The 286,891-nt window shown below is 43.7% G+C and overlaps 7 protein-coding genes across 9 annotated transcripts; 4 read left to right on the forward strand and 3 right to left on the reverse strand.

Annotated features, from left to right (window-relative positions):
* Positions 1–4,502: 4,502 nt before the first annotated feature.
* Positions 4,503–12,911, reverse strand: LOC308222591 (2-hydroxyacylsphingosine 1-beta-galactosyltransferase-like; the record flags this gene model as incomplete). Its single annotated transcript, XM_080620854.1, has 5 exons — positions 11,739–12,911; positions 6,680–6,819; positions 6,431–6,507; positions 5,832–6,051; positions 4,503–4,818 (listed from the first exon to the last, which is right to left on the reverse strand). Exons 1-5 carry the CDS (start codon positions 12,582–12,584, stop codon positions 4,503–4,505), a joined length of 1,599 nt encoding a protein of 532 aa, XP_080476980.1. The 5' UTR covers positions 12,585–12,911.
* A 9,403-nt stretch (positions 12,912–22,314) lies between these two features.
* On the reverse strand, positions 22,315–32,083 carry NOLC1 (nucleolar and coiled-body phosphoprotein 1; the record flags this gene model as incomplete). The annotated part of the gene is made up of 14 exons (XM_080621042.1): positions 22,315–22,589; positions 22,872–22,952; positions 23,330–23,442; positions 24,147–24,728; positions 24,960–25,106; positions 26,435–26,524; positions 26,938–27,078; positions 27,966–28,116; positions 28,799–28,902; positions 29,320–29,461; positions 30,292–30,401; positions 31,566–31,687; positions 31,820–31,875; positions 31,961–32,083. 14 exons carry the CDS (start codon positions 32,081–32,083, stop codon positions 22,431–22,433), a joined length of 2,121 nt encoding a protein of 706 aa, XP_080477168.1. The 3' UTR covers positions 22,315–22,430.
* A 4,394-nt stretch (positions 32,084–36,477) lies between these two features.
* On the forward strand, positions 36,478–81,940 carry PIK3AP1 (phosphoinositide-3-kinase adaptor protein 1; the record flags this gene model as incomplete). Its single annotated transcript, XM_080621969.1, has 19 exons — positions 36,478–36,490; positions 36,636–36,869; positions 37,122–37,208; positions 42,424–42,840; positions 58,979–59,127; positions 59,895–60,039; positions 61,575–61,717; positions 62,870–63,002; positions 63,609–63,805; positions 66,008–66,197; positions 72,052–72,147; positions 73,569–73,748; positions 74,555–74,617; positions 75,598–75,803; positions 77,547–77,619; positions 77,957–78,112; positions 79,817–79,887; positions 80,073–80,182; positions 81,443–81,940. The coding sequence occupies 19 exons, from the start codon at positions 36,478–36,480 to the stop codon at positions 81,495–81,497; spliced, it is 2,718 nt and encodes a 905-aa protein (XP_080478095.1). The 3' UTR covers positions 81,498–81,940.
* A 4,179-nt stretch (positions 81,941–86,119) lies between these two features.
* TM9SF3 (transmembrane 9 superfamily member 3) lies at positions 86,120–145,425 on the forward strand. Of its 3 annotated transcripts, XR_013957120.1 has the most exons (17): positions 86,120–86,613; positions 98,089–98,284; positions 107,836–107,958; positions 111,387–111,547; positions 116,325–116,402; positions 117,211–117,342; positions 117,818–117,984; positions 120,640–120,734; positions 122,683–122,813; positions 131,505–131,644; positions 133,223–133,291; positions 133,383–133,529; positions 133,962–134,045; positions 134,155–134,231; positions 138,797–140,687; positions 144,670–144,728; positions 145,253–145,425. XR_013957120.1 is itself a non-coding variant. In XM_080620367.1 (15 exons), exons 1-15 carry the CDS (start codon positions 86,401–86,403, stop codon positions 138,862–138,864), a joined length of 1,881 nt encoding a protein of 626 aa, XP_080476493.1. In that variant the 5' UTR covers positions 86,120–86,400; the 3' UTR covers positions 138,865–142,064. The 3 variants fall into 3 exon arrangements, 2 of the variants coding, with proteins under 2 accessions (XP_080476493.1, XP_080476494.1); XM_080620367.1 differs by lacking the exons at positions 144,670–144,728; positions 145,253–145,425 and having other exon boundaries at positions 138,797–142,064; XM_080620368.1 differs by lacking the exons at positions 144,670–144,728; positions 145,253–145,425 and having other exon boundaries at positions 86,472–87,634; positions 138,797–142,064.
* Positions 145,426–150,507: 5,082 nt separating this feature from the next.
* On the forward strand, positions 150,508–247,237 carry TLL2 (tolloid like 2; the record flags this gene model as incomplete). The annotated part of the gene is made up of 21 exons (XM_080621657.1): positions 150,508–150,658; positions 185,921–186,031; positions 203,807–203,884; positions 207,746–207,916; positions 209,851–209,968; positions 210,379–210,557; positions 210,856–210,961; positions 215,974–216,098; positions 221,659–221,774; positions 223,727–223,833; positions 226,743–226,855; positions 230,434–230,579; positions 232,077–232,272; positions 235,817–235,942; positions 240,445–240,605; positions 241,367–241,547; positions 242,822–242,947; positions 243,786–243,913; positions 244,656–244,869; positions 245,589–245,839; positions 247,089–247,237. 21 exons carry the CDS (start codon positions 150,508–150,510, stop codon positions 247,221–247,223), a joined length of 3,039 nt encoding a protein of 1,012 aa, XP_080477783.1. The 3' UTR covers positions 247,224–247,237.
* Positions 247,238–259,021: 11,784 nt separating this feature from the next.
* On the reverse strand, positions 259,022–264,647 carry LOC308222593 (cytochrome P450 2H2-like; the record flags this gene model as incomplete). The annotated part of the gene is made up of 9 exons (XM_080620856.1): positions 259,022–259,203; positions 259,866–260,007; positions 260,992–261,179; positions 261,595–261,736; positions 262,249–262,425; positions 262,859–263,019; positions 263,330–263,479; positions 263,959–264,121; positions 264,468–264,647. The coding sequence occupies 9 exons, from the start codon at positions 264,645–264,647 to the stop codon at positions 259,022–259,024; spliced, it is 1,485 nt and encodes a 494-aa protein (XP_080476982.1).
* Positions 264,648–270,599: 5,952 nt separating this feature from the next.
* On the forward strand, positions 270,600–275,536 carry ZP4 (zona pellucida glycoprotein 4; the record flags this gene model as incomplete). Its single annotated transcript, XM_080620855.1, has 11 exons — positions 270,600–270,758; positions 270,837–270,939; positions 271,483–271,638; positions 272,004–272,191; positions 272,365–272,462; positions 272,800–272,930; positions 273,141–273,330; positions 273,428–273,575; positions 274,783–274,861; positions 275,157–275,279; positions 275,409–275,536. The coding sequence occupies 11 exons, from the start codon at positions 270,600–270,602 to the stop codon at positions 275,534–275,536; spliced, it is 1,503 nt and encodes a 500-aa protein (XP_080476981.1).
* Positions 275,537–286,891: the final 11,355 nt, after the last annotated feature.

The raw sequence follows: 286,891 nt of genomic DNA on the forward strand, positions 1-286,891 counted from the left end.
GACACAGTCCCAAGGAGGTCCCAGGGGAACCTACCTGCTCCAACAGCTGTCTTGATGGCAAATGGCCACTGCTGGGGACTGGATGCTCACAGAGCTTGGGCTCGTTCCCTTCCTCTGTAGGAAATATTTGCAATGTGGAAGCATCAGCAAAAGGCATTGCCTGTGATCTCAAGAGCATCAAAAAGGTCACGGGGACCTCAAGGGAGACCTCCATGGGAAGAGCCTGCCTGTCAGGGGTGAGTAGCTGGGGCTAAGCCATGTATAGGCCCCTACATCACAGATGTTCCTGGCACAAAGGCACTCTTTTGTTATTGACATTTAATGGTGGGGTGAGTCAAAATCACCATCTTCTAGGAGCCAGTCTTCCTCCAGGCTTTCCTCCCGCAGCTGGAGTGGTTTCACACTTGCCTGCAGAGGGAGACGGTTCCTCTTTATTAGACAAATTTTGTTGACACAGTTTGGTGCCGCCACCTTACTGAGCTGGAAAAACCAGCCACGGAGCTGACGTGGCCCTGCTGTGGCTCACCACCAGGCTTTACAGTGGGGATGCTGCCAGTGGGTATGTGAGGACCCTCCGCCATGCGGAAGCACTGGGGATGAAGCAGCAGTAGCTTATTAGCTGTTTGCAAAGTCCTGCAGGAGAGCAGCATTTGAGGCAGTGCCAGGTCCTCCTGTGTGCTCCAGCAGCAGTACAGCCACTGATGCTGGGCTAAGGAGAGGAGCCACAACTGGAGCAGCGTGTCTGTATGGCTTCATCCCCTCCCAGTAGGCGGTTGGGTCCCCAGCAAGGAGCTGTTCCCAGAAGAGGTTTGGGCAGACCTGCATGGCCTTCACCTGGAAAATACACTCATTTGCAAATCCAGGGTGCCTCAAACGCGGGATGCTCACAGGGCTGCTGTGCCTCACGCACAGAGCAGGTTTGTGAGGAGCTGCCAGGGCTGGGTGAACCTGAAAAGCTGGCTCATATGTGTCCTGAACTCCTCCCTGCCCGCAGAGCCACTCAGGGCCTTCACAGGGAGCTCTGCACACAGTAGCATGCTGCTGGCATGTCAGCATCCTGCTCAGGCTTCCCCGTGCCTTGCCAAGAGTGAGACAGAAGGGCAGAAGGCAGCTTTGCACTGTGTAGGGCTTTGCTGGGGTTGCGGCTCCTGGGTGAGGTTTCTTCAGCCTTCAGAAAAGTATTGACTCATGTCCTACTTTTCCTTGAGGGGAAAAGGAAAAAAATGGGCTTGTTCCCTGCTCGCTGCCTCATAAACCATGGTTTTAATTTCCTAAGTTACGCCACAGCCCTGGTGCCCGCCTCGGTAGCTGTTGCAGGGGAGGGCACACTGTAACCAAGAGGCACCTTGCCCAGAGATCAGGTACCAAGCTGAAGGCAGAGCTGCCTGAAGGATGAAGCTCACCTACATCCCTTCCCCCACCAAGGCTTATAATGCGTGTGACAGGCTACTCATTATTCATAATTGAACTTAATAGCTAGCTTAATGTTTTGTTATACTTTCTTTCTGTATTCAATACTGAAAGAATAACAAGGAGAAAAGGAAAGAAAGGAACCTATGTGTCTAATAGGAAAAGATTTACAGAGGGGAATAAAGCTGGAAAAGCTAGAGGACCTCTCATCTTTGGTAAGTTTATCCAAATACTTCCAGAAAACCGCTCCATAACATAAAGAATGGCTCCTGCCAGTTTTTAAGCCCGTACACACCTTTTCCTGAGGAAGACTCTTCACTTCAGGGGTGCTCTTTGAATGTCTGCTTCCTACTCACAAGATCCTTGGGCAGGTTTGTGCTTTACTCCATTAGAAGTCATTCTCACCAAATTATTGAATAATTTTTTAATACACCATATATATTTTGACTCCCTGGATAGACATGCCTTCTAAGTCTGCTAATACATATGGAAATGAAGGTAGTCATGAAAAGCTCAAGGAATTAAGGACATATCTGATAGGAGACATCATGCTAATGCTGCACATGGTGCTGGCTTGAACTTCTTTCTGAAGTTGTGAACAGCAAGAAGGCAGCGTCCTAAGAAAGCTGGAAAATAGACCCACTTTTTTGTAAGCCCACAAGGGCTCCTTAGGTCTCAAACACTTCTCTCTGCTCTTATATTCACAAGCAGAACAACATGCAGATCTCTGCAGTGCCCAGCACTGGTGATCCACATCTGGCCTGAAGAATTTCGCTAGGCAAGGCTGACGCTGGTACCCTCTCCCACAGCATCTCCGAGGCCAGAGGTGACTGCAGTGGGGCAGTGCCAAACTGAAGCAGCCCCTCTCCTCCACTGTGTTTTGCTACACTGCTGGGCTGCAGAGGCTGCAGACAAGCCTCTCCACTGGAGCATCAGTTTGCAAACATGGTGCATTTGTCCTCTCGCTCTTTTTTCTTCTCTTCAAGTTCAAAGTAATCCAGTGTTGTCCCCAAGCCACAAGCTTCCCAACCCACATGCTATATTCAGCCTAATCTAAATAGCTAAACTCTCACATAGGCAGCAGTAATGATCTCCCTCTTTCACTCCAGAGACAGTAAAGAACAGAGCAAAATGTCCCACCTCCACCCCCTTGTCCACTCTCATCTGCTAGGAGATGACAAAGCCACTGTAGTGCAACTGGCAACAGGCAGGCAGTCATGCTGCAAAATTTGTGGCAATATCTTTTTTCCCCCAAAAAAAAACCCCAAACCCCATTAAACTTTAAATTTCAACTCAAAGACAGAAAGGCGCCAGATAGACAGTGTTTCTACCACTTATCTACAAGCCCTGGTTTTCCTCTGCTACCTTGCTCCGATTTCCTCACACCCCCACTGGGGACAATTAGGCTCCATGTCCTCAGCTCAAAAGTGACATAGGGTGGCTACAGAGCAAGACTGATTGGTTGCTGTGCCCACCACTGACCATGGTCAGGCTTGGGCATCCCAGAAGGCAGACAGAAACTCCTGGAAGAGCAACTTCTGCAACGGGATAGCTACAGGTCCCAGTCGAGGTCTATGGGCATTTCTCATCTGTCCTTGACGGCAAATGATATTCTCATCCAAACCTTTCTTCACCACAGCCCCCTGCAAGCTGAGGGTTGGGTGAAGCACTGCCCAACCTCAAAGGAGCCACCAAATCAGAACTGGGCACTTTCCCAAGCCAGAGCATTCCAGGAGTCCAGCCAAACATGGCAACATGCCTTTCATCTGGAGAGAGAAACACATGCAATAGCAAGGGAGAGCAGAGCTTGAAAACACCAGTGAGGGCAGCAGTGGCAACGAGGTTACTCTCCAGTTAGTGCCAGCACTGCCATGCCCCAGGTGAGAGCACAGAGCAGAGCCCTCGATCTTCAGCATGGGGCATTGCCAGTTGGACCATGAGCCAATATTGCAGGTGGGTTGCGCAGCTGCACCCAAGCTTGTGGGCTTGCCTTAAGAGTCCAGTGTGAGTAGAAACACAGATATCACTCCATAGAATGCCCCCAAGTGGGGCAAGATCATGCGTGTTCACACTGAGATGAGCAGGCACTTCCATTTTCTTCAGAAAGAGCAGAGCTTGTTGCTTCTATAAACGTGCTGTATGGCCCATTGCCTACAACCAGCTCTGAGCTATTGGCAGCTCTCCCTGTGGTCCTGGCACTTGCATCTGTTCCAAATTCTTCTTTTATCATACCTGAGGTTTGGAGACTCCATGAGCATGGGTGTGTGTGTCACGCTGGCAGAGGGGAGAAGGCACTGCCTGAAACCCCCTGGGAAGACCAAAATACTGATGATGGAAATTTGTAGGGATCCAGAGGTATGCAGAGGCCGTAGCAGCAGTAATGAGAAGGAAAAAGTACTTTAATACATCATGTTACACAGATCACAGGTTCACATCAAACGAAGACCAGAGAACTGTCACACAGGAGAAAGAATACAACTTTATTTTAAAAAATAATAATTTAGCTCAAACATGAACAGGATTGCAGAGGGCTGGTTGAAGCAGGAAGAACAATATTGACCCACAGAACTTAAACCAGACCAATTTCATTCTTGTGTAGATGACACTTTCAGTGCCCTTCCCTGTCCACAGCTCTACTTCAGGTCCTCACCTGCACATAAAGGAATCCTGACTCCCAGAGCTCTTAGTAACAAGGCAGAGGAGAAATGGTGTCTGCTACTCATGAAATGCTATTCCTATCTCCAGAGCCTCCATGGAAGATCCAAAAAAGCCAGAAGAGCAACACCAGCACATAAACCAACGTGCAATACAAAGGGAACAACCTGCGCTCCTCCCTGGAAGTCTACCTACCCATGCCCCGCTCCCAGCGTCCTGGCCAAGTGCTTCCACCCATGCCTGAATCCGCGCCCCCACCCATAGGTGCTGTACACAGAGGTGTGCACACAGGCCTCTGCAACACTCCTCCCTCCCCACTCGCCTCTCACCCAGACTTGCTGATCTTTCACCTCTCGCCGTGCCTGCGTGCCGTACATTTCTTGGCACAGCAGCAGTTCGTTTCACAGTGATGGAACACAGGGTGTTCCACTGAGCCACTACTGCAATTTCTTCTCTTCTGTGAAGTGGCCTTTCATGCAATTGCCATTCTGATATACAGGGCTGGCTCCCTTCCTTCTGCACCACACCACAGATTTGTAAAGGATAAATCCAACACCAGCCAAGCACAAGAAGAGAAGAGCCAAGATGTCCAAGCAGAAGTACTCGTACAAGGAGAGGTCATAGACAGCAGGGCGAAGATAGGGTGCCCCATCGTGACGAAGAATGTACTCCAGCCAATACACTGTCCTATTGAGAGCATGCATTGGTCTGTCCAGGTGCAGAGCTGAGATGAGCTTGGCTGCTTTTCTGTAGCTGCAAGGGAAGAAGACAAGAACTTATCCTTCTCATAGGAGCTTCATAGCTGCGGTCTGAGGTGTCCAGCGGTCTCTTTCATGTCCCAACTAGTACCTTAAGAGACTGGCAAATTTCTTCCATGATTCTCTTCATACATGCCTCTGAAAGCCACTCTGATGGCAATTGTTAGCCACAGCAGCACAAGCCAGAGTGTATTTTATTCTGTGTTTTGTTAATAAGGCCAGAGTTCAGCTCACAAGTACCTTCTCAGTGGGCTCATGTGGACTGCTGCTTTCTGAGGAGAGTTTGCACCCGAAGACCTCACACAGCATCAAGCAACAGTTGCACACTTGATGTGCAACTGGCCAGCTCCTTCAAGGTACTGAGTTATAACACCTTAATAACTTACACTGAGGTCAGTAGTTGAGAGATCCTAATTGGTAACAAAAAACAACCCCAAACCAAAAAAAACATCAACAAAATGAAACAAACCCCAACAAAACAAACAAACGAGTCAAGTTCTCAGATGGCATTTCAAACACTAGCAGTTGCATGTGTCCTGTTAGAAACTGGGAGCCCTGTGTCACTGTGCAGCAGCAAGTCTAGGAAAGGGCAGAGCATCAGTTGTCAGAAGGAACAGATGAAGCATTACTTTCAGTCCATTTCCCTGCGCTGTTTCTACAGTTTGGACCAGACCAGGGAGATCCCAAGGTGAGGTTGTGAGCTCACTTTCCCTGATGACAGGCTGATGTTAAAAGAGGTTTGCGCCTTAGCATCTCAGAAAGCTTTCTAAGAAAATTACAGTTAGAGTCAAACAGGACTAGATCACGCTCTCTAACAGCTAATGCTGGAGTATCTTCTCCTGGACTGCATTTCAGGATTTCAAGGCACTAACACATCTGGCCAGCTAAGCAATGCTTGCAACTCTGCTTGGTCCAGAAGTCATCAGAGGCTGTGTAGGGATTAACACAACACCGGTCCCTGCACAGAGTCTGTACCAAGGAAGGGCTCAATGCTTCTGGATGCCTCACCTGGGGTCAGAGATAACTGTGACGACAGCCTGGTAAAGATCATCTTCTTTTACACTGCTCCAGTCCATGAGGATACCCATGCCCTTTGCCTGCACTCTGGTCATGATGTCAAACTGGTCCCCATAGAAAGGAAATCCCACCACTGGCACACCATGATAAATGGCCTCAAATACACCGTTCATCCCACAGTGGCTGACGAAGGCTTTCACGTTGGGATGACCTGCAGGCAACAAAGCGGCAGCAAGTCAGTGCCTTCCACACTGAAACAGGGCTACCGGTGGCTTCAACCCACAGCACTCATGTACGTTTAGGAAAAAACAGGCATGCTGAGTAGACAAGATGTTACCCTTTGGAAACACACCAGCCCAAAACTTGCTTAGTACCACCCAGAGGAGGAGGGAGACAGGGGCCAACATGCAGCTTCAAGCAGATGTTAGAAGAGGACTATGTTTTGTACAGACCAGATTCACAACATGCAATAGACTTAGAGCCACAAAGGTGCTGTTGTCCTTGAACACCTTTGCTATGGTTTGGGCTAAACTCCAGGGATGTTGCTAGCGGCACACACACACACACACACACACAGAGCACAGCCTTACCTAGCAGGTCATTCTGGGGCAGCCACCCCATCATCAGTGTATTGTCACCCAGGTTTTTTGGCTTCTCCCCAAAGTATCTGTGGGAGGAGATAAAGGAGGCGGGAAAAAAGGGAGAAGAAACACACAGAGAACAATTATAAATTCAATCAGATTAAGAGATGGAAAGCCAATCTGTGTTTTGAGATGAATCACCCCTCAACATTGATTTTCATCCAACCAGAGTTAAAAGGAATCCTATTCCCTCCTTACCTCCACACCACCCTCTGCGGGAGACGAGCGAATGCGCCGGCCATCTTCTCCAACAAATTGCTTGGAAGAGCTCGGATTCCGATGCCAAAGGAGACAACAACGACACCCGCATCTGCTGCTTCCACCCAGAGACGCAGACCCTGTGGGCAAAACACACACAGCTGCCTTGAAGTCTTGATGGAGAAAGGCTCTTCCCACTGCTGCCTCTGCCAGTAGAAAGCTGTCTACAGAGAGGATGAAGCCAAATCCACCTGGAGCACAAAGCTACGTGGTTTTCACCAGGCAACAAACTAGAACCACTGTGATTTCTGCACCCAGCCAAGCAGAAATTACTTGAGCACCTGCTTGGGCTTGGGAGCTTGCAGGGAGGTGTCCAAAACCGGCATTTCACAGCATTTCCTCCTGCTTTGGAGGCAACACAATTACCATTTGGCAAATAGGGCTCTGAAAACATCGGGCCCACACAGGAGCAGCAAGAGCTGAGAAGAAAATGGGGATAAAAAGAGGAAGGGGATTTTTCATCACTAGTAAGGCAGGAGGCTTGTCAAGATCTCCAGCTGTAGGCTGACACAACAGACAAAACATCACACAGGCAGAGTAAGGACCAGTACCTGGCTGGAGATTCCCCACAAACTTTCCAATGGCAAGGCCTCCTGGAGGTGGCAGAAGGTTTTCTCATCTTGCCAGGAGACTTCTACTTATCCTTGAGAGCTGCTTGGAAGTAGCAGATTTAGCTTTCTGGTCACTCAGCAGAGAGGTAGCTACAGCTCCAGCAAAACCCACGGTTGTTTGTCCTTTGTTTAGAGGCTACATAAAGAAGGTGTGTATCCAGGACAGAGAATGTACTTTTTCAACCAGGACCAGAAGGCTGCAGGGAGAAGAAGTCAGCCACCACAGCTGCTGTGGAGCAAACATAGATTATTCCCTTTTATGCCAGGCTGAGCTGAGCCTATTTTTCATTATGGATTCTGTCCTGGTTCAGGTTTCCAATGTATCACAGCCAGGAGCATTTTAGGAAAGTTTCATAAAATCTGTCTTTGAATATGAATACTTCCTTGAAATAAACACCATGGAAGAACATGAAGGGCAAAAGAAATAGTTCTCTCTGTTATTAAAGCAGAAAAATAGGATGATTAATTAAGAAATCTTATTAATAGTAGCCTACAGGTAGGGGATCATAGTACAGAAGAGTCACAAAGCACATCTTGGTGTTATTCTCTAGGGATATCTGTCCTTTGTTTATGCTTCAGGGACTCAAACTTATCACAGTATCCTAGAGATTGGAAGGGACCTCAAAAGATCATCTAGTCCAATCCCCCTGCCAGAGCAGGAACACCTAGATGAGGTTACACAGGAATGTGTCCAGGCGGGTTTTGAATGTCTCTAGAGAAGGAGACTCCACAACCCCCCTGGGCAGCCTGTTCCAGTGTTCCGTCACCCTCACTGAGAAGAAGTTTCTTCTCAAGTTTAAGTGGAACCTCTTGTGTTCCAGTTTGTACCCATTACCCCTTGTCCTATCGTTTGCCACTGAGAAGAGCCTGGCTCCATCCTCGTGACACTCACCCTTTATATATTTATATACACCAACAAGGTCACCCCTCAGTCTCCTCCAAACTATAGAGACCCAGCTCCCTCAGCCTTTCCTCATAAGGGAGATGCTCCACTCCCTTAATCATCTTAGTTGTCCTGTGCTGGACTCTCTCCAGCAGGTCCCTGTCCTTCTTGAACTGAGGGGCCCAGAACTGGACACAATATTCCAGATGCGGTCTCACCAGGGCAGAGTAGAGGGGAAGGAGGACCTCTCTTGACCTACTGAGCACCCCCCTTCTAATACACCCTAGGATGCCATTGGCCTTCTTGGCCACAAGGGCACAGTGTTGGCTCATGGTCATCCTGCCGTCCACTAGGACCCCCACGTCCCTCTCCCCTACACTGCTCTCTAACAGGTCGTTCCTCAACCTATACTGGAACCTGGGGTTGTTCCTGCCCAGATGCAGGACTCTACACTTTCCCTTGTTATATTTCATCAAGTTATTCCCTGCCCAACTCTCCAGCCTGTCCAGGTCTCGCTGGATGGCAGCACAGCCTTCTGGCGTGTCAGCCACTCCTCCCAGCTTAGTGTCATCAGCAAACTTGCTGACAGTACACTCAATTCCCTCATCTAAATCGTTGATGAATATATTAAATAATACTGGTCCCAGTACTGACCCTTGAGGCACTCCACTAGATACAGGCCTCCAACTAGACTCCGCCCCATAGACTACAACTCTCTGGCTTCTCTCCTTCAGCCAGTTTGCAGTCCACCTCACTACCTGATCATCCAGACCACACTTCCTCAGTTTAGCTATGAGGATGCTGTGGGAGACTGTGTCAAATGCTTTGCTGAAGTCAAGGTAGACCACATCCACCGCTCTGCCATCATCCATCCACCGTGTTATTTCCTCATAAAAGGCTATGAGGTTGGTCAAGCATGACTTCCCCTTGGTAAAGCCATGTTGACTGCCCCTCATAACCCTCTTATGCTTGATATGCCTTAAGATGGCATCAAGGATAAGGTGTTCCATCACTTTCCCAGGGATGGAGGTGAGGCTGACCGGTCTATAGTTACCCGGGTCCTCCTTCTTGCCCTTTTTGAAGACTGGAGTGACATTTGCTTTCCTCCAGTCCTCAGGCACCTCTCCCGTTTCCCAAGACTTGGTAAAGATGATGGAGAATGGTCTAGCAATGACTTCCACCAGTTCCCTCAGCACTTGTGGGTGCATCCCATCTGGACCCATGGATTTATGGATGTCCAGATTGCTCAACTGGTCTCTAACCCATTCCTCATCGACTAAGGCAAACTGCTCCGTTGACCTGACTTCATCTGAGGTCTCAGGGGTACAGGGCTCTTCAGGACTGCCTCCAGCAGAGTAGACAGAGACAAAGAAGGCATTCAGTAACTCTGCCATCTCTGTATCTTCTGTCACCAGGGCACCCATCCCGTTCATCAGTGGGCCTACATTGCCTCAGGTGTTAGTTTTATCAGCTATGTATTTGAAAAAGCTCTTTCTGCTGTCCTTGACCCCTCTCACCAGATTTAATTCTAAGGAGGCCTTAGCCATCCTAGCTGCCTTCCTACACCCTCTAGCAGCAGCCTTATATTCCTCCCGAGTGGCCAGCCCCTCCTTCCATGACCTGTAAACTCTCCTCTTCCACTTGAGCATACCCAGCAGTTCCCTACTTAGCCAAGCAGGTCTCCTGGCCCTCTTCCTTGACTTCCTACGTGTTGGGATGCTCTGATCTTGAGCTCGGAATAAGCAATCCTTGAATGCCAACCAACTATCTTGGGCCCCTTTACCTTCAAGCAGCCTTGCCCATGGGATTTCCCCTAGCAATTGCTTGCAGAAATCCCTAAAAAGCCCCAAAACAACCCAACAACCAAGAATCATAAGTTTTCAGTGAAGGGACTTTGGTTTCTCCATTCTCTTGAGTTTCACATCCTTTCATCAATAAAACACTAAAACTGCTGCAGAAGAGAAAGTGCTAGTTTTACTTTTCTAAATAAAATTATTCATAACTCAGATTATTACATTATTAATTACAGTTGAGCCTTAAATATTTTTCTTTCAGAAACAGCGTTAAAGTTGCTAGAGAAGCATGGCTGTCCACCAAAATTTCTCACCATCTCTCAAACACATAGCTATATTTCATTGAGTCCTAATTAGAGGAACTCACAATCATACTGTTTCAAATAGGAAGAAATAAACACCTTAATTACATAACTCTGCTCCAGTTTGGAATGGGACATTCCTTATGCTACCCTTAGACCTAGGGAGTCCCTCTCTTCTGCTGGCATCCTATAACCTTGACAGAGACATGCCTACCTGCTAGCATGGCAGCCACTGCCTACTGCAGGGCTCTGGATTTATCTACACCATTCTTCCCTTAGGTGCCGTGGCGTCTGTTCTGGAAGCTGTGAAGCACATGAGTAATGCCCCAGCAGACAACTCCCTTCTTTATAAGGCAGGCACGTACATGGGCAGATTGGACCAAGCCAGCGTTTTGCAAGAGCTGTGAGGCAGCCACTCTCTGACACAGCTTCTGGAGCACCCTACGTGCATTGCATTATCTGCATGCTGTGCCACATGGGAAAGGGTGATGTGCAGCCACACACATCTGGAGAACTTCTGTTCTCAAGGATCTGATCTAACTTTTTGCTTTTAGCTGGGAAAAAATTAGCACCCACCGTCTCAATTAAAGCTGCCATCAGAGATCTTGATAGGCCTCTAATAATTTGAAACTTTAATCTTAATATCAGAACACCAGGATCAACCTGACTGCCTGAGTGTCGTTATCTAGATTTATTTCCCTCAGTGTTTGTGCAAGTGGTAAGGCAATGGAAGGAATGGCAGACAGGTCCTCCTCTGGTCCAATATTGTCTTCAGTTAGATGCTTTAAGAGCTTATGCCTCTGAATTTATTACTAGGGATAGTAAGTTACAGGCCAGAGAAAGCCTCCAGGATGCCTTGGAAGTTCTCCCTTAGGGCTGGACCTCGAGAAAAAGAGGATAATATACTTAAATGTTGTACACTTTGGGATTCCACATTGAATTTGATGCGGGAACATGGTCAGATCTCCCCTATGGGTTCTTAAGACTACAAACTCAAGGGCAGAAACACCCTGTGAGAAATAGGATTAAGGAGGAAATTCTGGATTGACATAAATCAGTGATGAAGCAATGAAGAATAATTGGTCTTCCTATTTCTGCTTCAAATATAGGAACAAACAAACTACTCATGATCAAGTCACAGGAACAACATGGCCAATTTTGGACTTTCAGACACTATTTTACATGGACAGCAAAGCCACATCCTACTTCAGGTTGGACAACTTAATTCTACATTCTCCCTACAACCCCACGGTGCGCCCTGTCTCCCTGCTGCACCCAAGGACCAAAACACAGAAGCCTTCCAGACTCCTGGGGCTTCCAAGCTTTTCCAAGGTTCTTCAAAAGATGAATTATATTGTATAACTCCCCATGTTAATGTACAATCACAGCTCAGAGCTTTCCTGCACTTACCACTGGAAGGGGCTTTGCAGGCTCAGCGAGGATTCCCCCTGTGAAAATGACATGGGGGAGTGTTGGACGGGGGAAATCCAGCACCACATCATTACAGAGGAAGAAGAGACTAGTTCCATGGACAAGGTCCAACATGGATATCTTGGGCTCCACTCTATGCTTCTCCATGAGACGTTCAAACTTGGGCAGGATGACCAGTTTTGTAGCCACACGAGTGATCATGTAGACTAGGAGATTCCAAGTCCTACCAAAGAAGCCCATCCTGTCTGTCATCAGGGAGTTGAACTCAGGGACATAGGCAATGGGAGAAGTAGCACCAATCTCCGCTGGGAACCAGAAACCAGTGGAGATCACAGCATATTTCACCTGGAGGATGTGGGCCAGGATAAAGCCGCACATCTCATTAGGGTCCACCAACAGCAGGTCAAAGTTCTCAAACTGGAGTTTCTGCAGAAGTGTAGAGTTTCCCAGCACCAGGTCACAGTTCTCCAGGTACTTCTCCAAAAAGGAAAACACCTCCAGAGAGGTCATCTTCCCCTGGAAGACACGCTTTATCTTCTCCTGCACCCAGGCATCTGCACTCTCTGTGCTGAAGATACCCCAGTACCTCTGCACACGGAAGCCAGGCAAATAGGTTTCCCCATCCCGACCTTCATGAAGTAGCAGCACAGGGTCATGGCCCCGGTCAGTCAGTGCCTCTGCCACTCGCATGAAGACTCGTAAATGACTGTCAAAGACTATTGTGGGCATGATCAGCACCTTGGCAGAGTGAGATGGCTCCAGAGTGGACACAGCCACTAGGAAGAGAACAGCAGCAGGGCATGGCAGCACCTTCATCATCTTCATCACTGCAAGGAGAGAAATAGGCTATTAATATAGTATGAAATGCTCTGCCACGTATCTGGGCAACTAAAAGCCTGGATTGTTCCAAGCAGAAGCTCATGAGCTAGCAGAGGAGAGACTTCTGGAGTTCTCACTGGAAAAAACCCAAAACCAGCAAATAATAACCCCCCCCCCCAAAAAAAAAAAAAAAACAACAAAAAAAGCCACAATAATAATAAATAAATAAATAAATACAATCCCAACAACCGCCCCCCAAAACAAACAATAAAACCAAAGTCAAACACCAGTGTGATTTCCAGAAGCTCAAGATCTCCTCTCTGTGCTCCTAAGGCTCAAACACTAGCAGACTGACTTGCAGAACATTAAAGGAAGAGTGGCTGGAGGAGCTCTGCTGGCTCACAGCACCAGCAGACATCTGCTGCCCAACCCCCAGTTACCACTACAGAACCAGCACAGCTGGATTTCATTCCTATTTCTGAGCAGCCAGAATGGTTGGTTCCCTCTGGGCCCTTGATGTCTGTGCAAGCTCGCTGGGAGGCCTGCAGAGGCTGGTGGGAATGCCGAGATGCACACTCTGGCTTTGGCCCTTGCAAGGCCACCTTGCTCAGCACAAACAGGGTAGGAGTGAGCTCAGATCACAGCAGGACCCTCGAGATGAACCACAATCCCAGCAGGGGTCTGGATGAAGAGCTTCTCCAGTACAGATTAGCTGTGGGAAGACGGGGAGGCTCCAGGGAAGAGATGGGAAGGGAAAGCAGGTGCCAGGATACTGATGCACTGAAAGAAGGCAAACCCAGAAAGTAGCCCAGAGATAACGTGCTAGAGCTGTGGCACACCGACGCCCCTTAGTTACACTCCTGCTGCTGTCATTTGACTCCCGGTTTGGTGAAACACCCAACATTTCTCTTGTGTAAGGGATGTTGCTACATCACTGGAAGCGAATGCGCCTCACCCACATCTTGCATTATTTTGGGAGAAGAATTATGTGATAATTATTTGGGAATGGTCAGAAGCAGAGCCGTGTCCTGAAGACTCAGTTCAGACATGCTGGGAAGGGAGGGGGGAGGAAAGGTTACAATGGGAACAACAGTAAGTGGATTTTGGATCGCCTCACATGCCAAGCCCTGGAGCGCAGAGGGGCTGAAGGGATGTGGCAGAACAGAATCTGGTACAAGATTTTCTGCCAGCCTCTCTGCTATTGCATGATCAATTAAGAGGCAGGAAAGAAAGCAATGGATAAGATGATGCTAAATAGAATCTTCAGACCTTCCTCAGCAGCTGGATATCTCTGGCCAGAGACAGTGCATGGGGGGCTGGTAAAAGTGACATACTCCTGCCCCATTGCTCTCTTGCTCCATGTGAGACTGGACATGGGAAAGAAACAGAGCAGCCACTGGTTGAGACCTTCCTCTATTTCAAAGACAACTCCTACTAGTGCTTGGTCTCCCACCCTTCCCACCCTGGGCTGTGCCTGCAGGAGCAATAAGAAACATGAGAAATGCTAGCAGATACCAAGGAGGTTGTTGGATGCACAGAGCAAGAGCTCCAGGAGGATGGAGACAAAGGTGATGGGCTGGAAAGAAGACAGCCCTGCAAAGCAACAAGAATCTGTCCAGCATCCTGTCTCCTGCCCATACCAGCAGAGCTGGCCACGTAGAGCTATGTCGCATGAAGCTGGGTCTAGTTCTCAGTTTACCTGAGAGGCCCAAAGGGGATTTATCCTGCTCAGCACAGCATTTGGCTATGACATCGCACAGCAGATCCAGAGTGAACATGCAGCTTTCAGGGAAGGGAAAGAAGGAGGGATGGCAGCCCTGTACTGCTCCAGGTCAGCAGGGAGCTCAGGATAGGCCCCATGACAAGAGCAGGTATAGACTTGTCCTGGGGCACTTGGTGGGTCACACACATGCATAACTATGCTGAGAGGAGCAGAAGAAGTGGTTTTGTGTGTGGGGTGGGGTGTTTTATCATTGGGCAACAAGTAAAAGGCAAAGAAATAGTGCAGGCGAAAGGAATAGTTTTTTAAAGAAAAAAATTGTCACCCATCTTCAGCAAAGGCCATGGCCTGCCGTGGACCTGTGTGCCAGACATTGCTGAGACCCTCAGCTCTGTCAGGACCCTCTAGGGGCTACCAAAATCCAAATGACAAGTAAGCTGTCTAACTTGGCCCTCAGGCCAGGGGCAGTGCTGACACAGGAGACTGGCAACCTGTTCTTGACTACTTCATCCCTACCAGCATTAGAAGCAATCCCTAAAGGTGCTGGCTCAGGAACCCCTTCTCCCTATCCTGGCAACAAGAGAGGCTGTAAATCTTCCTCAGTGGTGAGAGAATGCCAGGCTGCAGGAAGGGACCTTTTTTCCTACCCCAGCCCAATATCACCAGAGATCTCTGGTCTGTCTGTACCCAGAGGGGTACCCTGGCCACAGCTCCAGACCTAGATCTGTGCTAGATACATCAGGCAGGTTCTACCCAGGCACATCGTGCTTTTCAGGGCTCCTGGGATATAATGAAGGCATAACTACCAGCTCAAAGGGCAATACTCTGCTCTTCATCCCTTGTTCAGCAACTAGTCACTGTTAGGACCCCAGATTGACAGCAAAGAGGAAAGTGACCTTATGCATACAAGGGCTAAATGGCTTAGATGAGGGAGGGCTCAAAATCCACATGCTCACTTCTCTACTTTATCTCTCACCAACACTGAACAACAAGGCCACCCCATGAGCTTTGCAGCAGAATCCTCCAGCAATGGCAGGTGCTGTGGCCAGTGCAGCATGTTTCATAGCTGGGGTGCTGGCTGCAGCCCAGCCCTTGGGCTATGGGAGTTCAGGTGGTCTTCAACAGAAACTTCTAAACCGCTGAGCACGGGAAATCAATTCCGCGGGGAGGTGGATTCACAGCCTGTGCCTCAGGAGAGGTGCGGAATCCAAGTAACGGACAGATCCCACACTAGATCTGAGAGCAGAGCAGAGCAGACAGAGCCACCTCCTCGCTTGTGGTCTGGAAGTCCTAGACTAGGGGCTAAGTCACATAAACACTGCAAGAAATAACACTGCAAGGAGAAGGCTTGTAAAGAGAGAATAGACCCTTCCCACTGTTTTCAAGACAAGCACTCAGTAAAGCCATGCTGACTGGCTGATCTGCGCAGAGCAATCCCACTAACAGCACAGTTAGCACCAACACACAGAAGTCAAGGTTCAAGAAAACTGTTAATAAAGCCTGCGTCACAGAGCAACAGAAAAGGAGCAAAGAGAAAGCAGCCCTTTGACAGCACCCCCCCCCCCAAAAAAAAACCAAACATCTTACTGCGGCAAAATCTGTCCTTGATTTTGCCCTATTTAACATGTTTGACAGGGTATGACTTTGATATTGATGGCAAATAACATCAGTTTAACTGAAAATAACATCAGTTTCACTAAAGTGAAGTAACTGAACAGCTACAGCTCTAAAGATAGGGGTTTCTTTAATCCAGGTGCCTTTTATTAGGTTGAAGTACTGAGACCTCTGACAGCAGTCTAGGCAGAGAAGCCCACAAAGAAAGGGCAGTGAACAGACTCCAGGGCAAGGACCCTGCTGTTTACATTTCTGCCTCTCCTCCAGCATTTTGTATTATGTAGTTCCTGCCTAGGACTTGAAAGCCCATATTCATGGGGCTGAATTACTTCCCCTCCTGCATTCTAGTCTCTATCCAGCTCTTGCCTACAGTAAGAAGAAACATTTGCTCTGTGAACTTCTCAATAGTTAACAAAGCAGCACAATTCATTTGAAGCCAAAAAGAAAAGACATCTTCACTTGGATGCTCAAAACTATTCCTGGAATAAGAAACCAAAGTTTGCCTCATCTGTTGGGTATGTTCCAGAAAAAACAGGACCATCTGCTACCATCAGCCTGATGACAGCCAATCCAGCTGTGGCTTATTTATGGAAGCCAAACCTCCATGCAAGCAGGTATGCAGCTCCAAGAGCAATTCTGCCGCTGCAGGAAGATGTTGCACTACAAGCAGGAGCTGCCCAGGAGAATCTCTAGTAAAATCCTAGAAGATACAATGCTGTATAAAGTAAACGTAACAAAGCATGTGTTGAAGCAGTGGAGTCTAACCGTCAATCACATCCAACCCAGTACTTGGTGGGCTTCTGTGCTGTGGTTTTGGATTATCACAGACTCCTGCTTCACCAGAGTCACGTGGGTGAATAACAATAACACTAAAACACTAATATTAGTATTATGGCATACTAATGTTAGCATTACAGTATATTAGTACTAGTATTCTAGTATAGAAAACAATGAACAAGAAAGAAACCCCATGTCTTCAAATACAAGCCTCCCCAGGGAGCCTACAGCCCTGTGTTTTCTAAAATACTGTTCACACACACAGCGAATAGTGCACACACATCGGTTGCTCCAAATACCGCTCCTTTCTACCATTCTTCTTTCGTCATCTTCATGATGGCCCCCAAGAAACACAGAGAATGAAGAAAGCCCAGATCCCCAAAAGACCAAAGAGAACAACCACAGCAACGATCAGGCCTGCATCAGAGTAACTCATACTTTGCACCACACTTGGTGCTACTGCTTCCACACAACGGCATCAGAAGTGCTCTGCTCATCCTCATCTGTTTTGGACAAAGTCTCCAGTCAGTTACAAACTTTTGGGACCTTAGGCCATCTTCAACATCCTTCCTCGCCCATCAGAGTTTTTTGGAGGAACCTCTACAGGCAAGGTGGAATCTGTGGGCCAGCAGGCAGTTGGCATTCCATAGATCACAGCCAGGGAACCATGGTACTAAAGGGAATACTGATCCATAACAACTGAGAAAATAAATAAAGATCTGGATGCTTGTCAAGGCATTTGAAACTACGCACATCCTCATGAACTTGAGATGGGGATGGCGTCAAACACCATCATCTGCTTCCCCACATGGCCTCTCATCGCTCATTAAATCTGTCTAGGTGGTTTGAGAGATTCCCCCCACTCTACATCCACAGGCTTCCTGGGTATCTTCTGAAAGGGACACCACCACGCTCTGCAGGAGCAAGTTGTTCTTGATGTCCAAAAGGACATCCTCATTTGCAACATGGTTGCAATATAGAAGCAGCTGATGTGTGGCTGTGCTGCTTGTGAGAGTCTCATGTCTGCAGTGTGGAAACACTTAAGATTATTGTTTGTAATCCCTGGATGCAAAAGACAAAAAGGCTTGGGGCCAATCCCAAACATTCACGTGATTCACAGACCTTGAAGTGAGAGCACACGACAGTTCAGTGCACATTCTGGTCTTAAGAAGGTTATGTTTGTACAACAGTCAAGTTGAACAACTTCTTGAGACTGCAAAGAAGACTGAAGAGATACAAGTGCACCAAACTTTAGAGAAGTGATCAAGAGGAGTGCGGAGGAGAAGAGCCTTCCATTTACTGCCCTGTCATTTCAGCTTTGTTCTGCAGAGAAGCACCGCATTAAAAGAAAAGTCATTAAACACTCCAGAAGGTTGTGAAACCTTGTGTAGGAAGCGCTGCGGATTGATAAAGCCCTGACAGACAAGTTTGATCACATTTGACAGAATTACAGAAGTAGAGGAGCCAGAAATGAGTCTTATCTCCGATAAAGCCATTGCTACCCTCATGTAAAAAAAGAAAAACACAACCAAGACCAAACCAAACAGCTCCTTGGCTCTGAGCACGCTGGAGGAATGAGACCTGGCCCAGCTGCCATAAACAAAGGCTGAGGAGGGATGCATAGGATGAGGAGGCAGAGCAGGAGAGGGAAGACGCTCCTGAGATCTAATCTCCTGGAGGAAGATGAAGCAAGTTACACAAAAGCTCTTTGAACATTTGTTCAGGTGCCAAGACTTGACTCGTGGCCTTCAGTAGCCCTGTTGCAGTTACCCGGGCTGTTCACATGCATGCTGGCAGAACCAAGGCCAAGCTGAGGGCTGGGAGCTCAGCTCGTTCCCGTTTCTCCTCAACAGCAGCAGAGACGAGTTCAGCTGCCTCTGCCATTAGCTCAAGAACTTCAGTCCAACCCTTCAGGGTCCCCGCAGAGCACGGGATGAAGCTGCGCTGCACCCGCGGGGCCACAAGCCCCTGCACCCGCCGTTCGCACTGCGCCAGCCGCCTGCGCAGCCGCGACCCTGCTGTGCCGGCAGCGCCCAGGAGCAAAACAGCCCTCTTCCCTCTTCCTCCTCTTCCTCCTCTCCCTCTCACGGCCGCCGGGCAGGACGGCGGGACAGACATCGCAACCCTTGGCCATGCTCTCACCGGCAGCGGCTGCCCCTACAGGGAGTCAGCGCGGCACTAAGGGGACGAGAGCTGCCCCGGCAGGACAGGGCTGCCGAGCACCGACCGCAGCTGCTCTCGTGCTGGCTCCTCCCGGACCGCCCTCCCCCTCGGGGCCCCTCCGCCGCGCCCGCCCAGCCGGTGGCAGCAGTGCCGATACCCACTTGCAGCGAGTCCCGCTGGCAGCGAGGCCCCAGTCGCGGCACAGAGCTCAGCGCAGAGGTAGGAAAACAGCGGAGCGCAGCAGCCGTCCCCGCCTTCCTCTTTCAGGCCGACCGGCAGCGGGCGCGGGGGGGACGGGCCGCACCCACGGGCCGCCCCGCCGGGCCGGGCTAAGGGAAGGGCGGACCAGTCAGCACCGGGGGCGCGGAGAGCCGGCCCCGCCGCTCCGCAGCTGTGGCGGGCAGGAGGGCAGCACCCGGCAGCTGCCACTTGTGCCTCCTGCTAGGACGGTATGCCAAAAGAGCGTCAAAGCACCTCTCCAGTGACCGATGCCGGGCCCTGCTCGAACATCCACAGGGCCAGGACAGGGGACTGCACCCAGATCAGTCAGGACAGCAAAATGTAAAAGACGGCGCTGGGAGAATTAGGGCGCTAGGGACACACATACAAGTACAGCACATGCCAGAGGGGCATGTCCTGTTTGGCCAGCTCCAGCATTAAACCACAGCAGAAACTGCACCAGTAATGCACAGGGAAACTAGGCTTAAGTGCTTCACGAGATGCTTCCTTCACACCAGGACTGCACTAGAGGTGTTTAAGCCTTCTGAGCTGCTGCAAAAGCTTGTGAAAGCTTTCCCCTAGGAGTGTCAAAGCAAATGGAAGATGACGCAGCTCTGAGCATCTCAGAGAGCATTCCCCACCACTTGTCGCACTTGCTCAGTCATGTACTGATCTCCAGCGAGGCTAATGACATTCTATGCATCTGCTACTGTATCTTCAGGTAGCATTACACCTTCTCCTACACCACCACATTTGAAGTGGAAGGCTGTGGCAAAAAGCCTTGGTTAACACTCAGCTGACAGCCAAATCTGCCTGGTGATTCTTCCCACCCTTTCCACAGATGCATAGCAGAAGGGGTCAAAATAAGCATTACAGCACACAAGACCTCCACCATGCCCTACGTATTAGGGAGTTTCTTTTTCCTGCACACATAGCCACAGCAGAGAAGGAGATCCAAGGGGACACGGAAATTACTTCTTTGCACCAGGTATATACAGAATGTTTCAGCCATGGCTTTAATTCCTTATTCCCATAGGCTGGTGCTACTTACATTGCCAGCTGCCATACAGCTGTTTTGACAGCAGTATTTGAGAAGGGCTAACCAGATATTCTGGCGGGGAGTTGAACAGCCTCAGTTTGTCTTGATATAAGCAAACATTTTTCTAGTTTTATCCAGATTTCTTGCAGTCACTCTACAACCAGCTGCAAAGGCCACCTTGCACTTCTGAAGGCCCTTTACATGCACTTAAGCAAAAAACTAGACAGACAGTAAGTTGCAGACAGATGGAGAGACCGTGGTACATTACCTCAGCCCTTTTCCCACCTGCTGTTCCAAACCTTTAGCTACCAGATCCACTCAGATTACAAAAGCATCAATCTTTATTTTTCTGACACATTAAAATTCTTAGACTTAAAATACCCCCAACGCAGAGAAGTTTTTTAAAAGTTTAAGAGTTCCAAATATAAGTTCTGATAAAGAGGGCAAATGACAAATCACAAGCAAGATGATGTTCAGATTCCCAGATAGAAAATACATCTTTCACCTTCCCTTGGCCTCTAATCCTTAATTCCTTGTAATAACTGTGGCCTCCTGGATCCCTCTGCACTGTAGCCTAGAATTCAGGCACCAAACTGATTGTGCAAGCCAGCGAAGCCCTGAAAAATGTTCATTGGAACAAGTTGCAGCTCATGTATATGGGGGTGGCTCATCAAGACTCATCTAACCCTCAATTAGGTGACACTGCTTTGCACACAAATGTAGCTTCCTGTAACAACAGGGCTCTTCTCATTGTCACTCTCTGGGGAGGGAATGGAAACATGGAAATTGGGCCCTGCATAATGTTGCTTGGTGGGTGGCAGTTTCATGAGATGGGGTAGCAGTTCTCACAGCCCTCTACCCCGGCTTCCCAAACATGCACTACCACTGTTCAATTCATACTGGCTGTGGGCTCAGCAGACTGCTCCACCCCTGAAATTAACCCTAACAGGGTTAATTACCTAACAGGGGAAAATATGTAGTTGGAGGAACCATTTTCTATAGATGCAAACTGCACCAGAAATAAGGAGGCAGTCACACAACTAGAGGTAAAGCAAGCCCTCCTCTCAACACCAGTAAGCCATTATACTATCTCAAGTTGCTCATGATACCTGTTTAGGCTGCAAATTGTTGAGCTTGTTTGAGGCTCCTCATATCAAATATGCACATGTTCAAACCTTATAGCACCAGTCTTTATTTGCCCCAGTGCTATGGGGAAATGCAATTTACCTTGAGAGGGATTTAACAGATGGAAAACAGCTCAAAGAGCAAGTGATCCAAACCAGAAATTTAAGGCATTAATGATACATTCATCTTGACTCCTAACAAGCTGCACAGCACACTGCTGGGAGTAAGGATAAACTGGCATGTTTTATGTTCAGAAAAAACAAGGAGTAATGCCACAATGCAGTCAGAGCCTCTGAAACAAAAACATGGCAAAAAAGCAAAGCTGGGCAGAAAAGGCGGCTTTTATCTCCTCTGCCTCCTTACCCACTCCCACCAAGCCAAATGTCACAATTTCCTTGCAGTCGAGAGTTCCTGCACATCTCCACTCCCCAGCTACATTCCCAAAGTGTCATCAAGGAGTGCCACAGCAGTACTATAGACCTTAGTCTTCCTAACAACAGCCCACAACTTCCAACTGCAAGCAACAGTTACTCAACTACTAAGGTGTATTTAGACTCTTCTTCTCTAAGTACTCTTGTTAGCAGCCTTAACAGGAGCGTAAGGAAGAGGAAGGTAGGAATTTATTGCAAGGTGAAACCATTAAAGAAGGAAACGGAACAGAGAAACCCTGTCACGCTGCAACTGTGAACTTGAAATGTCAGGTGGGGAAGGGATTACAGCCAAAGGCTTCAAATCAGTTGTTGCTTTTACAGTAACTAACCAAAAGCAAGTTACAATATTTGCCATTTCACAGGTATCCCAGTTACACTGGCTGAAAAAGGGGGAGGTTAAGATGCAGAAGAATTACTTTCTTTTTTTTCTACTAGATGAGCACGAAATCGAAATAAAAAAAAAAAAAAAAATCACTGCCAGCCTTTTAAAATAAGACCACAGAAAATTTAAGTCTTGGAGAGTCACCCTACTGGTGTCAGTAACACCAGCTCAAGGATGGTTTCACATTAGAGGCTTAAACCAGAATTAGAAACAAAAGGGGGAAACAGCCAACCATTCTCCCAAATCCCTACACTGGAGCTGCCTGACCCACAACACGCATGGGGAGGTAGCATTCCAGGTAGGCTTGATGTCCATAACGTTCACATGCCCACCCAGGCCATTCTGGTGAGCAGATGGCTTATGAATTCCAAAGGAAACATTCTCAGTCACTTTCAAACTTGACAGAATTAATTTGGGTTGATATAGTGCCCCCACGGTAGCTGCCTCGTTTTTTCTTTGTCTTCTCATGGCGGAAAGACTTGCCTTTAGTGAATTTGAGGATATTGTTAGCCTTCTCACCCCAGTCACCAGCTGCTCCTTTCTGTGAGAGTTGAAGGGAGAGAGGAAAAAGAAATTCAGGTCACTACGCAGAAGAGTCAAGGCAATGCTTTGCACTTCACCATACCCGGCACACTCCACTACATTAACACTGGAGCTGATACCACTCTCCCACGCACCTCTTGCCAGTGCTCACGCGCTTCTTAACAGCACCTCCTGGTGGAAAAAACTTCCACCAAAAAAGCTCCCAACAAGCACACCAAGGCTGCTCTGCCAGTATTTGCTGGGGTCAGGCATCACCATGGTCGGCACTACCTAACTCTACCTTTGCTTCAAACGAGTTATCCGCAACACGGGCATCCACCTCAATTTCTTCTTCCCTTACGCGGCGGAACGGAGAAGCTGGCTGTTAGAGAAAGAAAACGAGATACAGTAGAGCATACACACACAACATTCACTTAGTGACAACCTCACCCTGCAAATATGGAGTCCTGCTCATGTCACCTTAATCTTTCTCAGGTTTATAATTCTTTTCCTTCTTCAGATCAGGTGGCTCAGGGATGCTCCTGTGCAAGCACATCCAACCAACCTTTGCCACAATAATACTATGCACACATGTGCACTCCCCTAGGGTTCTCCAGACAAGGTTCAAGCGCTTGAAGAGGGAGCAAAACTACAATTAAAACTGTGGGACCAACCTTCCCCCAAAGCCCCAAACATGCTTACTAGTTCAGGAGGCAGAGATGCCTCTGGCTGCAGTCACCACAGTCCATGCTCACTCACCCGCTTCACCTTGGGAACTGTGTGCGGTGTTTTGGCTTTGATCTTTGCCTTTTTACTGTGTGGTGTCTCTGGCTCCTGAGCATCTTCCCTCTTCTGTTTCTTCCCAATTGTGCCTGTCAGATGTACAGTAGCAAAATTTCAAAGGGAGTAACTGCAGTATTGGGAAAGGTATGGCATCTCTCCCCCAGAATGCAAACCCAGTTTCGACACAAGTGTGAATGAGAATCAGTCCCTGCATTATCTCACCCAGAAAACAGACTGCTATAACAGACATTAATAGCCATTCTGGGTCAACAAGGATGTTGCCGTCCTAGCCTAATGGAGACAGAAGATTTTGTGGAATAGGGTACCTCTATATTTAAGATTTAATGCACTTGAAGTTCTGTTGCTTAAAATTTACTAGTTCTTGAAGCCTTACAGTATGCACTTGCACAAATCATTAGTGCATTCAAAGCTGTTTTTGAGATTGTGCACTGGGACATCATCCATGGTGTCCTACTCAACACAATGTCCTCCAGCACTCTGCCTTGCTGTCACTAACAGTCACTAACATATGCATCCACATATGGCAACTGACAACTGTACAGAAGTGTACCTAACTTTACCATAAATTCTACTGCCAGCAGATATGCAATAAAGACAAAAAGGATCACACCAAATGAAAAACAAGCCATTCCTTCCTTCTCAGTACTGCAGCAGATGCCATAATCTAATAGCATATAGAGACTAGACTCAATATTGTTTAGGAAAGATTCTCATTCATGTTCAGCTCAGTAACGCTACCTGACAGACCCACTTCCCAGACTGTAGGTAATACCTCCATTGACTTTTCTAGTCTCTTCTTCAGAGCTGCTTTCACTGCTGCTACTGCTGCCACCAGCTGGCTTAGACTTCATGTTGTTTGCTGCTGGTGTGGATGCTTTTGCCTTCTCTGTGGAGGCAGCAGTCTTAGAATTGCTCTGGGCCCCTTTTGCTGCCTTTTTGGGCTTCTCATCCTCTTCACTGGAACTATCAGATGAGCTGCTACTACTAGAAGCAGCTGCCTTCTTCCCCACAGTTGCTTTTGCTGTCCCTGTAGATTTGGTGGCTGGTTTCACTGTAGATTTGGTGGCTGGTTTCACTGCTGGCTTCTTTTCTTCTTCACTGCTTGAGCTATCAGTGTCAGAACTGTCTGCTTTGGAAGCTGGGGTAGAAGGTTTGGGCACTGGCTTACCCACTTTGCCAGCTAATTTAGCTGGAGTGGCTTTTTTCTTCTTTGCATCCTCAGAGCTGCTGGAGCTGCTATCTGAATCAGAGCTACTTTGTGTTTTCTTTGTGGCAGCTTGTGACTTATTTGTTGCAGGGGTTGCTGCTTTAATTGTGGGCTTCACAGGGGCCTTCTTGTCAGAGCTATCAGAATCTAGAATGGAAAGAAAAAAAAATAATCAAGGCTAAGCTCCATTTCTTGAACATAAAGCTAGCATACAGATTCAATGTTGATTGAAACACAGTGCACTTCATCAGCTGCTTGAAACAATACTGCTACGGGTATTCCTGTCCAACTGCACTCTCATAACCCTGCCTAGAAACACGGAGGTCTGAGCAAGCACAAGATGCATGTGGAAATTCTCCTTTCCTCCTACCCCAATACCTGAGCTGTCTGAGGAGGAACTGGAGTCTTTCTTCGCTTGTCCAGGCTTGACAGCTACTTTTGCTAGTTTTGAAATATTCTTCAGCACGGGCTGTTTAGCTGGGAGTTTATTCCCTACCTTCTTCTTGTCATCCTCAGAGCTAGAATCTAAACAAACACAAAAAGAATGTTGTTTAAGTTAATGAACTTCTGGTGCAAGTATAGAGCTCACGGGAAGTGAAAATCAAAACGGGTTGTGGCTGAATGGCTGAGCCACTAGGTAACTGGCAGTAAGCAGCATTTGATGCACATCTGGATGGTCAGGGGACAGCGTTCATCTTTCCAGATATCTTCTTTGTTGGGAAGCAGTGGAAACATGCAGTTGTAAGTTTTTCACTAATGCATACACAAGGAAGCATATATTTGGAGAATAATGTCAAAGAGGTACAGAGAAGGGACTGGAGAAAGTACAGGTATCACGAGGAACAATCTCAGAGAGAAGAAACCAAGAAAAGAAGCGATTTGGTAAAGATCAAAGAACAGGCAATAAACAAGGAGATAAAACTGACAAAGCAGGGAAACTGACACAGCAACAGTGCAGTATCTCACTTAAGCTTTCTATTTCCTGTATTAAATATGTTTAGCAGCAGTCTGAGGATGGACTGGAGACTCCTGCATACAAATATACCTTTGTATTGTGTGTCACAGCAATCTGGAATGCTAAGCCTGATCTATTCCAACATTTACTAACACTAACAACAGTAATCAAAACCTTGTCCGGTTTTGAAAAACTAGGTGACAAAACCAGAAAACATGTAACTGCTGCCACTTGTTGAAGCACTAGAATATGGGAAGACACCCATCCTAACGCTAGCTTTCTGCAGACAGACAGGCTGCTGCCACCTATGGTCCCTCCTGTGGCACTAGCAATGTTGAGATACACAACTGAAGCACCCTGAACTTGGAGGGGAGATATAGCACATAGGGAACCTGTATCGGAAATACAGCAGTGCAAACTTAAATCTGATGAACAGAAGATACAAAGCACATTGTCCCCATTTCTGGAGTCACATTAGGAGAAAGCATCTTTTGAGTCTATTTTGAACTTGGTATGGCAACGATGTTTTTCATTTCAGAAACTTCTCCCAAACACAATGGGACAACAGAAACCAAAAATCTTAAAGACTCAGATCCTCAAAAAATAAAATCATTAACCTTACTGGAGAAACCTGATACACATGATGCCCCACCCTTTCAATCTATGCTAATATACAGACTTTCCTGCACTTGCCAATTGGTCTCACAATGGTGTCTCATGGTCAGGCTCCACTTTGCATAGCACACTGCTGTTTTCCAACTTCACATTCTTGTTAGATATGGAGACTGTGAAGCTTTTAAGCTTCTATACTAAGGATCTTAGTAGGTACACCACTATACAGCAACCTGACCAATAAAACCATTAACACAAAAACCCCCAAAACTATGTAATGAATTACCTGAGTCACTGTCAGAACTGGATTCAGCCTTCTTGGTAGTCACAGGTTTTTTTTGTGAGACAGGTGTTGTTTTAGCTACTACTGCTTTGCCTGCAAAAGCAAGTTCAAAATTAAAAGGCCATATCCACATTAAACCTTTGTCCCAAGATCCAAATTTTTCCAGATGCTCCATCCTCAGTGCACCAGTCATTCAGCCAGCACACTGGAAGCCAAGCAAGGACCTGGCCAGCTGCAGTGACAGGCCTGGCTTATTCCCACTAAACTAGATCCTGATGACTTTTCAAACCAACATGTGCAAAGTACTCCAACTTGCACACAGTTTGGATCCACAGATTGTATCCAGTGTTGTTTGGGATGCCTTCAAATTATTCAGAAGTTTCCAGAGAAGCAAATGGCAACATAGACTAAAGTCAAACGGCTTTTTCAAGGAAACCAAGACATTGTCAAAACATTGTCTGCACCATGTAGTACTTCCTCTGCAGAGTCCTCTCCTCATAACATACCTGCTCCTCCCTTTGGGGTCACCTGCTCTGCCTCATCACTACTGTCTGAAGAGTCACTGCTCTCAGCCTTTTTTGCAGGAGCCTTAGCAAGGCCTTTCTTGGTCTGTGTAGCCTGAGGAGGTGGTACAGCACTGTATGTACCTATGAAGACAGACACAGCATTCAGATGCCTGCATAATAATGTGAGTAGCACATGAGAGATTTGTTGTAGTTAGAATAAAGCACTTCTGCTATTTGGCTCCATTTATTCATTATTTATTTGAAAGGTTACACACACTCTACTGCTACCTCCTGTCTCTACTGTGAACTTAACTCTCCTCTTGGCATTCACTGACCCAACCATCTCTGCAGAAGTTTTCTCTGCACTTTCATAAGAATGGGAGTTTGTGTTGCCAAAACTTCTCAAAAACTCCAACAAATAAAGATATCAATTGTTGATTGTTTTCCTTTACTGCCTTCTCAAATCCTCTAGTTAGAGACCAGACTCAGTTTCAGTGCTTGATCCTCCACATAGATCAGCTCTCTACTGGAATCTTAAAAGCACTATATTGAAGAGGCCTATTTAGCCCATCAGTTGGATTGCAACTGAGTAGCCCTGGATACTTAAAAAAAAAAAAAAAAAAAAGGAAAACCCCCCAAACTCTCAAAACCTTAAAAATTCTTAAATTCCTTCAGTTGCAGAATAACCAAACCATTGGCAATTACTTCCCAAATCCTAGCAGTCAGGAAACCTGCAAGAATGTACTTAAAGGCTACCTGCATTGAAGACATGCAAACCAAGCAGCATCTGTCACAATCTCTCTCACACCCCATCCCTTGCTGAGAGAGGAACTGAACTGTAAGCTTAGCCCCAACAGCACACATGAAGAGAGCTACTGTATTTCTGGTTCATGGTACCACCACCACCACCACCTGGAACCTTGTGTGCAGCAACACTTGCTTGTGCCCTGCACATGCTTCTCTCAGGACAGTGGGACTAGCAGAAAGCATCCTCCTCCAACACAGCAGCAACAGTATTTAGTACTTACCAGACTTCGGCTTTTGTTTTGCAGGTGGCTTTTCACCATCTGAACTGTCAGATGATTCCTCGCTACTGGAACTTTCTTTGGCACATTTTTTTTTTCCTGGACATGCTTGAGTGGCTGCAGATTTTGGCAGAGGCGATTTCTTGGGAACAGTCTTATCACAGGAAGAAAAGAAATTCACATTAAAATACAGAAGTCTTGTGGGAAGAGCTGGATGTGGATCTTGTTTAACTCTACATCTCATGTAAGACAGCAAATTTTGAAGACAAACTGAGAAAGAGCAATGAAAGTTCTCAAATGTAAACTTTAAGAAACGTATGAGCATCATATTTCTAGCCACTCTGCTGCTGCTTTCTCTTGCATGCATCCCTAAGGAGGACCTCTTCTGATCAAGGAGCACAGAACTAGCTGAAATGATAGCAATTAAATGACAGCTGATTAAATGCAAATCTGATTATTTTTGAGTTGCAGAAAACATTTTTAAACTCCCTAATGGAAAACTCAAAATTACAAATAGCTAAGCACAAAAACCATGCAAAAGTGAACATATAATGAAGACTACAATATGCTTATGACACACTGATATATTCTCCTGTAAAAGGAAGGAGCAGAGGAAGTGGTAAGGAGGTATTAGGGAAGACAGCAAATGCACAAAGAGGTGCTAGAATACATAATCCCACTGTATAAGGGAGAATGTACAAGAGCCACAAATGCAGTGCTCAGCATCTGTGTCATCTGTGTCTTTGTCTACATATTTTGCAGGCCCTGCGGGACAGATAAACCCAGTCTTACTAGACTTCTACAGTGTTCACAAAGCTTTTGACGGCCTAATTTACCTTTTTTGGTGCAGTTTCTTCCTCATCAGAATCTTCACTACTACTGCTACTGCTTGCTGTTTTTCCATTGACCACCTTGGTGGCTGCCTGGGCAGCTTTACTTCCTTTTGAGATAAGCGAAAAGAGACATTACAAAATACGCTACAGTAGATAAGGGGTAATTATACTCAGTATAAAGTATCACAAAGAGAAACAAATAGCAGGAAGCCAATAGGGCAGATTAAGACAGCACTGCAAAGCCATTGTTTTAACCTAGTGCAAGCTTAGAGAAAGCATTAAGGTTATTGATTACAGCTACTTATGTAAACAATGCAACATCTGGGACCAGATGTTTTATTTGCAGTCAGTTCTACTCCTATTCCACGTCAGCAGCAGACTGGAATGGAGTGCAAATGGGAATGTCAGCAGATTTTCAGACTGCTGTTAAAACATGTGCCTTTGCATTTAGCTACAGCCCACATCATTGCTGCCATGACTTTTTTGGTTTTGCACTTTGACTCATGATACACAATAAGACGTACCCGATTTAGGTGCTGCTGGTTTTGGTGGCTGTTTCTTTGGTGCTTCTTCATCTGAGCTGCTTGAGTCAGAGCTGGAACTCTCTGCTTTCTTCTGAGGCTGGATTTTGGTACCAGCTGGCTTCACCACAGGTTTTGCACTTTTCTAAACATCAAGAGGGAAAGATTATTAGCCCTTGTAGCCATGAAATAATGAAAAAGAGGCTAATGAGTGGAACACATGTACAGATAATATAAACAGCTGTCTTTGAAAGAGATTATAATTTTGACTTGGAAATGCCACCCTGCCTAATGGTTAGGGCCTGAAAATCTCTGGATAACAATTCTGCTCTGGAAAACCTCCCAGCAGCCCATGGGAGACTTCCTTTGCACCTCAGACTCCGGTTCTGTTCTGCTTCCATAAATGGGGCAGCTCTGGGGCTGGCACGGTTCTCTTCCTTCTCCAGACCACACTCATTTGAAGACAGAAAACACTGACTGGGCAACTCTGGATGGCAACTCTCCTCTAGCATACACTGGCATCATTCTTCCCACCCCCATGCTTCTCAAGACCATGACTGCAGCAAGAAAAAGAGAAGATCTGCTTTTTATATATGCACCCATATGAAAAAAAAAGGTAAAAACTTTTTTTAGTTACTGTAAATAAATCTTTCTCCCAGGAAAAAAAAAAAAAAAAAAAAAAAAAAAAAAAAAAAAAAAAAAAAAAAAAAGTAAGCCCTGGCAGTCTGAGGATAAAAGCAGGGAGCAGGATATGAATCAAAGTGGATGCGGGACATTAAATCATCTTTCACAGCACCAGTTCAAACGGCACACCATCCAGTACAGAAATGTCTTCTCACGTTGCACCTGCAGCAGCCTAGGCACTTCATAGTTGAAGAAAAGTGAGCCCAGTTTCAGAGAGAACTCTGCTGGTCAAATTTGCTATTATCCATCACTGTCAAACGTGCGTGAAGGAGGCTGGAAAGAAAAGCTGACCTTTGCTGGCTTCTCCTCCTCTGAGTCTGAATCATCACTGGAGTCTTCACTGCTGCTCTCTGCCTTCTTGGCTGGAGGAACTGCTTTTGCCTTGGGCACAGCTGCTTTAGCTGCAAATAAGGGAAAGCACACATTGATAATAAGTTAATTCACAACTTTCATGTACCCATATCCTGCACTAGTGTGTATCAGGGCAAAAGGATATGCTAAGATAATTAAACCATGAATGAAGTTCATAACAGTGAGTTGGTTTCTTCAGTTTTAGCCAAATCTACTCCTTTCTGGTTACTGACTGCTTTTTATTAACATGGAACAAAAGAAATCATTTTGCCTCAAGTGAAGTGTACACCGTAATTCAGGCAAGGCATAAGAACAACTCCAGATAAAAAGAAAAATATGGCTCACCACATAACAAAGTGCAGTGGAAGGACATATTTTTTGATAGCACTAGGACACAGGCTTGAGGAGGGCAGTAACCTCACACAGGCAGCAGGTAGGATACTCGGCATTTCTCTGGAAGTAAAAGATATCACTACCCTGTAACAAACAGGTTACAGTGCCCACCAATACAGAAGAGCCTGAGAAATTTCAGCCATGCAAGAATTTTGTCAAATTATGCGTATTTAAATAGACGTGAAAGCACATTTAAAAAGATGTGAAAAGCCTGAATTGGTTTTCCTACAATAGCAAGATAAGAAATCATCCTTTAAAGCTCTCAGTGAAACTGAGAATCCCTGGAAAATAGCATGGGGTGGGGTGGGTGGAGAATCATGAGGAGAGTACCAGTCCAATCTACAGACACTCAAAAAAGTTTTGCTCAATATTTAAATCAACACATGATTTGAATGTGCTGAAGCAAGCTGGAGTAACCCTGCCAAGGCCTCCTATTAGTGAGTGTTTGGAAAGCAGAATCTCAATATAGACAAGGTAATGAAAACGCTACTTTTATAGCACCTACAAAACTCAATACAGCCCAATGCCTCCACCAGTCTCAGCCAAAAGAGACGAACTGAATGGCTAAAACTTCCTATCGCACACAAACCCTGATGTGCTTGTATTAAAATTCGATAAAGAGATCTCCCTCAGCTAAGATGAATGTACCTCACATGTCTCTTGCAAGTCTTTTGCCTGTGATAAATCAATCAATGAAAACCTAGTCCTTGATAGCCGTTGAAGCACCTCAGATGAGCTGCTCAAGCCGAGCTCTATATCCAGGTGAGAAGCCAATGCCAAAGATAACCCTGGCCTACCCTAGGGCCTCTCACAAACCCCACCTGGTTTCTTGGCTGGGGGCTTCTCATCCTCCTCGCTGGAGCTGTCATCGCTGCTGGATGACGGCTTCCTCTTCGTCTGGGAGCCGTTGGGAACCAGTTTTCTCTTCTTGGCCGCCGGAGACCTACAGTGAGGAAATCCGAGGGCCGGACAGCGGTTGGCGCCGGTGTGAGCCCAGCAGCGTGGCAGAGCATGCCCTCGCCCCCTAATCCCGCACCCCGCTAAGCTTGGTCCCCGCCGCGGGAGGGGCACTTACTTCAGCCAGTAACTATAGATGTCCAGGAGGGAGGCTGCGTTGGGGTCTTGCTCCTTCTAAACCAAGAGAAAGGCCGCGTCAGTCGGTCAGCCACTGGGCCGCGCTCCCTTGCGCTCCCTTCCCCTCCCTTCCCCTCCTCACCCCTCCGCTCACCGCCGCCGCCTCCTTAGCGAAGGCGCGCGCGGCGCCGTCGAAGCGGTTCTCGCGCAGGAAGGCGAGCACGAAAGGGAAAAGGTCGCTGGGCACCGCGCGCCACTCCGCCATGCTGCCCCGCCGACACGTGCCGTCCCCGCGCACGCGCGCGCAGCGCCACGTACGTACGTACAGGCGACCCCGGCCGCGCCCCTCCGGCTCCGCCTTCCCTGCCAAGGTGGCCGGGCTATGAGGGGACCTGAGGGGACTCAAGCGCTCGGCAGACTGGAGGGGCGGCCCTGCTGGCGGCGTGGGTGTGAAGGGCACGCAGAGCGGGGACCGGGGCGGCATAAATGTCTTCCTGGTGAGAAAAGACTTAGGTCTCATTCAGTGGCTGTGCCTGAAGGCGTCAGCCAGAGCGGGAAGGCTGCTTGTGGGGAGGAGGCAGGCTTAGGGACCGCCGCGGAGAGGAGTCGGTAGGAACCCGGCACATCTCTGCAATGAAACTTGCAATGTGCATATGGCATTGGAAGAGGGAAGGCTCCACTCCACTTAAACCCCTTCCCCCATCAGTCTATTCTTGGCTGTAATCCATCTTAAATATGGTCACTGAAAGGAGAACGGTAGGCAGCAGAAGGAACAAGGATGCTGCGTGGACGATAACAAACCAGCAGCTGCGGACCATCTCAGTCCTGGTAATGGCTTCACCAACAGAGTGCAGTACTATGTAGCTTGAACATGGCAAGTAGAGCTAGGTGTTGACAAGATTAATCAGCAGTCCCAGGAAAGGTGAGCTATGAACTATGTTCCACATGAGGTATTTATGCTGGATCAAAGTGCAAGTGCAGAGAAAGAGTTAGGGTAGAAGTAATGTTGGGGTCTAAAGGTCTGTAAGATGAAGCCAGAGAGAAAATTAGGAATAAGATTACTTACAACATAGGTTTGAAGAGTATCAAGAAGGTAAGGCTGGAGAGAAGACTTAAAACAGGCACACCTATTAAATAGGATAAGCATGTACTGAAAGTCCAACCCTGGGCTTAAGTGAAGCACCTGGGCCTATGGACAAAGGGTGGGTGTCAGAGCCCCTGGTGAGGCTGATCAGGATGAGCATGGCTTGTTAGAGTTATGAGGACCCTGATGAGGAGATTTCATTCAGCTGTTGTATATTGCTGTGGCTTTAAACTAGTCATTTCTCCACTGGAGTTTTTTCTTCTGTGAAATTGAACAGTTACTCTGATGGATGCGGTGCTCTGTTCTTGCCTTTATGATGGGGTTTAAGTTTTTTTATTGCTCCGTTCAATTGAGTGTACTAGAAATTGTGCTGAGTGTAAAGGAAGAAGAGAGTCACACTTAGAAAGTCCTAAGTTAGGGCTGCTAAGGTTAAGCAAGCAGCAGTAGTAGTAGTGCAAGTAGGTACGTAGTGTTATGCCTTTCACATTTCCCATACCTAGCTCTCTGCTTTTGATCACCTCTAGATGCTGCTGTGCCCTGTGTGGGGGTTCTGTCCCTCGTGTGCAGTTAGGTAGTGCCTGCTAAATGTGTGCGCAGCAGAGCACCCCTGTTGGTGATGTTTCTACAAGGTGCTGTGTGTGTACTGCTGGGGAAATAAAAAGCAACTCATATAGTGGAGGATTGTACTATAAGATACTGACACTTTGTGCAGGTGCTGCTGCCTGTAGCATAGAAAAGGGACATTAAGCTGAGGGATTGTTATGGATATGCACTTAGTCTTCAGATAGCCCTGATCTGGCCTGCCCCTGTTATATATTGCTTGTGTTGCAGAAAGGAAACTGTTTCCAGGAACCAGTTCTTCTGTCAGTTTTTGTAGCTTCCATCCACAGTAAGCTACAGCTGGAAGCTTCATCTGCAAAGCTCAGCACAAGATCTGCACTTTTGCCTGTATCAGAGAGGAAGAGTTGTGGCTATTGCTGGTAAACTGTCCTTATTTTAAGTTCTGCTGTCTGAATTAACTGCTATGAGGAACAAGGGAAATGAGTGTGTCTGTTTCGCTGGCTTGCTTTGCTTCTTGCCTGGCTAGTAAGCATTTCCCTCTCCTGCCAGGCCTTTGCCAGTGAGGTGTGCTCCCATGTGCACTGTGACTGCTTCTCTTTGGAGGTGTGTGGCTGTTTAAGTGCATTTGCTGTGTTGTGCCTGCAACTGTCCAGGTGACCTGGCCGGGCAGTAACCATGCAAAGAAAGCTGTTTTGTTCTTATATTCCCCAAGGGAGTAATGAGAGATGCTGCTGCTGCTTGTAGCATACTACTTGCTCCCCTCACATACTCCTTTTCAGCCCTTCCCGTTGGCTGGCATCTCTCTTCTGTTAGGACTGCAGGAAGAGCTATTCACCTCAGAAGAGAACATTCCCGTGAGAGGTCTCCGTTTGTCACACTCCTGTGGCAAAGAAGAATTGAAAAGATGGCATGGGTATTCAAACACTTACTGAGTCCCTTCCTTGTTACCTCTCAAAAATACCTAGCAAAAAACCCCAATGGCTCCAGGAAGAGCAATCCTGCCCTTTTCTTTGGACAAGGGTAAGACAGATCCTTGAGAATAATGCTGCAAATGCAATGGTGTTCCCATGCTGCAGTGAATTGAAGGGAGGAATGATCAGACTTGAGAGACAGTCAGCTTTGGGCAAGACTGGATGAAAAGCTCTCTCCATTTCTTCATTTTTTTCTTAACTCATTACAAATTCTGTAACTCTCCCTTCCCTTAGGCCAATGTGAAGGGGCTTTTGCCTCACTTTGTTATCTGAGTTCTTCGGTGGAGGTTGCTGTGAACAACTTCCACCTAAGCTGAAACAACAGCCTAGCAGTTATTTTACTTAGGCTCCTTTGGGAAGGCTCACTAATTTCACTTTAGTTTCCTGTGGGCGTTGCATTGATTAAATAAAATACATAGCACCATAACTGACACTAATCCATATGGAGAAGCCCCATGGGTTCCCACAAAGCAGGAAGCTGACTCTGCTAGCCCTCTAAGGCTTTAAAGAGAAAAAGAATTTAAAAGCTTGTTCCAAGGAGCACATTGAAATCCTCATCTAACATCAGAGAAATTATTTTGGTTTTAACATTTTATTCTGAAAGTTAGAAGATAAGCAGCTTTACACGGGAAATAATGTGGAACAATCATTATAAAGCCGTATACCCATGGTTATCCACCTGCGTTACTAGTTCTTAGTACATGTGTATTATTCCATAGTAGTAAAAGAATTTGGCTAGAGACTCTAGTTTGCAACTAGTAAATTTTTGTCCTTCACACAAATCCCAAGTAGATTCTGTATTTGCACCCTTCCCCAGTTCCCAGGTGTTCTTTATTCTATTGTGCGTTTTCAGGGTGATTCAGATGGGAAAGTACTGGTTTATTCTCTGCAGACCTGGAGTTCCTCAAAAGGCTGTATCATCAGGAAGTGCTTTTTATCCTAGTACTTTCTTATTGTGGGAGCAAACACTCTGCTTTTGGAAGACAGGCTGTGGCACACAGTTTGTAAGCTTCAAGTAGGTTTGGGATAAAAAAAGATTTGGAGGTCACAGGAGAGTTTGACCAACTTCTAAGTCAGAGTTGATTAGTAGGAAAGAGTTGGTTCCCTAGTGTTTGTAACCAGCTCTGTTTCAACATTAGCATTTGTGACATTAAATAAGCTGCAAGCACAATGTCCTCTGACTGCTTGGGGGATTGTTTGGGAAACCAGCTTGTAAGGTATCTGCTTTTGTTTTGCTGAAGTGCAGCACGAAAAGACTTCACTAGTTCTTACCAAAGATGTGGTTTTGAACACAAATCAGTGCAAGTTTGCAAAGAGATAAGCAATTATTTAGGCAGAATTTGTTGTTTGTTTCTAGCAATAAAATTAAATTGAATCTTACTCTTTGAACTCCAACAGTGTCCTTTCACTGCTTGTTTTCTCTGTACTCAAACATGAGCATAGTCATACAGAATCAGGTAAATCTAAGTTAAAAGACAGCATCTTCTAGAGGGAAATACAGAACACCAAGATGCTTCATTCTACGTGGAACTTCTTTTTCCTCTAGGGAAAAATAAAATTCCTTGCTCATAGGAGACAGAATTCAAAGCCAACTTTAGGGGTGTACATGGATCAGGTCTTGCTTGTTCTCTTCCACAACTATTGCTCTAAGTTTCTTGTGACTAACGATAAGGAGTTTCTGTATCACCATAAGACATAAACTTTCCTCGCTGTAGCGCTGTTTGCTCTGCCACCCATGGAATGTGTGATTGGAGTCAGCTGGAATTTCCCTCCAGTGGCAGGAGACCCCCGCCGCGTACTTACCTGGAGGGGGATGCATCGCCGGCCTCGGTAGGGCCGTCTTGAAGCTGCCCCGTGCCCGGCTCTGCAGGGGGCGTCGCGGGCCGCCGTCGCTGCCGGGTGCCCTCCCGGGCGGCTGGGCGGGAGGCGGAGCCCAGTGCAGCACCCGGCCGGGGTCGAGGAAGTGACCGCTGTGGGGGGAATCGCTGTTCCGCCGGTGATGTGAGGGAAGCGGAGCAGCGCCTTCCTCGCCAGTCCCGGACCATGGCGGCTTCAGGTAGGTGCTGCGACTGCTTGTTCCAGGAGTCGGGGGAGCGACGAGGCTTCTTCGCCCGGCTGGGCTGCGCGATAGGGCTGGGCGGGCGCTGCCCTCCGTTCTGTCCCCCGCTCTGTCCCCTGCTTTGCCCCGGCTCTCCGCGAAGCCCATCCCGTGAGCGAGCTGTCTCGCGCGTTGGTGCCTGTAAGCGGGGACGTAGCGGAGCGCCGCGTGCTGTTGCGACTCAGTACCAGCTCCCGCCTGCGGGGCGGTGCTGCTGCGCGGCTCTGCTCTCCACTGCTCTCGACTGCTGGGGAAAGGGGAAACGGGGTCCCTTCCCCGAGTTTAGAGGAGCCCCGGGGCTCTTCAGAGCAGCGGAAGCTCCCTTGTTCGCAGCCAGGTTGTTGAGCTTTATGCCTTATCTTTCTTCACTTGGCTTAAGCACAGGACAGGTGCTGGCAGAGCTGTGTCTTCAGTGTACTTCGAGTTGGCAGCTCAGCTAGCTCTAAGGGAGGGTATTCTGTGCAGCAGTGTGTCCCTGCTCAGTTTGGCTGTTTTTTGAGCTCAGGTGTTTTTCTGTGATGTTTTGCAGAGAAGTCAGTTCTTCCTAAATACTGCTTTATCCCCCTGCATTTGCATACTTGCTTTTTAGGATATGACTTGATGCCCTTTGTGACAATGGCACAGGATCACAAACAAACTGCCATCGCTGAAAATATTTTAGATAACACATGTTCAGGTAGAAGTGGTTGGAGTAGAGCTGGAAACTCCAGGGGAGAAGGGTTTAACCTATATTGTGCAAGCCTTGCTGGTGCCGAGTTTGCAAGCTCCCCTCCCTGCACGGAAGTGTACGTGTTTTATCTAAAAAAGGAAAAACGTGCTATTCTCAGGGTGTGAAGTAACGCTCGTGTTTCACTGGCGCATATCTCCTTGTGATGTAAAAATAAGTTAAACTGCGGCCTCAGGAGACTTGTGGGCAAAACTACTCTTCTCCTTATAAACAGAAAGTGATTTCACAGAGACTTAAAGTAGAAGAACTTTAGGTCCACATATCATAATGCAGATCTCTTGTTCTATCACTGAAGTTTGGCTTGCAAAGCTTATCTACTTTGATTCTGCTATTTCCTCTTGCTTTTTATTTAAAGCAAAGGTTTTCTGTTCCAGTCAAAGTGAGAGGTCTCTCTAGGATGTTAATAATTATTTTGTGATCACTGTTACTTTGTTATGCATTCCAGTTAGGCAAAGAATGCATTTATCTCCTCATACGTCACTTAAATACATACACTTTAGGCACAGAAATATGAAAAATGCTGAGGACTCCTGTTAATGGCCCACCACCTCTTGGAAATGCTCTCTCTTTAAGAATCTGATTATTAAGACACCTCAGGTTGGGTTTTGTTTATATCATAGCTAATTGTCTTTAATAGGAAGTGAATCCTCCTCTACCAAGGATTGATATTTTGGGCTGCCATATTCATGTATCCACCATACACATTAATCTGAAAGCAATCTGAGAAGTTTGCTTTAGAGGCTACGTAGTGATTTTTCACTTAGTCACAATTTGGGGGAGATTTGATCTAGTAGATGAAAATAGATTTGCTTGCCATTGCATATGGTCATCTGAGTTGGAGTAATGGATTTCTCTCAGTTTTTTACCTCATGTGTGAACAATGAGAAGTCATGGTCTACTTAGGAGAGGGATGTGAAAGATGACACAGAAAAGCTGTGTAATTATTATTAGAGACCCTGAATTGTCTTTATGGGACCAACAAGTACAATGGAAAACTATTTATGATCTGTAAATTGAAAACGGTCAAACCTTTTGGCTTGTACAGTGAAATAATAGGTAATAACAGTTGATGACATCTGATTCAAATCTGGGAAGTGTTAATTGGGCAAGAGGGGGGTTGGAGCTAGATGATTTTAAGGTCCTTTCCAACCCTAACTGTTCTATGGTTCTGTGTAGTCTTACCCAGAGCAGATATGCCAGCTTCCTGCAGTATTTTTTAGCTATTGCAGTGGTAATCAGAACCTTGCAATATGGTATTAATCCACTATCCCATGTTTGCTCTGGACTCAGGGATTGTCACCTCACTGCTCCCAAACATGGTCTGAAGATAACCCTGATTTGTTTGCTTCTCAAAGAGGGGCTATGAAGACATGATACAGTGTATCACTGTAGGATATTTTTATCCTCTTGCCATGGGTCTTCTGTGATTTTTGACCGAATTGCTCCATTCTCTTCCATTCTGTTTATAAACTGGGAAAAGCTTTGTATCATGTTCTGTCTCTGTGCTATTTATTCTGTGGGCCTTCCACCACAGTTAGCATTTCTACGGTACTAGTTTGTAATCTCATCAGTCTTTTAGTATTGCTGTATAATGGAATGAGCAACTCAGCAATGAAGATGCAGTTACAGCAGAAAGAAGATACGTTAAAATTTTGTTGTAAAACTAACAAGGTTACACTTGAGAGTGTAAAAAAACTTTTGAAACTGTTGGCTGGTGCAAATCTTTCTCTGTCATGCAGTTGCATATACTATGTTCATATCTTTTTTACTTGAATTTAGGGCTTCCTTATGTTTGCTTTTTCAAAACCAGCCTGTTGTCAAAGCATCCATCTAAGGTCAGGGTTTAAAGAAATACAATTCTTGGTGTTCACCTAGGGGTCTCCTATAGGTTTAAAATAATTGGAACATACATTGTGCTTCGAAGTGTGCTCTTAGGGTTTTTCTGTAACTGGTATGTGACAAGTTGCAGGAAAAACTCCCCAAAACATGCTGTATTTTCTGTTTTTTGCACTTTCCCCTGAGGACTGCAGTAGTTTGTACTGCAAAGGAAAGTATTTGGTTAGACAAATAATAACATGATCTAGGAAAGTAAGTCCTGTGTCATCCTTCTTTTAAATGGGGATGTTGTGTTTGAAACTATTTCTGGATTTTTGCTCTTTGAAATGGTCCTGTTGCTGACTTAAGCTTGTTTAGCTCTTCAAGATCCCCTTCCAGTATTTTTGCTTATGAACATAGAGAGTTTCCTTGGCTCTAAAAGTGGAGTCAGTAATTTTATTGCTCAGTTCTTGTTTTAAAAGCGTTGTTCCTCAGTTTATCCTAAATGTGTAAGAGGGCTGAGAAGAGCTGGCATAGCTCTGTTGAGGCGAATGGTGTGCCAGTAGAGCAGTGCTATCTAGGGAATCGATACATTTCCTAAACACTAGGTAAAGTTCCTTCCTGCAGGTTGCAGAGGCTACACTGCGCTGGATGGTGTAAATGGTGGCAGGGAACTTGCAGAGTCTGTCAAGTTTGCGTCTTTTGCCTACATATTGGAGAAAGGAAGCTTCTCGGATACTTAGTGCCCCTACAGTGCAATGCACGTTTAAAATCAGTGGCTCCCCCACCCTGCATCCCCTCCAAGCGCAGCTGCTTCCTTTCGTTGAAAGACTGGAGAAGGTCCTGTTTGCTAACAGGCTTAGTTGTGGAAGCTGTGCTTTTTTTAAAAAGGCATGGTAGGATTTGGTGTTCCATTTAATAGAACATTAAAATGCTCTGGAGGCAACTGCTGCTTTCCCTAGTGTCCAGAGGTGGGACTTCTCTCAGAGGCTGCCAGGGTGGAACTTTAGGAGCCCTGGGCATACCTTGGGGAGCTGCTGCATCATCTCCCTGTCTGATGAGGTTTGGCTCAGCTGGCTGTGCTGTAGAGTATGGTCTCCATTCTCAGCAAATAGTTGTGTTGTCCTTTCCCACGGTACTGTGTGTGCATCAACATGTGGCACTGGAATCATAGGATCTTGGAATACCAGGTTGGAAGGGACCTCAAAGATCATCTGGTCCAACCTTTCTAGGCAAAGCATGACCTAGACTAGATGTCCCAGCACCCTCTCCAGCTGAATCATAAGTGTCCAGCGTTGGGGGAATCCGCCACTTTCCTGGGGAGATAATTCCAATGACTGATTGTTCTCACTGTGAAAATTTTTCCACTTATGTCCAGTTGGAATTTCTCCAGGACTAATTAACTTGTGTCCATCACCCTTCATCTTTTTCATGTGACTCCACTTAAAAAGGAAGCAGAAGTCTCTTGTGCTCCTCCCTTTCTAGAATAAAACAACTGACTTCCTGAATTCTGCTTGATTTTCATGTTTCTGCTCATGCGATTCTGTTGACTTTGTCAAGTGGTGTTCAGCCAGAAGGGGCGTTTTGGCATATTGGTGTTCTCATTGGTGTTGAAGCCATTTTCTTTTCACAGCAGTTCTGCACTCTTACCTTAAAGGTCCCAAGGCTTTGTGTCTGTTTGTCTGCTTTATGAGTTGCTGGATCTTCGCCATTGAGAATGCTGATTCCTACAAGCCTCCACCTGGGGTTCAGGAACTGTATTCACCCAGAAACAGGCAGCTATTCTAGTAAATACTGCTGAACTGCAGTGTCCATTTTCTTCATAGCTAGGACATCATTCTGTCACTGCTAGAGACTTCTCATTTATGTATGTAGCCATAACCCTATTGGTTGAGAACAGAGCACATCTCCACACTTCCCAACTTTGCCACTTCTGTTCAACTACAATCTGAAGTTGGTAATTGTCTGGTTTATAGCTGGGGTACAGTAGCCTATACATCATTTCAGCCTTCATTTCTTAATGAAGGTTGTTGGGAAGGTGTAGTCTTTGGAGGCTGTTCAATTTTGGTTGAATTTTAATAAGGCGACTACAAAACTGTCATCTTCAATTCTGATAAATCCACTCTCTGCATTTAGGCATTGCCTTCTACTTTAATTAGGAAAATCTGTCTTTGCTTGCTTCTGGATGGAGATGGGTTGGAAATGTTGACACTTTTAAAGAGTCAAACTGGCATTAGATGACAATTTGCTAATAAGATTTGAAATGCTCAGCACTGAAATTTAATATGAGACCAGAGCCATGATCCTCAAATTTGGATATACTTCTTCACAGGTAAATGAGGAAAAATAAATTCAGACTTAAAAGTTCCCTTAAGATAGGTGGGAGAGCACTGTATCATGTTATACTTGTTCAGCCTGTAGGTAAGCATCCTAGCAAGCTGGAAATAGTTTTGAAAGTGCTTTCATTCCAGAGCACAGAAATGCAGGAGTGTGTAAGTAGGAGCCTAGGGAATTATGGAATAAGATCATTTTGGTGGGTCTGTTTTCGGCTGCACCACTATTCCATTAGATCTTCCCCTCTGAAGAGAGAGTTTGTCATGCCAAAGTGATTGGGTAACGTTTAATGACCATTCTCGGGGAGGGACTCCAACACAGGCTTGTAAAGTGTTTGAAGCCCGAATGACTGAACTGCTGTACTGTGAGCACAGGAGCTGGTGTACCCTTCAGTTGCATGCATACTTTGCAGGCAGTTTGCTCTTTGCTGCAATGAGAGCAAATGTCTAACACCATGAAAAGCCATAGTGACTTCCTGTAAGCGTTGTGGGACCTCATTTAAATAAAGGCCTTTCTTATTTTAGGTGTGCTATGTCTAGTGTATACTCTGCTTGAGCATGTAATGGTTTGCAGTTGTGTTGCAGGGACCATATAGTTACCTAAAATGATTTCACTTCACACACAAAGGTGAACACCCCTTCTCAAGCTAGTTTGTTTTGGAGGTTGAGTTTTTGTGGGTTTTTTTCCTATCAGCATGCTTTAAATCTGTAAATCTCCACATGTTGTTTGTTTCATACTACATAGGAAATACTTTTTTTATAGGAAAGTTTTTGAAAATTAAAAAAACTACTTACATTTTAGTGGGGTAAATGCAGATAGGAATTCAACCATGCTTAGGATTGCTCTGTGGCTGTGAACACCTCACTCTGGATATATCTGCTGTTCTTTTGAAGAGTTTTAGAGCTTCTGACATGAATTATAGGGGCAACCCTATGGGTTTTTTGCTGCAAAGCTGTGGGTCAGTTCTTGCTTTGAATTTAATCTTCCTCCCTGTGATCATCTTGTACCTGTACAGGAACCCCTGGAGGATATGATGTGCTAATTGTGTATGCAAGTGACGCCACTGAATGGTGTCAGTACCTCCAGAACCTCTTCCTCTTTACTCGGCACATTCGAAAGCATCGAATTCTAAGCTACCAGCTGCAAGGCAAGTCTGCCATCTCACAGCAGGAGCTGGACCTTTTCAGTAGAAGTCGGAGCATCATCCTTTTGCTATCTGCTGGGCTGGTGCAGAGTTTTTATCTCCCTCCCATTCTGCAGAGCCTTCAGGAAGCCTTATGCCCCCCACACAAAGTAGTCAAGCTGTTCTGCGGTATTACGGACTGCGATGACTATTTGAACTTTTTCAAGGACTGGTCTCAGTGGCAAGAACTCACAAATGATGATGAACCTGATGCTTACCTTGCAGCTGTCAAGAAGGCTATTTCAGAAGGTAAGGTAGCAGCTGTGGAGTTACGCTTCCTGGCCAGGGGTTGGAGGAGGGAGATATGTGGTATTGTTTATCCTTATTTTAACAGTGGTGACATGTTTTACTGAAACAGAAAACTAGAGAAAATTGCACAACCCTTGTAAACTAGGAAGTTTTGAAAGCTGATTTTTCTCTCTCTGGCCCATTGGTCCCTAATTCAGGACAGGTTACTGATGGCTTACAGAGAACTTCTGAATTTGGAGGTTCTTGTAGGTGCCTGGCTTTAAATGCAAATCAAAAATAAAAACTGAGTACCTTTGAGGTTATGCCTGTAAATATTGTGCCCTGCACTTTATTGACCTTAGTTGATGGAAAATTATCTTTTCCTTCAGACTTGCATTTCTCTCATGCCAAAACCAAAATAAGCTTGTTTAGTATGTATTCACTAGCACTGGGCCTTTAGGCCAGTCAGAGATATAACCATACTGGCAGCAGATCAGCTTGTTACTTATGATGGAATGGCAGAGATTACGTGGAGAATTGCACTGATCACCTTAAAAATACTTGAACTAGTCTGCAAGTGATCACCTCATTTTGCACTCACAGAGGACTTGCTAGTAGGAGACTACAGAAGCCCAAAGTACTGAGTTTCAATTGAGTCTGAACTTTCCTAAACTCTAGGGGTGTGTGTGGTACTCCATTCCTATAATTTCTGTGGAAATGAAGGTGGAGAGCTCTGGGGAGTCATGCTGCTCAGAATGTTTTTATGACACTGCCGTACATAGGGTTGTAGTGTTCTTTGTCGGCCTTATCAGGATTTAAGTCCTGTGATTGGATTAGGATTTTTCTGTATTTAGTGATATAAATGAGTCAGTACAGTCTTCTAGTGTGTCTGGTGGTATGTGCATAATGGTGCTTTATGCCGGGATAATAATGGCAATAAAGACAATGACAGATTTATCACAGTAAAAATAAATTTTGTAAGTTATGATCTTGTCCAAAACAGCCTCCTTGAAAAAAGATGATTTAGGGATTGTGCTGAAGATGGTATTCTCAGGTAACAAGGTCACAACAGGTATTTCCTAGTACCTTTTCAAAACCTGCATAAACTAAAATTTGCATCTTCCTTTCAAACACCCCTAAACCACCTTGGTTTTCTAATGGATAACCTAGGACTAAAATAGTCTAGCTCCTTTGCTTTAAGCCTGGAAGAAGACAGAGAACAGTGGCTGAGCTTTTGTACTCTGGAAAAGAAAACTGGCCAGAGATTAATTTAACTTTTCTGACTGTATCATATCCTTCCTCTGTGTGGGGAAAAAAATGACTAGGTGACCTCTTCCATCGTGTGATTCTACATACCAGGTTTTGTGAATAGCCTCAAATGCAAATGTTGTGATACTTCCCCTGGAGAGAAGACAACCCCAGGTGTATATAGTTCCCTTTCTGGCTGAAACTGGGAAAACTTTCTTCTTGGTTGGTGATATAAATTAGCATCTGCCTTATGGTTTGATTGCAGCCAACCACAGCATAAGCAACTTAAAGTAAGAGTGTTTGTGGCAGCAGACCTCTCCCATACAGAAGCACAGCCTGTGCTCTGCTCCCAGGGCTTCATTGCTAGTATTTTAGATGAAGATGCATTCTGAAGTCAGGAGCTCTTAGAAGGTCTTAGTTAAGTCCATGCTGTATGTCAAACTGAAGTTTTCTGGAGTAAGGCAGCCCTCCATTGCTACAGTACTTAGCAGAGAAAGTTTATGACCATGTTTGAAATGATTTATCTGGGTGTTTTCCTCTGGAAAGAACCTCTCTCCATGTGCATTCACCAGTACTTCTAACAGCAGTATCAGCATGCATTGGAAAACTAAGCCTGATGCAACAATGACCAAACTTCAGCTGCAGGTTCCTAATAGTTGAATCTTGAGCTAGTGGAGTGTATGACCCAGGGCATGGTGACGGCAAATACCTCTCCAAAGCCTGCACTCTGGCCCTGCTCAAGTTGTGGTGTTGCCTCTAGCAGAGTTGTTAGGCTGTGGTTTTTTTAATGCATCATGGGAACATGACACCCCCAGACATCACATGGTGACAGCCATTTTATTTTTATTAGTTTAGTATAAATTCAGAAAGGAGGAAGCACTCATATAGCCTTGTTGAGAACTAGCTGTGTGCTGGCACTGACTCTTGCTCTCTTGTAGATGGGATTTTTTTACTTTTACAGTTTCTTAATCCTAGCAAGCTGCAGAAGGCTGAAGGCGCTTCTGTCATCTGTGCGGAAGTTTTCCAGGCTAACCAAGTTTTTCAGGCTATGCAATAACTGTGGGACATAAGAATGCTCAGGATGGCACTGTGCCAGCCAGCTCAGGTCTGGCAGGGTATAATCAGCAGCCAGGGTGCAGTGACCAGCATGCTACTTAAGCCCTCTTGTTTGACTTGTGATACCACACCATGCTGTGCTGTGTGCATTGGACAGCTGGAAGTCTGTGCCGCACATTTGGAGTCAGTGACCTTTCTTTTCCTCCTGTGTTTTCAGAGCTTGGTTGAAATATGTTTTGTATTATGCATATTTCTTCTTCTCCAGTTTATTTCAGCCGCTACCTATGTTGGCTTGAAAAAATTCTAATTTTCTGCTTTAAAAGTTGATGTTTCAAGAGTATTTGCTATTTAATCAGTGGCTTTGAACTTAATGTACCTGAGCAAACTCTTACAGGGAAAAACCCAGAGAAGTCAACATCTGCCTGAGGTTGCTAAGGTGATAACTGAGTGTAACAGCAGCTGTGAACAGTGCCGTTGAAGGACAGGTGCAGCCTTGGCTGAACAGAGCTCTCATGCAATGAAATGGACGAGAAAGACAGATCAGTACTAGCAAACTTCTTGCAAAATGGGGGAGGTCAGGAGTGGGTATAAGGAAGTATGTGGTAAATATGGAGGACAGTGGGCAGTTAGAAGGAAGATGAGAATTTTGCTGGAACCCTGTAGATGAGGAAGAGCTGAGATGTTACTCCACCTAGTGAGGGGCTTATTGTGAGATACTACAGACCAAGGTAGTGAGCTTTTGTGGGAGGGAAATGGCATAACAGAAGCTGCATAAGGTGGTGTAGTTCTCCCTCCTGTACATGTCAGGGAATTTAATGAACTTCCTGGCTTTTGTTTGTTGCACTGGTGAAACAACAAATGAAACTTGAGAGCATATCACAAAATCATTCAGGTTAGAAAGGACCTCTTGAGATCACCTAGTCCAACCTCCTTACTCAGACATGGTCAGATAAGGCAGGTTGCTCAAGACCATGCCCAATCAGGCTTTGAATTTCTCTTTAGGTGAAGACTTCGGTCTCTCTGAGCAACACAATCCAGAGAATGTGTTGTTTGACCACCCTCAGAGTAACAAAGCATTGTCTTGTGTTCACATGAAACTTCATGTGTTTCAGTTTGTACCCGTTGCCTCTTGTCCTGTCAGTGGTCACTATGGAGGAGAGTCTGGCTCCCTCTTTTTAATTTCCTCCCATCAGGTAAACATTGTTAAGATTTCCCCAACTCTTCTCCATGCTGAAGAGCTCCAGCTTTTGCAGCCTCAACTTGTATGAAAGATGCTGTGGCTCCTTAATTATCTTTGTGGTCATGTGCTGGACTCTGGCTGTAAAGCTAAAGTAACCTTGGAATAGGCTATTCAGAGTTTGAGGTCAGGTTGGACAGATGCATGAGGTGTTCTCAAGTATGTCTCAACCCAGGGGGATAAAGTGATAGTATATGGGACATTCCGTTCAGCCTGACCCCTCTAGTTGTTTGGTTGCTAGCTTTTGCTTGTCACTGCCATTTAGGGCTAGAGACCTAAATTTGCAATAATTTTTAAGTTTGGTGAGCTTCTCTCCTGTTACTGTAGGGGCTAATGTTAAATGATCTGTTCAGAGATGATCTATAAATCCTTATTTGTTATGTATGTCAAGATTTCTGCCTAAAGTCAGGTTTTTCCTGGGCCTGGCTAGTAGTCTTTCATTGAAGGCTGTCAGTTTGTTCATTTGATTGCTCAGACAAACTCTGTGTTAGGCTTTTAATGCAGTTATGACTTTCTGCTTTACCACATACTTATTTCAGGACACAAGTACAGTGAAATCCAGTGTTATCTGTTATGTTACCCTTATGCTTGAGATGTCCTGAGGAATGACAAAGCAAACAGCATATCTTAGAAAAATAGTCTGTGGCTTTTGTGGATAGATTTGAGCTTTACTTTCTTTCCCTCCCTTAAAAATACATTCACTCACATTGTTACTATCTGGTGGTTTTTGTGGTTTCTAGTAAAAAGCTGCCTTTAGAAGTATTCAGAGCTGCACACCTTGGCATAGAACAGGGGTGATCTTATCTCATGACAACAATTCATTGAGGTGTGGGTGCTTTGTACTCTATGGTGACATTGGTAATTATTCCTCTGACAGTAGCAGTTACTGTGGCTGTTATGCTGTGTCTGTTTCTGGCAGGTAGCGCTTCAGTCAGGACTGCTCTTTCAGCCTGACACTGAGACTTGCAGGTGAGGCAGTAGTTGAGATACTATAAACTGGGAACTGCAGTCATTCTCTCTACAGCTCTATTCTGTCCCTTATGGGAACATGTTCCTACAAGATGGGGTACTGTAGTGTGATTTCCAGTGCCTGTGGAGTTTGCTGTTGCATGTGGAGGCAGAACAGGGTCTCAGTGTTGTAGCAGCTCTTCCCTGTGCTGCTTGTTAAATTTCATAAAGCATGGCTATTGAGAAACACTGGATACAGAAAGTGATCCTGCTAGGAAGAGGCATGACGTGGCCAAGTACTTTATGGGAAAGTTGTGCCACCCCCTTAAAGGGTACAACCTGGAAATAAAGCAGTCAAAAAGAGTTCTGCAAGTTAATTTGAAATCCCTGGTCGTCATTTTAGAGAAGGATCATGAAGCTATGACAGATCAATGCCTGTATGAAGCTACCTCCTTAATGTTTGGCCTTACAGAAAATAATGCTCTGGAATCTATTCTATTACTAGAGAGCTAATACTGCATCTCTGGGGCTACAGTTTGTCAGCACACCCAAGTTCATGCAGCTCTAACTTCCTGCAGTGTTCCTCTGGCCCTACTGGTGTCTCTTTACTTGTCTGTATGGCATCCTAGAGGAGATCTTAGCATTGTATTTTCCTCACAAGCTGTTGTCTTCAAGCCCTTATTTTGTGGTCCTACATCCTTACAATGCTCCTGAAGAGTTTCTAGTCCTGTGCATGCCATTTTCTGCAAGGTTCATTTTGGCCCTTAGTTGGTTCTAGAAATTGAAAATTGCATGTGGAAGCCTGTGACTTCCAAGTTCGTGATCTCTGCTTCATCTTCAGAGTCTGTTTGGATCAGAAGTGCAGTAAAAGAGGAAGCTGGAGGTTGGAGGAAACAAGAATTGGTGTGCAAATGTAAAAGGACAGAGAAATGTGAAACTGGGGACCATTTATTGTTTCCTTCTGGCTCTTGATGCTCTGTGGATGAATATGTTCTGAGTAGTCCTGTCTTGGAGAATTACATCCAGTGTTTATTTCTGCCAGCTTATTAGAATGGTGTTGAAGACATAATGCGGCATGATCGTTTGCTGTACTGCAGTCTTCTTTCCCTCCCTTGCTCCTTTTTTTCCCTCTTTGCAGGGGCAAAATTAAGTGAATTCTTAAAACTGTAATTTTCTCTGTTATATTGTGTTGAAATAAAAGATATGCTTCTTTGACCCTGCTTTTTTGAAGAGGAACAGGTGAGGTATTAGTCAGCCCTCTGAGTGCAATGAGAGTCCGCCTCATTACATGGGAGCTCTGCAGCCTGGCTGTGTCTCACTGCCTGTCAAGGAGAGGAAACTGCGATGCTCTTGCACAGGAGTCAAGGTTGAGAGAACATAGTGGTAGCGTGCCCTTCCTTGCAGATGCTAGGATGGTTATAAATGACTGGTGCTGGAAGCACAGAGACTTCAGAGAGCTGGTTAAAGCAATCAGAGAAACCTTAACTAAGTCCCCAAGTGATACTGAGAGAAATGCATGAATGACCTTATCCATCTGTAGCAAACAGGATTGAGCAGTTGAAATAGCATCATAGAATAGTTAGGGTTGGAAAGATCATCTAGTTCCAATCCCCCTGTCATGAGCAGGGACACCTCACACTCAACCATGTCACCCAAGGCTCTGTCCAACCTGGCCTTGAACACTGCCAGGGATGGAGCATTCACGACCTCCCTGGGCAACCCATTCCAGTGCCTCACCACCCTTACAGTAAAGACTTTCTCCTTATATCCAATCTAAACTTCCCCTGTTTAAGTTTGAACCCGTTACCCCTTGTCCTGTCACTACAGTCCCTGATGAATAGTCCATCCCCAGCATCCCTATAGCCCCCTTCAGATACTGGAAGACAGCTATGAGGTCTCCACGTAGCCTTCTCTTCTCCAGGCTGAACAGCCCCAACTTTCTCAGCCTATCTTCATACGGAAGGTGCTCCAGTCCCCTTATCATCCTCGTGGCCCTCCTCTGGACTTGTTCCAACAGTTCCATGTCCTTTTTATGTTGAGACACCAGAACTGCACACAATACTCCAAGTGGGGTCTCATGAGAGCAGAGGGGCAGGATCACCTCCTTCGACCTGCTGGTCACGCTCCTTTTGATACAGCCCAGGACACGGTTGGCTTTCTGGGCTGCGAGCGCACACTGAAGCCAGCTCATGTTCATTTTTTCATCGACCAACACCCCTAAGTCCTTCTCTACAGGGCTGCTCTGAATCTCTTCTCTGCCCAACCTGTAGCCGTGCCTGGACCCAGGTGTAGGACCTTTCCCAGTTGCAGGATGGATGAATTGTTTTCCAACAAAGTGTCCATCATAAAGTCCCAGTTTAAGCACATTAAAAGCAATACTTTATAGCTTGTTTTTCATGACAGTATGAGATTCAAGCAGTGCTAGCATAGGTGCATACTAGCTTTTTAGACAGACGCAATGAAAAGATTGCCTGGAACTAGTAAAGTATAAAAACTAGTGTGGTCAGAGCTATAATGGACTTCATGCATATTGCAAATCTTAATCTTATTTCTCTGTATCATATAGTTCTAATAATCTCCCTACTGGTTGCTTTAAGGTAGTGACTAAGCCTTCTTCTAAGTATATTCCGATGTGAACTGCAAGGCTTTAAAACACCCACTTAAAAGAAGAGCCCAGTGACCATCTCTGAGGGCTTCTTTCAGGTTTGGAACAGCTGAAGTAATTTCTTTGCAGAAGTATGTGGTCAAACCAAAGATGCTTTACAGACCAGGTCTGAAGAGATGTGTGAGGCAGACTTCAGGTTGTTTCAAAGACCTTTGAGGTGCACTTGGACAGTTGTTTTTCTTCAAGGATTGCATTTTGTAGGATTTTCATGGTGTTCATTGTTACCACAGAAAACTGTTGATGTGTTTCTCAAAAGTGACTTGAGAATAACAGTGGATCTTAATTTTTCTGGCAGAATTTTCATTAGGGGCACAGGCTGACCTTAAGCATGGACTGCTGCAAAAGTGTCCACTTTTCATGTGTCTGGAATATCTGCAAGGCAGACTATCTGAAGGTCAGGGAGGGCAGAACTGCCCTTTCAGTAGCAATGTAGCCATAGATGTTCTGAAGCCACTTGTAGAGCCCCACCTCCTATCAAACAGTTATCTGCTGATGGATCTTTCTGAAGCGGCTCACCAGCTCTCTGAGATGGAATTTCAGCTTTAGGGGATTTTGTGTGGACAGTCTTCTGTCATGCAAGTGTTACACATTGTGCCTAAATTGAATCGAAGATACGGCAAAGAATAATTAATTGACAAGTTGGTTGTTCACGTTACTTGCATGTGGTTGCTCAGGAAGATCTGAATTAGTGCCAGGTATAATGTGGGTCTTGGCAGTCTCAAACATCAATAGCCATGCGTACACTTTTTCACTATGTGTTGAATTATTCCTTACCCTTTCTTGAGATTTTGGTTATGTATGCAGTGTCTATTGTCTGGGTGACCAGAACCCTGCATCTTCCCCAGAAGTTCTTTCCCGTCTCTGTCCTGAATCCCATGCACCCAAGCTAGTTCTTCAGATTTATACACTTAACCCTGTCACAAATTGACCAGTAGGCCTGTGAGACCCTTAGGCTAATTTTGAGCTCAGAGCGTTAGGATGATGAATTGGCTTGCAGTTTCTGAACTGTAGTAGCCAGACATGCTTTTAGCTTGAGGCAGGCATAGTGTTGTACATGTTTGCGTGAACCTTAGTGACAGAACAAGCTAAATGGACTTTGCATTTGTAGCATGTTCGAGACATGGTCAGATAAACTATGTTATAGAATCATAGAATCATAGAATAGTTAGGGTTGGAAAGGACCTTAAGATCATCTAGTTCCAACCCCCTTGCCATGGGCAGGAACACCCCACACTAAACCATGTCACCCAAGGCCTCATCCAACCTGGCCTTGAACACCACCAAGGGTGGAGCATTCACGACCTCCCTGGGCAACCCATTCCAGTGCCTCACTACCCTCACAGTAAAGAATTTCTTCCTTAGATCCAATCTAAACTTCCCTTGTTTAAGTTTGAACCTGTTACCCCTTGTCCTGTTGCTACAGTCCCTAATGAATAGTGCATCCCCAGCATCCTTGTAGGCCCCCTTCAGATACTAGAAGGCTGCTCTGAGGTCTCCACGCAGTCTTCTCCAGGCTGAACAGCCCCAACTTTCTCAGCCTGTCTTCATATGGGAGGTGATCCAGTCCCGATCATCCTCGTGGCTCTCCTCTGGACTTGTTCCAACAGTTCCATGTCCTTTTTATGTTGAGGACACCAGAACTGCACACAATACTCCAAGTGAGGTCTCATAAGAGCAGAGTAGAGGAGCAGGATCACCTCCTTCGACCTGCTGGTCGCACTCCTTTTGATGCAGCCCAGGATACGGTTGGCTTTCTGGGCTGCGAGCGCACACTGAAGCCGGCTCATGTTCATTTTCTCATCGACCAACACCCCCAAGTCCTTCTCTGCAGGGCTGCTCTGAATCTCTTCTCTGCCCAACCTGTAGCTGTGCCTGGGATTGCTCCAACCCAGGTGTAGGACCTTGCACTTGACATGGTTAAATTTCATAAGGTTGGCATCAGCCCACCTCACAAGCGTGTCGAGGTCCCTCTGGATGGCATTCCTTCCCTCTGGCATATCAACCGAACCACACAGCTTGGTGTCATCAGCAAACTTGCTGAGGGCGCACTCTCTGTGTTATAAGAGATCTCTGTGTTATAAGAGATTTCATCCTTGAGCTGGAAGCTACTGTCTTTGCAGTAGGTATAAGTGAAATGTATGTTTCTCCTCATCCTGAAGTTCAGGGACTGGCAGCTTAGCTTACACCCCTGTTGCCAGCTGCTGAAGCAGAGATCCTGGTCCTGTGTCTTGCTGATGCAGCCAAATACGTGCTCTTTTCCCCTGGTTCTGCTGCGTGGGCCTCTCGTGAAATTAAAGACAAGGGGAAACAGGAAGAGGAAAAAGTGATGTGATGGGCATAGTTATATTTTAAACTGCCATAACTCTTTCTGTTGTGAACATCTGCTGTCAGATGAATGCACGGATTTTATTGGGTGTTATTTATTTTATTTTTAGCTCAGCAGCCTCACTAAGCCAGGATAACTCTCTGAAGTCAGGTGTGTATTTGAGCTAAAATGTCTTTTCTGGACAAGTAATTTTGAGCTGAAAAGTCTTTTCTGGACAGGTAACAGTACTGCAGGGACAGTGTTGGTACTCACATTATTAGGTAATGGAAGAAGACATTTCTTTTCCAGGACTGTGCAAGGTCATATGATAAGGTTTCTATGAGCAGAATTTGGTATAACTCAGAACAATATTTTGAGGGGTCTGTATTTGTAAAAAGACTGCTTGTTACTGGGGTTGGAGGAAAGCCTGTGCTGAATTCAGGCTGTGTGGTTTCCCCAAGGCCTTGTATGTTGCAGCTGTAAGACTTACTGTTATCTCAAGCACAGCCAGTTCTTTACATTACGGGTCCTGCTCTCAGTTCAGGGCTGCTAGTGAATGAACAAGAGCTGTAAGCTTAAAAGAGTTTTGCAGGAGGCCACAAATTGCAATTTCCTCTTTACTCTGTGATAGGATTACTGAGTGTTGTCATCCTGGGGAAATCTCTGAGCTTCTGTGGAGCTTCCTTGTGCTTAGATATTTGTGGATGGTGCCTCCATGCAGCCTGCAGCATTACAGACTGAATGTACCTTCCTGAGCTATTGGGGAAGAGCGGGCTGCAGTGATCCCAAACTGAACTGTAAGAGCCCATCCAGTAGTCATCTGCAGTCAAGTCAGAGGAGGGTGAAGAGTGTTGCTGGTGCAGATAATGTGTAGTAGGCAGTTTTCCAGCTGTTACCTATGTGGCACTATATCCATGGCAAGAATTCCAAAGGGGTGTTAATCAGTTCCAGTTTCCATACATTGCTAATACAGGAAGGACTTCCCTTGTGGGATTCCTACTGGTGCTTCTGCACATCAGGAAATGCCATATTAAGTGTGATGGTTGTATGCATCAGTCTGATCACAGTTGCTTTGCCACTGCTTTGCCTCCTCACTCCCATTTTTCATCTGAAATTAATAATGAGTGCCAGGAATAATTAAAAACTGAGCACAGTCCAAGTAACCAACTGGAAGTTACTGGTGAAATTTGTTCCTGAATTGGAATATTCCCACAGAAGGTACCTCTAATCTGTGGGTTAGCTTCCTGTTCTCTGCAAGTTCCCCACCTGCATGAGGGTTTTATTTTACCACTCTTTTTTAATGCCTGGTATTTTTTTCATAGTTTTTCTCTTACTTTCTTTTCTGTGTCCTTTCCACTCTTGTGGCTTTTCAGACTTTCCTTTCTTAACCTCACTGTTGCCAGAACTACATGCTCAGTTTCCTGTTCCTGCAACCCAAGTATGGTATTTATTGGCCACTTTCTCATCTCTACCTTCCAGTATTTAAAGGAGTGACATGGAGTTGCCCTGGGCATTGTAAACAACTTTTGGTGACTCAACTTTCTCCAAACCTTTTTCGTTTCAAAGATGAAATTAAAAAAATAACTTGGAAGCAGCACTTGGGAACACTGAACCAAGGAAAATGAATAGATTGGCTCACTTGGGTTGAATTTTCATGGAGATTGTTAAATCCTCTTGCACTCTGCTGTAAAGACATTTTCCTCCTTTCAGTTGTATGTCTGTAGTTCTAAAATACAACAAAGAAAACCTGTTCTTTGAAGTTTGGATGAGATGTGCTTTATAGAGTAAAACTGTGGAGTAATGTATGGGTTTTTTAGTATTAAGGATATATGTTAGTTTAGTAGGTTATTAAGTAAATACCTTCTGGCTTCTCACAATTTACTGAAACGCTGGTCCTGTCAACAGGTCTCTTAAGAGCCCAGTTGTGTCCTTCATAAGGATACAGCTTCCCTAAGCGATGCCCAAGCGTGTGTGCACACGCTGGCTCAAGGAAAACTTGGCATAGTAAAATACAGCTCATATCTTTGGTGAAATATGAGAACTTGTTTATTGTAACTTCCAACTTTACAGAAGAAATGAAACATGACCACTTTCTTTATAGAACTGAAAATCCATTTTTAGGTGCTATACTTGTAGATGAGCTGCTTGGGGTGAGAGGTTTGGAGAGAAGGGGGAGATATCCCATACTTTATTTGTTCTGTATAGACAGTTTCAGAGTCTTACATTTTCCTTTGTATTTTCTACTTTTCTGCATTCTGCTGTCCACTCTGTTGAAATCGAAAATGTTGCTACAATATATCCCAGTTTTGAGGGGTTATCACAAGATGTTTCACTAAGTGTGTATGTCTGTGGCAAAGCAGGGGTCCTGAGGTTAGCATGATGAAAGATAACTTTCCCTGCTTTCCTGACTGCTTTGTCAGAACATTGCCTGCTTCTTGCACATGCAGCTGGAGTTGCGCTGGGAAACTTAATGTCCTTGTTCGCCCTTGGAGAAGAAGGCTGGCCAGTTGCAAGCTTTGCTGATAGCAAGAGCTCTCTTTGAAGGCCTTCCCTCTTGCTCTGGGTGTACTGATGTGAAAGTCTGAGGCCTGGGGAAAGCTAGTTGTCTTGGCTGGTAAGCTGGTCTGTGGATGGGTGGAAAGTGTTCACAGATGTCTGCAAGGAATAGTCTGCACATGCAGAACCCATAGGGATAAACTGTTGCCTGGTTATGCCATTTGCACCAGTATCTGGATGACAGAATGGCCTGAACCGGCTGCTGACTCTTCTGAGCATTCATGTGTCCTGTGGTGTAAGGGCTGACTTCTGAGAAACCACAGCTGTTGGCTCCATGCTGATAGCTTGCCAGCTTAGCCAGAAGGAAATGGATGACAGAGCGAGCTGTGTGCGCTGTACAGCAACAGGCAAAATAACTGGCTGCTTCATTTAGTTCTTTAAGCTGCTAAATGGCTCGTGAAGCATTCGGCCATGCCTATGTCTTCCCTGGGATTTTCCCAGGCATGAGTTTCTGCGGTGCAGCTGTTTGGGGAGCCTAGCAGGGCTGGCAAAAAGGGGCCGGTGTGGGGCTGCTCTCTGTAGCTCAGCTACTGATGCTTCCTGGAGTGGGGCATGTTCTTCAAGGGGAAATGTGGTTGCGTTTCTTGGACCGCATCTCCTTCTCTTGCTGCTATGCTCACAAATATTTCTCAGGCTATGAAATGTGGCCAGAGGTAGCCTTCATTTAAAGGGGAACAGAAAGGCCCTCCAGGCAAGGCAGAGCTGTTTATAATCACAAGCTGTTGACCTACAGCAGCTGCTCATGGAGAAGCTCAATTGAGGTACACATTTAACTTACTAATGAGTCTGTTGATGTCCTCAGTGATGGCCTTTGTAGCCTGGGTATCATTGCAAAGATATAATTGCTGAATCTGTATGTGCAAATAGGTTGTCATTACTCAAGCATCTTTGTGAGTGGGAAGCCCGATCTAGCAACATGTCCCTTTAGAGCACGGATATTATTAAATGTAATGGAATGGCTTCCTCTTACAGTGCTTGCACATTCACAAGTCAGTAGCACGTGAGAGGAACTTGCAAGATGACCATAGCTTAACTTCACTGCTTATGTGGGAGGTTGCAACTTCAGAATTTTCTGAATGAGAAACCAGATGAATAATACCCGAAACTGTGACTGCTTGTTCCTTCAGCTGTTAATCCAATTACTGAGTAACATTGCTTGCTTCTTCCCATATTACCTAACAGATCTGTGCTTACATATCACCTCCGGGCAGTCAACTCTGTTGCAAGAATGTAGAAGTGTGAGACAGGATCAGGCAATACCAGAACTTCTTAAAAGATCAGATTATTCTTAATCTGCTATTTTTTTTCTAGTATCAAACAACATCAGCAAAGCAGAGAGACCAGGGAGCTTGTTCTTTCCTTGCAACCCTCTTAGTCTTGCTCACTGTAGATGTTGTAGCTGAGATCCATAGCTTTAGGTTTCATTTTACTCTGAAATGGACTGTATGTTAGGCAAATAAGCTACAAATTACCACACTAATGATGCCATATGGGGGTGGGTATGATGCCCTTAGTATCAGCATGCTGGCAAGCGTCAGCTTGTGCATACGTTGAAGGAACTTTAATGCTTTGTTGTAACTTGGTCATTGTCTGCTCTCTTATCTGTGGGGAGCTTAGTCTTTCTGATTTAGTCATACTGGAAATAACCAACAGAGATTACAGAGTCACTATTCTAGTATGAGTTGCCTCTTCTCTTCCTTCCCGAAAACATGGTGTCTTGCTCTGCACATGCCAAATGCCTGGTGTGATAGCCATCATGTAAGGGAAGAATATGGGACCAGTGCTTTTTTTTTTTTCTCCTGGGCAGCCTGACGCTTCCAGGTGGGAGTAGTCCACCTTTCCATAAGAGAAGGGTTCCCAAAACTGGGGTCTGACTCTTGCAGCTGATGACTTTGCACAGTATCAATTAAACATATTGTGTTAAGGAATTTAAAGCTTCAGTCCATTTTCTGTAGTACTACCACTGTCTGAAAATCCAAAAGACCACGTTCAGTATACAGCCTTGTGTCAAAGTAGTTTCTTAGTCAAATCTGCATATTTGTGTTGGTGGAGTATTAAAATCTATTTGCTAAATTACATGTACTGTTCTTGGTTTGTTTAAGAAATGTCAGTGTTGGTGGTAATACCTTGAACTTTAGAGCTGCAGATTTTTGGCTCTACTATTTCTACAGCAAATATTAAAGCAGCAATGTACTTGTACTCATGTGAGTAGGCTTACTTGCCATGTGGATGACTCACATACATAAAGTTAGGCAAATGTATACCACTGTTCTTGACAAAAATTTCAACTGAATGATTTGCTAAAATTTTGTGGTTTAAAACCTGTCTCCTGAAAGCAGAGTTGCAATAATATAATTCATAAAATCCCATTTAAATGTATATAAAATATATATTTAAAAAGTATAATTTTTTAATTTCAAATATCTTATGTTTCCAAAGATCTTAAATTATTATTATTATTATTATTTTTATCTTTGAAATGAAAAGGGTTTGGAGAAAGATGAGTCACCAAAAGTTGTTTACAGTGCCCAGGGCAAGTCCATGTCACTCCTGTAAACACTGGAAGGTAGAGATGAGAAAGTGGCCAATAAATACTATACTTGGGTTGCAGGAACAATTTCAAATATCTTCAGGTTTTGGTGGTGGTGATGATGGTAGTAATAATGATTTAAATTCCTGACTGACTTCTAGCTTCACTGTTTGCAAATAGCATGAACTCCTGTAAAAGCCTGTTTTAATAACTTTGACTTTCTTGTTTTGTGGAAACTTGATGTACACAGAAATTAGGGGATTCTGAGTAAAACCTGGGCTGTTGGCAGCTTCCCTGTATGGTTACCACAGGTTAGACAGTGCAGTTGGTCTCTCAGGTCTTTCTCATCAGGACTGAGCATTTTAAATAGAGCATTTCTTACTAATTTAAGAACTCTGCCAGTCCAAATTTGAGATTTTATCTAGTAAATAGTTTATGCTGCTCTTTACAGATGTGTTTTACAGTAAGTAATAATAATAAGAAGAAATAACTTTCAAAATGTTGTCTTAAATTCTTGACTACTCTACAGTTTTCCAAGGTTTGGAAAATTTTGGCCATGGCAGATTGAATTTTAAGAATTCATGCTAGTTTTTTGACAAGGGAGAGGCAGTGACTTTCACCCTATGTTTTGGGAGACAGGTGAAAAAAGGTGTGACTCATGTGAATCAAGGTAGAAAGGAAAGCACTCTGCTAAGTAGATACAGAATCATCTGGTGTTTCCTGTCTCTAGTTGGGAAAAATATTTCCTGGCAGGTGTAGATGCCCTGTAGTCTGTTTTAATTCTTGCTAGGTTTTTTTTTCTTGTAGCCAGTGATATCAATTCAGTTTTTTGCTCTTCCATCAATATCCATGCTGGTAGTGGGAAACAGGAATGAGAACATTGTTTTGTACACACGGATGGTAGAGTTACATGTGTTTACTTCTACTTTTGGATCTGTTTGGGTAGAGTATTGTTATTCTTCAATGCAAAGGCTGGCTCATTTCGATTTCACTCTTGTATAGATACAGGAGCTTATAGTTCCTGCTCGAGGAACAGGATCCCTTAAGGGTATTGCTTCATGTTGTATTTTCTCATCACAGTAATGAACTTGGAAGCTGGGGTGAGCAACATAAGCAGGATCCATAAAAAATAAAGTTACTACTGAAAAGCAAGAAAAGTTGGTTTTCTTCATTTACTTTAGAAGAGGAAGACTAAAGGCTGCTCCCCATCCTACAATGTGCTCAGAGTACAGCTAGATTCAGATGGGTCCAGTTGCTGATCATTCTTATATTGGACATCTACATCCTAATTCTGTTATCTAACACGAGAAGGGACTATCCATCTCAGCAAAGAGTGGCACTGCGGTTTGTTTTGCTAGCATGCTTAGTGCTACAACAGCACTTTTATGTCTTTGTGAATGTTCCCCAGCAATCTTTTTAAGGGGTAAAAAAAAAGCGGAAGCTCTGTAGTTTCTCTTTCTTCAACTAGATCCCCTTTCCTGAGCATTACATGGAGAAGGAAAGCAAGTTCCACCCCACCATCTCACTGGCTGTTTATCAGGATGCATGCGTACAATATGCATTTTTAGCAAAGGGGAGTGATGTAATAACAAGACCTTGTGTGCTTTATTTTAGACTCAGGCTGTGACTCTGTGACTGATACAGAAACAGAAGACGAGAAGAACCTAATTGACTCCCACAGACTTGCCATGAGTGACAAACATGGATCATCTAAGAGTACTGGGGACCATCTGGTGGTGCAACCTGATCGCATACAGTGTGGGGTACTGTATGTCTACTCCCTGGGCTACATTCTTACCATGAGCTGGTCCAACTCATGCTTCTTTGTAGTGGAAAGCTTTACAGGCCTGGGAATAAGCCTCTAATTTCTGTTCTGTCACCTTTCCTCTCAGCCCCCGTCTTCAGTGTTTGTGTTTCATGAGCTCGGTTCCCTAGGCCCAGAAGTAGCTGAATAACATGCTGTGCCCAGTGTTATGTAGGCTGCAATGTCACTTATTGACAGTCTTGTTAACGTAGCTGCTTAACTCCACAGCCTGGATGCAATCTAATATAACAATTCTGGTGCATGTCCTATAAGTGACGCCAAAGAGCTTGGATCATGGCTTCCTGTCTGAAAACCAGCATTTCTTAGTATAGCATCTCCTCAGATGGAAAAAGTCTAAGTTTCTTCCTTCATTTCTGTTTAGAGTGGGAGTGTGCTGCTTGAGAGAAGAGACTGATAGAGTTGAGACTAAATAACTCTATAAGTCTAGCTTTAATCAGTTTATGAATCTATCTAATAATCTATCTAATACTCTAATAAATATGGAGTTTTATCAGCTTAATGCATCTATCTATGCTGGTGCAAGCTGTAACAGAAGCCACCTGTCAATATCCATGGCTGGAAGATGCTCCTGAAAAGCATTCGGGACCATGAAAATGACAGCTGATAATTTATGTATTGGTTGTAATGACAACAGAATTCCTAGAAAAGAGGCATAACAAAGTTCTGATGTTGTGAACCTGCATGTTGTAATGCCTTTTCTCTTAGATGCAGACAACAGTTTATATTATCATGAAATGTAAACTAGATGGCGAAGTGAAAACTGAAGTTGAATTCTCTCCAGAGAATGCATCATCTGTGCGTGTGTTGGCTGAGATGGAGAATGAGTACACAATCTCTGTGGAGGCTCCAAGTAAGATGGACTGAGATTTCCCCCCACCCTCCACCCGTTGCTTCCTTTCTGTCTCAACCTGCCTGTTATGAAAAGTGCCAGAGGGATAAGGGTAAAGGTTGCAATGTAAGAGAACTTGAGGCCAGGAAATCTTGAATTTGCATTCTCTGTGATACTTCTGTGATGAGAAACTGAGATAGGTTTTTGCTGGGGGCTCTGTTTTTCCCTCAGCAGTGGCAGGGTTGCAGTGTGGAAACACCTTACTGGGAGTTCTGAGAACAGATTGCAGCTTGTAAAGCGCTTTGACCTTGATTGTGTGTTATAACCACCACCACATTAGCATTGGCAGGGCACCAAGAGAACGTAAGTTCCAGTAAATAATTGCATGAGTATAACAGCATGTGTTTAATGGGTGGTGATCTCTCTGTGATCAGAGCTGAAACTGTTTGTCCTGGTTTGCCTTTTAATATAGATATGTTCTGTTCTTCTAGATATTTACATTTACAAAACTGTAAGTTGTCTAAACTTTAGGTTCACTAAACTTTAGGGGCAAGATTTCAGAGTCCTACAGATTGATAGTAGTTTTGCAGCATGATTTTATATAATCTACTTTGGTCTGCCCTCTTGAAGATTTATTATGCCAGCTTTGAGAATAGAGACTAACAGCCATTACAGCAACTCCTGTAAAGTCAGTGAGGTGGATTGATTTAAAGAAGGTGACTTCATCCACATAAAAATGTTCAACTTAATCTGTTTTAAATCAAGACTTATAATTTAAGCATGGACCTGGAAATTAATCTTGCACTTTGAATTATAAACATGACCTTTGTATTATCAAAATGACATTGATGGAGCATACAACTACGTAAGCTCTGCGGTTTCTAGCATTAAGAGAAATATATCTCTAATTCCTTTTGTGTATGACTGTAACTATTTCATCATTTCCCGAGACATTAATAGCCACCAGGGAAAGGTTAATTTCAGTGGGATTCAAAATACTTGTGTTTCAAAGAGAAAATTTGGACCTGTGGATGCACATTAGACAAAACATCAAGAAGCTCCCAAGGTGCAGATAGGAGATACCTCCTGTGAATGAGAAAAGTTGCAAAGCTTGAATTCTTTTAAGGTGGTCTCCTTCAGAGACTAATGAGGCTGACAGGTTGCAAAACCCCTAGTGTCTTTTCTCGTTCCTCTCTTCTTCTTCACCAGCTCTCACGTTTTATGGCACTGCTCCAGAGAGAGCCAGGGATGGAGAGATGTGAGGCTGGTTTTTTTGAGGCGTGTACTGTTAACATTAGTGGTCTAAACTACTGTTAGCAGGTCACAGGTGAAATGCATTGATATAGCTATGAAGAAGGTAGTTCCAAAGTACTTTATTACCTAGTGTTCAGACCAGCATCATCTCCTTTTCTTCATGACTCTTCATGAATTCAACACAACGGAACTGTTTTGGTATCCAGCTGGCAGTATGTCCAAACTCCTGCTATCCTCAGGGTATTTGATGTGGACTCATTCACATTTGTTCTTAACAGTGATTTTTTTCTCTTTCTTTTCAGATTTAACACCTGGGACAGTGCCTCTGCAGATATATTCAGGGGACTTGATGGTGGGAGAAACAAGTGTCACGTATCATACCGACATGGAGGAAATCAGCCGTCTGTTGGCTAACGCGGCCAACCCAGTACAGTTCATGTGCCAGGTAATGGCTAGCAAACAGCTGCTTTGGAAACCAGCTTTCTCAGAGACTAGACAAGTGGAAATGAGAAAAAGTACTTCCATGAAGTAGCTCTTCTGAAGAGAAGAAATGCAAGGTTATTTAGGGATTTTCACATAACCTTAACATCCTCTTTTAGGAAAAGCATTGGTGCTTTTCCTGTTTCTGGAGCAAATAGCTGCTAAGGTGACTCAGGCTAGCCAACTAACAAAAAAACTGCAGTCAATCCTCGCATTGAGACCTTGATGACTTGAAAAGATCATCAGGATGACAGAACTTGATATAACAGGAAGTATCATAAAGGAATAGATAGATTGGAAACTTGTACCTAAGGGTTCTTGGAAAAGATGTGAATAGGTAGCAAAGATTCATACTAGCTGAACGAAGTAATGTAAAATTATTTTATTATTAGCACTTCTTTAAAGCCACTCCTCAGTTCTCATATCACATTTTGCACAATTGGGGTACCTGAACCCTATTAGAAGGGTAAATATTGCACAAGAAGTTCTCCAGATGTAGGTTTGTTTTGTTGGTTTGGGATTTTTTGATTGGTTTTTTGGTTGGTGTTTTTTTCCTGCCTGCTGGCATGTCAGCCATGTAGTGGAAGCCTACAGAGTAGGGTTGTTAATCATGAGTGTACCTGGGACAGGAGAGACTGCTTTTCCCTTCCTTTTTAGTTCAAGTTGTGGAGCAGTTGGCACTGGGCTGTGCCTCTACTTGGTGAATAGGCATGCAGTTTTTGGCTAAGAACCAGTTCAAAAGCCAAACCCTGAGCGTACAAAGAGTAATTCAGAATGAGCTAGTTCATGCTTAGAGCAAGAGTGACACTTCACTGGAACAGTTTCAGAAGTAAGAGTATACCTGTCAAAGAATTAGGAAGTAACGGTTTTCTGTGTTTCCAGTTGCATGAGTGACTTTTTTGTTGTATTGTCTTGTTCTGGAGAGTGTGGTTTTTGTCTGCTCAGATAACTGACAATTTGTTTCTGGACCAGGAAGCTATTCATGTTCTTTGTTTGGCCTTCAGTGTTTATGCGTACTGTTTTACGATATGTGCTAAATAAAGAAACACTCTATAAATCTCACCGTAACTGAATCTCCAGGCACCCTCAAACAAAATCACTTTCCATTTACCTCTAGGCCTTTAAAATCGTGCCATACAGTGTAGAAGCACTGGACAAACTATTGACTGAGTCACTCAAGAAGAACATTCCTGCTAGTGGCTTACACCTGTTTGGAATCAACCAGCTGGAGGAAGAAGATATGACAACAAGTAAGTTGAAAGATTTTTGTTTTCTTTTTAAACCTCACCTGTATTGGTTGTTTTACCTTGGAGCTGCAAGTGTGTGGTACCTGTACAGGCTGTCTCAAATATCTTGGATCTCAGCTAGGAAGCTAAATTTCTGATGATGCCTATAGAAGGGGGATTGCCATTTGAGTCGGGTGACCCTTTCTTTATTACATGCCATCAATCTCACTTCCTTGCACTGCAACAGAGGCCATGGACAGTTTCAAACACTACCAGAATCAAAAGATGATGCTCCCAAAAATGTCTCCCGTATTTTCTCCCTTGTTCTTCTCCCAGCCTTGTATGTCATTTCTCCCCAGCCCAGTCCTTTTCCTCCAGCCCCATGATTCTGCTTGAAGGTTCACAGTGGGCACTCAGCAGTTGGACTGTGTGTGAATCACCATGACATGATTACCTTACAGCAGCTGGATTCTACTGGTTTGATGATCTAAGAGGTCCTTGCAAACCTGGGATCCTACATATGTTAAGCTATTAGAGTGCCAGGTTCCCCACTAAAGGTCATAAGACTTCAGATTACTGGCTCTGCTGCTAAAGAAAAACTTAGATTCTAACAGGTTCTTGTTCTCACAGATCAGAGGGATGAGGAGCTGCCAACACTGCTTCACTTTTCTGCAAGATATGGGCTGAAGAACCTCACTGCCTTGCTGCTCACTTGCCCTGGAGCTCTGCAGGCCTACAGTGTAGCCAACAAATATGGCCACTATCCAAACACCATAGCAGAAAAGCATGGCTTTAAGGACCTTCGCCAATTCATTGATGAATACGTGGTAAGAGGAAGCAGCAGTCCTTCTGCATTGTCCCAGAGCAGGTGTGGGCAGTGGCACCAAGCTTGTCATTTGGTGTTGTGGGAGCAGGAGTGAAAGGGTAATAAAAAGAGCAGTGTGTTGTGATGGGATGTAGAATACAGACATTCAGGCACACTGAAAGCTGGAGGTGGGGATGTTCTTGGAGGTTTTGCACAGAAACAAATAAGGTGGAAGCAGAGACTTCCATGGCTGGGTTCCTTATCATCCATTCATCTAATGGAGTTTCAGCAGGGATGTGGTTGGTGCCTGATGTGCTCTTCTAACCTCTGATCTTGGGAAAACTACATCCCCTTCATCCCACTTACATTAGGGAGTAATATAGGTACAGCATATGTTTGGGATGATAGAATCTGAGATGCTCTCTGATTAATTGAAGTTCAGTCTGGATTGTTTATTAGCTCATTCACAGCTGTTTTGTGTAGTATGCCTGCCCCACTTGAGATCCATTTCTTCCTGTGTTAGGATAGCTGTCCATCCCCTACTTGTTATCTCTGGTAGCCCAATTCACAATTCAGTTCTCTTTGAGCTAACCTCATCCCTAGAAAACAGCACTCCGACTTTTCCAGATTATGACATGGACCTGACTCCAGCTGCACCAGGCAGTTGTTTCTGTGAGGTCCTTTGGCGTGCATGGGGGTTTATCCTTTCTTTTCCATTTGATTTGTTTCCAGCCTCTATACTTCAAAATAATAAGCAGCTCTTTGACTCAGATCACGTGAATTATTGAGCAGATTTTATTTACCTTTGCTTTCAGCTGAAAAGTTGTTTGTAATTGTCTCTAACAGTTGTCTGAATGGTGGGTGATAGATCTGCCAGCCAATTATGGTAGTGTTTAAGCTCTATTTAGGAGGCATGGGTGGCTCTTAGGACTTGGGGCTTGCTTCGTAAGCATGAATTTAAGGTTATACATAACAGCTAAATAAAGGAGAATTTCTGTTCTGATATCAGGAGAGCTGCAGAAACTATAAGTTGTGAGATTAAATCTTTGCATTGGGATGAGAGATGCTTAGGAAGTCTTTCCAACCTCTCATTGCAGTACTGTACTCTTCCTATGTCCTCCTTTCCACCAGCACACTGAAAGCTGTGTTAAGAGTAGGTCCTGCTTACTGACAATCAAATTATCTGTGCAGCTTAACACCAGAGCACACAAATTATCTGCACCACTATGTCCACTGCAAGGTAGTGACTAGAAGCATGGCTAGTATGAATATCTGAAAGTCCCAGTAAACCCAGTTACCTGATTTTCTCCCTGGAAAAAGTTCCTCTGCACCTCCCTAAAGTAGCTCATGAGCTACCTGCCTGACCTATTTTGACTGTGAGAGGAAGCATGTGTAGACAGTTTTGACACACATACCCTGTGGATTGAGGGGCCATGAGGTGATGGCTGTGAATGAAAGAATTTCTTACAGTAGTGCAACCGGTTAAGACGGCTGTGGTTGTGACATAGTTGGAACCTGGGGAGGAGGCTGGAATGAAGAGTTATGTTTTGCTCCTTTGCATCGTTTGGTGAAGATCTGTGCTGCTCTTCCTCCACCTCATGCTGCAAATATGTGAGAAAGGGTTCTGCTGTCCTGTGAATTGAAGGTTGCCTATATTACATGAACAACTGCCTGCTGTGAGGTTTCCTGTTACTCTCATAGAAAAGGGTCTGTGTACTCCCACTCTGGGTGTTACATGCTGCTGCTAATACCAGGAAACTGAAACCAAATCTACACCAAAGCTAAAACTTGGCTTTCTTGTAAGTGCTCTGCATATGGCAGCTTATGGTCAGCTACGCTTACCCCAAAATAGCCTTTGTCAAGCATTTGTATTTTTAGAATGAGCTTTGCCTATGTTTTAGGAGTTTGCAGGTATCACATAGGACACAAAATTGAGGGGGTGAGAGTCTGCAATAGCTATTCAGATGTGTGTCAGCACCAACTTATGTCACCTTCATTACCTGTTATTACAACATGGATCTTGAAGTCTGGGCCCAGCAGCTGCAGTGAGGATTTAATTCTTTTGAGAAGCCTTAGTCTTTGCAAATGGGCTGCTTTTAGAAGACATTTTTCCATCAGTGATGGGAGAGTGTGATAGCTTTTGCTTGCTTCAATTTCCCAGATTCTTTATCTAAATGAGACTTGATAATTTTATTTTTTTTTCATTGCCCTCCTTCCTCTCCAGGAAACTGCAGATATGCTGAAGAGTCACATTAAGGAAGAGCTGATGCAGGGCGAGGAGGATGAGTCTGTTTATGAGTCCATGGCTTATTTGTCCACTGATCTGTTAATGAAGTGTTCCTTGAATCCTGGCTCTGATGAAGAGCTTTATGAATCTATGGCTGGATTTGTCCCTGCTGCCCCGGAAGATCTTTGTATGTATATTCATAGTATCACAGAATCATAGGATGGTTTAGATTGGACAGGACCTCTGAAGTCATCTAGATCAACCTCCCTGCAATGAACAGAGACATCTTCAACTAGATCAGGTTGCTCAGAGTCCCTGTCCAAGAGGCCTAAGCTGATCTGTCTCTCCTATACATATCAGTCTCAGCTGAATTTCAGGGTAAGGGCTGATTATAGCTTTTCTGCTCTCACCACAAGGAAACCATGCTCCAGTTCTGAGCTGGCTGGCTAATAAAATTGCTCTAAACCTTTCTCTGATTGGCACTGTACAAGATCAAGAGCTGTTTCCTCAGTGCTTTGAGGACTCCCTGAACACTGAGCATGTGAATTAGCATTTGAAAGAGATCAGATTTTTACTGTCCTGCTTCTCTCTCTTGTGATTCGGGGAGTTAGGGACACTGATCTATAGCCACTGGTGGAAGATGTTTTTTCTGACAACTGGGAAACTGAAAAAACAAGAGCTGAGCTTCTAGCTCAACAACTTGAGAACAAAAGAAAATGAACATTTAGGAATGTGTACTGAAAAGATTGTAAGTGCAAAATCATTATTCTAATCCGCTTAGTTTATTGCTAAAAACATAGAGCTAATTCTGATAAATATGCAGATGTTTAACTTTTCCACCATTCCATTAATATTCAATGAGGCTGATTGAAAATATCAAGTTAAGCGATTATGTTAAGCAATTGTAAATTTGCTGTTCTTAACTTATCTGACTATTTGGTCTAGATTCATTCCACTGATATATTTTATGATTCCCTTGGTGAGCAGAGAATCTAGCTAATTAAGTACCTGCATAAAGACTTCTAGTGTGTCTGCAGTTTTAAGTGTGCTGCTTCAGGGGGAAAGCTTACTTACTGAAACACTTATAGCTATATCTGCCCTGGGCTGGTTTGCTCCTGTTTTAGATTATATAATGTTATAAAGCATATTTTCATTGATTATGGAGTCCAGAAGACTTTGTTGGTTCTCCACCTGAAATCATAAACTCTTTTCTGAAGCTTTGGCCTCTGCAGAGATAGTTTTGCTACCAAAACCAGGATTATTCTGCCTTCAGGTGGAGATTAAGCAATAAGCCTGATTGGACTCCTAAGGAACAAAGCTAATGCTGTTTGCAGTAGTGGGGGTGAGAATTTCTAGATGTTTGGAAGCTCTGCAAGCAACCAGTGCACCCTGATGGACTAAGTCTGTGGAGGGAAAAAACCATGCTTAAAACCACTAAGCCCAACTTGTCTTCTTCCATCTTGAAATGTCCAGATCTCTCAGAAACTATGAAGGGGATAATCCTTCTTTTGTGAATGCAAAACAAGCTCCTTGTAATTTACCAATTTTGATCCGGACTCTAAAAAGCCTCTCTGAAAAGCCACATTAAGTTAAGCAATTCAAGTACATAGGTTATCCTGCCCATGCTTACTCTGACTGACGGATCTCAGGGAGAATTTGGCTGGTGTTTTGGATGAATACACAAAACTGAGCCTGCTTGGCTGGCAGGCACAGATATGGAGAGCTAGGAAAGGTTGCTATGGGTGGGAAAGGTTGTGCATTTGAAGCCTAAATCAGGCTGCTTTCCCTAAGCCTCCTCAGTAGCAAAGGTCTATCAGGCATATTTCCTTTAGGGGAAGCTTCTGTGAGCACAACCACATCAGCAGGGTGGCAGAGGTTTATGGGATCAGCACCAGAAAGTTCTCCTGGTATGCAAATGTGCTGCAGGCTTTGCAGGCCTAGTAGGGCTAGAAAGGCAAAAATTCTTTAGCTGTCCCTAAAGTAGGTACTTTTGATTCCTTTACTCAAAAGCAGAGCTGAATGAGTCTGTGTTTTGAAATGTTTTCCCCATCGGTGAGATGCTATATATGACTTACACCTCAGCAAGGAATGTGTTTCCTGCTTCTTAAGGAGTTCTCTTGAGTGGAATGTAACAGAGATATGTGTTCAGGAGCAATACACTAGGAGTCTTTTACTGAAAAATCCCTGTTCTTATATAGTCTGTTGGTCTTTGCCTAAAGAATATTTACAGCTCGTCTGATCAGTGCTTAAAACCTACCGGCATTGTAACAGGTAAGTTTAAATTAGTGTAGTGTTCAGCACTTAGATTATAGTGTTCAGCACTTATATAACAGAGATATGTGTTCAGGAGCAATGCACTAGGAGTCTGTTACTGAAAAATCCCTGTTCTTATGTAGTCTGTTAGTCTTTGCCTAAAGAATATTTACAGCTCATCTGATCAGTGCTTAAAACCTGCCTGTATTGTAACAGGTAAGTTTAAATTGGTGTAGTGTTCAGCACTTAGATTGGTTCTCTCAAAGTGAAGGTCTTTCAATATTATTTAGAATACCAGCACACAGGCAAACCCTCACTAAAATGAATGGGTGCTGTCTGGTTTAGAACTGCCATCACAAATAAAGGCTTCAAGCTTTTGTACTGACTTAAAGGTTTATGAGGATGAAAAACTCCCTAGGACATCATAATCAACTTCCACTGAAGTACTTTCTCAGTGTGAGCTCTTATGTAAGTAGTTATGGCTGTGGTGTACAGGACAATACCTTGGCTATTTTAAGTGTATCTGTACTGTGGCTGAATGCCCATTTGATATGATCAAGATGTGCTTCCACCACAGTTTTTCAGATGCTGATCAAAGGAAGGTTATATACCACAGAGTCAATTTTTCTGGCAGGATCTGGTTTGAGAATAAGGTAACACAGGACTGGAGCCGTTGTAATGAGTAATGAGCAGTAGCAAATACTTGAATACTGCAGTGTTCTGTTAGTTCTTGTATTCTTCATTCAATTTTCAGTGTGTTTCATATGCTGGGAATTTACTAGCCCTTGCTGTTACCTTGTTTGCTATTTTTTAATGATGAGATTGAATTGCCTTATTTAATTCTTATCATTAATCTAATTGTTCCTGATTTGGAAGAGCACTTTCCTTCCATTACACTTTTCAAATACCTGTAAAGTCAAACATAATAATTTTCTAGAATATGCTGCAGGTTGATGCAGGTTGCAGGTAAATGTCATCTAGCTGAGTCACGCAGTAGCTCAATAGCAAAAAGGGAGAGTTATCTCCGTTGTATCAGTCTGGTAGTATGAATGACAGCATCAGATAAAGTGCTTTGCTTTTACTGCTTTCCTTTCACCGACACCTCCTGCTGATTTTTGCAAAATGGAGTATTTTGAGTAGGCTGAGGTTGTGTGCAGCATGGGCTCTGAGAGCAAGGACTCTTGAAAATGCTGATACCTGTTTGATCTGTGTGAAGATTAAACTGCCTGGTGTGGGCGTTATGCTGTTTTACTTGGGGAAAGAGTTAGGCTGTATTTCCTCTGTCCAAGGTCAGACAGTGGCAGTGGCTAAGGGCTGGTGGAAACAAACCTGGATTCTTAGCACTGTTTCCATATCTGTGAGTTTTGTGACACTCAGACCCTAGACAGTGAGAGTTTCATGCAGAGATTTAATCCTTTATCCTAGAGAGCTTCAGCTGACTGAAATCTATTGTCCTGTAATTTGCAGACCTCCAGCACCTAAAGAATAGATGTTAGTTCACATATAAGTTGTGATGCTCCCTGTCTTGTATACCCCTTCTCGATTCTACTCTTTTGTATATCCCTTCTACCCTCCACCATTTTTATTCTCTTGAGACCAAGCTTTCGACACTGCCCTTACTGATTTTTATTTTTTCTTTATGTAATGCAGGAAACAGCGATCTCCTTGTTATTCTTGAGCAAACTGAGAGAATTGTGCACAAAAATGTAACTGTTTATAAAGTTCTGAGTTGTAATTTATGCCAACACATTGAAGCCTTTGTCTTGCATAATAAATGACTGGTCTCTATAAAGAGGTAGCTTGCTTCATGTGCACAAATACCTGGTATCTAGTGTTTAGAGGGAAGGGTATTACTGCTTTGTAAAGGGTGCCCATGCATGGATATTTTAGCTGTTGTGAAGGGTGTGTAGGTCATAACTTGTCTTCTGTGTGTCTGTCTTCGCTCTCTTCTGAAGCCTTAAACCCTGCAAAGGGAAACTTAAAACTCTTTGAATAAATATCTTTTAGCTACTAAATTTTGACATCTAGGAACTACCTAACCCTCTTCCTGCTAAACCTTCAGACCAGCTTTCCCCAGTAGCCTCAGGAAAATCTGGGGACCTTTCCTGTTTTACCATAGTTTGTGTGTGACACCTTCTTGTCACTTCCGTCTTGCTATCCTGTTTTTGCAGCAAGTGAAACAGAAGGTGTCATTGATGAAGTCTAAAACTTGTTTTCAATTTTGGTACATGGGTGAGAGGTTAGGTCTCATCTGTATGTTAGACACATCCATGTGCAAGACAGTAGTGAGGTGGCAACCATGTCCTTGAAGGAGAACCATCTAGTTGATTAATTTAATTACATTGACTATGTGATAGAAAACAAACCCTGCGGTATCCTGTTGCACTGCTGTTAGGTTTAGTAATCCTGCAGAGAATAGCTAAAGCTGGCAAGCTACTGTTCCCTCCACAGAGGATGAAAGGAACTTTGCACACTTCTCACATCTTGTTCTGCCCCCAGATCTATAAAGTGATGGCTTTCCTCTAGGCCTCTGTTTGCTAGAGGCTGATTTCTAAAAGCTATGTTAAAAGTAATTGAGGTGGCTGCAAGGTGGAAAAATCACTCTACAGAAAAATACAGGTCTGTAGTGGTAATACTTCGGGATGCTCAAATGTCAAATCTGTGCTTCCATGTAGTAATGCAGCAAAACTTAAGTGACCTTTATATGAGGTAGGTGATGTACAATTAGCTCCAGCAGCATGCAGCTTGGCATGGACTGCAGAGCTCTTGAGAAACTGCTAGTATGGTTAGTCCACACAGCATGCAGCATTGCTGTGGCTATGCTGGAGGTATTCCTGTGAGGCTAAAGCTAGGTTGGATGCATTCACGTGACTGTCAGTGGGTCCTTTGACAATTATTATTTGAAAACCTCCACAACATTCTAACAAAGCAAAATCCTGCTAGCATATTCTTATCCCTCTCTCAAAATCTCCTCAGCTTAGCAAAAGAAAGGCAGCAGATACTAAAATTACATTTATAGAAAAATATTTCATATTCTCTTATGTAACCTAAACCATCTAGTTTACATAATAGATATTTCACAATATGCCTCAGCAATTCACTTATAATATTAAGCCTCAACAATTCATTTATATCACTCATTAGGAGCGTTTTAGTATTAGTCTTAGTGTTACAATGAGGTTGCCTCTTTTTTAGAATTAGAATTCCTTATGTCAAAACCACTGAATTAACAAAATACCTTATTGTTCACTGTCGCTGGTTTCTCGGTACTAAATTATCATCTGACCCTCTGTACACTTTCCAGTCCAACTAATTATCTCAGCCAGCTGTTTTGACTTTTATCCAATAAAAAAGCAAATACTATCTTCTGTGTCATGGGCAAATTGCCTTTAAGGTCTTGTTTTGCCAAGTCTCAGAGCTTCCACTCAGTTTGCCCTCTCAGGAGCATTGCGCAGAGACCAAAACCTTCACCTGGCCAACACACCTCAATAATAGCTAATCCTCAGTGCCTGCTTGGAGGCTTGTCAGAACTCAGTTATGAATGTTAGTCACCCTCAAGCATAAGCATCAGGCAGCTGGTGAAGACTTGTGCAGTGTTGGCTGAACATAGCAACTTGGGAGCCTTTTTTGAGGCAAATATCTGGTCAGTTGCCTGGCTTCCTCTTTGATTTTCACCATAAGCCTAAAGTCCAGTCAGAAATACCACATGATTTCATTATGTTATATTATATTACTCCACATATTTAAAGGCATAATCAAGAGGCTCATCTTTCTAATTTTTTTTTCAGATGTAGAGATGCTTCAGTCCAAACCAAACACTCCAGCTGGTGGAGATGAAGTTTCTCTAACTATGAAAGACTCAATGCTCCGCAAGTTTTTAGAAGGTGAGACCTGTTTGGAGAGAGGATCACCATAGCACAGTTAAAGCAATGAAATGGAACTTGAGATTTATCCTTGATCTGTAAAGATAGGAGCTAGTCCATACTTTTTGGCATTGCTTTGCCTTAGTGGGTACAAACAGGATGAACAGCTTGTGAGGTAATATCACAAATGCAGTTAGTTTCTTACCAAAGAAGAGGAGTGGTTTCTAGTTCCAGTCCTTGCCTACTAGTGAGTGCAAGCATACAGCTGGTATCTATTCATGAATCTCTGTCTTCTGTCCTTATTTTAGTGATGGGAATTAATTCTGGTGTCTGGATGTGGGTGCAGGCTTCCCTCATGGGCAGATGCTGAGTATATAGTGCAGCAGCACAAACTAGTGATGAATTTCAATGTAGATGCTTTATTCAAAATTCTATACATTGAAAACAGCAACCTGGAAAGAGGAAAGGAACTGCTGGCTCCCAAACCTATCCTTGCTCTGCCTCTTCAACGCTCCTTGAGACTTCTTTGACCACAACCAGACCTTAGCTCCATGCTATCCCCACTGAGCATGATTGGATTGTCCAAGCCTTTTCCTGACTTGCCAGGTTCCATGGGATACAGACTTATGTTTTACGGGTGACCCAGCTGGACTCAGACCTAGATGAAGTCTGGGGCTTATAACAGCTTGTTCAGTTTTCCTTGCCAACACCAGTGCTCTGGCAGTCCCCTTGTATTGACTCAACGAGGTGTTACAGTATCACTAAAGGGAAGTCAGTCCAGTGGTTACAGTATTTAGTTGTGACTTGGTAACAGAGTAGGGAGTTACTCCAGGGCTTCTTAATTCATTTTGCTACCATGCAAACAGAGGGAAACTAGCTTTTAAATCAGGTATTACAACATTTGCAGTAATTTTAGAAGTGAGAATAGAGTGGAGATGGTGAGGTGGTATAATGGTAGCTGGGTTTGTTAAGTACAGATGTGCATACCCAGCTTCCTCTGAGACACACTGTTCTGAGATCAAATATGGAGCTGATGGAGATTGCTCATTTCAGACAAAGGAATAATTCTCTACAGTACTTTGTAGACCACTGTAAGTAGCTCTTGGAAACCAGTGCTCTGATTTGTTAATTGTTATAATATGTTAATTAACTGGAATTAATTGAACTAACTGTTCCTCAAATTCTTAAAAACAGTTATGGGATTTTTTTTCCAAAACAGATGATACAGGCTTAGTGGCAAACACTTGCATGCTACTAGATGTTAGTGACTTATAAAGTCCTGTCTTGAAGGGCTTTGGCACTTTTAAGTCATTGCAAAACTGAATGTTTTTGCCTGTGAAATGGCCACGTTGGTAAGAATGTGGAACACAGTGCATCTGGAAGGATGCAGTGTTCAGTGAAGTGGCCAGGTTGTTTTTCTTACAAACTCTACTTTGTTGTAGGCAGTAGAATGGATGTGCCAGATTCAGAGGAAGGAGCTTACCAGCAGTATGGTGAAGATGTGTACTACTCAGTGGAGCAAGATACTTTTCCGCAGGAAATGGCTAGCAGACCTCCAGTTCCTGTTCCAAGACCAGAGACCAGCTCTCCACAGCCAGACAATGAGCTGTACATCTCCAAAAGTGAGTTGGGTACCAGGACCTAAACTGTAGACTAGTCAACTGTAGGATGGCCTTCACATTGGTTCCAGTTGCCAAATCAACACCAAGAAAATCTACAGGGTTTTGAGACCTCTGGATTATTTGGCTCTGGAGCTGGATTACCTTTGGGATCTAATTTCATATCTGTTTTCATCTGCCTCATCTGAAAATGTGGGGATATTGTATTCTGAGGTCTTGGCCTGAGCTTGCGCTTAATGAAAGCAGTAGGATGACACATAACCCCTAAGTGGTATAAACACATCCAACTAAATGGGAAAGATCCTGATATTATAAGGAGACAATCAAGCTAATAAATTAAGATGTTACTGCTCTATAATGGTACCACTGATTCAGTAGCATTTGTACAGGACCTGATTCTATACCTCAATACCTCCCTTTGAGGTAGGGTTTAATTAAAGAAAATTGTGCCTCCTAGTTTACTAGGCAGTTTTAGAAATCTTGGTCATATTTTACAAACATTTTAACAAGAATCACAGTAACATGTGGGAGAGGAATTTAAGTGACTCCCCCCTCCCCCCATGACAGGATTGTGGGGAAATATTATATTATACTACCCAGATTTCTCTTAAAAGTGGCTGAGCTAAATCCATTGAGGTCAATAGAAGGGGAGATCTATTGCAACTCCTTATCTTGTTTTCTTAAATGGACTTAGTAGGGTAACAGAAGCTATAATACAGTGTAGAATTATGCTTGCTTCCCATATTTATGCTTGTTACTTCTGTCTTCATGAGATGTGTTTCAGTATTTAAGGAGTGTTTGGTTTACAGTTTTTGCACAGAAAGCAAAAAGACCTGAGAATCTCTACGTCCCTAGAGGAAGAGTTAAGAAAGGTAAGTCAGAAGTTCACCCTGAAAATCTTTCCAGTAATCCTAAAGCAAATCTGCTGAGATAACTTCATTTGTATGAAATGTGACAGAACAGTCTTTTTTACAAGGCTCTGGGGATAATAGTCCTATATGAAGGACCCAAGCTTTCTGACCTTATGTGATACTGAAAACATTTTATAACTGCAGAATGAAAGGTACCCCTTTATCACATCCTGTACATTTCCCCTGTCTTGGAGTTTATCCTCTGGCTTAATGATCACTGAAGTCCTTTATGTTGTGATTCATATTACTTCATGGAGTCAATGTACCACTTTTGATCTTCTGCATATATCCACTGCCTGTTGATCATTATTTCCTGGGATTTAACTTTTAGTGAACTGCTTGCCATTGATCTCTGCACTTCCAAAACTGTGCCCTAATCTTTCACCTCTTATCCTGTGCACCATCAGAGTGCTAGGGACTGTATCCGAACTTTTATCTCATGTGCTACGAGCTACTCTTCATGTTGCAAATGAGTTACAAAGAGTAGGATGAGTTTTCACCTCTCTGTTTCTGCAGTTATGCTGCACAGATTACCTAAGAAGAATCTACCTTGGTCAATGTCAAGGTGAAAGCTCTGTTTTGTGAACTGCTGAGAGATATTTTTGCAGTGAGGAAGCAGAGTATTTTAAGGAGTACGTTTTGGGCTGTTCACTTAAATTATGTTTGTAAGAGCAGAGATTATCCCTGGGACATATTTGCTACATACTGGACGTACTGAGCTACCTCTCAGCTGGGCAAATAGCAAGCAAGATGGCATAAGGAGAAAACACTCTTCTGGTTAGGGAGTCATTCAATTTGTAGGGGTTTTTTTTTGTTTGTTTGTTTTTGTTTGTTTGTTTTTAAATCTCTGCTGTACCAGGGGTGCTTGATTTTCTTTGTATTCAGTGAGGAGGGCAGGTGCCATAAGTTCAGTAACATTTTTGGTGGTGTTCTCTCTTCAGAGACAATAGTCAGGCCTGTAAGGGACCCTTCTCAATCAAGCATGTATGATCCATTTGCTGGAATGAAAACCCCAGGTCAACGGCAGCTGATAACATTACAAGAGCAAGTGAAAATGGGCATACTCACTGTTGACGAAGCTGTACTTCATTTTAAGGAGTGGCAACTGAACCAGAAAAAAAGATCAGAATCATTCCGGTTCCAGCAGGTACAGGCTTACTCTACCGTTCAGGAAATGCATCTGTCTCTCTAGGTATATCTCACAAGCTGTTCAGCATGGTTACATTTCTTTCCTGGTTGGAGCAGGAAGGCTGCTAACATAGTCTCCCACCTAGGAGAGTTCTGTCCTAACGTAGAAACATAGAATCATGTAATAGTTAGGGTTGGAAAGCACCTTAAGATCATCTGGTTCCAACCCCCCTGCCATAGGCAGGGACTCACACTAAAGCATGTCACCCAAGGCTCTGTCCCGCCTGGCCTTGAACACCGCCAGGGATGGAGCATTCACAACTTCCCTGGGCAACCCATTCCAGTGCCTCACCACCCTCACAGTAAAGAATTTCTTCCTTAGATCCAATCTAAACTTCCCCTGTTTAAGTTTTAACCCGTTATCCCTTGTCCTATCACTACAGACCCTAATGAATAGTCCATCCCCAGCATCATGGAGGGGTTGTTCTCATGCAGCAGTAAACAGGCAGCTGTTTTACAGATTTGATTGTGTTGCAGTACTATTGTGAGGTTTTGAAGATCTGTGCATTATGAATTAGGCCAAATCCAGTTGGCTAAGTTACCTTTCTAGAAGTCACCTAGCACCTGCCTGCTGGTGGGGGACTTCTGTAGTGCACATTTAGCTTGTCAGTTCTCATCTCTTTCAGATCAGTGAAGATTCAGTGTCCCAGATGGTGTATTGGCTTTGAAGTCCTATATTGTAGATGGTTTGATCTTTCCCTGTGTGTTTGATGGCTCCATGACTATCTGTTCTTTGCGTCTGTGCAACATCTAGCAACAGTCAAAAGTGAAAGCACAGTGTTTGGGTGGTTTAGCTGAAAGAGGGAATCATGTTGGCAGCAGCAACAAAATGACTGATGGAACTAGCAGTCATAGTTTAAAATTTCCATTCTCAAGTTAGAGTGGGGCTCCCGCTTTAAAACCACTGCCTGCTTCGTTTGAAGCTTTTTGTTCATGCTGCAGCAGTCTGCTCTCACACTTGAGGTGCTGGTCTCCAGTGTGTGACACTGTTTTGGGAGCTGTCAGAACAAAGACTTCTCCTGATTCACTTTGAAGGTCCTCTCTACCCAGAAACAGTAGAGAAATCCCTTCTTCTGTCAATAAAGAATGCAGTGCTACTTCAGTGGATGTCTGTAGCAGAAATGAAGTGTCCTGCTCTGTGTCCCATCCCATTAGCAGCTTTCAAAATTTCCAGATCTTGCCAGTATGCTGCCATACAATGGTGAAGAGGCTTTGCTCCTGGTTACATTTCCAGGTGTTCCTTCTTGCTTTAGAGGGGACACTCTGAATTTTCCCTCGCTCTCTGGGATGCATGGCAGTTTCCTCTGAACCCTGCAGTCAGAATTATCTATTCATTAGTACAGAAAGGACTATGCTTGATCATGGGTCTTGTTTTTGTGCCGGTGTCACAGTGGAAACAGAAAATAGAGGAAGTTCTAAACTAAATGTGCTGCTTATCTGCAACTGCCAGTGAGTCTGTGCACTTGACCTAAACACACACAATGAACATTGGAAAAAAACTGGCTTCTGAAAGGCACATGTGGATTTCTGAAGGGAATAAATTAAAACCTGTTGATATAGTTTGGACTTCAGCCAAGTCTAGCAGGCTTTGTTACAGCTGGGTTGAAAAGTTAGCTGAAATACGATACTGGTTAACTTTTCAGAAAGCTGCTCATCTTCCTTTATCCAAAGCCCTGAAAAGAATATCTTGTGATGTTTCTAGGAAAACCTGAAACGGCTACGAGACAGCATAACCAGGAGGCAAATGGAGAAGCAAAAAAAAGACAAAGCTGCAGGTAACAGTCTCTGATTCTGACATTCTCTGGTAATGAAGCAGCTGACAATATTGATATGCTTTTCAGGCATAAGTGTCTCCATGTGTATTGTGGTTATGTCATATTTTAATATTCACATCCATCTGTCTTTTTGCTGAAACATAGCACGTTACTCCTTAATTTTCCAGACTGAGGAAAGGATGCCCACATCTGTGGAGTAAATCTTGATCCATTCAATTTACATCACATGTATGATCGCCCTTATGTGATCATGTTTAACTTTGTTCTCAGGTGGAAAGCTGTCTCTCAGGGACTATACTTGGCTAGAGCCTTCTGAGCTGTTCATTTTCCCTTTCAGATTTGGAAATTACAGTACCCATTCGACATTCTCATAATGCTTTGGGGAAACCAGAATGTGGAATATATGAATACACACCCAGGAAAAATGTTTTCCCACCAAAAAATGAGTTAAAGCGAGGAGACTGGAAAACAGAAAGCACATCTAGCACAACAAGTAAGCAAACCCTGAGTGCCACCCTCTGTACAGGAATGCTGGATGGAAAACACTTCCCCAGCCTGACTCTGGAGTAAGCTTAGGGGACAAGACTTCTGTTACTGAATCCCAGTGCTGACTCACCACTCCAAACCCTGCATGCATTTTGTTGCATGCTGGATGTTCTCAAAACGGTAAAAGCAACTCCAAGTACATCAAGGGGTTTGAGCATCTCTCACCTGCATCTCTGCAGGAGGAGAACCTGAAAGCTGAGTGAAAAATTCCCTTGAGCCTCTTTAGGGAAAGCATGTTCTTAAAAGTATATGGCAGCTGCTGCCTTAGAAAAAAAGGACGATACCTTGCCATAACTCTCAGCAGGCAGTGTGCTCTTCTGGTTTGAAAGGCATAGTTATATTGCAGGCTGGGAACCCATATCTACTGTAGTTTTCTCAACTGTTGCAAATAAAGGACAGCATTTTTCATGTGGGACCTCTTGAGTAGCTTACACAGTCTGCACATTTTTATTATCTTTGTTTTTTATTAGGTTTAATTTGCACAAATTAAATCCCTGCATTCTTGCTGTTATTGCAGACTGCATAATTCTTGCAGAAATCATTAAGATCATTTTGGTGCTCTGAAAGGAAAAATGAGTCCCAGTGAGGTTTTGTGGCTTTTGGCAAGATAGAGCTGGCATATGTCCAAACTAGGTGCCAGAGGCAGTTGACAGAGCCAGTAACTTGCATATAAGCAGTTGAGAGAAATTTTAATGCATCTAAGGAGTTCACTATGTGCAGCTTGGCTCTCTTTCCCATGGCATGATTGTGAGAATGGACCCCAATACAATATTTAGCACTCTTTAAGAGCTGCTGTTTGAACCAACTGATAGAGTTACTTCACCAAGGTTAGGGAGGAGGTGCATCTTACGAGAAAACCTCTCTAGCCTCCATTTCAATGTATAGGTTTCTGAACGTTAGTGTCCTAGTATTGAACAGCCCTACAGAACATTATACATTTGTGACTGAAACCAGTCATAGTAATTTAAGATATGTTTGTGTGTTGCTGTCCCCTTCAGAGATGGCATGTCTGACTGCAAAAACATTTCATAGTCTGGGTCCACGCAAGTTAAATGGGTTTGCATAGATGGTTGCTGCAGGCTGTTTGGACAAACTTGTCATTTTTATCTCTGAAGTAGACTAGGAAACATTCCTGTAATGAGTAAGGATTGTTGTGAGAGGAGGTGGTGAACAGCTATTAGGAACAATAATGTCATGAGCAGTCACTTATTGCAGGAATGAATGTGTGACAGTGCTCAGAGCCATTTAACTCCACGCAGTTGCTAAAGACATGGAGACCGATAATTTAAATAAATGCAAATGCTGGGTGTGTAACACTTGTGAAAATACTTACCTGACTTGGCAGCTGATATTGGCATTGTATCCTTTCCGTTAGGTTATAGTTGAGAGTATTTAACCAGAAGTCTGGACCTAGAGAGGGCAGAAATTGGCTAGAAAGAAAGCAAAACTGAATGGTTTGGCCCTGTGGTCAGCATTGTATGAAATGCCATTGTTTGGATCCTGAACATGTGAAAAATAACAGTGGAAATAAATTAATCTAAATAAGCCTTAAGTGATGTGTGCAAGAGATTAGAAGGAGTCTCGTGTTAGTGATTTGCAGTTAAATCACCAGGATTTAATAATCAGTTTGGTTTTATCTTGTTTGCTCTAGGTAGTGCAAGTAACCGCTCCAGCACTCGGAGCATATTGAGTGTCAGCAGTGGGATGGAAGGGGACAGTGAGGTAGGTTCTCGCCTCTGCTACATACTGGTCCACTGTTCTTAAGTACATGACTTTGTTTTCATGCAAAAGAAAAGGAGCTCAGGGGTAGCATTGCATTTGCAGAAATGGCAAATGTAGCCACTTCTGTTGTGAAGCTAACGAGGACCAAATTTTGCTGGCCTGTAACCTCTTTCCTCATTTTGTAGGACAATGAAGTTGCAGAAACAACTAGAAGCCGCAGCCCAGTTACCCACCAAACAGAGAGGCTGGCCTTCCAGGAAAGGCCTCCCAGAGTGCCTCCTCGAGGTGCAAGCAGGTAAAGCTAAAAAGCAGCTTAGACGTGAGTGTTCTGTGCATCAATATAGAAGCCTTGGGCAGAAAGCAAGGCAGGAAGCAAATGCATCTTTCAGCAAGATTTACCAGTCTATTATCTATAAATGCATGCTGTTGGAAATTGTAAAATCCTTGTTCCTCATCTGGAATCCTTAGTGGAATCGGTTTCCTGGTTAGTAACATGCCTATTGCAGTGTTGTTACTGCGGTTCACGTGCTGTTACAGTGGTTCACGTGCTGTTACAGTGGTTCACGTGCTGTTACAGTGGTTCACGTGCTGTTACTGTGGTTCACGTGCTGTTACTGTGGTTCACGTGCTGTTACTGTGGTTCACGTGCTGTTACTGTGGTTCACGTGCTGTTACTGTGGTTCACATGGTGCAAGGACAGCAGTATTGAAGCACACAGTGCTTGCCACAGTAAGACTGACTGAGGTGGAGTAGCGTCCTGACCCTGGCAGAGATTTGGTACCTAATCCTCCTGAGATGATCCTCTTGGAACATACAGAGTGGAGTGCACAGGGAATTCCTGTTTGGCATTCCCTTGGACTTCTTTCGTTTTGACAAAATCTCTCCAAAGCATATTTGTTTACATGTATGATTGGCCTCAAAGCAAAAACTGCACTGGTTTTGTAAAAGGTGTTGAGGGTTTTTGCCTTGATTTGACCACCACAAACTTAAGTGACTTACAAACATTTCTTCAGTCCAACCAGTGCAAGTCTATGAAGTCCAGGCCCCAGAGGTTTATCTAAGTACAGATCCTATTTGAAATTCTCCAACTGTTAAAATAGTAATTAGTAATGTGTGAGTGCAGTAAATTCTGAATGTTGGCTTGGGGCTTTGGCAAGAATATAGCTGGAATTTCTCGCTAGTTAGTTTGAAAAAGGAAAAAAAAAAAAGATTTTGGATCTTTTGATCTCTTCCTATTGCTCTTCGTGTAATTTTCAGGAGAAAGCTGTTATACTGTCGAAGTTTTACTCCACGCAAGTATTATAGCATCTCTTTCCAGTAACAGTAGAATTACTGCAGCTGAAAAGCAGAAGAAATAACTTGTGCAGGAACAGGGCTCTGGTATATTGGCATCTGCTTTGTTGCTGAATTGATGATAGCCTGTTTTTCTTCTTGTATGACTATTGCTTGTAGTGTAGTCTTAGTTATGATGTTATTGTGTGCAATGTGGTGTTCCAGAACCCTTATTCTCTACTTTTTTTTTTTTTTAATGCATTTCTATTCTGTCTTTTTATAGGCCTGTAAGCAGTGAAGGCTTTTATCCTCCACCTGTGCCCCCAAGAGGTCGCTGAGTCTCTCAACATCTGTGGAATATGAGATTTTGCTGGTTTTATGTGTGCTTGTACAGATATTTTTGGGTTGTCTTTAAATTATTTATAACTGGGAGCCAAATGTGTTCTTCCCCTTCTTCCCCTCTAAAGCTCTGATGACTTTTCGCATGATTTTCACTGAGACTTCTAGGTCTTCTATAACATTTTCTTTTCATTTAAATAACTTTGGTGCTTTGGGACTTCATAGTTGGGAAGGAGAACACTGATGTGTGTCTTGGCAGCCCTGTACCAACACAAACTTTCCTTTTGACCAAGGAAGAACATGTGTCCTCTTAGAAGCTAAATCCTGATAAGCATTGCTACAAAAGCCCTTGAAACATGCTTGAAAAAGTAAAGAAAATTAGTTGTTCAAAGACTTTGTTTGAAGAACACTCATTACAGGAGGAACAGCTGAATGTACTCCTGTTTGGTATAACATTTTGGGTATGAACAGACTGACCTTTCAGAAGATGTGGAATCTCCCTCCAGCAATCATTAAACCATGGGAGGTTGAGAAGTTGTCTTTATTCAAGGTTGTATGCAAAATACATTAAAAAACCTCATCTTTCACTTTCTCCTTCCCTCCCTGAAGACAACAGACATTGTCAAGGTGTTATTTGTGCTACATTTGCCATGAAATTTCCCAAGGGAGCTGGTAAGGGACCTGTTGTATCACAGAACAACTGTACTTAAAGCTTTTTTGGGGAGCAGGTGGGTATGTTGTTATTTGAAACTATGTGACTGACCTCTTAAATTAGAGGAAGGAGTTGGCAGCAGTCCTATGTTTGGCATCTCTTCTATGTGTTCATTTTAGAAGCAATATGAAGGTGTTTCACTTCATTCTCTGGAATAATATAGTGAGTCTCCACTATATAGTGGGCAGCCCTGGGGCTGGACTCTGCTCACTCTACTCTTCCTGTTTAGCAATGTGAATCTGCAACAGCTATGTCCAGCCTTTTTTCTGCCCAAGGGCTTACAAACATAACTTCCTGGTTTGGTGGTGTTCCAAATGCAGAAAGCATATAAAGCGGGAACGAAGTTTGATTTCTTATCTCAAGGGACGTGAGTGATGGAAGTGAGGTGTTTTGGGAATTTTTTGGGTTGTGGTTTGGTTTTTGTTTTTCTTTTTTCCTTCCAGGCCTTGCAATCTTCTGTGTGTATCCTGGGCACTGTGGAACCAGTTTGTCCACCAGTGATGCAGATGGGAATTCTGCAAGATAAGATTCAGGGTAGAGACTTAAGCATCGTACTTGGTTTTCAAACTGTATGCCTTCTTCCAGCCCTGACAGGGACATAGATAGATCTGTATTAGGTGATCCCTTGGGTGCAGGTAGGACATGTAAAGCTTCTGTCTGGTCATGTAAGCTCTCCTTAATCTATAAGAGAGCAAGAGTTGTAGCTCCTTTCTCTTGCAGGGTGGCAAAGTCAAGGTGTGGAGCTGCAGGAGTGACAGATGGCAACTGTGACTCAGTCAGCACTGAATGAAAGTGGAGAAGCCCCTGCCTGCTCTCAGGGGATAGGCATAAGCTAAGTATCATCTACACATCAAACTTGTAGAGTATGACTGCAAATGCAGTTCAGATAGCCTCTCCTTTTTGTGGTAGAGGGATGCAGGTGTTGTGCTGCAGGCCTATAGTGACAGGTACAGAGGTGATCTTTTTTTTCTCTTTTCTAAAGGACTTTCTCCACTAACTCCAACACTACAGGCTCACTGACAGTTTGCTTTTTGTTCACGATAGCCAGGAGAATGGTGAGGTGGGAGCTGCTTTCCTGTGTTGCTCTTGGAACAGAACAAAGTTCCCAGCAATATTCTGTCAAATTAGAAGCAGGAAAGGAGGTTTTGGTGCTGAAATTAGGAAAATAGTAGCATGGATAAGGGAAAGAAACAGGGATAAAATAAATAAATTAAAAGAGGAAATTCAACAGCTTGATTGTCTTCAGCTGTCACATATTGTGTGCAGTTCTGGTGTCCTCAACATAAAAAGGACATGAAACTGTTGGAACAAGTCCAGAGAGCCACGAGGATGATCAGGGGACTGGAGCACCTCCCGTATGAAGACAGGCTGAGAAAGTTGGGGCTGTTCATCCTGGAGAAGAGAAGGCTGCGTGGAGACCTCATAGCAGCCTTCCAGTATCTGAAGGGGGCCTACAAGGATGCTGGGGATGGACTATTCATCAGGGACTGTAGTGACAGGACAAGGGGTAACGGGTTCAAACTTAAACAGGGGAGGTTTAGATTGGATCTAAGGAAGAAATTCTTTACTGTGAGGGTGGTGAGGCACTGGAATGGGTTGCCCAGGGAGGCTGTGAATGCTCCATCCTTGGTGGTGTTCAAGGCCAGGTTGGATGAGGCCTTGGGTGGCATGGTTGAGTGTGAGGTGTCCCTGCCCATGGCAGGGGGGTTGGAACTAGATGATCTTAAGGTCCTTTCCAACCCTAACTATTCTATGATTCTATATGCTTTGGTTTGCACACAGCTCCCTGGTTTTGCTCAGATGTTCTCCATCTCCTTAGTGCTGGCTGCAGCTGTGCTGCAGAGCTTTGAGTGGTGATGTGATAAGATGAATTTATCTGCTTCCACATCTGCCAGGCACAACATAAGGTAGACCTGTAGGATGTGAGGAAAACTGTAACAAGACAGGAAGGGAAGGGCAAAATATGAGAGTGTATCACACAGATTTTCTTTCAAAGCCATTGGACCGAAGCACCCCAGGGATCCCTGCCTTGCCCACCTGATTTTTAATTCTGCACCTTTCCATGTGATAGCCAAATGTCTTCTGTGGGAGGAGTTTGTCTGAACTGTATCTGAGCGTTTGCCTTTGCACAATCCTAATAATGTGCCTTTAAACTTGATTTTTATTGCTAGTGCTGCAGTGAGATGGCTTATATCTGAATTACTGAAAAGTAGCTCCTAAGTAGCCTTTCAGTCCCTCTCCCATTTGCGACTTAGATACTTCTTTAGTCTGACCTGACCAAATGCTGACAAAGTCTGACAAAACCAAATGCTAGTGAGGGTCTGGTTTGGAGGAGAGGTGAAGTGGGACAGGTGGGGCTGAGAAATACTATAAATGCAGTCTGTTCAACCTGCTTCCACATTGCCTAAGGGTGGGAAATAGAAGATAGAGCTGTACTCTCTGGGATTTGCATCTTTCTTTCTAACTTCTGCTGGATCAGTTGGCAATTTCACTGACCAGCCATCACAGATTCTACTACTACCCTATGAAGGAGGAAAAGGAATAGCTCTGAAATGGCTTCACCTGATAAATGCAGGTAAACATTTGGGATGCAGGCATGACTCTTAAGGTTTATGAAGACCATCAGAGATGCACCTTTTCAACTGCCAAAACGCGTTCCATGTCGGTGTGGTTTCAGTTAGTTGCCTTAAGCCTTTTCTGGCTCAGTGTATGCAGTCCTTGTATCTGTAATTTCCATCTGTGCTGATGAGCATGTGGTGTGTATTGCTTCCACCTAAGGTGAGAAGTGCACTGACACTGAAGCTCAGAAGATACTGGAGAAGAAAACTGTGTGTAACCAGACTCTTGATTACTCAAGAATATGCTTGTGGGGGGAAAGCGGGAATGAACTGTGTTTCTGTCAGACATTAGAGGTCAAGGACTGAACAGGTAATAAAATTGCTGGTAAAAAGTAAATGACCTGGCCCCCTGCAGGGGCATCCACCAAGCTCAGGTGGCAGCTGGCTGGCCTGGGGAAAGCATTTGCTCTTTGTACAACTGCTTCAGAAAACCCACTGCAGCAGATGGCTCTGCCTGGCTCTGTTGTTGACTGAGAGACTTAAGTACTGAATAAACTGAAGATGCTGAAGCCTCCTCTCTCTGTCTCCCATGGGTAAGCTACTCTGTTTTGGACTGAGACACAACAACTAGAAAGAAACATATGGTGTTATTACAGCTGACTAGGTAATTTTTTGCTTTGGGTTTTTGTTTGTTTTGTGGTTGTTTTTTCATATAAACGTGTTTTGAATGGGTTTTGACAAGCATCTCTACAGCAACCAGGCTTCTACAGAAATAGTATATTCACATTCTCCTGCCTATCAGGAAAATGCTTCATATAAAAACACAGCTTGCTAAAATATATTCAGGGAAAATAGACTGAACATGTAAGATCACAAAGGGAAAAGCTGTTAGGATGGGTAGGGTAGTTAGTGGTTAACGGGTATCTGGTTTTGCATCATTTCTACAAAGCATGGATGGCATGTAATGGCACTGAGCGTGTCTCCTTTGCTATTTGTTAATGTGTGCAAAATTTGAGAAGACTGTTTAGCGCCTTTTTCAAAAAATACTGTGTCCGATAGTCTCTGAAAATTGTTTTTGCATTTGCTCAGTTTAAAAATGGTATCATTGACCACTTAATGCCATGAGCGTTTTGGCTCTGGGCTTTTTCTTGGGATTTTCACTCTGGCCTTGTAGCCTCAGCTAGTTCCAAGCTCACACACAGGGCTGCAGGCTCTATCCGAGCCGGAGCTGACTGAGACTTCCCCGTCTGTGCCACCCCGGTACCTGCCTGCCCTAGGGCAGCCGGACTTTCTGTACTGCGGCGTTCCTGGATTTCTCCCGCGTGTACAAGTGCTGTAGGAAACGGGACCACTTGTTTTTAAAGGCACTTGAACGGAGTCCGTGTCACGTTCCCCTCAAATAACTTTATTTGTTCATTGATCGGTATGTGATCAATTAAAAGATAATCGAGGCCTTAGTGTCTAACACGCCTGCGGTGCGGGGCCAGTCCGTCTTGCCCGCCGTCTCACTCCCTTTATATCCGCAGCCCCGGTCCGCCCGCAGCTACCGACCTGCCCCCTCCCCGCGGGCAGCACCCCGGCGCTCGGCTCCCGGCGGCCGCCGTAGATGTCGCGCTTCCGGCGTGCGGCCGGATGACGTGGCCGGGCGGAGCGGAAGTGGCGTCGCAGGTCGGCGTTGGTGGCGGGGCGCGGGCCGGCTCCGCGGCGGGGCCTGCTGCGTGCGCGCGGACGCCGAGGCCCGAGATGGTGGCGCCAGGGCTGCAGCTGTGCGCGGCCGCCGCGCTGCTCCCGCTGCTCCTCCTGTGCCTGCCGCTGCGCGCCCGCGCCGACGAGCACGAGCACACGGTGAGGCGGTGCCTGGCCTCCCCCGGGGGGCCCGCGGTGCTTGGGCCCCCGCCCCGAGCTCACTGGCCGCGGACCCTGCTGCCAGCGGGGGGCGGCGGCGTTCGCAGCAGCCCGGGAAGTGCGGCCTGGCCGGCGGGCGGAGCGGGGAGTGACGGGCCGCGGCCTGGGGTGGGGGTGAGCGGGCGGGCGGTGGCCCTGGCGGGTGGTCCCGCCCAGCGGAGCTTTCTTCTTGTGTTCCCCGCTGTGTGGGTTGTGTTGGCAGCGCGGGGCAGGTGTGGGCTATGTTCTCTCATTCGGTGTGAGCGGGACGCTCGGGGAAGTGCTACCGGAGGTTTGTGATCCGGTTCGGACATCCGTGTGCCAGCCGGGCGCGGTGCGGCTTAGATAGCAGCCGCGCGTCCCGCCTTTTCCCGGCGCAGATAAAAACGCCGCAGGTGCCTGTGCGTTGTTTGAAGAGGGCTGCCCAGCTGTTGGTGTTGCGCTTTGCGGGGACGACCGTTCCTTCCGGGAGGGTGTTTGCATTTGCTTCGGCACAGCGGTGCAGTCCGGAGCTGCCCGCCCCGGGGGAGCCGCGGCCGGGTGACAGCCGGTTCCGGGGGGTGGCGTGGGCCGGGGCTGAGGGCAGGGCGGAGCGCTTCGCTTGGGACACTGCATGGAGCCCGGAGGGAAAGGGTGCGAAAAACATAGCTTGAGCGCTCGCCTGTCAGTGTGAGGATAGATGTTCCGAAGTGCTTGCAATGTCACCCGAACAGAATCTCTAAGGAGGAAGCACCAGTGTACGTTTTTGCATCAGAGTGTTGTTTCCCGTGGCTTTTGGTGTGGGAGGGTGGAAGTCTGCGATGAGCTGAGATGTGATTTTGGCACCAGACTTTGCTGAAAACTATCCCTGTTTCCTCGCAAGTGGAGTGGATTGGAGTGTGCCCATAATTAAACACAGTGTCTGTCTCTGTCAGAACTTTTATGCTCCTGAGAAGCCTTGAGGGTTTATGGTTGCTCGGTTTCTTGACATGGCTTTCTCTAGGTGGGGTGTAGTAAGCTTAATAAATGTTTTTAATAAAACAGATAAATAGCATTAGTAGTGTGTGTGAGCAGTCATTAATCAGTTGCCTAATTCTATGTATTTGTGAGACTTGAAAGCTGTTTAGGATTGTTTTTATTTTTTTAAAAGCTATGGGAATTATCAGTGCTGCAGTTAATGATAGTAAAGTTAAGCTAACATTGAGGACTTTCAAGGAGCACAGACACTTTGAACTAGCTTAAGTCCCAGTTTTATTGCTGAGCTGGTGTTTTATTGCTGTTGGGTGTCTGCTGAGGTGAGGTAGTTTTCAGCTTAGCACTGTGTTTATTTTTAAAGGCTGTTTGACTTGAGGAATTACTAATTATTCATTTAATATTGGTAGTCTTCTGGGGAAAAAAGAATTTTGTAAAGCTGTCATTGATTTTATTTGGTTTTGAGATCTCCCTTCAAATGGGAATTCTGATGGTTTTTAGATCTTCGGAATGATTACCTAAACAATTACCAATGGAAATCACAAATTCCTTTTGAAGGCTGGTCATTTTTTTCATCTGAATTACTGAACTCTTCAAGGCTCTGTCTCTTGGTTTAGTGTTCTCATTCATGTGGTGTCTGGTTTAGTAACATCACATGGTAGGTTAGAAATAGTTGGTGCAGGAAGGCAGTCATCTTTTTTTGGAAAGCTGTCTCCTTGATTAGATATTTCAATACTTTAATATTGCTCAGGAGAGTGGAGTGGAAGTGTTAATAGCATGAATGAAACATGAGCAAGGTTTTGTAATAGTACACTGATTTTGAGATTAAAAACCTGAAGAAAGTGTTCCTTAAACACTGCATTTTAATGAATTTCATTTTTGAGTATGACTGCAGTTGGAAGATTAATCTTTCGATAAAGCGCTTTGTTAAATTTTGGAGGCTCTGCTCACTTTTGGGGAAGTGGAGAGGAAATACTAGTATACTGATTCACGGCTTGGTAACTTCAAAATGTGAATTTTCACTAATTTTAAGACTTGAGTCTTATTGGTAGGAATACACACCATTATGTGCTGCTGTTTCCTTGTTAGTGCCTTAGTGTGCAGCTTCTGGGTGAAGGTGTGCCACGGTTTACTTTTAATTGCTGATATAGAGGGGCCTAATCTGTACCGAGCATGCCAAACATCTAGAAGCACTGAACTGAATGTTTAATGCTCTGTGTTAGGAGGTTAATTTATTTACTGCTGCTATATAACACATAATAGCATACAATGTTTATAAGATAATACGTGTGTGCTATAATGCGTATTTTTGTGTTAATATAAATTGGCTGTTAATGCTTTATATGTGTCCTTTTTAACTGTAGGACTGCATAAGCAAATATTATAAAGGGTAACTGTGAGAGGACTCCACATGAAGCTCTATGACTGTACTAGTATTTCTGAATTACTAGGTGTGGATAGCTTCATTGGATCAACAGCTAAATCCTTTATCTTAAATTTGAAATAGCCTTTAAAAATGCATTTCCTTAGGGGAAGAGTAGTAAAAATACAATTATAAGATAGGCAAATGGGTGTTTAAAATCATTAGTAAGTGAAGAGAAATCAAGGTTTGACACAGCATTTAAAATCTTCATTGTCAAAAGACAGTGCAGCACCATAACTTCAGACCACAACAGAACAATGTGTCAGAAACTAACTGAAAACTTGTCTGCTGATTCTTTAACTGGTTCTCATGCTTCAGAATGTGTCATGTATCTGCTTTTGCCTGTATTCTGATATTTGCACCATTTTTTGACAGTTGCCCTTTTACCTGTGGAAGAGATAGTACAGCTGAGATATTGGTAGCCTTACCACAATATATACTGATGCTGCAGAAGCAGGGTGGGTGGACTCCTGCCTGGCTTCTGCTTTCACATCTTCTGTTACTAGACTTGTTGGAGTTGATAAAATATGCAAACCATAAAATTATTCTGATATATGCTGGGGGTTTTGTTGGGGCAGAATGGTCTAGGCAGTAGGTAGCATTTTAACATTGCTTCAGTTTAATTATCAGTGCTTCACAAGCATGAGAGTACATGACAAACACTGAAAAACAAACAAAACCCAGCCTATACTGTGTAGCAAAATTCCTAATTGATAGTGACTGAGAAAAGAATTTTTGTTTGACTTTTAGTCTGATGAAGTATATTAAAGCCACAAGCATGTAATAAAATAATGACTTTTGTATAGTATCTGTAACTTGTCAGTTAGAGAATCACTGTAGAAAACATCTCGGTGCATGTAAAATACCTCTTTGCTTACTAAGTTGTGTGTAGATGAGCAGCCTGATTCCTTTTGAAGTTCTAGTGGTTCCATTTTGAAGAGGTGAAATAAATGTCACAGAAGCAGGATAAGGCGTGCTGAGCAACCTTGTGCATCTAGGAAGCGTAGCAGTAAAAGGACTGCTTGTACAACAGTTCAGACTGTCCTGCTGGTGTAGTTCTAGCCATGGTTTGGTGAGGCCTACAATTCAAAGAGAAATGAAAAGATGTTACTGGAAATAATCTGTTTTATCCAAAGGAGAGCACAGGGCTGAAATCCACTATTTAATAGGTTATGGGTGTGAGCTGCAATCATTGAGTATTGTCACAGTGCTTGACAGAATATCTGTAAGGTACTGAGACTAGAAGCCTGGGATATTACCCACTGATTGAGTCTTACTTGCTGCCTCTCTTGTTTCCTGTCCTGTTTCTGCAGCTTTGCTGTGCTGGTAACAGATGATATTTCTTTTCCCCTTGAAAGATGTGTGCTGGTGTTCAAGGAACTGTATTGTGGAAAGCCTCCCTCCAAACTTCAACTTGAGAAAAGGAGTAAAATGGCATACTTTCTGAATGAAGCTATCCTGATTTGAATTTATTTTGCTGAGTCACCATTCAAGATTTGGTAGTTGTAGTCCTCTCTGGGCCTCCATCATTTTTTGCAAAGGGTTTTCGTGGTTTAAAAAGGATTATCACAACCTTCCAGTCTCATATCCTTTTCTGCAGCTTTTTATGTCCTGACTTAATCTAGCCTTAATTGTTCTGTAGAATAAATAGTTTATTTCTAGGGCTACCATGCTAATTTCTGCAGTTGTGCAAAAAGAATATTAAGTTGCTTTTGACATCATGAGTGCCCTGTTGGGTTGAAGAGAAGAAAGATGGATGTACTGTGCTGAAAATAGCCTCAGTATTGCTATAGAATCATAGAATAGTTAGGGTTGGAAAGGACCTTAAGGTCATCTAGTTCCAAACCCCCTGCCATGGGCAGGGATACCTCACACTAAGGTTCTGTCCAACCTGGCCTTGAACACTGCCAGGGATGGAGCATTCACAGCTTCCCTGGGCAACCCATTCCAGTGTGTCACCACCCTCACAGTAAAGAACTTTCTCCTTATATCCAGTCTAAACTTCACCTGTTTAAGTTTGAACCTGTTACCCCTTGTCCTGTCACTACAGACCCTAATGAATAGTCCCTCCCCAGCATCCTTGTAGGCCCCCTTCAGATACTAGAAGGCTGCTTTGAGGTCTCCATGCAGCCTTCTCTTCTCCAGGATGAACAGCCCCAACTTTCTCAGCCTGTCTCCATACGGGAGGTGCTCCAGTCCCCTGATCATCCTCGTGCCCTTCCTCTGCACTTGTTCCAACAGTTCCATGTCCTTTTTATGTTGAGGACACCAGAACTGCACACAATACTCCAAGTGAGGTCTCACGAAAGCAGAGTAGAGGGGCAGGATCACCTCCTTCGACCTGCTGGTCACGCTTCTTTTGATGCAGCCCAGGATACAGTTGGCTTTCTGGGCTGCGAGCGCACACTGAAGCCAGCTCATGTTCATTTTCTCATCAATCAACACCCCCAAGTCCTTCTCTGCAGGGCTGCTCTGAATCTCTTCTCTGCCCAGCCTGTAGCTGTGCCTGGGATTGCTCCAACCCAGGTGTAGGACCTTGCACTTGTCATGGTTAAACTTCATAAGGTTGGCGTCAGTTTGAACAGTTTTTAAACCATAAGGATATGTGGAAATTTTCTTTGTATTAAACCAGTAGTTGTATTGTCATGGAAGAAGTCCATGAATACCGGGTCAAACTGCAGAAGCTTCATGCCAGCTTAATATTCTGCAGGGGACTAGAATGGTTGTTTTGCCTTGTTGCTGGTATAGATGAGTTTAACATGATTTTAGCTTGCACATGCACAACATCTCTCTAGCCCAGTGCTCCGAACAGATAGTTGACCATGTTGTGCTGCTTTGGAACAGATGTCTCCAGCTGCCATGAGGGTTGTAGCTGATACGTGGTTACACTTCAGGTGCAGATTGGTCCTCCACCAACTGGGTATCAGTTACAGGAAAAAGTGTCTGAAGATTTACCTCACATTACTCAGATTGTACCAGCAAATGGCAGGTAACTTGTGTTGATGCTGAGACTTGTTCAGGCTGCCTCTGTGATTTTGCATAGTTCAAGTAGATCATTATATACTCTTATAGTTACTGAAATTACTGAGCTGATACCAAGCTTAGTGCAGAAAGATGCAAAGCCAAACTTGCTAAGTACTACATTTTTCATAAATTACAGTAAGTAAAAGGTATTCCAAATTGTGTTTTGTAGTCTTCTCTCATACTTGGAAGTAGTGAACTCTGAATTCTGGCACCATTACCAAGTTGTTAAATGCCTGTCTCTCTGAGCTGTATGCAGTATATTGTTCCTTCAGACAAACCAAAACCAGAGGAGTTTGCTGAGTTATACCAGGGTAGAGGTTGCAGCATATTGTTTGTTGATCTTTTTTGCTTTATCAGTTGCTATGGTCTTAATAGGATACTTGTGTCCAGATTCTGGCATGGGAAAAGTTGCCTTTCCACCATCTACTTCTCTGTAAACAAGTCAGGAAGGAGAATGAAGAAAAATAACAATAATTTCTGAAATAGCAGTAGTTTGTACATCAAAGTCAGTCCTTCATATTAGGAAGGTGTTTGGCACTTGTTTTCTTAAGGGATGAAGATGAAATTGCATTGGTGCGTAAGTGTAATTCTAGATATTAGATTTATGTCACTCAGATTATCTAGAGTCAACTCTGCAGATCATTAACTTCAAATTATTTTACCATTTGACATTAATGCTTGCTGTGTTGCGAACCTCAGTAGTTTAGATACAGCTGTAATAGGAATATGTTTAAGAACTATGGCAGCGATGGGTCAAATAGTGGCTGAAGACTCTTATGTGTGGAGAGCAGGAAATGTTTATTTACATCTCTTACCATGACAGCTGTTCTTGGTGATCTTAGCTAACTTGTTGAGCACATGATGTGGATGTTCTTGCACTTCGTAGTTGACTTCCTCTCTTGTTTGTTCCCTCCCTATATTGACAGGGAGTTCTTGATACTTTTCTCATGTTCTGGGATCTGGTGCAATCTCAATGGATCAGAAGTATTTTGTTTGCTGCTGATCTAGCAGAAGATAAAGAAACAATCACAACTGGTTATGCAAGTTTTCTGTCATTGTATAGCAATTTCTGAAAAAGACCGTTGGACTCTTCACGCCCCATCTTACTCTGTGTTGGTTTTGACTACAAGTTATTGCTGACTTGTGTGCTAAGGTTAACAGAAGACAACAGGATTTTGATTTGCTCTGTTGGCATTCAGAGCTCAGAGGGTACAATTGAAACAGTTGCTCATCAGCCAATATCAGAACCATAAAAATGAGAATTCAGGGTTCTTTGGTTTTGTCATTTTGTTCAGTGTGTCTAAGGCAGTCCCTGATGAAATGAGAATATTTTTTCTGTATGTTCTTTCTGCCAAGAATGCAAGGTGGAGCTACAGAGCTGGAATTTTCTTTCTCTTTCTTATGGTTCTAAGTTCTCCACGGTTTGCAGATGCCACATATCATAGAATGGTTTGGGTTGGAAGAAACCTTAAAGATCATCTTGTTCCATCCCTGCCCAATCCAGCCTGCCTTGAACACTTCCAGGGATGGGGCAACCTACCCCGGTGTCTCACCACCCTCGTGCTGAAGGAAGGTAAAAAAAGAATATGACAGAAGTTGAAACTACTACAAGACTGACAACGAATGTGCTGACCAATATCTGACTGGCAGTGCTAGGGTGTACCTGAGTGCTGTGGCTCCCCTTGTGACCACAGCTTTATTTAGCAGTGTATTTTATGTTACCTCTCTCATAATGTGACATTTTTGTGTAGTTGTTTGCCTTCTCTGAACCTAGAAGACCTTTTAGAGAGGTGACAAAATAGTCCTGCAAGATACGCTTGTTCTTTGTCTTGCCTAAATAAGAATTATTTTCCTGTGTGTCAACACTGTTCTTTGTTGTAGATGCTTTGATATTGTAAAGGCAGTAATAACACCACAAACGTGAACCTTTTGATAGCCCCAAGTTCTTGCCACCAAATTACCTGACCAGTAGGGTAGGATGAGATATGTCATGGCAGCAATATATTCAAATGTGAAGGATCATCTTTATAATGGGTAATGAGCAAAACCCAACTGTTGTGGTTTAAGGCCAGCCAGCAATCCAGAACCACGCAGACGCTCACTCACTCCCCACCCTTCCTCCCTCGGCTCCCAGAGGGATGGGATGGAGAATCAAAAGAATGTAACTCCCATGGGCTGACATAAGAACAGTCCAGTAACTAAGGTATAACACAAACCACTACTGCTACCACCATTAATAATAATGGTAAGGGAAATAACAAGAGAAAAGAATACAGCACCTCACCACCCGCCAACCAATACCCAGCCCGACCCGAGCAGCAATCTAACCCTTTTGGGTAACAGCCCCCAATTTATATACTGGGCATGACATGCTGTGTGGTATGGAATACCTCTTTGGCTAGTTCGGGTCAGTTGTCCTGCCTCTTGCTTCCTCCCGGCTTCCCTTCCTCCCTGGCAGAGCATGAGACTCAGAAAGTCCTTGGTCAGACTAAACATTACTTAGCAACAACTAAAAATGTCGGTGTTATCAGCATTGTTCTCCGGCTGAGAGTCAAAAACACAGAACAGCACTAGCTACTAAGACTGAGAAAAATGACTGCTACTGCTGAACCCAGGACATATATAGGACAATATATTGACATATATTTGGCCATCATATTTGAAAGATCATGGCAGTCAGGTGAAGTTCCTGATGACTGGAAAAAGAGAAATATAACCCCCATTTTTAAGAAGGGAAAATGGATGACCCAGGGAATTACAGACCAGTCAGTCTCACCTCTGTGCCTGGCAAAATCTTGGAGCAGATTCTCCTGGAAGGCATGCTAAGGCACATGAAAAACAAGGAGGTGCTTGGTGACAGCCAGCATGGCTTCACTAAGGGGAAATCCTGCCTGACCAATTTGGTGGCCTTCTATGATGGGGCTATGGAACGGATGAACAGGGGTAGAGCAGTTGATGTCATCTGCCTGGACTTGTGCAAAGTGTTTGACACTGTCCCACACGACATCCTTGTCTCTAAATTGGAGAGACATCAGTTTGTTGAGTGGACCACTCGGTGGGTAAAGAACTGGCTGGATGGCCGCACGCAAAGAGTTGTGGTCAATGGCTCGATGTCCAGCTGATTGTGAATGAGGTATAGCTGGGGATGGCTGAGGTGCTGTGATAATTTATGTAGCAGCCCTGAACAGATTTCTCTTACAGTGTTCTGGGATGCTTGTAAGAAAGGGAGAAGTAATAAACGTAGACTGTATTCTTTGCATATGTTTGAGCTGGTCCCTTTTGTCTTCAGAGGAGACTGATGGCATCTTGGAGTCATTGTGGGAAAAGCCTGTAGGCCCTGAAGGAGGGCTAAGCATCATGCAGATTAGAGACAAACACAGACCAAATTTATTATTGCAGATGTTGTAATTACAATCTAGATTAGAAAATGTAACAAGATTTTTGAGTAATACGTTCTTAAGAAGTTGGTGTTTGTCACTTGAAGATGATCTGGTATAATTCCAAAAATAGAGAGGTCCCAAATCAGTATGAAGCAGGTTGGAAACAGGAAGCTAATTAAAGCAGTGATCAGTCCTTGCTTTATTCGGGCACTGACAAAGATGAATTCACAGACCTAATGATGTCATATTCTGTTACTGAAGGTTGGACAGAGGCATAGCTCAGTTCTTATGTAAGCTGTTGCATTGCAAGGAGTAATGCTGAAGTAGGCTCTTGACAAGTTAAGACCGTTTTGAGACATGGCTGAAAATATGTTCTGCAGCTGTTAGGGCAAGAAACAGAAGATGTGCTAGGCATAACAAACTAGAAAGATACAGACCAATTTGTCCCTTGCTACATTGGCAAGAGCTAGAGGTGGTATCGTCGTGCAGTTTCCACTGTTTCTGCTGCTGAGGGAGCTGGAACTGTGGTCTTTCTTTCATTCTTCATTCCCAACTTTCTTTGAAGTTCGACAGCTGTGGTGTACAGGTATAACCTTTCTGGTTGCTGGTCCAGAGGAGGAATATCTGCTTTCTGTGTTGTTTTCTCTTTCTTTCTTCATTGACATTTCTTCATTGACTGCATGGAGACCTCGCAGCAGCCTTCCAGTATCTGAAGGGGGCCTATAAGGATGCTGGAGAGGGACTCTTCATCAGGGACTGTAGCAATAAGACAAGGGGTAATGGGTTTAAACTTACACAGGGGAAGTTCAGGTTAGATATAAGGAGGAAGTTCTTTACTGTGAGGGTGGTGAGGCACTGGACAGGTTGTCCAAAGAACTGGTAAATGCTCCATCCCTGGCAGCATTCAAGGCCAGGTTGGGCAGAGCCGTGGTTGACATGGTCTAGTGTGAGGTGTGCCTTCCCATGTCAGAGGTGTTGTAATTAGATGACCTTTCCAATCCTCACCATTCTATGACATTCTTTACCTGTCAGAAATGTTTCAAAGTATGTGCTCTGCGAACAGGCAGGTTTGTGAAGCTGTGTGTTTGGTCTCTGCTACAGCTCAGAATGAAATTAGTAAGATATTTGAAGTTTCTTGTTGGCAATGGCTCACACAAGAGGCTGGAATTACCCTTGTGCACCTTTGTAACAAAAAAGACTACACTTGTAATTGAGATGATGTTTTAGTGTAGAGGAATTAAATTATTTCCTGAAGCATGTTTGTTTAAATCCTTGAATTTAACTTTTAAAGACCTCCTCTGAAGAGTTTATTGCATACCACATGCAGCTAATTATTTGTGAGTTAACCTGTTTGTATGACTGTGGTAATTCAGAATAAATGGAGTTGAAGAACCTTTGTTCATTTGTTAAAAAGGGAGATGCAAAACTGTATTCAGTATTTCAGCTGTGTGCTATGAAATAGTTACAGCTAATTAACATTTGACTTTCTTCTCCAGTGTGTTCTGTGTGCGTGTATTGGTCTTAAAATAGTACTTTATACTTTTGCACTTAAAAAAAGAATGAGTCAGGATTTATATGGTGATTGTACTTGCAGGTGCGTGCTGTTATTCATAAGTGTTTTCTGCCTTAAAAGTTAGATCACTGTCCCTCCTAATCTGTTGAAATTATAGTAGGTGAAGAAAGTATATTGTGAGGGAAGCTTTGTAGTAACTAGCAAACCTGATACCTCATCCGGATGCAGTCAAATGCAGCACAAATAGTGATTTCAAACCACTTAAATCTCATGAATTCATGCAGTATTTGAATACTGATAGATTAATGGATTTAAGGACTTTTTTGTTGTTGAAAAGTTATAAGGGCTTGAAAAAGATTACGGGCTCTTAGCCAAGGAGTAAGTTTTCCTAGCTAACAGTAGCTGTGGAGAGTGAAAGGTGGGTGTTCCCAGAAAGAATTTCATGGCAGCTGCCAGACTCCTTGCTGTTCTGTTTTGGGGTTTTTTTCACTGTGAGAGTGTTGGAAATACCTCAGAATAGTTCTTCTGTCTGAGTGTTTTGTCCCTTGTAGGTATGCGACAGTTTCATTTTAGTGCTTCCTGTGAGGCATTGCGCTCTTCTGGGAATTTTAAATGTAATTTGTGCCATTATAAAAATCAAGAAGAGTTGCATTTTAGGAAAATACAGTATACCTGTCACCATGGATAGATTGCCTGATTTATTTGCTAAGATCTTGTTTAACAAGATTTTAGTTTGATATTTCGTTTCAGTGGGGATAGTCAGGGTTCTGCTTTTAACTGGTGCGTGTTTCCACAAAATTTGTAAAAGCTGTTTTATTTTTGAAACTGATGCTTTTCTTCGCTTCTGCTCACTGTATCTTTTGCCTCTCTGTTAAATTTGTATGAATCCCCCTCTTCTGGTACTTCAGGGATAGGTTCTACTAAACTATACAATCAGCTCAGCTTTGTTTTTGTAGGAAAGCAGACTGAAAATCTTTTCCTAGAATCCCTGCCACCTGAAAGACAAAAATACACAACTGTCTTTAAATATAGCTGTTGCCTGTGATGGAACAGTCCTGCCTTGCTAGTTAATATGAATGTGAGAGTTTCTTGAATATTTTTATTCTGCTGAGCTTGTCAACTAACTCAATAACTTTGTCTTTCAGTACCAAGATAAAGAGGAAGTTGTTTTATGGATGAATACAGTAGGACCCTACCATAATCGCCAAGAAACATACAAATACTTCTCCCTTCCTTTCTGTGTGGGATCAAAAAAAAGTATCAGCCATTACCATGAAACCTTAGGAGAAGCACTGCAAGGAGTTGAATTGGAATTTAGTGGTCTTGACATCAAATTTAAAGGTAAGCAATTGAAAGTGCATTTAGTCTCTTAAAAAAATCACAAACCCTTAAAGCTTCATTTTTGAACTAGAACTGAAAGTTTGTTGCTGCTAGCAACCGAGTGTATTTTATATTGTTGCTTGAACCGCCCTATAAGGTTGTCTGCTACTACTGACTTTTCAGTTTACAGTAGTTTTCATCTGTGTGCCCTTCAGAGAAGATGCTTGCAGCAGACACATGCTTCTCAGGTAACTGATGACATTTTATAAAGTGAAACTAAGTTTTCTGTATATGAATGATTAAAAGTATATTTACTGAAATTGTTATTCTGGTTTACCAATTCTAAAGATGCAGTTGGAAAGGAGTAGCAAGGGTTCAACACCTCAAAGTTCTACCTTACACAAAGTTAATTATTGTATCCTTCTGGTTACTGTCTAGTTTAAAACACCTTTGAGAGATACCTTTATATTATTGGCTCTAACTCAGCATGTGTCTGCATTTGGAGAAGGCTGAGATTCTTAACAACTTCTTTGCCTCGGTCTTCACTGGCAAATGCTCTGACCGTACCACCCAAGTCTTGGAAGGCAGATGCAGGGACTGTGAGAATGAAGACCTTAGGCCCACTGTAGGAGAGGATCTGGTTCGAGACCATCTTAAGAACCTGAATGTACACAAGTCCATGGGACCTGATGACACCAAGCTGTGTGGTTCGCTTGATACGCCGGAGGGAAGGAATGCCATCCAGAGGGACCTCGACATGCTTGTGAGGTGGGCTGATACCAACCCTATGAAATTTAACCATGCCAAGTGCAAGGTCCTACACCTGGGTCGGAGCAATCACAGGCACAGCTGCAGGTTGGGCAGAGAAGAGATTCAGAGCAGCCCTGCAGAGAAGGACTTGGGGGTGTTGATTGATGAGAAAATGAACATGAGCTGGCTTCAGTGTGCGCTCGCAGCCCAGAAAGCCAACTGTATCCTGGGCTGCATCAAAAGGAGCGTGACCAGCAGGTTGAAGGAGGTGATCCTGCCCCTCTACTCTGCTTTCGTGAGACCTCACTTGGAGTATTGTGTGCAGTTCTGGTGTCCTCAACATAAAAAGGACATGGAACTGTTGAAACAAGTGAAGAGGAGGGCCACGAGGATGATCAAGGGGCTGGAGCACCTCCTGTATGAAGATAGGCTGAGAAAGTTGGGGCTGTTCATCCTGGAGAAGAGAAGGCTGCATGGAGACCTCAGAGCTGCCTTCCAGTATCTGAAGGGGGCCTACAAGGATGCTGGGGAGGGACTCTTCATTAGAGACTGTAGTGATAGGACAAGGAGTAATGGGTTCAAACTTAAACAGGGGAAGTTTAGATTGGATCTAAGGAAGAAATTCTTTACTGTGAGGGTGGTGAGGCACTGGAATGGGTTGCCCAGGGAGGCTGTGAATGCTCCATCCTTGGTGGTGTCCAAGGCCAGGGTGGATGAGGCCTTGGGTGGCATGGTTTAGTGTGAGGTGTCCCTGCCCATGGCAGGGGGTTTGGAACTAGATGATCTTAAGGTCCTTTTCAACCCTAACTATTCTATGGTTCTATATGCCTGTCAGGATGGAGCTGGTCTGTTGTTTTTTGTTTTTTTTTTTTTTTTTTTTTCCCTGTTGTGTCCTGTCTTCTCCCTCTTTCCATACTGTTATTGAGATGAAATTTAACTTCTTTTGCAAATACATTTCTTGGTGTTAGGTGCAGAGTCTTCTATTGCGTAATTTCTCTGTGTGTTTTCTTTGACACCCAGAGTCTTTGTAGGTCTCTGGGTGCCAAATAATAGCAGTCTTTTTGTCTGTATTGAGTTTTAGCATCTCTGTGTTTAGTACAATTGGGGTTTCTGTGTATACGTGTCCTTTTTTCCCTAGAGAGCTGCAGTTTGTTGCATCGTCAATGCTTTACTGTCACACTTAAGCATAGTATCTCTTGTCTGAGCATTTGCAGTCATGTGACTTAGTTTCTGTAAGTTACAAAAGTTTTATCCAAAACCGGACATCTGCCAAAGGATGTTTTTGTTATAAGTAGGTTAAGTAGAAGAAAATATTAGAAGCTTGTTAAAACCATGAATTCTTCATATTTTTTTAAGTTGCATAGGGTACAGCATCTCTGCATTAGAGGAATTTGCAGTTGAATCTTTCCTTTTAAGAAAGGAACTGTACCTGCACAGACACTGGAAAACAGTCCTATTACTGGTTTGCAAGACTTGTACCCTGCTGAAAATTTTACTCAAGATGGGAGAAATAGTTTTCCTGTCCAACCTGATAGAATATGCTCAGAAATGCAAAATGGAAGGAACAGAGAAGGCAGCTGGCAGCAATTCAACATGTCTGTGAAGATTAAATAAAACTTCTCTTGTAAGAATATGATAAATACGTATTTTACAGCCAGTTATATGTGTAAGTTTTACTTACTTTAATTGCCCTGTTTTTATGAAGAGCTTGTGTTACTCCAGTGACAAGTATGCTCTCTAGATGCAGCACCAAATTGAAAAGACTTGAAGGTTTGTGAGTTAGTTTACTGTTCTGAAGTATTCTATTCCCAGATTTATTTCTTGAAGATTATCCATGGTTAATTTATTCCCTTATGATATCAAACTTTTGCTAGATTAAGTGTTTTAATTTTGTGTCTGGAAGTACTGAGCAGATTGTGCTCTTCTGTAGCTCACTTTTCGTCACTTAGATCTTGGACCTGCCCTTTTCTTTATTGACCTGGATGTACTAATTTAGTAATTTGTTTTTGTAGTGGAAGGCTGAGATCGTATCAGGGGAAGGAAATAGACTGGCTAAACATCAGGAACTGGCTGAAATGCTTGAAACGTTTTCTGCTTTAGGGTCCAAAAAAGCTAGAGCCTCTATTGTTCCAGAAGTGCATGCAGTCGTCGGGCTGTCTTAGATTCATGAAATGTGCTAATAATCTTTTTTTCTTGAAATAACAAATGAGATAGATGAAACTTTCAGTTTATCTTTTGTCTCCTCTTGTGACCACTGTGTAGTCTGTAGTCAGATGTAGTTTAGCTTTCTGTCGTTTCTGAGGGAAATATGCAAAAGTACAGCATTGGACAGATCAGTTCTTCTGTGAATACAGTCTCGAATACTTCTGTAAAATACTCTAATAATGGAGAACTCAATGAGTTTCTGTTTTCATAATTCTTTGACAATTAAAAAAGTTTTTAAAGAATTAAAAGAATTAAAAAAAAAAATTAAAAAATATACTTAACATCTGTTTTCTTAAACAATAAGAAGTACAACTTGGATAATACTGAACCTCCAGCTCCTCAATACATAGAAATTGATACCATTCCAATTTGGTTAAGTCTTTTGGAATTCCGAACTATGGGGAGCCAAAATAGAATCATGGAATCATAGAATAGTTGGGGTTGGAAAGGACCTTAAGATCATCCAGTTCCAACCCCCCTGCCATGGGCAGGGACACCCCACACTAAACCATGTCACCCAAGGCCTCATCCAACCTGGCCTTGAACACCGCCAAGGATGGAGCACTCACAACCTCCCTGGGCAACCCATTCCAGTGCCTCACCACCCTCACAGTAAAGAATTTCTTCCTTATATCCAATCTAAACTTCCCCTGAAATCATCCCAGAGTAACACAGATTAGAATGTTGGAAAAGTGCTGTACTTTTCATACCTTGTGATTGTTTTGGTTTTGATTGTGTCCTTGCCATATTAGTTTATCTGTTGTCTCCTGTAGTTCTTTATAACAGGCCATCCTGTTTTCCTTAAGTCTTATTTTTCTTTCCAGCTAGGCGTTTCTGATTGACAACTGCTTGTGTTTATGTTTTAACACATAAAGCTTTGGATTTTTTCTATTCTAAGTACTATTTGTTCTGATAAGTTCAGTGTGATTTCTTCAGTATTTAAGATCTGGTCTTCCATTCATGCTAGTTTTTTTAGACGCCTTTTTGCACCTCTGATTGCTTTACCAAGGCACACCAGCTATGTAGTTGCTGTATCAGGGCATGTTCATCCACAGACTGGACGTGATGTAGTTCAAAGCAGGCTTTGAATAGGTATGGCAGAGTAGAGATTTGAAAAGAATCAGGGTGTTTGTGGCTTGTGAGTATAGGTGATGGATGTGCTGGTGGAGAATTCCTCTTCATCCATGCCCTTTGTTGCATTTTTAAAATTTATTTATAATTAACAGATTGGTACTCTGGGCAGATTGATAATCTCTGTTGGACCTGCAGTGAATTTAACTCCTAACCAAAGTGGCTGCACCTCAGATATTTTCTATAAAGCAGATGGTACATGGTAGCTGGTTAATGACTAAGTATGTGTACATGAGCTGGGAAGCTGTCTATGTGCACTTCTAGATTTTTGCATTGCAATATGTGTTCCCTGGATAAAAAGGAAGACAATACTCTCTTTGCTGTTAACTGGCATCCAGCAGCTTCTGTATCAGGAGGTGCTTTAGTATTTCTAGTGTTGGATCCATGAAGTGAAATCTGAATGGGAGTCAAGTCTATTTTACTGTCTTTAATCTGCTATTAAAAGTATTCAAATATCCCTCACCCAATTTCATATTAACAAGTATAAAGTAATTGTAGCAGTAGTTATTATTACTTATTTAATATAAAATTATGTAAAAAGATTGGAATCTGAGATTCATTTTTTTACAGTCTTAAAAACTGTCGTAAACCCAGTACAACTTATATCAAATGCATGTAGGAAAATATAAATTTCATAGATAAGCCGTTAAAATTTAGCATTTGTATAAACAATTCTTACCCAGTTTGGTTGTTGAAAAGTGGTGGTAGCTCATTTTTTGGTGACTCTTTAATGGTAGATCTTATTCTTGGCTAAAGTGGTGTTCACCTTTTTGTTTTTTTCTTTTTGGTTGTTGGTTTTGGTTTTTTTTAATAATTATAACTGGATTATGTCAGTAAAATGGATTTTTATGCTTTAATGAATAGATTTTATCTGGTTGTGATTGATCCATGCTCCTGCCTCTTCACCAGTGGTTTAGAAATTGCTGCAGTGAAATTAAAACAGTTGTTGGTGATCTGTGGTTTGATAGGGGTTTTTGTCTGTCTGTTGTGGTAGGTTGTTTGTTTTGGTTTTTTTTCTTCTTCCCCCTCTTTCTTTTGTTCTGTTTAATAAACAAAAGATTGTTTTGGCACCTGTAGATTCATATGTTCTTAAGAAAAAGATTCAAGGAATGTGGAGTATGTAACATCTACAGCTGAAATAATTAGGACCTGCTCAAATAACTTTCAGTAATCATTTTGGTGCTTGACTATGCATGTAAATACCTAACCACAGGGACCTGCTTTTCAAGATGTTGGTGTTACTGTCTGAAAGACTTGTAGAGGTTTTCTTTGTGGATATGTGAATTGGATCCAAGCTCTGAATTAACAGGTAATCATGTTTTTCACCATGTGTGTTTGGGATTAGGGCAATTCTAACAACTACAGGTATTTTTCCTCTTTAAATGAGAATAGTAAGAATTTAAAAAAATAAATTATACTTGGATTTTATACTTCTAGATTTTTATCCTCTGGAGTCAGTAAAGAGGAATTAGAATTGTTCTAATTAAATTCTGCAATAAAAGAAAGTTCTCTTCTCAACATACTTTAACTAAACTGCAGTAGCAGGTAAGTGTGAACTTTGTGGTGTTCATCATATTGGAAGAAGTATTTAGGCTGCAGCTGTCATTTACTAACCTAAGTAAAACTGTCAGTTCAGTCAGCGGACCTTGCCTGTGATTTTGAAATAGACTAAGAAAATTATGGCTCTGCAGAAATGTATTCTGAAAATGCAGGTTTGCGCTTGAATGCTTGTAGTGGGGCAAATCTGCAGTGTATTCAAGAATCCACTAAGTAGTGTTTCTTTTTGTGTTTAAAAATGTGTCATGTGAAAGGATAAGTGCAACCATACAAGGTAGCTGGGTTTCCCTTCTGTTGCAGATATGAACAATGTTCTTCTTGTATCCCAGGTCTCAAATCTGTGTAAATATCTTTATGAAGAAAGTAATTGAGTTATTAATATACACTTTGCTTGTCAAGCTAAGCCTAGAGAAATAATGCTTTTTATGTAATATGTCAAGTTCTTTATTCAACCATTCTGACATCATCTACGTTTCGCCTGAGACCTAGTGAAATATTAAATTTTTTGAACTTTGGATTATAGTAACTTCAATTAGAAAATTAACTTTTGGTATTGGCATACAATAACAAGTAGAGAAGATTAATTTAAAGGGGAAAAGGATTTTTTAACATCTTTGAATTTTTGCTTATTTAGAAATATTACTAAGTGACCATACTGCCTATTGAGAACTCCTTACCCAAGACTTCCTTTTGCAACACCTCTAGAAAATATGACAGCTATTTGGGATGATGTTCAGTGTTATTCTAGAAGGTGGTTGGATATAATGAGGTTTTATGTGGTTTATATATTTGAATAAAAACCAATTGGTCTGCTGTTCATAGGAAATTTTAAATCTGGCATAACTGCACTTACTTTTGTAATGAGTTTTGCTTTCATACTCTTTTAAAATTTGCCTAATGTGCTGCTGACATTACTGAAGCTTTAATACATAGCAGATGTTACCTTTTAAGCATCCCTGATGTAGACACTGCACAAAACATACCTCTAACTTCACACACCCCTTGGATGCACACAGAACCGTAACATGAGCAAAAGCTATCTAACATACGCAAAACTTATATCTGGTGAAGGTGTAATGAAGTAGACTTCAGTTTCCCCCGGTACTGAATGCTGTTCTAAGCAACTTTCATTTAATCATTTAACACAGTGGATTTCAGTTTAGCCATGTAATCCTGTCCTGAAACTAAATGACAGCTTCAGTATTCTCAGTGGTTGGAGAAAGAAGCACTTGTCTTCATTCCTTTGCCTTCATTCGTCTTTTTTACGGGAGGTGAGAGGAAGTGTACTATAAGGTATGGCTGAGGGTGAAATCATATACCATATGTAAAGTCATGCCTATGTTTTGCAGGAATTGAATGAGGTAGTTTCTAATGATTCTGCTGGGGGTTTGTGTATGTGCGCTGGAGTAGTTTGTGAAGTAGTTCATCCACAGTTGTTTGTAATATCTCTGTGGTATCTTTTGGTATTCTGAATACTTTGAGTAAAATCTGTGAAAATGGATGAAGACAGATTTTTGGTGGCACGCTGCTGTCTGCAGACTGGTTGGATGTCAATGCAGTCATTTCACTTCAAATGATATTTTAAAGGGGTTTTTTGTTTGTTTTGTTGTTTTTTGTTGTTGTTTTGTTTTAACAGCAGTAAAAGCCACTGTTTGCATCTGAAAGTTTTAGATGCAGAATGGCTTTTTTTGTTTGTTTCTAACTGAAAAGTGACAAATTCCAGGGATCTGAAAGCCCGTGGAGTAGCTTGGTATTCGATTGCAATCTAATGCCTTGTTTGCCTTGGTTAATAACTGAAAACAAAGGCTTCTGTGTTCAGGCTATAAAATGGGACAAGTCTCTAAAAAGAGGACTTGTAGTTCCCGTGATTTTTATTTTGCTAGTAGCAGTTGCACCTATCCGCATGCTGCCCTCACAGCGCTCTGTGTATGGGTGAACCAGTCAGGAGAAGAGCCACCTAAAACCAGTCTGGCCTCCACATCAGATCGGGCTTCCATGCTCCAGTGCTGGGTAGTACTTCATTTGAGAGCCTCCGCCAGTTTCTCTTTTACCTTTATTTCGATTCACAGTATATTTTGATTTGACCTCTCCGTAATGAACAATCCTTTATGAATTAAAAAATTTAACATTAGAAAGGTGTTATCCTTTATTTGAGATTAGTATGAAACTGCTAGAGACTGACAATAAAGTACCAAGTATTTCTGAAAGAATTAATCCTACTTTAGCAACAAATTCAGAAGATAGGGATTCTGTTTTTTTTTTCTTTTAATTAACGTCAAGATGACTCAAAAAATCTGTTAAAGTGAAAAAGTGCCAAGCAGAGGATTTTTTTTTTTTTTTTAAGGAAGATGGTCCAAAAAATATAGGATCCAGCTCAGTAGAAGCATAAATGCAAACTGAGGCCTGGATTTGTAAGTCTGTGTTTCAGCTGTGCTGCCAGCTTTAATGTCCTCTGTCTCCTGAATGTACAAGTGCAGGTCCTGAATATGCAGTTTGTGGTCTAACAGTTGTCTTGGGACACTTGTGGGCTTGAATGGTTTTGTTATTCTCTGTTTTTCCCTCAGCAAAAGTTTTATTGTTTAAAAAACTGTACTTTTATTTCAGTGAAAAAATGAAACTTAGAGTGCATTTGTGAGGCCTTGGGGGGGGGGTGGGGGGGGGGTGGGAAAAGTGAGAGGAAAGAAAAAAAAGAACAAAAATAGAAAATACTGAAGTGTTCATGAGAAATAGGAGAAAGAGATGCATCCATTCCGGAATAAACAAGGGCACTATTTTCTGAAGGGCTGTAGGAAATCACTGCAACTATGCAGGACTGCTGTTGGTTGTTTTCTTACTGTCTTGCTTCACCTGGCTTTACTTCAGTTTTGCCTGACCAGACATACTGTGTATGTTTTCATTTTTCTCATTATCTGAGAAATAATGTTTCAAGTTGGAAATATTCTACTTGCTGGTGCTTTTTCTGTGCAGGTGATTTGATTTTCTTTTCAGTTTTATATTGCAGTTAGCATATAGGAGAAAGTAAGCTGAATTTTGATACAGGTTATAGCTGTACTCAGGGCAGTAATTAATTTTATCTACTAGAAATGGTCCAGTGAGAACAAAAAGAGAGGGGCGCTGGAATTACATGCATTCACTTTGTTTCAATTGAAAACATTTGCTAAGAAGCAGATGGGGGGGTTGTATCTAAATCTGTTGCTGTCTGAATTATTGTAAATATGAGCCCTTTTTTCACTTAAAAAGGAAACATTAAAGAAGGAAATTGGGATGTGATAGAATGACTGCTAACTGCATTACTTATGAATTGTAGATGTGGGGAAAACAGCTTTCTGGCTCGAAGAGGTGGATTTAACTTATTTCCAAATGGAGCCTCTTGTGCATTCTTTGTGTTATTCCTAATTTTTTCTTCTGTCCTTTTTTCTACCTTCACCTGATTGCTTTGTTTCTTCCTTTATGGTAGTTTATTGAAAATTGCTGAGAACTTTAAAAAGTTCTAGATTTTACAAACAGTATTTCTAGTCAGTGAGACTGATTATCCTAAAATGGGGTGATAACATCATACATAGTGTTAGGTATTTGTTAATAACTTCATACCACTTCTTAAAGTAAAAGAGGTCTCATGGTCTGTCCAGGCAAAGCTCCACCAACTAATGGATCTTAATTTAGTGTAAGTGAAGTAGCAAAAGGATACTTTGAAACCTTTCCTTATCCAGTCAGTATGAAGCTTCTACATGTGGAAAAGTAGGACTACAAAACCAGTTATGTAATTGCTTTAATAGTTCCTTTTTAAATGTCCTTCTTTGTTACCTACTTGAGGATAGCCAAGAAGGGTTAAAGACTCCAGCAATGTCCGGTCCTCCATTTGCTTGCTTTGCCTTCCCTTTGAGCCAGCTCAGTAATAAATCATTAACTGTGCTGTATTTTTTTTACAGAGGATGTAATGCAGACTACTTACTGTGAAATTGACTTGGACAAAGGAAGAAGGGATGCATTTGTGTATGCTATCAAAAATCACTATTGGTACCAGATGTATATTGATGACTTGCCAATATGGGGTGAGTGATATTATGCAGAAATAGCTTTATTACAACTATAGTTGTCCTGTGCTGGTGGGTTTCATGGAGTCGTTTAATGACTAAGCGTCATTAGTTCACAAGTATATAGAACTTAGGTAACCAAATAATACAAAGAAATTGAAGGATTGTTGCATTGGAAAAAAGTAGGATGGCTTGTACTAGTGATGGCTTGTACTAGTGAACTGCAGAAACAGTGAAAAGCTGTTTTGTTTCTCAAGCACTGGTTTAATAATGCCAATTTTTTAGAGTTAAACTCTTTTAAATGGTCAAGGGAGTGACAATTAGGTATGTCAGATAAAAGATCCGTGTTAATGTGTCATGAATAACAACTTCTGTAAAACTCAATGTTTAAACTGTATTTTGCTAGTTCTTGTGTTTGTTGCTAATGCAAGAGCTGTTTGATTTTCTTTTATGGTAGTTTAGTCACTTTATAACAGTTTTGTGTGTGCAGTCTGTGGTTATGTGAAGGAGTTTTATTTTACTTGTTCTTACACAGTTTTTAAAATTGCTCTTGCTGAGTATTATTAATCTGGGTTTAAAGTGCCTGTGTCTTGAACAAAAAATTGTGTCCTTACTGCCATTGTCTCCTAAACTTTCTGCTTTTTGTTACTCCTTTGTAATCTGTGATCACATTCCTAGTAAAGATTGCTCTGAAGATTGCACTTTGCACTGATAGCAGTCAGTGAAGCCCCAAAGCCCTAACCTCCCTGTTGTAAATACAAGATGAAGGGAAATGAAGAGCACCACAAAATGCTTTGTTAAGGCAAGATCTTTATTGTCTGTGTTCCATGAGAGAGGTAAAATCATGTAATATAAACAAAATCCCACAAAAGCCTCAAGAATACAGTTCATGCCATGTGAAAGAAGTCCTTTGATAGGCAGTATGCTGAATAATGTTACTCGTCATTCATTCTGTCAGAGGGTAGGTTTTTTTAAGCTCTTTCTTATAATTTTAATAGGTTTTAGAAAGTAGCTATCTGATGAACAAGTAGCTATCTGAACATCAGCCAGAAATGCTGGTGCTTTATTTGGTTTTTATTTATATGTTAGGAAGGTTCTTGCTTTTTTAGAAAATGTATCTGTTTTTAAGAGATAACATTATAATGCCTGACAGGACAAATACCCATGTATTGTACTTGTTCTTTTCTGCTGATTTGTTTAGTGTATATAACAGCTCTGTGGCAGGACTTGAAGTAGACCCTAATTAATCTAATTAATATGTATGGCCTTTACTTCTCGTGCAATTGCTGGTAGGCTTTTTAAAAGCATTCATGAGTAACGGTTGTTGCTGCAATATTTTTTATGCATTTGGCCTTTCAGCAAAAGATCAGTGAATGATTTTCGTAGACTAGTGACAGCTGTGTTGGCTTTAGACAGCCCAAGGATGATGGATGCTAAGCTGATGTCTTTGCAATCGTGTGGCTAGTGGGTCTTAGACGCTTTCTTTTTTTAAGACTGATTTTTCAGATCTTATTTGTGAACATTTCTTCTCACCTCAGATACCAAAGAATAAATACTAAATATTCTACAAACTGACTAAATTTTATACTTTTGACTGAAAAATCTGTTTTACTGTAATTCCAGTGTTTTTAATGTTCTTCAGTAGTATGCTGTGTATGCATAAGAAACCATTCCTAATGCTACAACTAGCAAACATTTAGAACATAGGTATCATCTTTGTATTATGTTAAGAAGCTGGTTTTGATAGTTGTTTGGAAATGGGACCTCAAGTTGTGATGCTTAATACATGGCTACAGCATTGTAAGTACTGTAGTATTATGCAAGGATATAATCTGACATGAAGCGTGAAAGCAAGTGATGCTGATCTGTCTATGTCTCCTGCAGGCTAGGTAAAATTAGCAGGACTGTAGATCGGTCAGTCAATATTAGCCTGGGATTTATTAAAAAAAACCAAAAAAACCCAAACAAAACAAAACTGCTTTTGATGGGGGGCTGAGAAAGGAGTAGATGCACCTGAACTCGTCAGAAGTGTTTATCTGCAAGTCTGAACAAGTCTTTCTGACCTTTGTGTTCCCAGTATGATTTAGAAGACTGTGAATAGATCTAATCTGTATTAATTTGGGTTGTTTTTTGTTGAGTCTGTGTTCAACAGGAGGAATATTTTGGGCTCTGAGGCTGCCTAGAACTTAAAGCTATGAGACTTGCTGCTCAGGATATCTCCCTAAGTATATGGAGCACTGTGTTAGTTCACTCCTTTAGGTAGTGATTGATCAGAATGTCCTTTAAGTAGTTTAGAGGTGGGTATTGTCATGGTTTTGGATACTACCATGGGAATAGATGGTAGTCCAGGTGCTAGGCTGTATGGCATAAGTGCAAACTGGCACGTGTTTCGTATGGAAGGCAATCCTGACAGATGAGCATGAGTAAAAAACATGACACAAGAATACCACCTTGAAAATTTAAAAGTACAGGTAATGCACAACCGCCATTCCTTCATAGACCTGCTGTTTTCTGATAACCTGTTCCATATCCTTCACCACCTTGTTTTCCCCTTGCCTGCCCTCACCTTATCTTGACTGCTGCTTTTATTCATGGCTTTCTATCTTGTATGTGATTTTTGATATGATGGTCCTGACATTAAAGGTGACACTTGTAGCCTGTGAATTTTGTGACTGTTAGACTTGACTTCCCCACCACCCACATAGGACATTCTCTGGAATTTTCCAGAGAATAGATAATAGATAAGACATTTTTGCAGCAATTTATTGAAAAGTAAGAACTTTATCATGGCTGATCTTGAGTTTTGTTGTGTTCTGATGCTCCAGGAGTATCTGAGCAGCTTTTAATGTTGGACGTAATAAAAATCTTCACTTAAGTATATAACTTTCTGAAATGTTCAGTGAAAGTAACAGAATAGTCAAGAACTACCATTCTTGACAAGTGTTGGAAGCTTGTGTGAAAATGAAAGCAAAAAGTATGTGTTGGGGAGTCAACTAATGCAGAATACAGAATTGAAGTAAAATTTTTAAGAGGAAGAAAAATGAATGAAGTGATACACAGGAGATGGGAAAATCCAGGGGTCTTGGCTAAGTTCCGTTCATGGAAATGAAATCTCTATTCAGCTAGTTGTTAATCTGGTAAGAATTCCTAAGAAACCTAGAGGAACTGTTGTTGAGTCTTCTGACTCTTCCGCAATGTTTGTAGCTGCATGCTTTTTTCTTTTAATGCCATTACAAAATGCTTTTTGCAAATACCTGTGGATTGAAAGAACATTCCAAGTATTAGAGTTGAGAAGAGGAGCATTAAGGTCTGCTGTAGTCTCTTTACTGCAGTCATGTAGCTTTTTTAGCTGGCAAAACTTTTGTAATGCATATTTTAAAAAAGTAATCTCGAGAGTATTTAAAAAGGATGCCTATAATAGATGCTTACACTTGTTTCCTATGCAGGTATTGTGGGAGAAGCAGATGAAAATGGAGAAGATTATTATCTTTGGACTTACAAAAAACTTGAAATTGGTTACAACGGAAATAGAATTGTAGATGTCAACCTGACCAGTGAAGGAAAGGTGAAGTTGGTACCAAACACAAAAATCCAGATGTCATATTCAGTAAGTAATTCGGTGATGCATCTGTAATAATATATTATAAACAGTGAAGTAGCTCAAAAATAGGTACTTGTATACTTACAACTGTATTAGAGTAAGATGTATTTTCACTCTTCCACATTTTTTTTTCATTACTGAGAAACAGTGACAGGTTTATTGATAATATAAAATTATTTTTTAAACATTTCAAACATACTGAAGCTTCTATGATCTTCAGAAAAGTGTTTTGGTGAGAAAAGAAGATGTCGGATAAGGTATGGAGACTAGAAGAATGGAGGAGCCACCAGTAGGTACACATCTTCTTAAATCTGGATCTCTAACATTTGCATCATAGATTTGAGCTGGATTCTGAGCTGTGACCAAAACTCACTGTAAGCCTTCATACTTTGCAAGCAGTTAGTATCAAATCTTATTTTGACACTGCAATTCCTGCAGAAATGTGTCTTATTTGTATCACTTTCAGTAAGGTTTTCTCTGAAGCCTTCTGCTAGTTTATTGAATTGCTATGATAAAAGGTAGTGAATAAACATTTGCTGATCTGAGATTTGTTTGTTTGTTTGTTTTCCTCCTTAATTATTTGATGTTGCTTAAATCTGTGATGGTTCACGTCTCATGTTCACCATATTTGTATACTAAAACTAGTTCTTAATGAATTTATTTTTTACAGTGTGTTAGCAGTAGGTGTAAGCATACAATTCTATTTCAGAGGATATTCTTGCCACTGTTACATTCTTCTTGTGCTGGATGAGTTATATAGTTTGGAGTACAGATAACTGTGTCAAAATGTATCTTCTAGAATTACATTTACACTGATCACCCTATTTCTGCTGCAGAATTGATAGTAGAAATGTTAAAATTCTCTATTTCGAAATCCATGAGCATTGTGAAGTCCATTTACTCTATGAATTTTGAGGTGGACAGCACTGAATTAGCTGCCAGAAATGAAAATAACAGTAGATATTTCCTTAAAATACTTTTCAGTATACAAAGTTCAAGGCTTACCTCTACAATTCTGTTTGCAGCACGGGGCAATTGCTGGGCTGGCAATATTTTAAACAGTTATGCAAAAGAGGTCTGCATTTGTTCCAAGATCACTAAAAATCCTGATATTTCCTAATCTTGGCGTGCTTTTGAAAAAAAAAAATCAGTGTAAATTTGTGTTTAATTTCTGAAATGGCATTTTAAAATTAAAATGAAAATAGTATTACAAAAATTCTGAAAAATTCTTTGTGCTACCATATTAGCACTATATAGTTTATTAGTACTATTAAATCTTCCAAAGCCAAAGCAGTCTTCTGTGCAGCTAGTGGAGTAACTGATGGCAGTAATATGTTCTTACCCTGTGATAATATGGCCAGAAACATATACTTTTCCAGCTGGTTTCAGAGTTAGTTACTGGCAATTGAAGTGTCAAGATTGCAGAATCCTGTGGTCTTATAGACTGCAGCTTTTAGTTTGTAGCTTTTAAAATTCGAATGTCTGTCTTTTAGGGTCCAGTTTGATCCGTTTTATCCTGTTCCCTTCAAGTACAGCTTGTATCTCAGTTTATGCCCTTTTCTTTCCTATTGGCATCTGTTTTTAAATCAATGCTTACATCTTCTCATTTCTCTCACTCCTGCTAGACTACATCTTTTTTTCTTGGGCACTGTACTTGGAGAATTTAGGTACAGATGATTTCACTGAATACAAGTCTCAGTCCATGGCAGCAAAACACATCTCAGCTGCTGTTGGGGGAGCAGAAGTAGATGGTGTTGTCATTGCTCAATGAACATTGGTAATGTTCTTCACAAGCATCTTTTCAAACAACACAGCACATGGAAATGCTGAGAAGGGGAAGCGTGCTGTCAAGAAAAACAAAACCCAACCAACAAGAAAAACAAAACCCAAAGTTTGGAAAAAATCCACTGCTTTCTAGCATTTTTGAACATATTTAAACATCCTTTCTTTCTCTAACCTTTGTTCTGAAATCTTGAGCAAATTTGGGAGGATTTTGCAAAGGTGTTACCTCGGTGTTTTACAGGTATCTGCTATGGGAAAAAACCCAATCATGTTTGAACTATTTGTTTGACAAAACTGAATAATAGGATCATTTGGATTTTGGTTTTGCCACCTTCAGTGTGAGTGTTTTCACAAGCTCCTTCTATAATCATTTGTTTGTTGTATTTGACCACTAAAATTTTGCATCTCTGGTTAGCCTTGCAGGGATGGTGATTCCTTAGGCCGTGCAAGACTGATTCTTCCTTGTTCTTAAGCATAGACAAGATTGTTATGAGGCAAATGTGGCTAGTGTTCATTCTATGTTATACCAATAGATACCAGTCTTCAAGAACACAAGTCCATTGGTTTTGCCAAAACCTAGATTCATATTGAAGAATATGCAAGTAATAGAGGAGCTGGTTGGAAATGTGACGCTCCAGGGCAGCCTTGGTTGTAGCAATCATGAAATGGTCAAGTTCGAGATCCTCAGGGCAGTGAGAAGAATGTGCAGCAAGCTCACTGCCCTGGACTTCAAGAGAGCAGACTTTGGCCTCTTCAGGAACCTGCTTAGTAAGGTTCCATGGGATATAGCCCTAGAGGGCAGGGGGGCCCAAGACTGTTGGTTGATATTCAAGGATGACCTGCTACAAGCTCAGGAGTGTTACATCACAACTAGAAGGAAGTGCAGCAGGAGGGCCAGGAGACCTCCTTGGATGGATAAGGAGCTGCTGAGGAAAGTTTGAAGAAAAAAAGAAACTTATAAAAGGTGCAAGCAAAGACAGTTGGCCTGGGAAGAATACAGGGATGTTGTCCTAGATGCTAGAGACCAGGTTAGGAAAGCTAAGGCCCAGTTAGAATTAAACTTGGCTAGGAATATTAAGGATAAGAGGAAGGGATTCTATAGGTGTGTGGCAAATAAAAGACAGACTAGGGACAACGTAGGCCCCCTCAGGAAGCTATCAGGAGAACTGGCTACGCTGGATTTGGAGAAGGCTGAGGTTCTTCATGACTTCTTTGCCTTGGTCTTCACTGGCAAATGCTCTGACCACACCACCCAAGTCATGGAAGGCAGATGCAGGGACTGTGAGAATGAAGACCCCAGGCCCACTGTAGGAGAGGATCTGGTTCGAGACCATCTTAAGAACCTGAACGTACACAAATCCATGGGACCTGATGAAATCCATCTGCAGGTCCTGAAAGAGCTGGCGAATGAAGTTGCTAAGCCACTGTCTATCATATTTGAAAGATCATGGCAGTCAGGTGAAGTTCCCGATGACTGGAAGAAGGGAAATATAACCCCCATTTTTAAGAAGGGAAAATGGATGACCCAGGGAATTACAGACCAGTCAGTCTCACCTCTGTGCATGGCAAAATCTTGGAGCAAATTCTCCTGGAAGGCATGCTAAGGCACATGAAAAACAAGGAGGTGGTTGGTGACAGCCAGCATGGCTTCACTAAGGGGAAATCCTGCCTGACCAATTTGGTGGCCTTCTATGATGGGGCTATGGAACGGATGAACAGGGGTAGAGCAGTTGACGTCATCTGCCTGGACTTGTGCAAAGTGTTCAACACTGTCCCACATGACATCCTTGTCTCTAAATTGGAGAGACATCAGTTTGTTGAGTGGACCACTCAGTGGGTAAAGAACTGGCTGGATGGCCGCATGCAAAGAGTTGTGGTCAATGGCTCGATGTCCGGCTGGAGACCAGTAATGAGTGGTGTCCCTCAGGGATTGGTGTTGGGACCGGTCTTGTTCAACGTCTTTGTCGGTGACATGGACAGTGGGATTGAGTGCGCCCTCAGCAAGTTTGCCGATGACACCAAGCTGTGTGGTTCGGTTGATACGCTGGAGGGAAGGGATGCCATCCAGAGGGACCTGGACATGCTTGTGAGGTGGGCTGATGCCAACCTTATGAAGTTTAACCATGACAAGTGCAAGGTCCTACACCTGGGTCGGAGCAATCCCAGGCACAGCTACAGGTTGGGCAAAGAAGAGATTCAGAGCAGCCCTGCAGAGAAGGACTTGGGGGTGTTGATTGATGAGAAAATGAACATGAGCCGGCTTCAGTGTGCGCTCGCAGCCCAGAAAGCCAACTGTATCCTGAGCTGCATCAAAAGGAGCGTGACCAGCAGGTTGAAGGAGGTGATCCTGCCCCTCTACTCTGCTTTCGTGAGACCTCAGTTGGAGTATTGTGTGCAGTTCTGGTGTCCTCAACATAAAAAGGACATGGAACTGTTGGAACAAGTCCAGAGGAGGGCCACGAGGATGATCGGGACTGGAGCACCTCCCGTATGAAGACAGGCTGAGAAAGTTGGGGCTGTTCAGCCTGGAGAAGAGAAGGCTGCATGGAGACCTCAGAGCTGCCTTCCAGTATCTGAAGGGGGCCTACAAGGATGCTGGGGAGGGACTCTTCATCAGGGACTGTAGTGACAGGACAAGGGGTAACAGGTTCGAACTTAAACAGGGGAAGTTTAGATTGGATCTAAGGAAGAAATTCTTTACTGTGAGGGTGGTGAGGCAGTGGAGTGGGTTGCCCAGGGAGGCTGTGAATGATCCATCCTTGGTGGTGTTCAAGGCCAGGGTGGATGAGGCCTTGGGTGGCATGGTTGAGTGTGAGGTGTCCCTGCCCATGGCAGGGGGTTTGGAACTAGATGATCTTAAGGTCCTTTTCAACCCTAACTATTCTATGGTTCTATGAATACATCTAAAGTGGATGATTGTAAAAATGCATTTTGAGTTTCTGCATGTGAGTATAGCTGAACATATTATGAGCATTTCAAGTGTTAATTTTTCTGTCTTAAGGTGAAATGGAAGAAATCAGATGTGAAGTTTGAAGACCGATTTGACAAGTATCTGGACCCATCATTCTTTCAGCATAGAGTATGTATGGTTCTAAGACAATCTTACAAAATATCCCTTTGAAATGGTTGCTTTAGTTCAGAAGATATCATGGAATTTTTGAATGACATCTGAAGTTCTGGATGTCACAGGTTTTCTGGGACAGTGAAAACGGCAGGTCTAAGACTGTAGATGTTAAGATGTAGTTCTGTGTTCCAGGTTTTTAGACTGCTTCAGTAAATGTGCAGGCATGACTTGTAAGCTGGATAACTGCAGTTGATCATAAATACATTTGTTAATGAAGTAAACGCAAAGCAAAAAGTATTAGCCTAAGCCAATTGGCAACATAGTTTGTGATTGTTTAAACCTATGGTTATAGTCTCCTTATGGGTAGTATAATGAGCTATATTCTTTTCCGAAATCAAAGGGTTTGGAGTCTGTTTGGACCTTAGTGACGTGCTTCTTAGACACAAAATAATGCTGCTGCACATTTTGGTCCTGTGCAAAGCAGTGGTGTGAGCATTTTTTTTACTTAAACCTCCTCTAGGAAGGCAGCAGTATATCATGTTGCCTTTCCGTTACCAAGGCAGCATGGATAGCCAATTGTTCAAACTTTGCTGTGGTAACTTCATCATGAGGAAGCTTGGCCATTGAAAAGCTTTATGTATGGTGTTTCACAAGTTGGTCTTAGTAGGAATTTCTACAACTGTAGTGTTACTTACAGCATGGGTTTATTGTTACTTTGCTAGTGCTGACAAGCTATCCTGCTAGGCAACAGTTTATCCTTATTGGAACAAATCTGAAATATATTTACAGTTTTAAACCTTAGGGATGTGTTTTCTTTTTGTAGATTCACTGGTTTTCAATTTTCAATTCTTTTATGATGGTGATCTTTCTGGTTGGCCTAGTGTCTATGATATTAATGAGAACTTTGCGAAAAGATTATGCAAGATACAGCAAGGAGGAAGAAATGGATGATATGGTAAGATCTGCATTTGCAGTTTTTTCAGTCTCTTTTTTTAAGGCTTATTGTTTTTTCTTCAAGAAAAACTGTCTTATGTGTGTCTTGAAAGTTGGTGGTTTTCTTTATAACATGCTCCTAGAATTTTCTGTAGTCACTGTGTTAATGTTCATATCCATACTTAGGTTAAACAAGGTCTATTCTAAGTGTGTAATAGAAGCCTGTGTATACTCCTAGGAACTTCAGAGGATTTTAGGGACAGGGAGGGAACCTCATAGATTTTACTGCATCATACATTCAGGTAGTAATTTTTGTTGTTTTCATAAGCATAAGAAAAGGAAACTTTTCTCCTAGATTTGATGCTTTTATCAGAGAAGATACAGTTGCACTTGAAGTTGCTTTAATAAATCAAAACTTTAATTTTCACCTAGCTTATGTGTTTTTTAATTAATGCCATGATTAGGCTTACTTTTTATTTTTTTGTTCTTGCTCCTAGGACAGAGATCTAGGTGATGAGTATGGGTGGAAGCAGGTCCATGGAGATGTGTTTAGACCATCCAGTCATCCGCTAATATTCTCCTCACTTATTGGTTCTGGTTGTCAAATTTTTGCAGTGTCTCTTATAGTCATTGTTGTTGCAATGATAGAGGATTTATACACAGAGTAAGTATAATAGTACCATGCCTTCCACATATAAATGCTTAAATTAACAAAATAATAGCAAAACTGAATGTTCTAACTGGTCTGGAAAAGTGTTTGAGAGTCTTTAGTCTTTCTCTTTAGAGCAGCTATAGTATTCAGAAGGGCTTTTTTAAGTTGTATTGAAACTTTGTCCTACTCTTATCATGTAAGTTGGTCTCCTTTAATTTCACTCTTTTAATGCTTGCTTTTTACATGATTTATTATGAAACTAGTCTGTTGTTCTGCAGCATCATGGGTAGGTGATATGGGAAATAAATGTGAAAAGGTACATATTTCACTCTTGGTTTCTTCTGGAGTGACAAGATATTACCATATTCTTACTCTGTTTTCCCCACCATGTCCTCTAAAGAACTGGAGTGGCAGCATGCTGTGTTGTGAGTAGTCCTGTTCACTGCAAACAATTCATTAAGGTAGTCTTATCCACAACTCCTCAGCATTGGAGATTTAATTTCTTAAGTTCTTTCAAACAGATACAGCTCAGCCTGTGTTTCATGTAAAACCTCCAGCAACAGGAGGGCTGGAGTCCTGATTGGAGAGAATTCATTTAAAGCGAAAAAAGTACTCAAGTTTAACACACCACTTGTGGTTCACCCAGTTTTCTTCCTTTACCTTACATCTGTTTGAGATTTTTGGTGTCTTGGATGGACTTCTTATGTTTCTGTAGTGATTGTATTTTGGATATTATGGGGATTTTTTTTTTTTTTTTTTACAAGTGCTTTGTTTTAAGCACTGACTAGAATTTCAAATCTCTGTTATATTTTGCCTTGACTATCACCTGTAACTTGATTTTAACAAGTTGTAATGCTCCTAGTATGCCACTAGAGAGAGCTCTTGTTTTTGAAATTAGCTGCCTTGTAATGGTGTGATTAAATAGGCGCTCTGTAGTAGCAGTACCTTGGCATATTCTCATTTTTCGTATGGTGTTATTGCCCCCTTATGTCCCATGGTTACATTTCTGGAGAGATTTACATGCACACTTTTAATTGTACAGCATGTTAGCCCTTTAAGGGAGGGAATGAAACCATTTCAGAATGTTCATGCACTGTAGGGAAGCTGTAAATTGGTAATGGCAATTGTAAAATGTGTCAGAACAGTAATTTTAAAAAATATATGTGCACTTAGTCTTTTATTGCATGATCACTTTATATCACTCTAAGTGAACTTAATTCTGGGTGTGTAACAGAACAATTGACCAAATCAGATGCAGACAGTTCTTATGCTTAGAAGAATAGTGATGTGAGTGAAAAAGGCTGTAAACCAGAATTACAAGAATAATTGCCTGTCAGTGTTCTTCAGGTATTTCGAAACTCTTAAGGAGTCATGGCAGCTGTTAACTTTATTGTACTGTATTGTGTTTTCGGAAGCTTTTCCGTTGGAATATTTGAAGCATAAGTGAGTAAGCTTGAGAACAGGAAATTTTGAGATAATTTAAGATGAACATCTGTGGGTCGTTTTACAATTAGCCTGGATTTACATGTGTCATTTCAGACTATGCATAGACTTCTGGGGTTTTCCATGTGTTTCTGAATTGCCTTAAGATAGGACAAGTGTTAAAAGCACTTTCTGTCTCACCAGTAGCTTTCTAAAATGGAACTACCGCTTATTTTTTTTAAGAGGCAAGTGTTAGCATGTGTGACCAGAAGGTGTATTTGCTTAGTTCAATCCATAAAGTGGAACACAGTCATACTAAAGATTACTTCTTTGAGTGGAGCAGGCATCCAGTAATGGTTCGTCAAAAACCAAAATGCCAGTAGTCTGGAATCTCTCAGAACAACTAATTTGCAGGAAGTATAGCAAACTGGCTGAAAACTTTGTACTGCTTTTTGCTAACAAAGAGCAGCAGAGGGGCATGGAGATACAGCTCTATTCATGAATAACATTTATAGTTTGCTATAATTTTTAGCCAAGACTTTTAAAAATAAATTTGGAGATGGCTTTTGTAATTTAAAATTAGTAGCTTTGCCTGTAAAATTTTAGAAAAATTATGCCAAAATGAGTACTCCAACATTTAATGCAGTGATAATTTTAAAATTACTGAACTCTTCTGGCTGAACTACTCAATGGTGATTTGTGGCTTCATTACAGTATTTATAGCTTCTAAATCAGGTTTTCTAATTTTCTGTAAGATGAACACTAATTTCTGAGGTATGGCAGAAACACCATTCACACTCTTAATATATATTTGTCAATAGGCCTTCATATTAAGTAAAGAGGAGCATTTGTCTGCAGTAGTTGAATCTTATACTTGATGTATGTCATATAAATAGTTCAGTTCTGTATATGCAAAGTATACTTTGTCCAAATGTCAGAATATTTTGATCAGAGATGAGGTTTTGTACTCCAGTGAAAATAAACACATTAGAAAAGAATGTAGTATGGTAAAACTCTTTTTTTTTTTTTTTTTCCCCAGATTGAATTAGACTTGGCCAGAAGCTTTGGATACAAACAGTTCTCATTATTATGCAGATTTTACAATTTCAGCACTTTTAAATTACTACGTTAGCTGAAAAAAAATACTAAATAACTGCTTCTAAATATACATATCTTACTGTAATCTTTTGCTCTAATACAGCTTGTTTTTCTGTTTCATTTACCCAAAAAATTCACTTATTGTAGGAGAGGATCAATGCTTAGTACAGCTATATTTGTTTATGCTGCAACATCACCAGTGAATGGATATTTTGGAGGAAGCCTTTATGCTAGACAAGGAGGTAAATTGTTTTCATGTTTCAGCATTTTCATTAAATTCTTAAAGGAAGAAATTATTTTGTGATTTGCACCAGTACAGAGGTGTTCTTGTGGAGTTGGGCCGTTCAGATGGAATCCATTAAATTCTTAATAAACATAAATATGTTGAGTATACTTAACTTTCTTATTATTTCCTATTTAGTATTGGCTGCATTTTCTAACTAAAGATAGCTGAAGTCTTTGGTTAATTTAAAAGTAATAAGAGCTAAAGGACTGTTAACAGTTGTGTCTTATGAATTGCTTGTTATACTCTTTGTATATAATTGTTTGGCTCATGAAATCCAGAGAGTGTAATAGTCTCTCCCTCATCTATAATATGCTGTTAAGTAGCTCATGTTGTTTTCTCCAGATGACTCCTACATAGCCCTCCTTTACAGGTACCAGGGGGTTACGTTTACTAACACAGAAAGTACTTACAGTACTTATTAGACCATTAATTGTGGATGGGTAGAACTGTTTATAGCATCTTTTAAAGAAGGTTATTCTTTCCAATATGTGCTCTGCTTTATACTTAGCAAATTCGAAATGAGTATCAGTAGAGAGCAGAAACTCAATAAAAGTGACGTAACAGATTTGGACAGGCTGTCTTCAAGTGCTCCCCGCTATGCCTTTGAGTTATGACCAATTATGTCCTTGCAGTCCAATAGCTTCATCCATTCCCTATGCTGCAACAAAAGAGTAATCAATATCTATTATCTTCTACAGTGCTTTATTAAAAATAATTCTGGTAAGTTTGTAGAAGAAAATCTTATATGTTTTTAGCACGACATACTTTTTAGTATTCAGTCTCAACTGCACTGTACCCTTGAGTTTTGGGGTTAGATGTTTCTTTTGATGTAGTTTGTTTTTATAAACCTAGTAATTTGTAGAAAAACAGATCTAGGTAAATGAGGGTTGTTCTAAAGGGTACCATGCTGTATAGTTGAGCCAAATTTGTGTATTTTTTTTCTACAGATCAGGCATGTATCAAATAATGAAATGGTGGTTATGTTGGCTCACTGTGAAAATACATATAATGGTTTTTAAAAGAATATGCTAGTTTTCTGGTTTTATTTAGTGTGTATTTTAGATGCATCTATGGTGTATTTAAATATATATAGTACCTAACAGCATAGAAACTAAAGGGAATATAGACAGTGAAAATTCTTAAGGTGTTGCCCAAGAGGGTTGGTGTTTGGGGTTTTTTTTGGGGTGGGGGGTTGGTGGTTTTCTTTGTTTTTAGCTCCTCAGAGAGCTCTAAACTTAATAATAACTGCTTACAAGTGTTGTTGTTTCCTTTATGCCTGGGGTTTAGAAATCACTTTCTACCTTTTCTGATGTTGAAGATGTATGAGTTCAATTTGACTGTATATTAAATGCTGTGGCATTTTGCTTTACACCAAGGACAACCAGTTCCTTAACACATCCTGCATGCAAGTTGGCTTAGTTGAGGTCAAGACAATCCAGAGCAGGTGCTGCCCTGAAAGCAGCTGCAGTACTTAGTTGTCCCTTGAGCGGTGCTGAGCTCTTATGCTCTCAAGGTGTGAGCAGGCTCTGCACGGGGCTAGCTCTGCTGTCACTGTCTCTACTAACCTGCAGCTTACACATGCACTTAATGTTCCATACTCCAGTTTGTTTGGCCAGCTTATTCAGCATGTGCTGTTCCTCAGATGAAATTTTGTCATGCTGTATCCCTTTCCCCATCTTTTCAACTGGTGTAATAAATTGATTAATGTGCTGCTTCTTGTGAGTTGCCAGGAGTGAAATCAAACTGTTAGCTGACTTGTATTGATGTAGTATGTTGTTACTTATTTCTTTAACCTTTTGGGGGAAGTAGAAGTCAAACGCCTCAGTTCTAGAGAGCTTGCTGATAACTTTTTGAGTAAAATATGCTGTATCTTACCAGCCCCATTGGCATGTCCATTCTTACAGGAAGGCGATGGATAAAGCAGATGTTCATTGGAGCTTTCCTGATTCCAGCAATGGTGTGTGGAACTGCCTTCTTCATTAACTTCATTGCTATCTATTATCATGCTTCAAGAGCTATACCCTTTGGAACTATGGTGAGTCATTTTACTGGAGAATTTAAACACCACTGTAGGCCCAGGAAAACTACATTTTACTCTAAGTACAATTGTGAGTCATAGCTTTAGCTTCCTAGTTTGAAATTTATTGTAGGAGCAGTTTGAGGTGCTTCAAGTATAATTCATTTTAATCATGATAGCAACAGCTGCTGGGTGCCAACAACAGTCTTCTCTCTGCTTAAAATGACATTTCTGCTTTGTATTCAAGAGTAGTGTTACAACAACATGGGAAGTTAGTAACTTGAATTTTCTTCTGAATGGCCAATTTAAACTCGTTATAAGCTGAAAGGATCTGAAAGCAACTTCTAGAACATTGCAGTCAAGCAGAAAAAATAAAAAAGACTAGGCAACAGTGTGAGATGAGATGTCCTGAGGAGATCTGGCTTTTCAAAAGTGAATGAGTTTTCACTTTGTGAAGTTGTATTTAGTATCCAGTTACGGTCTTGTATCTGTGTATTAACCATGTCACTTGAAAAACAGTGCTGGTTGGATTACTTTTTCATTTAATCATGATGACTTCTCTTGTTCCTTATGGCTTTTGTCAGGACTTTGTTTGTCATGGCCCTTTCAAGCAACCTCAGATAACCCTATGAATCATAGAATTGTAGAATGGTTTGGGTTAGAAGGGACCTTTAAACTTCATCTAATTCTAACTTCCTGCCATAGGCAGGGACACCTTCTGCTACACCAGGTTGCTCACTATGTCCCCTGTCCCTGCCCTCCCTTTAACCCTGACCCATAAGCTCTCAGTCAGCTCCTAATCTATCCCCAGGCAGAGGTCCATGCATTCCAGCTGATCATTGGCATACAGTGCTCTCCAGGCAGACATTGACCACACAATGTAGTCACTTGGCACTTTGGCAGAATTTCTGTTTGAGCTTGCAAGAGGTAGTATTTGAGGGCAGATTTTTTTTTCTAAATATACGCCATAAAATTATTTTTTCTTATTCTGTGCAGTAGCACTGTTAACTTACAAAATATTTTAATATAGGAAGGCTTGTTTTTAATTTCTGTAGCAGGACTTGGGATTTAACATTTTTTTTTATACCTTCCTTCTTTACATATCAGTATTTGTGATATGTTAAATTATTCAGTCTGTTCAGAGACATTTGAGTAGCCTTGGATTTCTTTTTAGTTCAAGTCCACCACAAAATGAAGCTTAGTGTTACAAGTTTTGTCTTATATATTGTATTATTTGGAATATGACCAAATTCAGTGTGTGACTGAAAATACTTCTTAAGAACACATTGTTAATGAATGAATGTGGTAGAAATCATAAACAGTAATAAAAAGAGACAATTCTCAGTTTCAGGCAAAGGCTTTCAACAGTTTTTTACTGATGGAGGAGTCATTAATTTAATTGTACATTGCTGGTTCTAGTCACCTCCTTATTAGCATTTGCAATGCATGCCTAGATACCAACTTTTTACATTGAATTCATTGTTATAAAACTAAATATGCTTATAAACTGTTCACTTAAGCTTTCTGGTTTTCTTCAAGAAATTAGACTAAATTTCTATCTTTGAGTGTGTATCAAATATATTAGTTCTTGCCCCAAAGGAATATTGTATTGGTTTTTCTTTCCTAAGCTAGCAGTCATATACAGTACTGTCATAAGAGTTTACAACATTGATCTTTGATATGTGCAAAGAGGCTCTGTTTTACTGCTAGCAAGCATTTATAATATCACATTTCTCACTTGTATTCCCATTTGGAGGTCAGGAATGCTGAGGCAAGGGAATTCCACCTGTGCCAAAGTTTGTCTTGTAAATCTGTTCAACTGATTTGTACTTTAAGATCATGGAAACATGTATATGCCAGAAGCAAATGGGAATATAAATCTTCAGGGGTCACTTAATCAGGATGTTAGGACTCTTTATACACAATGATTTTAATGATCTCAAGGTTTTATGAAAGTGTTTGAATCATTATGACTGTGGCAATAAAACTTCACTGGAGTTAGCGGACTTTTAGTAGGAGCAGGTTATGAATCGTAAACTTCATCAGCATAAGCAATGCTCTGATGACTTCAAATCAGCTAATGAAGTTGGTTTGTAGAAGGAAATGAAAATTGTTTGAAATTACCGTGTTCTGCCTTGGGTTTAAGTCCCCAGGAAGCCCTCTGGCTTTATGGATAAGGAACCTTCGTGTCTTTCTGCCTTTGTTTTCAAGGTAGAGAAACTTCCAGAATACTCTAGTGCAAACTTGCTGCTGCAGCTTTCTTGAAAAAATAAAACCTTGGCCATCTCAATGTACTAGAAGACAAAAATTACTTCCTTTACCCTGCCATGTCTTGAAGCCACCCTCCTTGATTTAAATTGCTGGCAAGAATTACCACCCTTTCTTGACTACTGTAAATCTTGAAAAAGCAGAAACAGAGTTGCTGAAAAAAGTCTCTGAGCTAAAAGGTTGCTAAGAGACTCTGCTTCAATATGATATCCTGTGCTTTGCCGTTTTGCATTGCCATCCTCTGTGAACCCCTTGGTAGTCTCTTTCCTCTGTGACTTAATTCCTCCCTGCAGACAGATTTTTCCATGGAATGTAGGCAAGAGCAGCCAATAGTGTCAAAGCCAAGATATCCAAGCTAACAGTTGATGCGTCTTTAATCCACCTGTCTGCTCTTTTACACTTTGTCTTGAAATGCTCAGATAGATTGGATCTTCGGGATTCTCATACACCTCATTGTCATTGCAGTCTGTTTTTTCTGGTTTGAACTTCAAGGGAGATTCCAGACATCAAGAATGAGTTATGTGAGGCGAATGAAGCTTTGAAGATGTGATAGGGATGGGAAGATCCAAAGCTTGTTTCTGAAATAATTCTTCAGTCTTTGGACTCTGCTTTTAGCCCTGTTAAATATACTATGCAAGCACTCTTAACTGTACTATGACAGACATGGTGTAGTGAAATACATCATGAGCCTGAACAAAGACTTAACCTCTTCCCTGGGATATCTTTCAGCTGCCTTTCCCTTCAAAATGCAGTAAAGAATGTGACAGATTTTAAACAAATATGGGAGCTTTTTAGAACTTAATGATTTAAAACTTTCAACTCCTTAAGCATATGAAAGAGACACAGAAGTCTGGGTTTTGCTTTCTCATCTCTTCACCTTTATAGAAATGCAGTGGGTGCTGTTGAATTCTTTGTTCTTTCAAGCCCAAATTTGATTTTTTTCTTTTATTATATCGTGTTACTAGTGAACATAGATGAGTTGTGAAGGTGTTGTATGCCTTGACTTACCTTCTGTTGCTGTTTGTCAGTCTTTTCAGTGTATTTAGCAATCATCTTTCTATTTTGTTGTGTTTAAATTATATGCAAAAAATAGAGCATTGAAAAAGTAAACAGAATTTTAGATAATGCCAAGTGAAGTGACCTCTTCATATACGTTTGAGGAGTGTGGTGGTTGTTCTGTGCAGAAATAGTAAGTAATGGAGAATTGCTACAGACTACAACATGACTGAATTTGAAGGGAGCATCTTAAATCTGGCATCTCATAAGTTGTGACTGCTTTATGTTGTTCTGCATGTGATACATAATTTAAAGATTTCCATTAAGGCTACTATGACTAATGTAATGTTCTGACTGCAGCATCCATGCGTTTTCTATTAAACTGCTTAAGATGTACCATTTTTGTTTTGTTTGAGCAGTAGGTTCCTGGGTGGTTAACATTTCCAGTATGCATTTTAAATGATTTAGTTAAATAGGGTTGTGCACACTGATTTTCTGTTGGGATCAAGACCCTAGTGTTTGAATCTTTTATACCTTGTTTAAACTGGAAGAAAGTGTTTCCTCCAAGAGATGGCTTAATCCAGACTGCAGCCATCCCTGACAGCTCTAACTTGATATGACTATTGGCTGCCACTGAAAAAGGAGGACCTGATAGCGCAAATGATTTTCATGCCTTGAGCCAGATAAAGAAATACACCTGCTAAAAATAGAAGAAAATCTAGTTATATACATTTAGCAGGGTATATCCTCAGATTGCCTGAAAGTGACTCTGGAAACCTTGGCTGAGAGCCTCATTTTTGCTTAAAATAGATAAGCATAATGCTTCTGCCTAATTTTTCAACAGTTCAGTTTATTACCCAAAGCAGCACCCTAGATTAACAACTTAGTTGTAATAAAATTAATAACACTTTATTTTGAAGCCTCTATTCTTTTCTTGTTCTGTATAATGTTTGGCCAGATGATGTGCGGAAAACCGTTTCATTATACAGATTCAGTAACCTCTATATGGGGGGGAGAGTCTTATGACTGAGAGTGCAGTTCTGGTAGCTGACGGGAAAGATCAAGCTGCTGCTTTGACAGTTAATTTTTATTGCTTTTCTCCCTTGTGCATTAAGCAGTCAAGGCACCATAACCTGCCAGTAGCTGTTTAATATTAGATATGCTCATAAAAATTTTAATTATCACCTTTGAATGAAGTTTAATCTACAGTTGTCAGAAAATATGAAACACATGGCACTAGAACATAAATTATATCCCTCTTGACAATGTTTCCTTTCAAATAAGGAAAACTGAATTCCGCACGTTCAGTCAAGGGCAGTAGAATATTCTTTCCCCATTAAAACAAAACAAAAAGGGGTTAGAAAGAATGTAAGCTTGGTGAGGCTGACAGTCTCTTCTGTGGCAACTAAAACCTGCAAGCTAAATCAGATGCTTGTGTATAAGATATTTTGTATAACAAAAACACAGCAGTCAAAATGGGTATGTTTTAATAAACAGCTTAGTAGAAAAGCTCATGTAATTTGTGTTCAGCAACATGGATTATGGAGAACGTGGTTGTTTGCTTGATGGAAAACTGGGTTTGTAGATCTAGATCTGCCTGTTCGCATAATCTGTGTTTTCTGAAATAGCTAAAACTGTTCTGTGAATTTCTCTTGGCTGGTGTTACATTACTTCTCTTGTAAGGCTCACAAAGGCCTAAGTTTTTTACCTCTGCCAGTCATGCAACAGCTATTATTGGGTTTTGAGCTTTTTGGTATGTTACTAGTGACCTCTGTAGGGAGATGCTTCTGCTGGAGGGAAGAGCATGTAGAGATGTGCCTGAGCTGCTGTCACCATTTTAATCTGATTCTCCAGAACTTTTGAGGCAGAAGTCTCAACTTCATCTTTTTTTTTCAGCAAAAACACTTGTGTACCCCAGTGCTCTGTGTTCACTTCAGTTTGGATTTAAACTCTCTAGGTTTAGACATTGCCCACCCTGCATCTTCAACTGCCCTTGCTATGTGTGGCAACAGGCACTACCTGTTCAGCTTGGGGAGGGAGCCAGTGTCTTCACCTCAGAGCTGAAATGAAAGAGGAACATGCCATTTAAAAAGGCGGAAGCTAGAAAAGCCAGCTGTCCCCAGTCTCTCACATTCAGAGAAGACTAGTGCTGCCAAGAATGAAGAAAGTAAATATTCAGCAAGCGTCATCTGTGCAGGTAGACTACATTGTAGTCAGAGTTGGAAGCAAGAAAGAAGATGCTACTGAGATCAGCAGAGTGTGTGTTGATTCTAACCAGTACCAATTGTGTTGGTCAACCTACTAAGACCAGCATGTTGCTGTCACCAGGGTGGGGTTATCTCAGAAGACAGAATGTTCACATCTTTATCAACTTGAACAGGTGGAAGTGGAAGGCATTCCTGAATCTGCACTCTGGTCCATCCTTGCTTGCCTAGTTGGGCCTCCTTTGCACTGCGAAAGCATCAAATAATTTTTAGACTCCTGAATGGCTCTAGGGGAAAAAAAAAAAACAAAACAAAACAAGCCCCACAGTTGTAGTTCGACTCCAGCTATCCTCAGGACATAGCATTGAGACAGGCAGTTCACTGTTTAACAAAACATTGTCTTTACCTGATGCTACTTACCGGATTTCCCTGAAGACGCTAGCTGTTCTGTCTCAAGTCTGTTTCTTTTTCAGCCAAATGGCTAGAAGAATAGAATATGTTACGCTATTATCAGTCATGCTTTGGGTGATCTGATAATGAAACCACAAGCACTCAGTTTGAGACAGATGCCAGTTACAAGTGTGCTTTTGAGGCAGGTTGGCTGTTCTTATGAAGCCATTATTCCAGGAACCTTGGTCTGTCTCAGCTTGTTTTATGAAAATAAAATATTTTAGAAGTCGGAGTTGACGCTGGGTCAGTTTCTTGGACAGCACAGCAGCCAAACCGTGCTGGAGCAAGTTGGGCCTTCTACTTACCCCCCTGATTTGAAGCCATTCAGCTCTGCAGTGGGTGTCACTAAAATGAGATGCTACTGACTGCCTTTTTTTTCATCTAGGGTTTTCCAGTAACTGTAGTAACTAGGCCTGTAAAATCAGTAGCTAGGCCTGGATATTTCCTTGCTTGGTTCCTTGTCCAAGATTATATTCTTTCCATGTGGATTCCCTATAGTAGATGTGTCTTGCAAGATGGACATTTACAAGCTGCCAAGTTTTGTTCCAGGTCAGTTTGGAACCCAAGGCTGTTCCTGGACTGTTTCTTTCTGCACTGAAGCATTGGATTCACTTTCTACCACTATTTCCAATCAAGGGTAATTTCTGAGATTAAGAAATTAGGCTATAGTGATTTTGATAACTGTGCTACAGACATTTGTAGCTGGATGAGAAGTGCAGATGCCCTTTCACGCTGCCTGTGTCGAGCTTTCTGCCTCAGCCAGGTTTGAAACCTATCAGCTGGGGTGCCATGGAGCACCATGGACAGGGCCACCTGAAACACCTGGGGGTCCTTGCTGCGCCAGAAGCAGAGCAAGTTCTTCCTGCAATTGGAAGTAGTTTCAATATGGTCAGCTTGAAATTTATTTGGATCCTGGATTCTCAGATGTCTCTCCTACCCAGTGCACCTCAAACATGCTTGGACTTTTGGTCAGGATATTAGTAAATGTAGCACTCAGGATGATGGTTTTTAATTTTTTTTCCAGTGCTCTTTTTGACATTTTTCTCTGAAAATTCTCATCTGCTCTTTTAGACTGAGTAGTTTTAAAGGGCAGAACCTTCATCCATTACGTGAGTTAGCTGAATACTTCTGTAATTTATTTTAGGCAGCCTACGACTATGCTTGCTTACCTGTGTTTTTTCAAGTAATGGAAGAAGATAAATAGGAGATAACAAATATGTATTAATTGTTTTAAATCTGCTTTATTATTGGCAAATATAAATACTACTTAGCTCATCCATATTTATCACTGAAGCTTCATATTGTAGTGGCTAATGATGTAATTCTTTAATAACCTCTCCTCAAAGATATACAGAGTCATCTGGACAGTGCTTCTGCTTGTTGACCATCTCTTTGATGTACCCCTTCTATGAAGCATGAAGGCTTGCTCCATCCAACCACAGGCAACATTTTCCCTTCGCATCTGGGCTAGCCTAGTATTGCTATACAAGTCAATAATAGAGGGATAACCCACAGACTTTTGTCAGATGTTGCCTGGTGTGATTGATGTAATGCTTTGTATTTAGCTAATGTAGTTCTGGCTTTTCAGTTACTTGGCGTAGAATTCTATAGATACAACATACATGAACAGCCTTTATTTATCCTGGAGTAACTGCTTTGTAAACAAGTCAGTGTGTGGATCTTAGACTTGGTCCTCTATCCATTGTTTTGGATTAATCTGCTGCCGTGGACTTTGTGTCTGGTGGCGTGAAAGAGGGCTATAGCCTCTTTGCTCAGGAGGCAGCAGGGTGTACACAGCACCTCAGGCAACAGTCCTTTTAAAAGGCAGTATTTTCATATGTTTGCAAAAAGAAGGACACAGGGTCAATATTCAGAACTGTGGTTATTACATCACAGGTAACTTCTGTCTTTAATTATCAATATCAAAATCTTAAACTGTCTAATGCGAATGCATCTTGGGATGAAATGTTACAAATAGAGAACATCTTGCTAAACACTTTGAATTTCCCCATTTTGGAAGAAAATAAATATGCTTTTAAGGAATAGCAGAAGTAGGGCTACATACATATATGGGGAAAAAAGATGATTCATAGTGAAATTTTAGGGAGCCTGTTCCATTGGAAAGAGCTGGAACATTGGCTTGACTTTGCCGCACTGTGTGTAAACCTAACCTCTATATGGAATAGGACCATTGCACTTCTAAGTTGTGTATGTGTGCATACAAATGGTCACTTGTGTCTTTGGCAGTCTGTGTTCTTAATTACCCAGTTGGTGGATGGTGGAGAAAACTGAACCCTAAATTTTGGTTGGTAGCATTCTGAAGTGGCTTTGCAGTTCATGTTTGGGTTTCTTTTTTGGATTGGATTAAAAATTTTGCATCCAGCAGTTTTAATTTTGTGCAAGTGCCTAACTGCTAGATGTTAACTCCCAGGTATAGCTTACTCTGCAAAAGACAAGCTGACAAAATTTTCTGTGATGAAGTACCATGAAGATTTCCATTTCTTTCCTGTGCAGAAAATCTGAATCTCTAATGGTTCTGTTCTCTCAACTGATGCAAGAAAATAATACTTAATAATAATTACTAAGAAGTTTCTCAGGAAAATGAATGCTTCCGTTTGATAAAATAGATGTATGTTGACTAATGCTTCATAACCACGAGTATGATTCTACAGCAATAACTACCAAGGGCTAATACATAGAGAGTGGGCTGGTTGTCTTTTGTCATCCTACGCCTGTTGGGCTTCTATTTACTTATTTATTTATTTATTTATTACTTTATTTTTGCTTGCAGGTGGCAGTGTGCTGTATTTGTTTCTTTGTCATTCTTCCATTGAATCTCGTCGGTACAATTCTTGGCCGAAATCTGTCAGGACAGCCTAATTTTCCATGTCGTGTCAATGCAGTGCCTCGTCCTATACCAGAGAAAAAATGGTAAAGATAAGCATGAATGTTAAGAAGTATTCACTTCAGTATGTTAAAATGCCTTTTCAGGTGTGATCATTAAATAAAAAAGTTATCACAGAACAAATTTAAATTGAGCTGTGCCTAGAAGAACAGCTCTACTGATACTTTCTTAATATGATTTTTCTGTTGAATTAAAACATGATAGTTAATAGTTGTAGCAAATTTTACAGTCCTGGATCACCGATTCACATTTGGCTGGATATGCTCTTTAGTCTCTTATGTAAAAGGGATGGTCCCAACCCAGTTCTTATATGGGTATCTTGAAACTAAACCTTCCTCTTTTAGTTAATGCCTCTTACAGATTTAGGATCGAATGTGCCTTGAAGGCAGAACTGTTCTGGTTAATGGTCATCATGTACAAGCTGAGACATCTTTGCAGGCTGATGGTGGGGAGAAGCTTGCAATGCTGTTTTCCCAATTCTGCACTTTTGTTAATGTCACAGAGCCTAAAATATTCCAGGTATACCATTTGAGTTGCGAATCAGCCTTTATTTTGTGTGAATGTAAAGGGGTGTCTGGTCTCAAAAAGCAGATGGGGTTTTGGAAAGTTATGGATGCAGTCACCTTTTCCTATTGATTTAATGCTGAGCTGGAAGCAGCAAGCTATGGAAATGAAAATCTCCTTAGAGGATTTTTGTAATAGATTTTTCTTACTTTCCCGATTCAGAGGAATGGAACAGACAAAGTGAATTGGGCACTGAAACATGTACGCCTGTGATTACCCAGAAAGTGCAGCACACTTAGTCTCTTGTTAGTGGTGGGTTATGCAGCTCAGATACTAGAACCTGATTTATACTGTGACTTGTATCTTTGGAATCTGATGGATTTTTCTGGGTCAGCATGACAGATGAAAAGAAATAGGATACTTCTCTTGAAGGTAATGAAATTGCACACCGTCAACTTAGACAAGTATCTCTATAAATAATAAAAGAAGCTGCAAATTAAATCACTGGTTACTAGCTGGATTTGGCATCACTGCAAGTACTGCACAGAGGTCACTTTTAGTAAGTGACAGTATCATCTACAGGTAGCTGAGTATTCATTTTTGGCCACAGCTTATGACTCAGCATAGCATTAAAAATAAACACTGGTTCTTAGTTACATAACCATTACCCTGCAAAATTTTTTCTGTGCTTTTTTTGCTGTATTTGTAGCCATCAACAGCGCTGAGTTTTCTCTGTCTTTATTCAAGGCTAATGGATGTTACTGAGCTTGATTGCTTAGGCCCTTCTGGACCAAGGGAGATTCTTTCTGTAGCCTTTAGGACTGGTTAGGTATCTAACTTCCTGCCTGTAGGTGATATAGGCATGAGTCTTAATGTTTTGTTTCAGCTTTCCCCAGGAATAACTTCTCCTTCTATCCATACACGACATCTTTGGGGGAATCTTCTTTCTCATATACTGGTATTATACAGAAATGTTCTTGTTTAGCATGCCTTTTAAATAATTCTCTGTGCTATAGTAGTAGTAATCTGTTCATATATCTTAATGTATTTATAAACAAAATATTAAAAATTGCCCCTAAACTAATCTTAATACCTTTCAGGTTCATGGAACCAGCTGTTATTGTTTGCCTAGGTGGAATCCTTCCTTTTGGATCAATTTTTATTGAAATGTGAGTCTGTCAGCTATTTACTGATTTGATTACAAATTAAAATCAGTTAAGTTCAATTACAGTATTGTTGCATATTTTGTTTACTCTCCAGGTATTTCATTTTTACTTCATTCTGGGCTTATAAGATCTACTATGTTTATGGCTTTATGATGTTGGTTCTGGTTATCCTCTGCATTGTGACAGTATGTGTGACTATCGTTTGTACGTATTTCCTGCTAAATGCAGAGGATTACAGGTGGTAAGTATTGCATTATTTGCATAGTTAACCACATTATGGGAGCTCTGTAGAACAATAATGTTTCTTCCATCTAGGTAGGTCTTATCAAAGTGTCCCATGTCCAGATTTTAGCTGTAGGGAATGAAAGCAGTTCTTGAATCCTTTCTGTACAGTTTTCTGGGTGTATGTGCATCTGTGAGCTCATGTATGTTTGTATAAAAAATGGTACATGAAGGCATGGAGGAATATGAATGAAAAAGGATCATCACTTGGTGTCAGTGGTAGCTGTTGCAAGAGAGGCTTTTGTTACTTACAGCAGACAACATGTAGATTTTGTTAAACAAGTCTGTAGAACCAGTGCACTTTTTTTTTCAGACTAAAGTTTTAGTGCGTTGTGCATCTTCTTGGGAAGCCTTTTGGTTAGATATATGACAGACGTGTGTTCACTTTCAGGCAATGGACAAGCTTTCTTTCTGCGGCATCAACTGCGATTTATGTTTACATGTACTCCTTTTACTACTACTTTTTCAAGACAAAGTAAGTGGTAGTTTTCTTGCTTGAATATCAGATTACTGCATTGTCAAATAAGTTTATTGATAAAAAATGGAGAAAATACCTAGCATAAATTCTTATCTTTCTTTTTCAGGATGTATGGCTTGTTTCAAACATCATTTTACTTTGGTTATATGGCAGTATTTAGCACAGCTTTGGGAATAATGTGTGGTAAGTCTCAAATATATTGGCAGTTTTCTATTGGAATTTTCCAGACTGTTATGTTTCTGATTTTAGCTATGTGATTTTGGTGGTGGAGTGTGTGTGTCTGCAAGATCTGCTCTAAAAAGCTCACAATTTTGAAACAGAATCTTTGAGCTCTGTGCTTATACTTCATTCCTAACTAATATAGGGGATCTCTGTGGATTGTGCCTTCTAATAGGAAGATAGTTTATGTACTGTGCAGAGAATTTCACCTTCAGCACAAGCTGGAAAGACTCAATCTTAGGCAAGAAATTCTGAAAAAGAAATTCCAAATTAAGTTTAGTCTGTGCTAGAATTTCATTGTGCAGTTGTTACTGTTGCCCCAAGAAAAAGCTAGATACAACCATTGAGGCACCAACAGTATCACAGTGCTGATGACACTACTGTCTGTATCTTGTGGCATGTATATGTGAGGGTGACCAGAACAAAAAGAACTGAAGTTTCAGGTTAACATTTGAGAAGGAAGTATTGGGATATTCATGGGTGAGGAGAGTTCAGGGTGCTCCTATGTGCAGCTGGGTTTCATTGCTTTTTAAGATTCTGTTTGACAGATGTTTAGAGAAAACCATAGTTTTTAGCATGGAGGTCATGTAATAAAGTTGGATATACTTGTTCACCTGTTAGCTTTATTTTTATCCTTTGCTTCCTAACTTTTCTGGAAAGTGCTATTTAGTTCTTTTACACTTTGTATGATGTTACTTGCTTTTTATGTGTGATCCTTATTTAATACTACTCAGCAGTGTCTTATAGACACTGGTGGAAGGATTTCTTTGCATTAGATGTTTGAGACGTATAATATCTTAAAGGAACTTAATTTCGGTAAAGTATACATTTCTTGATATCCCAAGAAGGTGGGTAATTTCATGATGCTTTATAAAAAGGGGAGGGAAATAATCTCTTAACTGCTGAGTACCTGTTCCCCTTTTCTCTCATACAATCTGATCTTGCTTCATCAGGTTCTTGGCACATTACAAGACTTCCCTGCTGTTCTGGTAGTCTTGCAGCCATTTTTTTTTTTTCTTTTTTTTTTTTCTTTAATAGGCTTACACTTTTCAGCTCTAATCTTTTCTTTTTAAAGTGCTCAGGCTGGTATTGATTAAAATGTCTATGTTGCAGAAGCCAAGCTTGCCCACTAGTTTCTGTAATTAAAATGGTTTTTAAAACATAGAAAAGGAAGATTGTCAAATGCTTTCTTGTCATGGTAGGACACCACTTGATGGAATATTAGAGTAAAATCCAAATTTATTCGAAATCAGAAAATACTTTAATACATTAAACTTCATTTCCACAGCTCTATTGGGATTTCTTTTTGTCTTTTTAAGTGTGTTGGAAGAGAAGCTGTGAGATTTCTTTTTAGTGAGAACTCCCATCTACAGCATGTGGAGGGAATAAAAAAAAAAATCCCCTGTCAAAAAGCATTTGTCTAGGGAACTTGCTGCCATTGAGGTCTAACAAAGACATTTGTGTTAAAGAATTGTGCAGTATGTGTGCTACTGACTGTATGTCTCCTGTGAAAAGTGTGTAGAGCTATGCTTTGGAGGCTCACACAAATGGGCGTGTTCAGCAGCACACAGCTGAATATGAGACAAACTAGTTAGGGTCCAAAGCAGCCACAGGGAGACTCTCTGTATGCTTGTATCATCCAACTCGAGTTTTAGTTCCCCTGACAATGCCTAGTGAACTCAAATCCCACATGTAGTGGGATGCTTTGATCCACAAAGTCTGCTGCCCTCTGTAGAGCATCTCAGTGCTGGGACTGGACAGTAGGGAGCCCATGAGAACTTCCAGACCTTTTGAGCTCCTTGTGTTTCCCTCTTAGTCACAGAAAAGAATAAAACTTACTCAACTCAGTGGATGGCTTAGGAGCTAGGTAGTATACAGAACAGCCTCTTGTAATACCACACTTCAGTGTCCAGATAAATACTGTAAGTATGATTGAAGGGCTTTTTTAAAAAAATTCTGTGCTTACCATCACATTACCACTGTAAGAAGTGGTAATTGGCTTGAAGTAATAGATAAGAATGAATCTTTTTCTGTTCTGTAGTTTCTCTTTCTCACTATTTTGATTTTTCTGATTTTTTTTTTTTTTTAAGCTTGTTCTGCTGAACTACGCTTGCAGTCTGTTTCTACTAAACCTATATAGGCCACAACCAAGTCATAAATATCATCTGAGAAGGTGTTTAATAAATAAATAAAATAATTCCCTTTACTATGGACTTTTTATGTAAATGAACCAACTGTCCTGCATTTGTTTCAGGAGGACGTTCTCTTGTCGTCATTGTCTAGGGTTTCCCCCTCCCTGCCCCATGTTTTATTCAATGCCTATGAAGTAGCCTTGAGGCTTAAACCCTGCCTTGGGTATTGGCCATTAGTGGTCTTCATGGATAAAGCTTCTATGATTCAGAATAGGTTTTGATTTGTTTATGGGGTTGAGAGCCTGTGGTCTCATGTGACTGCTACTCTCTGCTCCTCCCCCTCACTTCCATCTCATGCACACATTCACTAGATCCCAAATGAAACACAATTCATGCTTTGTTCTCCCAAATCTCTGTGGTATCTGGCATCACATCACTAGAGAAACCCTCAGAGAACAAGTTCTGGAATGTATCTGAGTTTAGCAACTAAAATGGGCACTAGGTGTGTTGGTAGCTCCTGCTTTAACAGGCAAAACATGACAAGTCTTAAAACTGGGGTTTAGTGACATTATTTTGCCCATTTACTGCATAAGACAGAAGATGAGTTTGTTGACAGACTACAGAAGAATCTGCACGTGCTGCTGTATAACTCTAAGCTCACGTCACCAAGCCCGTGCTTGGGTCTGTCTGAATGCTGTAGTGGTCTCTCCTGGAACTGCCAGGCCTTCATAGAATCATTCCCTCTGATGTGTCCTCAGCACACTTCAGGCTTGGAAGCAGCAACCTGATCTTGTGTGTGCTATATTTGTCTTGATTGAACTCTACTTTGTCCAAGTTAGTAATACAAATCCCTGATTTGCTGGCCATAATATTTATACAGCTTGAAATGCTGTACAGCCCAAAGACTGACTCCACAAGCTTTTTACCACTGCGGTAGCATTGGAATAATGCATTGGGTTTGCCTTGTGCAGATTTCCTGATCAGATATAAATGTTGGCTTTTGGGGGTGTAAAAACCAAAATTTTGCACGTGTTTCATGGCTGACCTCAACAATTATCCAAATAGTCTGCAGGATATAAACAACTCTCCAGATTCTGAGAAACTTGTGTTCAGCACTGCTGGCTGCAGGTCTGTGCAGCCTTTAATTTCTGATAGCAAAAGAAACTTTTTATATTTTTATTGGAAATGAAGTTGTGACAGAAAACTGAGTGTTGATTAGGCTTTTGTATTTAACACATCTTGGGTAAGGTTGGTGCATCCCACATCACTGAAAAATGTTGTTTCGTGCTTTGTTCCGAGCTTTTATGTATTGCTTCAGGGAAACAAAAATATAAAAATCTTTTCTGTTTAGCATCTGTTCTTTACTGAGCATCCAGACATTTTATATGAGAAGTTCTCTTCTCTGTAGCGAGTTACAGGCCCTGACTTCTCTGTCCTTTTCTTCCCATGTTTTATGATGTGTTATTCTAACAGTCTGAAAGCAGTTCTGTCTAATTCTTCCATAATTTTCAACTTTACTTCTAACCTGAGAATTAGCCAAACTGACATCCACAAGGCTGATTTACTCTCATTTTGCTTGGAAAAGATGAAGCTATTACCTGCAGATATTGCAAGACAACAGTATTTACTGAGCCTGGCAAATCTGAGATTCTCAGTTTGACCAGCTAGGTTGCTGAATCTCTTTCTGAGAAGAGGTCTTGGTCCAGTGCATTTGTTTCTTTTCTAGCTGTCATTAGTCTTGCAGTATTTTGGGTTTAGTATAAACTGTTGCACCTATCAAGACCGAATGACCTGTTCTTTTATAACTGCTGTGACAGTGCATACTCTGCTCATGATTCTTACTAATTTGAAAACCACAGGTTACGATTTCCTTTGACTACTTACTGCTACTAGTTTAATCTCTTTGTACAGACCTCCTTGGAGTTTAAGACTCCTGGGATGGGGATCTATTATTATTTGTGCCTTGTAGGAACGAAAAAGCCATCTGCCAATAAAACACTCATCCAGAAGGCATGTAACTTATAATAAAAACCCACCTCCCATCCACCTTCCCTGCAGAGTGGGTGATTGTATGTTTTTTACCCTCTGTTCAGAAAAAGGGACCCAGTTATTGGCAGCAGTAGGGGGGTTGCTATATTTACCAAGGCCAACTGAGCATGGCCTCTTGGTAAAATGGCTTAATGGATTTAGATTGCTAGACTAGGGAAGTTCTTGCCAGACATTCACTGGAAACATGGATAATTAGAGTTTGAAAACACGTATTGCAGGTAAATAATTTTCTGCATGCAGAATGCGTGCTTTAGGTGACTTTCTATTTAAGCGTGTGTGTTTTATATTCTTGGCCTATTTTGATGATCAGCTTCCTAACATGCTCAACGTTTTTGGTTTATTTTGCAGGAGCTATTGGTTACATGGGAACAAGTGCCTTTGTTCGTAAAATCTACACTAATGTGAAAATTGACTAAGGAAATAAGAAAATTGAACTATGGATCACCTCCTGTTTTCATGGGGATGAACTTGCACAAGAAAAAGAGCGAGAAGAGATTTGGGTTTTAACACTGGGCACTATATGGGTCTCCATTTTGTGGATGGCTTAAAGTAACATCTATTTCATTGATCCTAGGTTCTTACTGACTGCTTTCTCCAACTGTTCACAGCAAATGCTTGGATTATATGCAGTAGGCATTACTACAGTACGTGGCTAATCTTCCCAAAAACAAAAAACAAAACAAAAAACCTAGCTCATTAAAAATGAATAGACTAGCTCTCTTCAGTGAAGAGGACAAACGGTTTATTTAAAGCATTTGTTCCATTCAATAAAAAGAGGGAAACTTGGCTGCTAAAACTACTTGATTAGTAGTCTTCCTGGTACTTAACATTGCGAAATTATGTAAAAATGCCGTTCCAGAAAGATTACTCTTCTGATTTTTACTGCCATTGCCAGGATAGGAGGTATGTTTTATATTTTGACTCCAGGTGCTTTTTGGTTTATTTGCAATATCAACTATACCCTACACTCATTTGTTTAAAAAATAATTTAAAACTATATAAAATCCCATATGCATGTAATATATCAGCTATTGTTCTAGTTGGACCAACTTCAATTTATTTATCTTTAAAGTAATATCCAGCTACATCTTAAATCCATCCAAAGAAAATACAGTTTGAAGACGGGACGTGTTCTCTGCAATGCAATTTACTGTACAGTTAGAAAGCAAAATGTTAAATGAAGAGGATTGTTTGTTTTATAAGAAACAATTTGAGGTCTAGATTAAAACAAAACCAACATTTTAACAGAATGTCAAAAGTGATTCTCCTTTTTTCCAAGTTAGTCTTGCCTTTTTTTTTTCTTTCTTTTTTTTTTTCGTTTGGGTTTGAATGATTTTCTTTTAGGCATTATACAAGGGGTAATAAGTGTATATAACATTAAATAATGTAACTTAGGTGTAGATCCCAAATGTATTTGGATGTACAGATTTACTACAGAGTACTTTTCTGATGATTCGGTGTAAAAATGTGTGAATTTGGGTGGCTTTTTACATCTTGCCTGCCATTGCATGAAAAGTTGGGATTTCTTCACATTGTGTGTATGTCATGCTTTTCTGTTCTATTTCCTTTCTCAAGCTCTTACAGGAATTAAATTTGTAATTTAGAACATTTTAATTTTTGTTAATCTTATCTGGACACTTGTGTAACATCAAAAGCACGGTTGCTTTAGAGTGTTCAGAGAACTAAAATAAACTTTTCAGACAAATGTTCTGATTGTGAAAATAGATGAGTTTGCAATTGAAAGTGTTTGTAAAGGCGATACGGCTGACCGCCAGTTTCTGTATACAACATTAGTGTGGTTTTCAAATATCAAAACCCCATGCTTTGAATTCAGAATTTGCTTACAACTGTATTGTACAGTAGAGCTCCAAAGTGGATGACCAGCCCAAAAAGATTCTTCTTGGCTAAATTGTTTGTGGAGAAATCTGTTTTGTGATCCAGCTAGTGTACTGAGAAAAGTAGGGGTAAGTGTGGGCTGAAATAAATGGGCAAATAAAGGTTAAGTCTAAGATGACTGTTAATTACGCACTGTGTTTAGCTAGAAGTATTCTGAATGTGTTTGTGACAGATTTGACAGCCAGTTGGGTGTGTATATATATATATATGTATATATATTTTTTTTTTTCAGGCATCTGCCACGTAGGGATGTTTTCATCAGTGTGGCTTTTCTGAAATAAGAGCACCTGCCATGGAGAAGGCAACTTCCTGAATTAAAAAAATGAGCAAAGTGTTTGTATTGGTTAGCACTGTATTGTCTCTCTACAAAAGTACTGATAATGCAGTAGCCACAGTGAGAAACACCCGTGCTTGGCAGAGTTGGGTTGGAGGGTGGGGAAACTGAACTGATAGGTAACAGTGAGAAGCAATTCATCCTCCTGTATATAGCTTGTGAAAAGTATTTGAGCTTTCAGCTCTGATTTCCCTGGACAATTTTAGCCAATCTGTCAGAAAATAATTAAGTTTTGCTTCAAGTGAATGGCTGATGTCTGTAGCTGAACAGTGCCATTTAACAGAAGGTAATGGGTTTTTTTTAAAGTACAGGATGATTTTAAGATGAGCCCATGAACTCGATCAGCAGTTAGTTTTCCTTTGTTCCAAAACATGGAGACTTAAAGCAAGGAATGGGTTTTGTACTAGTTCTTGCTAGTGCATACAGCTGTGGGAAGCCCTCTTTTCATCCATGTTCTTCTAAATCTGAAGTGAGAAACCATTATCTCCACACAATAAATACATTAAGTACTCCACTGAGATACAAGTTTTTTTAAAGGGAGTATTTTGATAATGGGTCTGTTTCTCTATTTAGAACACTGCTATGTGATTAGTCTATCAGAAATGTCACTAAACCGTTTGTGAATTTCATTTAATCACTTTTTAATGCCACAGAAAGGCGGGCTGCCTACTTGCTTTCTCTGTCATCTGGCATTATTAGCTTTTGCATATCCAGATAGAATTGTATAGCTTTTAAAGTGACATTGAAAAGATACTTACTGCACAGGCATTGCTTTTGTTTCTGCAAGGAAGTTCTGGAGGAGTACTGTGTTGAAATAATTGGCATTTTTATACTTCCACTCTAGGACGCAAGTTGGGGGGTTGCTTTGTTTTCCCCTTTTCTTCTGGTTTCTTAAGGAGTGCAAAACGTGACCAGTTTTGAACAGCTTGTCTGTATGGTTGCTGTTTGGGGCAAGGTTATTTATTTGCCCACCCCTCCCTCCCCCCCCAACTGTGGGTATAGATTGAACCATCTTGCTTAATAGAATTTGGAAGCTCTCTGCTTAGATAATGTAGCCCTTCCTCTTTTATGGAAGAAATAAAGATCTTACAGCCAACACTCCTTTTTCCATGGTTGTTTCTTAGGAATTTCTGGTTCTTGAATTCACACTTTTTGGTAACTCATCAATTGGCTGCCCAGTGCTTCTCTTCCCACTTGTGCTACAGAGCTCAGAGAATTGGGTAAATAGTTGTGTACCAATAGCCAGTCTTGATCAAATGCTTTAGATAAATACAGTTGTGTTTTCAATTGAGGCAGAGTGCATAAAGAAATCACTTCTGGGACTTCATGTATGAAAAGTGGTGAATACTGGATTGGAGGCAATGGAGACTGCAAATAAACATTACATTATGCTCTCTTTTTGATGTCCGAATGTTTCAAGCAACAGTGTCTGTTAATTCCTTTCCAGAATTACATTCCAAAGTGTGTAAAGGGCACACAATTAAATTGCTTTCTGTATGATAGTCTAGGTGTGTTTCTTTAACAAGTTTCAGGTTAAAAAACAAAACTGAAATGCTCATACTTTGTACACTTTCATTGCTAAAACTGGGGAAAATCGATAGCACATTCTTAACCACTAGCATTACTGCAGAGGTAATACAAATGAGAAAGTTACATTTTGCTCTGGCTTCAGCATCACCACCATCTAGCCAGATTTGCCCAATGAAGTCTTATGTACACAGCTATGCTGAAGACAGTGGAAATGCCTAATGGTGAGTGCATCAGCAATTTCTCCATTGGAACATGTCCGAAAAGTATAAGCTCAAGAAAAAAGTCTCTTCTCCAATCTGCAGACAAGTAAACTGTGTAGTTGGAGGTAGAGCGGAGGGGTCCTCTTACCTTGAATTAATTTGTAATTGAGCAGCTTGTGGTTCATTTTAAGAGTCATTTGGAACTAGGTTGGAGAAGGATGCCATATGTGTATCCCTTGGATCTTTTCTAGCTAGATGTACTTACAGTAGTGGCAGCCTTGCAATGGCTATTAGCACTGCTGCTGTCTAGGCGGAGTATTTCGTGCCAGGATTAGCACCGAAGTCAGGAAAGCCCCTGCTGTTGCTGGACTTCAGCCGGAATAAAGCCACGCTTCAGAATTTTGAAGCAGCACAATTATGTCTTGCATTCTTCAGGAGCCTTTTTTAACAAAAAAATAAATGGTGCCATTTGTTTTCCAAAGCCTTGCAAAGGAACATTTGCTTTTTGCTAAATAGCTTCAGTGAGAAAATTCTCTTTTTTACGAAGGAGATATCTGCATGTGCGTCCTACAAGTTGTCCCTCACGTCTCACAGTTTTATCCAGGAGGTGCTTTTTTCAGTTGTGGGAAGGAGCTGTTGCAGTATTTGCTTTTATAACTAGTTCTGTGGTTCTGAATTTTTTCTTCCATTTTTGGGTTACGGTGTGCGGGGGAGGTGGGGGAGGGAAATGGGAGAACCCATGAATCTGGAAGGGTTTATGCGGTTCCAGTAAATTCAAGCTGTTCTTGGAGAAAATCACTTTAAAGGGCAGAAATTAAATTCGGAAAAGGATAAGAAAAAGTTGTTTTATCTGGTGGACTAACCTATCTCGGAGGCAGAGCTCTAAAGGCAAAGTTGCTGTTACGGTGTGATTGGCCCCAGCCTCATGCCAGTTGTGGTCTTTTTGTTTTCATCAGTGTATTTGCCATGGTGCAAGGCTTTTGCAATAGACCAAGGATTCATTTGTCATGAGCAAGGGAGATTGTTAGTTGCTATCAGCACTTCTGGCTTGTTAATAGGTTAATTTTTTCAGCAGCTACTAGTAATGCAATGCAGAACAATTTGTCAAGTCTTTCTGGAGGTTCTACCATGCTGAGGCTTCATTTGTTAGGAAAACCAAACCCATAGGAACTTTCCTTACATTCTAGATGAAAAATCTCCTTCAAGAACTTGAGCTTGAAGTGTTCCAAAGCATAACTATGCAAGTTCATACTTACCCTTCAGTTGGTATTGCCTGATTGCAGCATTCCAGAAAATACGTGCATTTTTAGGCTTAGGAGTTTATGTGCAATAAACAAAATGCATAATTTCACGAAACTGTTATTTTAGGGTTTTCTAATACTGAGACATGCTTACCCATATGGTGCAGCAGTTACCTTGATAGATTCCAGTTCACCAAAGCACAGACCTGAAGTTTTGAGGGTGCTGAGGCACTGGCACCAGTTGCCCAGAGAAGCTGTGACTGCCCTTCTCAGACAGTATTCAAGGCCAGGTTGGATGAGGCTTGGAGCAACCTGGTCTAGTGGAAGGTGTCCGTGCCCATGACAGGATTGGAACTGAATGATCTTCAAGGTTCCTTCCAACCCAAACCATTCTGTCATTCTATAGTAACTAACTTGCTCTGAGAAGCTTCCGAACGTAGCTGAGAACATCATGCCACACTGAATTAAAGGAAGGCTTTGTGCCTACTCATTCTCAAATGTCAAAGATTTGTCCCTGGAATTTTGACGTGTGATATACTGAAGCAGTGGACAAGGCATGGTGCTTTTCTGGGCTACTGGTGATGTACTGGACCCTTTGAGTTCATTTTATGCTATTTTTTTCATTCTGAATCACTAGTTTTGGTTTAGCCATATCGCTTTATTGAACTGAAAAAATAGATATTAGCTTAGCATGGGGCTTTTCTAGCTTTGCTACAGAGGAGTAGCTACAGGAATGGGATGGAAATTTCCTCCTTATTTCTCTTCTAAATGTCTGGCCAGAAGTTGGCAGGTGAATTGGTGAACATTACCTACTGTTTGTTCTAAAAAGAGATCTGACAGACACCCATTTACCTGCAACAATTGGGGAGTTTTATAATAGATTGTTGCAGAGATGCAGTGGGTTACTCCAGGTTCTATGTTTGGACTCTGCAGAATAGGTTTTTGGTAATTTGAATTGCTTAGTTGAAGCTGAAAGTTGATTTTTGTTGAGATATTTTCCCCTGTTTATCTCTCTTCCAGAAACCGATCAAACGCCCACCTTTGTCTGAATCTGAAATGTGCTGCTTCTTTTTTTTATGGTATGTATAGTGAAATAAGTAATGAAGAAGGAAATGTCTGGCTGGTTTTAGCTATCTAAAGAATGACATGTAAGAATGACAAACCTTTTTAAAGTATTGTTTGCCTGACAAGAGGAAATGCCTGCATGTTCCGTGCTGTAGCCAGGTGTGTGGTTTGGATGAAGATGTTACTACAGAAAAATGTAAGTACAGAAATCCTGTGCAGAAACAGCAGTTGCCTGTGGTTGAGAAACTGCTCTAAGGCAATTTTCCATGAAGCAGCATCTCTGCTTTTTTGAGAGGTTCATTAAATTCTACCCACTGTTGGGAAACAGCCTAAACTCAGGTAGCTACCAGCCTCTGTAAAGGATGCCTGTGGGTGAACAGGTAAATGCAACTATCCCATCTTCATTCATAGCAGAGGCTTAGGGGAATGTTTTTACTTTCCCAGATCCATCCTTTAGGGAAAAACAGAAAAAAAAAAACAAACCCACAAACTTGAAGACAGATATTTTCTTTTTTTTTTTTTTTTTTTTTTACTATAGAAAAAAAGAACCAACCAAACCCCACAACAAACCTTTGGATAGATCAGTGGATTCACCTTTCAGAATTTGGGACAGATGCTTTTCCAAAGGTATTCCCATGCCTTCCTGTTTAAACTTGCTGCAGAGATCACCAAACCCACCAGCTTTGCTCAGTGCTTTCCAAGTACAACTGACTTCTGTATGAACCCTGAAATGGATTTTAAGTGAAGTAATGAAACATGAGTTTGACATGCTACAGTTTGGGAACCAGTGGTCAAGCCAAAATTCATGCTTAAGACAGATTTCTCTTCCTGCCTCCCACAGCTTGTCTCTGATAAGATCTCAAAAATACCCCAGAAGTAACTTGGTTTTCCTCACACAGTTGAAGGTTTACAGTAATGATGGGAAAAATGCTTGGTGTTTTTTTTAGAAGGAAAGACTTAAAATCCAGTCCGCTGGTACTTTGATGAACAGGAAGAAATTTTCCAACCCCATAGGTTACTTACTCTTAGCTTCCCAAAGTGTCACTGCTTGTGTACATCAAGGCTGTGTTGTTAATCATGGCACAGTTAAGGTTGGAAAGGACCTTAAGGTCACCTAATTACAATGCCTCTGACATGGGCAGGCACACCTCACACTAGACCATGTCATGCATGGCTCTGTCCAACCTGGCTCTGAACACTGCCAGGGGTGGAGCATTTACCAGTTCTTTGGACAACCTGTCCAGTGCCTCACCACCCTCACAGTAAAGAATTTCTTCCTGATATCTAACCTGAACTTCCCCTGTTTAAGTTTGAACCCGTTACCCCTTGTCCTGTTGCTACAGTCCCTGATGAATAGTCCATCCCCAGCATCCTTGTAGGCCCCCTTCAGATACTGGAGGGCTGCTATGAGGTCTCCACGCAGCCTTCTCTTCTCCAGGCTGAACAGCCCCAACTTTCTCAGCCTGTCTCCATACAGGAGGTGCTCCAGTCCCCTGATCATCCTCGTGGCCCTCCTCTGGACTTGTTCCAACAGTTCCATGTCCTTTTTATGTTGAGGACACCAGAACTGCACACAATACTCCACGTGAGGTCTCACAGGCGCAGAGTAGAGGGGCAGGATCACCTCCTTAAATGTGTGCTGAGTTGTTAACACACAGGTACATGTGTCTTGTCATCCTTGCCTATGACTGCAGCAAGCTCTGTAGAGTGGATTTCAGAACCCCTGGAACAAGTTACAGCACATGTGTCAGCACCTTTAAAGATTCCTTTAGTGAAAGGGTAGTGAATCATTTAACCTTACAAATATTTCTTGGGTGGCAATGCAACAAACTTGATTAAAAAAAGAACAACCCCCCTGCAACCTACTTCAGGAGAGACTAAAGTGGGTGATGGATGGAAGTGAAATAAATCAGGGGTCAATTTTAGTTTTATCACCTGGATTTGTCAATGATAGTGGTCAAGCTGGTGAAGAAGGGATGTCCTGAGAGGGATCAACTCTAGGAGTTATAAGGAGAGTTGAGAGCAATAGACTGCTAGATGAAACCAGGTGGAGAAAATGGGCAAGAGAAGAGGGAAAATTGATCATGCTTCATCAGGGTGGGAAGCCTGTAATGGTACTAACAGATTAAATGAGCCTTTGATAGAGTGTCATCAAGCAGAGGGAGGTGATGGCTCTGCAGAGAACGCAGTGGTGCCTGTAGGAAGTGATGCACGGCACACAAGGTTACACGTGCAGCAGGAAGCAATGAACTAAGCCTAAGCAGATGTGAGGGGCACTGGAAATGCAGAGGCAAGAGAATGCTTTGTGTTCAGAGGGATGTGCTGCAGGTCTCCAGGGCTCCATCTGCCCTTGAGTGGTGATGTGCATGAAGGAAGAAATATATTAGCATGTTTGGGGAGCTAAGACCAGGAAAGGAAATCTCTGCTTGTAAACCTGGAGGTGGGTGAGGAGTCAGCAGTGGGACAGGCTCCAAAGGGGTAGTGCCTCTGTCACTTTGTTGGAAGATTTGCTGGACCCAAGTGTTGGCAAGAGGGAAGAAGCAGGTCTTGTGGAAGAGCTAATAAATGTGTATGTGTGTGTTTTGCCCTCGGGACATGTTATGTGCTAAGTAGCTCCCACATAGCTTTGCTCATGGATGCTGTTCAGAAAAAGCTGTGTGCATTCCTGCTCAGCGAGGCTTGAAAAGGCAGTGGATTTTGTTTGCATGTGTTGGACAGGAGGGGATTCTGCAAAGGAAAAAGCTGCCTTTGACAGCGATGGATAGAGATTGTTTTGTTTTCAAATCGCTAGCTGTGGGTGTCACGAGTTGCATTGCTGGTGTGAAACTTCACTGACTATTTTACCAGCTCAGATGAAAAATGAGCTTTCACAGGGCTTATTGTGTTCCTTGTTTGCACTGATGTGGCATTTGCCAATCAAGATGATGTGAAGTGATCTTCTAAACACCAGGTAGTAGTCATTACTCTGTGTGCACTGCTTTGGCTGCCAGTTGCATAATGCCATGGCTGTTACTGTGAGCTGGTTCTAGAAGGGTTAAGCAGCTCTCATGTTCGGGATTTCCAGAGCCTGCTTTAGTGGGCAACTTTTTTGTTTTATGTGGATAATAATGATATACTCCTCTGAATAATTTGCACAATTAATGAGTCACATTTTATTTTGCTCCCTTCCTCTTCCTCCTTCAAAGCTGTAGGATGTCCTCTTGTATGCCTATCCATATCTATACAGTACTTCTGTACGTGAGAGTTTGGGCTCCACAGCATAGGTTTGCCACCCTCAAAGAGGTTAGTTTCCAAGTGGTCAAAAGACTTTGTTCTTAGTGGGTCACAGCCCAGCTCTTCACACTGCTGACAAGGGCAGTGCTTGCTCTGCTAATCCATGATGCTCATGAAGGAAGCTGTTGACCCATCTTTGCAAGTGTTCAGGCTTTTATTTTCCAGCTCAGAAGTGAAGTAATACTGCCAGCACCTTCTCTACAGAGTAGAGAGAAAGAGCTGTTATCTCATTAGAATTGGGAGTTCTGAAGCACAGAGTCTCAGTCATCCTTTCCTTTTAAAGTAACCATTAGGCTTTGCTCTTTGTCTAACAAAATCACAGAAAGTAGCAGCCTAACACAGGTTTCAAAAATTACCAATCCTTTCCTTGTTTCTGTTCAGGACACTCATCAATGGCTGGGTCAGCTGCATTTCAAATCTTCAGGAGTGTGGTACTCATTTAGGGCTCCCATTCAAAGTGCTGATATTCTCCAGGCTTGATTTAGTGTTGCAACTCCAGTTTGGCAACCATCAGTGAGGAGTGAATGGCAGAGAGTTTGGAATGAGCATCCTCAGGGAAATCAAATTACCAAGCAGCACTTTTAGCAGTAAGTCCTAGTCACAACCTTGACCCATCCATTGAAATGTGTTCTTGTTAGTCCTGGTTTTGCCTCGTTTTATCAAGATCGGTGAACCAAAAGGATGTTTCACTCTTGCAATGAAATTCCCAGACCTTTCCTTTGCATGCTTTCTCTTCCTACCCCATGAGTGACAGCCCCTGGAGTAGCCTGAGCCTTTCCCTTGTGGGGATCCAGACTCTGCACCTGCTGACCCCTGTCCTTGAGGTTCTTCCTTTGATCCTTCGGGACCTGCTTGGAAGCACAAAGTGGAGGAAACGTGTTCTGTCTTCTGCTGAACTATTGCCAGAACCACTGATGCTAAAGTCTGAATGCAGGTCTTGCACCTTGCTGGTAGTAGTTTATTTGACATCTGGTTTATATCTGTCTTGACCTCCCTCTCTGGGTAGCTACATGGGCTGGGTCTCCCCAGTGCTGTGTGTTATGGAAAATAGGTGGAGAACCTGCTACTTGGTGTGCAAAGTGTAACTTGTGCCAGTCTCCTTTTCATGTGGGAGGGAGTCTCCTTGTGCTCTCCAGCCAGCTCTTTGTCTTTAACCAATGGGCTTTTCACCAGTTGTAGAAAACTAGTGCATTTGATCAGCAGAGATTTCGACCATGGTATTCATGCCAGGGCTTGATGCAGCTTTTTTGGCCTCTGTGAACGTTTGGAGAGGATATTAATTTCCTGACTTTATCTTTTCTGGGAAGCCAATATTAGGGGGAGGGTTGGAGGAGAAGAGGCAGAAACAGAAGCGATTTGCAGTAGCCTGCATTAGCCTGCAGTAGCCTGCTGAGGAGATGCCTGAATCACGTTGTTTCTTTTTATGCTCAGGTATCATTCAGTGCCATAGATAGAAGTGACAAGTTTATGGATAGCTGATGGCAAGCCATCATCTGTCTGAGTGAAGGAAGGGATTGGAACTGGTGCTGTAATGCGAAACACTGCTCAAAGATCCTGCTGTGATAGCCTGGGAGTACGCAGTTGAAGGAGCAAAGAGTTATGACACAGGGCGATTGTGGTGTGAATGTTCATCCCAAGAACTCCTCACTGAGTTTGCACACTTGTCAGCTCTCCTCTGCTCACCAGGGCAGGGTTTGTACTGTCTTTGCCTAATGTTGTGTCTGTTGAGTGGCATGAGGATAAGTGACAGCCCTTTAACTGTTGCTGCAGCCTCAGACTCTAATGTCTTGTTTGAGCAGCAACTGCCCTATGCAGCGTTGAATCCATATGAAAGGACATGGCTGGGCCTTGTGTGACAGCTCTTAAGACTCTCCAGCACCCAGTGGGGTGATCCCAAAGCCCAAATTTCCAGTTAAGCAGCCAGTTGCTCCTGAAAGCTAATACAATGCACTTAAAAAGTGGATTAGAGAGGTAGACACACACCCTGATGCTTTGCCCCATCTTTCTTAATTTCTCCCATTCTTTACTTTGGGTTTGTTTTCCACCCATCTTTCTCCATCCACAGTCTTGCAACTCCTTGTACATGTGGATTTTAAGGCTGCGATGCCTAATAATGTTTCTCCCAGCGGTAGTTGAATTGTTTCTCTTTGGCTGCCTTTCAAGGAGTGATTATTTTGGGGACAAATAATAACAATAATGGCAATTATTAATGAATTTGTTTGTCTTTATTATAGTATCATAGTTTCAGCCTTTGCACCCAAGTGCGACAATGGGGAGGGGAAACTGGTGTCCCGTTCCCGACGGACCCCGCAGCCCTGGGCCGGGCGGGGCTTCGGGGTCCGTCGAGGGCGGGGCAGAAGCGCGGGTGCAGCCGTGATTGGCTGTCCGTGCCTTGATTGACTGCGGCGGCACACACACACCTCCGGCCCCCCCCGCAGCCCGTCCCTCACCGCGGCGGCGGGGCTGCTGGCGCCGCGCAGTGCCCGCATCCCGGGCAGCCGTGCCGCCCTCTCCGCCGCTATGGGCCGCGGGGCCGCCCCGCTCCGTTGCTTGCTGCTGTTGCTGCTACTTCTGCCTACCGCGGGGACGGGCGGAGGGGGAACCGCCTTGACGGTGCGGGAACCGGAGACGGCGGAGGAGCTGATGGAGTACCGCGACCCCTGTAAAGCCGGTAGGGGAGCGGGCGGGCTGCAACTCCGGGAGAAGTTTGGAAGCGCGGCGGAGACGGACAGGTGTCCCGGCGAAGCGCTCCATCGGTGTCCCGGTGTCGCCCGCAGGGACCGACCCAGGGCTCACCTGGACGCAGCGGGAGCCCCACGGCCGGGAGCTGTCTCGGCATCCCGCTGCCTTCCCAAACCCCACCGGGGACCCGGCGAGAACCCCGCTGCTCCCAGTCCCACCGGTCGCCGCTTCTTGATTGTCCCTTGCCCCGTTACCCGCGGGCTGTAGCCCTGGGCAGGAGCGTACGTCTGGGGCTTCTTAAGCTTCCCCATCTCTTCGCTCCGCCACTTGTTACCACCCCTCCGCCACGGATCTCCTGTGCAAAGCCAGGAAAGAGCCCAGCAAGCCTTTGCCTTTTACTGTTGAGGGTTCTCTCTCCTCCCCACCTCCCTAAGCTTTTTGTGTGCGTTTTGGCACCCCGTTGGCCCGGGATCGGTCCGACCCGATGCCGCGGTGGGTGCCTCGGCGAGGCAGAAGCCGACCGCGCTGAGCGACCAGCCCCGGCACCAGCCGAGCCACTGGTGTATCCGGATACTTTTCTGTTGCCCGTGTGCAAGTTACCGCATCCTCTCCAGGAAGCCTCCAGCTGCTCCCTCCATCCCTTTTTCAGAGTTCTTCGTTCCCGTGTTAGACTGCACTCAGTTGTTTACAAGCTTCCTGTAACCTTTTTAAACCTTTTGGTTTTTCCAAGAGCTTCTGTCATCTCTACTATCTTAATTTGAAGGGAATACGATCCCAGGTTTTCTCTTTGGAATCTGGGCAGCACTCTTGATTTGACTGTTACTCCTTTTGGTTCCAGATATCAGCAAATGTTGTGGTCTTGTGAATTGCTTCTTTTCTGGCAAATTGGCAATCGATACCTTGTTAGTCTTGTTCCATTTACAGGTAACTGTGCAAAGTCCTAAAAAAAGGAAGGAGTTTCTTCATGTGTGGTGTTCTTGGTCTTTTGAGTTGGGGCTCTGCCTCCTGAATGCTCTTCTGGCTGTTCCCCAGTGTCCCTTGGTGATAGCTGCCCCTGTTATCAGCTCTCTTCTGACTGTTTTTAGGGGACTCGTAGCCGTATCTGCTTACATAGATTTGCTCTGTCAAGGCAACATCTATCAGAGCCCCTCTGTCTTGTATAGCACGTTTCACTGGCCTTGCATGCGGGCTGTGATGTGAGTGGTGGATTTTATTCAACTTGGTCCTCTCCACAGAGTATTTTTCGCACAAAACATTCCCTTGGTCAGTAATTTGTGGTTTGATATATGGGGCGTGGGGGGTGTTATGAATTCTTTTTAATAAATATGGGAATTAGCCCACCCAAACATGCTTTGCTGTGTTTGTGTCTGCTTCTAAATGGTAATGACTTCATGTCTCTCTCTTTCCAGTGAAACTAGTTATTAGTGGTAAAGGTGATGGCTCAGAGCTGGAGACCTGCAGGTGCAGTGCTTTGGCCTTCCCATCTGAAAATGTATTATCCTTGATTTCTCTTTCAGAAGTATGGCATCACCTCCAGTGTGCCTCACTTGCACTTGGGGCTGTTTGGTGTTAGTGTCAGGTCAAGTATATGGAGGATGAGGAATGCTCGTTTAAGCACCACAGAGAGAACATGTACTTTATTCAATTCACCTACATCAGACAGGGAACCTATGTCAGAAAGGGAAAAAATGAGTATTTCCCTAAACTGCCATTTACCTGCCTCTGCTGTAAGAGCCTTTGTTTCCTCTGCAGTCCCCCCATCGTCCAGGCTCTCTACCTCTCACTTCTGCACGTACACAGAGAAGAGCCTGGACTGCCAACGGCAGCCTCACTTCATTGTACATCCTCACCTTTTCTCCTGGTGGGCAGAAAAACCTTGTGCTTGTTATTCCAGTCAATTCAGTCGGGATCGGTTGCAGAAATGGTCTTTATATTCTGACTTCCCACTGTTTGCCTCTAATACTTTTCCACTGTCTTCTTCCCGGTAGAAAGACAGGAGTGAATGAGACCTCTGGAGCTCACCTGGTCCTTTTCTGGAGCCTAGGACCAGACAGGTGTTCCTGCAAGTGCTGGTACGCATCTGCCTGTGGTGGCAGTGGCCAGGCAGCCTAGCCCAGCACTGCTTTGGCTTTCCTGTTGTCTGACCTGAGGCACCAGTGCTGCTGTTCAGAGAAAGTGGCTTCCTCACCAGCCTGTGTGTGTGTAGGACAGCAAGGTGCTTTCAGCTCTCCTGCAGTCCTTGTCACTGGTGAGCCCTGTTACCGGCTTTCTCAAGTTGCAGTCTTCTTTTCCATAGAAGAAAGAGGCTCTCGCTCTTTCAGTCTGTCCTGACTGGCTATGCTTCCTGGCCCTCTGATCCAGTTTCTGTCTATGTGAGCTGTATCAACCTAAAGTGCAGAGCACTTGGGGAACAAGACACTCCTTACATGCCGGGTACCTACCTCTGTGCCTTGAATGGCTCCGGTTTCTAAAGTCAGCCCCAAAACAAAGCAAGCAGGACCTCTACCACAAAAACCCATGTTAGACCCTGCCTCTTTTCTTCCCCGTGCCTTGCATTCACAGCCTTCTTCCTCTTCCAGTGCTAGACCATCCACAGAGCTAGGCAAGTGTCTGCTGCTGCAAATGCCATCCCAAAGGGTTAGTTCAGCCAGGATTAATGAGTGAAAAGATCAGTTTCTGTGAGACAAGGTGAAGACACCTCTAATGGAGTTGTCCCTCCAAGGCAGCCTCTGTCAGGGCTGTTCTGTAATGCTTGTATAGGAAGTCTATTGCACTCTGTTCCTGATGTGCTACAGCAGTGAAAAGTCTTCTTAACCTCTTTGGCATTTCTCCAGTGGTGGGGCTGTGTCAGTGTTTGTCTAGATGGCTGGCGGGAGGCAATGATTGCAGACCTACTGTGAAAAGCTCTGGTACCCAGCATGTTCTTCAAGGGAAATTTTTTGGTGGTGTGTGGAAACCGAGCTGGCATTGTGAGACTTTTGGTGATGTTTCCACTGGTGCTGTACGCACAAGCTACTGTGCATGGTATTGTGGCTGCAGACTGTGTGCAGGCTCAGCCCACTGTGAAGACAAACTGCTGCTCCACTTAGATAAAACTGTAGTGCTTTACTTCTTGCTTCAGGCTAATGGCTGTGATGGATTTAGATCTGGCAGGTTACGAAGTGGAAGCTTGCCAGTTCCTCACCCCTGCAGCCTATGCCCTGAGGTTGAGCGCAGACTGTTGATGGGGTTGATCTGCTGGACTGGAAGTGAAAAGCCTGGCACACGCTCCTCTCTGTTGCATTAGCTAAGGGTATAATAATCTCCATCAGCAAGGCAGGATGGACAGCACAGGGCAGTAACCTCCCAAATCACTGCAAGTACTGAGCTACTAGTATAAATATGTGCCGAGTTACCAGGGCTCAGCTGATGGGCCAGAACTCCACTGGTGCTCAACCTCTTAACTCCAGCCATTCAGAATTTCTTTGGCTGCCTTCTGTGTCTGCTTTCCTGCCTTTTTGATAGGGTCAAAAGAGAGAGGGAAATGCTTGAATGGCTGATAAAGGGGCAGCTGAGGCAGAACTGCACCATCGGTCTGAGTTGCCAGGGAAGGTGACAGTGCTGACTCTGCTGCGTGGGTTTTGCTGAGTGTTGCAGCAGGTCACTGGAGCTTTTCAAAGGGAATGGTACAAAGGTTCCTGCCCAGATCTGCTGTGTTATAGATGGAAAAATGCCATAAGCCTGACATGTGCTTTAGATAGATCTGCTGCTCAGAGGGTCCAGCTAAGGATACTCAGGCCAGGGTGCAGGTTGGAGTGAAGCTGCCTGACAGGCAGCATGAGGAACTGTGGATGCCTCATTAAAAAAACAAGAACATCCTTCTGGGTCTTCTCAGGCAAACTGGAATCAAAGGAATTAAATAGGCTGTAATTTGTTCTGATAGTTATTTTGGTGCAAGCTTATATGAACTTTAATTTGAGGTGAAGAGCAGAATCACTGAGGTTCAAAGTGACCTCTGGAGATCAGCTACAGTCATCAAAGGGAGGTAGAAGACATAAATAGGAAGGAGTACTCAGTAACTTGCCCCCTGAATGTTTACAGGCTTGATGACCCCTTCCCTCCAGTGTCAAGCCTGTGATGGGGCTCTTTTCTACTTGCTAAAATTAGTAGATGAGAAGAAAAAGCTGCTGTTTAGTCTCAGCATCTTGGTTCCTGGGCACTTTGGCCTCTAGTATGGTGCCTCCTGCCCTTTGTGACATGAAGGTGCAGTGTTGCTTCCCAAAGCCTGGCATTTCCCTCAGTAGCTCAACTTCCAGGATGGGGTCCGTTGACGAAGTCCGGTGTTGGAGTCCCCTGTTTCTGTCTGCTCTGGCTTAAGTCTTATGTCACTTGTCCTGTCTAAAGGCTGACTGAGTCTGAACACCGGCCAACCTGCAAGTCTTGACTCTCAGGCCAAACAGGCAATGTGGTGTTTCTCTGTGCAGACGTGTGCGTTAGAAGACAGGCGGATCTGCCTGCCTAGCTATGCGCTCCTGAGGCAGAGGCCAAAAGGGTCTAGGGCTCCTGCTGCCTGTGTGCGTCTCAAGTACCGTTCAAGAGAGTTGGTGTTGCTGCGGAGAGCCAGGCAGGGGAAGAATTGCATGTGGGTACAAAAGAGCCTTGCAAACACATTCAGCTTCTTTGCATGAGACTTCAGTCAGAGACATGGCTTGTGCTCTAGGCTGTTGCTCGCAGGGCGTTGGCAGGTAGCACCTAGAAAGTGAGTTAGTTCCGATGGATTTTGTGGAGTGCTTGGAATGCAAGCTTGGGAGGAGAAGAACCAAGGCAGGAGGTGTGAGAGGACACCATTAGGGAACAGAGCAGTAATCCCTGTTGCTTTGTCACCAGAAAAGTTGTTAGATTTCATTTGGGTTGTGGTGCAGACATCTGAAGTCGCGTGCTGACATTCCTGTGGGCAGCTGGGGAATTTACTGCTAGGAACTGAAAGCCTTGAGTGGGTAAACAAATGAGAAAGGGGAGGGAGGATCAGTACAGGTCACTTGAGCATTGCTCAAGTTTGGACTAAGATGCAGATGCTGTTTTCTCTGTGGGAAGCACAGATCCATCATGGCAGCAGGGCAAATTGAAAGCCCTTTTCAGGCTGCACTGTGGATCCAGCACACTCAGCTCTTGATGAGGGTCTTCCTGCAGCTTCACAAGTTGTCCTGCTTGGTTTGGCAATGGCAGGAGCATTAGCAGAGTGTATGCAAACCTGCCCTTCACTTGGGAATCCCAGAATGCTGTGGAGGAATCTCATTCAAATCTTATGGACTTTCCATAAAGCTTCGGAGCCTCTGAGCTGGTGTGGAAAGCCTAAGTGCAGTGCAGTGCAGCTGTGGTGAAGGTACCAGTGCCTCTGTCATGGGGCTTTGAGTTGTGGAGGATGGTGGTGGGAGCCACCAGCTTACCCAGGGGCAGTCAGTATGGTGTAGCAGTGCTGGTAGCTGAACCACAGTCTCCTGACATCAGAAGCCATGTGGGCTTCTAGAAAGGAAAGTTTCCTTCCTCCTTTCTTTGCCACCAATACTTACACATGTACTTTGAGGGAAGAGCCTGGATCATAACCTAGTCTGTGGATTCCTCAATGCTGATGCAAGCATTTACAGAGGAAGGAGAAAACTCTCACCAGCAATCATTCCCGTAACATTTTTTCCCTCTAGGCTGTGGGAAGGGTTAAATGTTCAAGGAGGAAGTTGGGCCTTTTTGGGTGGTCTGGGAAAGAATGAGAGAACAAGCTGTTCAGTCTTTAATTTACCTGCTTTAGGGAGGTGACAGCAGTTACAGAGTGGAAAACAGGTGGGTGAGGACTACTGGAGACACTGTCTTTGTTTGCATTCAGTGCAGCAGCCTTTTGCTGTTGGGGAAGCTGTGTTTTGCAGTGAGGTAGAGCTGCGGCAGAAGCTTCCTCCTCAAAGGGAAGGTTTAAGGTGGCTTTTATTATAATCCTAGTCAAGCACAAGTTAATGGCTGTGGCTCAAAGGGAAAATAACCACTAATCATTTTTTTGCAGCTGAGATTCCCAGGTAGAGAAGCCACTGGCCTGGTGAATTTGAAAGCAAAACTGGGAAAAGCAGCCCTTGAGATCCAGGTCTGAATTCCTTCCAGTGTTCAGCTGTCTACTTGAGATCCGACAAAAACATGCATGATCTGTGACACTTCTTGTGGTGTGTTGGATCTACTTGTCCTGCATGAGATGTAATGCTCAGTGTTACTCCTACATCTTGGGATTTAGCAGTGGACAGGACAAGGGATGGGCAAGTTTAAAACGGGGGATCTTCTTTTTTCCTTAAAGAAAGGTGGTCAGGTGGGGAAGAGGTGTTTGGAATTTTCCTGTATAGTTCTCTGCAAAGATCTTGTAGAGCTTTTATTGAACCGTGTAGTGTGGGTGCAATTCACATGTGTGTGCCCTTGTCCATAGCCTGCTCAGGTCTGATCCGTGAAGACTGCTCCTTCCTCAGGTGTTTTGTAGCATAGGATTAGCAAGTCACAGAGCCCTGGACAATGGCATTTAGAAACCATGCTGCAAGCCTTCTAGGCTTCAAAAGTCCACAAAACTTATGATTTTGGTCTGAGGCACTTTCCACTTGTGTAATTATTTTCTACTTTTGCAGTTGTGCTTGAAGTTTTTATTCTTTTCCTATCCTCACTTCCTGTGTAGTATGCCTATGCCTTGCTGGATGGCTAATGCAAGAACTAGCTGCATTTTATTAGTAAGCCAGCTCTTTCTCAGTGCTCAAACTGTGCTCGTGGATGCTTCCTAGGTGAGGGGCTGCTGCCCCAGGCTGGGGAGGAGCTGTTGACTACAGCTACTCACTGCAGCATGTTCAGGCGCACACATTTGTACTTGGGAAATGCAGGTGCCGTGTGCCTGACACACAGGATTTTCTAGCCTCCATTCTCTAATATATCTAATAATATCTAATATTTTCTTTTCTTTCACACTGGCTTTGCTGCAGAGACTCTTCTGCTCCCTGCCTGCTTCCCCTTGTGTTTCCTGCAGATCCATTTCAGATGTTCCCCCATCTCCCTTTTCCTGAAGCTCTCTCTAGTTCCTGCCTGAGGGATTGCTCAAATCCTTTTCTGCTTTCTGCCTTGGGTGTTCTGTGATGCTTTCTCCCCCAGGCTGTGGGGTACCCCATCTCCTCTCCCACCCCAGCAGTAACTCATGCTGCTCTCCCAGTGATCAGTAGGCTCTTCCATCCTTGCTCATGTAACAGCAGCCTTGTGCTATGGTACGCATTTACCTGCTGTGTTACACTTGATGAACCAGTTCTGTTCAATGGGGTGTAATAGGTGGGCTGCTGTGCCCATCTCACCTTTCCTTCCAGAAACCAAAGGGGAATGGTGAAGCTGGGTTTTGTGAGTCAGAGTCTGGAGCTGTCTGTGCCAAGGAGGTAGTGCTGGGACTGGGAAGAACACTGACCTGGAAGGGAGGTCTGTGTTCTTTTTGGAGATTTGCAGCCCTGGAAGAAAGGAGGCACCTCTGACACCGAATGCCTGGTTGTCCCGGATCACGAGTATTGCAGGTGTGAACCTGCATCAGCACTGCTTTCAGCTAGTGCTGAAATGTGCTTTTGCTGATCAGAAGGGATGGATGATTGAAGGGATGGACTGTTGTTTTGATACAGCTACTAGGTTTTCTGGTTTGGTTTTTTTTTTTCCCCTTCCTTTGTTTTAGCTGAGCTCCCAGAAATGCTGATCTCCAAGGGTGCCTGTACTTCGATGTTCAGATCCACTCTAGCACTTCCTGTGAACAGGAAGGTTCCCTGTCAATAGGAACTGCTTGAATGTGCAAGAAAGCCATTGATTAAAGAACTCTCAATGATTGATTGCTCTTTCTTGGCCAGTTTGTGTCAGCCCAGCTTGGAATGGAGAGCAGTCTTAAACTGCATGTTGAGAAGGAAGCCCACACGAAACCCCAGCCACCAGTACATCACCTTCTGGTTTGGCTGATACAGATTGTCAGAGACCTGCAGCTGCTACCGGTTCATGAATCAGCTCTGCTTTAGACCCGACCAGAAATTCACATCCTCTCATGTAATTTTGTATTCCTGCAAATGTCAGCACCCAGCAAAAAGCATCTGTTTAACCTCCCCATCCACAAACACCAGAGCTGTTTGCAGAGCAAACTCTGCCACAGCGTTATGAGACGGAAGTTCAAGTCTGCTGTGCATTGTATCTCCTCCTGTTGAGAGATAATGTTGGAGTATGGTTATGTCCCTTTGTCTCCTTATTAGAAGCTTGTTGATATAGTCCTGGAGGGTGCTGAGAATTACCTTTCTCCACTTCTCATGTCATAACTGGGGGTGTTGCCAGTCTCTCCCACACCTCATCAGTGTAACTTTGAGCTTCGGTAGCATTGCTTGCAAATAGCAGTGTCTCTAATCAGCAGCGCTTTCATTTTGCTCAGACCTTTGGCAAAATTAGCTGGTTTCATTGGTGTTTTGGGTGCTGAGTTTCAGGTGAGACCTGCTGGGGTTGTTCATTCATTTCAGAAAGCAAAGTTTGGGGGACAGAGATTTATTTACAAAGTGTTCCCTGCCTCCCATTAGCAGTGGCTGTACCTGTCAAAAAGGTCAGGGGCACATGGCTGTTGTGGAAACAGAGCTCTGTCTGTGCTAATGTGTATGTTGGCAGAAGGTATTGGTTCCATAAGGCATCGGTTTTGCTTGAATATTCTCCAGATATAAGATTACTTAAATGCACTGAATTTGCAAATCCAGTGCATTTGATTTTACAAATTTGCAAACTTCCTTTTTGCAGAAATTCCAGCACTATGTCTGCTTTGGAGCTTGTGATGTAGCTCCTTGGGCATGAAGGTAGACTTGAATGATATGACATGGAACTCTGTTTTGAACAGGTATCCTGTACGATAAGAGTCTATTTTGACTCTGCATCAAATACCGGTAACAAAACAGCTTTTGGCTGTGTTATCTGTGTCTCTATTGCAGAAGTTGGGTAGTGGGTAGCAAACAAGGCAAACGCTGCAGGAGAAGCTTGAACAGCTGCATGGCAGAGGTGTTTGAGCTGTACTGGAGTCAAGAGGCCCCAGATTAGAGAGCAGCAGTTGGTAAATGATTATGGCAGGCAGTGGGGGAACCTAATATAGCGACCTACAAGTTTGGTGGCCTTTGAAAGGATGGAAATCATGCACCTGCATTTCCTCTACTGAGTATCTTGGGCTAAAGTAAAGCATTTCTAGGGTAGCCTACTGTCAGTAGCTCAAGCTAGATGTGGGCAGGGGAGTGATAAGACAGCAAGGGTCTGTGCTTCTTTTATGGAGTCTGCCTGCAGGACTTCAGTCAGAAGAAACTGCAATTCAAAGTTATATGCACCTGCCTTTGGATGTGTTTGATACTGCAGAGGTCTAGTTCAAGCTTCTGTGGCCACCAGATCTTGTGCCCTGTCATTGTCCAGATGCTTCTCTGTTGCATTGTCTGCTTCCTGTGTGTTCCTGACAAGAGTAAGGCACAGCTCTTTACCTAAAAGTGAGTTCTGAGGAGTTTGTCCACTGGACCAAGATCTTTCTGAGTTACTTGCACAGTGTGACTCCTGGTACAGTCTGGTTTTTGTGGTTCTATGGCAGTGACTCAGAGACCTACAGACCATTTTGTTTTGTCCATGCTGACTTTTCTGACCTGTGAAGGCAGAGATGCTTTGATTCTTGGGGCTGACCCTTTGGGGTTGGGGGGCTGGGGTGGCCTATTGGACTGTTCTTGCCCTGGAAGAGAAGCCTGTTATTTGCTGTGCTGTTGACGTTGGAAGGGTATGTTGCTCAGTGACGCTGTGAGCTGCAGCTGGCCAGTGTATCAAGCTGCTGATGTGTTATGCAGTTGACCGCTGCCTGGATTTGATCTCTAACCTTTGATTGTTCTTGAAAGCATGTTCTAGGGATTGCATTCCCACCCACACTGCTCCTGTGACCCCTTCCATTTCCTGGGTGTTTAAGTACAGAACAGAAAAGATTCATTAACCTGGCAAGTAACCTCTTTTTATGAGGGAAGTGATTTTCCGTCATGCTCTGTTAGATCCTATTGATTTCTGGTTTTCCCCTCTTTGGCCTCTTCTGCCATATATTCTCTTCTTTGTCATGCTTCAGTAGGAAGGTGTGATATGTGATATGCTGGAGGGTTTTTTTTTTTTTGCTGTTTCCTGGGCAGAGAGCTGGGATCTCCCAAGGCCATTGCTGAAGTGCCCAAGTCTGCCTTTTCTTGGAAAGCTTTGTTGTCAAGGTGAACTGCTGGTTAGGAGTGGGATGTTGACATGAGGAGTAAAACCTCCTGGCTGCTCTCTTGTTTTCTCGGTGTTGAGAAGAGCATTTTCTGTCCTTTTGCCCTCTTTGCCTATTGTACAATCCCTCATCTCCTGGCAGAGGTGTGACGCGTTTGCCATGGGTTTTGCAAGCATGCGTGAAATGGAGACCCTCAAACTGTCAAGTGTGCCTGCTCTTTTTGTCCTCCCAAGCTGTGCTGGTGGCTGGGTCCTGCTGCTTTTGCAGTGCCTCTGTATGTCATAGCTGCACCTCTGCTTGGTGTAGAATGTAAGGAACTGCCAGGTTTGCGCTGTAGCACTGGCTTGTCATTATGGAGGTATATTGTGGCAATTGGTGGGGAGGAACAGGCATGTCCTTAGGGCTGGGTGGGATGGCATGGGGATGTCCCTTGTTTTAGGAGGAACAGGATATTCTGTGCAAAATTCCACACAGGGAATGGGGACCACGTTTTCTTCCCTTTCTCGGGTGCACATTTGTGTATTCCTCCCTCTAGACAGTCATTTTTACGCTAATGCAGTGTTTGCAAAGATCAGATTTTATGAAGGTAAATGCTAAATACATACTCTGTGAGCAGGATACCTCAGTTTTGAGAAGGCCTTTGCTGTTTACTAGTGTATTTGATTTTTAGACAGAGCCTTTCTGTGATTCTAGGCAGATATTTCACTAGTTGGAGGAATAGTTTTCCTTCCAAAAGCGTACTTACTTACTGTATTACTCTCTCAACTTTCATGACTCTTGCGAATTCCTCTTCTTTATGTATGAATATTCTATGGTAGTCCTGTGTAGAAGTATTGCAATTGAAGGGTCAAAGACTTAAAACCTAGGTGGGCATTGTTGTTTCTTTTAGACTTTCGTATTGTTAGAGGAAGGCGTATTCTGAAGAAATGGTTGGCCTTTGCACTGCCTGTCCTATTGATGCCCAGATTCAACTGATCTGAGTGAGAAGCTATGCCCAAAAGGAGAAATAAAGCTGGATGTGGCAACATTTGTCATCTAGGTTGTCCTAAGGAAAGATGTGTGAAGAAAAGATCCTACTAATTTGCAAACCTTAAGCTGCACTTTCCGTAAGATGGGCAATTAAACCCTGAGGGTCAGTGAAGGGGTACAAGCTCTGTTTGCAGACCAGGCAGACTGATCTACACTGAGGTGAAGAGCTGTGCTCCTAGTCCTTAACAAGACAGGGCCTGGCTTTTTGAAGGGTTGGTTTCATGGTTCACTACCTTAAATGGGAGAAGGGGGAAAAGCTAATGGGAAGTTTTTGTAGGGAAAGAGGGTAGGTAGTCTAGTGAATGGAATACACCAAAAAACTCCTTAAGACCTTATTGTATCATAGTTTTTGCTTTTAGTTGTGAGTGGGGAAACAAACCAACAAGCTCAGGAGTCTTAAAAATGTATTCAATTCAGCATTAGAAGTTTTTTTCCTCATATGGCTTTTGAGGCTTTGAACTTTCAGTTTCTGTGTTGCTTTTTATTTGCTTCTTTTTTTTTTAAACAAACAAGCAAACAAAACCAAACCAAAAAGTTTCCCCATGTCCTTCATTAACCCCAAAGCCTCCTAACATACCTTGGAAGGGGTCAGTAATCTGTACAAGTTGGAGTGGAGGTGCTGGAAGGTTTCACAGCAAAACTGGGAAAGCTGGCAATGTTGCTGTGAGCAGAACACATGGTCAAAGGAGCAGCTGGATGTGGGGCTGCCTCAGGAGGCTTGGGACTCTTTAAAATAAGGATGTTTGCTATCCAGTGTGAATGCAGCACTGGAGCTTAGTGACTGCACCCTGCAAGACTGTTTTCAGAATGACAAAGTGCCCTTTCAGTCACTATGAAGGCTCAAGGCATTCTGTTTAGTTGTGTGCAGGTCTTCCTTACAGGTAAAGAGTAGACCCTCTTCTCTGCTCCATGGTGCTGCTGTGTGATGCACACAGCTGCAGCTTCCTCAAGGGCCAGCCTGAGGATGCTGTTGTCCTCCTCTGGAGAAACTCTGGAATGAGTCATGTCCTGGAGGGACCGGAGGTGAGGGATAGGTTTGTGTTCCAGATGGTGCCTCTTCTGCTGCAGGTGGGGAGGCAGAGGATGACGATACACCAGCAGTGCTGTGCATGCTGGGGCTCTTGTTACTCATTATCAAAAACCTACCAACAACCTCCGTCACACTGTCGCAAGTCAAGGTCCTGGTGTTGTCTCCATCCCCCTGCCTTGCCTTGAATTTTGCTAACATGCATGAATGCAGAGTCCTGAAATTCAGGTTCAGGGTTCCAAAGTTCATGGTCTTGAGAATAAACAAAAAACTATTGTGGTGGCTGAGAGCTGGGTACCCCATTAACCCAGAATCATGAATATTTATCATGCTGGATTACAAAAGAACATAGAGACGATATTGTATTTCCTATAACTTTATTTCCATGGCATCTTTTCTTGGCGGGTCACTTTAATGTAAGCTTTGCTTATTTAGTTGCACACTTTAAGCCGATTAACTTTTTACTAATAAAATGTGTGTTGACTCCCTTTGTCCTGTCTCCTGTTTGTTTGTACCTACACTCCTGTGACAAAGAGTCACAGAGAACTGCTTTAAGCTCCGGGTAAATCCTGCTGCTGGAAGCTTTGAATGAGCTGAATGTGTCTGGGGGTGATTTCAGCCTTGCATTTTCTCTCTCTCCCTCTTGCTGCCTGGAAGTTGTTCCCTGCAAAACAAGCTCTTTGGAATACCCCCTTCATTTCTGAAACTGTTCGTAGTGCTTAGGGGTTGGGCAGGAATGATCCAGCCTCTTATTGTCACTCTCTGAGCTGGCTCAGAGTAAAACTGTAAGTGGAGGGAATGGAGAAGATTTCCAGCCATGAAGACTGGTCTGTGGCTCTGCATGTTCAGTAGTTTCCCAGCTGGTAACCACGTCATTCCTTTCCTGCTTACATACCTTGTTCAACAATACTGCATGTTTTATTGTGACTTCTCTCTAGGAACATCCCAGAGAAATGATTACATCCTGCCAGTTTAGTAAAGGCCCTCTAGAAAAATTATTCTTTTCCACCAAAAGCAATTCAGAACAGAATTTTGAAATTAGTTGGGACCCTAAAAACTTGGAAAATACTTTCTAAAAGCCTTTTATAAATCCATTCCTTTGTATTTGGAGCTTGCTAAAGCAAAAATGGTCCCTTAGAAATGTTCTGTTAGTACTTAAGAATGGCTGGTCTGCCTCAAAACAAACTCAGTAGCCTGTTTCCATTGGGCAAATGCCAAGGCAGGTGTAGAAAAGCAGGGTAAAACAGAGCCAAAAGTCCAAAAAGTCTCCCTGACTGTGGCAGGCTCCACAATCCCTCAGCCATAGATGGCTAATTGTCTTTAACAATCTTGGATAGCTTTGTCTTTTGTCTGCTTTCTTTTTGGACCTGAATAAGCTTTTAGCATCCATAGCCTTCTGGGATAAGAAGTGCCAGAGCTTAGCTACAACATCACTTTACTCTTTCCTTATCCACTTGTGAGTTGGTGCATCAGATGTTGCAGAGGTTTAGTTAGGTGTTGCCTACCAGTTTCCATTCTTGTCTCCTTTTAGGTCAAAGCTTCCCACGTGGAACACAGCTGGTTTTAATAGCAAAAAATACTCATGCTTTGCTATTGCAAGAAAATCTTTTCTTTAAGAATTCTGACATCATACTGGCTAGGGAAGGGGAGAGGAAATGTTGAGTGCAATTGCAGCCATGATCCACACCTTGTAGAAATTGCTTAGTGGCTCTCTGGAGCATCTTTTGCAAGTGAATCACTCAGGTCTGAGGAATAACTTTGAATGTGCCCATACATTTACTCGCAGTAGAGACAGGAGGTGCATGCCATTGATTACCCATCGCCTGTCCCTCCCTTGCTCTCTGATCCATCATGCCACTTTCTCTCACTGATCTTGTAACCTTTCCTGCTGAGGAGACAAAAACAGCCTTAGCATGTGAAGCCATCACCAGCCATGGCAATACTGATTTCCCATCTGACAATACCCAGTTCCTGCGTGACAGCTGTGCAATGTCCTGCACTAGGGACACCTTTAACATGAAAGGACACTGAACTATAATCATTCTACCTAACCAGCATTAAATACAAACAAAGTATAAATCTCTGTGCTTTATGCAAGCTGCTTCTTTGTGGTGCTGATGGTATCATAGAATCACAGAATAGTTAGGGTTGGAAAGGACCTTAAGATCATCTAGTTCCAAACTCCCTGCCATGGGCAGGGACACCTCACACTAAACCATGCCACCCAAGGCCTCATCCACCCTGGCCTTGAACACCACCAAGGATGGAGCATTCACAGCCTCCCTGGGCAACCCATTCCAGTGCCTCACCACCCTCACAGTAAAGAATTTCTTCCTTAGATCCAATCTAAACTTCCCCTGTTTAAGTTTGAACCCGTTACCCCTTGTCCTGTCACTACAGTCCCTGATGAAGAGTCCATCCCCAGCATCCTTATAGGCCCCCTTCAGATACTGGAAGGCAGCTCTGAGGTCTCCACGCAGCCTTCTGTTCTCCAGGCTGAACAGCCCCAACTTTCTTAGCCTGTCTTCATACGGGAGGTGCTCCAGTCCCCTGATCATCCTCATGGCCCTCCTCTGGACTTGTTCCAACAGTTCCATGTCCTTTTTATGTTGAGGACACCAGAACTGCACACAATACTCCAAGTGAGGTCTCACAAGAGCAGAGTAGAGGGACAGGATCACCTCCTTCGACCTGCTGGTCACGCTCCTTTTGATGCATCCCAGGATACAGTTGGCTTTCTGGGCTGCGAGCGCACACTGAAGCCGGCTCATGTTCATTTTCTCATCGACCAACACCCCCAAGTCCTTCTCTGCAGGGCTGCTCTGAATCTCTTCTCTGCCCAACCTGTAGCCGTGCCTGTGATTGCTCTGACCCAGGTGTAAGACCTTGCACTTGTCATGGTTAAACTTCATAAGGTTGGCATCAGCCCACCTCACAAGCATGTCCAGGTCCCTCTGGATGGCATCCCTTCCCTCCAGCGTATCAACTGAACCACACAGCTTGGTGTCATTGGCAATCTTGCTGAGGGCACACTCAATCCCACTGTCCATGTCACCGACAAAGATGTTGAACAAGACCGGTCCCAACACCGATCCTTGAGGGACACCACTCATTACCGGTCTCCAGCCGGACATCGAGCCATTGACCACAACTCTTTGCGTGCGGCCATCCAGCCAGTTCTTTATCCACCAAGTGGTCCACCCATCAAATTGATGTCTCTCCAATTTAGAGACAAGGATGTCGTGTGGGACAGTGTTGAACACTTTGCACAAGTCCAGGTAGATGATGTCAACTGCTCTGCCCCTGTCCATCAGTTTCGTAGCCCCATCACAGAAGGCCACCAAATTGGTCAGGCAGGATTTCCCCTTAGTGAAGCCATGCTGGCTGTCACCAAGCACCTCCTTGTTTTTCATGTGCCTTAGCATGCCTTCCAGGAGAATCTGCTCCAAGATTTTGCCATGCACAGAGGTGAGACTGACTGGTCTGTGATTCCTCTTTTTGTTGCATCAATTCCTACTAGGGACACAAGAAATTTAAGGCTCTTGCTGCTCTCAATTTCCTCCTGGCTGAGTAAAATGAAAATTCGGTTGACATGTTTATGTGATCCATTTGTCAGCATTGTAGTTCAACAGTCTCCATCATACCGACATAACTCTGGAGTGGAGCATACGCTGCATGACTGTTGAGTGTGGGGTGTTTGAACGTGTATAAAGAAGACTGATGCGAGGCAGTAAAGTCCAGATAAATGAATGAAACATGGACATAAGCAACTTGTATAGTTGATTATGGAGCACCAATTGTCATGTGTTGGTTGCTTTGTTTGAGGAATGGTATGTTGTGAACTAAGTTATGTTTTTACATTTATTCCATTTCTAAAGTTCCTCAGACTCCTAGATCTTGGTAATAACCCTTTCCAGTGGTGGATTTGCCTGCTCTCAGCTCTTCGGTATTTGATGGTGGGGGATTTCTGTCCTCTCTTGCAGGTGCATGGAGAGTGGATGAAAGTTTGCTCCCCACTATACTGCATGTCTGTGCAAAATCTGGAGGGGAATCAGAGGAGTACAGCTCTAAGACCTGCATGCTGGGCAATGCTGCTTTATGGTGGTTTTAATTTTGTGCAAGGTGTGTACCGTGCAGGGAAGCACTGGCATTTGGTGGGTGTTGATGAGGCTGCAGAGGGATTACTGACAGGAGGGGAAGCAGATCTGCTGCTGCTGGGTTGCTACAATAGCTGGAAATTTTTGACGGGGGTAGCCCTTCTGGAATGTGCCTGCATTTTGCTTTCCACTCATCCAGGACCGGCCCTAGGAGAGTGAGCCAGGGGCAGATCTCCCTGCTCATCCTTTCTGCTAACGGTGGGAAGGAAAGGGGTTTGCTACTGCTCCCTCAGGCTCTCCTGCTGATCTAATCCCCTGTCAGCAGCTTCTTCTGGAGGAGCAGGAGGTGTTGAAAACCAGCAGCTACTGGAGCAAATGCTGGAGCACTGATCCAGCACAAGTGTCCTTTTGCAATAAATGAGCCAATTCCCACTTTTGGTACCTTCCTTTTTTTCCAGGGGGCTGGTGACCTTGCCTCCTTCTGATGTTCAGGGGTGCTTATGGCAAGACCTGGCATAAGGCTTTGGGAAAACTGGAACTAGTTTCTAGTTTACAGCTCTTTGTGCTGGAGTTTTTCCTGACATTGGTCTGCCTGGGGCTGTGAAGTGTTTTTAGAGCCTTAGCCAAAAGTGGGTATTGCTGCCTCAGAGCAAGGCTAACACAGAGAGACCTTAGTGGCACTGTTAAGTTCTGGCAACTGCCTCAAAGCATCTCTGTCCACTCTCCCCTTTGCTTCCTGGTTATGTCGTACCACAACCTCCCACTTCAAAGACAGGCATGCTTCTGACACAAGACTGTTTGCTATACAGAGGGTACAAACAACTTGTCTGGGGAATAAGTTGTCTTCGTTCCCCAAGTAAAGACATTTCATTAAGACTGGGAAATGTCAAAATTGAAGTTTGCACCTTCAATAGAGCCCTGCTTATGTGTCGCGATGGTCACTAACACAATTGCATGATGCTGCTCCTTGGATAGATCCAGGAGCAGGGTGAAAGGGACTGGTGATGACCAAGATCCTTCCTTTTCTGTTTCAGAGCCAGAGAAGTGCACACTGAGCAAGGATGAAAAAAGCCTCTGTCTTTTTAGACATTTGTGTGGCACTATGGCAGAGTGTGTGCCAGTGTTCTGCATCACTGTTCCTATGTGGTCTTCAGTGAGCTGTGGCACCAGTCTTTCCAAGACTCCTTGCTACCTTTGTTCTCTTCTGGGTGTTCGACATGGGAGCATACAGATCACTTGCAGAAGTTGCACGTACTTGCTATTGCAGAGGAGGGGGTGGAGTTCTGACACAGACAGAACTAGGCTAATGCACAGGGTGCACCTGGGGTGTTTCAGAGAGGGATGGCCAGCTGAAGTAGTTACAGTATATATTTATATGGTTATATATTTAATATAACCGTGTGTGAATGTGTGTGAAAGTCTGGGATGAGTAACTCTGGGTGATGCTGTGTTTTCAGGGCAAAGCTGGAAAGGGAGGGATAGGCATACTAAAGTAGAAGACCATCCACTGCCTAAGCAGGGCTGAACAGCTGCTCTCTAAGCCATCCATGTCCACTGATGCTGCAGTCGTGACCACTTAAGTCTGGCTGCTGCTGAGGAAGTCAGTCTTCCCTCCCATATTCTTTCTCCCAGTATCAGTGAACTGTGGGAGCTGAGTGCAAAGAGAAACTGATCTATTTGTTCTCAAACTGGTTTTTACTGACTTGGTAGGACCAAGTTGGTTTTTACCGTGTTGCTTCTCAGTCCTGTGAATGCTTGTGGTAGCACAGGAGAAACCATAGGAACAAGTGACTAGGAAGGAGGAAGGGGAGAAAACAGAGAAAATCAGCTGCCCCAGGGAGTGTAAACCAACAATTATGCAAGCTGTGTGAGTGCACAGTGAGATGGTGTTTCTGTTATGCATGTGCTTGTCTCATCATGCTGACTTGTCTGGACAGTCATAGCTGTATGTAGTCTTCACTGAGACCCTCCAGTTTCCATTAAGTTGTAGGAGATTTTATGTATTAGTGATCAAATGTGGCTATAAAGCACTAAGAATGAGTTAGTCTATGGAAGTGTGGAAGGTAAACCATATTTGCATACGTATGAAGCAGAAGCCTTGTCAAATGTCAACTTCTCCTGGATGCTTTAAGCCAGTCTTGCCGCATGACAGGACAGAGCACAGTTAGACCGGCCTTCCCTAGGAGGTGAAGGATTAATGATGCCTCCTTCAAATTAACACTGTAGTGTTTTGCTGGCTCTTTGCACCTGCTGAAATGTGATACAATGCCAAATGCCATGAAGGGCCTTTAAATGGTAAACAGCTTCCACCTGAGATCCTCCTGACTTCAGAGCCTTTGATTCCAGCCCTGAGCTGGGTCTACTAACAATTATATTTTGTATGAATTCCACCACCTTGCCTTTGGAGGTGGCAGTGTGTTGGTTTTCTTTCTATAAGCAATCTCTAGTGCACTGATTTCTGTTCTTGAGAAGACTTGTGTGTTCTGCAGTGGTATCCCCAAAAGCTAAGGAAACAGACTGTGATGGAGAGCCTTGTTATGTTCCTAGCACACTTGAAGGGCAGCCTTCCATGACTGTAGCCTCCTACTTGCATGTGCTTTGGACTTCCTGCAGAGTTCAGGGCATGAAATAACTCCTGTAGTTTTGGGAATTATACAGCCACGGGAGGAGGCGGAACTGGAGAGGATCCTGCACTAACAGTGGAGGAAGCAGAGGTGGCTGCTGTTACCATACTGAATCACACAGCATTTTCATTCAAACTGTTTAATGGGAGCCACATGAAGAGTGGCTTCTGCCTGCAGGTGCTTAGTGCCTGTGGAAATCTGCAGCTGTCTGGATCGGTTATGTGCAAATCCGATGCCTTCACTTTATGCATTGGAATTTATGAATGATGGAAACCATGTGAATCAATTGCATGAGTAATTTTTCATGTGCTTCACCCTACGTCAGATTCGAGGGGACTTTCAGTTAACTGTGTCTGTGGTCCCCAACAGCTTGCCCAAAAAGGCAGGGGATGCTTCTGGATGGCCACTTGGTGTAGGAGTAGGATAGTTTTGGTGAAAATGAATCCCCTTGCCTTGGGCAATGAGAGACATCCCAGTGTGCAAGTGAGCATGGAGCTGAATGCACTCATCTTCCACTTGATCTGACTGCCCTTCCTGTAGCATGACTGCCTTGTGAAGTGTCAAGGACTTGAAACCTTTCGGCCTCAAGAGAGGGATGGTCTGTCTAATGGAGGAGCACTGTGATGTGGAGCTGGAACATCCAGCTCTGCCTTGGATTCTGTGACAAAAATTGCTTCACTACTTCAGCACAAGCTGAGAAACAGTTCTTTTGGTGGTTCTTAGGGACATCTGTTTGGTGCCTGTTTCCAGCAAGCTTTGTCTAAAGAGATGAGGTGGGTTTTGCTGTGTGAGGCCTGTTACAATAGGCACGGGTTCCGCACTGTGCTTTCTTGGGATGCAAGTACAACATTCCATTATTGACAAGGAAAATAGTGTCATCCATGTACTTTCCTCTTTCCTCCTAATAGCCTCCCCTGCATTTCCAAATAGAGATACTTATTGTCTGCTTCTTTGTAAAGATCTGTCTTTTGGAGAACAATACCCCTGAGTGGAGGTCTTACCTGTCTATCTGCTCAGTCTTCCCATCTACCCAGCTACAGACCATTAGTTTGGATGTGGTTTAGCTGTAATATGGCAAACACCCTTTTACCAGGCTGGAACTGAGCAGGAAACCACAATGGGTGCATTAAAAGTGAGATGCTAATTTCAGATGCTCAGAAAATGTGGAAACATGAAATTATAGCTTACATGGTGCCCCAGAGCTTCATTTATGCTTTCAGGAGTTCTAACAACTCCAGCCTCATGCCCGATGGTAATGTCTGGATGAGGGCTGAGCAAAAAGCATGCACGTCCTATGAATAAATAACTTCTCTGCAACCAGCTGGTTGCACTGCTTGACCTGATAGATGGTAGTGAAACACTGAAACAGGTTGCCCAGAGAGATGGTAGATGCCCCATCCATAAAAACATTTCAGGTCAGGCTCGGCAGGGCTTTGGGCAGCCAGGTCTAATTGAAGATGTCCCTGCTCACTGCAGGGGGTTGGACTAGATGACCTTTAAAGGTCCCTTCCAACCCAAACTACTCTATGATTCTATGATCTTCTTCACATATTGGGGTGTTCATTACAGTCTTTTCCAAAGACTGCTCATTGTAGTCCATGAAGGGTGTTGCTGTCCTGGGCGGAGGCAGTGTCTGGACTGGTCAGCAGCATCTGACTGCAGAAGGAACTGAGGAAGCACAGGCAGACCTGGGAACAAAGGAGCTGTTGCTCTGAGCTGCATGATGAAACTTCTCTGTGTAAGCCAGACAATCTCCCCATTTATTTGCAAGTGGCATTTGGTCACAGTTTTTTGGCAACATATGGAAACTGTTTAAATTAGCTGTATGAGCCATACGTGAAACAGATGCATATTCTTGAGCAGGCTTTTGTCATTGATGTTTGAGCAAGTGAAGGGTGCAGCTGGCTTGCTTACGAAGTGGGGAGCATGTCCTCACCCAGATGTATTTAAGTGCTTGAAGTGAAACAGAAAACCAGAATGTTGAAGGATGTGTGTTGATAAAGACCAACTTCTCATGGGCACCTACTATATAAATAAGATGAATGGCTGTAATGACACTTAACCCTTCACTGCTTTCCTGATTGCTCACTGCCGGTGCAGGATCATTAGTGTAAACAGAAGACTGTAGGTCCATAGCTCTCCTGCTACTGTTTTTCACTTGTATGGTAGTGTATCAACACTAGTTTAAAGCTCTGCAGTCTGATCAGAGCACATTGCTACACTTTTCTGAGCAATCTTAGTAAATAGAAAGTAATGAGATCTTGTTGAAGAAAGCAGAACATTGTGACTGCTGTGGCTTTTGAGTGTGAATCTTGAGACCAATTCTGCATAGAGAGAAATTGCATCTGAAGCTGATGCCTTCGTAACTGGAGCTGTGATTGCCTCTGAACTTTAAATCCTTGTGGAGCTTTGTTGACTATGATGATTGTGTTGTTGCACAGTCTTAGATGCTCACAGTGGTGTGTATGGCTGGGACAATAAAAAATGGCCTTGAATATTGAGAGCACTGACTTTACATGTGCCAACTGCAATGAGATAGACCAAAGTGAGAGTTACTGAGACTGCAGCGATGGGTGCTGTAGCTGAAATTAGCTGATGTAGGACAGCAGGACTGAAAGACAAGAGCAGAAAATTCATGGCAGTGGGGTTCAGAAAGGGGTGAGGAAGCAGTGAAAGCAGAGTGCTGGGAGCATTGCTGATAGGGCTGAGGAACGGAAGAGGTTTTGGGACATCAGAAGGAACCAACTAAGGGAAGGTCATGGCAGGATGTGAATCTCTCCTACAAGGGCAGAACTGTGATTTGTATTCCACACAGGGATGTCTGCTCAGTGCAACATTCATATGTGGGTGTGCTGCTCACAGTCTTGTAACGCTTATCATCATGAGGCAGATTTGAGTGTCTGCTGGGGCGGGCTGGCTGGCTGGCTGGACCCTCTGCCATGTGTCTCTAAAGGTGCAAATCCAGGGAGGTATTTCAACAGGCTGATGACAAGGCTTATGAGCTGCAGAAAGGGAAGCAGAAGACCCTGTTTACTCTATACAAATGATGAGAAAAGGCAATAATTGTTTTTTCAAACTTTCGTATAGGAGCTTAAAAGAGGCAGGGAATGACCAGAGGGGCATGGGGTGGTTTAGGAGACTGTAGTTGTCTCCCTGAACTAGATGTCCTTGCAGAAGCCTGTGCTGTGGACTGTGTTGTGCTGAGCTAGCAGCACACTTCCCATCTGGAGCATTGCTGTATCCTGCAGGATTGTCCCCTTCTGGGAAAGCCACCTGTTTGGGTTACATGGCACTAGAGATTGGGTTTCTGTGACCCAGGTGAGTTGCTTGGCAAATGCCTGTTTCTGGGCAAGTTGGTGGTTTCCCTGGCAAGTTTCCCTGAGGTGCACAGTGCAGGCGAGAGTGCCCCTTCTCAGACACCAATGGGCTGAATCTTCCTTAAGCTTTTGAGCACCAGCAGCTGCCCCTCAAGCACAGGTAGGTCCTGTGCAGAGGGGATTCCAATTGCTGTAGCATCAAAGTCTTCAAGTGTAAAACCAAACTTAAAAGGTGAACTGAACAGCTGTTTGTAGTGACAAACACTGATAATTTGGCTTACGGACAAAGCTGGGTGAAACATCTCTTGGGATGTGTTCTGACCTCTTCTTTCTGTTTTGTTTTGTTCAAAAGTTTCTTTGAACTGTTTTTGCCTGCCTTGAGCCTTACCCGAAAGCATCTTTGCCACAGGCGTTATTCTAGTAAAGTTTTGCGTGCTGTAGGGGGTGGAGCACTTCATTTGGAAGGTTATTTTGAACTCCTAAATGCTTGTGGTGAGGCCAGTCCAGGATGGTGGCTGGATTCGTTGCAAGGAAGGGCTGAGCTCCGCTGTCAGGGTGAGTGGTTTCCACTCCTCCTGTTTGGGGTGATGCTGTAATTTTCTGTGTGTATTATCTTCCCTGGGGCATGTTTGTAAAGTTTGATTTTTAGAGGGAAGAGGAAGGAAAGGAGATAAAATCTGCTGGTCTCCTTTTGTTGTGTGATTGGTTGTTGGTTTTGCTGTTGATTATTTCTTTTAGTTGGGAGGGGAGAAATGCTTTTTTCATATTTTGCCCCTTATTAAAAAAGCATAAATGCCGTGTTTCAGACTGCATCACGGTTCAGCATGTCCCTGGGACACTGCTGGTGCCAGCCTGCTTCCTCCTTGGTTTCTCTTCTAAACTTATTGTGCCTTCTGCTTTGCTGTGTTGTGCTATGAGACACACTTGTCTGCTGTTTCCTCTGCTATGACCTCTTGCTTTTCCTTGACACTGTGATTTTGCACCTTGTGAGGGTTACAGTCCTGTGGGGTGCTGAGCCTTTCATTCCCTGGAGTGAGCTCAGTTGTCTGTGAAGGTCCTTACTGGCTTGCAGAGCAGGAATGTGGTGTTTGCCCAGTTCCTGAGATCTCATGCAAGGACAGCATTTTTTTTCTGTCTGTTCTGGTGGGACACCTATGCCTGGCTTAGGGCACAAACCCCACTATAGTCTGGGGGTGCCTTTGGTCACAGTCCATGCCCCCGCCATGCTACTCAGTGCCGCAGCCTCTCTGGCTGCTAATCTCATTCTGATGTCTTCATTGTTGTGTTTTTGGCACCCAAATTCCCCACCCAGGCCTGAGAATTTAACATCAGCACATTTGCATGACTAATCGGATTTGTCTCGCTTCTATGACGACAGTGTTTCTATGGAAAATTAATGGATTCTCACATTGTATTTTTAATGGCTGAAACCACTCCCCCGCCACCCTCCCATCCCTGAGCTCTCAGAGGGGAAGTCTGTAAACAGCTCAAATTATCTATCCTCCGTAAATAGCTCCCATATCTTTGCTGCCTGCTGTCCATTTCTTTTCTCTCTTCCAGCAGTGCTGCAACACTCCTCTCCTGGTGTTGGTGGATAAAGAACAATAAGTAAAATGAGCCTATGTTTGCTTTCCTTGTCTGGCCCTTGAATAGATGTGATCTATCATGAACTACCCCCTTTCATCCAGGACCATGTGGTTTTAAATTGTCAGCTTTCCTTGAAGTTTGCTTCAAGCAGGCCTGGGTTGCTACCTTCCTTCTTTGAGAATGCAGCTCAGTTAATGGTCCCACTTCTGTTCATTTTTGCTATGACCCAATTTATTCTGTGGGTGGGCAAGTGGCAGTGATTTTCCTGCCTGTCTGTCTGGGGTCATCTGTTCTGCTGTAGTGCTTGGGGTAAGAACAGTGAGGTTTTGACACCTAGTGTGTCAGACCACCTGAAGGAAGAACATCTCTCCCCAGATGATACAATGAAATAAAGTGTAATAGTCACTTTGCATTGTGGTGCAACTGGTGAAATGTTCTCAGTGGTGGGACAGTGCTTAGGTACTGAACCGTTGCAAATGAAGTTTAGGGTTAGTGCAGTTTTAGTCATAAATTTTCTTCCGTCATCTCTAAGGTTATTATTCCTCAACTTAGTTTTGAGGCATAAATACAGGGCACGTCCCATGGTATCAGAATTACCTGAGGAGAAGGTCTGACCTGGATCTTCTCCTCCCAGAAGACTGAAGCTGGTGACTATAAGGTTCCTAAAGTGTCTCTTGTGGAATATCTGCTGAGGGGGATGTGATGTTTTAGGTCAAGATCTCTTAACCCATAGTACCAAGATAGCAGTGTTGACTAAGGACCTGAATGCCTGAGACAGTACGAGACTAGCCTGGTACCTCAGCCAGCAGGTCATGTTTGTGAGCAAAATAGGCTTTGCGTTAATGCTTTGGTAATTAAGATGCACTACTACAAATGGCAGGCAGGAAACTACAGTGACCTGAATGCTTAGTTACATAGGACAGAAGTGTTGCCAATTCTTGAGGCAAAAATGCTGAAGGTATGGAGATAAGGTGATTGCTGTGGATATTTGTGGTGGTGGGAGAAAGGGGGGCAGGAGAGAACCCACCCTGAGCTGGCAGAAGCTGGGCTGAAGCAATCGGCTGTGCAAAGTGTTACTTTTCTGGATGCGATTGTTGCTTGGGGCTTTGGATTATATTAGTGTGGAAAAAATGTCTCTGAGTGAAGGGCTACAAATCATTGCTGGGCCAATAGGGAGGGAAAGAGGACTATAAAACAGGAAATCAATTTAATACTCAGTAGGTGTTTGCAGCGTGCTCACCCTTCCTTCAAATTGCCAAAGGAAAGATTAATTAAAGTTATATTGAGCAGCAGAAATGATGGAGGGTGTGTGATGAGGTTTGCATGGTACAGCTTTCTCTATAATTAATTGACAAAGGCATTCTTGGATTTCATTACCCAGAACCTTGCCATCTCCTGCTCTTAAAGGGCAGCTGAAGCACTGCTGGATTTCCAAGCCAGTGCTGCAGCCTCTCAGGTTGAGCTAAGAAGAATCACTTCATAGGCACGTAGAGAAGGTGCTGCCTCTGTTAAGCAGTTCCACTGTGCTATCTGTGGGTCCTGTCATTTAAATTCAGACTACAATATGTTTTTATCTGCTTTTGGTTTTGTTTCCTGATTCCCTCTTCTGAGGTTGAGAGGTGTATGCACTGCAAGGTACATACATACTCCAAGATGAAGGTGTTGGCAGGGCATAGAGACAGCTGGTGGCTGAGTCTCTCATCTCTGTCTGCTGCCTTTACTTAGTCAAATTTGAGCGGGGTGTGACAAAAGCTATAGGAGGCACAGCTTATCTGGACCACTTGCTAACTGTCAAACAAGGAGAAAATTGTACGTGTCTCCCATTTCACTGCATCATGATCCAGCTGCTGTCTGTGTTCCTTCTGTATTTTTCATGAAAAGATACACCTGATCAGTGCTATCTTTGAGAGAGGCTTTTCCTGCTTGCACCAGCTGCTTTTTGGGGCTCTTGTGAATTACTTTCTCTCTCTGGGGCAAACTTCAGAGACATCAGGGGTTTGCCTTTGTGACGGAGTTTCAGAAGCCAGCTCCTGTAAGCTGAGATGCAGCTCAACCTGCCAGGTTCTACCTGTGACTAGAGCATTTCCTCCCAAATTTTCCATTGAAGATCTTTTCTTGGTTTGATGCCAGAGCTTCACTTAAATCTGGCTGAATATGAAGATTTCTGCTCTTGTCCTTCTGAAAACAAGCTGTGACAGTCCTCTCTAAAGGTGTTTAAACACTTTACGGTGCAAAAGGGAATGTCTACATGCTATGCTGTTATGAGGGGAAAGCTCTGCTGTCTGCCCAGTGGTCCAAGGTCTGGCAGTCCTGGAAGCTTGTTTCCTCCATTGATTTTCATGATGAATTACTAAATATGCTCACTACTGCAGGGCTGGGAGATGTAAAGCAGGATGAAGCTTTGAATTAATTGGAGCATCAGCTCCAGTCTTTATTGGCCATATAAGCATCATGGCCATACCTGACTTGTGTTTGTTGTGCATTATTGCTGTGATGGCTGACAGCACTTGCTGTGTTTAAACCTAGCTGGCAACTGGGGTTGCTCACTTACCCCCTGCTGGGATGGGAATGAGAATCAGAAAAAGGTAAAATCTGTGGGTTGAGATAAGCACAGTTTAATAATTGAAATAAAATATAATAATAATGAAAAGGAAAAAGAGAGAAAGGAATAAAACCCAATAAAAAAAAAAGTGATGGACCATACAGTTGCTCATGGCCCTCTGACTGATGCCCAGCCTGTCCCCAAGTAGCAATTGGTCTCTCCTGGCCAATTCTCACTGCCCCATCCCTGGCAGAATTCAAGGCCAGGTTGGATGGGGGTTTGAGCAGCCTGGTCTCATGGAAAGTGTCCCTGCCCATGGCAGAGGGGTTGGAACTAAGTGATCTTTAAGCTCCCTTCCAACCCTACCCATTCTATGGTTCTATGAACTGCATCCAGTTTATATATTGAGCATGATGGGCTGTGGTATGGAATATCCTTTTGGCTAGCTTGGGTCTGCTGTCCTTGCTTTGCTCCCTCCCAGCTTCTTCTGCACCTCCTCACTGACAGAACATGGGACATTGAAATGTCCTCGACTTAGAGTAAGCACTACATAGCAACAACTAAAACATCAGTGTGTTATCAGCATTCTTATACTAAATGCAAAACACAGTACTTTGCCAGACACTAGGAAGAAAACTAACTCTATTCCAGCTGAAACCAGGACACTTTCGGCTGTGGGATACTGCAGTATGTAAGTTCTTTGTTTAAAAAATATATGTATGTGTAACAGTCTCTTGATGAAAAGCCAGCACTAGATGTTCCTAAAAATCAATTGTAATTGATTGGACCAAGAAGAGGAGAAAGTGATCACAGTTTATGCTGGGTTTGGTACTTCTTAAACCTGCTAGGATGGAAGAAACAATTGGTTGAGTTGTTTAAATTGCGTGAAGGTGGCAAATCAAGGGTTTGGTTTTTGTTTGTTTTGTTTTTAGCAAGGTTATCTTGCTAGGCTGTTGGCTTAAAGGGAAGATACCAGGTTTGTTCTGAGTCACTGTTGCCTTTTCTTCTACATGGCTCTGAACCTTACGTAACTTGGAGAGCAAACAGACTTATGAATACTAGCCCTATTTAAAAGAAATTTCTGCGCTCTTTTAAAAAGGCTAGGAAGGTGTCAGTTGCTCAGCTTACAAATGTATGTAGCTAAACACAGAAAATGTGTGCTTTCTCATCATCCCTGGATGCTCTACAGAGTGATCGTTGCTTCCTAGTCCACTACCTCAGTGCAGTAAAACGTGGGTTTTTTCCTGGCCTACCTTACGTGCAGACTGCTTCCTCAAACACTAAGCAATAGCAAATGGAGAGTTGTCCAGGCGAGGGTGGGGTGGGGTGGTATCCCGCTGAGAGCTATACACCAGGGTAGAGGGAAGTAATGCTGAGCTGGTGAAATTGCAGAGGAAAATCTAACTTTGAAGTGGTGGCATGAGATGGGGGCATGCTGCTTGCACTTGGGAACAAGCTGGATCTAAAAGCCTTTCCTGGCTTGTGAGAAAAGAAGGTGCTGAAATTAAGCCCCCCTCCTCAGCAGGATGGAGCATCTGAGGCCATGGTGGAGTTGTACAGGAGCTGGGAAAGGTTCCTGTGACCCTCAGGCATCAGAAGGGGGCCAGGGCTGCCTGGTCAGAAGGATAGCAAGAAGAGTTACAGAGCTGGGTTTCTGTTGTGCAGGAGTGAGGTCTCCAAGTGAATTTAACTGCCTGTGGGTTGGCTCTGTGCATGTCTATGTTGGGGAGTAGAGATCGAACTGCATCTGTGTGTCCATGATAGCCTCTTCCTAAAGTCTGTTTCCTGCCTACATGTAAAATGTGGCCAAGAGGCACTTTGCAGACAGTGCACAGCTTCAACAGAGAGCAAGTCAGAGATACACAGCCAAAGCCTTATTTGGTATCAGCATTGCCATGGGACATGCACTGTCAACTAGAGCAGAAAGCAGAGAGAGCAAAAATGTTATGAAGCTCACATAGCTCAATTTACGTCGCATGGAAATAGGAGGGGGTAAGCCAGTCCCTTGGGTTTTGCACTCCACTTTACAGGGGAGTGGCTTCTAAACCCTAACGTTAAGGTGTAAGATGTAAGGTGGTCTGAAGTAATGGACAGCAGACATTCCTCTACAGTGCTTTCTTAGGCAGAGGCAGGTGTTTAACCATTTAAGAGCCCATAGAGGGAGCTGCTTTGCTGTTTGTGGCATGGATTTCCAGTTCTATGTGTTCATATGTGCCCTTCTGCGCTGCTCATCGTCCCAGGAATGGATTCATAGGTCAGTGGACTGGAGTGACTCGTACATCAATGCAGAAAAGATGAAGACCTTGAGTGAAGAAGAAACCAGCAGCAGTAATGAATATTAAAATTAGAAGATGTTTCTCCTATTTATGGCAGGCACTATAATCCATGGCATGGAATTGTTCAGTTCTTTTTTACAATAACATGGCATTCAGCCAAGGGAGAACATCTATTGTTCCTTAAAAGTGACCATTGTGTAGGCTCACATGCATGTTTGCAGCTTTGGACAAACTCAAGCCCAAAGTATGTATTTGTTCCTGCATCCTCCCCTTCCAGGAAAAGAAATTCATTGAACATAAATCAGAATTTCTGGCCTAATTTGATCTCCTACAGGTAGCTCCCAAAGAGGTGCTAGAGGTGGGAGCACTACACAGGATAATTTAGGCAATTCTGGTTTCTGCAGAAGTCTGAACAGGGATACAGACTGTGATTCCCAGCAGGTTTTGATGGTTTTGAAATATTTGTTGTGTCTAGAAGTGGACCATCTTCACAGACATTCCTCCACAAACTGAGACTTGTTTCTGAAATGAAACGTGCTCCCTGAGCACGGGAGCTCCTGCCCACTGAAAATTGAATTGCTGAGTTCCCATTGCCAGGAAACCCTGCTGATGCCAGACACCAGCTCTGGCTCCAGATGCCCTTGCTGTGTGGAGGGGTTTACCGGCAGAGCCTTTGAGCCAATTTATCCCCAAAGCTGGCCAGTAGAAAACTCCTGATCATTCCTACTGATGAGAAAGAAACCGATCCAAATGAAAATAATGACTGAATGTGGTGGTCTTAATGCTTTTCTTTTATTCATTACTGCTGCTTTTTTCCCATCCCCCTTTGGCTTGAGGGTTTGATGCTCAGGATCTGGCCCCTATTTCTAAAGTGTTGGTTTGGGATATTTTCTTTCTCTTCTTTCCCTGGTTTCTGCCTTGTTTTGAGGTTTTTCTCTCCCCTCTGACACAGTTGTTACTTAGCGCAAAGGAATGCATTGAGTTTTTTTCTTCAAGGTATAAATCTTTCTTAGCATACTTCAGAATATTGTTCTGTTGGCTCCTGTGCCAGCAGGCGGTTCAGCAACAGCAGCAGACCTGTCTTCATGTGAAGAAAAATGAAATATGGAGGTGCTGGGAATGCACTTTGATCTGTTGATTTATTTATTTATTGTTAGACTGCAGAGTGTTAGCTCTAATGAAAGCGTGGCCAGCCCTGAAAATTAAATTTCCCAGTGCTCAAGCCTGTCAGGTTGGGAAGCATCAGAAAATGCTCAAAAATAACTTCGGTGTTTTTGCCAGTGCATGAATAGTCATATTGTTGTTTGCCAGGAGGTGGCACTCATCATTGCCTACCTGGGTCTGCATATGCCCCGCACTGCATGTGCCCGCTGCTCATTCTGCTAAGGCGGGACATTGGTTTTCCCTTACGTCATTTGAATGTGGTACCAGCTCTAGAACAAGAGGAGCTGGTGCCCTAGGATCTTTCAGTAATGCAGATGGTGGAGAGCAGAGATATGGGTGGTCATGGACGTTGTCCCTTACAAATACACGTGTGATTGATCTCATGGGTAGGGTCAGAGTGCATCCTTCAACTGCACTGTAAGCCATAAACAACCAGTGTAGCTCATCAGTTGGGTGACACAGCTGAGTCTGTGTCAGGCAGACACACACAGGCCCCCTGGGTTGCCTGAAAATGGCATCTGTTGATGCTCACAAAATAGGAGGTGCCAAGGTTGACTGTTGCAAGTGCTTATTCCTTGGATATTTTGGGCTGGCATAAGTAGTCCTGAGGCATCCCTGCTTTGGAGCCCATCTAGCACACAGAGGTTGTGAACACTAGTGAAAACTAAGTTTGAGTTGTGAGTATTGATGAAATGAGCCTGCGGCATCTACTTGGATTCATGCTGCTATTTGGTTTCCATGCTCATTGCTGTGCTGCACTGTGGGAAACCTGCTGATGAAGAGTAAAGTCCTTCCAGCAAAACTGTTAAAACTATGCTGGAAGAACTGAAATGAAGTCTGTCAGTGTAAGCTGTGCCAGCTGGCTGCAAGTTCAGATGAGACCCTCGAGCTGATGACATACACCGTGTGGCTCCGGCCCTACAGAAAGAGAGTTCCTTTGGCTAAAGTTAGAAGGCACAGTCCTCAATCTAGGTTCAGATCCCATTCAGCATCTAAAACCTGCCATTTCTTAATAAAAGCTTCAGCTGGTGAAAGAGTCTGTGTTTGAGGTGGGGTTGGATGGAGGGAGCTCTCCTGGCAGGCAGGGTATTCCTGTTTCCAAGGCCTCTTTTACTGTGAATCTCTGTCACAGCTGTCCTCATTGGTGCTAGAGGGAAAATTGCAGTGGTCTTCCATAACATCCAGAGGGTGACTGCTTTGCTGATCCCTGTCATCAGGGTATACCTATGGCCTATACTGATGCACTGGTGCAGGAATGGGGGTTTACTGGCAAGGGGTTGTGGCAGGTGAAAGTTTTGCTCCATCTTGGTGGCTAGAGATCAGTTCAGACACAGATGTCTGGTGACGTTTCTCAAGCATGGAGTTACATTCTTCTGCCAAGGGGAATATAATTTGTATAAACTCGTGTACTTGTATAAACTTAGAGCTGACTGCGGTGAGGGTGGGGGATACCCCTCCCCAGGTATTTGTCTTGCAGTGTTAGAGATCAGCCTGTTTTTAGCAAATCACAATACTACATTTTGTTTTGAGATGTATTTTTAGGAACAACGTTATTCAGCTTTCTGGCTGAATGACAGAAGCTTTTCTTTGTGACTTTTTTCCTCCTACTTGTTGTCTTTGGGAAACAAAAATAGAAAGAACAACAAGAATTTTGTGAAAAGGCCTGGACGAAACACATTTTTAACAGGAAAAGGGTCTTCTAAACTGTTGTAAACCCTTCTGTACCTAGTTATTATAAGAGCCAGCAAAGTTATTTTTCTCCCCTGAAATCATGAAATCATATTGTGCTACTCGGAACTAGAGAAAGAAGAAAACACAAGCAGGGAATGGGAGGGGGGAATTGCTTGGGGATGTTGAGGGAAAAGCAGGTTGGAGATGATTTGTAGGGAACAGTGATGAAGATTTTAGAAAGAAGACACTTTGGGCTGTCACATTGTTTTGGAGTGGGAGCCTGACAGAGAACCCCTCAGGTTACTGTGGAAAATGTGGAATGAGAAGGTATTGCTGGGCTTGGACTCTATGGTTATGTGTGTGAAGCACCTGGAGAAACTGTTCAATCTGTTACCTGCCTAGAAAGAGATGTTCTCCTTCCCCAGTGCCACCTGCCTTACCTTCCAGGTACCTCTGTGCTCAGCATGCAATGTGGACACCAGCATGTGGACTGTTTTCCTGGGGGAGAAATGTGCTAAAAATGGAGACAGCTTGCCAGGCTGCTTTTTTCATTTGAGTGCTGGACTTGTTTATTAAAACATAGTTGTCCTTCCCCTTTGCCCCAACAGACAAATACTGTCCAGTTGCATGTGCTGGGAGGTGGTGAGGTTAAACATTTGGGGTGGTTGGCGCAAGTAACTAGCCCAGGGTAGAAGCAAACTGTCTCACATTGGCTCCGTCCACCTCAGTAAGAGCTGCTCTGTTCTTTCTATTAAGAGCGATTAATGCATCTTCTTAAAGAAAAGCTGGCACGCTGTTGCACTGAGTGTTAAGAGTTTGCACCTGGCTATACATTGCAGAACTCCCTGCCAAGAGAAATACTAGTTTCCAAGTTTGTTGGCCTGCTGTTTGGAGATTTTAATGGTTTTGTTTGTTTTTGTTTTCTTTTTTGGAAATCCTCCCACATTAAATTAAAAAGGAGAACTTGGTAAAGGAAATCAGAAGGGATGCTTTGAGATGCTTCATTTGCCAGCAGTCTCTGAACTTGTGACCCTTTAAAATAAAGTACTTGGGCTTTCCTGTGGGATGGCTCCCTTGGGGTGGAAGCAAGCATCTTTCAGGCTTGTTTGCCTTTAGGAAGGAGTCTTTGACAGCACAGGAGAAGTTGTAGTGCAGCATTCTCAGCCAGGACTTCCAGTGAGGAAAGTTGTTCAGCTGGGGACTGTGATAAATCATGGTTCCCCTGGAGCATGCTGGGACTGCAGAGAGCTGGAAATAAATGCTAGGAAAATTCAGCTTTTGTAGCGAGCCATCTTTCAGGATGATGTATGGCTTTGTAACAGAAAGAGATTCCTTTGCTAGGGCTAGGAGAAAGCTGCTGCCTTCCATTGGGAAGGAAAATGTAAGAAGTTTGTTGATGTAAACCCATGCTGCAGGCTTTCCCTGAAAGCTGTGCTTTGGCATGGGCTACCTTAGTCTGAGAAACAATCTGTGTGGTACTAATGGAAAAGTGTCGCTGATAGCCCAAGGTGGTGGTAATTAGTTTTTGGAGTGAAATGAGACGGTAGGTTTGGCAGGAGGGTAGGGATTGTACATTTAGTTGGCCAGTATAGTAGTGACTTACCAAATGTGGCTGTGGAGGGAATCAGATGGCATGGGATGCTGTTCGCACCCCTGCCCCTTGGCTGCTACATTGTCCTGAGCAAATAATTTCTCTGGATGGAAAAAATGTCTTGTCTTGAAATTGCAGTCACAGGAGCCTATGTCTCCGCTTTTATCCCTGGACATTCCAAATCATCTTGGGATGTTTTGGCCATGTTGATAGACTTGTTAGCTGGTGGGGATCTGACAGTATTTTAGATTCTCCTCTCTTCTGTGTGAGGGCTTGGTTTGAATTGCTGAGAAGTAGGGGATAGCCTGAGTTCTGGGTTTGTGTAGCAAACAGAAGCTCTTTCCTAGCTATAATTGATGTCAGTCTGTGGATAGCTTTGTCTGAACTGTGTTGTCTTCTGGAGCTATTGCCATACTTCTCTACTCAGGGTTTTGGTAGCGCTGTTAAGGAGACTCAGTCACAAAGCCAGAGTCAGCCTCCTTCGAGGCTTTCTCCCATCCCTCTGCAGTGGTCAGTTAACCAGAAGGAGACAGCTTTGCCCCAGTGAAAGGGGGAAACAGCTGAGTCCTGCTCTGCTCATGCCAGGGCTCTGCTGCTTGTAGCAGCTCTTGGCTGGGCAGTGTATGGCGGCTGGGATGTACCCAGTAGCAGGCAAAGACTTCTTGCTTTTCCCATGTCCCAGACATTGGCAAATGCTATTTTGCTAACTGAGGTGCTGAGATGCAGAATTGAGGAAACAAGTGCTGCAACAGAAGCAGTGCCATGTTGTAACAGAAAAAAATCTGAATTAACTTTTAGCATTCAGTTGGTACAGATCTGATTGCAGGCTTCTGATAGTCAGGCAAAGGTCCATATTTCACTTGGTCTTGGCAGTAAAAGTGAGATGATCAGTAAGCCCCATTGGTTTCTCAGGCCAAACATACTTTGATCAGTGGTGCTGATCAAAGTATGTTCTGTAGAAATGGGATGTTTCCACTCCCTAACCTCCCCAAGCAATGTAAATGTTGTTGACTTAACAAGAGAAGAAGAAAAGGATTCCATCTAATCTGGTCAGTGTTGCAGATAGTGAATCAGTGTTGCTCCTTGTATGACTGAGTTCTCTTGAACTGTATCACTGACTAATTTGCTCTGTTTCTTCTTATTTTTCATCAGCCTAAGCAGGCTTCTTGTGTGAGTTTCAACAGCTCTGTTTGTAACCTGTTTGCTATCTCTGAAAGATCTGTTCTTCTTGGTCAACTGCCTCACTGCCTGTGTTTATTCTGTTCAAATTCCCCAAATGGTAACTATATACTGAGCAGTGTCAACTTGGTCAGGATACTTCAGGGGTATAATTTTGTCCACTTGGAGGATTTCCAGTCTGTTTCTCTGAGCTGTGAATGTCGAGTTATCAGTTTGTTTACCTTGTTGTCATGGCTTCAGCCTGAAACTCAAACATTTTTACAAAATTAAAAACTGCAAACTTAAATCTGGGTAACTGATCCACAACGGGACAAATAACTCATGTTCCACCATCAAAGTGGAAATGGTAGGCTGGCTCTCAGCTTGGATTTAGACCAGTGCAGTGTGTGTAAGTGCTAACCGCTTGTATGAGGCCGTGCAGGCTGACAACTGTAGCCTTTAGATGCAGGCTGCTGAGCTTGAGTGCTTCACCACTGTCCTCCTGTCTTGTGCAAATTATCAGCCTGAGGATGGTGCTGATGCAACATCTCAGTCAGGATCTGTGCCACAACTTAGCTAGCTCCTTCACACCAGGAGCTAGCTAGGGAAATGCCACTGACTGTACCTCTTGTAGGCTTGAATGAAGAGTGAACACCACCACCACCTCAGTGCCTGGTTGAGAGCCATGAGAATCCCAACTAATCATCTTCTTCTGGGGAATCTGCACAGTGGCTAAATTTAAATGCTGTCACCTGGTCTCCACTGATGTCCACTCTGTCTGTACTTTTAAACAGCTCCTGTATATTACCTTTTCCTGGTCCAAGGAGTAATTGCCTTTTTGGTATGATACAGGCCACACAGGAATTGTACTTTCCTTCCAAAATAAAAACTAAACTAATTGCAGTTTGTTTCTCTCCAGCTGCGTTTTGGGGAGATATCGCTTTAGATGAAGATGATCTGAAGCTGTTTCAAATAGACAGAACCGTTGACTTAACAAAGCACTCAGACGGCAACGCAAGACACACTTCAGGTAAGGGCAGCCCTAGGATGGTGCCTTCTTTCCCCTGGTTTTGTCCTTAGAGAGGAAGGACTTCTCCCTCACTTGTGATACTTGTTCCCACAGCCAGGGCAGTGCATGCAGAGCTTAGTTATGTGACTGGGCGTGGCATCCAAGTATGACCTTTGTTAAATAAAATCCAAGTCATAGTTTGATGTATCTAAATCCTATCTTGTTTGAGGGAGGAGATTTTCAAATTTTCAGCACAGGTCTTTTCCTGTGAGGAACTTCCTTTCTGCGAACTTGGAAGGAAATGTGTTTGCAGTTGGGCCACTCAGTTTGGAATTAGTTTTGACTCTTACTGTCCTCCTCCCTTTCTTGCCATGTATGATCTTAATGGAATAATGCCTTTTTTTCAGCTGTCTATCTAGATAAAACCCACTGCAGTCTTGTATACAGACTACCCTTGAAGTGATGTTATAATTGAAATAGGCTAACAGTTGCTTTTATTTCCTATAAAGCCAATAGATGTGGCTCTTATGTCTATTCAGTCTTGTGCAGGACCAGAGCTGTTTCTTGACTCAGGAGTTCTGCCTGGACTCCACCTCTAACAGCCTGAAATGCTTTTCAGTGTGTTTGGACGGTTTAGAGGGCTCACTGCAGTATTGTTGCCTCTACTTCACTTTATGCTGCAAAAGAGAAATTGTTGGAAGTCTGAGCTCTGAGAGATACCAGAGGGACTGGAGACAGAGCAGGTCAGGACAAAATTATTTTCTCTCTCTGCCGTTACACTCTTAGGTTAGCAATTAGGGTGAAAGTTTTGACAGAAGCAGAAATCACTGAAATCATATTCGCCTGCCCCTCGAGCATCTCAGCAAATTATACAATAAATATTGTATAATTTGTAAGGACTGGTGGCTGCATCTGTATTCTTGTGACTGCCTAACTTTGGTTTCAGATCATCTAAGCACTATGTAGGTCCTGTTCTGAGGATCGGTGCTACAGCTTTCTGTTGGGATGAGAGTGAAAGATGACATGTCCAACACAGAGGCATGCTTTTGATGTTGATGTAACTGATTAAACTCATGCTGATGCTGAAATTCTGGGCAGAGGAGGGGTATTCAGTTCTTCAGATTACGGATTGCTCCCCGGAAATTCTGTTATCCCATTGTCGTGTCACTTAACCCACTTATATCATGTTTTGGGCTGCGGCACATTCTCAGGTCATAGCTAATTAAGAGTAGGTTGCCTTCAGAGCAAAAGGTAAATCAGAAAATGAGGGCTAAGAATGTGGGTCAGGCAGCATTAATCTCTTCCATATTAGTTGACAGTTCCTGAAGTTAGATGAGGAGACTACTGGGGAAGCAAAGCCAGACAGTGTTTGACTGTATTGTTTTGCTCTGATAGATTTTTCGGTTGCCATATCTAACACGTTTCTTTCAGTTGGCTCTGGTGCCAGACCACCATCTGGCAAATGGACTGAGTTTTGTAGCCCACATCTATATCATATAATGCAAGCACTGGTCTCTTAGATCCATGGCTCATGCTGTGCGGTTAGACTACTCTCTTCCTGGCATCTTTTACTGAGGCAAAGCTGGAACGTCATAAGATGCTTTGCATCAGGTGAATGGTGGTGTCACGTCACTCACTTGGCCCTGTCCTCATCTCTGGCTTTATTTGTCCTCCTGGTTTTCAGCCGCTGGAACCACAAGCTGACAAGTGGGCAGCCTCCGTGAATGCCATGCTTTCTGTGGAGCATGCACAGTGTTCACCTGCCCTGAGAGGGGGCTCTCTGCAGGAGCAGGGAGGGTTTATTCTTCTCTTGCAGGGCTTGCTTAACACTCACGTGAATTGTAAAAAGGTGGTCTACTTCAGCATGGTAGAGATTGGGACCCATTCTTCCCTGGGAGAAAGTTCTGCTCTCTGCTTTTTTTTATTTCCAGTGGGAAGAATGCAACCTCTGTACAGAAAGAGCCTGAAACCTTTTATGAATGGGACGCCTTGAATTATAACATTTCAGAGTTTTCTAAAGCTGTTAACTGGATTATTTGTATAGTGGAGGAAGTACTTAATATGTATATACAGACATACAGGCTCTTCGTATCTGGGAGCTGCAGTTTGGAGCATGCTATTAGGCTAGGCATTCTTCTTCTCCTGTGTTGTTTCCTTGTCCCCGGAAAATGCTGTTTGGGTGGAGGGAGGGGTGAAAATTGTGCCATTTTGCATTGTTGGGCTGTTTATAGACATATACCCTATTAGCTTGTGTGGAGCATCTGCAGCTGGCAGACTCTGGAGGAAGAATGAGATTCCTATGTGCTTATGGGTGACAGAGGACATGGTTCTTTACTGGATCCAACTGAAGATGATACGCTTTAGTAAAAGCTCTACCTTGGCTGGTGAGGGCTGAGACTATCAGATGTTTTAAGCTTTCCCCTTCTTTACCTGCTTCTAGGCTTTGTCTAGAAAGATGGCTATGCCCATCTCTAGGCCCTTGAGAGAGAGGCAGGGAATGTGATCTGAGGACAGTCTGGATTCTGCCACAGATTTCTATGCTGTGTTTAGTTTCACAGCATGAATGTGCTCTAGGCTTGTTTTCTGCATTAATTTCCTGCTTGCAGAAATGCCATAGTTGCTATTCAGACCCTCAAAAATCTGTAAGCCTGCTTGAGAGTGGGATGCCTCATAGTTTAGTTTTTCCAAGCATCTTCTCAGCAGATTTTGGAGCTACTGTTTTTTTCCTTATATCTGGGGCCTAAAGGAATGGAGCAAATAGCATTTACAACCAGTAAGGGATGATTGTTAAAATAAAAGCATTTAAAGTATTGAAATTAGCTACCTCCCTGTCTCTGCTTCTGTGGGATCAAGTTTGGATGTCATGTTTACTATGGAAATCTGTTGTTCTCATGCAGTGGTGTTGAAGTGGATACACTTAGGATTTGGCCCTGTAGAGATATGGCAATTGTTCAGACATAATGAGAAGAACCTGGTACCTGGAGATCTGCCAGTGAGCACTATCCTCAGCAAGCCCAAGCTTTACCAATGCCTAATTACTTTGATGAAAGATTTTTTTCAAAGAACTCACAGTTTTGAAAAGTTTCCCATAGATTTTTTCTGTAAGTTCCGTGAAAATATTTGCTTTTACAATGCAATTTTAGCATAGAAGAAACCTGAGTCAAAGCTTTAAGGATTTCTCTGCTGCTTAGAGCCCACGGATGGCTTCAAAATAGGAAACAAGATCCACAGGCTGTGAAACTGCACAGTGTCACTTCTGTTTTGTACCCAATTGAGTCCACTGGTGCAAGGTGATTTGCTTTATTGCTTTATCTACAGAAGCATTAGCTGTAGAGGAAGAAGACCTTTTCTTTTCTTGCTATGCCTGTGGAAAGAATGTGCCTATTTAATTCAAATGGGTTTAATTTAAATCTTTTCAGGCAGCTTAGGGATTAAGAGGACTTTTCTGATATATTACCCCTTTTCCTGATTTTTGTATCATGGAGGCAGTTTCTAGTCCTGAAAGGCACTTCTGTGAGTGAGAAAGACAAGTTTGTCTTTTCTGGGTTTGGCACCAGCAGACCAAAAGGCACATGGGAGTCTGGCTGCCCTCAGCAGTGCCATGCTGTGCTGGGCTTGCTGCTGAGGCACTGACTCTGCATCCCAGTGCCGCCAAGAATGCTTTTCAAGAACAGTCAAAACAGGTCCTCTTTGCCTCTGATTCTGAGAGTTTTTTTCTGGCTTATGGCTTGAGGGCCTTCATGAGGCTTTCACACTACCACAAATGAGTGGCAGGGAGGATTTACAGAGCATCTTTGCTAGCTAAAGTAATACTTCACATAACAGTGCAGCTGGGATGGGAGTATATTTGATCCCAGGATTTCCAGTGAAATCAGAGGGGAAACAGCGGCTGCTGTGAATGGCTGAAGGCTCTGACAGCAAATTTGTGTATGTTATTCTCTGGCAAACAAGCTAGGCAGGAGTTCTGCATTAAACCTTCTCTTAATAAGAGCAGGGAGTAGGTTTGTTGGCACACAGTAGCTCCGCTGGTTTTGAGCATGCTGTGAAAATGCAGGCAGCCAGATGCTTCACCAGATCTGCATGAGGCCCACATCTGCAGCAGGCTGCTTTGCTTTATCTTGCTTTGGAATGCCCCTGGTCGCTTTTCCTGTTTCAGGACTGGCTCATAACTTTTTTTTTTGTAGCAATCCAGAAATCACAGGTTTCAGTCCAGTGTGCAGAAACTGCTTTGGAGCATGGAAGCAAACCTTGAAGGAATCTGAAAGGGAGCAGAAGAATGTGCGCTCCTGTGTAAGAGCACACATGAAAGACTGTGTGGTGTAGGCGGGATCACTGCAGTGCTTTTCAAGTTACATAGCAACTTTTAATTCACCTGAGGTGGGCTGTCAGACCCAAAACATATTTCTCTGCTCTCTGGTTGATTCCTATGTGAGCTGGAGTTGCTTGTAGGACAGATTGATGGGGTGCAGCTCTCCTGCTAAGAGTTGTGCTGTTTAGCCTCGGGGTGGAGAATAAGACATCTCCCTAAGGTGCTGGAATAAGAAATCTCCCTAAGGTGCTGGAAGCAGTCTCAAGCGGGGCTTCTGCTGCTTCACTTTGTGAGAGGTTGCTCAGTCTAGGGGCTGTGGCTACTAATAGTGCTGCACATTACTTCCTTTTTGATGCTACTGATTTGTTTCTAGTGAAATTTAAGTTAGTGCAAAATGCACCTCTAGAAGAATGAAAAATCCAGGGATTTTAGACCATGACTATCTGAAATACTGGAGAAGATGTGATTTATGGATTTGAAGGAGAGACTGTTAAATTTCAGCTGACTTGGCACGTGCATGCCAAGCTCAGAGCTGTTTTTTCCCTCTAACTCACGTTTGGTGCTTGCTGTAGTGGCACTTGGCTAAGGGTAGAAGGGATGGACTTCAGAACTAGTGGATTCAGGGCTGCCTAGGGCCTAACCTTCCATTAATTTAGACTTAGAGCAAATCTATGGGTTGTGCTAACTTAATGTGAGTTGTATTGGTTGTAAGTGGCCAGGAACAATGCAAATAACTATGTACATGCTGTAACATAACCCACATCTGTGAACTCTCTACAGGGGTCTGTGCTTCCACTGGGAAATCTTTAGTGAAGGTTGCTTCCTCTTATGTGGGTAGAGGAATATCTCTGTTCCAAGAGACCTGTCTGAGGGCTCTGTCCATCTGTTTGCATACCTTCTTTCAGTTTTCCACAGCATGTGATGTGCACTCCAGGGATGTCTCTTTTCAGTCCATGCAGCCGCTTAACAGGAAGAGGAGCCTCAGCCCCCTCTGTGGAAAGGTAGGTGCCAAGTGCCTGATGCTTGGCCTGATGCTGAGGTTTGTTTAGCTGTGCCAAATGATTTTTCTGTGACTAGCCCCAATGTTTACCTTTTGAATCCATTCAGTCAGGACTTTTCCCAGAGCAGACAGCCATGAAATGAATTTCCTACAGTTCTGTAGTTTGCTAAGGCAAGGCAGGAGCTCCCCTTTGGAAGAACTGGGTAAGTCCTCTATGGCTGAGGATGCTCTTATTCACACTGTTTTTCTGAGTTATCCCCTTTCCCAGTTCCACATTTCTGTGCAGTAAGACGGTGATCCTCTCTTTGCAGAAAAGCAAATACTGTGTTTTTTCCATTCTAGCCTAGTCTTGCAACCCTATTGCAACCTTCTCAGACCTGCCTTTCTCCAGCATAAAGATAATTGTCTACAAAGCCCATGACCCTTGACTATTGCTGATCAATCTTCTAATTCCCATTGCGAGCAAATGCTAATCTTTAGGGTTGATATTTTCTTTTTTTATTCCCGAGTGCCAATTTGAAGTCCATTTTGGAAAATGTTGAGATGGATTTTTCTCTCTTATTGCTGACTTTAGCAATGCCATTTTACTAGTTACAGGAACAGAATCTGCCAGTCTGGTGCCTGACAGTAGGAGAGGAGAGAAGGTGATCAAGTAAATGTGCCAAAGCATGGGATGTCTATATGTGCAAAGAGGACAGATCTCCCTTGCGGTGTTCAAGAAGTGGTCCTGCGTCAGGACAGCATGGCTGTCAGGAGCGGGGAAGTTGATTTGTTAGGCACGTCTGCTTGTTCTAAGCTTGCTACTGGATTGATCTGTCAGTGGACAGTGCCTGTGGGGCGATTGCAAGGCACATATGCTGGTCCATCCACTGAGCTGCAGCTCAGTTCACAGGCACAGACTCTGCTCTCGAGGGCTTTGCATCTCACACTTCCAAAAGCACAGCACAGGCCAGCTTTGTGTTTTTGGCGGGGCTCTTTTGCCCTTTCCACATTGCTTGCTTCCAATAAGGAAGAATTCCACCAGCTGTTCAGTGTGGGGGCACAAGAGAAATGCAGAGCAGCAGCTTATTTCTTTGCTCCTGCCCTTGTATGTGCAAGGGATTCATCCAATTTCCTCTGTGTTGCATGTTCAGCTCTTCTACTTTAGAGATTCCTGCTCATCCTTGGGTTGTCCAAGAGCCCCTTCCCCCTTGTCCAGAGGGTTGCATTCTCCTCCATCAGGAGGCATTTTCACTTTGCCCACTGCCCAGAGAGGGTTTGGTGTGTTAGGTAAATTTTGCCTTCCTGTGTTCACCAAAGGGAGTTTCTTCTTTTCCTTACATGCCCCCTCAGACTTCTCCCTTAGGAAATACTCATGGAGAGGTGTGTCATGTGCTGACAAGTGCTGTCTTACTGTTACATCTGCTTCCCAGTGTTGTTTTTGTTCCTACTTTCGCTGAGTTTTGTACAGTCCCTATCTGACCTTGAAGTATGATGCAGGAGAGGGTGGTCCTTGAGTGCTAGATAATGTTGAGTTAACATCAGATGTTAATGGAGGGCTGTCCACTGCCTCCGTAGGCAGTAAGGTACTGCTTGTGATATGCCTGAGTAGCAACAAGAGGTTCTACGGATTTTGCTCCACCTGTTCCACCAAGAGGTATGCAGCCTCCCATTTTCTTTGGATGGGGGTCCTTCCAGTACAATATATTGCTTAAAAACCATTTGAGACCAGTGGGGCTTACAGTGTTCCTTCACATACTGGGCTGCGGTGTTCCAAACTTGGCTTGTGACAAGCAGAAAAATGCTTCACTCATCACAAGTAAATTCTATCTCTTTTTTCACCTTTGCTTGTCATAAATGTTGTGCAGGGCAGGGTGAAGAGAGTCCCAACCAATAGGTGAAGATACCACCTGGCCCTTGTCAGAGCACAGCCTGGATGACACAGCCCTGCATTCCCTGTGGAGTAGGATGTACTTTTTCCTCTTGTCCAGGTTCCCGGTGGCAGCTGGTCACATGCACCACGAAGCGTGTTTTGTAAATGCACTGTTCCCTGAAATCAAGTTTTCTGGATGGTGGCTTCCCACCTGTCAAAATAAGTGGTTTTATTTCTGCTGTGCAGAAACGTTGTGCAGTCCACATTCAGCCTTACATAGCTTTTCTTTTAGTGATTTTATGAGCTCTGCAATATTGCTCAAATTAATCCACACAAGCAGTAAAGCTTTCTCCATTGTAAGGAAAATCCCCAGCTATTTCAAACTCTGCCACTTTTTCATTCTGAGTGGAAACTTTGGTTGTGTTTATCCTGTGAGTCCAATTCATATGCTTCCTTCAGAAATCAGCCAGGAAGGCAGAAACACTGTATCACTCTTGTCAAATGCTGCACATCAGAAATTAATCTGCTTGGATTTTGTTAATGAGCAATTAACTTTCTTTAAGTACCCAAAGAGACATCTGCAGAAATTATGTATGAGGCCATGTTTGAAGCTGCTTCGAAACAGTCTGTTTCTATAGCTCCTTCCTATTCAACATGATGCCATCAGCTTTGGGCATAGCTGCGGCTTTGGGCACAGTGTTGCTGCATGGACAATGCTGAATCTCTGCTGCTCCTTGCTTGACTTTGCCTGACTGGCTGCCAATGTACCTTCCCTATCCCCTAAGTTCTTTTTAGGACACATCTCAAGCACATGGAAGTTGGAGGTAGATGGCAATATTAACCCTTTAAGGAGCTGCGATAGTCACCATATAGAGCATTTGTAACGCCTGATTTGTGTTCATGACTGTCTTGCTCTTGATCACTCTTAACTAAATTTTCTTTAGCTCTTGTCTACAGCTGGTGTAACACACTGGGAGGCTGTTCCTTTTACTGATGCCAGAAGAGTCTGAATAGTCTTTTGTGTTTAAGTGGAGGTTATTAAATAGCTTTATATTAATTAGCTGTGATGCAGGGAACACATGGGCAAATGTACTCAACAAGATCAGTTTATCCATATGGAAATTACATTGGATGTTAAATCCATTACCCTAATGGTAAACTTTGACAGTGCTTAGCCAATAACTGCAGAATTGCCTAAATCATGCATTTGTTTCAGAGCTGGGAAAAAACCTGATTTATTGGAATACTTGCTCAAATGAAGAACTGAATTTGCCTGAAATGTGTAGCCTGCCTTGTGTTTTAGCAAATGAATTTGAAGGCAGAAATGGTAGGGTCTAACAAGCTCTGACAGAAGTCATGGCAGGATGGTCACTCTGCAGGGATGGCTTGGATGCCTTGACCCTCTGGCTCTCTCCTTTCAAGCAGGGATGTTGCTATGCCCACAAAATAGAAGTTGCTTACCCTGTTCAGTGAAATAGCTGGCAGGTCCAAGAAACAATCCGTAGACAAAATGGCTTGATGGATAATAGCAAACAACAAATAAATTAGAAGTTGTAAACTGCTCGTGTTTGATTGTGAACAGAAAGGGGTTACATTTGTGGAATAAATGTGTTCACTTTGAGCTACTTGTTTAGGCCTAATTTGGAAAGAAGGCTGGTGCTTGTAGCTGCAGTGGACAAAAACCCCTTCGCTGCGGCTCCCCTTTTCAAATGGCAAGGACAAAGTATTTATTCAGCTGTCAAGTGGGGAAAGAAAGCAAATTAGTTTTAGGCTGAATTGCTGGACTGTGTTTACCGCTGTAGTTTTGAGGCCAGATGGTGACTTGGACAGCCCTGGGGAATGGGTAACAAGTTTCTGTGGGGCAAAGATCAGAAGCAGAAGGAAATATTCAGATTATCTTGCTGTTCCACTTCCTAGAGAGGAGAAGATAGTGTGCAATGTGTGCAAAAATAGGCTGTGCTGGGGAGAGGATTAGCCACTCTTTTTTTACAGTTGATGGTGTTGCTGAATGCTGGCATTAGTGGCAGAGAGTGGGTTGGGTTTGAGACCTGACTCCCCCACCAAACTGCAGCTGTCCCTGGGATGGATGGGGCAGCTTCTCTGCCAGCAGCTCTCAGTGGGCAGCTCGCTGCAGCAAGGAAAGCTCCTCTGCCACTATTCCCCACCGCTCCCCCATGGCTTCTTTAATGACTGCATATGATTTGAGCATCTGTTTCAACAAAGAGCCGGGACCTTAGTGCTGGATGTGGCCTAAGACCTCCCAGCAGTGGCCATGTTTGGCTTGTGCTCCCAAAGCTTTCCAAGCCCCACTTGTCCTTCTGCCTCAGTGCTGGCTCATGCCTCAGTTTCTCTGCTGTTGGCAGTCCATTTGGAGTGTCCTTTAAGTGAGCTGTGGTGGAGCTGGTAGGTAACCAAGCAGATGGGGTGTCTCGGCTATATCTTCTTAGGTTGCTCAACTGTCTGTTAAAGGTGGTACAGGCTCCTGGGGGCTAAGGCAGCACCAGAAACTCTCCAAGAAGCTCCAGGATTGTAAGGGTCTGAATATCCAGGCAGAAAGCAAGCTGGAAGAAAGGTCTCTGTGCTGCACCACATACTCTCTATGGAAGGAGTTTTAATTGCATTCAAGCATAATTTAGCTTCCAGTGTAGTGTGTTTCATTTTGAGTTAATTTTTATCCAGTATAAACAAGGTAGGGGAAGACAAAAGGATTAGGAAGGCTGAGTGGGAAGAGTGGTCTGGCCAAGCTGTGGAGAGCCCTGGGATCTGACTGGGAGCCCACAGCTGGAATGGGGCATGGGGATGCTGCAAGGCAATGCAGGGAGCCTGGCATGGCTGTGCCCAAAGGGGCCCAGAGTAGGCTGAAGCTGAAGCAATTAGACTGTGTAGGTCAGAGGGAAAGGGGTGTTAGCAGAGGGGGACCAGGAGGGTTTATACTGCCTGTTAGAAGAGTAATTGGTGAACCCAAGCCAACTCTTACAGATTCCTTCTCACCTGCAACTTCATTTGTTTGCCTTCCCTTTGAAAGGAGAGACAGGGAAGGAGGTGGATTATTGTGAATCGAGAGGAGTATGGTGGAGAGGCAGACACCTGTTAGAAATAGATTTTGATCTCAGGTTGACAAGAAATCAAGTGCAATAGGCTGTGTGGGGGTACTTGTTATCACGACAACATTACTGCTTTTATGTGCTGCTGCACACTGTGTGTGGGGACCTGGCCATACAGCAGAGACAAAGTACCTGTGTACTCACTTCAGCTTTTCATTTTCACTTGCCACAGTAAAAGCACTGTAAGACAGGGCCTTGCAGGACTCCTTCTTACTGGAAGAAATCAGTGACATGACACAGGTTGTAGGTAACCTTTTTTACTTGCTTTTCTCTCTCATCTGTCTTTCCACCCCAGTGGACAGAGGTGGTTGTTACAGCCTGTGGGAAAAGGCCTCTTCCAGTGTTCTCAGTCCTCCCTTGTCTTCAGATAGCATTGCTACCTTAAACATTGACTCTCAGTTGAAAGGTTGGTGGAGAGCTTGGGTCAGGTTGTCTCATTTCTTGCAATGCCTTCTTTCAAAAGGATGCATAGCAGAATAAAAGTGATGCTGCCACTTACAGAACGGCAGGGACTGCCCTGGGAAAACACAGGGTGTTGAGGTATGCCTACACTATGCTTCTGCTCTGCCTGCTGTGCCATGCCAAACATGGCTGGCCAGCAAAAGGGCTTGGTGCATTAAATGCTTTGCAGCTGATGTTTGTGGCAGCCTTGTGTTTGTTTAGCTGTGTTCGCCTTCCTCCTCTCATGAACTTCCCTGGGAGGCCAGTGTCCTCGCTGTGCACAAGCATTTGCAGAGCTGATGTGGAGATGACACATCTGCTTGTCAAGCCTTTGGACCCTGGGACTCTCCTGAGTTATTGCAGCTAGTCAGCTTACTCTGAATATGAAAAACAGATTCCTGCAGGGAATTTGGGGTTCAGAATTCTTCTCCTCTTTAATTTATTTTTCTTTAAGTAAATTGAGGGAACTTCAGCTATTCCACTGACAGGAAATGCTGAAGGATCTATCTCAAATCATTTGCTCAGATCTCCAGGGCCCAGGGCTTTATGAAAGGTTCTCGCTATAGACTCTCCACCAGCTCTGGGAAACATCTGTTCCATATTCTGAATGCGTTTTCCCAGCAGAGCTTGCTTTTAATAAAATCATCGCTTTCTCTGTGGTTAGAAAATCCAGTGCAATAGTTTTTTCTATGCTAAAAACTTCTTGACCACTGGTTAATGAGGAAGTTAAAAAGCAGTATGTAACATCACGTTTGACTTACCCTGTTCTTCCAGAAGCTTATCTGCTGGTCAAGATATGACAGAGTTCAGCAGAACTGAAGCTCTGAACAGTGACAGTTCAGTTGTCAGACAGTGGACAGTTAAATGTGACCTTCGTTTCTTGGTTTTGTTGATGCTTCATTGTAGCCTCTGTTTGAAATCCAGTGTTTAAGCTGTAGCATGTGACTAGCTTATATATTGAATGAGACTATGAAAGTGAGGTGTTTTGAGGCATAGGCAGGGGAGACGAAATTGTTAATTTTTAAAATGTATTTTTTGATGCTTTTTTCCCTGGGTTGTGTCACAGCTCTGAAATGGCCTTTCCTCCACCATAAAATGCACTAGAAAAAGTCTTGCAGTTATTTGATCCACCTGAGACCAGATAATGTGTACAGTCACAGTAGCTCTGCTAAATACAAAAATAAGAGACCCCAGCAAAGTCCTTAGTGCTCCTTTGTCCTCAATAGAGGTGATGAACTTAGTGGTGATAGCTACCTTCTGTGTCCAGCTATGGAGCTCTTTCCCTGTGTGGACAACCAGGGAAGGAAGAGGAGATCCAGTGAACATGGAGAGAGCCTTCATTCGTATGGAGAGGAAAAATTATCCTGGCTTGGAACTGCTCTGAAAGTGGGATGTTTTGATTTTAATGGGACTCTATGATTTTGGAAAAAAAGGAAGAATATAGCACAGAAATAAATGCCTTCAACCCTAAGCTGCATCTTGCAGAAGACGAATTTTCAGGTCTAATATATTACTACTTCTTCTAGTCCCACTCTGTCTTGTGGGAAGTATTGGTACTGAATGGAGTCTGCTCCCTGCTCTTTCACTAGGTTATGCAGCTTTTGTTCTGTGCTAGTGGTACAAGGGAGCTGCAAACAGTACAGTTTTGATGGCATGCTTTGTGTGCACTCTCTCTTCATAAATTGTCTTTTGGTTTGGTTCCAGCTGAACAACTTTGACTTCTTTTGACAAAATTAGATTTTTGTTTTCCTCTTCTGGAAGAGCAGGAGAAACTGCTTTCTTCCCAACAATGCTGCAGCCTGCTGCTTTCTGCTTCACTGGACTCTTACTTACCACCTCAGGCTGCCCCTCTAGTTCCTGCAAACAATTTAGGCACCTGTTCTTCAGCCAGGGTTACAAGTGTGGTGGATTTATATCAGATTTATGGTGCATTTAAGCTACTGGACATTTATTTCAGTGAGCCAAGCTCCCTTGGCAGTGCTAGTCTGTGGGAAACAGAAAAATAAGTTGCTGTACAAGTGTGCTGTAGGTAGAAGATGAAATATTCCCAGCCTGGGCAGAGAACCTCTTGTGTATTCCCTGCCAGGTCATGCACAGAAACTAAGTTATCTAGTTAGGGAGTCCAGAAGTGTCCTGCTGGGGTTGTAGCTGTAAAGCAGGAAAAATCGTTAGGGAGGACTGAATCACAAAAATGTGGGAGTTAAAAGAGCTTAAGATTTCTAGTGCAGCTCTCTGCATGGAGGCATGATCTAACAAAGTCTGTATCATGCCTGGTTGTGGGAGAAGCAGACAAAGCTTGAACAGCCAGGCTGGAGAAAGATGATGGCTGGTCTGGCACACCAGCAGGTGGGAAGTACTGAGGATGAAAGTGATCTTGGAGGTCTTATTAAGTGCTGGATATATATTAAAACCCAGAAAAGTCAACTCTGTTTTGCTTATCTCATTAGGGGTTACTGTAAGCAGTAGACCAAGCCTGACTTTTTATTATCCTGTTGGTTTTCCGTGGAGCATTGTGTCAAACTGAAAATCTCCATTCTCTTCAGTGTTTCTAATGATAATAGCCTGAAACACATATACGAGCATCTCATGCTCTGAAGCAGTAATGCTGCTCTTGGATGTGGCAGAATAGTCCAACAGAGAGGTACAACTTCAGGAACATGTTAAGAGGGCAACAGGAGCCACACATTGCCTGAAACCTTTGTGTAACTGCTTCCAGATGCAAAGTGTATTTCCTGGATTCCTTATTTATTGGTTATGGCACATCAGTTACTTATCTTTGTTTTGCTAGGATCCTGCATTAGCTTTCTCTTGGGAAGAATCAGAGAAGAGGACTAAATATTTGTCAAGTCACTGTAATCTTTGTGCTTTACCTAGTTGTCATAAGGATAGGAAATGTCTAAACGATCAAGTGAATCAGAACAGGATCTTCCAAAATTCTCATGTATGATTCAAAAACACGTCTGTGGGAGAGAAGGGTATGAGTGCTCCTTGTCTGTGCTAGTGAGATTAGTGATGTTTGAAAATATGTGATATATCTGCACACCCATATCTGGCCTTTGTGTAGTGCTCTCCCTTTTCATCAGCTTCAATGAGACAAAATATGCAAAGATGTTGTAGATTTCATTAGTCACACTAGTTTATTCAAACATCTCCTTTGCATAAGAAACCAAGGCTTGCACTGATCTCTGGGAAAGAATGTGCTCACAGCTCGGAAAAGCAGTCTGTGCAAATGACACTGCAGCACGGCAGAGGTCAGCAGCTTGGGTGCAGGAGAGGGGCCTGGCTGTAGGGTTTGGTGCCATCATTTGCAATTCAATCCCATACAGCTCCCTCTTAGGGGAACAATTCACTAAATACAGAGTTGTTCTTTTTTCCTAATTCACCATATAATTCACCTCCCAAGTTCAATTAAGAAGCAATCTGTTTGTGGCTGGAAGCAAGCTACATTTATTTAGAAATACAAAATTATTCTTTGCTTCAGCAAAGACCACATGCCTTAATAATTCTGGTGGTGAATGGCTGGTTAAGGTTGCCTTTAAATGGAAAGGGATATTGTGTGAAGAATAGCATACTTTGGGGGGGAAGGGGGGAGGAAGGGTGTGAGAAGTCCTGGGGATGTAATATTCAACTGAGAAGAGGAACTTTTGTTGAGCTTGGGCTTAAGGAAGTGACGAGGACTGGGCATGAAAGAAAACAAAGGGTAATCTTAGGATGGGACATTGAGGCTGGAAAAGAGTGATAGAGTTCAGAGCAATCCATCTTGTTGAATCAGGCTTGTTCTTGTTCACACATCTAGTGGCTTTTGTCCAGCCAAGCTCTGTTAAACTATGGCACTTCCTCTGGGAGACAATCCCCTGATTTAGTGTGTCTCTTGGACTAGGAAACTTTAATCTATAGTCAGCTGAGGGTCTGGGTATTTTATTTTCCTCTGGTTCACTTTGTTGCTGTCTTTCATCATCCCCGATATTCTAAGTAGTATAATGCTGGAGATGCAGAATTTGATACCATCCTCTAAAGTGTCAGAGATGGATTTTTTCCCCTGTTCTTGCCCCTTTGGAGGGGCTGGAGAAGGATTTGCAAGAAGCCAGCTCCAGAGCACAGGGATAGTTTTACAGCTAGCAGAACAAGACTGGTTTAGGGGTTGGAAAATGTCCAGTTGTCTTGAAAGTGGGACATCCCTCTTGGAAGTGTCCACACTACATCCAGCAATGTTGCTTGATACAGTATCTCCCCTTCTACATATGGTGGTTGACCATGCTTTTTGTGCTTTACCTTGCCACCGAGACTGTAGAAACTTGCTCTTGCTAATACCTCTGCAGAGATCAACTCATTCAGCCTTCCTTCTGCTCACAGGAGATCCACAATTCCAAGATGGGGAAGGAGGGAGGGGGACAGCAGTGGTCAGCACCACCTTTTTAAGGCTGCAGATGTAGTCTGGGCCAGTTTTATTTATCTGTTATACATTTTGCTGTCTCATGTGTTGTGCTTTCTCACTATGTAGGCATCATTTACAGGTTCAAACTTAAACAGGGGAAGTTTAGATTAGATATAAGAAGTTCTTCACTGTGAGGGTGGTGAGGCACTGGAATGGGTTGCCCAAGGAAGCAGTGAATGCTCCATCCCTGGTGGTGTTCAAGGCCAGGTTGGACAGAGCCTTGGGTGGCATGGTTTAGTGTGGGGTGTCCCTGCCCATGGTAGGGAGATTGGAACTAGATGATCTTAAGGTCCTTTCCAACCCTAACTATTCTGTGATTCTATGACATGGTTTAGCGTGAGGTGTCCCTGCCCATGGCAGGGGGGTTGGAACTTGATGATCTTAAGGTCCTTTCCAAACCTAACTATTCTGTGATTCTATGATTCTATGATTTTTGAGCTTTCCCTTCTACTGTAGTCACCATGGAGAGCTTTCCTGCCAAAGAGATGCCAGTTGATTTTCCATACTGGGTTTGTGACTGTACAGTGGCTTATTGCCCAGGTTCTCTCTATAGTTACTTTCTGGCTTCTCTGGTGTTCCGAAGTTGGACCTTGCAAAACGGAATGCCCAAGAAACCTAGAAGACAAACAGCTATAGAAAGAAGAGCCTTGTTCTTATCTCTTCCCCTTTCCACATTTTCCAACCATCTTTCTATCCCTTTCACTGCGTTTTCTTCTACTGTCCCTGTCCTGAAGGTTCTCTTGCTGCTGGATGATCTTTCATTGCTCCTACCCTCCCTACACTCAGCAGCTGCTGGTACTACATAGAATTCAAATCTCAAGGCTGCATGACTGTTGTTTCCTCCCTTGGTGGGACAATCAGAAGATCCCTGGGCAGATTTTATGATAGGGTACAAAAGCATTAAGCATTCATGTAGACATTTTTAAGAAACTGAAGAATACCACAGGAAACCAATATTGTGATAATGCCTCTGCTTTTTCACCCTTTTGAAATATTTAGCCTCTCTGAGTTTGGGTTTGTTTTTTTTTTTTTTTACTTTGGTTTTGGGTTATTTTTAGTTTTCCTTTTGCTTTACTGGCTGCTACTGGGGGAGTTTGTTTTTGAAACAGGCATTTTAGAGGAAGCTGACGGGAAGAAATAAAAAATATTTTGTGAACAGAAAAATACAGTTACAAAATCAAGGCAGAAGATGCGTAATTCAGGGGCTTTTCAGTGCTCTGAAAACTGCTTTGATTAACAGTACTTACAGAAATCAGACTGTAGTGGTAACAAGCAATTTGAGTGGAGGCAGATTTCAGTTCGCTTCCTGCAGCACAGGTCAGTTTGCACAGTTGGTATTTTTCATTGCAGTGGGCAGAACTATTCTAAAGTCCTTTGAAACAGAAGTGTGAACAAGTTATTGTTTTAAATCAGTTTCTGGCACTGGGTGACATTTTAAATCTTTTTCTGTGGCCGAATGGATCTGGTATTGAGGGAAGATCCAATACATCAGAAAAACTAAAATGAAGTACTTGGGCTACTGCCAAGTATTATGGTACCTTAACGGTCAAAAGACTAGTATGGCCTAGAGACAGGAGTCTCCATCTCCATTCCCTAGCAATGTGATTTTCATTAGGAGCTAGGATCTCTCGCTGGCTTCGTCTTATGGTGGAGGATTCTGGATGCACTGAGCCTACTCTGCCCTATCTCTGAGTGTGCTGGACAGCTGAACGTGGTGGAGACACCTCTGCAGCCCCTGCACCCTGCTGTGGGCAGTGCTCTGATGTAGCACACTGGTGGGGAGAAGATGCAGCAGTTCTGTCTGGATGAAAGGAGAGGGTTAGGCACAGTGCTGGTACAAAGTTGCCATAGAACTGTTGTGGTTTCTGTACCAAATAGCTGTGACATTAAGCAGTCAAATCCCTCCTCCAGCACTTTGGTGTCTTGTGCATCACAGGAACCTCGTAAGTTGATTTTCTGTGTGGAAATAGGAAAGGCACGCAGTGAGGCACTCAGAGTGGACCTACCAGTTTTGTTTTGGTGACTGAGCTGGAGGGGCCACCTCCATGGACAAGCTGGGGACCTCCCTGTGCCTAGCAGTTCCCATGCTTTTCCAAAAGGGAGCAGCAGCTGGTCCTGGATGAAACACAATAAATACTTGGGAGCTAACATTGCAATTCTTCCTGCTTTGGTAGCCAGTGCGAATTAGCATCACAGAGAAGGACTTTTATTTTCAGATTAAGCTGAGTTCAGGCCAGAGGTATGAAAGTTGATAATAGTCTATTTGTCTGAATATATATTAATCTTTTTCCTGACAGTGTACCTGTTTTCATTTGGTACTTATTATTGCTAGCACCTGTCTTGTATAGCTCCTTTTCTCAGTAAAGCTCTGTGGAATTAGCCTTTCCTAGAAGAGACTTTCTGCCTATTCAGTGTATGGCCAAACTAAGGTACAGGGTGGTAACGAGTTGGAAAGTGTCACTGTAGGCTGGGAACAAATCGAGGAAAAGAGCCTAGCTTTATTGTGCTCTTAGTCCCTGCACCTTGTGTAGGAAAAGCAGCCAGTTTCTGAGGCCAGCCGGCCCCAAGAAGGCATCACTGATAGCTGCTGTCCTTCCGATGTCAGAGCTCTGCCAGCCAACTCACCAGATGTCTCTGCTCTTCTTTCCTTTGCAGGAGGCCTGGGAGAACAGTCTCTTATGTCAAGTGAGAATGCCACTGCAACCGATCGTAGTAACAAAGCAGTTAAAAAGGGTAATGTGGTACCCCACCCAGACTTTTGGGTATTTTTTTATTTACTTTTTTATCCCCTGTAAAACCATGTTTGTCCTGTGTACATCTGTGTGCCTCTGTGCCTGGGAGACCAGCCCTGCCCAGGCATCTGCATTTGTTGCTGTTGATGGACTCTGCAAGGCTGGGTTTGCCTTGTACAGTGTGGTGTGTTGACCCAAGCCAAGCACCCACACAGCTGCTTGGTCACTACCCCCCTCCTCTGGGAGGATAGGTGAGAGAGCAGGAAAAGCAAAAGTGAGAAAACTCTTTGGTTGAGATACAGTTTAATAAGTGAAGGAAAAAGGGGACCCCCCCCCAATCCAAGTGATATAAAGGCAACTGCTCACCCCTACCCACAAGCAGACTGATGCCCAGGCAGTTTCTGAGCAATAGGTATCTTGGGAGCCAAAACCCAGCAGATCTTATTGCTAATCATGATGACACACAGTATGGGATACCCATTTAGCCAATTTCGGTCAGTTTATCCCAGCTGCATTCTCTCCCAGCTTCTTGCCAATCCCATGTCTACTTGCCTGGGGAGTGGACAGGGCTCAGCAGAATAAGGATAAAAAAGTCTTGATGCTTTGCAAGCAGTTTTCAGCAATAGCTTGAACACTGGTGTGTTACCAACACTTTTTTACCACAAGTCCAAAACACAGTGTTTTATGGGCTGCTATGAGGAAAGTTAACTCAATTCCTGCCAGACCCAACACATACAGGTAGCTACAACTGTCACCAGGACAGCAAAAACATTTTACTCCAAGGCAGAGAGCATAATGCTAGCCGGCTGCTCCCTGCTGTAGGGATGTTTCAGCTGAATCAGTTTAAGCTCCTCTTCCGCTGGGGAAGCAGGGCTATCAGCCAGGCCGAGTTTTTCTTATTTGTGTAGGTAAGGTGTTGCTTACAGGATCAGTCCAGACCTGAACATTCCCTCAGGGTTGCCCAGTTCTATGCAAGATGTTTGCAACCCACTGTGTGCAGGAGGGACTGTTGTTTTCCATGTATAGACAAAGGCATTGAGGCAGAGAACCCTATAGTGGGTTAGTGCAGGAGAGAGACATTTGTACTTGTGGCTCCTGTGTTCATAGCCCAGTGCTGTATTTCCTCATCAGAGCTGCTTATGTCTCCTGAGCTGGTGGCAGGCGTGAGGCAGTGAAGCAGTGGGCAAGAGTACTTGAGGAAGGTGCTTCTGCTTGCAAAGCTGTGTTGGTGCTTCTGGTGGCCTGTTTCCACTTAGAGATGGGCTAGTGCTGCTGCTGGCATAAAGCTGGGCTGTCTCTGCTGTTCAGATGAGTCCAAGAGACTCTTGAGTGAGTTTCAGAGAGCAGCAAGGACTGGTTTATGGCATGTTGCAGGTGCAGAGAACTGCCTGGGCTCTGGGCAGTGCAAAGAGTCTCCCACCCACAGCGGGTGTGCAGAAACCTCCGAGTGCTGTTCATCATGCAGAGAGGGGGGATTTTATGAAAGGATCTCAGTTGTCCCAGGCTTAGCGATAGTACAAGTCAGTAAGAGAGTTATGTCCAGGTAGACTAAGCATTAGAAAGGCTGCATGGCTTTATTTTTCACTGAAGAAACCCTCTTCATGCATGCCACTTGGTAGTGACTGTAAGCAGTGCTTCCTCAAGCATGCTGTCCAGATTTCTTCTGTCCCATGGTGGTATGGCATCTGCTGCCTGCGTTCCCCAGGTCCCTGCTAGGAGGGTGTGTCAGGCCTCTTCAAGGACCCACTGCAAATCTAAGTTGTTAAAGGCAGAAAATTTCAGCAGGAATCAGGAGCAGTCAAGAGCTGCTGCAGGACTGGTGCAGAGAATTCACACAAGAAAATGTGTGGCTACGAAGGAACAGAAGCGTTGGTGGGGCAGAAGCGTGGACCCAGGGTCCTCTGTGCAGAACTCCAGGTGAAGGAGAATGTGGGGCTAATGACTTCTCACTTGGCTTTGCTGGCAAGAGCTGTCTATGCGCAAAACCATGCAGATTCTGAGCAGCCCAAGGAGCAGTTTGTGACTGAGAGACAGGTTTCCATGAGACTACTGTCTCGAGACCTCTCCCCTACTCCAGCTGCAGCCCTTGTAATGCAGCTGCAGTACATCTGTGGGATATGTGTATGAAAAGAAGGGGAGGGTGGTTCTTATTTCATCGAGGGAGCCACCAGTCCCAGAGCACCTGCCTTCCAGGTCCAGCAGCTGGTTTGGGGAAAGGGCAGCTTCTGAAATGCTAGGTGTATCCGGTATGCCAGGGATGTGCTCAGGAGGAAAAGGAACAAAAGGCAAATTCCCAGGTTTGTCCTACAGCTCAGGGCAAGGCCTTCAGCATGAAGGGCTGGACCTGGTGAAGCAGGAAAGGAGGGTTTGAAGTTCATTCCTTCCGTCACCCTGCACTGCCTTAATTTCCTTCCCATTGTTTTGATTCCCTCAGCCTTGACAGTAGTGGTTTGCTTACCAGTGCTTCCGCTGCAGGGATGAATGGGAGCTATCTAGTCACTGGAGGAAGGTCTCTGCAGGGCTTGTGCTTTTTCATCACCTGGCAGCCCATGTCCCTGACTTGGGATGCAAAGCTGTAGCCCATCTTGCTGATTTCCATATAAATCACAAGACCACAAATCGAGCTTAGATCTCTCCTCTTGGAGCTTCAGAGAGATCACCAGCACCGAGGAGCTGCCACCACCACCAGTGCTGCCTCTGGAGATGACCAGAGTTCCCCGTGGTGTGACCCTTTAGGTGAGCACTCTCTGCAGGTGTAGCAACCCTTGTACTCTATTATTCCTCTGCCCAAGTCCAGCTGAGGAGTTGGCTGTGCAATACAGGCAGCTTATTTAAGATGTGGTGTCTACACAGTCGTTACACATGCTAGTAAAGCCCAGCCGGTCTACAGTTGCTTGGAGATTTTGGGTCACCCATGGCACAGCAAATGGGGGCAAGCAGCCAGAAAGCTCTGAATGGAGCGTATTTTCTGCTGGGTCAGACCCACACCACGTTCAAGTGTAATGTGTGAGCATAACCAGTATCTGAGCAGAGCTGCAGCAGCACGGGAGCAGGCTAAAATACAGGGTCTGCCTAGAAGCCTGTGTGAATCCTCAGGCAGGTTTTACGACCAGCACGGAGCACCACACAAGCAGGGCTCTTCTGCCTTTTTAGCAAGAAATGAGACATGTTCTACTTTCCCTTTTGTATTTTCGCCCCTTCCATTAAAATGAAGAGATTCAGCATGGATGGAGATTTGTGCTAAGTATAGAATGTCTCAGGTTTTTCACCCTGAGTATCCCTCCTCCAGCAGAGACTGATCAGTATGTTTCTAAACCACCCAAGGTCTAGCATGTGAAAACAAGTGCTTTAATGTAGTACATTTCGGCCTTGAGTATAGGTTTCAGTCTAAGGGCCTTATTTTCTTCCTCCGAGACCAACTCGAATGAGTAGCTGTTGCTGCTGTGAAGCTAGCCCTCATAGAAGAAACCTTTTCCTGCAGATCTGGATGAATAGGGTGGGTTGAGAATATACAGTGGCTTCTGGGCTTGTTTAACCCTCCTTCCTCTTGTTCCCCTTGTTTAAGTGCTGTGTTGCCATGTATGAAGTAGCTGTTGGAGAGGGAAGGGTGTCCCTTTGTGTTTCTCTGGGAGAGTAGGTTTGTTATAGTGTGTATGAATGCTCCACACAAGAAGGGCCAGGTTACTGCAGATTAACTGTCTCTAAGTCCCATACAAAGCACTGGCAAATATGACTATGGTTTCTGATTTGGATTAACATCTTACTTTTTCTGTTTTTCTTTTTCTGAAGCTCCAGGGTATTACCTGAGGGCTGCACATGGAACTAAAGACGATTTAAACAGTGTTGCCACTGTGTCTTGCAGACGGCAGGCAGAACACAACGCTTGCAAGGAGGCCGAAGAGGAAGGAATATAAAGATGAGTTTGGGATGGATGCACGCTCCTCTCCCAGAGTGCGCAGGGCAACCACATCCAGGGCTGAGAGGATCTGGCCAGGGGGAGTCATTCCCTATGTGATCGGAGGAAATTTCACTGGTCAGTAGTGAAAACCTTGTTCCCTGTTTGGTCAGTGGTGAGTGTCTCAAAATGTGAGGGAGATCTCAGGAGCAGGGTTTTCCCACAAATAACTCTCCTGGGGCACATTGGGCATGTGGTTGCACAAGGAATCGTGCACTGTGGAGGCTTGAGACTGAAGTGTGCAGTGAGATGTTTCTTCTCTTGGAGTCCAAGAAACAATTGGGTGACTTGGTCACTTTTCTTGATTGCTTCAGGCACCATCATCTGTGAGTTGTGCTCACGCGCTGTGTTCCCAGAAAGGGGTCCTCCCTGCTGTTGGAAGAGCAGGAGCAGAAGTACCCTGGGTTGCTTTCTGAATCCTCACTTGGAGAACTTTCCCTGAGCACTCTGCTTCCTGACCTGCTGTTTTTTGGGTACCAACTGCAGGGTCTCCTGTAGGTGTGTGAAGGGGAGGAGTAGTCAGCTGTGTCCCATGGTGGATGAGGAGCTCTCCAAAGTATCCTTTCCAGGATCTTTGTAGCATCTCCTGGGCACTGTCCAGACTAAGGTGTCTTTTGGGGTGCAGCATATCACTTGTCTGTGCCTCATGCGAAGCAGACCACCTCTCCATAGCTCAGTGGTTCCCCACAGGATTTATTTTCTTGACTCATGGATGACAAAGTGCCTCAGTGAAGCCAGCTCCTTCCTGTCTCCCCCAGGCTGCCTCCACCATCTCCCACTAGGATCCAGTAGGCCTTATTGCCTTGGGCTCCCATGATGTACTTTGTCCCAGCTCCCACACTGCTGCCAGAAGTCTGCAAAGCCCCAGTGGAACGGTTTGTTCCCCTCCTACAAAGGGAGGGGCTTATGCAACCTGGCAGGATATGGAGTAGCCTGTCCCCCCACGCTTGTCAGAGAACAGCCATCCCGTCTCTCAGGGTCTGATGAGAGAGTGGTCTCTGTCTTACATGTGCCCCACTGCCCTAACCAGTCCAGAGCAGGTAATGCCATCCTTCCATTTGGGAGACTCTGTAAGAAGCAGCTCTTGCTGTAGGACAGTTCTCTTGCGTCCAATTTGGTGTTTTGCCTCAGCTTAATCCCACGCTGGAGTGCATCTCTCTATTCCTTGTGGCTTCCTGATGTACTTCTGGGCCTTTCTCCACTCTCTAGTCCCTCTTAAGAGTGGCAGCCTGCTCTGCAGCCCTGCGTGTACCAGAGGCTCTGCTGGAAAGACAATACCGTAGGAAAGCCGCCTTAGGCTGTGTACCACTGGGGCATCGCTGCCCAGCTCTCTGAATGGCTGTTCTGGGTGCTACTGAGTGACTGCTGGAGGTAGCCCATTCCCTGGGGAGGGGATGTTCTGTTTCCTGTCTTCTTGCAAGTGTAAAACAGGCATAATACCCTGCTTCACAGATGAGCTTTCCCTCAGTTCAAGCATAGGGCAGTGTATCTCTACACCTTCTTATACTGCCCTGAGACTGCCTCTAGCTTCTATATAATTCTTGCTTCTAATTTCGAAGATCAACTGCCTGACGACAGCTTTGTGTTAGTTTTGAGGAACATCTGTAGCACTCATGAGGTTTCTGGGTCTTGAAAGATGTGTGTGGTCATGGTACATTGCGCCATGAGAGTAAATTCGGCACACCACTAAGCAGCTGGTGCACAGATCAGATCAACAAGCAGCTTTGTCAGAATGACTTCTACATAGTGAGGTGACATTTCTCAATGCAGAAATATCAATGTGCTTAACCAAGTTTGCTACCTTTTTAATTAGAGCAATTAATTCATCAAGCACAAGGAGAGGAAAGGATGATACAGTAAATAGGAAGTAGGTCCCAGATACCTAGAGGTGTTTGCAGGTGTAAGATTGACTGTTGGAAAGATTGACTGTTCCTCTATCCTGATGAAGTCCACTAGAGATTTTCCAGAAAGCCAGGCCTTCACTGTTTGCTTTTCTTGGTTTTCCTTTTCAGGAACCCAAAGAGCTATCTTTAAGCAAGCAATGAGACACTGGGAGAAGCACACTTGTGTGACATTTGTGGAGAGAACCAATGAAGAGAGTTTCATTGTGTTCACATACAGAACATGTGGGTAAGTGACACACATATTACCTGCAGTTACGTGTGTTGCAAACATCCCTTTCTTTGACAAATGGCTTTGTAAGTCCAGATCTGGTCAAAATAGACCAATGGCTACCTGGGGGAATCTGTCACAGAGATGCACCTGTCACAGCATGGATTGCCAGGATAATTTAGTATTTGCTCAGAAGAAGGTGCTAAGCCTTGCTGAATTCTTTTCCCTGGGTTAACACTTAGTGGTATATATGCATTTTTACTGGTATACACTTAAATATTTTCTTTATACATACACACACATGTAGGTACATATAGTATATGCAACTGGCCTGTCCTGGACCCTGCCAGATGCCATCCTCTGTTTTTACAGCTCAGACTTCCTCAGTTTACTGATTTGCTCATGAATTTGTGGGTTTTCTTTTCCAGATGTTGCTCATATGTGGGTCGCCGAGGAGGGGGCCCTCAGGCTATATCCATTGGAAAGAACTGTGACAAGTTTGGTATTGTGGCTCATGAGCTGGGTCATGTGGTGGGTTTCTGGCATGAGCACACACGGCCTGACAGGGACCAGCATGTCACGATTATCAGAGAGAACATACAGCAAGGTAAAATAGCACTTTAGGTTATTCCACCTGGCTTTTGGGTGAGTGGAAACATTTCTTGCTGGACTTCTAGAAAACCCTAGTAGTCTATGAGCTGGGATGGAGAAGAAAAAATATAGCTAGTCCTTGCCTAGAGTAAGGTCAAAATGGTTGGGTGACTAGAGATTTTGGATGTCCATCTGGAATTGTTGGAACGTAGGAGTATATCCCTTTCATTCTAGGCTACCAGAGGTGGAAGAGGGTTTTTTGCTTGTTTGTTTTTAAGTGATTTGTTTTTTGCCCTTTGTGTTTGGCACCATAGGACAGGAGTACAACTTTTTAAAGATGGAAGCTGGGGAAGTGAACTCGCTGGGAGAGACCTACGACTTCGACAGCATCATGCATTATGCTAGGAACACATTCTCCAGGTGATGATCCAAGGTTACATGTCATTGGGAGTATTTTCATTAGTTGTAATTCACTCTGTGGGATACATAGAGTGCAGAAGGAGGCCTATGATCTATTGCAGAGATATGTGGAAGATGCAGTGAGCTCTGCTGCATTGCAAAGCTTGAAAAATACGTGAAAAAGCAAGATGGGTGAAGAGAGGTATGGTGTATTCCTGTTTTCTCCTTCCCACTATATCCACCCAGTGTTGTTAATCTCAGAGACCTTCCAAAGCCATGTTAACATGTTTTGCAACCTTTCCAGGCAGAAAGGTTGCAAAGCATGTATGTATGCCTGTGTGTATCTGCCCACATGCAAGGAGGGCAATGCTAAAACCAGCTTTGAATCTCTTGGTTGTCCAGCTCATGCTTTAGAATCACAATATTGCCTTCAGAGTCTATAGCAGCTTTGCGAAGGGAGAATTTAAACTCTAGATCATGATCTTTAATTACTTTGGTATTTTTTTTAGCCATTTACGTGCGTGCTTTAAATCATGGCCTCTGTACCTCTATAGTTCTGGGTGACTGGATTCTTCATGGAGGAGTTTTCAGTCCTGGCTTAACTAACTAACCAATTTCTGTGCACACTGTTTGCCCTTGACTCCTATCTCGCCCCTCCAGACGGAGGGATTTTCTGATCAAGCAGCCTTACTGGATAGAGACGTGAAATGAACGTAATTAGTTATGTTCTGGATTTGGAATGAGAGTTACTGTGTGACCAGCTTCATTTGGCTGCATTATTTTTCATAAATCCCACTACTGCTCCTTCTAAAGAGCTTTCCACCACTACATGTCAGGAGTAGGGGGGATGGGAGGCAGAGCACAAATATTCACACTCCTGAGAACTTTTTGTTGCAAAAATTAAAGGTGTCTTTGCACTTTTTAAATTTTCTCATTCCCCAGTCATATGGAAGTGCCAAACCTATTGTTTTGTGCTTTTGTTTCTGAAGCTTCATGTCAACTAAGGGAAAATGATCAAACTTGCTGAAATGCTGCTTGCTCTGGCAGGAAGAAATGGTGGCTGGGCAAGAATGCTTTGCAGCCTTCAGAGATTTCTTTGGATCAGATACCTAAAGCAAACAGTTTTTCTTCCCTTGAGGCATCTGCTGGATCCTTCCAGCATTTGCTAGACTCTAAATGGTTAGAACTGTCTTGCACAAAAGCGGGATTAAGTTATTACTGCCATTTATATTGTAGATGCCTTTGAGTTTGTGTCTCTTGAAAACCAGGGTCCTTCAGAACACTGCTGGGCCAAAAAGGGATAAAAATGGCAAGAATCTTTCTAAATTTAAATTGGTGCTTAATAGGATTTTTAAATCTGTTTTCTTTAAGTCCTTTGTCTCTGTAACCCACCCTCACCCCAGTCACAGTCTTTGTGCAGTAATTGAACTGAGCACTAAGTGCCTCTGTGGGCTGATTGTGTTCTCACCATAAATAGGCAGTTCTGGGAACAGGCTTTTACTTTACCAAGACCTTTCTTGACATCTGCTCACCTAAGGAGAGTGATGCTTACTTTGACTGATCAGTAGAAATCTGTGAGTGCATGTGTATCTCCTTCCCACCTTACTGAGTTTTGCAAGTGCTGGCCAATTGCAACCCAAGCTGACAAAAGCATACACCCCATGAAGACAACAAGTTCGTGAAAATTTCATTAAGATCGGTGGCTAGGTATGGGAGGTAGCCACTGCATGACCCAAGGGAAGGGCTGTAGTGAGTGTTAATACATTAGCAGACACTAGAAAGTCCATGTAGGAAAAAGATGGTACCCCAGCACCGCACCAGTGGAGGTGGGGTGTGAGTGGAAGAGGAAGTGAAGGACACAGAGTAGTATCTGTGACTTGTCTTGAAGCAACTCTTACATAGCACTTAGCACAACCTTGATGTTTTTAACTCTTGTGAATGTTGACAGCAAGTCATGTGGTGTTTGCCACGGTCAAACGCTGCTGCAAATCCTGGGTCACTCCTCATTTTCAGTTCACAGCAAAACAAATCTCTCATTAGTGTCTGTAGCTAATAGGAATAGGAGTGTGGCACAAGAGACTGTAATGGCAACAGTAACAATTTTTTATAATGGGAATTTCTGTTCTGTGTCAGAAAATAAGTTGTCTGCTTTGCAGAATGTGGTTGCAGGCTTTTATTTCCTGGTGCATTCCTTACAGACATGGCAGCAAATTAAATTGAATGTTGCTGTCTCATTAAACAATTTCTTTTACAGCTGTTAAGACCCATAAGTGGCAGCTTAACAATAAGAAAATTTAAACCTCTGCAGAGCCCTAAGCAAATCGTGGGTCACCTTAATTCACTAAGTCTCTTGCTAGTAGACATGGCAGCATAGCCTGGAGTTACAAAACATGACCTCTGCAAAGCTCGTGTTCAAATCAGGACACAGGTAGCACTGCCTGTGTGTCAAGGGACATCTCCTTGATGTATTTGCAACACACCGTACTAATCCTGTACAAGATGTATGCACATCCTTCACAGGTTTTAGTGTCTGGAGTTACTGCCTCTCTTGTGCACAAGGGAATGTAAAGACAGAATTGGGACAAATTGCCTGCAGCTGAGTGCGTAATCTGCCTTGGGTATCTGCTTCCTTGAGTGGTGTTTAAGCACCTGTATCTAGTGCCCTCAGACGGAACAGTGAATGTTCAGCATTTATTGAGATCAGTTGATAACTTCATAGCGTTTGCATGATGCTTTACACATTCAGGCAGATTAGCAGATGCTAATGATTCTTGAGAGTATCTCTTCTCAAACTCTGTTGTTCTTAGCTGGTAGCATTGATCAGTTGTTGTGCTTGACTTACCCCTGCATTGGGCAGGTAATGCATGTTCTGCCCATGCCTGAACAGCAGAACAATGGAGCATCCAAGATTCCTGGGTTATTTTCCTACCTCTGGAAGGATAGGTTAGGTATCTTATTCAATGGTTAGGGTGTTAGTCGTTAGCTACTCTGTTTAATGATGTCTGCGTGGTGTTTATTGATTTGTGAGTCAAAGTATTGGTGCTCTTAGAGACACTCACCAAATGTGCAGCTTAACATCGTAAGTGTTGTTAAGCAGACGCTGTTTGGACAGCATGGGACTGCTGGAACCTGTGTGGTTTAGGCCAGAAAGACTCTTCCCTATTCTCAGTTCCTTTGAATGTAAAATGAGAGGAACTATACTTACTGCTTCCTAATTTGGAGTCATGTTCAGCAATGCATGTGAAGGGAGTACAAAATTCAGTTGGTGGAAGAAGGAAAAACAGAAATCTGACAGCCCCAGCCTAGGGTACAGCCCTCTGGAAGAAAATGTGTTTGGCAAGTTGTAAGCATAATTTGAAGTATTGTGTGAGCAATACCCTAGCTCTATGCTATGTGCAGAAGGCTGGGGTCTGTGAGTATGCGGTTGTGAGGGATGGAATGGGAAAAAGAATCAAAAATTTGCTTGTGCAAGTGGTGGTTTCTCTATTAAACTTTGTCATTCTTCTCTGGTTGAGCCTGGAGATATACAGAAAGCATTTCACTGGCCACAGAAGTATGTCCCTGCCAAACGCTAGTTCTTATGTGAACTCCTGAGGAGGCTTGAAAACTTACCAACCTGTTTCTCTGTAAGTGGTGTTTCTGGAATCGGAGGATTTATTTTCAGTGCATGAACTTAAATAAATTCAGCCTGAGGCACGCAGCTGGCATGTAGAATGGCAGCCTGAATTTGTCAATCAAAATTTGATGGGCTCACCTCAGAGCTTGTAAGCACTGATTTTGGTGCTGAATCAGAAATTTTCCTACCACTGAAGAAAAACAGCATTTCCCATGCAAAAGCTGATTCTGGTTTCTAAACCAGATTCAGTTAATTTCCCTCTATCTTCAGTTTGAATATTTACAAAATAAGTTTACCTCACAAAAAATGTTTAATAGAATGACACTTTATTTTCAAGCATACTGACTGCAGCTCTGGACAGCTGTGATCCAAATTGTCTACTTACAGTATTTATTTAAAATTAAACCAATGCAAAAAAGCCCTCTCAAACTCCTTCCAAAGGCTCTTACACAGCTGAGCATCCCAGTGAACAGAATTACTTCATCTTAACCCATACCTGAAGACTCTTTCATCAGGACTACGCAGTACTGAAATTATTGCTTCTGCCCCTCAGAGAAGTCTACCCCACTGAGCTGATGCTGAACTGTCAAGCTCACTGTTAGCCTTGGCACCTCCAAGCCTGTTAGGCATTCAGGGGTGCAGTGAAATGGTTCCTGTGGACTGGACAGCCTGGCTGCAAGAGCTTGGAATTTACCAACCTGAAATTCTGGTTTCTTCTTCCTCCCACTTCAGCCAAGGCTGCCCTGGGGTCTCTCTTGCATGCAAGATTTTGCTTGGATGCACTGACTTTTCTTTTTGATGGAAGTGAGGCCCCAGCTTAAGTCCTTTACTGGACTAAGATCAGAGGTGCAGTAAAGAGCTCCTGAGTATGAAGTACCACATGGAAGAAATAGTAGTGAGGAAAAATAAGCAGAGACAAGTTGAGTTATTAGCTTGGAAACTTGTGTAGAACAAAGGTAGAACTCTTGATATTTTTCTCTTGTCTGTGGCAACCAGTCACTGCTGGCCCAACCTCATCTGCTCCTGGACAAGCTCCTTTTCCCTCTGCTCCTTTGGCTTAAGTGTCCAGTCTGTGCTTCTGCTGAGCCAGATGTGCCATGAACCTTCTGCAAGAATATTTCATTGCCTTTTCTGATTTATGGCAAAGAATGTGTCTATACTCAAACAGAGGCAGGAGCAATTTTGATATATCAAAAGAGGAATTTACTGGCTTGGCAGACTTGTCTGTACATTTGGAAGCTGTCTGCTCTAGTGAGAAGGCCACCTCAAGACATGCAGTTATCACAATCTGCATTTATCTTGCTTGTTAGCATGGGATATGGTCAAGAGGATGATGTGGGAGGCCTGCCAGAATAACTTCCTGTGCATTGTGTCACTTTCACTACTTCACTGCTCTGTGTCTCTGTTCTTCCTTTAGAGGGGTTTTTCTCGACACCATCCTTCCCCGTCGTGATGATAACGGGGTCCGGCCAACTATTGGTCAGCGTATTCGCCTGAGTCAGGGAGACATCGCTCAGGCGAGGAAGTTGTACAAATGCCCAGGTAAATATGGCCTATGGAGATGGCTCCAACTTTATTATAGCTATATGGTTTATCTGTAAGGCACTGGAATTCAAGAGCACCTTAACGATTCCTTTGATGAAAGAGACTCAGGATATACAGACCATCAAATGCTTCAGGCTGGAGCTGTGGGAGAATTGAAGTTGCCTAACGTGTCTCCTATTAGTACTTTGCCAGTATTCCTGTTTGGTTTAGGGCTTCAGGTTGGTCCAATGTAGACTCTGCTCATAGAAAATTAAATCGGTGTACAAGACCATGGAAAGAGTGGGGTCTAGGAGGTAGCAAAGTGGCTATATTATATTTCTCTATACCAGAGAGATATCTGGTATACTGGTTCTCTGCACACCAACCATCACACTTCTGTTGAGTTATTTATATAATTGTTGTCCCAGAGATGAGCCATAAGGAAATGGCAAATTTATCCTGTGATTATGGCGTGTTGCACTGAGGCTTGGGAGATAACATGGAAGAAAGCTCAAAAATGCTGATTTGTGAAACAACCAGGTGGTGGCAGCTGGTGCCCTGATCTGTTCGAGAGAGGGTTGTATCACTCTGTCTGCTGTCAAAGAGTTGATCGACTGGGAACAACTTTGATAGAGAAGCCATCTACATATGTGTGACATACCAGACCAAGAGTCTGGGTCCTACTTTTTGTGGGGTCTGAAAAGATTGTCAGTGTTCTGGGTTCAGCAGTAGCCGTCATTTTTCTCCTTCTTAGTAGCTGGTGCAGTGCTGTGTTTTTGACTCTCAGCCGGAGAACAATGCTGATATCACCGATGTTTTCAGTTGTTGCTAAGTAATGTTTACTCTGACCAAGGACTTTGTGAGTCTCATGCTCTGCCAGGGAGGAGGGGAAGCTGGGAGGAAGCAGAGACAGGACGCCTGACCCAAACTAGCCAAAGAGGTATTCCATACCACAGCACGTCATGCCCAGTATATAAACTGGGGGCAGTTACCTGAAAGGGCTAGGTCACTCCTTGGGTTGGGCTGGGTATCAGTCGGTGGGTGGTGAGCAGTTATATTCTCTTCCCCTGTTATTTCCCTTATCATTATTATTATTGGTGATAGCAGTAGTGGTTTTGTGTTATACCTTAGTTATTGAACTGTTCTTATCTCAACCCATTGGAGTTACATTCTTTCCATTCTCCACCCCATCCCTCCGGGAGCGGGGGGAGGAAGGGGAGGGAGTGAGCGAGTGGCTGCATGGTTCTGGGTTGCTGGCTGGGCTTAAACCACAACAGTCAGAAGGAGACTTGGGATCACAGATATGATTGGGAGACTAAATTTAGCCATCAGAACAGAAGGATCATTTAAAGTGGAGATGTTAGACAGTGAAAGTTTATGCAACAGTTTTAGCTGAATAGGTTAATAGAGAAAACTAAATTTCAGAGAAGTAATCTGCTGGTCTTAGGACAGGTTGAATATGAGGATTCATAAAGAAAGGCTCTTTGCTTGAAAGAAGCTTCAAGCAAAGATGGCACCCAGTCTGGTGCCTGTGGCATGAACTTCAGCAGCTGAGAAGGGAGAGAGCATGGGAAGTGTGAAGCTCAGAAGCAGAAAATTTAACAAGTTCTGCTGAATTTCTGCAGGTAATGAAACATCCATGAAAACATGTCAGAGAATGAGAAAGTTGCCCTAATTTTGCAGATTACCATGAACGTTCATAATAATGCAGAGAGGAAAAAAAGGCCTTTTGCAAGCATGGCCCAGGAGTTTATCTATATGGGTTGGTCTGGCCAGCATATTGGTCCAGTCGAGAGTGGCTTTGACTGGTTATAAACCTAATATAAATATGTGATTAATCCTCTTGGAATAAGCGTATCGAAGAGAGAGGAAGAATATGGGAAGGGAGGGATGAGTTTACCAGTATACAGAGTCATATCTTAAGTGAGTAGCTGGCTAGCACTGCTCTGTGAACCACTCATGAGGCAATAGGAACTTGCTGTGCAAATCTGCTGCTTCTCTGTACTAGCTACAGGTCAGAGAGCATGGGTTCATAAGGGTCTAGAATAAATTCTGATGACTTCAGGATCTGTGATTTTTAAGGATCTCTGCTTAGCTTATAGTGAATGGTATAACTTTCTTAGGTGTGCTAGTTCTAATTGCCTTTTTTGGTTTTCTCTTTACCATTTAGAATTTTCTATCATTTGCTTTGGTTGAACAAGATGTAGTTCTTGGAAAATCGTCTCATGGATTAGTTTAGGAATTTGTTTGTTTGAATATTCAAGAGAAAAAAAAAAAAAGAATGTTTTGTACCATGTTTTTTTGATTGAGTCAGACTTAATGCAAGCAGGCTTTTCATTCTCATAGCTGGAAGCATCAACTACAGACTCAGATTTCTTGAAGCAAGCTGAAAAGCCACTTTGGCCTGAGGTTAAAGTCAAACTAAAAGCACAAAGCAACTTTCTTTAAAATGAGGACTCTTCTGAGTCTCAAGTTTTGCACTTGCAAAATAGAACTTTTCTACTTTTTAGGTTGTTTTTTTTTTTTTCCCATAAAGCTTTAGCACACATTATTGCAGTTCAGAACATACTTGGCAGCAGAATGATCGAAGCTTGAAGCCTACAAAACAAATTTGCTTCACATACCTATTGGTTTGGTTTGGTTTTCTTTTTTGCTTTGCATCAAAATTTATACACATGTTGCGTTTGAAGAGAAGGGGTGCAGTGTATTTTATAACATTAATATCTTCAGCTGCCATTTGAATCTGTAGCTTGAAAAGTTCTATTCCTCTGCAAAATGCAAAGCACAGGAGTTCACAAACAAAGGACTGCAGTTGTGTGTTCCAGCAAGGATTGAATGAGACTTTAGGTTGAGGACAATTTTGTTCAGTAGCCAAGCTGAGGAATTTTAGGTAAAATGCAACAACATAATACAGAAATTGAATGGCAGATGGTTTCCCTTTTAGAAGGAGAGTCTCCATCTGAGAATGACTGAGAAAATCCCCCCGAAAAAGAGCTAACGTAGTGGAGGATGAGTTACAAGCATGCACTGGCATGAACCAGGACGACTGCTGTGTCTGTTGTAAGAAACAGGGCTTTCCAACTCATTAGACTGGAGCTCTTGTGGCTGCTACAGTTAGGGCTGGCTTAGCTTTTCCATTCTAAAACCCTGCTGGTTTAAATTGCTCTTAACTCCCCAAAGCTTATACCTGCTGGGTTAAAGTTAGTGTCAAGCCAGGTGAAACCAAATGAAATTTGTCGAAAGAATTTCTGGAAGGCAAGATGCATTCTGCTACATAGTAGTAAATGCTAGATTTGGTATGGTTAAATGGTTAAGGATTTGATGAGTATAGTCACTACAAAAGATTTGAAAACAGCATGTCCTGCTTTTTGTGCTGAGCTAAAGGAAACAAGCCTAACTCTGCAGGAATGGTTAAACTATAAATTGAGAATGGTCCTGCATTATACCATTTTTTCCAATTCTTTGTACATTTTCAAAAGATTTAGTGTACCATTAAACAGCTGATAAGCAGTAAGTGCCGCATCCTAAGGTGGTGGTCACTCCAGACCATGCATTGACCAGTGGTGATGCCAGAGGATTAGCTGAAGAATGGCTTGCTGTCCTCAGCATAAGTATGACTGGGACTCAGCTTCTCTGAGATGTCTAACTGTTAAATGGGTAACATGCATTTCCTAGTTGAGAATCCTAGGAGCATCCTGGGAGCTGAAATTATCCTAACAGATTTTGATGAAAATAATAAGGCAAGACATCATTGCAAGAGGTAGAAAGGAAGAAAGTATACTTATTTTGCAAATGGCAGCCTTATTTCTTCTCTGATTCATGCATGTTATCACTTTTTATAAGCATATTTCTGCCCACCTGATGAGTACAGACAGCATCACCTGCCAAATATTTTGGGAGAGATGGGAGGATATTAGCTATTTCTGCAGAACTGAAACTCAAACTTGCTGTGCAATGCTCCTTTGTAGTTGCATAATGTAGGGGGAGTTCTCAGGCCTCAAAACTGCTTGAGAAGGAAGGAGCAATGTGAAGGTTTTGACCTTTCATTTATTTTCTTCATTCCTCTAGGGCAGGTGTGTGCATTTACCTGCTGATTTTGCTAAGTCGTGCTTTTTTTCAGGTAGTTTAAAATACCTTTGGCTTTCCTGACAGGAATCACTTTTCCAGATCCCATGCTGACCTGTGCCTTGAAATATGTGCAACTTGTGCAACTTGTTCCTTGGAGTGACTCCACCTTTCAGAGCACCCCTATGAGCTGTTTGATTGGGCAAAACCCTTTTTTATGTCCCCACCTATTGTTCATCTGGTCTGCTCTGTCAAGCTGGGGATCAAACTGCTTCAGGGAAATTAAGAAATTCTGGCCTAGGTGACTCCCTCTTTCCTTTTTTGAAGATATTAAACTTTTTGAATGGGGCCAGTCTCTTTTCACCTCCAAATTCCAACTCACCCATCTAAATGTAATTATGGCTGAAAAATTAGCAAGGGTGTGATAACATGAGGCAGAGGAATATCCTGTGGCATTTCCGTGGGAAGGGGAGGACCTTGTCGGATCTTTCAAAGCACTGCTGCTTAACAAGATTTTTGGGAGATGCCTTACCATCACTGTGGAAACCAAGTTGCAGGTCAAGGACAGCTTTGTAAGATCAGCTCATTATGAAATTGGAAAAACAACTGGAAAGCAGGTAAGCCAAAGTCCCTGCTCCTTGCAGTAGGCGTTTGCATGTGTCTAGTGAGCACTCTGACGGAAATGGGAGCTCAGATATTTATGAGCCTCCCACCTAACCCATCAGCTGCTCTGCAGATGTAGATGGTCACTCACTGTTCCAGCTCAATCCTTCTGGATCAGAGAGCAGGAACTACAGTAGTCACAGCTTTCCCAGATGTTGGAAGCTGTGGTTCCCGAAAGGAGCATATGTGTGTGCATATTACTTGCTTTCTAAAAGTCACTTTGGGATCTACATTTCATCAACTGCAGCAGGCCATAAAAACAGGAAGCTGGAGAGCAGAGTGAGCTGCAGTGCTTACATTTTATCCTGCACAGTATGACAGAAGGGTAGGTGCTGAACAGATGAAGCATGAGGGCAGTGGGCTTGCCCTGCTTTTGTTAGGATATTTTAGCCCTCCAGAAAGACACTTAACAATGGTAACTAAGGAGAACTTCATTGTGCAGCTTGTAATGAAGGGAAAACAAATTTGCTGGCAGCAGTCTTGGGATTGCAAGATGGAGTGGGATTGATATTTTGCATTTGATTGATGGATAAGATATTCCTCAGTAGGGTTGAAACCTGAAAGTGCTGGCATGTGGAAGGAAGATGAAGGAGGAAGGGTGCCTCTTTAAAAGCTGTTTCACCTGTGTCCTTGCACTGATCATCATCTATCCAGAGGATTCTGCCAAATTTCACATCACCCCTTTGGCAAGGTCTCATTTGGTCAGTGACCTTTGTCCAGTACCATGAATGAGCATCGTTGAAGCACCAGCCACCAACCCGCACACAACTGTGTGCAAGCATTTTGGTAGCCCCTGATGTCTTTCAGAAAGTCACTCCTCATTGCTGGTTTCTTTTTCCTCCTCCTGCAGCTTGTGGAGAGACTTTGCAGGACTCAACAGGGAATTTTTCAGCCCCTGGCTTTCCAAATGGCTACCCATCCTATTCCCACTGTGTCTGGAGGATCTCAGTGACCCCAGGGGAGAAGGTAGGTGCAAGCCAGCACAAGGTGTACTCTGTGCTTCCCTTGCATGTGGTTTTGCCTGTGATGATGGCTTTAGCAACTGCCAATGATCTCCAACATGCCCAGAGTGCAGGGTTGGAGCCTGGAAATGCTCCTGAGCACCACTGCTGTCCTCCAGAGAATACGGGAATACATGGTCCTGAGGAGAGAAGAGGTACTGCTGGAGCAGAGCCCCCCCACAGGTCTGGGTTGCATGTTGATCTCTGATCCTTCCTCTCTATTCGAGGCTGAACCCTGCGTGGACATTGTGTGTCACCCACAGGTGGCAGTCAGATGAGTTGGATAAAATGTGCCAGCAAGCTGGGGGCCCAAAGACAGTCTGAGGAGCTGTGACTGACATTAGTAGCCTGCTCCTGTCACACAGCATAATGTTCCTGTCAGGGGGACTCCTGCTCCCTGTCTTGAAACACTGAGCCCTGCTGTGCATCAATTACCCACCCCGTCCACTTTCTTCCCAGCTCCTTTTGTTTTATTGATCTTCCTGTGGAAATGAAATCTTTCCTTAATCCACTAACACCAACCCTTCAGGCCTTTCATGCCATACCAGCCTGCAAGAATGCACAGTCTGGCCTGGGAGCTGTTCAGCAGAGTCGCTTTGCTGAGGACCACCCTCGAGACACACTTAAGACTCAGACTTGAACAAAGAAGAGCAGAGCTCATTCATTTTGCAGCAGATGTCTTGCTCTGGGACACAGTTCTGTCTTCTGCAGGCCTGGTCCAATGCAGTGATGAGCTCCCACCATTCACTGCAGAGAGAGCTTCGCCAGGGACAGAAGTGCCAAGAACTGTCCAGGTTTTGAGACTATGGCACTGGGAGTTTTGCAGTGTAAATGTTTCTGTAAATTCTCCCTTTGTCTCAGCTTCTTCAGAAGAGTTGTACTGGGTAGGACCCAGCATCTAAATACTGAACCGCTGATGTAAAAAAAACCCAACAAAAAACAACAAACAAAAAAACCAAGTTCAGATTAAAAGATTAATGCTTCAATTTATCTGTTTAATCAAATGCAGCACTTGATACAAAGTAGCAGGATAGCACTGAGGCATTAGCTTAGAACAGATACTGGGCTTGTAGTATTCATTTGCATAGAGCGGATGAATCTCTTTTTGCTGTTGTAAGTCAAAAAACTGCTAAAGTGTGAACAAAATAAGCGACACAGTTCCAGACTGCACTCTCCACATCCAGCTAGGCCTTTGGGGGAAAATACATATTTTAATCTAATGAAGCAGACTGTTGATGTAAGTTAATAAATTCATCAAATCTTGCAAGGAAAAATGCCAGAAGTACACCCCGTCAATTACTTCCATGAGCCCATAGAGAGGCCTATATTCCATGTTACAGAGGAAGGAGATCAAAGGGATAAAATTTTAATGCTAAGCTCTGCTCAGTAAAGCCACTGAACACAATTGCATCATAATGATGGTGTGGGTATAATTGTCAGGATGTGGAAACTTGTCAGCAAAATTAGCTATTTCTTACAAGTGTCATTTATATAAGGGTAGAGACCCCAAACATCTGTGTTTTGGGTCTATGTGTTTCTCCATGATGTTCACATTAATCAAAACCAGTGATTCAAATTTTTATGAAAAAAAAAAAACAAACAACAAACTAAACCCAACTAAACTGCAACAAATAGGGCTTTTTTAGTAATTTTAGAAACTGAGGAGCAGTGACTGTGAATTACAGGATGGATAGTTAAGTGCTGTCCGCTGTCATGTACTTTCATGGTTTCATTAAATTACTTTGAGAAGCATTTCTTTTTTCAGGAAAGCTGATTAAAAAATCAGCAAACTATCCAACTGTCTTTTCCTGTAAACTCACTTAGGCAGCACTGTAGCAGAGGTAAAGCACATCATCTGTAGGGTCTTCCCTTTAAAGTAGCTCCCTTCCCACAGAAGTGTGTGCTCTTTCCTTTCAGATTATGTTAAACTTCACATCAATGGACCTATTTAAAAGTCGCCTTTGCTGGTATGATTATGTGGAGGTGCGTGATGGCTACTGGAGGAAGGCTCCACTGCTGGGTGAGTGGTTGCTTCATTTTAATTGCATTTTGTGTGTTCCTCTTGATGCTTAGGGAGGTAGGTGGGGAAAACAAACAGAAACAAACTTTTCTTTACCTGGGAAGAGCTTCCGTTGAGCCAGTGTACTGGCCATCCATTAATGTCTCCATCCAGGATGTCAGTGTGCTGTATTCACATCAAATGATCCCTGCTCCAATCCCTTTGGTAGCAGAGTCTTTATTCCTTCCTTTTGTGGCTTGAGAAGAGATGCAGAGAGGGCATGGCTGGGACTGAAAATGTGGTCTCTGGAGTTTTATCATTGGGTTTTCCTAAGAGCAGGGTAGAACTGCCAGGCAACGAGAATGAAGCAGCCATAGAGCTCCTGGCCCAAGCTCCTGCATAAAGTATTGTGTTCACAAATACACAAGTAGTCTGTGTGTTGAGCGTCTGTACTTCTAGCAGGGAACTTACTAGACCATGCCTAGGATGTCAAAGTGTGCAAGGGCCCTACTCTACTCCTTCTCTCAAATGTAAAATGGTGCATTGCAAACAGCTCTTCCTGTCTGAAAGGAAATAAGTGATCAGGTTGTGTAGCATCACCAGCTGTGTTAGAGGTGTTACGCCCCATGCTGCAGCACAGGAGTGGGCTAGTCAGCATGGGGTCAGTAGGCTTAGGGAGGTCTGGGTGCTCTTCTTGGCCCCACTCAACATCCCAGCCCTGGTACCAGGTGAGGTGCTAAGGCTGAAGCCATGCTGCTTTCCAGAAGTTTCCATGGGCTTGACTTTCAGTGCAGAGTTGGAAGCTGGTTTTACCACTTGCTGCCTGTTTCAGGGTTGGCAGCATGTATTGCTGTTTTCTGCTGTACATGCATCAGGTAACATTGCTCCAACAGCTGCAACCTAGCTCCTCATTTTTTTTTTTTTTCTGCTGAGTAAAAGGTATTTCAGAAGCCAAGCACCTCCCTGTCCCCCAGTGCAGGTGGACCTGTGAGTGTTTCCGTCTGGAAGGAGACACTGCATGAGTGGCCACGGCTCCCGCAAGGAGCTGAGGCCATGAAATTAGCTCAGAAGAGGCAAACAGACGGCAATTCAGCAGGGGGTGGGGATTAGTGTGAATTGTGAAAGCACGGGCTTCTTGCAGGGAGAAAAAAATACATGTGCACTGCATATTTTCCCAGGGAAGTGTGTGAAAACCCAGCCTTTAAATGGTGTATAACTTTTTATGAATGGGCCTTTTATCACACTCTGAGGAGTTTGCTCATTCTTGTTCCTCATCTGCGTTTCCTCTCTTTGACACCCTTGTTAAACTCCAAGTCTAAATCCAGGAGGCAGTTGCTCAGTGACCCTAGAGGAAGGTGCTTTGCAGTGCTGATGTTTTTTGTTAGTATGCTCTTTGGGAGTGGAGATGGGAGATGCTATTGGTACACTGCAGGGCTGTCACACTGCCCCAGCAGTGCTGGGCAGCTTGGGGATATAGGGGCTTAGAACTGAGTAGCGAAGTAAAGCTAGGATCCAAGATAATATTTGGATGGGTGACTTCATAAGAGAAAAAAGTTGGTGGTGAAACTGCTGAAGAGAAACAAAGTTTGCAACTCACTTGTGGCCTGCCACAAAGGGATAGCTCATGCATCCTTGAAGGTCATAGCCTTTGTGACCTGCCAGCCAACAAGCTTTGAACTATCTGACACCTTATTCAGTGTGGGGAACCACCAGTGTAGCCTGCTAATGGGAATTAAGGTGGTGTCTTGCAGGTAAGGCATTAACCAGGTTTTTTGCCCAGTGGAGGTAAGCCTTTGCCTGGTGATGCAATGCCAGGATCCCTATCACTGCTGTCCTGACTGAATTCAACCTCGCAAGCTGCTCTCTGCCCCTATCAAGTTCTCATTGGGGATTCAGTGGGACAGGATGCCAAGGCCACGTTGAATTTCGTATATAGCCCTGCTAGTGTCAGCTGAAGTGAAGAACCACATTTGCACTGAGTCTTCTCATTGCATACTTGGTTCTTGCTCTGTTTCTGTGAGGAGCTTCTGGCTGGAACTGTTACAGTTGAACCACAGTATCACAGTATCACAGTATGTTAGAGATTGGAAGGGACCTCAAAAGATCATCTAGTCCAATCCCCCTGCCAGAGCAGGAACACCTAGATAAGGTTACACAGGAATGTGTCCAGGCGGGTTTTGAATGTCTCCAGAGAAGGAGACTCCACAACCTCCCTGGGCAGCCTGTTCCAGTGTTCCGTCACCCTCACTGAGAAGAAGTTTCTTCTCAAGTTTAAGTGGAACCTCTTGTGTTCCAGTTTGTACCCATTACCCCTTGTCCTATCATTGTTTGCCACTGAGAAGAGCCAGAACAAACAGGTAGAGGAGCACCAAATCAGGGTTGTTAAGGTTGTCTGGGACATCTGCAGCTGTCGTTTTTCAGGGCTCATTCTTGTTGGCAGGATTTGGGTATTTACCAGTGCTGGTGCCTGCCAGAGAGCTCAAATATGGGTGAATCATGGAGCAAAAGGGCTCTTGGTCTCTCTTGAAAGAGATTGAATGACTGCAAAGGCTTAACTGGGAAGAGGTGAGAGCAGAGGACAAGATAGACAGTGTTTTCTCATCAGCATGGCCACATCTTGCCTTTGGTTTTAGTTGGACAATTTTCTCTTAAGTGCAAAATGCTGAAGGAGTTTCCAAGGTCTATCAGGTGGAAAGGATGTTTCCTCATGTCACATCTCTAGAAGGACAAGGGATGGTTTCCCACTTTTATTGAATTAATAATTGAAGAGGATATGAATTAATGGGGAGGGCGGGGAATGGGAACAGAAAGTCATTTAAAAGCACAGCTCCTTTAACCACAGCCTCTTTGCTTCGTGGAGCCACAGGTGCCTGCTATGCTGTGCTGCCCATCAGCCAGGAGATCTTGATCATCTCTTTCCTGCCTTCTAGGTAGATTTTGTGGTGACAAGATCCCTGAACCAGTAATTTCCACGGACAGCAGGCTGTGGATCGAGTTCCGGAGCAGCAGTAACATCATGGGCAAAGGCTTCTTTGTGGTCTATGAAGGTACAGCCACTAGCTAAAAGTCTGTTGCATTGCACAGAGCAGACAGAACAGGATGCAGGGGATTATGGGATCAGCAGGAGTTCTGTGTCACCACATGGTTAGATGCAGCCCTCACTCTTGTCTTTATGGGAATTGGCAGATTTTGCAGGCTGCTTCAGCAGACAAGGCATGGATCTTCCAATGAGATCATCACGTTTTTGGGAGGACAACAGGATGGCAGCATGGAGCTATAGATTCTGTTCATACACCACATTCTGTTTCCCGTAACCAGCCCCTGCAAGCAGCAGTGCTGGGTATAGCAGGATTTCTTTCAGTAACTTACTGGGCAAAATTCTGTTTTGGATCATGCATTTTACATCACTTAATGCAGCTTATTTTGTTGTGGGTTTTGAGGGTATTATTTTTTTATTATTATTTATTTTTTTAGTCTTTTTGGTTTTGCCTTGTTTTTTCTCAAATGCAAAGATTGTTCTTTGGCTTCTCCCTTGTATATTTTACTTACAGAAGATTAGAAATTAGCATATCAGATCTTCTGCAGGTCAGGTACTTTGGAAACTTGCATGGCATGGAATGCTGAAACCACTTCAGCAGAGCAATACTACCAAAGTCAGTAACAAATGAGTAACATCCCTTTTCCATATATGCTAATTTTTTTACGGTATTGACTCTAAAATGTATTACAAGCCTTTCTGGTTCTTCAGGAAACAGGCATTTTCTTAGAAGTACCAGTGTTTTCCACAGTATTGACTTTCACTGTATTGGTATCAACATTGCTTTATCTTCTTTCTGCAGCGACAGAAGCAAGCATGACACTGGAAGCCCAGTGTTCAAATGTCCAATATACTCATGAGTAATGATGCTAACAGAGGGAAGTGAAGAAAACATGGGACTGTTGGAGAAGTGCAAATAAAGCATATGAGGATTTCACAACACTGTGGGGCTAACAAATCTGTTTCACAGGAGAAATATCTGATTTCTACAGGAATTGTTGCCCCAGAGACAGAAGTAGCTTCCTTTATTATGGGGTTTTTTACATATCTCCTGAGAAACAGCTGTTGCCTGAACCATGTGGTTTGTAACACCCCTTTTATGGTAGTTTGTTGGAATTAGAAGTGATCAAGCTAGCGTGTCTCTAATAGACTGATTTATTTTGGGTTTTTGTGTTGATGGGCTTGTCAGATTAATTCTTACAGTTGGTTATTCCCCAGTGATACCTGCTCCAACTTTAGAAGAAAAAGAAAAAAAAAATGGCAAAGTGAGGAATGCTTTGGAGAAGCAACTTCTCTGTTCAAAACCATGGATGTTAATATGGCATCATGCTTCATATTGTTAAATAGTATTGGAAGAAAATAAATATTACCTTGCTTACATGCCAAAGTCACTATGCAAGCTTTCTTTTCTCTTGATAATTTTCTGTATTTCCTGTTGATTAGTAAATGACCCCTAGAGGCTTAGTAAATATGAGCTATACTTGCTTCACTTAACTTTTGAGGAGAGCAAATGAAAGCAGAATGTGCATCTTGTGGTCAAACTTCCCTTCAACTCTTCACATTCTTCTAGGTCTTCAAGACTCTGGCTTTTTATTGTAACCCTTTCCTGCAATAAACTTCCAATTGGAAAGGTATGAAATCTATGGCTAAGCCTCAGAGCAAGCAGAGGGTATGACTGGTGGAAGCCAACTTGCACCACAGAACCAGTGACAGTCCATTGTATAATTCTTAACTCAGCCTCCTCATGACAGAGCAGCAGGTAGTGAGATTATCAGCACCTCTCTCCATAATTTATTTGCTGAAATTGGAGAGTTTCCAAAAGTCCTTAGTCCCTATTGACCTTCAGTGCAAACCCTGGCAATGGCTTGTTTCTTTCCTTTGTTGTGACTTCTGTGTCTTGGCAACAAGGGTAACTTTTGTTTTCAGGAGGGATTGTGCTTAGATGTTTAATTTTTAACAATTTTTGTCCAAAACCTCGCTGCATTACTGTTAGTTCCTCTTTTTCTTTTGAACTTTTCTTCCTCACATACTAAAAAGCAAAAGTATGGTTTAGCACTTGATTTCTCTGTGCTCTGCTTTACTTAGAGTGCATGTAAATGCTTGTACATCTGAACACTGCTAGGAGCTCTGTGGCTGAGGACTGATTTTTGGATTTGGATTCCTCCAGGTCTTGGCCCTAAAGTTTCCAATAAATGGGAGGAAAGAGACAGAAGGATGTAGCCGCATGATGGGAAAATAACTTGATACTAAATGACAGTTAATGTAGTGAAAGTGTTCTCATAGTTGTTTTCCTTTTCTTTCATGAGATTCAAGATGGGAAGATGCTGGTGGTTTTGCCCTACAGCAATGCTGGCAGCCCTGAATTTGTCATCATTATTGTCTTCTGAGGCTTTACCAGCAGATGTTCTTTCCATTTTACAGTAATGCTCTTCCAGTATACTTTGAAGCTCAGCTGAATTTCAGTGTGAACTATGGCAGTGGTAGAGATACTGTTTGCTGGCTGACAGTTTTACGGGGAGACAGTTCTCTAAAGGTTTACTCAGAGGTTCTGTCTAGCACCACTTGTAGATCTGAATATATGAATTTCAACTTCAAACTATGTTATGCTCTGCAGCTGTATTTTGGGTGCAACTATTTGGTGGTGCCTTAGTACTGATTCTCTAGGAAAGAAGTTATCGCTGCATTAGTGAGTCAGTGCTCTTAACTAGGTCACAGTTAAGCATTAGCAGCTTACAAGGCAAAATCAAGGCAATATTACCCAATGCAAGCAATTTCCAGGACAGTATAGTGAGACCCACGTCTGAATACAGTGTCTTGTGGGAAGACACCTAGAGTGAAGATGGTTGATGTCTGGCAGGTGTCATTGCAGTTCCATCTGTCTTGTACTTACTGTCAGTACGTTTTGTTTGCTTGACTTTAAGGACAGCCAAAACATACATATGCCTTCTGTAGACATACATTTTGTACATCATGGGCTAGCACAAGTTTTAGCCTGTGGTCTTACTTTCATTTGTTACAGTCTTGCAGACAATTATGCTGAACTGCTATTGTCCTTGAGGTCTCTGCTAGTTTTGTATTAAGCTAGATTATCATTAAACTTTCTGTTCTTGTCTTTAAATTTACTCATCCTTATATTTAGCAGCAGCCTTAATTTTTCATACACTGCAGTCAGCCTGGTGGTCTCCTAGTGAACAGCTGAACTCATGCTTGCTAATGGTGCCATCTTGTGGCTGGATTAGATTTGCAACTGTTTCTTGTTTGGTTTCTTTGCCAATTTCCCGCAGTCCTTATTGCTCGAAGCAGGTTTTAAGCAGTTATTAAGGTGACCAGGAGTGTGAAACGTGAAAATTCGTAAAAATTCTTTGTCCCAGTGAGTTCACCTTCTATGGCGGTTGGCACAGAAGGACAGGAGACACTGTCACTAAGACAAAATGCTAGATTTGTAAAAGCTTCCATGACTTGTATGCTGCCTTTGTGTAACAAGCAGTATTGATACAGATTTGAACAAGGGAAAAGACTATTTATGGAGCAAGCTTTACCTAATGAAAAACCTGCAATCTTGTGGTTTTGCTACTTTTTTTTACGAAGCTATTTGTGGTGGAGAAATTCGCAAAGATGCTGGCCAGATCCAATCACCCAATTACCCAGATGACTACAGACCTTCCAAAGAGTGCATCTGGAAGATCATGGTTTCTGAGGGTTTTCACGTAGGAATCACATTCCAAGCCTTTGAGGTGAGAAATGTAATTTTATATTATATTATGAATATTATTTTGCCTCTGTAGATACTTTAAAATGAAGAAGAAAGCAGTGTAAATAATACTAAAAAAAAAAACCCACTTGTTTTGAGTCCTTCATAACATAATCTGTTCTCACCAGAAGTTTGCTCATTTTGAAGCCAAGTTTTAAATACATGTTTTCAAAAACTGCTGCTCTAGACAGAAAGAATTAGAAGGGGCACAAAATTGTAGATAATGCTAAGTAAGGACTCATGAGTCCTTAAATTTTCAGCCTGGTCAAATGAAATTGAATGGTCACGATCCAGGTGTCGCTAGGGCTTGGCAGATTGCAGGATGTTTGTGACTCTCTGTCCTGGGTTCAGCAGTAGCAGTCACTTTTTCTCCTTCTTAGTAGCTGGTGCAGTGCTGTGGTTTTGACTTTTGGCCTGGGGACAGTACTGATAAAACCTATGTTTTCAGTTGCTGGTCAGAACGTTTAGTCTGACCAAGGACTTTGTGAGTCTCATGCTCTGCCAGGGAGGAGGGGAAGCCGGGGGAAAGCAGGGACAGGATGCCTGACCCAAACTATCCAAAGAGGTATTCCATACCACAGCACGTCATGCCCGAGATGTAACTGGGAGTTACCCGGAAGGGCACTCTCTGCTCGGTCAGGCTTGTCTCCAGTGGATGGTATTGTATTCTCTTCCCTTGTTATTTCTCTTATTATTGGTGGCAGCAGTAATGGTTTGTGTTATACCTTAGTTACTGGAATGTTCGTATCTCAACCCTTGGGAGTTACATTCTTTCGATTCTCCTCCCCATCCCTCTGGGGGGGGGGGAAGCGGGGGGGGGGGGGAAGCGGGGGGGAGGGAGTAGAAACTGCATGGCTGACTTGCCGACCGGCTTATACCATGACACTCTCCAAGGTAACATCATGTTCCCAGATGGCAGACAGGCTTTGAACAGCTCAAAAAAGCTTTTCTCCTACTGGTTATAGAATGTCTTACACTTTTAGCTAGGTGTCCAGTGATCTGTTTCTGACTACTGATGTATATATAAGTCACAGATAGGAATGGCCAGGACCTGGATAAATCTCATCAACCCCATAGACTCTTGTGGCTTGTGTACTTGTACTGTGCTTGTCCTGGAAAGGGCTGACACCGCCACCTCCTCCCTGTGACTCCACAGCTATTTCTTTAACCTTTTTGTTTATAGCTGTTCTGCTCTGTTCCTTCCAACTTCCCATGGAAAAGCAGCTTGTAGATAGTCATGGACTGGGCTTCACCAAAAGGAAGCCATGAAAATAGCAGTAGAACCAAGATGTGCCCAGGCTTGAATGCAGTTTTCACTCCAGGAGAGCTCAATGGCAGCAATGAGGCAAGTATGTCGTTGTGACCAGTTGTTTAGGATGCTTGTTTGGAGCTGATCTCTGGCCAAAGTCAAACTGGGTAGCTAGCCTAACTCAGAGCACTCATACTAGTGAACTACAGTCATACCCTTTTCCTATTGCAGATTGAATGGCATGATGCATGTTCTTATGACTACCTGGAGATCCGAGATGGCCTAACTGAATACAGCCCACTGCTTGGTCACTTCTGTGGATATGAGAAGCCAGAAGATATCAAATCCAGTTCAAATAAAGTATGGATGAAGTTTGCATCTGATGCAACCATCAATAAAGCAGGCTTTGCAGCAAATTTCTTTAAAGGTACATGATCTGTTACCTCACAAGGTCAAAGTTTGGGACCATTCATCCCTTAATCTACTGTCATCTCAAAGTGATCAGTTACCATTGTATCTACTTGTAGTTAAAAGCTGTTAGACTTTCCTGTACAATTGCCAATACTAAGTTTATATACAAATGGTTTTGGGAGTATAGAGAGGTTTGATGCTGAGGCACGAATACCACCTCCTTGATTAAAGCAGAATGAATGAGTGCTGGGTCAGTACCAGCACAGGCACTAATGCCTTGTGTTGCACTGCTGGACAGAAGGCAACCTCCACTTATCAATGCCAGTGCACATTTTCAAAGAAGGTACTAGTACTGGATACAGAGTGTTCAAACAACTCTCTGCTAAGTTCTATTCCAAAGGAAACCTCTGGAGAGAAGGTGAATTTGAATGCAAGTAGAATCCCAGAGAAAATTTCTGAGTGCTTTAGGACACAAATGTGTTCCTGACCTGAGATCCTCTTCAGAAAGATGTAAATACGACTAAGATTTTTCTTAAGAGCTAGACCCAAGACATGGTCCTTTACCAGCATTCTGCTGAGTTGAATAGAGGCAAGAACCAAATATCTAACCACTTGGGAAAATGCCTGCTAAGCTGCTGCAAGGTAGAGATACTCATGTTTCTCTTGGGTTCAGTGACAGTTTTACAGAAATAATAGCTGCAATGCTAATATTTGGATTGCATAAGTCCCTTATTTATTCCTACTTTAACTTCTGTCTCATGTTAAGGGTGTCATGGTCCATTTGGATCTCTCAAATTTACAGGACAATGTACTCTGTGAAATAAACATTATTTCATGAGCCTGTTAAGAAATACAACAAACACAGCAGGGCTCAACCCCCTTTGCTTGGACTAGTCTGTCATGTGAATTCACTTATTCACTTACTCCAGTTATAAGGTTTCATAATTTATGGCCTGTAATTCCTAATCCATGCACTTATGCACAAAAGAAAAGAATTAGTTAAATAAAGTTTGAGAGATCCAAATGGACCATGACAAAGGGCAATTGCAAGATCACTGGCAAATACTGTGGTATTTAATTTCAGACCCTGAACAATGTTCACAGTGCCTAGACGTCCTTGTTTGAATTTCTCATGTTCCATAAAGGCACAGAATACTTCTTCCTAAAGACATTTTGGCTTCTTTCAGGAGCTGAAAGAAGTGCAGGCTGACTGGCAGAGATGTTTTCCAGGGATTAGTGCTAAATGGAGACTTTCTGGCCTGCAGCAAGTCATTCTCTAGAATCTGAGCTCCTCCTGCAAGTTTGTAGGGGAACAAAGTTACATACCTGAATCTGGGGTGCTTTCCTTGTGAAACAGATAGTCAGAAATAAATGTATTTATATTTTTTATGTAAAAAAATGCATAAACATGCACTACTACTGCAGCTGCAGACACAAGTGATTTACAGCCATGTTAGAAGCTATTGAACCTGTCATGGAGCAGCAAAGGAATACTCTGCTTTCTTCATAGTTAATCCACAGACCAGAAAATAAAATCTGCTTGGTCTAGAACTGTTGCAGTATGGGGCTCCTGACTGTGGCAAGGCTTTGCAGGAAGGCAGTGTTATGAATAGAATAGAATATTTCAGTTGGAAGGGACCTACAATGATTAGTCAAGACTGTTCCTATTTGATGAATGTAGCAGTAGCTGTAACTGTAACATTATATTGGGTGTAGGTGGCAAGGTGTTGGCAGTGGGAGGCTGCAGGGGCTGCCTTGTGCCAAACAGGTGGTTCAAGCTGACTCCATAGTGAACCCACCACAGGACACAGATGAACCTGTCAGCTATGTTGGTGGCACCTCTGTGAAAACATAAAACAGGAAGGAACAAAAAGTGCCAAACAGCAGAGGTAACACCAAAGTGAGAGTTGTTACTCTTAGTAGGAAATGTTGCACTTGGTATGAGGTGTTACCTCCTGCTTAGTGAGCAGAAGGTGGAGGTGCTTCATGGCAGAGCAGATACTCCCTGCAGCCTACAGAGGACCCAGGACTCGGGTGGGGGGAAAGTATGAGAAGGAAGGAGTGGCTCATGTACTCATGTACTGGCTGTAGCTCCCTATCCCCTCCTGCCTTTGCATGCTCATGGCCTTGCTGAATGGACTGAGTTGAAGCTGTGGTGATACAAGGTGGGGAGAGGAGTTTGGAGTGTAGTTGAGCCTGGGAAAGGGGAACAGAAAGGTATTTTCCCTAAATGTTTTGACATTTGTTTCTTCTTTCTTTTTTAATTTTTTCTTCCCCCCCCCCCCCCCCCCCCCCCCCGTGTTTGTTTCCCAATACCCAAATCGTAGAATCATAGAATAGTTAGGGTTGGAAAGGACCTTAAGATCATCTAGTTCCAACTCCCCTGCCATGGGCAGGGACACCTCACACTAAACCATTCCACCCAAGGCCTCATCCAACCTGGCCTTGAACACTGCCAAGGATGGAGCATTCACAACCTCCCTGGGCAACCCACTCCAGTGCCTCACCACCCTCTCAGTAAAGAATTTCTTCCTTATATCCGATCTAAACTTCCCCTGTTTAAGTTTGAACCCGTTACCCCTTGTCCTGTCACTACAGTCCCTGATGAATAGTCCCTCCCCAGCATCCTTGTAGGCCCCCTTCAGATACTGGAAGGCTGCTATGAGGTCTCCATGCAGCCTTCTCTTCTCCAGGCTGAACAGCCCCAACTTTCTCAGCCTGTCTTCATATGGGAGGTGCTCCAGTCCCAAATCAATACTCAAATATTTAAATTGGCAATAAATTAAGTTAAATTCCCTAAAGTTGAGTCTCTTTTACCTACAACAGTAGTTGGTGGATAATTTTGCTGTCTCAACCCAAGAACTTTCTTGCTCATTTTCTTCCTATATTCTCCCCCATTCCACTGGAGTCTGGGGATAGAGAGTGAACAAGCAACTGGGGGGGAGCCTGGCTGCTAGCTGAGGCCAGTCCACCACAACCATGTTAATAAACCCATCCATTTGCACAGGGTCAGGGTGAGAAGCCAGTACATCTGGCTATCTGTATATTAAAATGTCAGTTCAGGCTGTTGAGATGTAATTGGAAGAGCCTGGATTCAGAGTCTAGGGGAGTAAGTCTTCATGCATCTGTGAAAAAGAAGGATTACTTGTGTATTCTCACAGCTCCTTCACTGCACCCCACTCAATGAGGTATGGCCTTCTACAGCTCCATTACTGTGGGCACCATGATGGGCTGGTTCATGGTAGCTGAAGTTACTCAAGAGAGTGAGAAATTTAAAAAACAAAACAGGGGCAAATGAGAACAAAAAGCAGTGAAGTCATTACTGGAGATCATGTTTTCCTGCTCCTGTTCAGAAAAAGCACTCCTGAATTGTAACAGTACTCTTAGACCTTTATGGTTTTGGTGGTAGGAGTGCTTTAGCTCTTGTAAGGTTTGCAGCAGCTCCATGGACTTGGCTCATCACCTAGTGCTCTGGTCTTTCTGTCCAGAAGTGCTGCATGAGGAATATGAGGGGGTTTGAGTGGTCAGGAAACTGACTTGTTCTGGTTTTCTCCTGACAGAGATGGATGAATGTTCTCTGCCAGACAATGGTGGGTGTGAGCAGCACTGTGAGAACACACTGGGCAGTTACAAATGCACCTGTGAGCCTGGCTATGAGTTGACAGGTGATAAAAAGAGCTGTGAAGGTGAGTAACCTACAGATTGTCTGTATAGTATGGGTACTACAATCTTGGAGATGATTTTCCTTGCCCTTGGATCCTCTTTGCTTCTGTTTATCTTTCCCCACCTGAAAAAATCCTTCTTTAGCCAACATCTTTGGTTAAAAAACTGAGAATACTGATTCTGTACTGGTAAACATCTGTAAAACCATTTGCTCTTCATAACCAGAGATTCCTGTTCAGACCAGATCTCCCACAGTGCAACATAAGGGAGGATGGGCATTATAACCTAAATGTTAAGTGGCACAAAAGTATTTCAATCTAAGGTTGAATTTCTTATTTTTTAAAATTAATTTATTTTGCAGAATAAAGTATCTATGTTTCGCCTGCATGCAAACCAGACATTCTGCATACTGAGGAGTAAATTTCCTTCTTCTGTTATGGGAAGGGAAAAAACAACTCTACAACACATCTTCAGTAGAAACTGTTTCTATTTATACAGTTGATCTCCTGAAACTAGCGCTTGCTCCTACCAGCAATAATACAGCTGTTGGTGTGTGAGAATCCACCCATTGTTCTTGTCTGTCGTGGTTTAAGCCCCGGCTGTAAATTAGAACCACGCAGTCTACTTCCCCCCCCCCAAAAAAAGCCAACCCCAAAAAAAACCCCCCAAAAAGCGCCCAACGTGGGGCACGAAGGGTTGAGATAACGACAGATCTGACCGGAGTGTGTCTAATCGTATTTGTGATATGCATTCAGTGTTTTGGATTAATAGTCACTCGTCACAATGCTGATTTATTGGCTCTCAAAGTTGTTGTTTTTGATCTCACAGTCTCAATATGCCGTAGGTTACTTAGAGCCGGTATTTGCTGTGTTAGTGTTTTTCAAGTGTGGGGCTTGGGCTAAGGTTATTGTCTCATTGTATTTTATGGCAAGGACTTGTAATACAATAGAAAAATTGATCATGAAACTGATCTGGCTTATGTTCCCAGTGTGGTCACCACCTTTATACTTTGGGAGGTATATAATACAAATTCTTAGCAACTATACATCTTTTTTCTCCTTCCTGGGTGGTCAACCTATAAAGGAGACATTCTTTTACCCTCCCAGTGCCCCTCCCAGACCGTTTACAGCATCGTTTGAGAGTTTTGAAATTTTCGAGTGGCCTTTTAATATTGTTGAGACCTGTTTGCTGATTGTGATGGGGGTCACCATGTTGGCACGCGTACAAAGTGTGTTTTGTCCACAATCATTACGTCTGATCTCAAGAGTTAAGCAGAGTCGGGTTTGGGTCTTGTCTGGGGTTAGATGACAAAATAGGGGGACCGAGAGATTTTCCCCGAGGTTGGACAGCCATGAGTGGCAGGGTGTGTGGGATAGTATGGGCAAGTATCTAGGTCAGTGGGCCCCTCCAGTGTTTTGGAATTTCACCACTGAACAACTGCAAAATCCAGAAGAATTAGTAAAACACTTAAATGAGGTGTGCTGTCATCCTGGTCATACCAGAGAGGGACAAATCATGTCAACGTGCTGGGGCTTGGCCTATGCTTACCGGGCCTTGTTCAACACTATCCAGCACCTTCAAAAGGGAAAAAATGTCCCTGGATCTGAGGGCGAAGCAACAGACAGCACAGCTACTCCAGCTCCGAGCACAGCAGCTACACCACCCCCAGCGACAAGTACAGCCACTACTCAAACTTCGACTGCAACAGACAGCGAAGCTACCCCAGCTCCAAGCACAGCAGCTACACCACCCCCAGCGACAAGTACTGTTGCTACTCAAACCACAGTGATAATGACTGCAGCTAAACCAGAGGACCAATTCGTACCAATATCGATTGCCCCTGTACGCAAGAGAAAAAGCAAAAAAAGAGGCAAGAAGGGTGAAGCAAGATGAAGAAACAATGTATTCACCACCCGGGCCACCATCTGATCAGGAGTCATCATCACATGACGAAGAAGAAGAGGTGACTTCTCGACCTCGGACCTCAACCGAGCTACGGAATATGCGAAAAGATTTTACCCGTCAACCAGGGGAGCACATCATCACCTGGTTGCTCCGATGCTGGGACAATGGGGCCGATGGTCACGAACTAGGAGGTACGGAAGCCAAGCAGCTGGGATCACTTGCTAGAGAAGGGGGAATTGACAAAGCAATTGCAAGAGAGAAAAAGTCCCTCAGTCTTTGGAGGCGGCTCTTGGCAGCTGTGAAAGAAAGGTTTCCATACAAGGACGATGTTACGAGTCGTTCGGCCAAGTGGACTACTTTAGACAAAGGCATCCAGTCTCTGAGGGAATCACCCATCGTAGAGATGATCTATCACATCAAACCGAATAACTGAGATATACCCATAAACCCAGATGAAGTCGAATGTACACGACCCATGTGGCGAAAACTTACACGGAATGCACCGTCATCATATGCCCATTCATTGGCAACAGTAACCTGTGGTGCACATGAAGAATTTGTTGGGGAAGACAGTCTGGGTTATTCCTGCTTCAGGTAAAGGCAAACCCACTCGTGGGATTGCTTTTGCTCAGGGACCTGGATATACTTGGTGGGTAATGCGGGAAGATGGGGAAGTCCGATGCGTACCTCAAGGGGATTTGATTTTAGGGGAAAACAGACAATGAACTCAATTGTACGCTGTTGCCTGCTATAGCCATCAACTAGAAGTCTGCAGGGCACCAGCGACTGGCCCTGACTTCCCTCCAACCATCATCCCAACAGAGAATGAACTTTGATAGAACCGGATGAGTTCTACAGTAAAGGAATGATCAGCATCAGCAGACAACGATCCAACACTGCACACAGCTTCTCCTGCCCTGAAAGACTGTTACAAGAGATGGAGCCCAACATCATGAATCGAATGGACTCAGTAGCTTTATAGGAATTGGTCCATGCACTAAGATAACAGTGCACTGAAATGAGAGTGAGGGTATATGGAAAATGTGGGATCTGAGCATGACGTGAATGGTATGGAATAAGGGGTGGATACTGTCCTGGGTTCAGCAGCAGCAGTCAGTTTTTCTCCTTCTTAGTAGCTGTTGCAGCACTGTGTTTTTGACTTTCAGCCTGGGAACAGAGCTGATAACACTGATGTTTAGACTGACCAAGGACTTTGTGAGTCTCATGCTCTGCCAGGGAGGAGGAGGGGCCGGGAGGAAGCAGGGACAGGACACCTGACCCAAACTAGCCAAAGAGGTATTCCATACCACAGCACGTCATACCCGGGGAGGTAACTGGGAGCTACCCGGAAGGGCACATCCTCTTTTCGGTCGGGCTCTCTTTTCCGGCGAGCGGTATTGTGTTCTCTTCCCTTGTTATTTCTCTTATCATTGTTGTTGTTGGTGGCAGCAATAGTGATTTGTGTTATACCTTAGTTACTGGACTGTTTTTATCTCAACCCGTGGGAGTTACATTCTTTCGATTCTCCTCCCCATCCCTCTGGGGAGTGGGGGGGGAAGTAGACTGCGTGGTTCTAATTTACAGCCGGGGCTTAAAACACGACATTGTCTCTTAGCTCTGCCTTTCGGCTGAGGTATGTAAGGAGCTCCACACCGAGTGGTGCTCTCAAAATCACACGGTTTGCCCTGACTTCTAATTTTTTCATTGTCTGGGAAAGGCTGCTATTGACTTGGTAAGGCCAGAGTTAGGTGCAATTTCTTTTAATAATTTCTTGCAATTTTGAGCAAACAAGTTGCTGTAACTTGGCAAGCATTTTCTGAACTTCACTCTTAGTCTCCTATTTTAAACTCCATTTGTCTTCATACAGGAAGGATAATCTTTGAAATTGTAGCAAGGCACATCAGAGTAAATTGCTTTTGTTTCTTCTGACATGCTTGCCACTCTTTTTGTATCGAAGCTGCTCCCTTGGGTTTGCTTTATTGCAAATGGAATTTTGCAACAAAAGAGCAAACTGAGGTGGATTCCTTTGATGTAAAAGCCATGTCCTCCTACAAGAGGATGAAGCTGAGATGTCCCAAGTTTTCAAAAGAAATTGGATAATAAAGTCAAGTCTTTGGCTTTGTCTTCAGTTTTCCCTAGAGAAGATGCAGTCCACATATAATAAGCCACTGAAGAGTTGATAGAGGTGTCTTCCTAGGATTCCATTATCTTCCAGTTATTCCATCACTAATAAACTTGAAATAGTATGGTTTGTATGACTGAATGTGGGTAAATTTGCCAAGCTGGCGTTTACAAATATGTTGTGCATGTCAAGTCAGCTGATCCACAGTTGAAGCTACTACCACTGTCTAAGCCCAAGGATAGAGAGTAAAAAGGAGATCAATCTTACATGATTTAAGTGGCTCTCAAGGTCATAGCCTGGCTATGTGTGTTTCACTGGTGAGTGAAGCTGAGGTTTCTGTCTTCTTCACAGCTGTCAGCATTTTTACCTGTTCTGGAGGCCAGGATTTGAAATGTGCTACCAACCAGGATCTGATTAATTTTATAGCTAACAGTGTGGCTCAATCTGTGTGTCTGAACAGAACCAAGTAAAACTTGTGTTCATTTATTGCCTTTCCAGCTGCGTGTGGGGGCTTCATCACCAAGCTCAATGGGACCATTACTAGCCCTGGATGGCCCAAGGAATATCCTACTAATAAAAACTGCGTTTGGCAGGTGGTAGCTCCAACCCAGTACCGGATCTCTCTGCAGTTCGAAGTGTTTGAGCTGGAAGGCAATGATGTACGTAACCAGTCCCTGCATCTCAGAGGTGTGACTACTGGCTAACTCAGAACTAGATAAATCCTTGGGGTACAAGGAAAAGGAGACTCTGTCTTGCTAGTGGAGCTTCTGGTTGTTCCCCAGCCTTTACAATAATAAGTCAGTAACAGTGATTGTTCTCCCTGAAGTCTGGATCTACTTTCTCTTTGGAGTGGAAAAGCGTTCTGTTATAAATGGGCTTCTTTTCTCTACCAGTTTTGCGTAACTGTAGGTGTTTTCCTCCCTAATAGGTATCTCGTCCCCCCCTTACCCAGGGCTGTCTTTGCAGGAAAATAATTGAAAATGAACAATGAAGTAAAGTTCTTCAAGGATAAACAGAACAGTCAGTAAAAAAGTCTGTTCTCTGCCCTGCCAAAGGCAGGGTGGAATTTGAGCAAAACATTCAGGTTCTAGCTTCTCACTGTAAATGGGGGCAGTGATTCTTCCTTAATTCAGCAGGCTGCAGAAGTTTATTCAACACTATCAGGTTCTTGGATAAAGTCAGAGTAATTATTTTAGCTAAATTACATGGAACCTTTGCTAATCTGGAAACACACCCATGCTTTAAGGTGAGGGAAGTAATAGAAGGGGATGAGAACACTAACAGAGGAGAACCTGGGGAAGATAGGAGTGTGTTTGAGTAGAAGGCTGTTTCTGTTCCCTCAGTCAAGCCTCTGTCCCCTTCCTCTGAAATGTTCTGTTCAATGTTGATGGAGCTGAGAAATCTCCTCCTCTCTTGACAGGTCTGTAAATATGACTATGTTGAGGTTCGTAGTGGGTTGGCTTCTGACTCCAAGCTGCATGGCAAATTCTGTGGCTCAGAGAAGCCCGAAGTAATCACATCATATGGCAACAATATGAGACTGGAGTTCAAATCAGACAATACAGTCTCCAAGAAAGGCTTTAAAGTTCACTACTTCTCTGGTACGTGGCTCTATTCTTTCACTTGGTTACCTGTCTCCTCTGACTGAACCTCTTGTTTTGGGGGAATTTTCTTCAACCTGCTGTCAAATCAGGCAGAGCCTGACATGGTTATTTTCATCTGAAAAACATGGTTGCCCTCTGCTGTGTCACTTTTCATCTCGGTTTCTCAGTGCAGTGTTTGGTCCAGTTTCATAGTGTAGTGTCAACAAGATACATTGATGAAATCCATACCTCCAGTCCTTTCACAGCAAGAAGCAATGGGGAACCTGACCTGAAACTAAAAGAATTAGAAAATTTCCAGAAGTCTTCTGTATAGCAATCCTTCCCATCAAAGCAGTGCATGCCGATCCTCTGTTCTGAATTCATAGTACCTTTTGGTGTCAGCATTGTACCTTCTTGGCAGGCAGTTCTGGAGGTTAATAGTACGTTGTATGGAAGTGGAAATTAAATTTCATGCTGTGTCTTCCCTGAGAAGTATTAATGTTTTTGAGAAGGATGATGAGGCCAAATGGCCTTGAATTAAACAGTTGTGGAGTAGAATCAGGCCTAAGGGCTTGGCTAATTAAATCTTAGGAAGGATGAGGTGGGGTATGTTTCATCTAGAAATACATTTGAGGGTGAGGAGACAGATGAGGTTAATGAGGTCAACGGAGGATATTGGTCCAAGAAAAATTGGAGATAAACTGCTCATAAATTCAGTTGGACTGGAAACCATAAGCAGATTCTATGCTCAGAGCACTGAGATTCAAGAATGTGTAGTCCTGAACACAAAGGAGTAAACATCCACTGGAGCATATTTCAGCTTCAGGGAGCAGCTCATACCTTAGATCCCCTTTTCCATCTGGCTGCTTGTGCTCTTGGACAGAGCTATATAAAGATGGAGGCTCATCAGAGCATGTAGAAACTTGAAAATATAAAGACTGTCCAGTGGATATTTGCCAAGGCTAGTGAATTAGTGAATGGACTCTGTTCTAAAAGAATGACACATTGCTATATATTTCTTTTAACCTATGGCACTGCTATAGATTAAAAGAGGTATTTAACTACTCAAAACCTGCATTATATAATAAAACCCATTTGCAATGCATTTTATGGAATAAAGAACAGTTGAAGAGAGTTGTATCTGGGCTGAAAAGCTGACTGGACTAATCCAGCAGCAGAGGTTGGATGTTTGCACTGGTATCTGCCAGTCTGGGTATGGCACTCCCTGCTGGCAACTGTGATTGTGTGTTTCTCATTGTCAACTCAGTGCTTGTTGGTTTGATCCTGCCCAGACAAGGACGAATGCTCCAAAGACAATGGTGGTTGCCAGCATGAATGTGTCAACACCTTTGGTAGCTACACATGCCAGTGCAGAAATGGGTTCATGCTGCATGAAAATGGCCATGACTGTAAAGAAGGTAAGTTCCTCACTCCCTGCCCTCAGGAAACACTTTGAACATAGTTTGCTCCAGGATGCTTCCATGCCAGGTGTACCGTGTTTGTACCACATGCCAGACTCAGGCACTGAAAAAGTCCCAGTTAGCTGAAAAACTATCAAATAAAATGAAGAAGGAGACCTATTTTTGCTGCATCCATTCCGCAGTCTGGCCCTCTGTATGGCCATGGGGGATGGACAGGGTGAGGGCAAGAAGTTGGCTTAGCGAAAGGACCGGTCATGAGACATCATGATTTGACTAGTCACTGCTGCTTCAATTTAATTATCAGGTTTGAGTCAGAAGATGAAGGATGAGCTGATCTAACTGCTTGCTGCTGCCAAAACTACCCTTCTTCCTGCACCCTACCCCTACTATGTGCAGCAAAGGCCTTCTTGTGTATGGCCTCTGGTCCTTTTCTGATCTTTCGGTGAGATGATTAAGCTTTCCAAGTTGGCAAAACAACTCAAGGCTGAGACAGCGTCAGAGTCAACACGGTTGGAGGGGTTGGATACTATGTCACTGGAAACAGGGCAGATGAGATGGAGGAGCAGGAGAATACACCTGAAAGTGAGGAGGTGGATGAGGTTAATGAGGCCCAGGGGAATGAGATGGTCCATTTCACCAGCTGCCAAGTTAGCTCAAAGGAGTGTAGGACAAACCCACCAGAACTATGCAATAATACTAAAAGGTCTTGTTCAATGACTGAAGCCTTCCCTGTTTCTGCCCTGCTGAGGGTGGGCAGAGAGGAACATGTAGGATGTTATATGGTTCCCATGTGAGATCTGTCTCGATGACTTCATCTTGTGACCTCTCTCTCAAGCTGGTTGTGAGCACAAGCTGAGTGGTGCAGAGGGAGTGATGAGCAGTCCAAACTGGCCTGACAAGTATCCCAGCCGGAAAGAGTGCACCTGGGACATCTCTGCAATGCCTGGCCACCGAGTGAAAGTAGTGAGTAACCAGTGAGTGGGAGGGGAGGAGTAGGCTGGACTGTGAGAAGCTGAAGTATTTCTCCCATACTGTGCGAGTGGGACACTGATCCCCATAGGTCCTGTTTGGGGTGCTCAGAGGAAGGCATCCCAGGAGGCTGCCTCTGGCCTGCAAAAGAGCAGTCTCAGAGAAACATGAAGGCAGAGGTGAGTCTCTTGAGGAGATTGCTCTCTCTGTTAACAGAAGGTGTAACATGTCCTCCCGCCTCTGCCCCTCCCTCTGAGCCACTCTGTGGGACTGTATCTACATAAGGTGGTGGCAGAGCCAGTGCCCAGCCCCTCTGAGGGAAGTGTGAGGCCCACTTTACAGCATGGCCTGATGCATATGGCAGGGCATGCCCAAAGCTGTGCAATGGGGAAGATAGTGCCTTGATCACTGTGCTCAGTGGAAGTAATACTGAAGAACTGCCCATTCAGTAGCTAGGCAGGATTTCCAGCAGGAAAAATAAGAGTATATAAGGCTTGCAGTTTAAAACTGTTGTCGTGCACCCATGTGAGGCAGCAAAGCTGCACATTCATATGAAATTCTGAGCTTTGTCACCCTGAGATCACTCTTGTCTGAAAGCACACTGTTCTAGTTTAGTCTGTGGGAGGAGTGGGACAGACATACTCTTTGACCTGTTTTTCATTTGGTTTCATACTCTATTAAACTGCATACTCAGATTTACAAATGTCTGTTTTAATTCTCCATATTCTTGTTGTAGACCTTCAATGAGTTTGAGATTGAACAGCACCAAGAATGTGCCTATGATCACTTAGAAATGTATGATGGGCCCAACAGCAAATCACCCGTCCTTGGCCGTTTCTGTGGCAGCAAGAAGCCAGACCCTGTAGTGGCTTCTACCAACAAGATGTTCCTCAGGTTTTACTCTGATGCTTCTGTGCAAAGAAAAGGTTTCCAGGCAAAGCACAGCACAGGTAACCTGGTTGCCTGCCAGTACCCCAGTGAGATAAGATGTCATCAGTTCTCACTGCATTTTCTTACCAGGCAAAACTAGACACACTTTTCACCCAAATAATCTTAGCCTAATTTTTAAGTGATTGTGTATTGTGCTGACCATTTCCCAGACCATTGTTGGCACCATACCATAAATGCCAGCTTTCTTGTCAGTTTAGAGGTCTCTTGCTATCAAACATTTCTGCTTATGTTCTTTTGTTTAAACTGGAAGTGTTTGGTTGAGCAGCAACCCCTTCTGTTCCATATCAACCGTCAGAAAAGGAGATGATGCAACTTAGTCCATATGCTGGCCCAGATCAGAATTTCAGCTACAGGACAAGCACAAAGAACATGTGAAGTCTTCCTTTAAGCAATTGCTTTCTAAAATAATGCTGTTCTCTAGATTACAATGTAGCAGGAATCCCATCCTGCTAGTTTTAGCTGGTCACTTCTTTCTGTGCATGTTCAGTACCTAAAGAACCAAGCTCCTCTACTCCATGTGGGTCATCAGATTCATGAGTGACTGGAGAATTCGCTGGTTTATGGTAGTTTGGTGCAGTGGTTAGTTACCTTCCCTGTTGTATGTGCGCTTCAGGCTGGAGGTCTTCTCTCCTCATGGCTGGCCCAAAAGTGATATGATGAGTCTTTGTTGTAAGGTAAGGCCTTTGAGAGACTGGTTTGTGCCCTTTTCTCCTTCCAGAGTGTGGTGGGCTTTTAAGGGCTGAAGTACGAACTAAGGAGCTATATTCCCATGCTCAGTTTGGGGACAACAACTATCCAGGTCAAACCAACTGTGACTGGGTGATTGTAGCTGAAGATGGCTATGGGGTGGAGCTGATATTCCAGATATTTGACATCGAGGAGGAGGCTGACTGTGGGTACGACTACATGGAAATTTATGATGGTTACGACAGCACTGCACCCCGCCTGGGACGCTTCTGTGGCTCAGGGGTAAGCTGTAGTGGTGGTGATTTCATAGGGATAACGGGTTGGCAATGAAGAATACCCTTGTACCTCTTTTGGGGAGGGGCAGGTGTCACAAACTGATGATGAGAATGCCTTGTGTGTCTGGGTTTTGCCTTTCCCCCTATTGCCACAGATAACAGCCATTATATCTGATGCACAGAGTTGATCTGAAAACCTTGCTGAGTGCTTTGCCCTTTCTAGCCCAGGTCCATGTGCAGCAGCATGGGACTGCCACAAAAGTGTTGTGTAAATGTGGGAAACTTCTTCCAAAGGCCAGTTTCATCCTCAGTCACTTCCGGCCTGAAGCCACATCACTTTACGGCTGTGCTGTGGCAAAGGGTGGAGGGACTTGCAGAGTTGCGTGTTGACTCCAGGATGATGTGCTGTCTCCTGAACTGTTATCTGTGTCCCTGTTAATGACTCTGTTAGCATAAGTAATGGTGTGTGGTTTTTAAAACCACCGAGTATGACTTCTCTAGGTCTTCAGCAATGAAATGGAGTGGGTTCTGAATGAATTTAAAGAGAGACAATCAGGGAGCAGGTGTGTGGAAGCATTCCTTGCAAACTGGGGAGATGAACTGGAATGTAAAAGATAGCTTGGTGTGAAGAAGTTCAGGGCAGCAGGGTAGCAATCTACCTACCTGCACACTGACAAATGGAGAATGGCTGAGAAAGTGTAGGTCCCACAGATAAGCACGGAGAGGGTGGAGCAGGTCACAGTAGTGGGGAAGATAACCAGTGTTATCATGTAAGATAAGTAACTAAGTTATTTTGGTGCTAATGAACTCTGGGAGAGTCTCAGTTGTTGAACAGGGTCCAGTTGAATTGTGCAATTTCCTGAAAAGATAAGGACAAATTAAAGCAAATTCAGAAGACTGGAATAAGAATATCCTGTGGGAAAAATAATAATAATAAAAAAAAAAACCAGCAAAAAAAAAACCCCAAACCCCAAAACAAACCAACCAACCAACCAGAAAAAAAAACCAAAACCAAACAGGTGGAAGAACTGGGACTGTAGAGTGGACTGACATCAGTCTTCAAACATAAAAGGCAAGCATATAAAGAGCAAGGGAATATGCTCAGGAAGTCAGAGCAGGGCAGGAGGTACTGAGCACTCAGTCTTCATACTTAATGGCCAGTCTATCTCCACTGTGAGCTTAAACTCTAGCATCATAGTGCAGATAGTTACACAGCCTGCAGATTTGACCACTGCGTCATCTTTCCTTTCCTGCAGCCTCTGGAAGAAATCTACTCTGCAGGGGATTCCATCATGATTCGATTCCACACAGATGACACCATCAACAAGAAAGGCTTTCATGCCCAATACATAAGTACCAAATTTCAGGATGCATTGCACATGAGAAAGTAGTTTAACTGCTCCTCACAGACGTTCCCATCTGAAGACTGAGGCATTTAACTGTGATCTTTGTGTTGTTTTTTTTAATTTGAAGCTTCTGTGCACCTGGCCAAAAGCAGTGTACAGTATTTTCTGTAACTAAAACTAAATCCAGTCTCAAAGGTTTGCCTCTGCAATTATTAGTATGATCCTTTCTTGTTAACATACCCAGGACCAAAAATTGTCTTTTAATCATACCTGTCAGGGCATAAACATTGTATTTTGCACAGCTTGCCATGGGGCTGAGTGAAGACTGAGCTTGAATTGAGAAAACCCTTCATCTGTTGCGTATTCTGTTTCTAGGTGACATTTCCTAAGCATCCTGTATACATGAGCTGTGTCAACATATTTTCTGGAGCAGGTGATGTGGACAGCCACCCAGTAGGAATTTCTCAAAGGAGTATGTAAGCTGCCTACTCTCTCCTACCAGCCCCAAATACTCTGTGCAATAAGTGAACAACAAGATGGCTGGAACTCCATCACTGCTTCTGTCCTGTCTATTTATTGTCTTGATTATTGTGGGCTGAGAGCTAGGCAGGGGCACAGGGACAGTCTCCTTAGGGCTGCTAACTACTTGGATCACAGTGAATGAGATGGGCCCAATGCCTGAATTGCAGTAATTGTCATGGTATATGTTAAATGGAAGTACTTCAATGCAGTGTCCAAGGGAAAGGGGGTAGCTGACAGAAAAGTGCTGTGGTGGGATGCAAGGCATGACTGTGTGACGGTGGCAAAGATTAGTAATTGGAGTGCTGACAGCATGCTTCAGTTACACCACCAAGCAATGCAGCTCAGAGAGCTGTAGCAGCAGTTCAGGCCTTATCTGAAATAAGGAATCTCTCCTGCTTACTCCACCCACATTAGCTTTCTTAGCCTTGTTTATGCTGCTTCCTTTCCTCAGTACCACTTCCCTGGGAGCCCTTCTTTTCTGCAGCTAAGCTGCAATCTCCAGGGCTCCCCACTACAACCTAGGAGTGGTATTCAACATCAGCTAGCCAGAGCATCTCACCAGAGGAAATATTGGGCCAGAGGTAGTCATGGTGTCCATGAGGCAGAGGGACAGAGGCCATGCTGCAGGTCAGCTCTGGTGAGCTGGTGGAACCTGTCAAACGTGTAAGCTCCAGGCATGGGACTAGGAATGGGAGAGCTGTGCTGGTCTCTGCTTCCTCCGAGTTCCTTGCTGGCTCATGGCCCAGTCTCTTAACTTCATGGCAGGGGTGCAAGCAGGATGGTGACTAAAGCACTTTGAGCTATAAGGCTCAGACATTCTCTGTGTTGCAGTTATTTATGTACATGGAAGCTACCAAGCCATGGGCTTGCAGAATTAACAGGTAGCTTGGCACTTCTTTGGGAAAAAAGTAGAGAAAGGTCTGCTTTTGAGGAAACCACTATAAATTGAACTGTTGCTATGGGGGGGTGGGGGTGGGGAAGAGAAGAAAAAGACTTTATTCTGAATGATATTTCATTAAGGCACTCATGGGCAATTCTGAGCTAAAAGCTGAGGTATGTTAGCTTTAATAAAGTATTTATAATCCATGGATTACTATGTTTACATAACCAATGTACTGTCAGGCTCCGGGGTGAAACCTCCTCTCTGGTGTATGACTGTGGAGAAATGTAGTGCCAGCACTAGTCAGGCACAAATGGCATTCCTGGAGATGAAGGCATTTCCAGATAGATAATAAAAGAGACCCAGCCCTCTCCAGAAGTCCTTGAACAGAACATGGTCAAAGTATCGTGAATACTAGGAGAAGCAAATGCATGAAAATATTTTCTTGCTTAGAACAAGAAAAATAAAGTAATTTATACACACACACACAAGAATATATGTATATAAAATGTGCATGTAGAAGACCAGTAGTCAAAGCCTTAATAAGTGTCATGTGAACAATACTGTATCATTGACTATAGCTTTATTGCAGGCTGTATAAAGCCATGTTTTGTTTTTTAGCTCTGTTTTGTTCCTCTTTTCAAATGTTATGGCCTTTTTACAGGCAAACCCTCTGATCTCAAGTTGTTTGACCATGCAGATCTGGGGAAGCGAGCTCTGCTAGATGGGGTCTGCAATAGTCCTTCTCTTCCTTGCCCCTGTTCAAGCAAAACCACAGTGACTTGTTTCTGGAAATAAAAGCATGACACTGATCCCTGTGAATGAGAAAGTTGTTTCAGGTGGTAAGCAGTGATTCAAGTTTCCTGGCTCTCTAATGGGAGCAATGACTCTGGAGAGAAGTGACTGTAGCAGCTTCCCATGTACTTTAACATCTTTGTTCCATGTTCTGGTAATTTCCCATCTTTCCCAGACTGGTTCATTGCAGATGCTTGCAATGTTGTTTGACAGATCTACTACGCTTGACATTCATGCAGGTGTCTATTGTGACAGTGTGCTTGCAACTGTTGTACTGTGCATTTCAATCAATGATCTGCTGTACTGACTGGGCTTAACAGTCAATAATTCTAAATGTCTGAAGGTTTCTTAAGAAAAAAAAGAAAAAAAAATGTCGGTCCCTCTAATGTGTGTAAATGTACCCTGGTCTTTGTGTGATTTTACATTTCACTAACTAAAATAATTTCTTAAGAGGGGGAGAAGAGGAGGGTATGGTGGCAATCACAAATGTACCTGTGCCCAGAATGAGTCTCTGCATTCATTAAAGACTGTGGATTTCGTTGCATCTTCTGTTGTATGCATGCATTTAGTACTTCCTCAAGGGGAGGGAATTTTTTAATACATTCCTTGTTCTGCCAACTGTCATTTGTGTCTACTGCTAATACCAGGTGGGATTTACCTTCTGCAGGAAACAGCTTTCCCTTGAGCCTTTAATTTTGTCTTGGCTTTTGCAATCAAGACAGCATTTGGGAAGTCGGGCAAAGGAGCAGGTTGATCAGCCAAAGGGCTACATTGTTGTTGCAAGTTCTGCACTCATGCTTTCTTAGGCTGAGATACAGGTCTGCAGCAATAAGCATCAGGAATCTGGGAATAAGTCCTCAAGTAAACCTTAAAAGAGTAGGTCCATTTACCACACTACAGGGGATGGCCTTCAGCAGAAGGATCCAAAGACTCCGGGCCATGAAACTCCTGTGCAAAGGACAGCAGGATGAGTATGAGGCAGATGTTCCTTACTGCAAAGCTGTGGTCTGTACTCTCACTGTAGTAGCTGTATGTTTAGTAGCTGGGCAGCGCTTAGCATGCTTTTCTTCCTCTTTCTGTCCTCTGCTTGATGTCTGTCCTGCTTGCTAAGGATGTCTGTGTTCCTTCCCCAGTACATGCATTTCCCACCACCAGAACAGTTCCTGTGGTGTCATGAAGTAAGGAATGAGCATCCCCATGTAGCCTCCTGCACCTATCATGGCACAGTATGACCTTGGAATGAGGCTGCAGTCAAGTCAGCAGGTGGACATAATTTCCAAAGTGGGGACCTGCAGCCTTCAGTTGCACAGGGAGTTACATTCCAAAGCAATGCTGTAACATTAGAAATTACGCAGCTCAAGTGAAAAAGAACGATGCCTCAGATGCGGCAGGCTCTTTGTTTCAGCATCAAGCCAGCAGAAATATTCCACTTTGTTTTGGCATTTTGAGCAAATGTGCTCTGGCAGATGAGGTGCTAACCTTAGAAAGCAAAAGCAGAATTCCCGTGCAACTCATCTGTGGCACATACTAAACATGCTCCGGGAGCCAGGAGCAGTTTTATTTGCTGTGGGGCTGGCAGAGAAGAGGCGGAGTCCTCAGCACCCTGAAGCCCAGCTTTCCAGGCACATGCCAGACACTGCCCTGGCAGGGACCTGGCTCTGTCAGGTGTGCTGGGACCCAGCCAGGTTGTCTGAGTCAGCCCAAGAGAAGTGCCATTACCTCTTCCTCTTTGCAGGTCTGCTGTTGAGTTTTTAGCAGGAAGAGAAAGTCATCCTAAAAGGAACACTAACCCTGGTGTTGGGCAGTCTGCTGTTGACACGTGCAGGGATTTCTCAAGGAGAAGAGTGAAATGGTGAGTGGGAGTTGTCCTGTCAAGTTGGGTCTTGTTTGAATGGAATTAGCAGTAGGGAGGTCAGAGTGCAGGAGAGGTAAGGCCACCAAACAGCTAATCTAATCTGTTGGATCAATAGCTCCCTGTGAGTGTTTAACCCTCCCTGTTCTCTGCCCTCACCAGATCAATGAAGATGGCCCCTTCGTTAGCTCTGCACTTTCTTATGATGCAACTAATGGTTTCAGACAGCTGCTTGGGTTTTAGCATCTGCCCCAGTTTTTCTGTCCTGGAATTATTGCCTGGTCTTTGGGCAGTTGGAGAAAAGAGGAGGCTTGTGTTCTGGATCATGCAATGGGCCCTTCTTAAGGAGATTTCCTGTCCTGGGAGATGGGACCTGCTGAAACACGCAAGCTCTTTGTTTAGAAATTGCCAGGAAAGAGTGGCTGGGAATGAAATCTCCTTCCTCCCAGCAGTTAGCTGGCTCTAAGGCTAAAGCAGCATTCTCCTCTGAAATGTAATAATTAATTAATTCCATGAGTATTCATTGAAAACATGCTCTCAATAGATCTTAGATCAATAGCAGAGCTAGGAGAGCACAGCAAAAAGTTACTTGCTTATGGCATACAAACAGAAATGGTAGATTAGTGGCTTTGGTCTCTCTAACCTCTGTTGATCTTCTTTCACTTCCCCATATTGGTCCCCTTGGGAAGTCCCTTTGTCTCTCTCCCACAGCCTTACCCAGTAAAATGCATGTAGCCTCTGTTGCCTCAATCCAAGGGCTGGTCAGGTGTTATCTTTAGAGCTGTATAGGCACAGAAGAGGAGATAGTCACTGCCCATGAGCAATCGACATTTGAGCAAGTGTGAGAACAGCTACAGGAAAGGGAATACTATCTATATGTTGGAGAATTGATGCCTAGAGATGGAAGCATCTGTGGTGAATCTGAGGAGTAAATCAGGAGTATGTGATCACTGGATACGTGTCTTAACTGCATTTGTCCATCTCCCCTCTACTCCCTTCAGTGAGAAGCTCTCTTGACTGAGCTGCAGGGTCCCAGTGATGCTGATTTTGGCTGGGGAAGAGGCTTGTCTTCTTGTGGTCTCTCCTGCATATAGGTCTGCAAGATGCTACAAGTTACTGAGTGTCAAAAATGGAGAGGGAAAGGTTGCAATATTCGGCATTTTTTTACCTCAGCTGCAGTATAAGGCTTTCTCTCACCCAAGATATGCTCTTGACAGACAGATGCTGTAGGTAGTCCTGCCAGGAAGCCTACCTGACTCACATCAGGGTCACTGATACTCAGAGCCCTTTAAACATTACTCTGGAGTAGTCAGGGCAATGTATGAGCAAAAGCGGTGGCCCTGCAGGCGTAGAGGGATATCACAATATTGAATTACTTTCACTTTACATTTAGAAATTTCAGAACAATGATCGGGAGTTTTAATCAGGAGTATTACAATTGCCCTTTCTTTTTGAAGTAAATAAATTAGAAATCAATAGTAATTTTCATGTAAAGGACATACTTGATTCTCCTGACATGGCTAGCATACAAACTTGCATACTGATCCATTTTTGCAAGTGATTTGAGACAATGTGTACAATGTGCACAATTGAGAGAAACAGCCTGTTTCTCAGTGTCTTGCTGTGGCTTTCTGTATTTGCTTGCTAGCAGGTGGGACACTCTAGCTTCCAAATATGATGGTCTTACGATACCCCAAATCCTGCATTTTGTAATTAAAGGCCATTAGAGCAAAGCAGAAATGCCCAGTACCCTAAGTCACCTGTTAAAGAACCAGGCTTTTGCTTTAAATAAGGTCTTACTTATGTGGTCTGTCTGTTAGTGTCCCACCTTAAAAAGCTAAATATTTAACCCTGGTCTGGAAGTGTGATTGAATAAGCAAGGAAAATAAATAACATTTCTACTCAAAGCAAGGTCTACTAATCAGGTTATTGTAACAGACCTGTTTCTAGATGTCAGCTTAAATTTGTAAATAGTCAGTTGCACACACAAATATAGCTTCACAAATAACATGAGCAAAGTGACCTTATGTAAATGTTATTTATGTGGCTCCTTCTATTCAAACTTCCATTTTACTTGCATGTACAGTCATAAAAATAATAAAGTCCATTAAATGCACTATCTTTAACCAAAAAGAATGAAAAAACCCCATATTTACGGCTTCAGAGAAGAGGCAGATAAGAAAATCTAAGCTCAAAAGTTAACAGGTCAGCTATTCAAGAAGGTTTGTTTCAGTGATGAAGTTCAATGAAGTCAGAGTATAAAATTTGGGTGAGAAATGCCTGCTATATTTCATTGCCAGCCTGCAGCCTGGGTGCAGCAATGCCTGCACCTCTAAGGAGTTTGAAAGAAATCCGTTTCACTCAGTAACCAGCTGCTAGCTGTGGCTGCATTCTCAGTAGCATTCTCCAACATCTGTGGCTCCTTAAGCCAAGATGTTCAGAGGTTACACTTCCAGTACAATGTCCACAGCTTGCGTATAAAGGCCACACTTATAAACAGTGCTCCAGTTGGCATCTATAAGACAGGATGAATTCCAGTTCTTTCAATAATCTCATCCCCTCTTTGATTTTGCTGCGACTGTGGTCCTCAGCTTGCAGCGATGTGTTCCTCTCCTAGACTGGAGGAATTGGACTGTGCCAAATCTCCCATAGCTTTCTTGCATTTTGAGCCTTCCTTCTTCATATCCTGTAATATCCAGACTGCTATTGGCAAGCTTTCATGGCATTATTCTTGTTCTAAAGTAGCCAGGCCCTCATCAGTACATGGCAGCAGAACTTCCTGCAGTCAGAAAAGGGCAACTTTCTGCCAGCTCCCTTTCTACTGCTGTTTTGGGTTGGGTTTTTTTGTGGATGCAAAGTGAAGCTCTTTCAGCCTTTTCCTGTCACCTTCCAGAGCACCACAGTTTCAGTTCCAAGAAAGACCTCATCGACTTTTCTGTTTCATTCCAGTTTATTTTATTCTTGCATGTTTCTGGGACTGACTGGGTTTCAAGAATAACATTGAGCCTAACTGTCTTAAAAGAGCTGTTTCATACAGAAGTGCATGATACTTAGCCCTGGATTATAGGAGAAAAGTGGCTCCTGCACTGCTTGTCCTGATAATCAACCTCTGAAGCTCAGCTTTTCTGCAGTACCACTCCCAACACTGTCACTAGCACCGATCCCTGCTGCTAATAGAACTCACCATGTAATGGACCCAGCATTGCTACCAGCAGTAAGAGCTGCATCAACAAGAGGTTAAGAGCAGCTTTCAGCTGCCTCCAAGCCTCTTTCTGCATTCTTCCCAGTTAGCAGTGTTTCTGACAGATAAACAGTCCATCTAGCAGAAACTCTTCTAAATACCCTCCTGTCTAAGTGTGTAGACAATTTGGTCAGGGAGGAGTTAATGTGTTTCCATTATTTTCAGCTGTCCTTGAATCAACAGGCACAGGCACAGGCACATGTGATTAGTTTGGGGTTCAGAGGTTTGAGGTGCAAGTTCTTGCTGTTTTAGAAGCTATCACTGAACTTCAGCTCCCAAGCCATAGTGGGGTTAAACATCCTTACCCTTTCCAACTTAGGAGCTGTCAGGGTAAGTGCATTAAATGACAGGCTCTGATTACTCATAGGTATTGTATGGTATAAACAATTTGGGCAAAACAGTTCATGTTTCCTCATATCACTTTCTTCAATAGCATAGCATGGCTTCTGATTTCTCTGGAATGTGCCTTCCCTGTTCAGCTCAAATGAGTATATTCTCATGCTATCATTTCCAGTCACTTCAGAAACACCACTGCCCACTCCCACACCTAGCCAGGGTCATCTTCCAATAACTAGTACTCTGTTCTGGTTTTTTTGTTCATCATCATCATTATTATTTATTTATTATTATTATTATTGTATTTTCTTTTACTTTGTTTCTCTACAGGATACAATATCCTTCTCACCGTTTTACAACACAACTGTAAAGTCAGTAAGTATATGGCATAGGATGAAGACCAACTAATGACTCACTGTCATGTTACCTGTAGGAGCTGTGGGATGGGATTCTGGAAGAGAAATTATTGCTTTTATGGATAAAGTTTTGTTTGGGGTACACCAGGTTTGCCAGTGCCCTGCACTACATGCCTTGCATCTGCGAGGCGCTGATTGATCCTCCAGGTAAGGCTGTGCAAGCCACTGCCTCCAGCATCATGGCAAGGACACAGAGAAGACTGTGGTAAAAGCGCATCTTTTCTTGGGGTTTCCCATTCCCCTTCATGCTGTTTTTCCTTCTCAATCCAGCTTTCTCTGGCATATATACATGCTTGTCTCTTGTATATGCTTTGCATATGCTTTCTTTCAGCCTCAAGACTCCTTTTGAGGAAAACCATATATTTCTCCCATTCAGTTAGAACCATTGTTGGTAGGACCAGAGTTTGGGTTTTTGCTTATGACTGGCAAGTGCAGGCCATGACTTCAGGGGACAGCTGAGTGCTCCATGTGTTACTGACCACATACTGGTTTTAGAGTCTTAAAACTGCTCACTTAGCCTTTCTCCTTGCTTGCTTTCTATGAAACACTTCTTTGTAAATGTTCTATAACCATCTTATTTCTAGACTTCTGCACACACATCTGGAAGCATAACTGCCCAGGCAGATTGTTCTTCTGGGGTAAGAGCTTGTTTCATTGTTTAATGCAATTGATTACATGGAATGTTTTCCTTCTGAAATTAAATCTCTTCTTCTTCTGTCAGTCTCAGTGTGCAGAACAGCTGTGTTGGGCGACACTTTTGATCCGGGCCTGTGGTTTTGTTCCTTGCATTGGCTTTTCTTGATGTTGTATGGTAGCCACTCACCTAGCTACTAAGCACAGAGTTAAAGGATCACATTGCATGCATTTAACCTGTCTTTCTTTGTAAGTTAGTATGAGCCCTGGGTGGTTGGATTAGCCACAGGGATACCCAACATTCTGACCTTGGTCCTTGCAGTCATCTTGGTGGTGCTCTGTGTTACCCAGTGGAAGAACTACAGCTTGAATCAGGTGACTACCTTTCACTCCTGGGTGCCTTGCTATGTCCAGGCCTAGACCTCCATATCAGGAACCTTATTCAACATCCTCTGCAGCTCTCTGCAAGTTCAGCACCATATCCCTTGGCACTCAAACTGTCTCTGCTCTATCTGTCAAAGGCTGGACCTCAGCCTAGGAGTTAAAGTTTCATAAAGATAAAAGAGAAACTCATGTGAAAATACTGTGATTGTACCTAATTAAAGAGTGTTTTATCATCCAGCTTGGACTATGTTGGATATTATCCCAAATATTATTCCCTGTGTGGGTATTTATCCCCTGAGTATGTCCTGAGTTCTGTAGCTGTTTAGTAACTGACCATTTTCTCACTTCCTTGTGCTTCTTATGCAGTTGTTTGTGAATTGTAGATAGATGTTGTTTGCCACTGTTTTGTTCATTGCTTCAGATGAATCAACATCCCGATGGGCAGGAAGAACATGAATATGAATCATCCCCTCCCAGACCTCCAAATGTAAGTCATTTCTTAACGGATTCGCAACATAACACACATACTACTGAGCGAGTTACTAAATGCAGGACTGGCTTTAAGGGAGCCCTAAACTAATACAGAGCTCATGGTGACCTCTTTCCCCATGCTTGACTGGGGCTCCTACATGACTGCTGTTTCTGGTTGCATGTCTGTCCATTTGATGCAATCCCAAATAAGAGGCTAGCAATGGTTTGCCATTGGTTGAGAACACCCAGGCATTATAGCTGTGTCCTGCATGAGCAAAAATGGAGGGCGAAGGAGGGAAGAACCCAAGATGTGAGCAAATGTGATATTTCTTCAAAATACTGCTAAATGTTTCCAAAGGCAGGTGGAAATTCTTGCATATTGTATTCTCTGCAGCACTCACAAAGTCTCTGACTACCTTTTGACAATCATCATAGAAATTCTATTTTCCCTTTAGGACTTTTATATGACCATGGTGCAGGGAACAACAAATATATATGTAAATGAAGATCAAGACAGACACTGCAAACCAGAGATCCAAACACAACCAAAGCCCATGAGGATGCAGAAACACGGAAGAGAGACACCTGTGGTGGAATCCATTTGTGAAAACCACCCATCCTGTCACGGAAAAAAACCCACCAAATAGTGGCTGGGGCCAGAAATGACAGGCACAATCCTTTTCCTGGACACCAAGGATCACACGGTGGCAGTGAGAGTTTTCTCTTTGCACGTCCAGGAAATTCTGTGGAAAATGGGACAGAGACTTTGGATGGGGGAAGGACTGTTTGAAATGATGTCTCTAAGATGTGGAAACAAAATCAGATTCCCCTGAAGCACCCAACCTCTCTGGGAAAGATGTTTTGCTGTCCCCCTAAATTAATTCATTTTAATAAAGAACATGTAAATCCTTGCAGTGATACTGATGGTAGAAAAGAGCAGCCAGAGAGTTTGTTGGAGTCCTTACCACTCAGGTGCCTGAGCTCCTTGCAGCAGCCTGCAAAGACAGACTCTTCATTTGACAGAAGGAGTCCAGACCATAACTGAGATGAAATGATATGCCCAGGAAAACTGGAATAAAAATGCAACTCCAGCTGCAGAACTTCACCCCCATGATGGCAACTTCCTGTATTTCTCAGCTGTTCCTTACCTGCAATGGTCTCTCACTACTCTGTTTTCTCCCTTAGACCTTGGCTTTTCAGCTGGGAGGTGGAGTGAAAGTGTGATTCAGGCAAGAGACACCATCCAGAGAAATTACCTCCTCAGTAGCCCCATCTTGATTCATGGGAGAATGCTGAGTGGCCACAGTGACAGGTGAGGCTGTACTGGCAAATGCCTGGGAGAGAGCAGAAGGGGGTGATGGTGGGAGGAGGACAGGGCCGAGCCGTAAAGAAGGCTTCCCACTCCTAGCTTGTGGGAAGGCTGGGCCGCAGAGTGCCTGAGACACCTGAAAGGAGCCTCCAGGAGCAGCTATGGGTCCCATTAAGAGAGTGAATGCAGACAGAACTTTAGCCTCTGAATGCACTGCTTCAGGAGGGATGCTGCAGTTATACTTTGTCCAGCTGTGGGTAGCAGGGTTGGCAGCCCCAAGAACAGCAGATAGAGCTACAGATAGCTCCCAGGCTGCAGGACCCTCTTCCTATCCTGCACTGCGAGTCTTCCTGCCTGGTCTTGTGCTGTGACTGGCAAGGTGTCCTTGCAGGCAGCAGCAATGGGTCCAGCAGATGAAACAGACAGGAACCTTGCCCCTGTAGGCACAGCCCTTCCCACAGGGCACTGGCCACAGGCACTGCAGACCTACTTTGCAGTGGAACAGCAAATGCAGGTGCCAGCCTAACCCAAAGAAAATAATGGCTCAAATCTTTTTAAACAGATTTTTCTTTATTGGGTCATTAACAAAGATACATACAGTGGTATCCACCTGCAAAGCACGCTGCTTTCTGGGGGGACCCATGCTGAAGGAGAAACATCCCATGGGCAGTCAAAAGAGCTGTTTGTGAGAAAACCAGCTGTTTGATGCAGCCACTGTGCTCAATGAGCCCATGGACAGAGTATAAGTGCTACAGGCTACAATGACACCCAAGGCCTCCATGGGATGTGGTGGAGCAATTCTGGGAGGCTTTGAAGGTGTCTACTCTGTGTATGTCCTGTGTTTGGGCTGCCTTCTTGGAGGCCTTAGAAAGGTGGGCCAATGCTCCTGCAATTGTTTTTATTCAGGGACATGTGTCCTGTTTTCAGCTGGGATAGAGTTAATTTTCTGCCCAGGAGAAGGAGTGGTCAGGTTCAGAACACTGCAGAGAATGGTTTTGTGCTTTTCAACGGGGGATAGCACAGAGCTGGTAGGCGGGAGGTATGTTGCTTGTCCCACTCATCACTGGGATTATGTTGATTTCCTGGGGGTTGACAGTAGGCTTCAAGGTAAAGTTCTGCAAAATGGTGGTCATAAATAAGAATATCTCCATGCGTGCCAGGCCCTCTCCAGGGCATATTCGCTTCCCTGGAAGTGAAAACAGCAGATAGCACTTTGCTGACTAGACCAGAGTTTGTACTAAGCAGATGTGTTGCACAGCTTTATTTACCAGATACAGCCGCAGAAGTGAGATGACCGTTAGGATTACCAAGGACATTTGCAAGAGAAGAGTTTGTTGAAGAAAGACCCTTGGCAGTTTGATTGGGTATGTGAAGGAAGAACAGTAGTAGGAAAAGTCTTAAATGTGGAAGGGGCATCACAGGAAGCAAGATGAGAGAGAGAAAGGTGGCTTAAAACATGGGTGAGAAAGCAGAGGGTAGGGGCTGTGGGTAGGAGAGTACTTAAGAGGAGCTGAGGAAAAGTGGAGCTACCACAGAAAGACAGGTTGGTTAGGGATGACTGGTGATTGTGTAGGAAGGTGACGGGTATTTTAGAAAGTGTCAGTGGGTCCCACTCATATCATTATATTGGCAACTCCTAGTAGGAGGTTTGAGAAGCCCCAAACAAGATGGGAAATGCAGCTGAGGAGGATAGCAATAGGGAGGAGCTATCCAAAGAGCAGTGAGCCCCAAGGAAGCACCAATGAGACCATGCTAGGGAGAGGGAGTGTGTGTTATAGGGAAAGACAGGATGATTGCCAGAGCAGGAAGTCAACAGAGAGAGGAAGAGAGAGAAAGCCTGTGCTTTACCTGCTGAGAAGGGCATGAAGAACTCACTCTTCCTAAAGGTGCCATTCGCATTCAGGAAATGTCCAGGGTTGAACTCATCTGGGTTTGGAAACTCTTTACTGTCATGGAGGACAGAACTGAGGATGGGAAAAATCGTAGTGCCCTGAGGTAACACAAGAAGAGCAGAACATGAAGGGGAGTCTAGTTGGATCACTTAATCTGACTGCCTGCCAAGTGAAGACTAAGCTTCCCACCACAGCCCTACCCATGTTTCACTTCCCTTTGGGAACCCTTCCTTTGAAGAGGCAGCTTTAGGGAGACCCTGATAGATGTCACAACAGGGACAGTTGGTTTCTCTTCCCGAGCACTTCCTCTCACTTTCAAATCATTTATCCTCACTCTGCTTTGGTCATCTGGGGACGCCTTATGTAATTCTTCTTCGTAGTGTTTCACAATAATGAACTTGTAGATGCATCCTGTTCCTTCTTTTCTTCAAGATCCCAAAAGCAAAAGCACACAAGGTTGTGGAAATAAAGCACTGTTGCACTCTCCTGACAAATTTCTCCTGAGAGGATCCTCTTCTTTCTCTCTTCCAGACCATTTGTGGGGTTTTCGTGTGGATCACAAGCAGGGAGAGATAAATAATCCAGCAGTGATGACACAAGAGGCGGAAGCTAAGCAGATCCCTGGGTCCTGCCTTTTGATTTTACAAGATAGCTGAAAATCAAGATGTCAACAGCCACGTGCTACGGTTTCCCACGGCCAACCAGAAGAGCAATGAGCATTGCTGTAGCCGCCCAGCCCAGGTCATGGGTTGCTCGAGCCCTGCCTCTGGCAGTGGCCAGCAGTGACTGCCTCAAGAAGTGTGTAAGAGCGAGGCAAACAGGTTTTTCTTCTTTGCTTGAATACCAAGATAGCCTCCAGCACTTTGTGGCTGAGGGGCTTTCTGTGCTCAGTAACTGCCAACCGGCTTTGCAGTCTCTCTGAGAGGGTGGTGAGCAGCTCCACAGCTTTGCTGCCTTTTGTGTGAGGAGTCACTGCTCTGTGTTTTTTGTGAGCCCACTGTATTTCTACAGGGAGGTAAAGCTGCAGAGCAAGTGAGCAAAGGTGGTGGGCAGAGCTGCTTTTCCACTCTTTGCCTACTAACCTTTGGAATGATGTACTCTCTGAAGCGTGTGTCTTTAGCCACAGTGTGAGGGAGACCTATGGGGAGGAGGGAGATGAAGCGCTGGATTTCATGGACCACTGCATCTGTGTAGGGCATCTGGGTCCTGTCAGCCACACAAGGTCTTCGTGATCGTCCTACTACCTGGTCAATCTCTTCTTGAACTTTCTCTGTCATGAGAGGCACAAACCATAAAATGGGTAAAGAAAATCAAACCTACCTAAACAGGTTGCCCTAAGCTGTCCAAAGATCACAGGTGACAGGAGCAGTGACGCTGGTTTTGGTGTCAACTAGAACACAGCTCCACTACAGCCCATGCAAAGAATGTCTTCCTAGTGACTTGGTTAAATAGGAGTACTGGGAGATAAAGATGTGGACACCGTCGAGTCCCTGGCTGTGAGGAGAGTGTAGTTGATGATGACGCCAGTGAAGCTGAGGAATCTCTAATGACCACCCCAGGGAAAGATGGTGCAGGGACTTTGCCCATTTGGATAAAATATGAGAAAAGGAGGAGAAAAGTTTTGGTGTTAGACACGTGCCCAGCCCATGTAAACAGCTAAAGAGGAGGAGGTCACAGACTGGTACCTTGTATCTTTGGGTGTTTAAGCAGAAGCAGAAGCCCATATCTTATGGTGGTGCTAGCTGTCTCAGTTCCAGCAATAAACAAGTCGAAGGTGGTGGTTATCAGGTTCTTCATGTGGAAAGTGGAATTGGGACAGTCTTTCTCCTAGAGAAAAAGCTGGTATGTTTCCCCAGCTGAGATAAGTGTCCCTCTCTTGTCATCCCAGGCCTGCCTTTTCACCTAGAGGCATTATAATGCTATCTTTATGCAGTAAGCTCAACCCCACAGCAATCTTCTTTCAAGCTGTTGACCAAATGCTACGTAGCTGCCTGTTTGCCCTTGCTATGCCAACTGCTAGGTGGCTAGTTTCTAGTGAAAGAACTGCAAGACCAGACTGCAAATGTCCCTATGTTTCGGTGAGAGCAGATGAAGGTCTTGCTGTCCAAGCAGCTACAGGTAGTGGCTGGTGAGTGTGTAAACTCAGAGCTATAAGCTCTAGTGGAGGTAGTATCTGAGGCTTGGTGTCTTCCCACAGCACAGCACAGCTGCCTGGGAAGGGGTCATCCTAATGCCTGTGTTAAGAGAGGGAAGGGGTTCAGTGTAGGCGTGCTTGGGGCTGAGCTGGGGCTCTATGCTAGAGATTGGAAGGGACCTCAAGGTCCTCAAGGTCTCCTTACCTCCTGCATTTTGTTGAGGAAGAGGTCGATGAAATCCTGAGGGGAAGTGGGATCTAGGGAGGCTTGGTGTATTTTCACTTCCTCTGACACAAAGGCTTTTAGAGAATCAAATTCTTTGAATATGTTGTTGTGTGGGCCAGGCAAGTAATCCAAAATGTTTGAGAACATCTGGTAGAGCTGGAAAGAAAGAAACGAGAAGGTCCATAGCATGATCATTGCCCTTTTCTTTGATATTAGCAAAAAGCCTAGGAAGACCACAACCCTCTCAACTGTGCCAAGCAGAAGGCGTGGCACAAGTATGAGGTTGGGCACAAGTATGAGGCACAAGTATGGGGCTGAGCAGTCTGACAGCATGGTAGGGTCTTGCTTAGTAGTAGTAGAAATCTCAAAGGTGGAAAAGAAGGATGTTCAGGACTAGGGGGAAGCTGCACTTAGCTGGCAAAGCCAACTCCATTGGTGAGGGTGCTTCTTGCTCTTGAATGAATTCCCTCTTGTGCAGCAGAGCATTGATGGAGTCCTAGTTAGAAGACTGAAATGCAACTTCACTGGGAGGGAGGCCTCCCGCTCCCCTGGGAGAATACTGACACGGTGAAATGGCTACTGAATGTACCTGTCCCAAGCGAGAACTCGTCATCTTAAAGATGTTGTTCATGTTGTTCATCAGGGCCAGGAACTTCTTGTCTTTATAGTCATATCGTTTGCCAAAGACAATGGAGCATATGACATTGGAGATAGCACAGCTCAGGATAAAGGTTGGGTCAAAAGGTGTTCCTGTGATTTCAGATAAGTTACAAACAATAAAAAAAAAACAACCAAAACTATGGCTGCTTATGGCTACTGTGGATAACCTGAGCTCTGGTTGTTAGAGGAAATATCAGATCACAGTCTCTCAATAACACAGAAGGGTCTTCCAGAAAGAACAGTACATGATTATGGAATTATTTACTGCTTTGTAATGGGGCATAGTTGGTGCACAGACCAGACACATGGGAACTTCAACTCTATGCTAAAAAGGTGGGTCCTTTAATACAGTTTTGTGGGGGTTTTTTGCAAACATAAGCTATATTAAAATGGACCATACCCTTTGTTTTGTCAATCTCTTCCAGAAAGTACTGAATTTCCTCCTGGATTCTCTCTTCAATGCTCCTCTTCCCCATTCCAAAGTTGCGCAGAGCGCTGAGAGCAAACCGCCGGGCTTGCAACCACTCCTCATTGTTGCTAAAAACAATCCCTGCAGAGGAAGAAGGAAGAGGAAAGACCTGGCTTTGACATGCTATGTGTGAGATGGAGAGGTTCATGGTGACAGTGAATCCTGTCCTCGTGACAGCATTGACATGGTGGTGTCAGTACTGTGGTTTGGAGAAAATCTCTGGAGGTCCTGTAGCCCAACTGCCTGCTTTTGGCTTTTTCCACCACATACCCAACCTCCCTGTGAACAATTCATCACTCGTATCCACACGTAATTTCCCTTGCTGCAACTGGTGGCTGCTGCTGCTTGCCCTTTCGCTGGCCATCACTGGTATCAATACAGCTTCATTTCCCTGCTATCCTCATTAGGTCATGTAAGCCAACAATCACAGCCCACTCTGCCTTCCCTTCTCCAGGTGGGATCCACCCACTCCCCACAGTCTTCCCTTGTGTATAATATACTCCAGCTCTGCCGAACGCATACTCAACCCTTCTCAGAAGGAGCTTGATCAGCAAACATACCTAATCCGTTGTTAGCCCTGTCTCCTATTGGCATGTGTCCTCTGCCAGCAAACTCATCCGCACGATCAACCAAGGCTTCTTTCACCACATCATGTCCATGCAGGACCACCACTGGGTCAGAGCCCAGGTGCACTGTGAACACTGGTCCATACTCTTCACTGAGCTGTCAAAATGCAAGAGAAAACAAGCAGATAGGGAGGAGGAGTTGAAAAGTGGCCTTGCTGCTGCATCCCACTGCAGGTAGTGCAGCCTCACAGACTAGCAGTGTCCAGATTGGTCCTGTCATGACAAATCTGGGTGTGGAGAGGGTTTCCAGCTATCAGGCCCTGAACAACAATGGCAACAGCAGTGAGGGGAGAAGCTGAGATCCCTATCACTTTTCTGCTCCTCTAGGCTTGCCACTCATCAAGCTAGAGCCACATGTTGTCCCCATGCACAGGTCATACATGTTTCTCAACCACAGAATAAAGTAAGAGAGAATAATGTAAGAGAGAAGAAAGTAGCCTTACCTTCTGGAGGGTTTTAGCCATGTTCTTTGGTTTCACCTGCAGCACGTTACCTAGGATGGGAAGGGGAATTGGTCCTGGGGGCATCTTCCCCTTTCCAGACTTCCCTCTCCATGCTGCAACAGAAAGCAGGCAAGCAATGCAAACTAAAAGGACAACAGTGGCTGCTCCCAGGAGCTCCATTTGCTTCTGCAGCTCAGGAGGGAGTGACTCTGGCTGCTGGAGCCCAAATTTATATACAGAAGGGCTGTGTTAGTTCAATAGCAGGTTTTTGATTACATAGCTTAGTCAACACTACTAGTCAATAATTTGTTAGACCGCCCTGTGTTATGAAACTAGGATTTCTTTTGGTGTTAGTTGGTCATTGAAAACATACCTTATCTCAAATAACTGCAGCAGCCAAGAGTAGTTAAGAAACTTGTAATGCGCTGATAAAACTTACTTTGTCTCATCTAAAGTTTATCATTCAAGAAGTCACGCTAGGGGTGCACTTTTCTACTGAGGTGCTCCCAGAAATTCACTGTTGCGAGAACATCTTCCAAGTTCTTCAATGCCATTTGGATTTTCTGTTCTTTGATATTGACTGTACAAGCTCTCAGTGGGGTCAGCCATCCTTGCTTGTTCCTGAAGTCTTCCTGACATTATCAGTGGAGTTTGTGCTTCATGCAATAAGACGAAGAACATATTGACATGTTCTCAGTGCACAGCAATCGTTTCGGTCTCTCTCCCTAGGGCTGTCTGGCCTCACAAGAGATGCAAGTAAAAAAGTATTCATTTAGCAAGGTCAGAAAGGCCTCCAGACATCACAACAGACAAGAAAGGATTTGCTGAGAGAGATAACATAAGCACATAAGAAAAGGGGACTAGACCTCTTCAAGGTCTCCTAGAGGAGAGAAAGACTGAGACAAGCAGGTAGAGAAAAGAGAAATCAACAACTTGAGAGCATCTCTAGCGAATGATTTCCCAAGCTGAGACAAAGGTGCACATGTGAGAGGCTGGATATAGGTTGGTGCAACCTGTCAACTAGTCCTTGTACTTGCAATGGCCAAAGAAGCTCACCCAGCCTACTGCTGGAAGCTGGCCCGCACAAGTTCCTGTTTTGTTGATGTCTTGACTCTGGTATGAAGAGCTGCTTCCCTGGAAGGGCCAGAGGTGCTCTGGGAGGCTAAACAGCATGTCTGGTATGTTGCAAGGACTTCAAAAAGAGCTGGGGGCTTCCTGACAAAGATTACTCCCGGGGCAGTGTACTTGCAAGGTCCCAACAGCAGTGGCAATGGCAGGTAGAAAGGACCCTTAGGGCTGTGGCACTGACTGGGCTCAGCTTGCTCAGTCTGGCTGTATCCCTCTGTGTCTCCTGAGCTGTGGCACTTTTGCAGGCAGATAGATCTCATCTAACTGAGCTGGTGTCGCAAGTACCTAGGATGAGGGACTTGGTGGGAATTAGTGAGGTGTCGCGGAATGGACTCAGTCGGAGATCAATGTGATCAGACAAAGCCATTTATTCTAGAAAACTAACTCTTTATATACTATTTCTTAAAGTTGTTTTCACTAACTTGGGACATTGTGATTGGATACATATCTGTGAGGCCCTTAACAACTAACGTATAATTGGTTAAGCACAGGTGTGAGAACCTGACCTTCAAAGTTTTCCAACAGTCCTCAATTTAGCAACTCAGTAAATTCCAGCTCCTTCTTATCTTGCTGGGATTCTCACTCCCAGTGCCTCGCTCCCATCCTCCTTCACCTTTTGTTGTTCCTTGGTTCATGTCGAACTCCATGTAGGCACTTGCTGATCTGGGTATGTGGCTGTTCTTTGCCAGAAAATCATCCACAGTGAGGGGCCTAGTGTGCTGGGTTTGCTGTGCAGCAGTGCGTTAACATGAGTTTCCCTTTCACTCAGAGATCCTAGTGAAGGTCTCCATCCAAGGCCAGGTTGAATGGCTCTTTGAGCAACCTGGTCTAATGGAAGGTGTCCCTGCCCGTGGCAGAGGGTTGGAACTAGATTAGCTGTAGGGTCCCTTCCAAACCAAACCATGCTATGATTCTATGATCCCTTGCAAAAGCTTCTGTGGCTTCTATACGTCATCCTTGTTCATCTTTATGTCTTCCTTAAGTCATCCTTTTTCTCTCTCACAGGCACAATAATTTGCTAGTTGGTATTTTAAAATCTCATTTTACTTCTTAAAGATCCATATTTGATACTTCAGTGGAAAATCTGAGTTGCCAACAAGTTTGGGCTGGTTGCTGGGCTGGCCTAAACTCCTGCATCAGCTCAGATGTTGCCAGAGAAGTTTATGGAAGTTCATGTAGTTCTGCAGCCTTTGATCTGATGACAGTGGAGTTCATGGGAGTTTGCACTGCTACGTGAGGTACCTCTGCTGCTAGAGTTCATGAGCTTACCGTGTTCTCTGTAAAGTTCCCTCTTTCCTGGGAAGTGACAAGGGGTCACTTCTCAGCTCTGTCTCACAGTTTGCAACATACTTTGGGCAAAAGCCCTGGAACAAGGAATACTTTCAAAATTTCTCATTTTTATCAGGATAAAATAATTATATTCCAAACATTCCCACCACCCTGCAGACACTCTGGGGAATTTACAAGGGGGGAACCCATAAAACTAGTCACTCAAATCCTTCACTGTGGGAAAGCATGGATCTTTTTATGTCACGGTAGTATCCATGGGTTTTCTGAGTACTCACTTCTGTTTGCAGACACTAAGAGTAGGAAGGGCTGGTCTGTCCTCTCCATCCATGTAAAAGTCCAGGAAGGTAAGGTTGAAATCTCCTCTTCTCCATCTTCCCCAGGAACTTTTGTTTTAAGTTCATTGGAAGCACGTATTAAGGATCTTCAAAGAAAAGGCTACCAGTGTTGTAGCTTCACCTCTTTCTTCACAAAATAAAGCACAAGCTTGAAAAAAACCTGCCATCACTGTGTAGAATCTCCTGCAGGCTTGCTGCCTGTGCCTTCTCATTTTGGACTTCGGTTCGGAAGGTGGCACTGCGAGATGCCATGTCTGCCAGAACCCTTGTACCTGGAATGGTTGGTGCAGATATCCATGTTGTCTGCAAATGCTGTTCAGCTTCTGTGGAGGATAATTTTAGCTGAATCGCTCCTTCATGCACTTCCATTTTGTACCATGTGTGGGTACTGCCCATACGATGCACAGGCCAGACACACAGTGATGTTGTCGGAGGCTGTCCTTCAACACACAGGGCATTTTTAATTCCTTTTCCCAACACTTCTTGGCAGTGGTGTTCAATACCAAGTTTCCTTCCAATAGGTCTCTAGAGTCAGGGCAACCCCTACATTGCCACTATGTGTGCCCAGTCTCCCAGGCTCAAAATCATGAGGAGGAGATGATTTTCCTGATGGACATCCCAGGACAATTTAAGCTTGCTGGAGTCACAATCAGCTTAAGACTAGTGGCTACAGAGATTCTTGCCTCACCTACCTTCATCCTCTGTATGTCCTGTTTGTGGTGGTCTTGGGAGCTAGCTAAATTGGTGCTTACAGCTGGGCCATTATATCATGTGGGAACTGTCAAATAGATGAGGAAGAGATTGGAGAGACCTGCCTGTTTCCTGTCAGCCAGGTTGCTTTCCACTTCCCATAACAACTTCCAAACAAAGCATTTCATTTCCATGAATTTCAGGTTTATTTCACTTGCTTCCCATCTCTACATCATCCAACATGGCTTTCAAATGTGTGTGTAGAAACTAGGAAAGGGTGCTTCCTTGAAACTGTTTTTAGCACAGATATTGCTTGGTGGATCTACAGCACTCCCAGTGTTGATTCACATAAGAGTTGTTCTTTTAGTATGTGTAGACATTTTTTTCCTGTCAGCATAAGCAAAGTATTGGTGGGTTAAAGTGTAATGAAAATTATCTATAGCTCCGAAGTACTTTGTTTATTTGTTATAGTTAACCCAATTACCAGCAGCTATTGCAGTCGAAGCATTCAGCAGTCATACAGTAGCTCTGAGATGAGGCAGGATGACTTGGAACAATGCTCAGCTTGTACAGAGGTGAAGTCTCCCTCCCTGACAAAGTCCAGACGTTTTTCCTAGGTGCCTCTCCACCGTCCTGGTCAGTGCCCTGGCAGGGCACAGGCAGGAGCACATCTGGTTCATGAGCATTGCTTAAACAGCAGCCCTACAGGCAGCCTTTTGAGATCCATGTGTACCAGTCTCTGTGGTGCAGAGCAGCTGAAAAGGTCTTGTTCTTTGTGGAACAACTTTTCTGGTTGGTGCATGAAGTAAGCAGTGTTCAGGGTAGGCACAGTGATGTTCTTCACCTAGATGGGATCATGGCTTCCTGTACAGCTGTAGAGGAAAGATGGGCTGTGGGCTAAGGTGGAAGAGCAGAGGAAGCACTTCCCTTAGGCTCAGTTACTACCCATGCCTGCTGATGAGGGCTGGCTGGAGAGGCAAACATGCTGCCTGCTGCGTGGTGCTGTGCAAACATCAAGGAGCAGGAGAGTCTGCTGAGAGCAGAAGTGTGGTTGGATAGCAATGGAAGTACATTATTAAGGGCCAAGATTAGACTCATCTAACCCACACACTGTTCTGGGACATGTGTGATGATCTAGCCCCAAAGGAATAAGCAGATTACAAAAGAACATGATGGCACAGGCTAGGCCAGTGCTCCTACTGCAAAAAGTAGGGCACAAAGTATGTGTGCATCACCCCTACAACAATGTAAAGACATGCACACCTCCATTGCATGAATGCGGAAACATCTGTATGGAAGATGGACAACAAGGCTTTTACTCTGTGTGGTTGCTGTAGCCTGATGTGTGGCGTGGGAGAAGGCTCTACATGAGACACATTGCAGTTGCAGCAGGCAGTGGCTGTTGGCAGGAAGGGCTTTCTCTGGAGTCATGAAGGCCCCCATTGTCTGTGCTTCAGGCCCACCAGGGCTCCTCTTGTCAGCTTGTGAGGATCCCACACAGTGGATGGTCCTGCCACCTTGCAGCCAGGCCTGGAAGAGTCTTGCTGCTATCCCACACAACCACACTACAAATGCGGGCGTAGTCCACAGGCAGGAGTGCTTAAGGGGAATCACCTCCTTTTAGGTGTGCAAAGTCTCCTGAGCATCATAGTTTTCCATAGATTTCACATGGAGGGCTGTTTCTGTGTTTATATGTCAGCACCCTGTGTCTGGCATTTGAAGCAGTGGCACCTTCAAAAGAGCAAAAGAGCATTGTCATTCAGCTTCTTGCACTCACGCGATGTAATGAGCGCTTAAGAGCAGCAGGAGGCTACACAGGGGCAAGCAGGCAGAAATCGTGGATGAACCAGTGGTAGGAAGAACTCAGGGTCAGGAAAAAGGGGTTGAAGACCTTCCTGGAGCTCTGCAGCAAATTGCACGGATGAGCTCCTCTTAGCTTAGTGAGATGAATACAGACACATCTCCTGACATAAGCTCAGTTCCTGCCCTGTGGTTTTCTTCAAAGGGTGCAAACAGACTGTGGTGGGTTCAGAGCCAGGTGAGGGCAATGGAATGTGTTAAATTGTTGGTCTGGATCCACCTGGACACTGAATGAATTTCTGATCCCAGCTGGCTCCAATATATAAAAGGGCTAGGCTAAGAGCAGCTGCTTTGTGGTTCTTAGCAACAGGGCAGGATGGGTGTTGTAGGGCAATGTAGGACTGCTTTTGGAGCTATGTTCTTCTTGGGGTTTCTTGGTCTCCTGGCTTTGGTTATGGGAGCTCAGGGTAGTGCTTTTTCTGATCCCAGCCTGCTGGCTTGTGGTCTAGAAGGCATGCAACTCACCTTATCTCCAGGCTGGGAAGGGAATGCTACCTTTGTGTTGACTGCTTGGGGTAAGTAAGGGTTCTGTCAAGAGGCTTTCTTGCTGCTGTGTCTTTGTACAGTGCACAGGTATGCCTGGAATGAGGAGAAAGAGGAAGGTTTTAATGTGAAGTGTTGCCTAGCAGCTTCAATGCATCTTGTGTAGCCAGGCAGCTGTTAGATGACCCACCAGTCAAGGGTTGTGGTGGAGTGCTGTGCTTGGCTCTAGACAGTCTTGGCTGCTGGGCTTTCCCAAACACCTCTGCTGGTTCAGACCCTAATACTGGCTAGGGTTTTATTTCCTATGGAAAAATAGGATTGTAGTGGATGCTATATTCAATGCAGGATGCTGAAGCTCCTGCTGCTGTCTTCTCTCTCCGTAGATATTGAGGGGAAGGCACATGCTTTGCAGAATGACTCAGAGTGTGGGCTCTTGGTATTTGGGACTTCAGATGGCTCCCGGACAGTAATGATCTCCTATACTGGCTGTTATGTCTTTGAATGGGTAAGTGACCTCAGGAGTTCTGCTGGCACTGTGACTACCGCTGTTCTGGCTGCTCTGACTGGTGTGGCTCTCCTGCAGGATGGCAATTACCTCATGCTGGTTGGGCTTGAAGAAACTGATGCTGCTGGACAAAAAGTTCTTCTTGAAGAGAAGCTGCTCAGGTGCCCTGTGGACCTTCCTGGTAAGATTCTGACAGCCCCTTGGGAGACTCTGCTTGTATCTGTGTCAGTGGGTACCCTTCCTTTCAGATGGACATTCCTAGTCAGTGGGTTGGGAAAGGGGACTTACTGTTGGGCAGAAGATTCTCTGGAGAATGATTTGGACACAGGAGCCACTAGCTTGCTGGGGACTTGTGCCACCTTTGCCGGGCTAGCAGGTGAACGCTCCTTGTGTTTCCTAGCCCTAGTTTGAGCGTAAGTCCCTGCTAACTCAGGGACTGAGCCAGAGACTAGATACAATGATTTTCCTATCTACCAGAGCTGATCCAGAACACTTTATCTTGACAGATGCCATGCAGTTCAGTCTCCTTTACAGGCTCCTAGGGAAATACAGGTCTTTCCTGAGCGGGCTTCCATGCCAGCTCCAGGCATGTATTTGACCCTCATCAGAGTCCGGCTTCCTTTGACTTGTATGCTGCGTTAGCATGACACCTTCCACCAGTATCCTCTGTGTCTTTGTCCCTCACTCCTGAGCTTTAGCTACAAACTCCTGCTGTTTCTTCCAGCCCTGGATGCTCCAAGCAGCAGTGTCTGCTCTGCTGTTCTCAGCCAAGACCGACTGCTGTGTGCCTCCTTGCCTATCAGCCAAGGAGACTGTGAAGTGAGAGGCTGTTGCTATGACCCTAGGGATAGGGTGATGCCTTGTTACTTTGGTAACACAGGTAAGCGTGAACAACTGCTCTCCCCTCCTCCTGGAGGAGCTGCAGACTGGGATTCCTTACTTCCCTGGCAGAGCAGGATTAGCGTGTACCAGTTCTGCAGGTGGCTTAGGGCTGTTGAGAGTACTCATTCCTATTGAGGCATCCAGCTCTTTCATGTGTATTGCGACATACCCTGGCTTATGGCCAGGATTGGTGTTAGTCTTGGAGCTGGTTACACTTGTCTTGCTGTACTTTGCACTTGCTTTGGGGGTGACAGGCAGGAGAACCTGCAGGACTTAGCTGGTCTTGTCCTTGCTGTGACGTTTGAGTCTCCTTTCCATCCCTCTTCTCCCTGAGCTCAAGACTGGTTTTATCTTTTCCTCCAGTGACAGCTCATTGCACACCAGATGGCCATTTTTCCATTGCTGTCTCTCGGGATGTGACCCTGCCACCTGTTATCCTGGACTCTGTGCAACTGGCCAGTGGACATAGCACTGGCTGTGTCCCTGTTGTGAAAAACAATGCATTTGTTGTGTACCACTTCCCGCTCCCTGCCTGTGGCACCACTTTTCAGGTAAGAGCTACAGCTATCACCAGGCTGGAATAGCGGGAACTTGCAGACCTGGAACAGCCTGATGTGGCTTTAGCTACATCTTGCAGACTTCCAGAGGCCAAATGCTGTTCTTCAGCCCAGCGTTAATCCAGCTTGACTTTACTGCAGTGACAGTGCCGGGTCTGTCCTTCCAGGTGACTGAAGACCAAGTCATATATGAGAATGAGTTGGTGGCATCCAGGGATGTGAAGACTGGGAGGCTTGGCTCTGTCACTAGGGATAGCACTTTCAGGTAATACTCTGGGACTCGTATTGCTGGATGCTGTTGTGTTCAGTGTTACTAGAGAAACTTCTGCTTGTCTTTAGCTCTGAATTCACAACAGGGCAATGGAGTAGGCTAAGGTCTGGTATGTCTCTAGTTGGTAAGAATAAAGCTGGTGCTGATCAGTGAAGCTCCACAGGCTTAAATCTGAACTCTGGAAAGAATTTCAAGTATGTGTTAGAAGGAAATGTGGGATGAAAGATTGGGGATATGACTAATTAAAGCAGCTATTTCTTTGCCATCTTGGAGAAAGGAGATATCAGAGTGACCTTTATCCAATTCATTTGGGGCTTTCCTGTTGTACCAGGTTACGTGTCCGCTGTAGTTACTCCACCACTGGGAGCTTTATTCCCTTGAGTGTTCAGGTCTTCACATTGCCACCACTTCCTGCTGTGTCCCAGCCAGGTCCTTTGTCCTTGGAGCTGCGTATTGCCTCAGGTAGGATAGATTTGCAGGACTTGCTCAAGCCTCCTGGTGCAGAGCTCTGATCTCTGCTGAGAAATAAAGGAGCATTTGATGGGTGAGTCCGGCACTGCTTCTTCCCTGCCTTGGCGGGAACTTATTGCCATGCCTAGAAAGGATGCTCTCAGGCTCTCTTTTTCTGTTTTTTCCTTCTCTAAAATGGCTGTCAGTTTTCTTCTGTTCCAGATGGAAGTTATACTTCCTACTACACTGACAGTGACTATCCTGTTGTGAAGACTCTGAGAGACCCTGTTTATGCAGAAGTCAAGATCCTTCAGAGAATAGACCCAGACCTGATTTTGGTCCTGCACCACTGCTGGGCCACACCAAGTGTCAATCCCCAGCAACAGCTGCAGTGGCCTGTTTTGGTGGATGGGTAAGTGACTTGTAAATAGCTTTACAAGTAAATAGAGTCAGGTGAATGACTTCCACTTTTTTTTTTTTTTTTTTTTTTACTGCTGGCTTCTTCTCAGGTGCCCTTATGCAGGGGACAACTATCAGACACAGCTGGTGCCTCTGAGTGTTACCTCAGGACTGCTGTTCCCTTCTCATTACCAGCGTTTCACCCTCTACACATTCACCTTTGTGGACTCCACTTCTCAAGAGATGCTCTCTGGGCTGGTAAGATCCTGCCCTGGCTGCCTCGCTTCCTATTGAGTACAAGTAACATGTGAGCAATAAGTACTGATTTATAACTATGAGACTTTTGGCCTTCTTGGAGGAGGAGGCCAAAAGACTAAGAAAATCCCCTCCTGAAACAGGAGGAGAGAGGTTGATGCAAGATACTTAATTTCCTGAGATTAACATGGTAGAGGTAAGGTGCATTACTAGAGGGATGTGTCAGGAATGGGCTGAAAAGGTACATCTACTTAAGCAAGGGCTAGCTTGCTGCCTAAGCTGTTTTGTTGAACTAGCTTAGAGTGTGTGCTTTGACCACGCTAAACTTTCTGTAAACTAAAGTGTAGTGGTGCTTGGACAGCTGTGTCTCAAGTGTCAGAAGTGCTATATAGCCAGATGTGAGTTTGAAGGTGGTAAAGGCACTGAGGTTGCCCTCAGCAGGCAGCAGAGGGCTCCAAGGCTACATTGGGCCTACATGAGAAGCAAGTGGAAGCGATCTTTCTGCTTTCTCTTCTGTAGTCAGATGCGCTGGGTCTGGCTGGAAAGGTGTTAACTTTCTTCATAGCAACGCATAGTGGGCTCTTGCCCTCAGAATCAATAAGTTTTGGGGTTGGTTTTTTTTTTTGTTTGTTTGTTTCTTTGGTTGGGTTTTTTTACTTGTGGCTAAAATCGTGTTAATAGCTAGAACATTGTGTTAATTGCTGAATAGTCCTTGCACAGCATCAAAGCTTGTTCTCCTAGCTCTGCTGTCCAAGCAACACGTCTTAACCCCAAGTGAGTAGGCATAGCGTAGGCTGGAAGCTGGAAGGAGTGCAGCTGGGACAGCTGACCCAATTGGTCAAATGGATATTCCATCCTTTATCATATCATTCTCTACAATAAACACTTGAGGGTCATCTTCCAATATAGCTGCTACTCAGACTGGCTGGGCATCAGTCTGCTTATGAGAGTGGGGTAGGTGATTTGTCTTTGCATCACTGTGCTTTTGTTACTTCCTCTTCTGTTCTCCTTGTCTTATAAAACTATCTCTTGAGCCATGTTTTTGCTTGCTTTTGCTTTAATAGTCTTTTCCCACCCAGCAGAGACAGGGTAGGGGGGAGCGAGGCTGTGTAGGTACTTAACTGCTGACTAGGCTCAATGCATCACACCAGGGTATGAAATGTCCTCAGATATTGGCTGAGTGGTTTCAGGCTGTGTCCATTCTTTCTAGGTTTACCTGCACTGCAGTGCTTCAGTGTGCCACAGATCTGTACAGGAGTCCTGCACTACCGGTTGTCCTGCTACAGCCAGTAAGAGTCCTAGCCCTCCTGCTTCCCATCCAAAGGTGCAACAAGGGTCTAACCTCTAAGCTGGGGTGTAGGACACATAGCGTATGAATTAATTTTCTTGAGCCATGGACAGCTTGAAAGGCATTTCCTACTGCTTTCTACTGAGGAAGTCTTCAGAGGCTCTTAATTCTGTATTGATTTGCATGAAAGCTTGGCTTCCAGAGCTTCTCATATGTTGAGAAGCTGATCTAGACAAATTTTGCTGACCTTCAAGGCTATGTGTCTTCTCACGTAAAATCTTCATATTGCTCTGTAGGGGATAAAAGGAATGCTGAGTATCCTCTTGAGCATGATGCCTCCCATGTCTGCAGCAAAGGCCCTGTGATTTTCCTCCACGATGAGCGAAGATGGGACACAGCCAAGAATGGCCTTGGTAAGTGTGCCAGCCAAACATGACCATCTGGTGAAGGTCCTGCTCTAAGTCTTTACCACAAAGTCTGAGCCCCTGAGGCATCCCTTTGCCTCTCCAGGAGAGTGTTAACTGAAGCCTCTCTCCTCACAGGAGCAGATGTGAATGCTGCAGCCCCCTGGGCTTTGGGATTTGCTGCTGGGGCAACTTTGTGCATGGTGTTTGTGGGTGCTGTGCTGTGGTGCAGGAAGAAGTCTGTAATGCATGAAATCAGTGTATTGCAATAAAGCATTTGTAAAATCTACTTGCTCTGTGGGGCTCTTTCTCCCTGACCCAGGGCCACATACAGGAGTGTGTCCTGGGGAACATGGCTGAAAGCCTCTGCTTGCAAGACAAAAACTCTCCTGACGGCTGAGAACTTTTCTAATGCTGTTTCTCTGAATCAGTCTCACTTCCTGGCTATTTATTGTGCTCTGGGGCTAGCGTTGACTGACTGCTGCTGTTAAGAGGGAGCCTTTTTAATGACCAGGGCAGCTAGGAAGCTGCTGACTGAGACAGAGGAGTGATGCTGGGCGGTGTTTGCATTTGTGTCAGTGGCTAAGGTGTCCTCCTAATGTCCTTGCCTTGACTCCTCTCAAACACTGTGTAGAAGGGCAGCAAAACTAACCCAAAGCAAAATTTGCAGCTGCTTCTCCTTTGGGGATGCAGAGTTGGTATTTGACTGTGCAGAGGAGCTGGGAATTGCCTGCTTGTCCTTGAGCTCACTAGGTAAGTCAGGGTTGTGCTCATATGGTGTGAGACTTGGAGGCAGGAATGGCAAAGCACTACAGAAGTGAACCTTCCTAATGATCCTATATGGGAACCTACCTCTCTCTGGAAACAAAAAAGGGCAGGTGGGACTTTTTGGAGGATGAGAGCAGGGAAACTTCATTCCAACTGGAAAAAATATCAAAGGGTCTAGGTCGTTTGAACTTCGGGAAAAAATTCAGACTTGATTTGAAGTTTAATTTTACACTTTAATGTGAAAGCAGACAGTGAAGTCTTCAAAGCTTTTGGTTTAAAGCTAATTTGACACCACTGTTTGCATAGCAGTGCCACAGATGTGCTGTTTTGAGAAGAGAAAACTTCATGTTCTGAGCATCAGGAGCAGTTCAGTGTGGTGATGTCAGTCACAACAGCTGAGCAGGGTCATTCTTGGCTTCCTGAGGTCATGGACAGAGACAGTCCAGCAAATATCTCCAGATGGTGGAGCAGGAAAGGGGGTCCACCACCCTATTTCCTGCCCAAGCTGGGGGAGTTCTGGTGCTTGCACCCACACTGAGGTCCCCTTAGAGCTGATGGAATAGTTCTTGAGCAAGTACTTTAGAGGGGAAGGAAAAAATATTTTTCTCTTCCCTCCTCTGCTCCCTTTATTAGAAATGATTAGTGTGTCATCCCCCCTTTCCCCACCCCTGGGCTGTATAAGAAATTCCCCCTGTTAAAAGATGGGAGCAGTCTTATTCATACCTTTCTGGGGCTTTTAAAGTAGAAGAGCAGCTCTTGTATACATGAAAGCAAAGGACTGAACAGTGTTTTGCTTGAGATATTTTTCTATGTAATTGGCCACTGCCAATGCTGCCGTTGGAAAGCGTTAACAGGTGGTGGGAGCTACTTCTAATTCTTTTCCTACTCCAGCAAGAATTTTTTGGAATCATCTTACAATGTTTTTGTTTTTCTAGCAGAACTGTTCTTCCCTGCTACTTCCAGGATAACCAGTGCTCTTAAGTCCTGCCTGCTTTGAAAATGTAATCAGAAGATAAGACTGTTCCAAGTTGTATGGTGGGAGGGTGAATGAGATCACAGGCTGGACAAATCCTCATCTAAGTCAAACAGCCTCCTCCTTCAGGGAGTGTCTCTGGCAACTAAATGGCCTTGGTACAGGTGGTGATCTGTTTGGGAAAGCGGAGTGTAAACTCCTAATGATAGATCTTTAGCTGCTGTCTGTAATGTTAATTAACTGGGCAATTAGAGTAATATAGACCACACCTTTACAGTACATCAGGCAGGGTGCTCTGGCACTGCTTTTAGCAGTGTGTGTTAGCCAAGATCTACACATCTTCCTGGCTGCTGCTGGAGTCTTCACATGCCCTGTAACGTAGACAAAAATACTTGCTTAGAGAGTTTAGGTGTCTGTGTGGAGACTGAAGGGGAGCAAAGACCCTGCCCAGCTGCTCCCTGCTGCCCTCCGTGGGGCTGCTGAACCACCCCAAAGAGGTAGAGAGCTCTGGGCACATAGTCTCTGTGGATCAGGTAGGTTCTGCTGCAGAGCTGGATCTTGCCGTGATGGCCCTGCTTCTGAGTGCGGGGTGCATGCGCAGGTAAGTGGAGGTGAGTGAACAGAGGAGTGAATTTAATTCCCTCAAGCCACTCTAGGAAGTCTTCTGTGCTTAAGGCTTGGTATTTGGTCCCTAGCAGGAGGGGAAGGATGTAAGCAGCAGTGGGATGAGGTGTGTGTGTGTGAACCACCAATAGAGGATGAAAACTAGGCAACACAGACATTTCACCCTCTGGTGCATTGTCCCCATCTTCCTAGCCTGTTCTTCTCTCCTAGGATGTTGGGGCTTTCATAGCTCAATTCTGCAGGAGATAAAATTGCAAAAGTGTGATTTGGGTTTTTTTATTTGTTTGGTTTTTTTTTTCCTACCTCCACAGGTGCATTTCTGTCTCCTCCTCACCCCCTAGCCTCTACTTTCTTTAGTTAGGTCTCATTGATTTCCAGGGGTTCATTAATAAAATATGTGAAAACAATTACTGTGGTGATGCTTTTATTAAATTTCTTATGCTTGTATTACAATGCATTCTGTAATGGAGAACTATACAGTATGTTACATTTTATAAATATATTTCTGAAAATACATGAATATAGTTCATATAATACTATAGTAAAAAAGAGTGCTAGCTCATTTTAGTAAAAAAACCCCACAATAAACTTATAATGTGAATGGTGGTGGTTGGAAATAGTTCACAATGCTACATCTTAAAACACTTCAAATTCAGTTTGCACTGATTCACATTCCTTACAGACTCTGTAAAGCTGGAGGGATAATGGAGGGTGTAAGTTAATGCAGGATTTTAGGCCCCTGTATTTATGGAGATAGACAGACTATTCACAGAATAATCAAGTTATAAATCTTTCTAGCTTTGGATGAAGCTAGCAAGATATACAGTGAATAACCGAGTTCTGCAGCAGCTACAACTGAAATATTAAACATAGCACCTACTTTAGGGTGCTAACTTTGAGTCAGCACAGACCTTTTGGGGTTTTTATTGGGTGGGTGGTTTTGGGTTTGGTGGTTCAGTTGTTTTTTGGGGTTTTTTTTGTTTTGGTTTTTTTCGGGGGGGGGGGGGGGGGGGTGTTGGTTGATAGGTTTTTTGTTTGTTTTGATGTTGGTGGTTTTGGTGGTTTTTGACATGCTAAGTAACAACTCTTCTGATATTTGAAGAACCAGGACTGGGCTGCTGCCTTTACTCCTGCAAACCACAGTTGCCTGGAAGAGTATGGCTGGGAAGCTTTGAATCTCAGAAGAGATCCTGCTTTGGTTTAGCAGACTCCTAGGGCTCCACCTGATCCTAGTGGGCAACGGGGAAGCATCTGTTACCAAAAGGCCAAGCCTGCTAAAGTTGATCCATTCCTGACAGCTTCTCAAATCGTGGTTCCCAGGCAAGTTTGGGTTATGGAAGGATTTTCAAAGAGCAATCACTTGACTTCTACTTGCATTGTAATTTAGGGGGTACAATTATCTACTAACAAGAGGCAAAGTTTATTTATTTAAATCTGTCCTCTGTGTACATTAATTGTTGTGCTAATACCAGCAAGAGCTGGTCTGCAGAGACCACTGCAACCATGGGACCTTCAGAAGCATGCACTGCCTGTCTTGAGGCTGGAATCAATGGGCATGGGGCAGTAAGGCAGCCACCAAACATGGCCACTGTTACAACTGTTACATGATTGTTAACAGTGCCCTAAAGACCAGTAGCTTGTAAAGGATGTATGTGTTTTAATAACTCTTCCTTGCAGCTCTGTGCTCCCTCTTGCCTTTTCCCAGCAGTGAGAGCATAGGCTGAGCCATTTGACAAAATGACTATCCTACCTGCACAGCCACAGGACTTAACTTGTAATTTAGAAGTAGGAATTCAAGCCTGGTTCCCTCTCAAAAAAAAACCTGATAGCGTAAGAGCTGGGCGGCCTGGTGAAACTGAGGTGTTGCCTCAGATGAACCCTCTGGTCTCTTTAAAGGCTAATTCCCACAGTGCTCCTCACTCTGATGTCTGCAATGAACACTCTGATGTCTGCAATGAACACGCGTGATGTCTGTAGGGCAGCACTAGATTTGAGGGGCCTTTGCAGAAGGAGCAAGCTTGCAAGATTAGAAGCTAGTGGTGGATTCAGGAATGGCCTTGTAGGAAGTCTTGGCTTTCCAGACTTGGTTTTCCTGTTAGATTCCAGTAAAATTGCACAGCTGGTCAGATGCTGCTCTGAATGAAGGAGCTGTGTTGGGGACACACAGAGACTGCCACTCAGGCCATCCCGAGAGGAGGTTGTCCTTCCAACAGCCACTTCTGCACTGGGCAATGAGTCCCTGGCACCCTTCTAGATGCTGCTGTGTCCCATAAAGCTTAAATGTATTTCAGCCGGAGAAGGTCCCCAGAAAGCAATGATAATTTAAAAGCTTCAATGTTTCAGTAATAGTGTTCCTAACCCAGAGAGGAGGAGGAAGGATTTCCGTATCTCTATTGTTTACGTTACCAAGACACTAACAGCAATTTACATCTGTGGCTTGACTTTTGTGAGTGTATTTCAGATTCAGGAGTAAAGCCGTACACAGCTGAGCATAGAAAGGTCCACGCACCCTTCTCTACCTCCCCCTTCTCTCTTTCCCTTCCAGTACTCAAAGTGGAGTTGTTCTGTTGACAACTGCAGGATGCAGGTTGTGCAAAGTAACCTTGGGTTTGCATCCACTGGTGTTCCCATTTTGCCTTTCTGAAACAGAAACATGTAGTGAATATGAGAGACCAGCAAAAGTTTCTCTGTATTTAACCCGTGGGCTGAGTTGGGAAGATGGAAGATGAGGCTGAGCCTGGTTCTCTTTTAGTCTTGATTATGGGCAAATTATTTCTTTCCCAAGACACCTGGTTGGCTTATTATTTGGGAGTCTTTTAACTGACTACACTTCTTACAAGAAGGCTGCATGATGTAGCCTGTATGACTACAAATACCTTTAGATTTTTTGTGTGTTTGGTTTGCTTTTTTTTGAAGTGAGGACTATTAAAATGAAGGTATATGGGCCAGTCCTCAGCTGGCATGAAGCCATATAATTTGAACTTCAAAAATCTGACCTGTTTTTGTCCTTTCATGTTGGAGCATGTCTGGATGAAGGAACAGGACTGTCTCATTTCTGTGCTGAGACAAAAAACCCCCTCAAACCCACAAAGAAACACATGATGCTTTACTTATTTTACCTTGTTCCATTTGACTCAGGTTATCAGAAAGGCCATATGTTTTCATTCTTCGTATTTTGTCCCAGAACGATCATGGAGTTCCTCTCAGTTTTTCTCAGCTCTGAAGACATAATATCTGGCCTTAGAAAGGGAAAAATACAATTAAAATTGATATCCAGCAGTCAGAAGGCATGGCTGTGTTTTTAGCATTAATATGCTGTGCATATGTATTTAACATCCAAGCTGCACCCAGAGCAGCTTCCCCCTCTCCAGTTTGAAATTCCGAAACAGACACTGTCCAAATATTTGTGGCAACATACAAAAGGAAAAAAAAAGAGCTACAAAATGCAGCACTTGGCACAGAGTCACAATGTAATGGATGAACACAAACATCAGTTTGTTGACAGCAACCACTATTTTCTGCGTAGCTGGAAGTGAAGGGGAGAGACTGGTGGATGAATGTCACAGGGAAGTTAAAAACTCCGGCCTGAAGTAGTAAGTAGGAAATGAGACATTTTGAAGAACAACAGTAAGCTAGCTGCAGACTGTCTCCAACTTATTTTTTTGCTCATTATTTATTATATACGATTGAAATAAGTGTAATGCATCCTATATGGTTGTAATGGCTTAGGTCAGCCCTCTGGGAGCTATGGAAGACAAACCTTCTGGAACACTTCATAAAAATAGCTGCTGTTTAAGAAAGAAAAGCTGTAGTTTTGTGGGGTTTTTTAATACAATATTTCAAAGCTATTTACAGAAAATAAATAGCTCATAGCTATTTAGTTAAAATAACAGTAAAATCTATTTGCTTCAAATCCTTAATTTTACAAATTTTCAACTCAAAATCCTGACTGATGTGGTGCAGACTTTTTATTTTGCCAGCTACAAATTTGTTTTCTTTTTGACCTAAATGTTGTACGATTTTTGTCTTGTTCAGCTTTTAATTCTTTTTCAATGGAATTGTCAAACATCTACCTTGATGTTATTCTTTAATTCCTTGGCTGCTTCGCAACCCTGAGCACAGAGATCTGTCGGTAGTAATTTCCCACATGAAGGGCAGTGTTTGGACCCAAATATGAGGCTCTAGGGTACTTTTCAGCCTTTGCTATACAATAATGAAGATGGGAATTGCCATGTTAGAACTGCACTGTCCTTCCTAACTTACTTTACCCTAACCATGAAGTAGTCATCATACAGCAGCAAGCTTTTGGGGGCTGTCAAACTGAAACTAGCATCCTTACCATGAAAGATATCATAATTTGAGGTTAGCTCATTCCCACGCAGCTTGCATTAAAACTGCAACTCCCACAGATACACAGGTAGGTGTGTCTGCACTGGAATGCCAGAATGGGATTGCCCAAAGCTTCCCAAATCAGATCCTGCCCTGGAAAGGGGTTGGGGATAGCATCAGAAAAGCTCCTGAGCACAATTACTTTCATTGAGATAGCTGCCTCTGTATCTCTGCCAAGGCTGGAACAACTGCTGGGCCAGACTGCTTCTCAGCAGCAGTAATGGCAAGCAGTGGAAGACTGTATGTCTCTATCTGTCCTCAAAGGGAGCTAGGGAAAGTAAGGAAAAATTATATAAAAGTGTTAATTCACTCCTCCTTGACCCTGGGTTTTTGGGGTTATAATGCAATTCTAGCCAGAGCCAGCTTCACGCATTTTATAATGTCAGATGGAGTGGCAACATACAGGCAATAACTTGATCAAGGTTGGCTCCTGCAGAATTTGCAGCCCAGCTTTCACATGTCAGGCTAGATTCTCTGCTTACTGTTCAAAGCAGCATCAGGTTGTAATTGTTTAACAAGGGCAAGTATTTGACCATATCATCTGTTATCATTATCAAACTAGTCACAGTGGAAGGGCAACAAGTTTTTGTCTTGAGGGTCATTTGAGCTGGAAGTAATTCCTTGCTCTTTGTGGAGGGATCATTCTGCAATGATTTGGGGAAGAAATCTACTTTTCCTGCCATAGGTCAGATCCAGGCCCATGTGCTGCTTAAGTTCGTGACGCTATAATCAAGTCACTCATCAGCCAGTTCTGGCCCTTTGAACAAAATTTTGCTTTGCAGGAGTAAACGTACTAACAGGAAAAGAAAAATGAAATGAAAACCGGAGCCTGTTCAGAACAATGCATGACAAAGCACCAAGTCTTGTGCCAGTATGTTTACCTTGGCAGGCCCCCCTCTCTTCTGCCAGAAGAACCAAGTTCTCTCTACCCTGAGCATTCTTTTGTGGATGTTTGAAGAAAAAAAAAAGAAAAGAAAAGAAAACCAAAACAACTGTCCTGAGCAGGTCATTCATCATAGCAGAGTGGGAGCATGAAAGGGGATTTGCTTTGACCTAGTTATAAAAACAAAACCAAAGAGACTTTCCCTAATTGCCCAAATGACTGGGTGTTAAAAGTAACAAAGAGAATCATAGAATAGTTTGGGTTGGAAGACACCTCTCTGCTTCCTTCAGAGCTGTATGTTAATACAGGGCACTAGGCTCCAATCTGTTTCCAGTGCAACACCTTGGGAGATGTCTCTGTGACCAAGGAAGCCTGGGTAAGCAAAAGCCACCCAATTCCATGTGCCTGCATAAAACAGAACTGGAGCCAGGACAAACGTGTTTCATTAATTAAAACAAAGACAGTGGCTTTAAATGCTGAGAGCATCAGGGCTTCAATATTTGCTTTGTCAAGAGCTGTAGACAAGCAAGACTTTCTTGCTTTGCCATTCCGCTGCAGGAAGGGCTTCGCTTCTTCTCCAGCAGCATTCGAAGCCCTGTCACTAACCTTAAACCTAACTTTTTATTTCAAAGGAGCTGAGGGCCACTACGTATCCAAAATGCCATAGGAGCAAGGTGCCCAGCTTTTTCAGGCACTGGTGAAAAGCCCAGTGTGCACTGCTGTTGCAGGGTGTGGGGTAAAAAGGGCAAGATCAAATGAAGATACGGCTGGAGAATAAAAGGTAGGAAGCAGGAGAAGAGGCAGTGAAGGGAGATAAAGGGCATGAGTAGAGGCAAGGGTTTTATGTAGACATATGGGAGAAGAAAGTTAGTGAAAGAAAAGAGAAGGCCATTCATCAGCTATGGAAAGCAGCCTGGAAAAATCAGTGTATAAGATATCTGGGGCTGTCCAGTTACAGCCAGGTGAAAAAAATCATCAACTTGGCATCTTGTTATACAGCATTTCCATGGCAGTAGTAGTCATCCAATACCTATGTGGAAGCAGCAAAAGCTGTTTCTGTTAGGTACTATTGGGCTGACCCTATTGGAGTCAGCCCAATGAACCCAAGGACCTAGCCTGCAATTCTCACAGTGTCCTCAGTGCTGCAGAGAAAGGGACAAATGGGAGTACATGACTTTTCTGAAACCCAAATAAAATCCTGGTTCTATTCAGATTTGGAGGGAAGGTTCCCAAGAGCTGGTTCACCATCTATTTTAGATGGAACTGTTTGATCTCTTTCTGCTTTGTGTTTCTTTCAGTTTCCCAAACAATAGGAGGAAGCTTGCCTGTTACGTGTGCTTGTGCTCCAACCAAGCTTTTCCCAGCTGGAAAAATCACTCTGTGAACTACAGCGGACTTTTTTCCAGATGTAATTATGAGATTCTCAGTTCCCTTATGAATTTTTTAAGGTAGGTAGAGGCTAAGGGGAACAATGGGACATTCCTGAGTGCTTAAACAACTGCTGTTCCCCCATCACCACCCCCTCTAGAATCTGAGGAGGGCTTAAGCACATTTCAGCTGTTTCGCGTAAAGTTACTGAGACCTCAGCTGAAAAAACACACGGAGGTACGCAGCTCCACGTAATGCTCCTGCTTTGGTGAGTAAGATACCCAGTCTCTTCCTGTTACCTGATTATGTACACAAACAACCCAAATTCACCAGACCAGCTGGGAGATCTTGGCAAACCCACAGGGAATATCTGTGCAAGGGGTAGCTGGCAGCACTGTCATCACCTCAGAGAGACATGCACTGCACAGCATAGCTCAGAGGCCAGGCTGTAACTAGCCTGGTAGACAAACTTGCCCAAGGGACCAGCACAGATCTCTTTATAGAAATTAAACCTTGCTTGACCCAAACTTTCATCTCCAGCAACAAGCACATCCCGCCCATAAGCACACGCTCAGCAAACTTCATGTCATCTTCTTCTGACAGGAAACCTTCCAGCTGATCCTGACTGTCCCATCCCATCACACATCGATGGAAGATGGGTTACAGTTTCACTAGATGGAAAGTGTGAAGGTGGATAGAGGACAGCATTAACCTTGACTGTAATGCTTAGGAGCGAGCAGAAAGACAAATCATTAGCCTATAGAATGGCTCTGATTAGTTGTCAACATGCCCTTGCCCTGTTGGGGATAAGTATCTTCTTTTAGGGCCTCTAACATTTCCATTATTTTCACACAGGTGACATTATCCAGTTGGGCTCTTAGAGCACCTGAGGCACTAAGGAGGCAAATGGCTTTGCTGGCCAGGATCACTACATGCAATGGAGCGAAGGTAAGGAGAGGTCTTCTCCAACCAACAGCAAACAGAGGTAAATCTCCCATCACCTCCTCCCAAAGACTAACTGAAAATCTCCCACAGCTCTGCCTTACCTGTACAACTGTGGACAGGACCTCTTCAGAGCAGCAGAGGACAGACCCAGCTTGTTCTGGTTTCTCAGACGTGTCTTCCTCATAAGATCTTTCATTCTCCCCCAAGCATGGCTCTCACCCTAGGGAGCAAAAAGAAGCCACAACTTGAAGGACCAAAGGCTAGCTGCTGGCAGACCTCATCTGGCCAACATATGATACTTCAGTGTACTCCAGGGTGGTAGGAAGAGGGGAGATTCCTTATTTCAGATAAGAGTCAGGTACCAGTACCCCCTCCACCCCACCCTGCAATGATGCCCAGTGGCCAGCCTGTACTTGTATGGGACACAATGAGACAGGATGGATCAACTGTCACCAATACCATCGTTTTTCTATTTTGCTACTAAACTCTTACTAGGACACTCCTGTTCTTTCTGACCGAAGGTTTCAGAGAGTGAAGGCACTTCACTGGCGAGTGAGTAGGTGCCGAATGGCACGTTTTACCTTATTGTTATACTGTGCTAAAGGTTTGGTTTCCTACCTACTCATATGCACCCAGGGGGCCTTTACAACAAAAACAACACAAAAAAGCAGCTTGACTCCATTGTCCTTTCTATTAGGCCAGGTGCATTGGTATCAGCCCTTTTCAAGGTGATGACTTCTGTGGACCATGAATTAGAAGAGATCAAGCCTTTGTTTTCCTGTCAGGTCTGCAAGCTGCAGCTCTTGGGCACTTACATTTGAAATGCTAATAGAGATTATCAGGAGGTCAAGGAGTCTCATGAGGCCCTCCCTAATGTTTATTCTCTTCGGGCTGTGAGCTCATCTGGACTCCTGAACTGTAAAAGAGCCACGCACCAAAAAAATTAATGTGTTGTGATTTTTTTTGTTTTGTTTTGTTTTTTGCTACATTGTTTTAAATTTCCTAAAGTAATGGCTGGAAAACCTTGGGAACAGAACAAAAAGGATCATACCCCAGGACAAGTGTAGTGGGAAGAAATGGTTCCTGTTTAATGAAGTTCTGAAACCATTGTCACATTTGGGGCTTTGTTCTGCCAGGTCCCGAGGTGCCTTCCCACTGTGCCACCAGCAGAGCCATTACTCCATGGCTAGTGGCCACCTTGGGAGCACAAGCTGAAAACTGCAGCACTGGTTTCTGTGCTATTGAGTTAATTGCCTGTAAGTGAGACTGTTTACTCATGGAAATATCAAACCTTTGTGTTTACTACTAGGATTAATGTGTGCCGTGGAAGGGTTCTGGAGGTCTCAGCAGTTAGTCCCTTATTGTGCTGGTGGTATCCTAGAAAAGCAAGCACTGCTCATGTCACAGAATGCCTGAGCAGTTGCCTGTTCCTGAAGGCTAGCTAGCTGTTGTCTGCAGTGGGGGTGAGAGAACAGCAGACCACATGCAAGTAAGTCATCATATATGTCTGTCTCTTACTTTGATAGTAAACATTGGGAGTGAGTGAACCTTTTTTTATTAATGTATAATACCATGCACTATACAGGGGTTTAGTCCATGCTAATGCAGGTACTAGTTAAATATATTCTGGAAAGGCAGTACATACCGAGATGTTTTTGCTGACGTCCAGACCCTAAA

The sequence above is a fragment of the Psittacula echo genome, assembly GCF_963264785.1.
Source record: "Psittacula echo genome assembly, chromosome: 6".
Lineage (NCBI taxonomy): Eukaryota > Metazoa > Chordata > Aves > Psittaciformes > Psittacidae > Psittacula > Psittacula echo.

Bases quoted from the DNA above. Each gene is read 5' to 3' on its own strand.
- TM9SF3 (XM_080620367.1), top strand. From the start codon at position 86,401: ATGACGTGGCCGGGCGGAGCGGAAGTGGCGTCGCAGGTCGGCGTTGGT. The intron at 120,735-122,682 runs GTAAATTGTTTT...CCATTCTTACAG, and splicing joins CCTTTATGCTAGACAAGGAG to GAAGGCGATGGATAAAGCAG. The intron at 133,292-133,382 runs GTGAGTCTGTCA...TTTACTCTCCAG, and splicing joins GGATCAATTTTTATTGAAAT to GTATTTCATTTTTACTTCAT.